At 42.2% G+C, this 216,947-nt stretch overlaps 4 protein-coding genes and 1 long non-coding RNA gene across 7 annotated transcripts; all 5 read left to right on the top strand.

Moving 5' to 3' along the window:
- Positions 1–7,169: 7,169 nt before the first annotated feature.
- SCGN (secretagogin, EF-hand calcium binding protein) lies at positions 7,170–82,778 on the top strand. Of its 3 annotated transcripts, none has more exons than XM_053977986.1 (11): positions 7,170–7,618; positions 8,174–8,244; positions 17,419–17,511; positions 17,903–17,992; positions 18,880–18,936; positions 19,842–19,919; positions 29,608–29,663; positions 31,118–31,163; positions 31,276–31,335; positions 32,222–32,290; positions 82,285–82,778. In XM_053977986.1, exons 1-11 carry the CDS (start codon positions 7,546–7,548, stop codon positions 82,297–82,299), a joined length of 708 nt encoding a protein of 235 aa, XP_053833961.1. In that variant the 5' UTR covers positions 7,170–7,545; the 3' UTR covers positions 82,300–82,778. The 3 variants fall into 3 exon arrangements, with proteins under 3 accessions (XP_053833961.1, XP_053833952.1, XP_053833945.1); XM_053977977.1 differs by lacking the exon at positions 82,285–82,778 and adding an exon at positions 66,760–67,698; XM_053977970.1 differs by lacking the exon at positions 82,285–82,778 and adding an exon at positions 33,634–34,255 and having other exon boundaries at positions 7,173–7,618.
- Positions 82,779–87,482: 4,704 nt separating this feature from the next.
- Positions 87,483–152,445, top strand: PARD6G (par-6 family cell polarity regulator gamma). The gene is made up of 3 exons (XM_053978598.1): positions 87,483–87,580; positions 100,449–100,671; positions 149,667–152,445. The coding sequence occupies exons 1-3, from the start codon at positions 87,509–87,511 to the stop codon at positions 150,524–150,526; spliced, it is 1,155 nt and encodes a 384-aa protein (XP_053834573.1). The 5' UTR covers positions 87,483–87,508; the 3' UTR covers positions 150,527–152,445.
- Positions 124,589–125,286, top strand: LOC128807914 (uncharacterized). Its single transcript, XR_008437309.1, has 2 exons — positions 124,589–124,774; positions 124,901–125,286. It is a non-coding gene; the product is annotated as an uncharacterized LOC128807914 (long non-coding RNA).
- Positions 152,446–153,274: 829 nt separating the features above from the next.
- Positions 153,275–160,423, top strand: LOC128807907 (biogenesis of lysosome-related organelles complex 1 subunit 4-like). Its single transcript, XM_053978610.1, has 5 exons — positions 153,275–153,696; positions 154,010–154,081; positions 155,214–155,315; positions 155,993–156,127; positions 159,439–160,423. Exons 1-5 carry the CDS (start codon positions 153,346–153,348, stop codon positions 159,535–159,537), a joined length of 759 nt encoding a protein of 252 aa, XP_053834585.1. The 5' UTR covers positions 153,275–153,345; the 3' UTR covers positions 159,538–160,423.
- An 11,825-nt stretch (positions 160,424–172,248) lies between these two features.
- On the top strand, positions 172,249–197,562 carry GLIPR2 (GLI pathogenesis related 2). The gene is made up of 6 exons (XM_053994180.1): positions 172,249–172,437; positions 172,626–172,784; positions 184,478–184,586; positions 187,993–188,096; positions 194,968–195,045; positions 195,993–197,562. The coding sequence occupies exons 2-6, from the start codon at positions 172,772–172,774 to the stop codon at positions 196,151–196,153; spliced, it is 465 nt and encodes a 154-aa protein (XP_053850155.1). The 5' UTR covers positions 172,249–172,437; positions 172,626–172,771; the 3' UTR covers positions 196,154–197,562.
- The last annotated feature ends 19,385 nt before the right edge of the window (positions 197,563–216,947 follow it).

Below are 216,947 nucleotides of genomic sequence, written 5' to 3'. Positions count from 1 at the left end.
TATCCTGGCCCATGTGCTTCTCTGGGAGGGTGAGGGACAGAGCCTAGAAGCCACATGCAGCTGCTTTGGTGGGCTGTCAGTGGTGAGGATTCCTGGAGTTCCTGCGAGACTGAACAGAGATCAGGTAGAGGTACCACTGAAGAAAGGGTTGCTAACTTGTTCTCCCAGGGCATCCATAATATCTTTGAGTATCACCAATGCTCTGTGTTCCTTCCTGTCACACACTGGTGCTGTGCTGGCAGCGGTGGGAGCAGAGTTTGGTATGGGAGGAGGTGGCCTGCCTCTCAGGCATGCTGCTGGCATTCATTCCCCTTGCAGCTGAGGGCATCTCCACAGCGCTGTGCTGCGCGGTCTGGTCGCACAGAAAGGGCTCAGAGGCTCCAGCTGGGGTTACGTGTGACACCATGGCTTGGTCCCTGGGCCATGACTGCTGTCAGACAAGAGAGCAGTTGCCCTCACCGTATTTAGGGGTGACAGCAAGGCCCTCTGCTTCCCCCCATGCACATAAGCATGTGTACCTTCTGTATGAGCAAACAAGAGGGAAGGACCAGCAGCCCTGGTCACCCAGTTAGAAATGCTGCCCTGGAAGGGGGTCTTACAATGAACAACTCAGTTCAAAATTGCACCTAACTGATCCACCTCTAGGAAAAGGGGGCAAAAAGCTCTCCTGGAGGCAGCTGCTCTGCTCTTTTCTGCTCTTAAATCTGGTTTTCAGGTTTTGCTGACAAGGAATTTCACCCCTGATGCACGCCCCCTCTGAGAGGCACTGAAGAAGGGCTGTGGCTGCATGCCAGTGTGAACTCAGACAGCTCTGTACCACAGCTGCAGGACCTACTTCCCACTCCCTGCTAAAGGAGGTTAAAATCTGACTGATACATTTTGAGGTTTTTAAAGTATTCCCTGATGAGCAGTAACAACAGTAAATAGCTGCTTCCTAAGATGGGAATTGTAATCATCCTAAATCTTCCCCCTCTGCTAGAGCCAGACATCCAGGCTGAGACAAATTGGGAATTAATGTGGCCCATTAGTCACAAATCTGTGCAAGCCACCACACTTAGCTGCGAGCTCCCACCAGCACAACTTCTTGCCAACACTGCTTATTAATTGATTAATGTGGAGATGATTTCTCTCTCCTATTGCAAACAAAATAAGGTATTGAGAATAATTTTTGGGAAACTAGCAGAAGGCTCTGCTCCGGTTTGAAACTCATGAGAGCTGTGCTGCTTTCCCCATGCCCAGGGATGCTAATACTGGCTCGGTTGTGCCTGAAACCCACCGCTGGAGATTATCCTCTGCTTGTGCTGTAGCTTGGGGAAGGTTTCAGGTAGAAACACTGTGCTTTGCTTCTCCTGGAGCCATGAGCCAGAGGAGTAACAAACAGCGCAGATTGAGTAACGAATTATTATTTAATGCCTATCTTCTGTTGGTCAGGCCTGGGAAGCAGAGCAGTCTTTTCCCCATGCTAAGAAAATGAGGAGGATGAAAACTGCAACATAAACACAAGGTACCAATCTTTCCTTCTAATGTATGAGCTCCCCATCCCAGAAATAAGGGGTCATAGGAAGATCTGCCAGGCACCTTCACAGTTTTCCTACTCATGCCTCCTTCCAACAGGGGACTCTCGCTAGCACCACAGCAAGTGCCTTTGGAGCCACCTGAGCTGTCCTCTACTACTGTCCAGCATTTCCAAACCCTCCTGACCACAGGCAGGGCAGGACTTCACAGCAGCTGGGGCGTCTTCCCCAGGGGACAGAGAGGGGTGTGCCCATTTTTGGTTGAGAGCAATCAGCTTCACCAAACAGACAGAGCTCCTGGAGTTCCTCAGGACATGATGGTACCTTGTTTCAGCAGGCATTGCCAGTGACTGGCATCTTAAAATGCTGCTCTTATCATTGCATGTGGAAGTGTTTTTTTCCCTTCTGAGATTTCTCTAGCTCTGGAGGGCAGTCTTCCAAAGTGGCACAGAGTTTGTGTATTCAGAGACCTGGGGAACAGGCATCTGAATGGGTGAAGAAATGCAGAAGTGAGGCTTCAGGGTGATCTGCAGGGCAAGGAAAACAAATCCAATAGTGACTTGTTGGCTGATGGCAAGTCGCTAGAAAGCAGCCTAGTGGGGGAGCTGCATTCACGTGCCCCTTGGGATTGTGAGATGCCCTAGAGGTCCCAGGGTCACATGTGGTGAGGAGAGAAATCCCAGCTGATGGAGAAAGGCTGATGCAGGGCAATGGCTGAGCTCCTGATAAAGCTCCTTTTTCCTCTGAGTCCAGGCCAAAGCTGCCAGTTCTCAATCAGCAGCCAGGGACAAGGTGGTCCACAGGATGAGGCAGTTGCTTGGGCAGGAACCAGAACCAGAACGCCAGCTCACCCCCTCCCTGGGCCCTCTCACCTGTGCTTGCTCCTGCTGCATCAGGGACATCCTGCAGGGGCAGGGGCTGCGAGTGTCCTGGGGTAAAAATTCCCTCCATGCCAAGTATCAAAGAGGAATTGCTGTGAGAGCAACAATGCTCATCAGCAACAAGAAGCTGAAGAGTGAAAATACAGATGAAGAGCTGTATTTTTGAGTAGAGGGAAAATAATCTGTGAGTCTCTGCACAGAAAATGGTGTCATTATGAGGGATCTGTTATTACAGGTCTTAATTTCTTATACTGTATGCCACAGCAAACTGAAGAGGTTCCTGCAGATAGAGTCTCTTCCTAATTAGAAAGCTGCTCTGCCTTTGACATCCCTACATCAGCTGTCCTGGGGATTTATTACATGCAGGTTCCAAGTGCCCATGTTTGGGAAGCCTGCATGGAAAAGCAGATATGATGCCATTGTCCCTCCAGCCGTGAGTTGTGGTTTTTGCTCTGATGCCTCTGTGCTGATGCTGCTTTGGCAGTTTATGATGAGTTCTCCCAGCTGACCCCAAATCCAATCCTTCAGGGCCTATTTTTCCTGCTTTTCCAGTAAGCTGACCTGAGAATAAAAAAGCTGCATGGGAGAAAAAGTATTTAATTAGATTGATACCAGCCAGGAAAGGCAGGAGAGGGGCTGCTAGCTTGGCAAATCCAATTTAGTTTCACTGAATGAAGGAGTCAAGTTAACTCTGTAATCTCTGTTTAGCGTCGTTCCAGGAATGCCTCCGTCCCTTCCCGTTTGCTTAGGTGAATAATACCTGACAGAGGTAGAGGAGAGTGCTGTGGAGGCTGTACAGCCTAGGCTTTATTTGGACAACATTAAGTTCTAGCCAAAGACTAAAATAATGAAAGTCATGAACTGTAACTGAGACTGCAGTCCCTGGGTAGCAATGAGCAACATGTAGCTGGGGGAAATATCAGCTTTTCTTTTGGGAAATCTCCGTCCTGCCGCAACTCCCTTCTGATGTCCTGGCCCCTCATTTCTGTGGAATCCTTGTGGGAAGAGGTTGTCTGCTTCCTTATAACACTGAAGGGATCCCATTGCTGGTCCAAAATGAAGAAAACAACAGAGGACTGAAGCCTCAATTTGGAGGGTTGGCTGGGAAGGCTGGAGACACTTAGATTTGATGGGAATCTGTGGATGGAAATGTCTGTGGGATGGAAGTCTTTGTGTCACACCACATCCATCAGTACCTGATATGAACTGTCACTGCCCTTCTTTTCACCCTGAACCCACACACTCTGCACCATGTGAGCCAGAGAGATGGATCCAGGATCTAGCCCAGCACAGGAGTGTGGGATTTGCTGGGCAGAGGGAGGGAGCAGGATGGAAGTAGGGGCAAGAGAAAGACATCCTTGTTGGAAGGTGGGGGGTCTACTGCTAATAAGCAGCTTGTACCCATCTGAGGGTGGGTTGGAAAGAAGAGTCTGTTTCTTTTTTTGCAGCAGACAGCTTCATCTCTGACTTGATTTCCAAGAAATTGTATGAAAGGTAGGGGGCTTCACTGATTGTATTATTTCCATTTCTATTTCCTTTCAGTTTGCCTCTCATTGCTTCTGCAGCATTTTCCTTTGCTGGGATGCTCACAGACCCCTTGCTGAGCAGGAATGCATCATCCCCACCCTTGACAGCCCAAGCTGTGCACAGCAGCTCAGCCAGCACACCCACCTCCCACTGCCCTGATACAAATCAGGGTCTGGGGAAAATGGGGCACACCAAGGATCTGGGCTGCAGCTTTCTGCAGGACCCATGCAGGACCCAAACCACCTGTGAAACACCAGCCCAGTGAAGGATGAAATGCTGATGGCTGCTGTTGGCTTCCTCAGTGTCTCCAGTCAGTACAAAGCTGAGGGAAGCTGAAGCCATTTGATGAGGAAAATTATTTCCATTTAACTGTGCCTGCATGTATTTGGAATTTTCTCTCTGTAAAGGCGAGGAGCAAAGTCCCACCACAAATCCAAATATTTGGTTTGTTTTTTTTTGTTCTCTAGTCTGTTCAAGGGAACCCAGATGTTTCATTTCACATTAATTCATTGTGTCTGGCCCAAATAATGAGGCATTTGTCAGCTGCCCCTCATTTTTGTTTCCAGATCAGCAATCTGCACTTTTATCCACGTTTTCCCATTTACAGTTTGATTTAGCCTTTCTGCAAAGCTGGGGCTTTGGCCATGAGCTCCTTATTTTGCTCTTTACTTGCCAATAGTTGCCATTTATTAATTTATTATCAATATCAGTTAAATAAAGCATCATTGCTGGTGTCCTCAGCTGGAGGGTTCCTTGACCCACAGCAGGACCAGGCAATGGTTGTGCAAATGCTTCCAGCCTCCAGGGACCTACTGAAGCACATTCATTTTTTTTAAGGCTTTCCAAAACACAGGTTTGAGCTCTTCAGCCTTGAGCTTTACTGCACAGTGCAAAGCTGAAGCCAAAGTCCTTAATCAAAAGTGTTCATTACTTTTTAAAATACTGCCTACCTCTAACTCTTATTTATTCCTCTGAGGAAATAAGCCAAGGCAGAGTGGTTGCTGAGTTTGGTACATGAGCTGCACACACAGCAGCTATCCTCAGTGTGTTGTTTTAATACTAATGCCAATAGGTCCATAGTTCAATATGCTCCTCAAATTTACAGTGTTCTACAGAAAGTCCAACTGGATGAGTAAAAATGTTCTGAGCTGTTTTTTGTTTACTTTGTTTTTCTTCTCATTCAGGCTTTACTGAGTCACCTAAAGCAATTGGAGAAGCTGAACGCATTTTAGGCATGCAGCAGGATGGCCACATCCTCTCTGCAGGCTGGGATTTACCGGGTCCCAGTCACTTTGAGTTAAATTTTGCAATTCCACCCCTAAGAACCCTAAATCCATTGTGTGCAATACTTGAGGTGGAGCAGAGCAGCTAAGCTGTGTATCTATGGGGTGGCCCCTGTATCTATAGGTTATTTCAGTAGAGGGTTTTGTCAGGAGAGCAAAGGCATAGCTGGTGCAAACAGAAGAGGAATCCATCATCTCCGCTCCTTTTTCCCCCTTTGCAGGTATGGTGCTATGTGAAATCAAAATCCCTCTCTGCCCACACTGAGAGTGCCTGGGATGACAAGGATGCTCAGATGGATGGACACATACCATCCACATCCTCATGCACAGGTAACAATGAGCTCTTGTAAAAGTCCTTTAAGCTTGAAGGTCTTTTTTTTTTCTTCTCCAAACTGGACCTGGTTTCACTGGAGTTATGTGAGATGCTGGATAAATACAGGTAGTTTAAACAAGGTGTCACTTCTTGCCTGCTCTTCCGCCTGTAAGAGCATGAGGGAGAATGAGCTATGACAAGCTCTCTCAATGTCCTAAGCTTTGCATCCAATCCCATAAAATCTTGCTGTTTCCATCCCTGCCAAATGGCAGGGTGCTTTCACTTGCAAAATATATCAAAACATTGGTAGTTTTCCCTCTTAAGCTAGTTTTGTTAAAGATATTTTTTAGTAATAAACCAGTTGTCATGATCATAATACCAGGGGACCTTGTTGGTTATCAGCCATGGTGATGGTTTCCAAAGCCAGGTTGCAAACCATGTTAGAAACTGATGAACATCTCTTTCCTAAAAACCTGGATCATTATGCTCCCTGTCTGGGGTAGATGGGCTTTGGGTGCTGGGAAGAGAGATTGCCCCAAAAAGTGACCTTCATGCCATGGAGCAGTGCTAGGTGACTTCATCCCTCACAGGAGATCAGGCAGCTCCCATGGGGCACATGCGGCCACCACTGCCAGGGAGCCATGGTGGGAAACACTGGGAAGAAGAGACTGAAGGAGGGGTTCCATGAAGGAGCCTTCAACCTAAGGCGAGGCCTGACTTTTGGCAATGAAGCAAGGACAGATGACAGAGAAACCTGTGGAGTGACTCTAGTCTTGTCTGCAAGGGACATAGGCAGGTGTCCCCTAAAAATTTAGACTTTTCCATGTCATTACCTAATGAGTTCCTCTCCCATGCTGGGGTTCCGCACCTGAGCACGGTGAGGGAGTGCTTGTGGCCTTGCTGTTGCATTAAGATCTTGATGATAATTTTTCTGAGGTCCAAAGGTGATCCCAGGCTGCTGTCCAGGGAATCCCTGTACTGAGATGCTCCCATGCTGCTGTTTAAACACATCAGATTTACAGCATTTCCTTTTTCTTGGCATGCTGGAAAAGCTGGACACTGCTGTGTGATCTCCCTGGAAGAATTTCCTCAGTGCTTCAGGATTTTTTTCCCCTCCTCAGATGAAACAGGAACCTTGTCAGGGCAAACATTAAATACTTTTTTAAAGCCTTTTCTGCTGCTTCTGAGTGCATCTCTAAAGTAATCACTATGTGAATGAAATTGAAATATGTATATATTGAATCAAAGGCAACCTAGAAAAAACTGTAAGGGTCTCAAAGGAGATAATAATGATTCTAGGAGACCAGCTCAGTCCCAGGTGCCTAAAATCATTGCAGGTGAAAGCACAGGTGACATTCAAATTAAATCTACTCCCAGGCTGGGCCATCATGACTATAATGCTCTACATGCTCTACCAGCACAGAGACCTTAAACCCCACGGTTTCTCCATTTGATTAGTATTATAGGAGGAAGACGATGCAGGTTTCTGTCTCTCTTTGTCCTCTGGCTTCTCATTCTGGTGAGGGGTACCCTCCCGATGGCTGTGAGGAATGCAAAGGTGAGAGAACTCTGTCTGCTGCTGCTCTGCTTCCGTAAACCGAGGAGAGTTACCAGCTTCAGAAAACTCCTTTTTCTCCACTCAAACTCCACTACTTCTCTGAAGCCCCACATTTCCCTCCAGTACTTCTGCCTTCGGCGGGGGTTTGAAACTTTAAAGGTCGTTTGCAAGCGCCTCACGGCTCTTCCGAAGCGGAGGCTGCGGGGTCGGGCCGCTGGAGCCCACCTCGACGGCCGAGCTCCGTCCTGCCACAACCCGCGCCCGAGCACAGCCGAGAGGGATCCGGGCGGGCGGGACGCCGGCGGGACGAGCCCCGGGAAGGGGGGGACTTCCCCACGCGAACCCCCGTGGGGCCGCCCCCGGGGCGGGGCCGCCGCCCTGAAAGCCGGGCCCGGCAGCGGGGCCGGGGCAGAGGCTGCGCCGCCGAGTGAGGGTGAGGGCCGGCAGCAGCAGCACCAGCACCAGCACCATGGAGAGCGGCGCCGACGGGCGCCTGGACGCCGCCGCCTTCCTCGGGGCATGGCGGCGCTTCGACGCCGACGGCAAGTGGGGACACGCGTGGGGGGAGCCGGCTGAGGGGTGCGTGGGTGCCGGGCCCGCTGGGTGCCGTGCAGGGGTCTGTCCGTGCCGGGGGGAGCGGCACGCCGGGGCGGGTGTGGTGTGGGTGCCTGGGATGCTACACACGGGGCTGATATATCCAACCTTACATCCACGACGTCCTGCAGGTGTTTTCGAGCCCACCTCTTCCTCCTCACCATGAATATCATAGCTGTAAATCCCCCTTTCCACCCCAAAAGTTTTGCCTTTTCATCACTTCCCCGTTTCATCTGCTGCTCTCTTTTTTGGTCCCAGTTTGGGACTTTATTGTTTCTGAAAAGTTTTCTGTAAGAAAAACTCCAAAGGGAGCACTGCAACTGTGCCCAGCCCTCACACAGAGTGAACAGATGAAATTGAATAGGACATGGGGCTCCCCTGAGTGGGCAGGCAGGGCTGAGATCCTGACCCTGAAGCCTTGAGCTACCTGCATGCAGCCCATGACACGGTTCCTGGAACTCGGGACGTACGCCTGACCCTTAATATATTTGCTCTTTATTTAGACAATGGTTACATAGAAGGGAAGGAGCTTGACGATTTTTTTCATTATCTCCTGGAGAAACTGGGACCAGAAGTAAGTACTGTGCCATGTTGTTGCCCATCAGGTCCAAGCAAAAAAGTTATGCTGAGAGATGGTTTGTGTTTGTTGTTCCCTGATTGCCGACTTCCTTAGCAGTCCCGAGGTAAAGAGCTTTTCTCTTGGAAACAGGGTGGCATTTAAGCATGTACCACAAGTGCAGTCAGCTGAGCAGTTTGATCAGTCGTTTCCAGCCCAACAGCTGCTGGTCAGGGGGAGATCGCAGTTGGCACCAGCTGAAGGGGCAGGTTGGCAGAGTGGAGAGAAAGTCATTTAGTGCTGTTGAGTAGAAACAAGTGAAAAAGCACAGGCATAGACTGGCTAGCTGAGCAGGAGGGCAATGTTCATGGTTTATTTATTCAAGCCTGTGCTGATTAGTTTTGTTAATATGATAGGTTTCTTTCCCAGGTCAATTTTTAACAAATATACTGTCATTAATTTTAAATGGTGCTTAGGAATAAGGCTTATGTCTATATTGCTGCAAATGGCTAAAAGCCAAATGAGCATTAATTCTCTTGCTTCTAAGATCCAGACCTGGCTCTACAGTGTTTCTGGGCTTCTCCCCTCGTTTCCTTTCCTGGTTTTGGCAGCATTTCCCCTCTCTCATTATCTGCATCTATAGAAGTTGCACTACAAGTTACAGGGGATGCTTTCCTTGGCTCCAGGTCATAACTTGCCTATGAGTGTCACCATCAGTAAAGGAGAAATCCTGCCACTCAAGCCAGCACTCAGAAGTTTATGAAGGGTATAGTAATATTTTCACTACACAGAGTCTGCCCAGATAGGGAAAGGAGGAAACATCTTCCAAATGGAAGGAGAGGATGTGCCAAAAACCAGAGATGAAACAATTCCTTTAAGCAAAAATTAATTAGCAAAGACAGAAAAGATAGCTGATAAAAGGCAAAAATTCATGAGTATCAAGTGTAAAATCAGAATTGTACTTACAAGCCAGTTAGTACTCTTGGATCTTTAGGGCTGCAATTAAAAGAAATAGAAGCTGTGAGTAATTTTTTTCAAGCATATTTTTATTTAATTTGCGAGTAAATTTGGATTGAAATATTGACAGTTTCTGCAGAAATGTCTTTCAGAGCATGGATGGTTAGATGAAGAGACAGGCATGTAAAAAGGCTTCAAATGAATCAAAAAAGATTCAGCAATAAGAATATCTAGGGACACAGAAAATCTGATTTAAAGAGAAATCAGAAAGTTTGTGATTGTTTACCCAGGAACAAAAGATGAAATTGGGAGCTGCTAGTCTTAGGGTATTGAAACAGCAACAAAAAGCATGCTCAAACAAACTCAGTGACAGCAAACGTGAGATGTTGAAGGCGAGGCTTAAAATGAGGCTGCGGAACTCAGTACTGCAGTGGAACCTCCAAGTGGGGCTCTCTGGAGTGAGCTGATGGTGATAAAATCCAGGGATAATCAGAGATCTCATGCTGAAAGCAGCTTCCTAAGGATCTGAGTCAAGAGAAACTCCAAGCCCCACTCTAGCCCATAGCTGCCCTTGTGCATCCCTCACATGAGGTCCAGGGACAGCGTCATACCAGCTGAGTAGCAAACCTGGTGTGTTACAGCAGTTTTTGTGGTCTTGCTGATACCAGTGTGAACTCCATTACATTGTGTCATTTATCAGCACACAGAACTTGCAAAATGAGGGTGTTCTAGCAATGAACTTCCTGCTTTAAGAAATCAATAATAGTTTTATTGCTTGTTAGAAGTCCCTGCTTGGATGACTCTAGCTTAACTCAGCACCCTGATCCAGTTTGCATCTCCTTTGCTTCTGCTCTCTAAGTTTTGCCATCCAAAGAGATAGTTTAACACAAATTTAATGGAGAAAGAACCAACTCCCTCTCCTCCTATTAAGTAGAAGAAATAGGCTAATTCTGACAGACCGTGCTCACTAACTTTCAGAGTGCTCAGACAGGCTCTCAAGTGCTTTTGTTTTTTTCCTCTCTAGTCTTCTTGCCTATTTTTGGCAGTATTTCCACTCTGGTAATATTAATGATAAAATTACATGGCAGGCTGCAGACAGAGCAGGCTGTCTTTGTGCCAGAAAACCCAAGGGGAGCTTTGTCCTGGGGGGCTAAGAGCAGTCCTCTGCCCACTCCCCTGGCTATGGGGGTCACTTGAGCACCAAGTTAAACAAAGGTCGTAACTGCCTTTGTACAATGAGTTTGTCTAACGACATTGAGCCATTTTTCTCTTTTTCACATGAGTTATATTGTACAGGTCTGTGATTATGGCAGGAGGGGTAAAGGGTCCCCTCTGCATTGGTTTTACCTTCCTACAGAAAGTGTCCTCTGTGATAAAAGCAGTGAACTGGGACTGAACATCTCTCTGCTGTACCACTCATCTTGACCTTTACTCCTTTGGGTTCTAAATGTCTTAGTTTCCTAGCACAGTAAAAGGGAGAGACAGCAATACACTGGCACAACTTACAGATGTGTCACAAGGATTAATTAGTGACTATGTCTGAAGTGCTACACAAGTGATAAATAATGTTATCAGCACTAGAAGTTGTCTCTGCTTGAATAGAGAATGGCTTCATAATTATATTTTTTCAGCCTGCATTCTCTAAGCTGTTATTTTTCTTAATGACCACTGTGGTCCTTCAGCTCTGTTTTTCTTCCCAGTTACTCTGCAGCATCCCCAGCTGATACTAAATGCCAGGGGATGGGAGCAGCTGGGAAAACAATGCAAAAATGAGCCTGTCTGGAAGCTGAGAGACACAGCTCTTCCTGATAACTCTGAGAGAGGACAGAAACTTGAAATAGCATCCAGTGATGGAGGCCAATTAATTGTCTTTTATTGAACCATCAACAATTGTGGGGGAAAAAGGGAAAACTTTTCAACAAAGGTAGACCTGTAGTAAACCAACCAAATTCCAGATGCTGCTTCCTGTCCCTTCTCCTCTAGCAATGGTGATTGCTGGAGGCATGTGGACAATGCACTTAACAACACAGTTTAACTTTTGTCCAGCTCCAAAGTGGTCAGACAATTGGACTAGATGTTTGTTGTAGGTCCCTTCCAACTGGACTCTTCTCCTTCTTCTTCAGTTTCCAGGAGTGTGTAATTCATCCTCATGCCAACATTATATCTTCAAGCTGCTGGCATTATCCACCTGTTTCTCTTATCACTGTCGTGACTTCTCTCTAACCATTGGAGCCTCCAGCTTCCAAGCTGCTCCTGCATAGCTGCCTGAGCTCTCTTCTGCTCTTTCATAAACCTCTTTCTTCTACATTATGGCATCTCTATCCATGCATTTTCTAAAAGTTTTTATACTGAGGTGAAAGCCCAGTGGAAAGGATGGTTTCTTTCAGTGTCAAAGAAATAATTTTATTAGAACAGGAACTACAGCTCCTGCATTTTTGTCTTGTATTCCTGTACATCTTTCTTTCCGTACCAAGATCATTGCTTGCTCTTTTCTATGGCTTTAATGAAGCTCTATATATATTCTCATAATAATTAGATAAGACTTTTATACAGGAATGGCTATAAATTTTGGGGTTGGATTACTGAAAGTTTCCATAAAACTAATGATGTCTGGGTGGATATGGAGAGAAATGCACATTGCCATTGGGCTTTCTCAGAAATGTATTTCACTTTGCCTAAATTATACTCAAATTAGATAGAAAACTTTCAAATAAAGGATGGTTGCTTTTACCTAACTGTAAGTGTGTAGAAAACCACAATTGTAGAAGTATAGATTTGATCAGACAAGACAGGTATTAGCCTTGTTTAAATCCCTCCTGCCTGAAAACCACATGGATAGTTATGACTGGAAGGGACTGAAGTTAATCTTCTAGAGCTCACTCTGAGCATCCATTAAGGATTTGTCTTTGCTTTTTACTTCCAAAGAATAGAATCACCCTCCAGCTACTCTTACACTTCATTCTTGCCTTGCACACTGCACTGTCTGTCTAAATAATGTGTATAATTTAGCATGGCCAGGAATGCAACAGCTAGTCAAACAAAGTTTAATGGACAAAGTATCAGCTAGCCTCAAAGCCATCCAAGGCAGACTTCCCATGTACTTTACCACACCAAGAGACCTAAGGTCAGTGGTGACCAGCAGCTGAACAGCAAGAAGATCCCTAGCAGAAAGCAAGCAGCTTGCATCCACTTTCCGAATATTTCAGAATTCTAACCCCCAGGCAATCCTGCCTCTTAAATATTAGGATGGAATTCTTTCCTATCAGGATGGAAAGGCCCTGGAACAGGTTGCCCAAAGAAGCTATGGATGCCCAATTCCTGGAAGTGTTCAGGTTGGATGGAGCTTTGAGCAACCTGGTCTAGGGGAAGATGTTGGAACTGGGTGATCTTTGAGGTTCCTTTCAACCCAAACCATTCTATCATTCTGATTATTGCCAAATAGAGTTCTGTCTTAAGTGTGGTTTTCATCAGCCTTGATTACCCTGGACAGTTCCTAATCCTGTTCTTCCACATAAAGGCATGGAAGTGCCTCAAGGTATTTCTTAATGCAAACTCAATATACCCATGGTAAAAACAACACGATATGTTTTCATCACTCAAATGCATGTCAAACAACTTTCAGCCTAGCAGAGAGGACAGAACAGAGAACCTATCCAAAACCTAACCACAAAACCATGATGGCATAGGGAAGACTGCAGTAGCCTTTTTTGGATACTGGTGTCTACTATGGGAAAAAAAAAGCTTTCCCACATTTGTGCTGATGAGAGTTAAAAAAGAAACTAAAAACGCAATGCAGGATGACAGGGTAAGTGTTCATCTATTGTCACATGCAGGAGTACAGTAAATCCTAAACAAAAATCCAAACCAAAGTACAGGGCCAAATACTCAAGTGATAGCACTTGAAGTTAAGTGAGAAAGATTGGCCCAAAGGAGAAATTGGCCCTGGAGATGTAGGGTGAAAACCCACAATTGTGCAGGCAATCTAACCTACAACTGCACGGGGGTAACAAAGTCATTCATGTGATTAGTTTTTACAATGAAGAAATGTTTGGCCCAAAAATGAAAGGTTCTTCTTCTAAAGTCAAAGTGTACATTACTGGTGTCTCTCATCTGGTCCTTGCTGGCCTCATATCTGTGCTGTGTAGCTTTTGGCACGATAATAGTTGTTGATTTTCTTTTCCAACTCTCCTTCTTGGCAGACACAATTTATTTTCATAGATCTTGTAGGAACTCTATATCTGTAGGACCCTTGGCCTTTCTATCATATTTGGCTGAAACACTAGAAGATGTGTTCAAGCCAGCATTTTCAGAAAATTCTCTAGTTTTTTTCAAGAAACAGGGTATCATAGTCACTTAAATAAAGTTTCATCTTTTTTTATACCCTAATCAATATAGCAGCTTGCTTCTAAAATCATGTCAAGAAGGAAAAATAAATCAGTTTATTACAGGACTTTCTTGACCAGCAGGAATTAAATGAGGCATCCCATTTCATTGAGTAGGAAAGGCTCTGCAGTGCTCCATACATTCACTCTTTGCCCTCCAAACCAAGTGACTCATAGTTGTGTTTTCATCAAGACAAAATTCTGCCAAGTACATGAATCCCTTAAGGAAAAAAAAAAATTAATTAGTCAGCATGAGGCAAAAAGTGCAACAATATAAAAGGAAGGGATTAACAAAGAAGACAGATTACAGCCAGGTTTCCAAACAATCATAACCAGCCATGACAAAGAAATAAAATGCTGCAGAAATTTTAAAAATATGTGATCATGCCCTTTCTGTGATTACAAATGCTATTAAAAACCAAATTACCTTTGTGATGCTACAAATACTTCTAAAGGGTTTTCACAAAAGGGAAGACAGAGACTGGACATGAAAAGGAGAAAGCAGAAGGCAGAAAATTAATTTGTTATGGCAACTTGAAGCACAGAAGCTTTTCTCTGTAAAACTCTGTGGAAGAACATCTGTAGCAAGAAATTTACTTGTTAATCCTGAAAAATAGTGAACAAAGTCATGGCAATATTTTAAACTGTGTTCTTTTATGCAAATAAAAATTATCTGGCATTCTCATTGTAAGTAGTAAAGATTTCTTTCCTGGCTGCAGTGAGAACTTCAGCAGCCCTTGGAAGCCACACATCATCCTCAAACTCAGGGAGGTGCATGCACCAGGGAAAACAAGGAATTACAAGGAGGGCTTCTCTGTACAGAGTGACTGGAGAGGATGCAACAGCATTCACTTAAACCCTCACAAAAGGGAAAGCTTTGCAAACCTTTGAAACTGGTTAAGGATCTGTTGCTTGAGGCAGGCAACATAATTAAGACTGCATTTTCTGATAAAGATGTGCTCAGCTACAGACTTTTAATTGCTGCAAAGCCATTTCCTCCTGTTCCATCTTATGAGACAAGAGGCACATTTTTGTATGCTGCTATTTGTTACATCATGATTTAATGAAGGAGGCAGCCCCACACAGCCACTCACTCACTCACTCACTCACTCACTCCCCAGTGAAATGAGAGAGGGAATCAGAAAAGTAAAGTGGGTTGAGATAAAGGTGTTTTAATAGGTAAAGCAAAACCCAAGGGCACAAGCCTAGCCTAAGAATTCATTCACCGATTCCCACGGGCAGGCAGCTGTACAGCCATGTCCAGGAAAGCAAAGTTCCATCATGCTGACTTCAGAAGACAAACACCATACTCCAAGCATCATTTTTTTCTCCTTCTCCCCCCAGCTTTGTATGCTGAGCACCACACCATATGGTATGGTATATCTTTTGGGCCAGTTGGGGTCAGCTGTCCTGGCTGTGTCCCCTTGCAACTTCTTGTGCAGCCCCAGCCTCCTTGCTGGTGGGGTGAGGTGAGTCTTCAGATCATGTCCTTGCTTGGACAAGGGGAACAGATCAGGTACCTTATGGGGTTTTTCCAGCCTTTTAAATGTTTTTGGAATAGAAAGGAAAATAGAGCAAACTACTTGTTTGCACCACCAGTAGGTCAGTCTTGAAAAACTGATCTCCCAACCTTAGTTTCTTTTTGGAATATCTTATTTGATCTGTTGGGGTTTTTTCAGACTTCTGGGATTTTTTTTTTTTTTTTTTTTTTTTTTTTTTTTGGTAAAGAGAAAGGTCCCCTTTGAAACCTAATGGTCATAACAAAAGGTGTATTGTTCTTAGTGTAAAAATTTTTAATATTGGAATAATTTTGTTTTGAACATGCATCTTGGGTAAGCCAGTTTGTGCTTTATTATTTTATTCTTTGTGAGTAAGGGCTGGGTTTTGATAGAACTATTACCAGTTGTGTTTCATAAGTAGAATATATATGAAGATATAAAGATTGTCCAGATTGAAAAATCCACTGTAGCGTAACCCCTTGGACTAAAAGCTTTTGGAGCTGTGTAAATATTGTAAATATTCCAGGTATTTACCTGATGTATCCCATAGTTTAAATCAGAATATAAAAAGAAGGAGGCTGTCCTATTTTTATGCAGATAACAGTGTCCCTGCTACAGACCGATCAGTGAAGTGGTGGTTAAAACTGACACCAAGTTGAGCAATAAGCATTTTAACAAATGACTAGTTTGAAATGCACAGTACACATTTCAAATATCAGCTGTGATTCTCATTTTGGAAATAACTCATCCTACTGGGCTCGAGGGAGGATAATTTCAGAGTACTTTGCAAGCCTATTGAAGCTGGCAACTGATAGGCTCGCCTAACTCCTGGGAAGTGTCTCAAAGTGTAAAGGTGCTGTCAGAAGGCAATTTAAAGAACATGGGGGTGAGTTACAATGCCAAGGGGAAAGAAAACCAATGTGTGTGTTTAGTGATGTGCTGTGCCCTCAACACCCAAGCCCACAGGACTTTCTGGACACCACCATGGGAAAAGAAGATCCTGCAGCCATGCCCTGGGAACCCCTCAGCCACTCCTCCTGGGGCCTGCCACCTTGGGTGCATACCAGTGGGATCACTGCTTGCTGTTTCATCCCCAAACTGGGAGCTGCCACCCTTGCTGTTACACAGCAAGGATGCACCCCAAGGGCTGCAAAGTGTGGAGCTGTGCACTGGGTAAATTTGGGAAAGTCACTCATGGTCTTGTGTCACAGTGATAAAAAAGGGAGTGTATGGCATAATGGAGCTTCAATAGCAGCTGGAAAGAATGAGAAACCAGGTTAGAAGACCCAGGAAGGAATAGCTATAGTCTCACATCCACCTGGTTGTAGAGATGATAAAAACTGTGCAGGACTTTTATTCAGGGATTGGGAAGAAACTAATTTATTGTCTTGTAAAAATTTCCACAAAGATATGCCACAAAGATATGCCACAATCCAGTGTGGGTTATCCTTCTCCCTTCCTTCCCTCCCCTCCCAGAGAGGGCCAACTCCCACATAATTGGGAGAGAAGCCAGGACCTGCTCAGTGTGGGTGCTGAGGGTAACACGGGACTTAATTGCTTGGAAAAGATTAACTAGGTGAGCTTCTCAGCCCAGCCCCTAAGCTCATATGACCAGAAGCCTTTTCACATAGCGAGGAAATTGTATTTTGTGTAGTCCAGTCAGAGGGGGTACCATCATGGTTTCTGCTAAAGAAACCATGCCTGATGAACCTAAGCATTGTGTTTCACCTGTCACAGTAATGCCTGTCAAGACACATAACCTGACAAGTCTGGAGAACTCCTCACTATGTATAAATCGATTACGGGGTTGAGCAGATACAAGGAGAATGTCAATTGCTTGAAATTCTGTGCTATTAACCCAGAAACACTGACAGGGCTTGGTGCCAGGTCTTGAAACAGCTGACAGGCAATAATAAGCAACAATCTAGCTCCACTTACACCTTTCAAGGCTGATGATCTAATGAACTGCAGAGATGTCATTCAAGGATAAGGATATCTTCCTGAAAAGCACAAGCTGAAAACAACCAGGATGGAAACTGCTGTAACACATACTTGAGCAAAACCAAACCCAGTGATATAATGAGAACAGTTGGGTAAAGAAGCAGGTGTCACTGAAATATTTTTGGGTTCCCAAACACTGATCTTCCAACTGAAAGCTTAGTAGCTGCAAGGATATGCATAGGATTTATTTCCAAAAATTCATCCACAATGGTGTGTCTGCAGGCTTTTAAAAGCATTACCCCCAACTATAAGAATGCAATGATCCTGGTGATTATCTGTGAGCAAGGAGAGATTTCTTCCAGGAGTGTCTTCTGGTGCAATTTTCATGCACTTGTTTGTTTTCCCCATGGCAGAGCACCATCACAGAAGAAGAAGTTCAAAGGATGAAAGAGCAATTCATGTCTGTCTACGATGTCACCTCAGACGGACGCTTACAAATCCAGGAGGTATCTCTGCCCAACCCCAGCCCAGGATTTCTCTTATAGAAGGATGGAGAATTAGAATAGACTTTTTGTGGGGTCTGTAGGAATAAGATGAGGGGTAATGGTTTTAAGCTGAAAGGGGATAGATCACCAAAATCATTCTGTGATTAAGACCTGTAGCAGACTTGGGAGATCTGGAAGATTGAGCCTGGGTGCAGAGGAGGTGACTCATGGAGTATTACATTGGCCAGATCCTTTGATCCGGAGTTTATTTCCAAGGGAGAAACATGCCAAACCTATATTTCACATACTGGGTCAGTACCTCAGTACCTACCCAAATTTTTTCCTTTCTTTACTTTAATGGTGTGGGTTTGGTTTTTGTTGTGGGGATTTTTTAAATGTTTTTTTTATCCAGCTTGCAAATATGATCTTGCCGGATGATGAGAACTTCCTACTGCTTTTCCGACGGGAAACTCCCTTGGACAACAGCGTGGAATTCATGAGGGTCTGTATCTCCACACTGCCTCCTCCCCCTTGCACACCACCAGCTTCTTCAACACCAACCCTTCTGTCCTCTGTAAAACACAGCTTGGGAAATATATGGCTATTGTGGAAGAAAAACACATTCTGACCTGTTCAGGCAGAGAAGGTTTTATATTATTTACACCAACAAAAGAGAGGTGTGGTATCTAGGACTAGACCAAGGGTACCCAGAGAATTCATTATATTTCAGAAACACTCTCAGCCACCTATCAGTCATGCGATTACAGACAAAATGTCCCCACTCATCAATTCACCCCTACAGCTCCTCACCTGCAATACAGTATAGACCAAGACAGCAGAGCACCATTTAAGCACCATTTTATCCTGAAACATTAGACTGTTAAGGTCATGGAGAGGAAACCTCCATAAGTTGGGTCAAGAAGCCCTTAGAATTTTGCCCAATCTTTTTCTAATCTCTGCCCCTAAGTATCCCAATGGGGAATTTCAGTTTTTCCAAGACCTCATGTGGTTACTTTTATTTCACATACAAGCTAGGGGCTTCTGCAGATCAATGGGCTGTTGTATATGGCCTTGACTCAGAGCAATAAAAGAAACTGCATGTACAAATTAGGTAAGAAATGCAAAACAGTTTCTTAGTATTGTCTTCCTTTTATAGATAGTGTGTCTGCATTAAACATGTGATAGCAGCATGTAGCATGTACAGCATCCAAGTGTGAGTAAGAGCTATTGTGTGAAAAGTTTATTTTATTTCATCTAAAATTAATTAAATGTTGGCTAATGCAACAACTGGCTCATTATGGAAGTTCTGCTTTGAATCTTTACAATCTATCACCGAGCAGATGAGTAACTGCAATATTTATGTGCTCACATCAATCTATCCCCGTTCAGATCTGGCGCAGTTACGATGCTGACAGCAGTGGATTTATTTCAGCCAGTGAACTCAAAGTAAGTTATTCTAACAAATCTCTTTGGGCTTGACCTACAGCTCACTGATGTCAATGGGAGCCCTTCCATCGGCTTTACCAATTTGCTGTCTTTTTGTGTGAGTGACAAATGGCATTTCTGGGTTGTCCATAGCAAGTTTAAGGACTTGTGCCTTCTGGTGTGGTCTCAGGGGCCCTGCCAGAGGGAGGATGGTTTGTTGTTGCCCTCGATGTCCTGCTTCCCCCTAGCCTTGTCCCATGACCTTGGTTGTCTTGGTGACCTGAGGCATCCAGTGAGCCCCACAGGCACTGTCTCACCTTGGCTTTGCACATGTGCCTCTCCCACTTAAACAGAGCCAAAGCCATTGTGTTTTATTAAGGGAGTTTCTTCTCAATCTCTTCCTGAACCTGCAGGTTTTCTGAACATTGATTTCTTATTAAAGCTCAGGCTATTGAGGCAAGAGCCTGTTCAGCAACCATAACTCAAACACTTTGAGCCAGCAATTACAAAAGCCCATCTCTAGGCTGCACATCACGTGCTGAAGTCTCAGTGTGTGGCTTCAGCCTGTATCCTAGCAAAGATGTTAGAGGAAGCTTGAGTGTTTTACTGAATGCAAATATTTTTATTTGAGATCAATTAGCAAGTATTGCAGGACTTATGTGGTCTTTTGCTTATTTTGTAGGTCTACTAGGACTCATTCCAGTATACCTATTCCAGGGAGATTTAGTTACTTTCTAATTAATTTATTCAAAAAAACTCCATGTTTCAGCTAAAAAAAATTTGAACTTTGTCAAATTGAAGACACTAGTACTAACCAGGAGTGTGAAACTAGATTTGTGTAACCCTTCTGAATTTGAATTGAATTTCCTACCATTATTTCTTGAATTTCCTCTAGAAAGTAAAATTTCTCTCTTTTCTTACAACAGGATTTCCTGCGAGATCTCTTTTTGCAGCATAACAAGATGGTTGCTGAAGTAAAGCTGGAAGAATATACTGATGCTATGGTAAGAAAATATAGAATTAATGTTGTTCAGATGTGAGTACAGCCTAAAATCTCCTTTAGGGTCAATGTCTGCAGGGCAATAAAAGCTCTCTTAAAAGGTTTGTCAGAGATCCCTAGGGGGAGTTAGCACGCACTGCTGCTAACAGTTCTTTGCACTGGACATCAGCTGTGAATGCATTTTAAAGAGTTTTGCTGATTGCTGAACTATTTCCTATGAGAAAAGAACTCAACTTTACACCAAAGCAGGCTGAGCTCTAAACCCCTTTAAATGCAGATGAGGTGCATCCTTCTACAGGATATGTTCATCCTCAGGCAGATCTTCAGCTCATTCACTTCCTCCTTTCCTCTCTTCCTCCTAGCAAATCCTTCTACTCCCAAGACATGCAGGTATCTGGCTTTTCTGCTCTGCAAAGCCCAGCAAGCCTTGCTGGCTCCCTGCTGCTTCCCTGAAAGACTGAGAGGTTGAAAGTTTCAATTCTCCACCTGGCTTGTCACAATATAGCTTTTATACTGCAATCAACAACATAGTATTTGGTGTGGGTTTAGCATCAGTCACCTGCATTTTAGAGCAACTTATCATATCTAAACATCTAAAAACAAGAAGGAAAAAAAAAAATCTCATTTCTGGATGTCATTCTCAAGGGTATAATTTGAATTCCACTAGCAGACATCTATCACTGCAATTTTCTAAAATGTTTTCAGATGGAACTGCCTTGTTTCTTGGCACAAAATCTGTGTTTGTACCTAAAAACCAACTTGTTATGCAAGCAAACAAGGAGCTGCCCACATATTTTGCAATACCATGTTATGTATGTGTGATGTGTGTGTGCCCAGAAATGTGACCCTTTAGAGCAATGTGAGAAACTGTACTGTTACAGAAGAGTGTGTATTTGTTTCTCTTACTTATAAGAGAGTGAAGAGAGAGGAATGCCAGCTGCAGAAATCATTTTCCAACTGGCAGAGTTTGAAAACAAAAAAAAAGCCCAGAAGTTATAGCTAAGACAAAATTATTTCTGGTAGCATTTGCTGGTAGCAAATATATTTCATTCTGCTCCATTAAGGTTTCTATCCCTGGTGCTTAATCTCTGATCAGGTGCTGGGAATAGGCGATCTGAAGCTTGTAGACAGTGGGTGGTTCATTTCCTCCAACTCATTTCCCTTCCCTTTAATTTCCCAAGAAAGATCTGTGATTCTGCTACCCCAATGCAAACAGGTATCAATGCAGCCCAGGGCTGGGAGCCAGGAGGTCTGGTTTCTATTTCCATGGTTTCTTGTAGAAGGGCTTTGTGTCTTCAGAGAGGCAGTTTAATGTCTATGTTGGAAGATAAGATTTGATATGGGAAAAGGGAATGCTTTGTATATCTAGGGAAATCTATGATCTGAAATGTAAATCTGGCTCCTGAGGACAAAGGTTTGCCAAGCTGCAATGCCAGAAGAATCAGGGATGTTAATGGTTATTAGAAAATGAGAATATGGCAGGTGATTATTTTTTCCCTTGCAATTCTTTTCTCTAAGCTGAAGATTAAGGATGTTTATAAACACACCTGATCCCAAAAGCTAAGGCTGGGTGTGAAATTACCACTGGCATAATCTTATACTATGATATCCTGGAATAAAATAGATGATGTGAACATATATATTCCATATATAACAGCAAATTATCCACATGGGCAGTATCCTATAGCATCAGATACACTCCACAAATGATTGCACAGAAAGTTGTCTGAAGTAAGAAGGCAAAATTCCAAGGAGGGAAGAAAGATTCAGCCTTGCATTTGCAGGGCTGGATTAAAGAGGGAAAAGTGACTCAAAGGTTTGATGTCAAGGCCCAGGGTAATGGCAACCCTTCCCTTCCACTCTCTGCCACATGGAGTGAGGAGCTGCTGGAGTGCAGAGTCCCACTGCCACTGGACTCTGCCACCATCACCACTGTTTGGGATAAATGGGTCAGTGGCCCATCCATTTTTTCCCTCACTCTATTATATCTCTGAAAACCAGCAGCAGTGATTCCTTTTCTGCAGATTTGACATACTTATATTTCTCTCTCCTATTGCTTTGCTCCCAGCCTTTTATCTTTTTACAGCACAAAATCCTTGTGAGCAGGACCCTGTTTTTGCTGCACATACCTACAGGGTCTTGCAGGGTGGCCCATCTATTCAGCTCAGGGCTTTCAAGGGCCAATGTAATTATTATTCAGTTGAAATAAGCTGTGTCCCAAGGAGCTGTAAACCCATCTGTCTCCACATGAATATACAGATCTCTGCCCTTTTTTCTGTACATGCACAGCTGGCTGCACATATCTTAAGCAGCTACTGATATCCTGAGTAGACCCTAGGGCCTTCTGGAGATAAAGGGGAAAAGGCAAAAACTGTAATTTAAAAGAAGCTAGCCTAGGCCTGAGGAAAAAAATAAAGGCAGTATTTTATGGTTCTGTGCTGGGTATTTGCAGTTTGTGAGTAGTGTGAGCAGATATCATATCAATCAACCAGGGCATGTTAAATTCTTGCCCCGTGTGCTGCTATGAATGAGCTCATACAACATTAAAAAATGCTGAGAAGAGGGAGAGAGTATTTCTTTTGGAAGAGATTGGTCATCTCTGGAAAGGAACATCACTTTATCAGGTTGCTTAGCAGCCGCTTCTTAAGAGGCTATTCTGCTTCCTTGTGACCTTGACATTCTTTCTTCAGAGAACACTGGTATAGATCAGGGATTTGATGAACAAGTGATGAACTCTTATAAAGACAACAGGTAGTGAACCTATCGGCATTGCACAAACTCTGTGAGTCTGCTAAATCAAATCCTAAAGAGCACTAATGCCATTGGGGAAAATCACAAAAGAACATTTGAGTTCTCAAGACTCCTCATGAGGGAATTGAAGTGACAATGTTTTGGTGAGGAAGCCTCTTTGTAGGCACTGTTGTTTTTTCTTCCATGCCTACATAAATACATATTTGTGTTAATAGTCATTAAGTGTATATTAATAATTATTTACATGCACTCACTTGCATGCACTTAGTCTTTGAAAACAATCTGTAGGTTTGTTGCCTTCCCACAGGCAGTGACCAAGAGCTGTTGGCAGGGAGCAAGTACTTGGAGCTTGGCTTGAAGCCTGGTATTGCTCTGAACTTCCTGAGAAGAGGGCCCAGGGGTCCTGCAGTGTGTGCTTTGGGAGACAGAGTTAGCATAGCTGAAAATGGATGGAGGGTTTAAACAGCATGGTGAGAATTTTCTGCCTTCCTGTATTAACAAAAGCTGGAGAGATGAAGACCAGCCCCCTTGATACTTCATGATGAGGATACTGTGGATGATGACAATAGAACAACCTTTTCAATCCCTCCTACCTCCCCTCAGCCCTCGAGATCAAGCTGTTAGTAAGTTTCTGGGTCCTGGTGAAGTTTCAGCTCAGAAATATGCATCTCACATATGCATTTGGTAACATTTTTTAATGAGTGACAGATGCCATTACCTGTGTGTGCACACAGCTGTGCACTTATGCAGAATATTGTAAATGCCAGGATATGAACTAGATTTGAGATACGGTTTCTGATAGTCCACAGCTTCCCAGATAGCAGCATGTTGCTTCTAGTTTGTAATCCCAATGTCTACAAGCGGCATGCAGGGCAAGCTCATTTCTGAGTCAAACTTCAGCAATTTAAGTTGTTTATTCTGCTGAAACAGTCACACATGCAACACTGACATTCACTTTTTTCATTGCCTTATGTTGATAATGTCAGATGGAACATAAAAAATTCCTTTAATCTGAGCATTATTATATTTCAGTAAGATGCAAAGGACAGTTCTTGTCCAGCCTGCATGCCATCTTTGCCCACCACAGGGTAATATTCTAGAGAGGCAATAATGTATGTGCAGTGACTAATAAGAAGTTTTGGTCATGAACTACAGCATTTGAAAGCTTGTAGATGATGATGTGATGTAAGTGATGACTGAGGATGAAATCTTAACCCCTTAACTGGGGTCAGAATAGATATTTTTTTCCAGCTATAATGACACCAGGGTTTTGCTGGGCTTATTTGCAAAGATTCTCCTGGGCACTGAGCTATGTGCCCTGAGTGCATAAGCCTGCAGCTGACGACTCCTAATCTTCTCAGTGCAAAGGGAAAGAGGTTGTCTTCTCCCTGAGGATGATCTATGTCCATGATTATGCACTGTGGACTACCTTTATTGTACATTGGGGGATTTCTGGTGCTTTTGTGGCTGCTGCCTGTCCCCTCTGCAAGGATAATGCAGAGTTTTAGTGTGGTCAGTTCCATGTGAAAGTCTGTCTGTGTTCAGTGCTGATGCCAATGTACTCATGTGAGTAAATAAAAGCCAAAGCACAGAAAATTCAGGTGATTTAGACCTTTAACATCTTACTAGTCAAGGTAGCGTATCTTTGTTAACAAAGTCTCATATGACCATCCAACAAGAGGTGTAATAATGAAAAGACAAATATTTATTGTATTGAAAAAAAGGCTAAACAGAATTTATTATGTCTGTCAACAGACCGAGCAAACTTCCCAAAGCTCTAGAAATACAATAGGAGCAGACTGTAGCCTACAAGATTGGTTCCTGAAGTGCAGTCTGCTCATCCCTTCTCCTCCTGGTAGTGGTTCATGCCAGCCTCTCTCCCAGGTGACTGAGAGGACCCACACAGCTGATGAACACAAATCCACCTCCTGTGTCCCTTCTCAATTTAGTGTTGGGCATGCTGTCACACCCAGTTTTGCACCACACTTGCTGTGGCATAAGCCAAGGGAAGCAGAAAATCCCAGTTAAGCTCAAACTTCATTTCTGAAGATCAAAACCAACAGAACTCAGGAGCCTGCAGGCTTCTGAACACCCCAACAGATAATGCTTTGGTCTCTTAGGAATCAAAACACTCTTAGAAATCAAAACACTAAAGAACTTGTCGATGTGACGTAGGCAGTCTGGCTGGGCAGGACACTGAGCTTTTGTCCTGAGGGTAACTTGCTGGCCACTGGGCCCTCCTGTCACTCTGCAAATGCCTTTGTGACCCCATCTTTCCCTAAAGAAAGAGGCCTTAGGCAGTCCTGCATCTTGGGCTGATGCTGTCTTTATACAGTGTCAAAAGCCTCTGTACTCCCTGACCAACTTTTGTTTTAGCTGTTGGACATAGGTGCCCATGATACATACATTAAAATGTATTTGTGAGAGTAGCAGGTCAAGTAAAACTGACTCTCTCAGTGTCCCACTTAATTGCACACAAAGAAAGAGAGACAGAGAAGGTATGAAAGCAGGTTTTATTGAATCTGCTGATCACAGAACTATTTTTTTGGTTGTTTACTTCTTTCCTTATCTCTGTCATGGAAAATAATTCATATTTATATTACTCTTCAAAGAATGTGTGTGTTTGTCATATTGTGGTGTTTCGGTGGCCTTTAGAACACTGGACTGAGAAAGCAGAGATATTTCCTTTGCTGAATTAAAAGCTGATGGCCATTTTGATTTTGCATTTTTAAAAAATGTAGATGTAACAACTTCTATTTGCAAACCAAGCTCTTAAATATTCTCTGTCTGTCTCAGAGTGCCTCAGAGCAGATTCAAACAAACAGGGTGTGCCCTTGGTGCACTACCATTAAAATGTCAGTGAATTAATTTGTGCAAACATTTTAAAACATGGGGTAGCTTGACAGTAACGGAAATGCATCATTTTATAAAGCATACTGCTAGATGCAACAGAGCTTTTAGTAAAATTGAGTGCTATTTATGCCAGACCTTGTCCTTAACCACATTGAGATGTTTCATATCAGCCTGGCAGTGTAAATATACCTTTCAAGAGAGTAAACTGAAAATCCATCAAATTTAACATATCAAGATGGTGTGTGAAGGCAAAAGTTTAAATTAGAAGCAACCTCATAACCATTTCAATTATTTGCTTCTTCCATTATGTATGCTTTGTCATATGGGGTGGGTACCCTCTCTCATTCTTCGTGTACTCATGCACACAATTAGCAGATCAGATCAAACACTCACATGCTTGAAAGTTGAAAGTTTGATTAAAAAACATTTCCCTAGGCTGTTCCCCAAGAAATGCAGCACGTGACTGCCATGTAGTGGGTATGCATGAGCTCCACTTGTCCCAATAACAGGATTAGGTCTATCTTATTAGCTGTGGTACCTGAACTAATTCAGTGAATACCAGCCCTTCTACCCTACATGTTTTCCATCTTTCATATGTTAGTCACTGGGCAAGAATTAGCTTGGCTTAGCTTTTCCAGCCAGACTTTGTTTCTTTCTGTTGACTCGTATGGATGATCAAAATATTGCATGTGTTTGAAAATTCTATTCATGGTAGTTGTGGCAGAAAAAGGTCAAACAGATAGAAAACACAAAGGTTCTCTCTTACAAAGCTGAGTGAAGGAGGTCAGGGAGGGGGACTTGGTTAGCTGTAAGTAGATGTGGTCAGTCACTGAAATTTCAACATCGAGCTGAAAGACAGGGTGCAGGAGAAGAATGTTTCCTTTCATTATGCAATCCACCAAGGAGTTTATTACCTCTCTATTAAATGTGTTTTACTGGGGTCTGCACTCCTGCAGGATTATTGTAAAGGATTCAGAAATTGGTAGGATTGAAAACCATATGCTCACAAAATTGATAATGAAGCAGAAAGCCTTTCACATCTAAACCACCAGCTTTCATCTAGTCTGTTTCATTAAGAGTGCACAAAACTCTCCCTGGTTATTTGCAACTTCTGAAACCATGAAAATATGCTGCACCTGCAAGGTAGAGCAGATGCAGGGCAGGCAGGACGCATGAGGTCCCAAGACAAAGCCATGCTGGGATGCTTATTTATTTATTCCCTAGAAAAGGACATAAGCCTGGAGATGTTTCACTGGAAAAGAAACATGAGACTTGTCCCAGACAAGTGAAATGATAATTGTGCCCCAAGTCTGGCTATTGGACAGAAAACCACCAGTTCTGTCCTGGTCCCATAAGCTCATATGGAGATCAGGACATGGTGAACACAGAGTTGAACTTCTCCCAGAAACTCAGTGTTTGCTTTTCTGAGGCATCACAGAGAGAAAAAATACATCTGAATTTGAAGTCTAGGCTGAAGCACTGAATTTTAGTCTCAAGATAGTAATTCTGAGATACAGCAGAAATGGGAGAAAATAAAACACACTTTCAGGAGCTCAGAAATATGTGGGAGAATCCAAGTGAAATACTAAGACTGCTAAAAGCAGTAAGTTTTAGTGTGTTTTGGTAAAGATACTGTCTTTTTGTATGAACCAAAGTCCAGTGCCTTCAGCCAGAGGTGCTCAGACCTGGCAGCAGAGTTCCTAAGAACTAAGCCCTGTGTTTCCCACCAAAAGCTGTCCTTTCCCAGCAAGTGCTGTTCTGTCTCACCCCACCAGCTTCACTGCTTTGTGGTGACCTACAGACCTTGTGGGTAACTAATGCTTCTTGGTGGCCTAAACCTAGGGATTTAGAGTGACATTTTCAAAAGCACTGAAGTTACTGTATAGCCCAAGGACTATGGTATTCCCACCACCCACATGCTGGTACTTTCTCTAGCCAGCTACATAGTGGTTGTCTCCATAAGCTTCCTTTAGGCAGCATATTTTACAGCAAAGATGTAAGCTGGATGTAGCAATGTCACTGGTGGTGGAGAGTGTGCTAAAGTGAAGTAGTAGGGGTATTTCTCTCCCTCTTCAAACAACAAATAAAACCAGCTTAGGCATTGATGTTCTATTTGGAGAGAGGCTTTTCAAATCTTATCTGGGCTTATTTATTTCTAGAAAGAATATTATTCATTTTCAATGACCTGCAGAATAACTCCTTTATCAGCCAAGAACTGAAGGCTTAGGTTTGTGTCTCTGATGGCAATGGGAGGCTGTCATTGCAAGGACATTTCTCCCCTTGGTGGTACCAGCAAAGGCAGCTTCTGCTCCTATCCCTCCCTCTAGCCTTGTCCCACTGCTGCTCCAGCAGAGACCAGGGAAAAGTGCCATATTGCTGTGGGAGGTCTAATAGGGGAAGAAGCAGAATGTAAGAACTTAGATCAGCTGGAAAGGAGCAACTTGGACTGATGCAACCAGGAGGAAGTCTTCAGGATGGTCTGGCACTTTATTTGTCTCCCCAGCTCTAGAGCAAAGGTAAATTCAGAAGTCTTTCCTCTGTCATTAAGTGGCTCTGCACAGAGCACACTGGCAGAAGCCAGTTAAATGGGAAAATAGCTTTCTTTGTGCCACTGAAGACCCACATGGCTCTCATGATGCCATTTTCCCAAATATCTCAGTATGGGCCTTCAGTCATTCATAGGACTTTCATGCTATCTTTCAATGGGAGGAAAAGTGAGCCCATATCAAATGCCTCTTCAAAAATTCCACCCAAACCTCACAAGTGTAAAATACTCAGAATAATTAATGGTATAGAGTCTGTTGCAAAATCTCAGTCTAAACGTGGTATAATAAAGGGATACCATGGACTTGCTGTCCTTACTCCCCTTGAGCAATGGGCGGGGAAGAGGCAGCACTGACAAAACAGGCAAAATCTCCCTGAGAAATGGCAGCTCTCCAGGTGCTACCTTTTCTCACATGATTATTAGGCTCTTCTCTGGCTCCACTGCTGGGAAGTGCTCAGGACATGCTGCTGACTCCCATGTGTTCAGGCTACATCATAGTGGTTAATCCTGTCCATCTGAGCTTTGTCAGATGGAGCTGGTCCAGGCCTTCTCCAGCAGCTGTGCAATGCACAAAAGATCTGTAGCGAACCAATTTCTCTGCACTAAACAAGCAAATGTGATCTATCAAGGTAAGATTAATGCATATTCCTTAGCTGAGTATTTGACAAAGAAAGGTAATCTATCATAGTAAAATACTCATCTTCCCCCCACCACACAATGTGAAATATATTTTTTCCTAGAACTTTGAGCCATGAGTATTTCAGGTTTGCAACTCATTAAGCATTCCCCCCACCCCTTTCTTTGTAACAGAGTATTTTTTGTGCCTTGAAGAGAAATGCAGAACCAAATACAGCAAATAAATAAATAATTTTTATTGTGATGGCTCATCAAAATTATGCTATTCAGTAAAAGAAAAGGATAAGTTTTGAATTCACATTTAACCTCTTGGTGTTGGCAGCCTGAACCTTCTTCTGAATCTTAGAGCATTCTAGCAGCAGGCCTTGAGATGGGCCTTGCTTGAGTCAAGCAAGCCCCACAGCTTTAGTGGTGTAAAATCCTGACCTGAGTGCTGATTAGAAGGTGGCATTTGTACCTCAGTTGCTCAGAAGCAACAGCAACAGTCAAAGGTAAGGATGGAGTCCAGGTGGAAGTGTTTAGTGTTTAAATTTCTCCCTTTTTCTGGCTTTTTTTTTTTTTTTTTTTTTTTTCCCAGGACCAGGGCAATGTCAGTATTTACTTTCTGAAGGTCTTTCCTGCAGACCTGCTTTATCCCCATGTAAGGTGGGAGGGGAGTGGTACTGGTATTTGATTGCTTTGGGTTGTTGCTGTCAGAAAGCTGGTGGGTTTTGCTATTCCCTTGTGCCACTTGCACCCTTGCACAGTGCTAGCACAGGATGCCATGCTGCCCAGGGTTTGAGCAAACATCCTGAACAAGAAGAGGGAAGGGCACAGGGCAGAGCAAAATGTATATTGCCTTTTTTTTTTTTGTATGTGTGTTCTCCTTCTGGCCCATCTGTTTTATCTCTGTCTTCTTGATTTCTAGATGAAAATCTTTGACAAAAACAAAGATGGACGACTGGACCTGAATGACCTGGCAAGGTAGGATTTAATAATGTTGTTGGTGTGTTTCACTTCACAATGGTAGAGCCACGCAAGGTGATGCTCTCCCTCTAGACACATGCAGTTGAATTCTACCTCCTTTTGAATTAGATCTCCTCTGACCCCACTTCTCCAACACACGGTCCCCATTACAATAACCTGAGAATCTAGTGCCAGGGATAGGAGCAATGCCAGGATCTGTCTGTACAACATCAATGTGCTCTGGCATAATTGGAGGTGCTTCCCAGAAGGTGGCAAAGCAATCAGTGGCTCTGTTTCTCCAAAAGAAGGATGACAGTCCTTTCAACAGGGTCACAGACATGCATTTATTTTTCATCATTATGTGCAGCAGGGATTGCAAAGAATTTTTACTGCATTTTGAACAATGAAAGTGCAACCACAAAAGAGTTTGGCAGTGGCAGTAGGAAAGAATTTGGAGAGCCAAGGAGAGATGCTTGTGAATGAAGCTGGGATCTCAGTCTTGGGCCTCTGTCTCTTTTCTGTCATTGATACCTCAGAGACTTTTAGATAATTTTCACTGCCTAGAGGTAGAGTATGCTTCTCTCTGTAAAACTATGTACATTGGTTAGATAGGACTTTAAATTTTCAGATACAGTCTTAAAAGGCTAGTTTAGAGGATGAGGGGACAGAGGTGCTGGTTTGCCACTGTTACTCTGTGCTTTGAATCCCAACAAATGCCAGCACAAATAACTGCAGTGCATACAGCATTTTCCTTTGACTATGAAATATATGAGAATCTGGGGCAGGATGAAGAATATCTAAAGGGGATTGCTGTTACAGTTTTCTCTTAAATACTGTTGCCTTTTGGGAACCAGGCCATCTGAGGCTCTTCTCCAGTCTGAAAACATTTCTCAGACTCCAAATCCCTCCATGTGTAGACACAGCTCAGCAATGCCCTGTGCCATGGGCTCTAAAAACCTCAAGGTTAGCAGAGCAGTTGGAAAGAGAAAAGGGTTTATTAGTGCTTGACAGGCTTTAGGAGATGAAAAGAGAGGAATTCTGCCAGTCTTGGTGTACAAGCCAGTATCTTTGTCCTTTACTTTTACAACCACCAAGTCCTCCCTTCAGAGAGAGACATAAATCACTTTCTTTAATGCAGCACAGCAATCCAGTTACAAGGAATGATTATCTGTTAGCTCTTACTTCAGAAACTGACACCCTCTGTTGTGCAGGACCACCAGAAATGCTCTGGGAGAAGCAATGGTGCTAATAGGCATGTCTGTGGTGAACCAAAGGGTACCCTCTGTGCCCCATCAGACAAGGAGGAAGGCGTGTGTTCTCACAACAGCCCACTGTAAATAACCCCACAGGCAATTTTCTCTTTTATAGGCCTTTAATCTAACATCCTTTTGCCTTGCAAACAAGGAGAGCTCAGAATAGTTTGTGTGCAGATGATAAAGTGAAAAGATCATAATTAAAATCTCTCCATTCAGGATTCTGGCGCTCCAGGAAAATTTCCTTCTACAATTCAAGATGGATGTAAGTAGCACTAATTTTTGATACATTGATCCTGTCTCCAGCTAAGATGACCTGGGCTCAAACTTGAAATTTTTGCTTTAATTTTTCATTTGTTTGTCCTTTCTGTATGCAGGCTTGCAGCACAGAAGAAAGGAGGAGAGATTTTGAGAAGATCTTTGCACACTATGACGTTGTGAGTCTCATGAGTCAATTAATTCCCTTGTGATTTGTAAATGTGTGTAAGATTTAACGTGTGCTGCTGAGACTTCTTCCTCCTGCTGGGTGCTGCTGGAGTCACTGAGGAGCAGCAGCTGTGCCCAAGCCCGTGGCCCATGAGCCCAGATGCCAGACTGGGAGGGGTAAAATAGGGACAGAGAGGAGCAATGCTCAGAGATCTGGTGTCAAGGACCCATTTTGACTTTCTCCATTGCCATGGCCAGTGCTGCTGCATTAGCAATTTTCCTGCAGGAGATGCAAGGAAAGAAGAGGAGGTGGTGGCTTTAGTGCTGACAGTCTCTGGCAGTTCAGGACCTGCATCACCACCACGTTGAAAAATAAACCTTCTTCCCATACCAAATCCATAGTTTTTTAGGGAGTCTGGCTCAGGACAGACATAACCATTTAACTGCCTGTTAGACATCAGCAATTCAGTGCTGCTTCTGGCAGTCACACAACTCCCTCAGGATTGGTGGGAGACATTGCTCCCATTTGGTGGGAAGAAATGGTTTGGGAAAAGCAATGGCATCTTAGATATTAGATATTGGGAAGAAATTCTTTACTGTGAGGGTCTTGAAGCTCTGAAACAGGTTTGCCCAGAGAAGCTGTGGATTTCCCAACCCTGGAAGTGTTTGAGGCCAGGTTGGATGGGGCTTTGAGCGACCTGGCTAGTGGAAGATGTCCCTGGTCATGGTGAAATGGTAGGAATTGGATGATCTTTAATGTCCCTTCCAACCCAAACCATTTCATGATTCTGTGAACTTTATGCTAGAAAGCTTGGTGACCAGGTATTGGTACTCACCAGTAAACACTGTAGTGGTTTTGACTCACTGGGGAGTTTTGATGTTTATTCCTTCTTTCAGAGTAAAACAGGAGCGCTTGAAGGCCCAGAAGTGGATGGGTTTGTCAAAGACATGATGGAACTGGTCAAGGTATCTTCATGGCTCTGTTTGTTTATACTCTATTTCTTAAAGATCAGTGCTTTTGGAGAGGCTAAGTACACAGAGACAGTAATAAGAACATAGAGACAAATCTTAGTTTGATCATCAGCAGAAGACAATGTCACCATCTCAGTATGTATACTGTAAAGCATTTCACTGTATCACAGAAATTCTGCCTCACAAATTAATACAACTTCTCTCAGCAATTCTATTTTTATAAGGTCCATTCTAGCTCATACTTTGAATTAGGCAGATGTTACAGCATGGCATTATATGGATGGGTCATCATAATTTCTTTCTTCTGTATTCCTTGTGAATGTGGTTCTCAACAGAATAACCTCATGGTTTATTAGTTCATCTCGGGGTTACAACTGAAAATTGCTTGAGGTCTGTTCTGCAATCAAGAATACCATACCTGGTGTGTGTCTTCAGCTCCTGATGGACAGAAGAGTCTGTCTTCATTGGATTATCTTGAGTTTCCAGATGCAGTCCAAGATAGAGCTTTTGACCCAAACAGAATCTGATCTTTAGCTTCCTCTGAGCCTGAACTGTTGCATTTCCACACAGTGTGAGATATCTGTGCTGCCACATCCATTCAGGAGAGAGCAGAGAACGGCAGCTGTGTGCTGATGGCTGCATGTGTGTGTTCTGGCCATGCAGTGTGCAGGGAAGGGTGTGGGGATGGGCAGGAGGCTGGATTTGTGCTGTGTTTGAGTGTGTGTAAAGGAGAAAAAGTTGTACTTTGCCTAAGGGCCTTCGTCAGCATTGCCCTTGGACACCACAAACTGTGCATGTGAATTTGATCCCCTCCTGAGAATGTGGGAAGCAGAGCAAGCAGTACAGCATTAGGAGCATGCAGAAACTGTGTAGCCTGTACAATGTGTCTTCAACATGAACTTGATCCACAAAAGGTATTTTTACATTGCTGACTAGCCTGTAAAATAGCAGTATGCTGACAGAAATGTCACATTAGTCCTTGCACAGCAGGTTTGAGAGAGGAAACCAGGTGAAAGCACAGGTCTGGTAGAGCAGGGATCTGCATTGCACAACTTTCTGAAGTTTTTTTTTATATGGATCAGATACTGTTGGCCTTGACTGAGCACAAAAGTTATAGTGTATTAACATACAGTCACAGTTCCATGCACCTTCTGCTTTTTCAGGGCACCCTCTCCCCATCTTCTGTTTGCTTCCCCACAGCATATGAGATGATGTGAGGCCTTTTGGTAACTCTTCCTTGGTTGGGTTTCCCAGTTGCTACATGGTGGGCTGCTTTACAAGCTGGGGAAATCCAGAGCCATTTTCTCTCTCAGCATTCTTTTTCTCTTTGCCTACAGCCCAGCATTAGTGGGGTGGACCTGGACAAGTTCCGCCAGATCCTGCTCAACCACTGCGATGTGAACAAGGATGGGAAAATTCAGAAATCTGAACTAGCTTTGTGTCTTGGGCTGAAAATTAACCCATAGCTGGGAAAGTGCTTGTGGTTGTGGTTCCCTTGAAAGATTTGCCTGCTGCTCCTCATGGAAGTGTGTTCTGTGCTGCTGTGGGAGTGGTGGGGAGCTGAGGCATCATGCTGCCAGGCTGGAGAGTGGGATTTGCACAGTGGCCTCCTTGCTCCACCAACTCCTTTGTGATGTTTGCTTGCTGCTGCCTCTTGTGGGTCCCCTTAGCAATGTCTGCCCACCAGCAGATGAGCTGCTCAGAAGAGAGGTTGCTGTTATTCTGCCCTCATGAAATGCTGCCTTGCTCATTCTCCTAGGATAGGAACAAGCATCTCCTCAAAAAATATCCCCTCAGTGCTCTCAGAGTGCAGCTACTAGATGTTTCTGATGGTCATTTTATATGTGTGAAGTCATTACTTTGGTGAACATTGTGCCTTGTGCATTTAAAATATTGGATGGGTGACAGTGTATTTGTGCAGAAATAAAATGGCAATTACAGAAATTCAGTAACATCGAGTTTATGTTGTTATGTACAGAAAGCCATCTGCCACAGGCTAGCAGACTGTACATAGTAGCCTTTTATGTAACAGGCATCAAATGGCAAGAGGTTTTGTGATGCCTATCAGTTCAGGGGTTTCAATCTGCAATAAGTCTGCAGTCTGAAATGTGGTAGATCCTTCCCATGGGGAAACCACACACACCATGTGTGGTTTATGTGTCACCCTCACACATGTCACCTTCAGAATGAAGCCACAGAGTAACATCACTTCTGGAGGACATATCTCTTCTGACCCAAACTGAAATAACTTACAAGGGTTCAGTAAACTGGAAAACTGGAAGGACAGAAGCCTGATGAGAGTAAAGTTCCTACACATGCTTGTTTTTTTTTCAAATCTGTTAGAGTTGGTAGATACTTGTAACCCTTCTTGAACTTAAAGCTTCCTATCACTCCTGGACCATGAGTGTAGTCCCAGAGCCCAGTGGCAACAGCATCATTTGTGCCATATATTTCCTTATTCCAAAGGCTTTGACTGAATATTCAGAAAGTGTCATGCCTACACTATCATGCCCAAATAATTCTTTCTTCATTTCCCAAGAGAAAATTGTGGAGGAGGGGTTGTTGGCAAAAATTCCTCACATTTCACAATTTCTGTCTCCTACATATGACAGACCCACACTTGACACTACTAGAGCCTTTCTGGTCATGTTTTCTGCACCAGGAGGCACAATGAAACATTCCTATTATATTCAGTTTTGTAAAAATTGATCAGAAATTGCCTTCAGTCAATGAGTAGATGTGTAAACACAGATTACATAAAGCTCTTAAGAACATACTCAACTTATGTTCATTTTCTATTTTCATTGATGATAATCTCACAGACCAAACAAATGCTAAGTGCTTCTTTAACCCCTGCACAGAGCTACGACTTTAAGTTCTGAAACTGCTTTTTATCACCCTGGCAGCAACACAAATCACAGCCACAATAACAGAGCTTTACAATGGTTAAAAAAAAAAAAAAACAAAACAAAACATAAACAAAGAGTCAGGCCTTGGCATTAACTCCTCAAGCCAGCAGGGTTGCAGTTTTACTCATGGATGCTCACACCCCTCTAAGGGAAGAGCGTGGTCAGGAGTACAGGACCACCAGCAGAGAAATCCCCCACATTGCTGTTTATCAGACATGCTTTATCACTGTCTTTGAACAACTTTTAACAGATCTAGCAGAGTAAAACAACTATTGTTTTATTGTACCTCAAATAGGATGTAGGATGTGACTGATCAGTATAAAGAGTTATGCCTTTAAATATATTCTTCTGTTTCTCTCTCTTCCTTCAGTCCATATCATTCTAATTGTTATTCTTCTTTTCTTAAACTACAGTTTTTATTCCTTTGGACATGGGAGATATTTATGTACCATCCCCTTTGATATATTTCCACATATAGATGTAGGGTCTTTTTGCTCTTTGTATTTCCCAGTGATGACAGATCTATTTTCTGTTTCCCCTCTGTTTAATCCTACTCATATCAGTAGAAGTGCTTCTTATTTATTGAAGTATAAATTGAAGCATATCCTGTCCTACCTCACCAAAACTACAGCAACTCTTAACCTAAAGGGAAAATTTATTTTTAAAGACTTGATACAACCACAGGTCTCATTTCAAGAATTATAAAACACTTCCTCTTTATTAAACCGCTACGCTTTTCAGCCAATAGTTTTTATTCAACAGACACTGACCAGTAATGAATTTGCGATGTCAGTGTCACAATGTATTTTGCTTCTTTTGTACAAGTCTGGGATTTATTTTTTTTTTAATAAAAAAGCCTCATTTTGACACAGGCTTCACACAACTTTAATAAGTGAGTGTGTAGGCTCCAGTAAGTCAGTTTAATGGAGCCTTTTACAAAACATTAGCAAGAAGTAATTTGTAATCATAGATTAAAAGGTTATATATAGAACTCAGAGAATGAGGATTTATGATTTTTTTTTTAGTTAGTTAGTTTTCCATTCCCACAAGGGTTTGTTTTTTTTTATTTTGTCCTGGCCAGAAACCAGAGAGCAGGAAGACAGATACACATGCTGTCTTGTTTGCAAGGACCATAATGGAGCGCCGTATCCCAGTGGGACTACAGCGTCGGTGAGCTGCAGATCCCCTCTAAGCAAAACAAAGTGTGAGGTGCAACGGGATTTGAGCCCACATTACAAAGGTCAGCGAGGCAGTCACTAGTGAGACATTGTTTTATAAACCTGTAGCCTCTGAAAGTCAACATTAAGATGGGAAACAGGCATTTTGAGACTTGCGGAGAATACCTCTTCCTTGCAGAGCTTTTTTTGGTTTTGGGATTTTTTAATTATTATTTTCACTTCAGAAATAAATTATCTGCAAGGTTCTTTGGTCTCAGGCTCTGGTAATATCAACCTTTTAGATTCTTGTAGATATAAAGCTGGGCAATGCATCTGACAGAGTATAGCTGTTTTCCATTTTGCAAATTTGAGGGGTACTTCTATGTACTCCTATGTATAAAACACAAGATAATATTTCACATTTAAAGGGTTACACAAAAAATACTTGTTTTGCATTAGATATATGAAAACAGCAACAATTTCTGTGGTTATCACTCACTTTTTAGGAGGCTACATCATGGTAACAGTATTTGAAAGCAGAAAATGCATATGCAAATATAGTTTTCCCTTGGTATTTCCATGTTTTTCTTTAGAAAAGTGGGGCTAAGGGATTCACAGTTTTCTATCTCTTCATGGTATGCAAATCTACTAAAATAAACTTTTAACTGACCCATCATATTTCATAGATGTATTTCCAAAGCATTTTTAGCAGCCACATGTATAGTGGTCAATATGTACGGTTCTCCCAAATGTACATTTTTATAGTTTGTTTTCTTCCTTGTTTAACTGGCAAACTGCTGGATCTGGAAATCAATGTATGAATTTTCACAGAACAAAGCTTCCCTTTTCACTATGAGTTGTATGAGATCATGCCCTGCACTCCTGTCATGCTCCCTGCTTGTCTTGGCCCTTCTCATTTTTGGTACTTGACATAACTTTTATCCGGATGACTTGACGCGACACCTTTATTCAGGAGAAGCTGGCTCTGATGGCTTCCATTGTCTGTGTAGAACTGATACCCATGAAAAATTAACATTTATAGGGCTTTTAAAGTCAAATCCATCCCTTGTTTCACTTCATTGGTTCTGTTGGAAATGAAGGTCTCTTTTCTTCCATTATTTTGAAACTCAACACACTCTTTGATTGTTCCAAACCATCATCACAGGGACTTGCCACTGGAAGCCCCCATTTTCCTGAGTCAGCCTCACAGCCCCAAATGGTTCATGTGCCAGTTGTGCCTTGGTCTGTGCAATTTTTCCCCAAGAAAATGAACCCACGTATACATGCTCACCTCATTCCCCAGTCTGAACACACTCCAGCAATCTCACAATACTGACACACAAATTGGAAACAAATGAGATGTTTAGGAATTGTACATTTAAATTTCATCAGTGCTTTATTTTCATATTTTCAAAAAATAATTATCTCTCTTTGTTCTCACAATTTTGCTTTAAATAACAGGTGTGAAGCTGCCTGCACATCTTACAAAAACTGTTCTTTATTCCAACTGAAAGCTTAGAACTGTGCATCAGTCCAAAAGAGGGGTTCAGAGCAAAGGAAACCAGCACAGTATTTTGATTAATCTCCTTTTCTGTTTGTCTGGTAAGAGAATAGTGTCAATATTAATGAAAACAATTGTGACTAATGCAATCAGCAAGACTATCAGAGAATCTTCCGCCACGTTATAATAGGAGCCCATCACTAGAAACACCTTAATTACAGCTATTATCTCTTGAAATGTCTGAGTAAACTCTTAACATTAATCTGATTTGAAATAGAAAATTTCCATTATGTAGTGAGATGTTAAACAGGGCTTTGCTGTGTAATTACATGGGGTAAAGTAACTATGAAAGTTGATTTTGCATGAAGGCTACACTGACAGCTAATGAAAAGATATCATTTTCTGGCACCTGTATTTTCAGTATTTCCATGGAGAGTTGAGTCTCATTTTAAGTAACATTTTCACATGGGAAAAGGGGGAGTAAAGAATGCAGTTATGACCACTATGAGAGAAAATATGGGAACCATTTTTTAGTGCCAAGAGATATCTACAGGGTGCTCCAGCTAGGTCCCAGAGGTAAAAACATTTCCCTGCCCTCTCTTTCATAGCTTGAAATTACTGATTTTCACAAATTTGTTCCATGGTAAAGCATCCTGCTTGCTGCCTGCCATATGCTTAGCCTTTACGCTGGCTTCAGGCACTTCAATTTATTCCTTCAAAGTTGTTCTAGTCCATAAAAATACACCCTGCAGGTGTACTGTCTATGTCACCTTGCACAGATGATCACAGATCCAGAGTGGATGTCTCTGGCCAGAAAAAATGTTGGGTGCAATAGTGCACACAGTGTGCACAAACATTCAGGCTGCATCTCTGACATCGTCTGGTGTCTCTTTAGATGAGCTGTTTCAGGAAAAAAATAATTTGAGTGGATTTTAGGGAGGCACCACAGCCCATGAGAGATAATGTCATTATGCAACATGTCTGGAGAATGGGTGTCTGCTCCAGGCTCAGAGAGACCTGGTTTGGAGTTGCTGCTCTCCCCAGCATTGTGGCTTTGAATCTGAAATGTTTTCAACCTGCTCAGTTTTACCAGGGAAGGGCTTCTGTTGTGGATGATGAGAGCACATAACCAAATGTTTCAATGGAGTCATTTTGGTTTGGAAGTGTACTTTCAAGGGATATATTCACGATAACAGCCATCGTGTTCCAGCTAAAGGAGAGATGAAGGTTCCAGTGCCCACATGCAGTGTGAGGGACTGCATGGGCTGAGCTTTACTGTGAATCTGGTCACCTCTTTGAGGTCCTCCTGCACTGGACCCTGGATTCAAAACCCAGGGAAGGATCTCCAGAGGAAATACAGGGAATTTAGGCCCTTAATTAATTTTCAATCCAGCTGCGGCCTGCATCCCTGCACAGTAATATTTGTTCCAACTCTTCCATTGTTCTGTTTTGTATTCAACACTAGAGTGTAAAGAGAGAGAAAAGGGTCACTGCTGACGTGGTGTGAAGAAATCACCCTTCCTGCATCTCTTTGTGAGGTGGGAGATGGGCTTTAATGACAGAAGCTGCATGGGGCAGCCAAAAGCTGTCGTCTTCCCCCAGCTGCTGCCAGCCTGCAGAGCTCCCTTAGCTCCAATGGAGTAAAACCAGCTCAGGATGGCAGGAGAAATGACTGTGGCTCTGTTTCCAGACATAGCCTAAAGCTTTTAAAGATGAAGGCTTCTAACTTAAATAGTGACAGTGGTATGAAGTGGCAGCATGAAGGCTTGCTCAGGTTGACACCTCAGTGAAACACCTCTTGCTCTGAGAGAGGCTGTTGTCTGCTTTACACAGATAAAGGGCTGTTACAGAGTTGTCAAGGGGCTTCTAGCAGCTATTAGAGCTAAGGAGAACACATTCTCAGTTTTTGATTCCCTGACAAGTCTCATGTAAGATATTACTCCCAATGCCTCATGGAGAGGAGGATAGAGATATGCTCAGCAGTCTTGTTTAGGTGGCTGTTTGAATGGATTGCTATCATCTGTCACTTTGGCCAATATGTCTCTTTACTTTGATGGTGAGACCAAGAAGTTTTCATTTATTATTGTTAATATTTAGGAAAGGGGTTTATTTGTCCAGCATATTAAAATTAGGAGCCAGGAGACGGCAGGGGTGTTCTGTGCCAGGGTCAAGGAAAAGCCTGGAAAAATTTTGGTTTTAGATGAGGATCCAGGTGGCAGCTGGGTGGCAGAGCTTGGAGGAACATAGAGTCTATGGTTTTCAGATGAGCCTCAATTTAGCTGAGAGACAGAACAAGGGCAGGCGGTTGCTGTGCATTAGGGGAAGATCAGTGCCTTTTCAGACACACTGACCAGATCATTGGGAAACCCACAAAGCACATTAAATTCAGGCCAACCCATTCATTTTTCAGTTCCTCCTGCAAGCAGAGAAAACACACGCAATGGCTCAGATGATGTGCAGAGCTTGCCAAGGTGCCACAATAACTTGATTTTTTGCCTAAGACCTAATTAATGAGCTTATCGATGGCAACTGGTTTTGTCTTCCTGATACGAAAATGTGCATAGGAGCATGGACATGAGTCTGGGACACTTTCTAGTCACTAAACTGAGAGTGATCTGCTTGCGTTTAGACTGTGTAGGAGACTCTAAACAAATCAAACTTCCTATCTATACATTTATCATAAGGCATGAAATGCTAATATAGGTGGCATATTACAAGGACCTTAAATGATTGATACAATGACAAGGTGGCATTTAGAGACTTATTCTAGAATTTCTTTAACCCCCTCTGTCTAATACATCTCTGTCTTTACAGTAAGGATTTCTTTTCATGTCTAAACAATAGAAAATTCTATGGGCTTGCCATTAATGATGTTCAGAAAGCCGTGTTGTAGTTTTTAAGAACTAGAAATTGCCTGATGTTAAAAGAGTGTTGTTGGTGTTATTTTTAGGTTCCAATAAATTATCATGCATGTTCTGCCTTCTGACTTTCTGACTATGAAATTTAGCATATGTTTGCCCTGGCCACCACTTCCACTCTCTGACGGACAGGATCCCGAAGTGCTACTGCTAACACCAGGCATGCAGTGCTTATGAGTCAGGCCACACCAGACTGAGCAGCTGGCTTTAAAACAGTAACATCTCTAGTTTTTCCTTCCCTCATTGCCCCCCTGCATCTTTGCCTTGTTTCTCCTTTTTAAAGGAACCCGTGGGACTCTTTCTATCCTGTCTTCTTTTTCTGAAACCTCTTGGCTGCCACATCCTTAAGCTTTGCTCTTCCTTGATTCACTATTCTGGGAGATAGAGAAATCCAGTCAGGTAGGTGGAAAGGAGAAAAGAAAGGTGAGAGTATCAGGTAGGTGGAAAGAAGAAAAGAAAGGTGAGAGTATGCCAGTTCAAGGCAGAGGGATATGCTATGCCATCACCAAACATGCATCCTTGCCTGAATTCACACCTTTAGGCACCTCTGTCAAGAAGTGCAGTTCTTGCCCTGTACTGAGGAGATGTCTCAGAGCTGCAGGGGTGTTGGTTAAAATCTTGCCAGGCTGCCATCAGAGCTTGAGCTCAATGAAGCAGGGAGCTGTACGGCTTTTCAGTCCAACAGAGAAGGGTGTGAGGGATGGCATCAAGCACAGTCCCGACAGATGCCTGAGACTTTCCCCTCAATTTTTTCCACTGCCTTTGAGGTTGCTGGTGCTGGGGGTGTCCTCTTTTGCAGCCTTAGATGAAAAAGAGTATTTTGTTGTTCCTATTTTTTAAAAGACTTCCTGATCCTGCTGGGCCTGTGGATGTTGCTTAGACTCAGTCATGGGGAACCACATTACTGAGGCTGCTCCTGACCACATGAGATCCCCAAAAGCTATGTGTGAGGAGCTGCAGCATACAAGCTGAGGAAATTCTGTGCACCTCTAGCATTTCAAAGCAATCCAGGAAAAATGCTCCAAGAGTGGGGAAGGCATTGCCTCTCAGCTGGAGGGTATTTGGAAAGGAAAATGCAAAATGCCTCATCCCAAAGTGCAGAGTCCCAAGGGCTGCCTGGAAAAATGCTGTGGCCCCACCTGGAGCAGGTAGCTGAGAAAGCAAAAGTCCCTGGCACTGTCACACAGCTTTTCACTAACACATTTCCTTACATTGAGTGACTTACAGAGGAGCACCAGTAGTACACAAGTGATGGCCCAACACCAAAACCCTTCAAAGGGAGGAGACATCAATGGGATATTTGTCCTTTCTTGAACTTCAAGCTTTTCCCTGCAATTCATTTTTTTTTTCAATAAAAAGGCAGCAAAAAAATTCATTCACAACAAATCTATTTGTTGATGCCAATTTTTGCCATTTCATCATAGTATAATCTAGGTTGGAAAAGACCTTTCAGATCATCAAGTCCAACTGCAGCTTTTAATCAAAAAAACCCCATTACAATTCAGCTCTAATGCCATAGCAAACACACAGAAACGTGTATCACTTTGGCATAGGACAATATCAGTAATTTCCCCAAAGTGATAAATTTGGGAAGGAAGCAAAAACTGAGACAAAACCTCGTAATTTTGTGGAGAAGTTTTAGTGACAATAGGCAGCACTGAGGCAATGCTTTTGTATGTAGCCCCTCTCCCTGGATCTTACTGTGTTGGAAGGACATCCCTTGGTCAGGAGCACCTGGCAGGGCTGACAAGTGTTTGCAGAGGTTTAGAGCTCCTCTGCTCTTGGAACTTTTTATCACTTTACTTGTCCTGTGCCTGTGCCTGGCAGTATCTCCAGGTGCTGCTCAGCTGTCGCTTTTCCTGCCCCAGCTACACTATGTCTTTCTTTAGCTTTGCAAATAGGCTTTCCTTGTTTTTCTGATCTCTTCCTGCTCTGCTTAAGGAGTCTTAAATCACTGCGTGGCAACTGTGTCTTGATTTGGGGATTTGGGGTTCAGACATGGGTTACATGTGATAATAGCTCTTCATGCCAGCCACAGCAGGCTGACAGCAGCATTGCAGGAAATACAGGTTATTTCAGGAAACAGCTTGGGAAAAGGACATCTTGCTTTTTCTGGAGATACTGGGCCTGTCCAGGCTGCTTCTCAGGGTAGGATGCGCTGTAGGAATCAGCTCCATATGAAATTATGCCAGGCAAGCAGCCACCAAGCAGGGTGGCTGAGATATTTATGTGACATCTTGCAAGCTGGCTCATTGATCAACACCAACATTCACCCTTTAGGTAGCATACTTGGACATTTCCCAGGTCAAATCCTGTCCTTATGTCAATGCATCCAAGCCCATCAATGTTAACTAAGAAAAAATTCAGCCTCAAGTCAGTAAGGGACACCACATATGCAATAGCCTGGACTATGAACTCCCCTCCTGAGTCATTTAAAGCCACCCAGCAGCATGGGAGTTATACAGGGATACCCACAGGGTGGAGAAGCACTGAGGAGAGATAAGCTCCCTTCTTATTAGTTTGGTGGGCACTGCTTTTCCTCAGCAGCAATGAATGGTTAAACAAAACACAGGTCCCCAAAACCATGTCATATGTGGGTGGAAATGAATCTCAAAAGGCTGATTGATTAGTCAGTGACAAAAATGTTTCTTACCTTAGTGGAAGAATAACAAAAAGCAGTGGCTTGTGTTAGCATCCTCTGTGTGTTATTTTCTGCTGCATAATAATGTATTAGTAAGTTAAAATATAGTATATTGTCTGGACTTCCTTGTTTTAAAGACCATTTCAGTAAGGATCAATTTCCTACCACAATGTTAGTTTCTTTTGAGTTTCAGTAGGGAAGGAGTCACACAGTAGCTGCCAGCTTCAAATTTCGGCAGGCTCCTCCATCTCTGATTTGAATCATCAGCACAGCTAACTTGGTTTTCACAGAAAAATAATAGGAAACTCAGCTGATTTTAACATGCATAAATAGGCTCCTGAACCACCCAGACATAAAAGACTTCTCACAAATAATTGGTGCTGAATAATTGATGCAATTAAAACATCCACTTTTCCTATCCATGTGAGCAGATAGTTCATTTCTGATTGCTTCAGCACTTTCTGGGGGATCTTTGATCAGCTCTATACAGCACACTGTACATTTCCATTTTCTGCTTCAGATAAGTTTTATCACTGGGCCAAGGGCTTAAGGAATTAATTTAGCCCATGAGTCTGTCAGGCTTAGATTTCAGTGTAGGAAGACATGGAAATCTCTTAAATGTCAAAGCCTTCACTTTAATGGCCATGTAAGTCTGCCGTAGGTGCTCTGCTTTGAGAAATGAGTGCATACAAAATGCAGCTCTTGGGTGCAGAGATAACAAAGCCACTGGGACAAATGCATCAGATATTTGTTCTTGTTTATTTAACAGTCCTATTAGAGACTTGTAGTCCTCACCACTAAATAAGCAGGCATGTGTCCACTTGTTTCTGTGAGTCTTATGGCAGTAAGAGAGTTCTTTGAAAGAGCAGGAAATTAGTGTTTCATTAATTTAAATTGCTGTGCATTCTACTTGAGAGTTTTGTTAATGGTACTCAGTGCATCCAGGTCTCAGTTCTTCTAATATTCCTGTAAATTACAATACTGCATCCATATAAACTCATCACAATGCAGAACAACAGCTTTGAAAAAGTGTCATTTTCCACTTAGGACTATTTCACAGTCTTAAAATTCACTTACCACAAACCAATGTGAAAGGCAGACTTCAGTTAGTCTGAAGCGTACAAAGAAGGAAAGAACAGAGATCCGTGGTCCATGATCATTCAGCCAGTATATTTGGGTTTCACATCTCTACAGAAAGTTTTGCATGGGCTAATATTAAGACAAATTACAGCTTTGGGTAGGCTTTTTTTTTTTTTTATGTCAGACCTGTTTTCTTGTCAGCAAAGAATCTATAGGTATCTTTTGCTGTACATTAAGCAAATGACCGGTGTCCATTTTGCACAGTTCATCCTCTCCCTACTCCTTTCTAAAGGAAACAAATATGTTTGTAGCATTACAGTCTTGTAGGATTTTGTAATTGAAGTAAAGGACTGCAAGGAAAAGCAGCCCCAGTTCACAGGTTAAATCCGTCCTGTGGATATCTGCAACAGATCTGAGCTACTTAAAATTAACATTAAATGAAATTAACTTTAAATGAACTGCATTATTTGAAAATCCACTTGAATTAAATTACTCCTCTTTCCTTCTCTTTATTTTTTCTATTACTAATATTTCCATTTAAAGGTCGTGCTATTTTCTGAAGCCTTTTCATGAGGTTTGTTGTTTTGCTGGTGCTTCTCAAATCCCACAGTTCAGATGTGCAGCGGTCTGTGCTTGCGTGGTTGAGCCCCCTTGCCCACAGACATGACTCCTCCTGCAAACAAGCATTTGAAACTACAAATTAGAACATTAGATTCAATTGCCTCATGGCAATCAAGGAAATGGCCATTTCATGCACAAATTAGAGGTTTTGCCAAAATGAACACACAGAGGAAGATGGGCTGAAAATGCCACTTGCAGAACCCATGCACACAGCACCCAGGCTGGCTTGTGCAAACTCTTGGACATTTTCTATTTATTGCTGTATCTGCAGTGGGCTGCACAGGCATCCCTTTATGATGTCCAATTAGGGTTAAATGCAGTATATTTAACTGCAGTCAGACTTCCAGCCTGTGGGGCTCATGGAACTTTCCATAACTTTCCAAGGATTTTTTTTTTTCTGGGTTTTTCTTTGAATAAAGAAAAGCAGAATTTTTGAGGTATCAGTCAGAGTGCAGCTCTTTCCAAGAAGGGTATGGCCCATAACATTTTCTAAGTATCAGCTTAAGCTTCTCTTAACCTTTATTTCACAGGAACTGTGCACTTTTTTGCTAATACCAACCCAGGAAGGTTTCTGTCCAGGGGTGATGTTTGTATGATTTTGATTACAGTATCAGTTGACACTTGTACCTCCAGCCCATGGCACTTGGCTGAATATCTCCCAGCCAGACCCAGAGTTAGCACAAAGCTGGAATCTCACAGGGCCCAGTCAGGCTCTTCCCTCATGTCAGTCTAATATGCCAGTCTCCCACCAGGGAGGGAATCTCTGTATTCCACCTTCAGCCTAATTTTTGAGGACACAGGGAGTCCCTTCTCATCCCCTCTTTTTTTTCTTTTTTTTTTTTTTTTTTTGTGTACTTCTCTCCTGTAAGAATAGGCACCTTGTTTCCTATCTGTAAATGATGCTGAAGAAAAACAAAACAGTGTTAATGTGTTAATGGCAGTTTTGCTTAGCAGCCATGACAAGGGTCTGTTTTATTTATGACCAGAGAAAAAGGAGCAGTGAAAGCCAGGAGATGAGTTTAGGTAATAACATTAGGTGAAGAACTGGGTCTTGATTAGGAGGCTTTCATTGCTCCTGTCCCACCTTGCATGAACACTGGGAGCCAGTGTGAAACCAACAGAGAGCCTGAGAAGAATTATCAAGGCTTACTGTTTTAACTGCTTATCCTGCTCCCCACAAACAAGCTCTTGCCCAGAGTGCTCCCAGCCACCACTTGCCTGACAGGGAAGGGAGATGCATGAGCACTTAAAGGGGTTGTGAGTGATGGGGAGCACAGCAGCAGCCTTACTGCTGCATCCTCAGCTCAGAGGCTGCTCAGCAACTTTTTGGCACAACCCAACTTAAAAATCTTTTATCAGGCTGGCCAGAGATCACAGCTCAGTGGCACAAGCCTTAAGCTCTTTTCTGGACTGGGGCTGGAATGCTCACTCAATGCTACAAATGCCAGATGAATACTTTCCAGCCACTCTATAACTGATCGAACTCAGAGTAAATATTTTACAGAAGACACTCAAGCATCACTGTAGATAAATTCCTAATTTGTAGTCTAGGAGCAAATGTGGAAAAGTTGAGATGTGCTTAACTCCAATTGTGGTGTCAAAATCAATCATGAACTCCAGATTTTTTCATGGTTTCTTATCTCTCTTATTTAGCCTGTTTTGCTTAAACAAATTAATATTTCTGCTCACATTGGTATGAGGACAGAGCCACAACCTGGAGGTCTGCCAGCCTTGCCTGGCTCAGGAAGACTTTTCAGCAGGTACAGTTCGGGCTGAGAGCACCTTGCCTCCGACTTGAAGCTCTGTGTACCAAGGAGACATTAGTGCTGGTAACAGCTTTGGTGTGCAACAGGACTTCACAGACAGCAATCCAAGATGCAGTTGTAACTTGAATTAGACAATCCCAAATTTCAGAGGGCAACACGTATCAGCCACACATAGCTACACATAGTGGCCATGTATATGCAAACATATTAACAAATGCCAGATTAAATGCCAAAATTCCTATATAGGAACTAAACACATGCATATTTATTTTATTTGGAGGTTGCATTTACTTTTCAATCAAACAAAAAACAGCAGGGATGTCTTATTAGGAAAACCATGATGGAAGCATGCATGGGATGCCAGAGACAGTAAAATTACCCTCTAAGCAATTCAAGTCTTCTGGGGGTTTGCTTTACACTGTAATTTAACATTTCTGGTGTAAGCAACTCAGTCAGACTGACATTTAATTTCAATGGTTTGGAACTGTAGAGCCACTGCAAAGCTGGGAATAGCTGGCTGCCACTGAGTCTGGTCCAGCCTGCTCCAGCAGCCAATTTCTGCTGTTGGCAGGGAAAGAAGGCTTTGACATAGCTTCTCCCCAGCTGCAGGGCTAGCCAGCATGCATCTGCCAGCCACGTGGCCAGGGAGCTCCACAGGGCTGCTAGGTAGAGCCCCTGAGTAAACAGAGTGCCTGGCATTAACAGCACCTTTTGGACTAACCAATTGTTAAATTGTTATCCTACATAATGATTAGTGCACAGGTGGTAATTATCAGTAACAAGCGATTATTAAATGACACTTGAAAACCTTGTTGTGCCAGCTTCTGAATAAATACATCTGAGGAAAAAAGTCCCTGCCCTGAGTTCTTAAAGCCTTGTTTGGTGACTGTTCCCAGGGTGTGGCCCAAAGAGAAAAACAAACCACAAAATATGTTTTGAGCTTTATGGTTATGGGGAAGTTCTGTACTAAGCACTTGCAAATACTATGTGCCACTCAGGCACTGGATATTGTGACTCATAAAGGTGAGCTGGTAGAGGAGAAATTTGCAAAAAGCCTTGCAAAAAATTTTGAGGCAGCATTCCGCGTTATGACATAGAGTCATAGAATATTTTAGGCTTGAAAAGACCTTTAAGATGGTTGAGTTCAACCATTAACCCAGCACTGCCAAATCCACCACTAAATCATGTCCTCAAGTGCCACACCTACACATTTTTTAAATACCTCCAGGGATGGTAACTCCACCACTTCCCTGGACAGCCTGTTCAAATGGCTGACCATCCTTCCAGTGAAGAAATTTTTCCTGATAGCTAATCTAAAGTTCCCCTGGTTCAACTTGAGGCCATTTCCTCTCATCCTGGCACTTGTTACCTGGAATAAAAGGTTAACCCCCACCTTCTGCAACCTCCCTTCGGGTAGTTGCAGAAAGCAAAAAAGGACTGCTCCTGAGCTTCCTTTGCTACAGGATAAACACCCCCAGCTCCCTTAACTGTTCCTCAGAAGACTTGTGATCCAGACCCTTCAGCAGCTCTGTTGCAATTCTCTGGACACACTCCAGCACCTCAATGTCCTTTTTGTTGTTAGGAGCCAAAAACTCAACACCAGATTTGAGGGTGATCCCTCCTCTGGTCCTGCTGGCCTCACTCCTGCAGATATAGGCCAGGATGCCATTGGCCTTCTTGGCCACCTGGGCACATACTGGCTCATGTTCAGCTGCTGTGGACCAGCATCCCCAGATACTTTTCTTCCAGCAGCTTTCCAGACACTCTGCCCTCAGCCTGTAGTGCTGCCTGGGGTTGTTGTGACCCAAGAGCAGGACCTGGCACGCAATGCCATACATTTGGCCTCAGCCAATTTATCCAGCCTGTCCAGATCCCTCTGCAGAGTTTTCCTGCCCTGCAGCAGATCAGCGCTCCCATACAACTTGGTGTCATCTGCAAAATGACTGAGGGCGTGCTTGATCTCCTTGTCAAGTCATCAAAAAAGATATTATACAGAACTGGCCCCAATGCAGAGCCCTAGGGGACACCCCTTGTGACTGACCACAAACTGGATTTAACTCCAGAGATACTTATTTCTTCCTTTACCTCAGTGTTTAATAGTAAGACAAGTTTTCCTAGGGGTACACAGCCCCCTGAGCTGGAAGACAAAGGTGAGGAGCAGAATGAAGGATCTACAGTCCAAACAGAGATACACACAAGTCCTGCACTAGTGTTACAACAACCCCATGCAGTGCTACAGACTTGAGAAAGAGTGGCTGGAAAGCTGCCTGGAGAGGGATAAGCACATTCAACATTTTGGAAGAAAGTGTGCAAAGCATTAAATAGCTGCAAAATATAGCAAGACTTAAGTGATGACATATAAATGAAAAGCATCCTTTCACTGCCTTTAGCCTGATTGGAATTGTTTCTGTGCAGTTGCAGGGTGCATTAAAGACAGGATTTGGATAACACAGTATCATGGTCCCAGGGGACTAGTTATTCAAATTTATCTTCATATAATCATTGCAGTGTACAGTGTAAAATAGGAAATGGATCTTAATCTGTTTCTGTCTAGATATGTTTTCTCATCACAGAAAGCACCACTAAAATTTTTAAGTAAAGAATGTATCCTACCAGCACTGGGATAGACAGCAGCTCATTTTGGGGCTGGAGTGGTCCTCACTCAGGTTGCTGTACTGCTAGCCATTTGCAGAGTGGGTAACCCTTTCCTTTTAGCATCAGGATCTCTTTCTCTTCTGAGTCCTTCTTTTCAAGTAAAGATCATAAAAAGGCAAATCCTCCTGAGATGTGTGTTTGTTGGGTAGTTGTGAAAACCCACCTGAGCAGAAGTAAACGGGACAAGCGGGGTCCCAGCAGGTCCCAGTACCCTCTGCCCTGAAGAAACACTCATGTCAGGCTTGTTCCCTTAAGCTTTCCATTACTTTATGAAATCTACTATCCTATTTTGCCTGGGATAATTTTTTCATTAAACATCAACATCCTTATTTTCAAAGTAATGGCATTTAAAAGGTATTGTGACAGGGAGGCCAAATTAGATCAGGGTCGCTGCCGTGCCAGGCACTATGCACAGAAATAGCTGTGTGGCTGGGAGGACCCTTTTTCTCTTAACCTCTTCCTAGCAGACACTTTGTTGAAGCCTGATGATGACTGTGGTAGGTACTGTCAGCATCTGGCTGACCACAGGGTGGGGAAAATTGCATGCTGCTGCAAGGAGGTAGAAACTCCCTTCAGCCACGTATGGTTCCTCACTTTAAAAATTCAACCTTTGCCTGACCAGAGCTACTACCAGGAAGGTCAAGTAAACCTGTTTTAAGGGCACAACTAAAGCAGTGCAGACAGCCCTGTCTGCTGGGGAGAGAAGATGGACCCAGAGTGATGTGTTTAAGCTCTGTAAGCTCCGTGCAACAGCATCAGCCACAGCACCAGAAGTTCCAGCTGTTATGATGCAACTGTTCTTCATAAAATATCAAGCGGAAATTCATTAGGGCAGAGGAAGTGTCCTCTGTCCTTCTATGCACAGAGCATTCTTGTCCTCTGAGCAAATGCCTTTTTATCCTGATCTTCTTCATGCTACCAAACATGTTAATGCACTGGGGTCCTGTTCCCACAGTATTATGGAAGACTTATTCCTGAGTTGGTAAGAGACATTCTCGAGGACATAGGTAGGCCTGATTTCTACATCATCCATGGACTAGTCTATTGTCTATGGTGAGATAGGGAGGCAAGTTGACCTGCTTCCTTCATTTTGCACTGTGAAGATCTTCCTCTAATATAAATACATACCCAATGCAGAATACAAAAATCAAAATATTAAATCTCTTCCACTTTTTCTGGGCTCTCTCTGTGATAAGAGGTTTCCAAAGGCCAGGTATTCACCATTGAGTTTTAATACCTACCCTTTGACTGCTATTAATCCTTATGGGATAATAGTGGGGGGAACTCCTCACCAACCATAGAGCTTTGAAGTTAATTTCCTGTAGAAGGATGCCTGGAAAACAGCCATGACACCCCACTTTCTGCAGAGACTATACAGGGGAAGGAGAGAGCTAGGTAGACAAATTTGTTCTACTTGAAAATGGCCCCCAAAGGGTGCCCTGGGTCAAGGTACCCCATGGCAGGTGAGTGGCTCTATGGCACCAAAGTTTAGTTGACAAAACTTGTCTCATCTCTGAATAAAACTGCACTCAGCAGAAAGCTCAGAGGAGGAAAAAGTGACATATGTTAACAGCAATTACTGTTTTTACAGATAACTGCAGTCACTGGACCTAAACTAGATTTTAAGATGGTGTGAGCTTGTCTTCCTTGATAATATTTGCACTTCATTCTGAATTCCAGGTCATGGTAGTGCTCTAAAGTAATTTATTGCTCATTTCACTTCTGTTATTTTTAATTAACTTGGGGATTCATGAATGTACATTTTCTATGTTCTTAGAGGAGCTGAGGTATTTTTCCTGCTGCGTGGTGTCAGCTGAGAAGACAGGATTGTATCAGGTTTCATTTACTCACATTTCTCAGTTAAGCTACACTCTAAAACTGCCCTGCCATCAGGAACATATTTAGATGTACAAAGGAAGGGGTGAAAGCACATGGAGAAATTCAAGTTCTGTCCGAGTCCCTGGCCCTTGCCTTTCATGGGAAGAGCTGTATCCAGGCTTCCTGCAAGAAGTCCCTCACCCTGACATCCCAGTTCTGGCAACTAAAGTCAATGCCATGATAAACTATCCAGGCTACATATGGTGCTCATAGCAAAAAGATGGTATCCCTGTAAGAAGAAAACCTGTAAGAGAAGGTTTCTATACTTGGCCACAGCTTTGCTCCTAGAATACATGGACTTCTGTAGGGCAGGGCACCAGTTCCCTGGGCTCTGTTCTAAGCTGTTCACCTAGCTATGAATTCACAGAGAAAGTTAATGAGGCCAGCATTGCTTTCCTAACTTCAGCTATTCAGGGCAGTATCATGGACTTAACGTGCTGCCTCAGCTATTGGAAGTCCTCTGAAGGAAGGACATCAAGAGTGGTATTTAAAGGAGATCATTTGCATTCAGAACTATTTAGGTTCCTGGCAGCCAGGTAGCCTTCAAGAGCAGAATACACGTCAAAACTTGCCAAGCAACCTCACTGAGGCAGATGCCTGTGAGGCCTTTGCCAGGCTGTTTACCCCAGCACCTGAGCAGAAGCAAATGCACCCTTGCTGATAAGTGCAGGTTTGCTGTGTAACCTGGTTACTCTGCTCAAGCTCATTGTGGCTTCCAGACAGCTCCTTTTCCTGCTCCATATGAGCTCTCTCTCTCTGGTGTCATTTACACACTTTATATGTAGATGACTGCAATACACCCTTGGAAAGAATTATTTGCTTATTTTTAATGAGGTGTACTGATAAATAAGCAGATTATAATGTTGTTGTTGCCTTAATGCCAATGTGAATGTTTGACTCACTTAAGTGTGAGTAACTGATGCCAGCTGGGTCAAGAAGCTTCCAGTATCCCTTTTCAAGACAAATATTTCAAACCAGACACAGGCAGAAAAAGCAGTAGCAGTTTAGGCTTGCTTGACTGACTGCTCACAGTCATGGCCAGGATAGCTGCTGGGAAAGCCTGCCTGGTCTTGAGACACTCCTGGGAAGGAGGGCAGGCTGGAGTATGCCACTTCCCAAGGAGCCCCTTGGTGAGGCTGCAAATGCCACATGGGGTTATCAGCTGAATATTGCTGGTCTAGAAGTCACTATACCTCTTAATTTTATTTCTTGGCTGTAACCTAGAGATAAGGTTCTTGCTGTGATAAATGTGTAGGAGATGCATAATTAGGCTTCCAGTGGCACACAGATGATGCTGTTTTCCTTAGTATTTAAGGCTGAGGCTGACAACTCAGCCTTGCCAACCAATATTCTAGCCTAGGGGTATCCTTTAATCATGCCTTGGATACCACAGTCTAACTGCTGACAACATTGTATTTATTCTATTGTTTCTCATGTTGTGTACACTGAAAACAAGGCATTTCAAACTGCAAAGCACAGCTGATGTAAATAAAAAATTACAGTTGTTAGCAGGAAACAGCTGATCAATATGCAGTGCCACAGGAGCATATGGAGAGTAGAGTAAACCTAGACTAGAATAAAGGATTGGCAGGAACCATGCCCAGGATATTCTGCACCTGGGATACAGGAAAAATATCCATGAAAGGAAGGAGCTGTTATAGATAAGAGCTTTTTCTACAAAAGCAAGGCTTCAACTCACCTGCAAGAGATGAAGTTCAAAACAGATTAACTGGATAGCATGGACCTCTCAAGGAGTTTGGAGATTAATCATCAGAAGAGATCCAGATGCAGCTGCTGGTGATTTAAAGGCTGTTGACTTCAAAGTGGCAGGAGGTCTTCAGGTGTCTTCAGCTATATCACATGAGAAATTTGGACAGTGATAGCAAACAGCAAAGCTTTCAGGAGTGACCAGTCTAATTATTCCTTTCTGCTCTTCATTTAGTGTCATCAGGAGATCAGCAATTCTCGTAGGTTAAAGCAAAGTGACCTTGTTCTGCTGTCTTGTGAAAAGGCCTTTCTGTCTTTACAACTGTCTCAAAGATTGGTGAAGGCACTGAACAGCTGGAAGTCATGCTATTTGTCTCCCTGAGGTGTTTTGTTTTTGTTTTTGTTTTTGGTTTTGGTTTTGGTTTTTTTTTTATTCCAGAGCTACCCTTTACAGTTTTTAGGAGTAAAGCAATCTCCTTTCCTTGGGGGATTTTCTTAGTGTTACATGTGTTCATTGCAGGAATGAGAAACATAATTTTCTGCCAGACCTTTCCCCTTTCCTTGGTTACATACCTTCTTCTCTTGCTTGTCTCTTCTAGATAACTAACTGGGGCCATCTACATGAGTAAATAGTAGTTATTTGAAAGAATGGAGGTTTATATAATATATTTTATGTTTCTATCATATTTTATACTTTCTCCACACTGTGTAATAAGGTATTTTATGGAAACATTAGGCCACAGTTTTAGAACAGGAAAGTTCCTTGAAAAATTCAGTTTGCATGTGGTTGTGGCACCTAAGTCTGTGCTAATCTTTAAACAGTGGAAGTACTAAAGGAGTACTATAAAAAGTAAATCTAAATGAGGTTTGGGGGTTTGTTTTATTTATTTTTTTTTCATGTATGTTTCCCTGTGATCCTTCTTTTACACTGTTTATGGTGAAAAAGCATTTTGATCAACCAGGAAGTTGGTGGAAATTCTTTCTGCTCTTATACACTGTACCCCTTGAAGAGAGTAGAAGAGAAGAATTTGGAGAGCAAAATAAAATATAATATTACAACTAACAGACTAATGCACAGGGAGCTCTGCATCTGAGAGGTAGAGAAATAATTCTAAGGAGAAAGAGTGAATTTCACTTCTTGTATGGGGTAAGTCTTCATTTTATCAATATTCTCTGGTTTGTGCAGACATCTTCACACTAATCTGTCAAAAGAGTTGTTGTGCAGGATTCACAGAAATTTAGTCAATCCTGAGTCTAGAAAAATCACTGTGATCTTTATCATTTTTCCAGTTAATTCTGTGCTGATAATGGCTTGTATCTCACTGCACAAAACCTTTATCTTGTATTGCTCAATTCTGCCTGCCATCCCTGAAAGACTAACACAAATAATTCCTTCTAGGTGGAAAAACCATCACTTGCTTAAGGTCTGAATCCTGCAAACGCGTAAGATTGTATTTAACTGTACTCTAGATTCATTCCAATTGACATCAGGAGAGCTGTTCAAACAGGGAAAATGAAGTGTTTATATGCTTTGTAGCAATATTAAGTTTTGCTCTTCCTCGTGCTATCAGTCCTGGCTCTCCCAAGTGCCTTTGAAGGCATGAGACTGTCCAAGCATAGATGAGCCATGAAATAAGCTCTGAACAATTAAAGGAGAAGTCCAGCTGTGCATCCATGGCCTCTGCTTTCAAATGTTGCCTTTAACAGTGTAAAAAGAGCTGTTTAAAACAGCAAAATTTTCTTTGAGAGAGAGAGAATTTGTATCACGAAGATTGAATAACTCATCAAAGAGGCAGGAGCAAGCCCAGTTACAGGGTGTTTTCTGTCCTCCTTTCCTCTGTTACACAACTGCTGCAGACCCACATTCACTTTAATGCCGGCTGCTGATGGGAGGTCAAAGCCTTTGGCTCCGGGTGGAAGGATCCCAGGCACTTTGCCTGCAGCATAACAGGGAGGCAAAGGCCAATGAAGTGGTTGCTTCTGGCATGATTTATTTGATATAACAGAAAACTAGTTGGAAAACACATGACAGTCACAGGCTATGTTAATACAAGTGGGAGAAAACAGAGAACTGCAGAGGCTATTGACCATTGGGGTGTCCCTGGGCACGTCTGAAAGCAGAACATGATGGAGCTGATTTTGCTGTGGTTAGTCTCAGGAGTATTGACAGATTGCCAGAGGGTGAGGTATAGGGGAAAACACAGAATCAGCTTTAATTCCACTAGAGAGGATAGTGTCTGTTAAATTTTGGGGTTCTTTTGTTTTTGTCTTATGTCAGCTATTCTGCTAAATCAGACAACACACTGGGCTTCTCTCACTTGGAAGTTTTATTTATCCACTCAGCATGAGCCTCCCCGAAGCAGAAGTCTTCCTTCCTGGGACAAAGGGGCCAAGTCACTGCCCTTCTCTCTACCACAAGTGACCACAAATGCCCAGGCCAAGCAAGTGCATTCAGTGCTTTGTGATGGGATGGGAAGCTGGGGTAAAGGACTGAGTGAGGAGCTGAGAGCCAGAGACAACCTGGGGGCTGTGAGCCTGAAACCTGTCTCCTTCTGGTCAGGGAAAAACATACAGAGAGGAACCTGGTGAGAGGAAGACATGAAACTTTAAAGATGAGGAGGGAAATCTCATGTCTGATTTTGCACCCCTTGCTTAGTAGGGGATGTAATCATGTAAATATATTAGATGTAAATCTAATCTATTTACTGCCAAAAACAAGAGGCTGGGTAGCTCTCTAGGTGACAATCTGGCTAGGCCTGCCCAAAACCAAAGTACCTTATCCTCAGCATGAACACACAGTGCCACAGACCAAGATACTTCCAGGCTACATCTTTTTCCCTTATGGAAAAACCATCTTCTAGGAATCAGAGTCTCTTACCCTGGAGGATTTGGCTTTTGTATAGCACCAGAAGCATCGTCAGCCAACCATGGGGGCAACTTCTGTGGTATTTGGTCACCTTTCAATCTCGTCAGGAAGCACCATACTCACAACTGGACAGATACCAACAGTGTAGCTGTGAATTTAGTGTGATGGACATGAGCCGGAGGCACCTTGACATGTCAGATGTAAGGATCCTTTACAAAGTGATACAGATGATGTCAACAAATTTAGATTCATTATCTTAATTAATTCATAGCCATGAAAAGAGAAGCTGGGCCATGATGTTTTCTTAAAAATAAATTGTAATAGCTTTGTCATAAGGACATTTAAAAAAAATTCCTTTTGCTTAAGATATTCTATAGAAATGTAAATTACTTAAAGGTAAGTTCTTTTTCCCCACTCATAGCGAAGACTGAATTGGCAGGTGGAGGAACAAGTAATTTTCTGAGCTTTTGGAATTAAACTGGCTGGCACGACCAGGCTCTATGTTTTAACTTCTTCATTTGCAGTAGTCATTCACATTGTTATAAGAGAAGCAACATACTAAAAATACAGACCTAGAATATCGTGTACATGACCTGTATCAGAAGTAATGACCTTTGGGGTAATGACCCCAAAGTGGACAGACACCTGGATCTGTGAGTGCAGTAAAGGAGTTCTTGGCACAGCCCCTCCACTCTGTTCTCCTTTCTGCAGATCTGCTGTGCTGCACCTCCCAGAGGTGTAGCTGCACCATGCCAATATGTGAGTGCAGTACCAGGAAACAGCCTCACACCAACTTTGGGGTGATGATAAAGTTCAGTGCAGACACAGACAGAGATGTTGAGTGTCCACACCCCCTTTCCCCTCACTGCTGCACGTGTGCCCAGGGAGTTCCCCACTGTGCAGAGGAACCTGCTGCTGAGCTCCAGGATGGGCAAGTGCAGGGTCCAACCTCAGAAACAATTCCTCTGGCAGTTCAGCTTGGTTTAATCTCTTTAATCCTTTCTTCAGCTGCCTATTGGAACCACAGAGAACAAAGCACCTTTTCTTTTTGCTGCCTGCTGATGAGGCATGGTGTCTTAATTACAAACATCTACCCCAGAGGGAGAGAGATTACCTCTCCAACCCCATTTTAGAGTGCAAGAGCTAGCTGTGCTCAATCACAATGATCCCTGTACAGAAACCACATTCACCTATACTGCCTTCTGGTTTCTGATTGTCTTTTAAGCTGAAGAATACTTGGATATAATGCCTCATTAAAAAAAAAAAAAAAAAAAAAACTCAAACAAACCAAATCAAACAATTACAACACAAAAAACCTGATTGTCTAAATGTTATTTTTAAAAATCTGTGTTTCATATTTTTCCTGCAGCCATATCTTTTCAATTTCCTTCAATGCTCCATTCATTTATTTACATAGTACATGCGAGTCAGTACGGTACCTGCTGGTACAGATATGGATTAATGTTTTAAACTGTTCATTTGTAGTGAGTGCAGCTTTCTTGAAAAACAGCTCTGTTTAATTGCATTTCGGCAGTGGATGTAAAGACAGTACTCTCTGGTACTCGGTTTGGGCTCAAGTATGCTTAGTGGGGGCACTGTCCCTCAAATATCCTATTTAGTAAATTGAACTGCTTTTAGGGATTTTTTTGTACATACTGTTGGGAAATTCAGTTCTTTACACACTGAGTGTGTGACTAAAGGTACAGTGGAGAGCCCTGGTACCTGAGATTGGGATATGTTCCAGGGTGGCCAGGGATCTGTGGAGGGTGGCTTGCAGGCATCAGACCAAGGTCTCTGCCATGACCTGTAAGAGTTTAAAGTACAATGCAGATGTGGGAGGTTTAGCGTTTTAAAAAATGTGTATGTGGATGGACTTCATAAAAAAATCTTAATTTTGAATTAAAGTGAGAGGAGATCTGAGAGTTCATGTACTGAACCAAACAAAAGAGAAATAAGGCTCTAAGTTCACCTTCCCATTTGTCAAAAGACCACATACAAAGATGAATGACAGGCGACAGCCTCATGCTGACAGTTCGATAAACCAAGGCTTTGTGTGTCTTATCACGTTTAATTAAGGCCTGAAAAACTTGTGGCTAGCAACACTTGTCATGGCTGTGTTCATTTGTAATTAGCATGTCAATCCCTTCCACTTAACTGGCTGCCAGTCTAAAAGTCCATAGCAGGCCACCATCCAAATCACGGACTTTTGGACAGTGTTGGCTGCTAAATCTTTTATGTCCCTGCTGAAAGAAGAGATGCCCTCTATGGTGTTCTTCATAAATATTCTTGACTCTCTCTGCCTCTGTTAGTGTGTCTTGCTCATGTAGGATTTGATTGTTCATTTCTGAAGGCAATTTTAAAACATCTGGAAGCAATTACTTTGCTTTCAGGGGTTTTTTGATACTCACCTGTTTTTTTTGCACTTCAATCAATTTCATTCAGCCACTGGGAACTCCAAAGAGTCCCTTTCTGTGCATACCCCAGCACGTGTGAAATAAAACATACTTTGCATACGTTGGTGCCATAGGGCAGGTTTTATTTCAGCTTAATTCTTAACTGATGTTCTCAGGCCTAGTCCTGCTTCCCCCCTGTGCTCCTGTGAAGGGAATATCGTCTGGAGCAGGCTGTAAAAGCCTGGTGGATCTCTGTGCACTCATCCAACAAAACCTTTGTGACAAAAATATATCCTCCACAGGTCTGCTGGGAACTTCTCCATTGCAGCCCACTGTCCCAGCAAGATTTCTGCAATTGATATGGGGATCTTTTCAGCTGCTTCTGTGCAGACTCACCCACAGCTTCTCTCCTGGTCTTCAGAAGCTGATGCTAGTAAAAAAGCCAAGGGGAAAAATGCCACCATCTGCTTGTGCTCTCTGAGCTGGGGCTCCAGGGCACAACCACAGTGTAGCCAGTGCAAGGTCCTGTGCTTCTTTTCCTGACTCCATCAGGAGTTTCAGATGGAAGTGAAGGACATGCTGCCGGTCCCCAAGAGAGGAATTTTCTGAAGGTGCTCATGCTTTTGTGTTGTACGCTAATACAAGAGTGCTTGTGGCCCTTCTCTTCATCCTTTGCTGCTTGATTCATCAAACATCCTCTTGTGTGAGTCCAGCCTAACCAACATGTCCTGTTTGCAAAACCTCTGTCTTGTGTGACTCCTTGTGCACCAGGGCACAGAAAGGTAACAGCACATTGCACTGGAGCCCCAGATGTAGGGAGTGTTTTTGACACTTGTACATGTTTTCAGTAACTAATCTCATTCTTATTGTTCTCTTATATTTTGATGTTTATTTTGACTTTTATTTAACATATCCGATAGAAATTATTAAATCTTGCAAGAAACATACATAAATTTGCTGTATTACTGGAACATTTCATTTGTTCCTATTGAACAGACTAGGCTGGAGAAAGGGAAGAGTATTTTTGTATACAAGACTGCAAACACTTCTAACTTTCAACCATATAAATAACAAAGATAGAGTAATGCATGATACACAACTCCTTCTCTGAAAAAGCCACCTCTGAAAAAAAACTGATGCCGCATAGTTTGGGATTATACTTAGTTTTTTGAATAGTCTAATTCAATGGGGCTTTTTGCATCTTACTACTAATTTTTGAAAGTTTTAAAATATACTCATTCTGACCCATGGAAAAGGCATCTCAAAGCATTGTATCTTTACATATAAGTGTATATGTACACACATTTATATACAGTAAGTCCATCTATTATAACACACATATAAATATATATTTCAATATACTTCTAAAAGCAAAACCACAAGGAAAATCCTCTCATCTCCTTGACAGCTCTTTGTGTCTTTGACAGATGTTTCTAATACAGCAGAACGATTCAAAGACTTAAACAATAGTTCTGTTGAAGTCAGTGTGGCTTCTGCCACTCATTCCTTGTTGGGCCAATACTGCACTCCAATCTCTGCCCAGACCAAATTAACAGAAATGTTAACATCACAAGCTTTCCACATGGGTTTGGATTCAGTGCAAATATCAAATCATCTATGAGATCCCCTCCCACCTCCCTTTCTGAGTGCTGTTAACAGCCTGAAAGGATCATCTCTAATGTTATTAGAAAAAGAGAAAATATTTGAATAATGTAAGTTGCTGTTTCTTATGTGTTTGTCTTATATTTTCTGCTGTTTCAATATAAAAATAAAAATATATATTTCTCTATTTGCATATTATGTCAATTGAAGGCTTTTATACAACACATTGAATATATCTCTCTAGCTTTATCTCCAGGAATCAGAGCAAATATCCCCAGATTGAGGGTAATATAGGGCACTTTGCAAAGTGTCTGAATCCAGGAATGATTTGGAGAAGCACTGCTGCAGAGTGTAATTCTCTCTCTGCCTGCTTTTGCTCCTTTCCTTCCACAGGAAAAAATGGCGGGGGGGGGGATTTATTACAAACATTTCTGTTACTCATCTTTGAAATGGTTCTGTGCTAAAGCTAAATGGAGACAGGAGATGTTTCTCTCCTCATTATCTTCAGAGTGACCTCGGCACTGGTTTTGCCTATGGAATGCAGGGGTACATCTGCTCCACATCAAAGTTCATTCCACATTTTTCTGCCCTCTGTCATCCCATATTTGCAGTACATTCCCTTCTCTTTCCTTAATTTTCTTTTGCTTTCCCCCATTCTTGGCAGGCTTCAAGGACACTGGAAAATTCACCATAGCATGTATTACAAAAACAAAGAAGAATAAGCCTTTGTTATTTGAGGATCATCAGAACAATTTCTGATGAATTCTCAGCACTCTTGAATATGGCCTGCCTTTCTAATGCTGTTATTCATATGATTTCCAATATAAACTTTTTCCATCCACTATTTATTTATTTTAGGTTTTGGTGAGCTTTGCTGCACATGGGTTGCAGTTTGGATTACAAAGGTACCTTTAACACTGCTATAGCAAACTTTGGTTTGTAAAACATGAGTTTTTCTTTTGTTTATGGAGCAGGGGTGCCAAAATACACACACACAAAAGGAAGTGTGACAAACCTCAACAAAGGTTGACCTCTTAGCATAGCACACAGGCACACTTTTACTAAAATGAGATGCTGATGAGCTCTCTGCTAGCAGATATGTTCCAAGAAGTGTATGGGCAGATCTCTGCAGTATTTTCCTCACAAGGATGGAGCCAAAAGATTATTTGACTCTGGTCTGACTAACCTATGAACCAATAATGGTCAGAGTAAATTTAAAATGCCAGATAATTTTGTTGCCTGGTCCGCAACTTTTAGCCATTTGCACTGCACTGGAGATACTGAGGTTCTTGGGTTCCCTTTTTAACAAGTTGTTTGATTTCCTTTAGGAAAATGTCTGGAGCTCACCTTCTAAAGGACTAAATGATTAGTATTCCAAAGAACAGCACTGGAGCTACATAGGTTTTAGTCCCACACACCACCACAATAGAACCAGGTCATATAATTTGCAGGGCAGGTGGAACTAGGCTGCCCTGGGGGTGGCTACCATGAGCAGCATGGATAAGACCTTTTCTGTGCCACTTGGCCTGGCCACACAAGCGCTTCCTGTCCTGCCATAGATGATGTGGCTGCAGGGAAGTATCTGAAGACATTGAAATCTGCTCCACCAGTGACGACAAGAAGCATTATTCCTTCTAACTGCACAGTGAAGTACACAACATCCCTGAGCATCAGTTTTGCTGGGCTAGAAGTGAACTGGGCTTCTATGATGGGCATGTGGGTAAAAAAAAACATTCTGTGCATCCTCCCTATTCCTTCTACCCCAGACTATTCCTGCTGAAGGCTGGTTTGGTTTATCCCATGTGAGCCTCTAAGTACCAGAACGCAGCACTCATGGTCACAGCGGGCTAATAATTAGATCTGCTTGTAAAATACTTTTGAGATCATCTTTTCTCTTCCCACAAATCAACTTATTCATCCATAACTAATTCCCAAATTACTTCACTATATGTCCCCAGCTACCTAACCCTCTATACAGAATCTGCATGCATAATTTGTATGGATTTGAGATGGGAGAGGAAGATACAATTTTAGTTTTACTCAAACTCTTGGATGTGACTTTGACATAGGAAGCTCAAAACCAAAGGCCCAGAAGGGTCAACTGGGTCCTACTTCATTTGCACATCTTTTATCCTCTTCAGGCTTTTTAACAAATATCTCTCTCAGAGAACAAACTTGAGTCCTTTGTCTTTCCCTAGTGTTGCCTTTTTTGTGTAGGAAGGCCACAGACTGGTATAACACTGGATCAGCTTTCAACAGCTTCACCAGTGTGGCAAGAACAATTGAAGGGCTGAGATCACTATGAAGCAGGCATGGAAGAGAGTCTGTGGCTCTTCCCAAATTCATTGCTGGTGTGCTTTTCTTCATAGTTCCCATCTGCATTACATTTAGTGCCTTAATTTCCAGTCGCTTTTGTTTTCAGGAAAACAGAAACAATTTGTGCCATCATATTGCATTTCTTGTCTATAGTTAGACAAAGGGTAAATGGTGAGAATCCATTGTGAGCATTCACCGAATCTTCTCTGAGCTACTCACTTCTCTGCCTTTGAATTCCAGGGATAAAAAACTCTGCTATTCTCTTTTGCCTGTGAAGAAACATTTCAATTTCAATCTTGCCTTTTAGGTTGTTTTGCTCTCCAGCCCACTGCTGGTTTCACAGAACACAAATAGTTGGAATATGCCATCTATGGGCCTGAGGAAGGCTTGCAAGTTCTAATAATTGGTTACAGAGGCCTGTTTTGCTATTTAAAGAGAGAGGCAAGCTGTATATTCCATTAAAGAAGCAATGGCAATGTTTGGAGACAACTCCCATCCCTCATCTTAAACCACTCCCATTCTAAATATAAACCTGCCTGGCCACAAAAGTGCTTCCTGTTAGGAACCAAATACTGATTGTGTCTGATTCAATAGGACTTTACAGTGGTGATAGGAAGGAGAAACAGATGGAACAAAACTCTCCTGTTTTTTGGTGTTTGGTTGGTTTTTTCAGTAAAATATAAATTAATGTCTTACTTCACACAGCTTCTACCAAAGTCCCAGCTGCTGAGCCAACCTCTAGTCTAAGAATAGAGCTGGACTTTCTATTATTCTTATCAAAGTCATTTTTGGGGATAAATAAGGCTCATTTGCCTTATTTAGCACCTTTTAAATTGAGACGTCATTTCAGCCAATAAAAGGCTGCAAGGTGAAAACTTCAGATAGGTCTAACAGGGGACTGAGAAAAGAAAGCTTGTCGTGAAAGTGCACAGCATGACAAATCATGAGACATCTCAGTATGTAACCAAACCTCAGCAGCAGTGAGAGGTACTTAGGAGAGGAGAAAACTAATATTCTTATTCATGAGGCTGGATTCACTGGTTTTCACACTGAAGTTGCTCCAAGTGTTTCAGTGGAGCCAGAATCCAGCCCAGGTCCATGGCGTGCACTTCGGTGACACACTGGAGGAGAACAGAGGATCCAAGGTACACAGAGTAGTCATTGCTCCATGTAATTTGTGATAATTACTCATGTGCTGCCTTAGCTCAAGGTTGATTGAAGTATGCCTCAATGAGAGACAGTTAGCTGATCAACTCCAATCCCCTGAAATTTATCTTGACCATAGAGTATGCGCAGGGACACTCATTATGAATAAGCACAACCTGTGGCAAGGGCTTAACTTCCCCTCACTACCCAGTGGTGCAAATCTGCTCTTTGTTACACGTCCCTATAGAACCAGACTCAGTCCCCCAGTCAGGGACTGAGAGGAGTGCAAAGAGGTTCATGTTCCAGTTTAAGTCATGGCCACCAGAAACTAACTCAGTGAGACAACAATATCAGCCAGCACTTTCGAATTTGGAGTCTTTGGTACAGACCCATAGATCTATATTTAGCATCTTTTGACAAATTAAGGGACATTGTCCATCCAGCACCTTTTAAGAGAAAGAAACTTTGCTTTTTAAATATTCTAGACATTTAAGCCAAGGAGGGCAGCTGTTACTGTCTCCTCAGAGGTTGCCTGTCAACTGCATGTCAATCCAAGTGTTTCCTGGAATGATCCTGTTGCTTTGTGCTAAGAGTTTGCATTAAACCTGTGTAAATCTGTTTGTCAGAAAGGTTGTTCCCAGGGAAAAAGTCCCCAAATTCTCATGGGGATAGTGCTTAGAATGTATTTCCTGAAAAATATTACAAATGCCATGCAGTAGGAAAGGCAACATAGTCAAGAAACAGCCACTAGCAGGCACTTTACAGTGGACACTAAGAATAAGCAAAGAAAGAGGCCTCTGTCCAGAGACACTGAAGCTGATCACACCACAGGCATAAGCAACTTCTGAATTAAATCTGCTGCCACCTTCTTGAGTAAGGCTTACTTTCACTGATGTGTTGGTGTGGTTCACTAGATGCTCCCTCGGAGTAGAAGTGCTGCAAAGCCCAGATATCCTTCTCAATCAGCTTCTAAGTGATTCTTGGTTCTTCTCCAGTGATGCTATCTTGAGGTTAGTGGCCTTGAGAAATAGTGGCCAACTGAATTATACTCATTAAAGACAATGGCAAAGCTGAAAGGAGAAAGTTTTAAAGATGTGTGAGCAGTTTCTATAAACAGCAAGCTAATCTAGACATGGCAGCTGCTCTGCACTCTCATTTGATTGTTTCTGAATATAAGTGTTCTTCAGCAGAATGTGCTACCAATTCTCTTGCTTGCTGCAGACACCATGGCCATAATACTCCTCTCATACATCTACAGTTTATCAATGAAATGCTGCTTTGACTTGATACTCTTTTTTCATATCCTCAGACATTGGCAGCATCTAAATGATGCTAATTTTCTGCACAGCTTCTTGCTCACTCATACACGTATCTAAATATTCATCTTTCTCTAATCTCCTAAAGCTCTCCTCTAGGCTTATGTTACTTTCTTTGCATCCCTACCACAGATCCCACTTCTTGATTCTTGACAGCATCAAATACAGGAATTTTCAAAGCCCTTCATAAGTAAAATAAGGACCCAGTCTCCCTTTTTGGATACAGACAGGACCCTTGAAGTGATGGGCAGAGAGGACTGTGGGTGTCCACTTCTTGTAACTTAAAATACTTAAAGAATAAAATGATAGTTGCTAGCTGTACTCAGATGCCAGTGGTCTTCCTCATCACATAGCTCCACAAGGAGCTCCAGAAATTACTGTGGGGGAGACTCCTCTGAGCAGCACAAGCTCCATGTCCTCCCTCCTTCTTGTCTTTCTCCATTGATTGTAACTCATAAAAGAAAGTGAGTGGCCAGAGGACGTGAGGATCTATCACAGCAGTTGCTAGTGCTCCACTGGTGGAGCTCAGACCTGTTTCTTGAGAGCTGTGCATTTGGCTTGAAACAACATGGACACACCAGGGCTGGTGTCATGGTATTATGAGGTTTTTGTGAGGTGAAGAACTAACATGTGCCTATGCAGAAGTCCAGAATTAAGTGGGAAAACAGACTGCATTTACATCAGCCCCAGTTTCCCGTTCATTATTCACAGTTTGTTAGATGGAACAGGTAGTTCACTCAGAATTCTGCTTTTCAAATCTGTATGGTTGCTGAAAGTGATGGTTACATTATTATGACAGATACAGAGGGATGAGTAGGTGTACTTAGTTTTTCATCCACAATAATAAACATTTTTCCAAAGCATTTTTGAAGTAGCCATCCCAGCATTTAGGTTTCCTTATGCTTAATTCCATTGTTTTTTCAGTGGGTATGTTTAAAAACAGGAGAGGACAAGAGAGGAAGTTCATAATTTAGTAACTACTGTAACCTTTCCAAGGACAAAAAGGAGATCTGATCATGCCTGTGTGCTTTTTGGTAGGACACAGGAAGGCAGAGAAATAGACTAGTCTAGATTAGACTAGAATCTCAATTTGGAGACATACTGTCTCACCTTTATCCACCACAAGTGCATTCTTCCAGATGCATGCCCTAAGTCTGATATGCATAAACCACATGCTGTGAGCTGCTGGGCCTATCAGTCCAAAATATCTAAGAGACCACAGAATAAATCTCATTATGGCCTGGTGGCTGTTGTGCAAAGCTTTAAATTCCTGTTTTGTTTTTACCTTAGTGTTTTCAGGCTTCGGATGGGGAGCATAATGTTAATATTTCCTTCACTTGGCAGGAGATGGTTGCACACCCCACACCATGTTTTGTTGCTCTATTTGTGGCTGGCTCTCTTCTTCCTTGCGCTGCCTTGGCACAAACACCAGCAAAACCCAATGTTTCCAGCTGGCTGAGTGAATGAAGCCACTAAAAGAGCTTACTCAAAGAACAACCCTTGGAACCTTGAAGCAATTAACACCTTCATGAAGGTGATAAAAGGAATAATGGTGGTGGGGACAAAGAGGTCACAGCAGAGTCGGGGCAATGCCAGTGGCAAAGCCTATGGCTCTCCCTTCCAGGACTTGGCTTCGGTCGCCTCTGCCCTGGCTCAGCACTGCTGCCACTGACCGGAGCGTAGGGTACACGCTGCTCTTTGTGACTCGGCCACCTTGGTTCAGAAACAAGAACTTTGGGGTTTCTGCTTTCTTTGACTGGTTCAAATTCATGCCAGCAATTCCAACGCATCAATACTGTAAATAAAAGGGAGACATGAAACTAAGGGGGTTTTAGGCTGCTACCACAAATGGTTATTTATTTTCCTTTGCTTTGTGGTCTCACTGGCATGCTGCCTGTCTCATTTTACAGTCAAGAAATGTGGACCTCCATCACATGGTACTCGTCACTTAACTCCAGACAAGATCTGACATCTCCTTTTGTTATTTCTAGATTAACAAAACAAGAAACAGCTGATGTGTATAGAGAAATGCCATCTCTTGTGATTTCAAAAGAGCAACATCTTCATCTGGTCTTTATGGGGAAGAAGTTTTGCTGCTTCGGGAATCCTTGGACATCTTTCATTTGAGTTTTGGTGAAAGCAGGTGACACCTGGTGTCTCTCTGTTCATGTATCCTGGGCTTTCTGTCTGCTCAGTAAGTTTCACCAGTGCCAGGAACTCAGAAATGGTAATTTATGCTTACTGGAGCAAACATTGCCTGCAACAAGAACACCTGCTCCTGTGTAAGAGACTTTCCACTTTGCAAGGTGGTCAGTCCTGCCTGTCCTTCCTTCCTGCACTATAGTACCTGATTTGAAGTTGCCCCAGAAATCCTGGTTTAAAAGCTTGCACCTTGCTTGAGGATGGACCACTCTGGACCCTTCAACATATCACTGTAAACCCAGCCAAAAAAAAAAAAAAAAAGGATTAAGGCTTGTGCTCCAGGTGTGCAATAACTCTACTCATCAGAGACTGAAATCCAAACAAATTCAAAGCATGTGCTTACATACATTACATAGTGAAACACTAATCTTCACTCTCATGTAACAAAGTGCAGCAAATGTTTAATGGACATAACCTGGGAGCAGTGAAAATGTGGGTAGAAAGTACCAGAGAAGGCAAAACAGGGTAATGTCAGTCTCAGGGAACAGGTTCTAAGAAAGCAGGACTAGAATAACACTAGATTATTTTTTAATTGCTGTTTACTAGATAGGACGTATGTCTATTTGAAATTAACAGCAGCATTAGTAAAAAAATCTACTTAAATCTGCTGAAGTCAACAGAAAAGAGGGTTGGTCACTGAAATATCTGCCAGATCAAAATTCATGTCTGAATAGGAAGGTAGATTTGGGATTTAAAAGGACAGTTGATACCAAAACAAGGAAGTCCAAATGCCATGTTAAATGCTTGTTAAATAGATTTTTTTTTCCTCCCTGTTCCCACTCTTGCAAAGAATTGGTAAGTGGATTAAACAGCACATGACTCTTTCCTCCCTTGGATATCTCTGCTGCTGGCTGAAGACAGCACAGCACTCCTCAGATGGCAAAAGCAAGAGGAATTCCTTTCGTAACATCTGCCTACGTGAGGGTCCTGGAATTTGCATCTTCCCTGAGCCTGCTTTAGCTCACCTCCCTGCCTTCTTGACATTCCCCTCTTGTCCAGCAGATAAGAACACATTTTCAGAATCAGTTTTGCAATTACCCATCTTCTCAGTTTTCTTTTCTGACCTTTAAAGGGGATGCACCGAATAAATGCCTTTGTACAAGTGCCAGACTTTCTGCAGGGTGGCTGTTTCAAAGGACTAAATATGATCTTTTCATAAATACCATGTCAGGCCCATGTAACTCACAACTTATTTATTACAGTCCTAATGCACACCGTGGAAGCCGGGGCTAGTGTTGCACAAGAACATCCATCTAAAGCATTTCAGAACTGCAGAGCAAGGTAGACAGCTAAATTTTTGTGCAAGCTGCTTGGCCATTGTTAAGTCTAGCTTTTACTTGAGTTTCGTGAAGCATTTAAAGCTATTCAGAGTTTAGAATAAAATGATAAAAATATTGCAGCCTGTGAATTGTTTGTTAGATATATAGCCTTGGTATTCAAAATCCAAGCTAGCCACCTAGGTAAAAGGACAGAAAGCTCTTCTGTGACATTGAGTGTTATCAGTTTGTCCCCATTGACTAAATATTTCCAGCCTCCTTCAAAGCCTTTTGGGATTTACACACCCCCACAGGGCTCACCTGAGCTGGACAGAAAGCTGCCTTAATGAAAAGCTTTCCCACACTTTGCTGTCACCATGATATCCTCAGGAGGGGAAAATGGCCCCTGTCTTTGGTGTGCATTGGCTCGACACTTATGTCCCCAAACATGGGCAGTGGGAAGCCAAGAGAGATTCCTTGCTTTACTGAGAAGCTCAGCATGGACCACCTAAGGGGTGCCCTTACCCAGGAGGCAGTCAGCAAGTAGTATTGGTTGGGAAGCATGTCTGGGTCACAAGTGTCACTGCTTTGGTTAACCCCCTTCATTTCCCAAATGCAGCAGTGTATGGGAGGATTTCACCCAGTATGGAAGAGCCATGAGTTCAGAGCATCACACCCTGCAGCTGGCTTTCCTGCCATACATGTGTAGCATAGATAGCTCAATGCTCCTTCACTCCTCTGTCTTCCCCTGGTGCACATGTGCCTGGTGGATTGTGAACCTTGAGGAGCTGGTGGGTCCCTGTGCTTCAATGCAGTTGTGGTCAATGTAGCTGTGTTCAATGCCTTTGCTCACAGTTTCTGCCATGGAAACTGTGTGTGTAGCTCTAACAGATCAGGGACAAATCGTTTATACTTAGCAAAAGCAGAGACACCATCTCAGGGGTTTTTTTGGTCCCATTGAGTATGCCTTGGCATTTTTACAGGGTTGGGTGCTTATTGAAAATGTGGCTCTAAGATCTTTGGTGGAAGCAATTTGTCCTTAAGATGAAAAAAATTTTCAAGGTCCTTTCTGTCTGCTGTCATCCTGCACAATAGCATTTGATAGCATTTGATACATCCTAAGACAAAGGCTGGCATACCAATAGTAAATGCACGAGATAAAAATAGTTAATGAGCAAACTGCACTTGCTTCACTTTGTGCTTTATGCATAGTCATAGACAGATCTTAACCTAAAAAGATCTGATGCAGCATACATTGCTGCTGAGGTGAAAACACTTGTGTACTCTTCATCTCACACAGCCTGCTTTTGTTTATCAAGACACAAGTAGGTATCAGCACTGGATGCTTAGCTTTCACCTCTAAATCTGGCTTTCAGATCTAGTGGCACAACTTCTTCCATTTTTGCAGCGGGGTTGAATTAAACATCAATTCTTTTCAGTGATGTGTTTTAAAAGCAGCAACTCCACCAAGAGGTTTTGAGAGGCAGGTTGCTTGAGAGCAAGTAAAAAGTAATTGCAAATAACTTTGCTTTTTTACTGTAATTTTCAGATGGGAAGAATAAATCAGAACCACGAAGGGATGTTAGCAGAGCCAAAGTTATTTAGAGTTTAGGTTTCATAGAGCCACTGGCAAGATAAAGTCTTTTGTGGCTCTATATCAACCTTCTTACAAATAATCCAGAAAGTTGTACTATCTGCTGAGCCTGGGGGTAACTTCATTAGCAGTCACCACATCTTATTTGAATTACACATACAGTTGGGTGTTTAAATTACAGGAAGACTTTGTGTTTAAGAGTTTCCGCATCATGCCGAGGCTTGGGCAAAAAAGTCAGGTTTGACACATAATAGGGATTGATGTGCTACTTCAAATGCTGGTGTTACTGGAAAGGAAGGAACTTCCACAGGAAGAGCAAAGGAAATTATACAGGAATCAATAAAGAATGCTAAAAATAGTGCTTGACTTATCTTCCATGTGAGTCAAAATACCCTACTCAAGGGATATACATGCTATGTCTTGGCTGGTATATCCAAACTGCTCTTACTGGTGCACAGGCTGTCAGGATTTCCTCCTAAGTCAATGGAGAGAGGCAAGAGTCTCTAGAGGACAGTTCATCTCATCTACCTAAGGAATTGCCAGCAAAAAGAGAGTGCTGTAGAACCTGCCATTTTCCTAATTGCCATCAGCTTCACATGCTTAAAGTCAAGCATGTGCTTAATTAATTTCCTGGAGGGTGCTCAGGGAGCTGAGCACCTGGCAGGACTGAACAGCTAGCTTGGAGGAAAACGAAGAAATTTGCAAATGTTCTGGATGAACCTGATGAACAAAACTGGAAAATGAGGAGAGCTTGCCTGCAAGGATGACTAAGTTGCAAGCTTGGAAGCGTAATAGGTCCCAGGAGAGAGAATATGATTAGTCAGGTAATTTACAGGTAATGTGCTTTCATGGTTTTCTACTTAGCATTAATTTTCTAAAGCACCAGGCAGAAGCTTGCTCAGAGGGGAGGAGAGAGGTAGTGGTGAAGCAAGGGGCTGGGTGGCATTGTCCTGGGGGATGCCATGCCATGCCATGCCATGCTGGGAGCAGAGCTCTGGTCCCTGAATCCTGCCATGCCCAGCCTTGTCTGGCTATGCTTTTGCTTAGATAGAAGCTCTCTGGCAGCATCCATGAGCATCCTCTTTCCATCCACCAGGCCCCTCTGACAGCATCAGCACAGGGTGATTATGCTCAGAAAGGAGGAACAGCCAAAGCCTTTTGCCTACACATTGGAAAAAATTAATATTTTTGGGATTTGAAGCAGAAGCTTCAGCTTGGAAGTTTACAGGGATTTTAGCTGTGCAAAGCATAAGCAAAACTAAGCAGTGTGAGTTGGGAGGTGATGTTGTTAACCAAGGCACTAACAAACAGTGGAGAATGTGACAGGGAAAATGATGGGTGTATGGCAAATTCTGGGGGGGAAGAGAGGATGTCACTTGGCTTTCTTCAGACTTGGGATTAACCTTTCTACACTGCAGTGGCTGTTATATCTGACTAATCAGCTGGTCAGATCTGTTAATTAGATCTATCTTAAGCCCACATTTAGATGAGCACTCTTAAAGAACAGATTAGATGAAGGACAAATACACTAGTATCCAAGGTCCTTCTGCAAAATGTGAGAAAAGATGGTTTGGGCACCATTAAGGAGGAGATTTTTGTTTCTTAGATGCTATTAAAGCCTATTACACAAACTCCTCAGGGCTCTCTACTCTCCTTAATGGGGATTTTGTGACTAGATTGAGAGCAATACAAGGCTCTAAATTTGAAGATTATAGCCTGTAACATGTCACAGAAAGTTTTTAACATCGCCCCTCTAAATCAGCACCAGACAAACATGTGCAAGGAATAATACTCTCCTACACGCCTCCCACCTCCAACCTCCCCATCTTGCAAACAAAAAACTGCAAGAGCCAACAAATCTGCTCTGGCTTGTTTTATTTCACTTTGAGCTTATTAAAATGCTGTGTTTGCAGTTTATATTTGTTGGCACACTGTTATTTCAACGACATTTAAACAAGAGCTATATAAGCAACAGGCAGATCAAGAGAGTGGCTAATTTCATTCTGTGTTTTGATGGGATCCTATGTAGTCTTATAATCACCAATTACATTATCTGTGCTATTTATTTGCTTTTGATTTACTTACTTCAGAGGATGACTGACTTCAGCTGTTTCCCTTTGTTTCTCCTTGTTTCCGCTTTCAGTTTCTCGAGTACCAGCATGACAAATACAGCAACAACCAAATTAATCTACCAGCAGCAAGTGTTTACAACCCTAAAGGATTGTCTGTGTGGGTGTTTAAATTAAGTAGGAAAAAATAAATCTTTATTAGAAACAGTGTTTATAATGTGTGACTGCACTCCCTTCTCCTCTACAAGGCCAGACCTTGGTATCCAAAGTCCCTGGCATGGAGCAAGTACTGCTTCCATGGCTGGCCATCCCCCAGCTGATAGCTGCAGCCCTTCATGGGTTGGTAACATCCAGAGCATTGTTGCAGGCCTTTGTTTTGGCTTGGTAAACACTCCTTTTAAAATCATTGCTAGTTCCCAAATAGGTTGCTCAGGAGCACTCAAATCAAGGTGTTATTTTCTCCGTAAAACTTGTAGCTATGTCTGCACAAGTAAATTTATTGTGCCCTGCTCCACTCCCTGGCATTAAGGGCCCCAGTACCATATGTTTAACCTCTGCTACTCACCAAAGAGTGTGCCTATCTCAAGCTGCCTCCTGGGAACAGTTTCTGGGCCAGGAGATCTTTGGAAGATGCTCTTTGGCAGGAGCTATGCTAACAATTTGACAATACTTTGCCATTGTTCAACAATTTGAACAAAATTGTTTAACAGAACAAGCAAGTTCTGCCTCCTGGGAATGGTCCCAGGCATTGTTAGTGGCTGTGTGCTTGGACTAGTAAATTAATGTTTGCATGTGACTCCTCTTCCTGCTTCTCAGCAAAGCTTGACTTGGTCCCATCCCAAGTTCCAGCCTTGTACTCCTTCATCCCAGAACTGAATGTCCATAGCCAGGCAGCACAAAATTGATGCCATCAACAAACTGCCTGAACTTTACCCCCTTGTTGTGTCTTTCAAATAATCTGCCTTTCACTTGGGATTCTAATTTGAATGTCCTTAATAAATGTGAGCCTTTTTTATCATACATTGAGCTTGTGCAATTCCCAGGCAATACCTACAACTTTTTCTGAAATTCAGGAACCAAAATTCAATCGACTTCAGCAGCAGCGTCAGTATCATAGCTCTGTGGATGCTCTGCTTCCCTGGATACACTGGTGCCTTCATATGGAGAGGAGTGGGGCTACAACTAAAATGTTTAAAGATAAATTCATCTTCTGTGGAATGCACAAGGCAGCTTCAGCTCTATCTCCTGAAACCAAGCCAAGATGAGAAGGCAAAATGTTTCCTTTCCCATAGTCCAACAATGATAACATTTTTCATATCAGGTTCTTTTAAGAAAAAATATACTATGCCTGTGTATATGGGAAGTAAGTTCATCTGACTATTTCATCTCTGTAATTTCTTCCCTTTCTTGTCAGCTTCATTTTTTCCAATAGGCTCTGAGAAATGAGCAGTTCTTCCCTCTTTGTCACTGGAAATAAACAACTATTTTGTATGAGCTTTTTCGTTAGGAAGCAAAGCTGAATCTACTATTCCCCTCCACACTGATTATTGATTGTTTGTTCTTTTGGGTGTAATGGTGTTTTCTCTACCCTGTCAAGGGTGATATCAATGGTAAAACCTCTGACAAATGTTAGTGAAAATTTTAATCCCGTTATATGTATATACAACCTTGAATAATTCTGGGTCAGACTTTACTGTCTGCCAAGACCTCCCTCATCCTCACTGGGAGCCCTGAATGTCTTTGCTGTTCTCCACATCTCTGTCTTCTAAAGGTTAAGGAAGCTGGAGTGACAGTCAGTCACTCTGCAGCAGACCTACTGTAGGTTAGCGTGAAAGTGCCAGAATGAGTCAACCTGCAGGAGAGCTTTGCCTTCCTATTAGAAACAGAATGGAGAATGGTTTATATCAGATTACCCAAATAGGCAGGGAGATGGGAAAAATAGTCAGAAATTATTAGGACTTGGTGAAATGAACACAAGGCATTTGGACAGTAAGTGGTCTATGGCCTGAAGGAAAGAAAGTCTTGTATCAGGAAACGACACAATGATGTGTAAATGCGGATGAAGGAGGGTCAGTAAGTTCTTTGTAGTATGGTCTTAAAGGCTGGAGGAGAATCTCATCATGATGTGGGGTCTGGTATCAAAGGCTCACTCTGAAACTTGAGGAGGTGGATACAGCTCAGTCTGATGTCCTGACAGTGAAAAGGCAGAAGAAAACATATCTCACAGCTTTCTTTTCTAGGAGGAGGAAGTCTTACTGGTATCACAAAGCCACTGGGTTGTCCCCAGCTGAGGAAACAAGGAGGTGAATCAAAATTTCCCAGGGTTCCATATGGAGAAGAACAATGGTGGGGGATGCCTAAAAGCAAGGAGCTGCTCCATGCTGTGTCAGACTGTGCCCAGCCACGGCAGTCACTTCAGTGCTATCAGCAACCTCACAACAAAGTGATGGTGGACAGCAGAGGAGGCAAAATGTGGGGTATCTGAAAGGCACAATTGTCTAAAGCCACCTACTTCCATCAGCTACAGGTTTGAGGTCCTTTATTCAGAGGTGGGATGATCTGGATGAAACCTGAAGGCAGCACACAGCAGGGTCCTACAGAGCTTCAGACAAATTCCTACCGGAAGAAAAACAAACAAGAAGGACTCCTGGCCCGTTTTTGATGTTCTTTCACTCCTACAGGTTCATTAGCAGACACAATTGTCTTGCAGACAGCACAGGCTCTTCTTCCTCACATACTTTTCCAGCTTCTCTGACAGGAGATAATGACTTTACTGTCTTAGGCTCATTAACAGCATAATTTCACATTTTAACTTTCCTGCTACTATGTTTGAGGGCCAATCCTGGCTTCCCTGTCCCTGTGAAGTAACTCTTCCTGTTGTAGAGAAAACTCTTGGCAGTGTATTAAAGGGAAAATATACCTTTGGAGATTTTTTTTTTCCAGGATCACTCTTCAGTCATTCACTTTGAAGCTGATTTAAACTGGGAGGCCTGCTTCTGTAATCTAGTGGCTGGCTTAAAAACAGGTTCCAATGCACTGCTTATCTTCTCAGGAGTACTCAAATTGCACATGGCAAGCTTAGAGACAGAAGGTTCACCATTCTTTTTTTATGTTTATGCCTGTCACCCACTCCTTTACTTAATCTATTTCCAGAACACCTAACTGGTAGCACATTTTTCAAAAAATAATTTTAAATAGCAAAGCTAGACATTTCCCATGAGAATCCCCGGGAGGAAATATGTAGGTTTTATCAGTATTAATTCTTAGCTGGCACTTCCTCCCAAGAATTATTGTTCCCCTAAGAAATGGTTTTGAGACAACTACACAAAATAACTTAAAACATGCTGCCTGTTACTGCAATCTCATCCCTTTTATGAAGAGAGAAGACCAGCAGCCATTCTTGGAACTTGTCTTGCTTATGGCTATTTTATACACTGTAACCTTCCCAAGGAAGCACAACCCACCAAAGCTAGCTGGAAGGGACTCGTGCTCCAAGGAGCTACTTGTAGAAAATGAACAGTACAAATTGATGCCTGATGTAGTTCTGTTGATGGGGTGTTAATGAACTTCCAGCCCAGAGAACCCTGTCTTGGACACGTTGTTTTCCCAGCTGCCTCAAATGATAGATGGTGCATTTTCACAGTAGTTGCACTGTAAGTAAAACAACCACCTTATGTGCAATGCCACTCAGTCTATAGCCTCAGAAAAATGTTAGCATTGAATACAAAAGGAATAAATTAAAAAAAAAAAAAATTAAGGATTGGGACCAGCATACTCCTGGGACCAGTACTGCTCCTCCTGATGTGTTGTTCTGGCTTCTAGCAGCTGGCAAACAGAGGTTTCTAGACCTAAAGAACATACCTGCAGCTCTGTGTTTATTAGCCCTGACAGTGGCTAAGTCTAAGTGCTTTAGAACTAATTTAATCTTTTAGCCTTCACAGCATCCTATGGCATCCCACTGTTTAATGAAGTGCTATGGGGAAAAATATTTTCTCTTTGTTTTAAACCTCCATCTGAAGGTTCTTGATTTTGTCTTATGAGCAACTGCCAATGACTACTTGTTATTCACCTTCCTGTCCCCAGCACAGGAAAGACATCAACCTCTTGAAGGGAGTCCAGGGCCACCAAGATGATTGGAGAGATAGAGCACCTTTCCTATGAGGAAAGGCTGAGAGAATTTGTTTTGTTCAGCATGGAAAAGTGAAAGCTTAGGGGTGACCTAATTGTGTCCTTCCAGTAACCTGAAGGGAGCCCACAAGAGACACGGAGAGGGACTATTTACAAGAGCATGTAATGACAGCACAAATGGAGAATAGGTTAAAATTAGATATTAGGAAAAAATTCTTTACTCTGAGGGTGGTGAGGCACTGGAACAGGTTGCCCAGAGAAATTGTGAATGTCCCATTCCTGGAAGTGTTCAAGAGCAGGTGGGATGTAGCTCTGAGCAACCTGGTCCAGTGACAGGTATCCCTGCCCATGGCAGGAGGCTGGAACTTGATGATCTTTAAGGTTTCTTCCGACTCAAAGCATTCTGTGATTCATTCACTTAATGATTTTATAACCTCTCCAGTTTCTCCTCTCAGTCCTCTTTTTTCCTAGACTGTGGAATTTCAGCTCATCTTCTGTATTAGAGAAGCTGTATCACACCTGTGGCCAGTGTGTTGGCCCTTTACTCACCTTTTCAAATTCCGCTATGCCACCTTTGAGAGATGGGACCAGACACCAGATAACTGAGAGATCTTCACTGTGGATTTATGTAATGACATTGCTGAAGCTTTGCCCTTCCCCTCCTAATAAACCCAGGAGTCCATGTGTGTTTTCCACTAGTGCTGAATCAATGTCCCAGGAAATTGCTATTTCAGAACCCAAGTGCCAAGTCTCTGCGCAGTGATTACCCAAAATGCCTCACCTTGTCCTTACCACTTCACATGCTTCAAACTGCTTTGCATTAAATAGAAAAGGCGCTGTGCTGCTTTTCAGGTGCAGGCTTGCCAGCAGGAATCCATAAGAGAGGCTACCTGCCATCCACAGCCAACGCACCTGGAATGGAGTGCCAAGTGTCCAGGCCAGCTCAGCGGGCAAGAGGAGCAGCCTGCCTCAGGTTCAGGTTGCCTGGCATTTCCTGGCATGACAACCTGCCTTTGCTTCCTTACGGCACTGCCAAAAGTGAGCAAGCTGAAATCTTCCCCGGATGCCTACCTCAGGCTAGTTAAGTCTTGTTGGGAGTTGATTTCAGTTTGGGATTTTTGTGGTTTGGAGGGGGTTGTTTGTGATTATTTTGTATTGTTTCTCCCAGGCAAAATAGCTCTACCATTGCCAAGGAAGAAGCTAGGGAAGGTACCTCTTACCCATATTTAAAAGACATAAATTGTGTGATCTTTCATTTGGAAATTCCTAACACTAGCAGGACCTAAGAGAAAGATTGTATTCACGCAGATGACATTTTTACTCAGTGTTTTGCTGAGTACACTGAGTAGGAGACTGATGGCATTGCCACTGAAATGTACCTAATTTCTTCCAAATGTGTGAGGACTCCTAGTTTGAACAAATTTCAGAGATCTGAGTGGCTAAATTTGCAGAAAACCTTTCCTGGTTAGCCACTCACAGCTCCTGCAGGTCATGCTAGGCCAGGACACCCTAGTGGGGTAAAAGCCCCATCAGTCCTGTGAGCATCAGGGACCCCAGGCTTGGTGGGAAACAGCTCCAGGCTGCAACAGAAGAAAAAGCATCCAGCTAAGGAGAAGGAAGGCAGTGAAGCAAAGGAGGCAGGGGAACTTTAGAGAAGCAATAGGGGAAGAGCAGAGCAGGAGAACCAAGATTCACCTTGATGCACAGGACTGACTTGCTCTGGAGAGGAAGGAGAGTAAGGAATGCAGTTGTTATTTACAGGATCATGTTTTATCTCTGTTCTCCCACCTGGATCCAGACCATGGAGCTCCTAGCCCTTACCTAGCATAGCTACCTTCATCTCCCTCCTGTCCATGTATGCCACTACATCAAGCCCTACAGATACCAACAGACTGGATCTCTGTTCTGCAGACAGGCATTTTTTCTAACAAATTTCAAGTTTGAAGCATGGAGCAGGCTAAAACCAATTACTGTCACTTCCCCCTGAATATCAACTGGGGCCCATCAACATTATGCAGACTCCTCCCAAACACCCACTCTCCAGGGACTGCTTTCTCCTTGAAACTCAAGGGAATAATGTCAGATCCTAGCCAGCTGCATGGCGCCAGTGCAAAGGGAACAAAAGCCAAGGCAGTTGTGGGAAAAAGGCCATTGTTCCAAAAAATGTAAGTGATGTCACTCACATCTCTAACAGTGTCAGCAGAGCTGCTTTCCTGCAGCGTGCTGCAAGTGCCTCTCTCTTGCAGTTGCCTGCAGTGAGGGTAGAAGGCACGGAAGAGATTAATCTGCTTTGCAGAGGCTGCATGATTATCATAAAACACCATTTTTCAGCATAGTCTCCCTTTTGCCCCAGACATGGAGCTGAGCAGCACCGGGGTGTGGGGCTGGATCCCTTGAAGGGCCCTCACCCAACATGAGGGTGTGTGGGCAGCAGCGATGGAGTTAAGTGTACCTGTCCTCAGAGGGAGGAGAGCTGCTCGTGCTCCTCCTTACTGTACTCCCACTTACAAGTCACTGCTATTTGCATTGTGACATCTGCTAGAAATCTTAATCATGGGCTGTGGCCCCAGTGGAGTAGCCCTGAACAGATGTAAGAGTTACGTTTCTAATTATCTTAACACCTTTTTGGCAGGGTGTCACAAACACAAATTAATTAAGCCTCGTGCTAAGCCTGTGATGCAGAGTTACAGCTATTTCTCTTCATTCTCATTTACAAATGAAGAAGATGAGGGACCAGCTTATACCTGCTACTCAGTCCTAAACCCCAAGCTCTCTGCTGGCCTCTCCACTTTAGCCACTAGGTGCACTCCCACCTGACAGATCATCAACAAGTTTTGACCTGTTGTTGATAAAATTAACTATATCCAGACTGCATCCAGTGCTCCTGCAAAATCCTAACAAAGTTTTCTTACAAAGATGAAAATCATGAAGAATTATTGCCCAGGAAGTACTTCCCCCCTTTCAAAAACCTGGGAGCTCACCATGAATGCACTCCTGAAGACACCCATATGAATCATTAGGCAGGCAAGGGATGACTCTTAATTGTCCATGGTTTGTCCATGGGTTGTACCTCTCTGTCATTCCCAGCATGTGGCCCTCATGACACCTGCACCTACAGCTGAATCCAAGGAGTCAAACCAGGCATACTTCCATTGCACCCTACAATCTAATCATGCTGAACTGTCTGCACCGTGGTAAAATCCAGCCACCATGAAAACCTGTGCAGTGGGTGGCAGCTGTAGTACCTACATCTTGTGAGAAACATCCTGGGAGATCAGGATACTGACACCCTCTGGTGATGATCCCAGAGCTCTGGGTATAGGAGGACTGCAGGAAAGAGGTGGCTCTGTTGCAGAACCATGCTGGTGCACCAGACGAGCTCAGGTGCACTTTGGGCAAAAAGGGTGGAATAAGGCTGGAGAGACATCCTGCTCTCCCTCTGAACCTTTACAGGAAAGGACAAAACAACTTCAGCCCCTGTCTTGAAAGACATATCCCTTCCAGCCCTCTTGCTATTACCCATGAGCTGGGTACAAGTATTTCCAGGCTCCTCTAGCCTGGAAACAAGGGAGTTTGGGGCAAACTGGGCTTGGTGGGCATCACTCTTTACCCACAGGCAAAGCATGTGCACCAGCAAGGCTGACTCCCCAGACCAACAATGATCCCTTTCCACAATCAATCATTGAAATGATATTTTATTTTTCAGATAGATTCTTGAAGGAAAAGCACGAGCAGAGCTGTCAAGGGAATCTCAGTCAGGTGGAGAAACTGTTAAGAGGACTTTGAAGTAACTCAAAGCAGACACTTAGAAATGGAGATATGCAGAATTAAGCAATTATAAAACTCTAACCTGGGGTTTCCATAAGCTTTTCATTGCACTTGCTAAGCAAAACTTGCTGATGTTCATGGGGATGATAAAAATCCCAGGCACCGGTCTTCAGTTAGTGGAATCTCATAAATTAAATCCCCTCTCTTTTATTTATAATCTTTTTATTGTAGAATTGTTCTAGTAAACTAGCCCAAACCTAGACTGCTGCAATCAGGCACCCTTTGTTCAAAACTCTTAAAGCTGTCAAGGGAAAAAACAAAGAAGTCTATATTAGCCCAGTTTTAATCCATGGGTTCTGAGATTCTGCTTTTTTTTTATTATTATATTTTACTCATTTATTGTGGATTTGAAAGAATTGGCAAAACTGATCAGAGAAAGCTTATTTTATGAGTGTGTGCTGTAGTGCTCTACTACTCTGCAGTACCCTTAGCAGTCAAAACAGTATTTAAGAAAATACATGTTGGCAAATGTGCAAATTATTATGAAACCCTTTCTGCTGGTGTCTTCTATTTTGAAGAAAACATTATCATTGAAAACTGAGGCTCCTTTGTTGAGCTGCTTATTCTGGTGAGCTACAGGCAGAACTGTACTTAGTGGGAATGCTGTTGAACAGATGGAATCCCTGTTTTGCACATGATTCTGGAATGCAATAAAATTGTTTGGTTCTGGGAAACAGTTTTTTCCTCCCATGACACTGTCAAAATGACCAAAAGGTCTGATTCTGAAATCCATACTCTCGTGAGTAATTCTCACTCGTGTTTCAGGAAAATGCAAGTTATGAAGAAAACAAAAATACAGGAACATCACCTCTACTTAGAAATATTCTCATTTCCTGATCTTAAGAGGCTGGAAAAAGTGAACTTGCTTTGGGAGTAAACAGATATAAAGAATCTATGTACATTGCTAGCAGCAGAAACAAGGGAAGGAAAATATTTAAATGCATCGCAACCAAAAACCTGTGCTTACTTCAGCAATTTGGCCTGGAGAAGTGGTATCAGGAGTCTTCTGAGAGATTTCTCTTTTCAGCAACTTCAGCTAGTAATCCTGAACACTTCCCATCCCTCCTCACCTCACAAAACCATGCTCTTCAGCAGCAGAGGTTAGGGAAGTCAATTGGCTGAAACACAAAGGGCCAGATTCTAGACTGGTATAAATCACTGTGGCCCCCCAAAAAAGCCACACTGAGGCTCTGTTGCTTTACACCCACTGAACATCTGGCCCTCAGCCTGTGGGAAGAGAATATAATGTGCCTCATGCTTCATGAATTTCTAAACAGCTGCTCTGAAGGACTTCTTCAAGCCTCTCATGAGGCTGTTTGCCTTGACTGAAAGCTCTGGAAAGGATTGATTGTGCACAAATGATTTAAATTTCAGTGTTTGCAGGGCACAAAGGCATGCTGAAGGACATCTCCAATGTAGTAAGCCGCTTCTTGGCAAATCTCTTTGCAAATCAGGTGGGTGAAGAAGAGATTATGTCCAGTCCCAGCCAATTAGAGCTTCACAGTGCCTTTCCATACAGGAGTTGGCTTCAGTAGTTCTGACAGGATCAGGTGATTTCAGCCTGGTACAGCTATGTGCAGTAAACATCAGATGGAGTTTGCTATGTGAATATGTGACCTTTCCCTCTAACCTTTTTTTTTGTTATTATTTTTAAGCAGGAATGACATCTTTGATCTATCTTTATCTTAACACTGCCACTGGTCTAGCAGATCTGCCCAAGAAATTTTGCAAAGAGCAGACTTAAAAAGTCATCTGACAATTTTTGATCTTTTTTTTACTAAGAAGCTTTCAGCTGCAGCATGTTACATTTTTTAGGAATTCAAGTCAGTAAGCAAACAGAAAAGATTTATTTGTTGTGTGACTCGCATGGCTAGGGTGGTTTCTTATTATTTCCTTTATTAGCAGGTGAGACCACAAAGCACCAGTTTTGAGAGGGCTTGACTTACCAGCTAAACATAGTGCCTTACAAATTGCCTAAAGCTGCAATTCAGGAATATTGGGGTTGTCTATTTAAGGTGACATTCAGTCACTTCCCAAGTGGAAGTTCTCAATAAATTATATTCTCTTGAACATTCTGGTTGCTCCTTGCAGTCAATTGCATTCCATGCAAAGCTAAAAACCTCTCTGTGCTCTTGGTGAATGGTGAGACAGTCTGGGCAAAATTCATACTCTCTTACTCTGTTACCAGACCTGACACTTCAGCTGCCAGGAAACAAAGATGGTAGATGGCATTCAGATGAGTTAAATTGTTACCCAAAAGAGATTAAAACCAGTTTGTGATTGAGAAGAATGGCAGAAAGGTTCCACAGGCAGGATTCTCTATTCACTGAGCAAGTTAGATAAGCACTTCAAAGGAAACTGTGATTATATCTTCATGATAGCAGTTTTCTCCAAAAGACATTAACTTGGAAATATTAACAACAATTATTTTCTTTCCAGATTTGGTCAGCTTAACTCCACTAGAAAATTTGGATAACTACTGCAGGAAAATGACTCCAGTGTCATAGTGTGCTTCAGTATTCATAGTTTCACACAGAAAAAATGCTTGGGAAGATAAAGATGATGCCATCTGCATAAATTATTTGATAGCATTGGACTAATTAGAAGATGTATGCTGCACTTGCCAACTTCCAACTGTGCTTCAGTTTCCTGTAGAAGTAAGACCAGCAACAAAGGCAGAAGAGAACCAGGCAGATGCTTGCACACCCTAGGCCTGTGATCAGCAGTACTTCCTTTAAATCAATAATATTTTAAAAGTATTTGTAGTAATCATTCTAACATCATGAGTAGCTGTTATTGCAGAGCAGCACATTGTAAACAAAATTTTTAACCTACATGGAAGTAGAAGGACCTACTTCTGGACACTCTGAGGGGATGGTATCTATTTCTCTGCTGCAATGAATGACATCTGGGAAATGTTATTGCTTTTCCTGTTTTTCTCCTTGGTAAAGAACAGAAAACCAAGAATCAAAACAATTGAAAGGGTGCTAAAAATCATTAAATTCAGCAGATTCATGTACAGAACAAATAAAGTTTGAATATTTTTGTATTTCATGGGAAATGTCGAATCCTGGTGAGTCATGTAGTTAAAGCAAACCTTGGATGCAGAATAAGGAGCATGATCCTCTCTCTTCCCTCCTTCCAGTCCTAAACTCATCTCTGGCAACAAAACTCACCTTTCCCATCCTTGTAAAGCACTGCTGCTTTTAATCCCAATTGTGGTGTAATTTGGAAAATGGACACATGATCTCATAACCCACCTTACTTCTTCTCTTGTGGTGCTCAGAGTTTGGCTGCTGGGATTCTGGTACACTGATACATGTCAAAGCACAACTGGTTATATAATATGGGAAATAATGGGAAAATTTTCAGGTGACACAAGAGCATGTTGGTTTGATCTGCTGAAGCCAGAGTCCCCGTGCACACACAGCTTGGGGACCTCCATCCACTCCCCCAGCACATCTCTCTGACTGGATGCACACTGGGAGCTGCAACAGTAAGTGCTCATCCTCATGCTTGATTTTGAGCTCTGCATGCAGCTCAGCAGGTGCCATTCCCTCAACTACTGCTCTGGTCTCCCTTCTTCAAGTGTTTTGTAGTAAAGTCACACAAGAGGTTTCCTCAAATGCTTCATCATCCTTGGTAGAAAAGGAGCATCAAGTTCCCCATGCCTTGAGAACAACCCTCCCCTCTCTCTGCTCTTTCTCCTCTTAAATGTACATACATCTCTTGTAGACCTGAAGGCAAAAGCTCTTAAAAGGAAAGAAAATAAGATATTTCACTGCCACAAGGGATGAAACAATGGAAAAACATTGGAGTAGCCAGTCTCTGGTCCTGGAGCATCCATTACTGTTGTGGCTGGTGGCATTATTCTTCTTGTTCCCCTCTAGGTAGCTCCTGCACCAGGGCACTGGATGTTCCCTGGCATTGTACTCTGAGTTTGATGAAGTAGAGACCATCTTCACTCTGGCAGGAACATTGCTTGCTACAAGCTAAACAATAGCTGTCATCCTCCCTCTTTCCTTCTCCATGCTATGTTTCATTTTGGTTTACATTTGAAGAAACCAAAACCAGTCTGTCGTTTCAGCAGTTTCCCCAAGCCCTTCAGATGTGCTATTTGTAACTCTCGTAAGTTCAATGCAGGGTATAGAGTTAGAAAAATAACTCCTTGGATGTGAGTCTGGGGTATTTTTTTCCTCTCAGAGCATGTAGATAACTTGTTAATACTGATGAGGTACACAGCAGTGAGGAGGAAGCCCCTTGCAAGCTGAAAACCAGCATAGCAGGAATGTGAGTCTGGCACATGTTGCAGCACTTTTTGTTAGTCTGGTAAATGAAAAGCAGTGAAAACAGGAAAATCTGAATATTTTTTAAGATGGCCTGTTAGGATCCCTACACTGTGACTTCCTTGCCCAGTTTAGGGCAAGAAATAAGAGTATTTGGTGAAGTGCTGCATGCAGGAAGGGGCTGGGTGACAGCAAATGTGCCCCCCACATTCCACATGCATCTGGGAACAAGACTGCAAGAAAGGGCTGAGAGATGGGCACGTGGGAAGAAACGGTGATTTAAAAGCTCTGCAGGTCAGAAACAGGGTAAAGTAACCACAGATTACTAAAACAGATGAAGATTTATAGAAATCGTCAAAGGAATGCTGTGCCCTTGGCAAGCAATGAGAAAAAAAAAAAAAAACAAAAAACAAAACCCCTGAAAGGTGGCTGAGCAAAAGCAGTTAAATGAAAACCATCTTTGCGAGCGAGTGTGAGGAGGAAAACAGCTGGCAGGGGCTGCTGTGCCTTGTGCAGCCCGGGCTGGGGCGGCCTGGGAGCAGCCCTGGAGCCTTGGGTCCTGCTGGTGCACGGAGCCAAAGTCTCCGCTCCGTACAGCGCAGCACGGGCACGGAAAGGGGAGGCAAGGGAAAAAGGAATTTTCTCGAGCTGTCCCAGTCATGCCTCAGCTCTGCTCTGGGGGAAACGGGCTAAAGCTGTAACTAATTTGGAAATAGCAAAAAGGGATGTGTATCTTAAAGAATATACAAGAATGGACCGAGTTGGATTTCAGGGAAGCTTGATTGAGAAGCGTTCACTTTTAATAAATTATTAAATGCTATTAAGAAATAATATCGACAAACCATACATAATTTATAAATACTTATGTAACATTCTATTTTTCTACTAACCATCGAATACAGCCAGTTTCTCATACATTACCCCCAATTTTTGCCTAATTAATAAGCTATCCAGAAACTGTTCATTTCTCAGATCAGAGTGGGTTAAAGGTGTCTACACTGACCTACAAAAGGATGGATATTTAACTCAGGTTGAGAAAAAACAGCAGAAATCAGATTTTTTTGGAAGAAATTTGAAAGGAATCTTTGCTAGCAGTAGTCTCTTTGGTGATATAAAAAGCATATTTCCTCATATTAGTGTATTCACCTTGTTTCTATAATGTGTTTAATGCAGGGTTGAAAATATGGGAAGGAATGGAACAGCCAAAAAGCAGCTTTTCTTACAGGTGAATCAAAAAAAAAAAAAAAAGGAGAAGCAGTAACCTACCATTTCTAAATTCTTGCAGGACAGAAGAAACAGAAAAAATACTAGCTTCACTCCTCAAATAAAGTAATTTTTGTCCTCAATGTACCTGTTAGCTTCAAAGACAGGGTAGATGAGAAGAAGAGGGTTGTCTATTCATGTGGTGGTGGAAATATGAACAGGATCTGCAATGGCTGGGGAAGGGAGAGTGGAAATCCCTTTAGCTCTGCTGGTAAATAAACCCCTGTTTTCTGCTTTGAAACATGTATCTTCATTCTTTGTTAATTCAGTATGGGTTACCAGCTTTTATCTCACCCAAAGATATATATATATTTTTTAATTAATTTTCATTGAATTCTCACTCTAGTTACACACAAATCTGTAGGCATTATTAGTTTGAAGAGTCTTTATTAATATAAAAGAGATGGTAATGAAACATTTGTGCTCCCTGAAGTAAGCATAAAATAAACTCAAGCAAGTTTAATGTGTACTTCTCAAATGGGCATCACAAATACAACAAGTACCGAATTTAAAATTAAGACTAAAATTGCTTGCTGGTTTCTGTCTATTGAGAACTTTGTACCTTAAAAAAAAAAAAAAAAAAAGAAAAGAAAAGAAAAAAAAAGAAAAAAAAAACACAGAAAAAAAAACAAAAATTGACCAAAGAAATTGAAACAAAAATTTTCAAAAAACTGGACTGAAGACCAATCCTCCAGCTACTGATTAACTTCATGCCAGTGCACTGGCCTTGTTGCTCCAGATGTTGAAGCACTAAATCATACAGATCCAGCTGCTGGATTTCAAGATCAATCTTTACATCGAAACATCCCAAAAGGGCTGTTCAGCCTCTGAGCACCCCCGGGGATGCTGTATCTCCACAGCCTGGCCTTGGCCATCACAGCAGGAAAGCAAAGCTGCTGCATTGCTCGTGCTAAGATGAAAAGAGGAAAGATCAAGTTCACACAAACATTGCCTTTCTCAGCTCTCTAGACTTTATTTTTGCAGTTTAACTTACAGCAAGCCTTCCAAACACAGTGCAAAAGCCCAGAACATGTGGCAAATGTTCATTTCAGGTCCGTTTTCCAATACGATGGAGCCGGTTTGTATTTGGGCCATGTGCTTTGATCCTCCTACTTGGAGTCACATGAAAAGTCAACTCAGTTCTTTTTTTTTGCCCCTAAATTCGTGTTTATTCCCATCACTGCCATTGACACCTGCCCAGCAAGCCTGGAGAAGAGATGGGTGGCTTTTGTCTGTTAGGGCTTTGTGCTCCTTGCTTAGATGGGCAGACGATCCTAGCACATGTAGAGCAGCAGAGAACTGGTTGCACAGGTCTGCGCCGTGTCCTGAGCTTCTGTACATCACGACTCGATGTTTTGGGCAGGATTGTGTAGGAAAAAAATACCACTTTCAAAGGCTCCCAGTGACTAAAAGATGCTGACTGAAGGAAAAAGGTCTGTTAAAATTAAAAAGATCCTTGGCAGAAGACGTAAAGAAGTTAAGTTCCTTCGAGATTCACTAATTAATAACCTACCTAATTAGTCAGAGCTGCTAGCAGAGGGAGGCGGTCCACCGATTTATTTCAAGGAGGGCGTGGTGGAAACTCTCCTCCCAAACCTGGCGATCTGTGGTCTCAAATTAATGACTCGCAGCACTTTTCAGATCCCAACCCTCTTTCAAGAACAATCAGCGCCGTCTGGAAAACTTCGTGCGGGTCTCTTTTGAGGCGCACAACGGGCACCTCCGAGCGCCGGGGGGCACCCGGGGAGCCAGCGGCGGGCGGTGCCGCGGGTGCGCTTTGCGCCGCTTCCCGCACCGACTCCCGCCGCGCCGCAGCCCCGCGGGGAGCGCCGGAGCCCCGCGGCCGCCGCGGGAGGGGCGTGCCCGGGCCGAGCGGGGGCGTGCCCGGGGCTGTCCGGGGCGTGTCCCGCCGGCCCCAGGCGCCCGCCCGCCGCCGGCCCAGCCGGAGCGCGAGCCCCGCGCGGATCCCTGCGGCCGCTGCCGCCGCTGCCGTTGGCGCGCGCGCGCGCCGGGAACAAAGTGGCCGCGGGAGCGGAGCGCGCGGCGCGAGCGGGGCCGGGGGCGCGCGGGAGGCGGCGGCGGCGCGGGAAGGGGGAGGCAGCGGGGCCGGGAAGATGAACCGGAGTTTCAACAAATCTCAGACTCTGCGGTATCTGGAGTGCAGCGCGGTGGAAGTGAAGAGTAAGGTGAGCGGACCGCGGCGCGGCCTCGGCCGGGAGCGCCCCTGCCCGGTGGTGCTCCCGAAAATGAATGGAGCCCCCCGCCCCTTTCCCCCGTGTCTCTCGTCCCCGCCCGGTGCGGCCGGAGCCGAGTCCCGGGCTTAGCCCGCAGAGTGGGGACGGGCTGGCGGCGGCCGGCGGAGAGGCGGGATCAGCGCTGCGGGCGCAGCTCCCGGCGAGCCGCCCCTGCCCGGCCGAGGCGGCGGCGCGACCCTTCCCCGCCCGCCCCCGGCGCGGCGCCCGCCGCTCCTGCTCCGTCTTTTGTTTCGCCGCGGGGACTCCGGCGGTAACTTTGTGGGGCGGCTCGGGAAGCGCCGCCGGCCTCGCCTGGCGGGCGGGCTGGGGCTCGGCCCGGGGGCACCGGGAGGCGCGGCGGCGGTGCCGCTCCCGCCCCGCCCCGGGGCGTTTCAGCCGCCCGGTGCTCCGACCGGCTCCCGGTAGGCGGGACGAGTGCCCCGACGCGTTCTGAGGAGAGGAGCGGAGGACCGGGAGGGAGAGGGGCCGGGTCTCCCCGCCGGTGCTGCCGTAGGTGCGAGCCGCAGGAGCCGGAGGGGAGACCTGCGGGAAGCTTCCCCCTCCTGCGGCGGCTGTGTCGGGATGCCGGCCCCGGCGGCGGCTTGTGCACGCTGGTGCAGCTGGTGGTGCTGGGGAAGGAGCCGAGATCGGCTGGGCTGCCGGAGCTGGCCGCCGCAAGGATGGGGTCGGGTGGCTGTGCCCGGCGTTGGTCGTGTTCAGCTCTCCTCAGGAGACTTTGGTCGCTCTCGGTTGAACCAGCACATCAAAATCTTGCCTCTGAGGGCAAAAATAAGTAGCATTTAAGCAAAACTGAGAAATCTCCCTGAGAGCCCGTGTTTTGTACACGTGTAACAGGCAATGTGTAAGTAATGCATACGTTGAAAAGAGTATGGATAACGTTAACCTTTCCCGGAGTCCCTGATCACCTGCTGAGATGGTGTTGGAGGTGACGTCTTTGGGACTCTCTGCTTGGTGCTGCTCATTTTTGTCCATTTTTGCTGTTAAAATTTGCATTCAGATCAAATGGCGTTGAGGAACACATAGAGCAGAGATGGCTTCAGTGGGAGAAGTACCTTGTATCCAAGGGAGCCTCCAATCATTTCTAAACATGGCACCTGAAATGTGGGTTCAGGCCCTTATTTCCTAACCTGCTGTTGCCAATTGAAAGGGCTCCACTAGCCTAGAAAGTTCCATTCTGCTTCCATAGCTGGAAAGTGTTGGTTCAGCTTGTACTGGTTCTGAGATGTAACTCACCCACAACATTCCTTGTGGCTCCCAAATGCTCCAGATCCTGTCTTTTGAATTATACCCCTTACATTCTGTGAGTGTTAAACTAAAGCCTTGACCACATACGAGAATTTTTAAGTTCATCCTCTCTCTTCTACTTCAATGTTGCCATAACTTGAGTTTGTTCTATTAACAATTAGAAAGTAACCATATAATAACAAGCTCATAGCTTCCCTTACAGCTGCAGGACTTCTGTAAGTGAATCCTACCTGGTTCTACAGACACAGAGTGATGTATAGGGAGATTGTAAGCCTAGGAATAATTGTGGATTTTTGGAGGGAAGGAAAATAAACTTGCATGGGTGGGACTAAAGGCCTTCTGTAGCTCAGGGTTGTCACTGCTGATAGCCCAGAAATTAGTATGGAGAACTCCATTGCATTGGAAGAAAACTTAAAATAGAAGCTAAATTCAAAATACCCAGTTGAGGGCCTACACCCAGCGATGATCTGTGAACCTGCAGCGTGTGTCACTGGAAGCCGTGCTGTTGAATTTCCTGGTGCTCGTGAGTTTTACTGTTAGCATGACTTGGACACAATAACAGCTAGGCTGTTGATGTAGCAGGCTGTCAGTGCTGACATTGCACGATGGTTTTATTTTGCCTGTAAGCTCGTAGGCTCCCTCTCACGGAGTTACTCTTCAGTGATCTGAAGGAGGTCCACTTAAAAGCTCTTGGCCAATGGTACCGGGCAAGGTGTATAAAAACCTGATACCTCTTACAAAAACATGATGCTCTTGTAGGGTGGGTTGTGATGCTGGCAGCCTTGTCCCTGTGGATCACTGTGTTGTTGTGCTGTAATCATCTAGAAGTACAGAGTGTTGAGATTTTTTGTTTGCATGGACTATCTGAGGCTGGGGAAACCAAAAGGTTCAGTAATGCTACTTTTGGTAGCCCCATGTAGTCAACCTTTTAAACACTTAGTTGCTTGTGTTTTGTAAGTATGAAGCCTGTCTGGGCTTGCCTGAGAACTTGAAAGTTGAGTCTGAGAACTCATGATTTTGCAGCTATCGCCTGAGAGCACAGGCTGCCAGGTGAGTGGAGGTGGGTGCAGCTCAGCCTCTGCGCCAGGGCATGCTGCTGGCCGGGGATCAAGGGATTCTTGGTGGCTTTTCAAAGGCTGGGGAAGTGGCAGTCCGTGGGCAGGTGGAATCCCTTTTAGCAGAGGAGCTGAGTGTGAGAGAGTGCTGCTTTTACACAATGGTGTGAAACAGCTTTTCTCCTCTGAAGATTGAGTTTGATCAGAAGGAGCTCTGGGAAAAAATGGTTGTGGGGTGTTGGATGGGAGATAGTCTGCAGATGCTGGGGTTTTGATATCCCTGCCTCTGTTATGATAACCAAGTGGTTCCTTCCTTAAGGATAAACCAGCATCCTGCTGGTGTCTTGCATTAGTCACAATTCAGAAATGTATCCCGTGAAATTGGATTTTTCTGGATTTTCTGAATTTCTTTCATTTTCTCCAAAAAACAAGTTCTTGAAAGTCAGTTTGTGCCCTTGATTATTGAAAGGGGAGAGTTTGTCAGCACTAAGTACTGTGCTGGGTAAGATACTTCTCTGGAAATCCCCAAGTATCCTTAAGTTATAAGGTTCTCCATGTGTGCCAGAGGGTTGTTAAAAACAAAGAGTGTGTGTATCTGTGTGTTGGAAGCGGTGGAGGGGGGGGCGAGGGGAAGGAGGAGGAGAAGGAGAGAGCATCTTGATGGCTGAACTCATTCCAGTTTTCAGCATCCTTCTTGTTCCATCGGGTCAAAACCTGCAGGCGGTATTCCCCTTTTTTTGTCCAGTAGGCCTGTGTGGTTTGTGGATGATTGGATTTCTGCGGGTCTGAACCAGCCTGTAGCTCTGCTGAACCTAGCCTGACCCATCACCCCTGCTGGGAACGTGGCCCAGAGCATGCTTCAGCTCACAATTCTTGTGTCTGTGGATTTTTCATGTCTGTGACTTTGTGGGGGCACACTGTCAGTGATCTGTTCTCTGGCTCTGTCATTGCAGAAGGATGAGCTTTGTGGCACTGTGTTGTACCTTTTGGTGTATACCAGGTCACTTTTTCTCTGGATTACTGTGTTACAAAAGCTTAATGGGTCTCTGTGCTGCAGCAAATACTGAAGGGGAAAACCCACTGCCATCTGTGCACACCTCTATTTCACACATGGCAGTGGTGGAAACTGCTGCAGTCGTCTTCTTTAAGAAGTCCCCTTCTGTCCAGCTGCCTGCTTTTTCCCTTCCTCACCCTCATCCTCAGAGAGCTGACCTTAAAATCAAAACGCTTTAAAGCTTATTGTTAGATAGAAAAGAGGAAGGGTAAAGAGAAACCTGCTTAGAAGTTAGCACATGTCATAAGAAAATATTAATTGAATTGTAATTATACCTTAGCCCTTCTATCCCGTCTTTCATGACAAAATAAATTAGAAGCTCAGTTCTTATCTAGGTGTTGTCTCTGTAGCTCAGGATTAATGTTTCAGCCCTTTTAGACAGGATCTGAAAACACATTATCTTGCTGGCTTAGAACAACTGTGTATTCTCATGTGTCTAGTACTCACTGGCTCCTTTTCTCTGTTGGGTGACAAGTGAAGTATCTTTCCCCTCTCAAGAAACTGCCTCTTAATCTCTGAAAAAGGTTTCCAGATGACCCTTTCTCTCCCCTTTTTTCCCCTTTTACCAAGAGCTCCAGTGCCTGCAATGTGTGGGGCTTTTTGTGTTTGTTTTGTTTGGGATCTTGTGGCCAGAGGCAGAGTTCTTAACCTATTTTTCATTTTCTGTCTTTAGCTTTACAGAGAGGTTACAAGCTTCTTTGCCCATGAATATAAGCCTACAGAAGACCAAATGCTTTAAAAATAGGAATTCCTACATTAGTGATGGAACTTCTCTTGAATTATAACTCCATGTAGCCAATCTTCTTTTGTCTTGCTCTGAGTGAAAGGAGATTTTGGTTTTTTGTTCCCTTGAATACTATACTCAGTTTTTCAAGTAGGAGGGCAACTATGAGCCCAAATGTGATTTTCTTTTCCAATCTCTTAGGTATTTTGGAATAATAGAAGTACAAGATTGCCTTGGGCCTTCAAATGATAGCAGTTTGAATTGTTTATGGAAGAGTGTTTTGGAGGTTTTTTTTTACTTTGAAACTGACAGGTCCATGTTTCTGGCTTAAAAGCAGCAGAGTACTGTTTTTCTGTTACTACTATATGAATTCCTGTGAACTGTATGTACTAGTAAGAACAAATTTTCATGATTTCAAAGTTGGCTAAATGTACTCGTTGTTCCCTGATAAAAGTACTTTGCAGAAGAACCCTTTGTTGTTGATGAACCCTCTCGGACAATGGAACTTTTGATAGTGGCTGAGGATTGTAAAAGCACAGCTACCTGACTCACGTGCTGACTGTCACATTTCTGCCTTATTAGTAGTGTCATGTTTTCTTGCATTGCAAACTGCTTTACAAATTAACAATAACATGACTAACATCCTACTACCATAAGCAAACCCATTAAGATAAACAGAACCAGTTAATTGTAACCATATTTTTTAATACTCTCCTTTCCTATCCTGTTTTGACTCGCATTAAATGTTGGTGTTTAGATGGATGCCGCAAATGGATTATTAATACATTTTCATTCATTTTCTGATGTGTCCTGAGTAGGCATGATAGTGTTACGGTGTTCAAAGACAAAAAGCATGTTTGGGATCAACTGTGCTCCATGCTCTTACGAAGTCACTAGCAGCTGAAAGACTGTTTTGGTCTGAGGCACGTGTAGCAGTCAGTGCTTTAGCAAGCCTGCTCAGCTGCCAGATAGATGTAGCATTCAAACAGATTGTGGGTGCTTTGTCCTGCTCACGTGTTGTCCCCCTTTCTTAGAAGAAGTGTGCCTGTGCTGTTACATAAAGATTGATGGTTTGAACCTTTTGCATCTTCCTCCCTGCCAAAGTTGCTGGTATTGTATGACTGTTGCTGGACATGACTGTTCAGCTATGGCAGTGTATATATACCCATTGTGTATTTGAAATGTGTAAAGTGTAACATCAAGCAGTGTTAAGATTGCAGCAATAGCAGAAAGAGCAAGCTTACTCTTAATAGCCCCCTCTAAAGAGATTTTAAAGGTCTGGTTCTGCACTGTCTGGTGTTAACTGACAGAGGTCTACAAATGGTGTTTTCCAGCCTTGTGTACTTTGATTTCACTCTAACCCTGAAGCTGTACAGGCCTTCTGAAGTTTTAAGAGAAGTTTTCCATGTGTAGCACACTTCAAAATAGATCAAAAAGCAGTGCTCTTTTTAAATGCTACAGAATGTTAAAACAGACTTTAAGTCTGCTTAAACTTTTTAAGCAGTACTTTAGATTCTTCCAAGTTAAGGTCATACTTATCATACCTGGCATAAAACTAAAATAAGTGCAGTAAAAAGCTCTGTAACCATCTGATTTAACTTCTGTTTTTGAGCTCGAAAACATATTTGATTATATGCAAACCAAATGTGGCACGGACTCAGAAAACCGCAGTGCTTCCCCCTCTCAAATGAAGACAGTGTGCCACAGTAATAGCAACTTGAGACAGTCTGGATTGTTGCAAAACGTGTCAGGAGAAAGAGACTGTAAACATGAATCTCTTAAGACGTGTTGCCTCTATTCCTTTCCCTCCCAGTTTGCTGGGCTTTTCACAGTAGGTATTGTGCTTATTTTGATGTGCTAAATAGCACCTACTAAACTCCTGGTTCCTCTCTCATTACAAACAAATCTTTGTTCTTCATAGTAGGATAGCTTTCTGAAGTGGTCATACCTAGTAACCCTAAGTCTGTCTGCTAGGTGCCATGAGAGAAAGTGACCACAGCTTTCAGCTGAGCCAGGACAGCAGGTCCTGTGCATGCTTGCTGCCCTTCACAGCCCAGAGGCCAAACCTTTCAGCTGAAAAGTGTGGCACAGACAAGTCATCTGGGGATGGTTCTGTTCAGGTGACAGCTGCAGCAAGCACCAGTGCAGTGTAACTCACTTCTCTGACATGTACTCTGGCACTGTGGGAGCAGTAGTGCCTCTAGGAGATACAGGGAAGGCTGGACCATTGCTTTGAGCTACCTGGTGTCACAGAGCATGCTGTGGTGGGAGGATATGCTCTGGTGCTCAGGTTTGATGTAGTTTCAGGTCTGTCTTGTCACAGAAAGTTGGTAGTTCCTCCAACAATGTTCCTGAAGCAAGTATATTGGTATGGGTACCAGATGTGCTAACTGGATGGATGGCACTGACCAGAAGGCTGCCATCTTGTGTTCCAGCTTTCCCATTCTTGATCCTGCCTCCAGCTTCTCTCCTGTTTGTAATACATTTTAGTCTAGTAACTTGGGAATTTCTGATCTGCTTAAAACTTCATCCAGCCAGTCTGTCTTATGTGAGTAGTCTCAAACTTAGTCTCACCACACTGAAACAGTTCTAAAGGACACTGAACAATGGACATTTCAACTTTAAAGAGCACCTCAGAAAATTAATGTTGTTTACAGCCAAGTCAAAGGAATGCCTCCTGTGTGAGGTTAAAATAGCTGTGCAGGCTCTGTCTAACAGGCTCCAGGAGTAGCCACCTCCAAGGAGTGCTTCAGAGGTGTAATTCATAGTGCCTTCCTCTGTAGTCCCTTATCATTCCCTTTCTGAGAGACTTTGTGTGCACTTAATCTGAGCTTTTAGGAACCAAGAAAGGTTTTCCAAGGATTCACTGCTTGCCTCTAATTACCTTTACAATGGCAGGCCATGAGTTAAAAGATGAAATGTACCTTGGAAGATGCTGCCTCCCTCTACGTGAAGGCAAAATCTCCCTGTACGGAGGTATTCCCGTTCTCATTGGAAATGCCTGAAGTTAATTCCAGCAGAAATGGCTGGTGTGGTACACCAGCCCCAGGGCCACCCAGCCTTGTGCCATCCCTCCTGCTTCCTCCCTGCACAGCTGTTCCCAGTCCCCCTTCAGGTCTGGCCAGGGGTGTGTGTACATATGCATCAAATTACTTCTCTGCAGCTGTTGCTGGCACTGAGCTCATGGGGAAGCCTCTGGCGGCAGCTAAAAAGGTCTTAAATAAGTTTGCAACCAGCCAGAGCCCTTACTGGTTGCAGGTTTCCTGTATCCTTGTAGATACCTCTCAGTAAATGTTCTAAAAGTGGTTTGCTCTTGCTGGAGACCTGTAGTAGGACAGGGCTGCATTTCTGCAGGAAGCTAGGCTCACAGGGTTATCACAGTGTTCACCAGACCTGACTGCTTTGTCCCTCCAGGTGGCAAGGTGCCAAATCTTCTTTTTCTCCCTCGTGCTGATGGTGACATGCCATAGATGTATGCATCCTGTGCTGTATTTGTGCTTGAGCTCTGTGATGTGTCAGAGTGTGTGTTGCACAAAAATACAGGACCACATCATTTGCAAACAAACTCTGGTTTGTTCCCAGAGAGGCAGGGGACTGGAATCAAAAAAGGAAGATACTGCCTTTTGGAAAGGTAGACTTGGCACTTAAATCACTGATTTATTTTAAAGTCTTTGCTTTCCTGCAAACAATTGTTTCTTGAAGGAGAGTGGCACTGGGGGTTTAAATATCAGGAGGAGGGATAGTGAGGAAAGCTGGCAGTGTGCTGCTTGGAGGCAGTGCTGACAGAGATGGTAGGGAGAAAGCAGCTACATGGGTGACCTGATAGGAGAGGAACTACTGGAACAAGGCTGGCAAAGAAAGGGATGATGGTTCCAAACAAACAGGCTGAAAAAATTGTTTTTGTGGATAACTATTTTCACAGTCTGCCATGCAGTGGTGAGGCAAAATAAGCAGTGTAGTGGTCTAGTTTTCAAAAATTGTGAAATAAGGTAAGTGAGGCAGGGGAAAGGGTAACCTTGGCTTTAAGTTGCCCTTGAGCTGACAGCCAAGTATCTGTGGGACTGAATGTGAGGTGCATCTCAGGAGTAGAAGGTGGTCTGAGGGTGATGGGAACAGAGAGATAAGAATTTCTCTTCTGAGTAGATGTAGAAGAGAGGAAAGTGTTGTCCTGAACTGAGCCTTACAGGCCCCTGGAGAGGGTTGAAGGTGTTGCAAAGGTTGTTCTTGAAACAAAATCAGATGTGAAACATTGTGTCAGAGACGCAGGAAAAAGAAGGGGAACCACTGATTTTCTCTGGTAAGAGCAACTATTCTAAGCATTTAAGATACTAAAGCATGGCTGTGTTTCCCTGGGAGGGAAAAAAGAGGGAATAGAAGGAAGAGGAGTAGAAGTATGGCATGATGTCAATCAGGAAAGAAGTTTGGAGCTGAAGATAGTGAAACTGTGTCCCTCATGGGATTTCTATGAAGGGCAAACAGAAGAGAAGCTGTCTTGCTCTTGTGACTTTCTCTTGAAAGAAATAACGAGATCTGAGAGGGCATGAAATCTCACACTTTCCACTAGCTCGATCATTTTAGTGAAGCAGAGCTGCTCTGGAGCAAGCCATTGAAGAGAGAACTTGTTGCAGAGAACATCTGCTTGCTTGGTGGCTTCTTGCCACTAGTGACAGCCACTCTGAGGCTGGGAGCAGAGCCAGAGAATGCTGTGTGAGCTGGGAAAGGTGTAACAGGGGGAGAAAAAAGAAACCAAGAAACAGAGACATGAATGTGACAGCAGAGCTCTGAAGTTCCAGGTGAAGTCAGCAAGCACAAAAACATTTATATTGTCTTCTCTCCTCCTCTTTCTTGCCCCCTGCTCATTTTCACTGATAAAGCATCCCCGATTAGGTCTTCCCAGTTTTGAAAATCTCACATGCAAGCAGAAATTACAGTCTATGCAGGGATAAAAGTGTTTAGCCTTCTTTCTGTTCTTGATTTTTTTTATTTCATGAGAGAAGTAGGTGGCTAATGTAACTCATGTTTATTGCTAAATGTTGCTCTTTGATGTCTTCTTATTACAATAGCCTGATTTCAAAGCCAGCAATAAACTAGAGGGATGGCACCTCATAAACATAGGGCTTCATTTTTGGCTCCGTAAACATCTTGAATCTTAAAATTTAAAGAAAAAAAAAAAAAGAGTTGCTCTCTTTTGCTTGCAAATAACTCCTTCATTTCACAAAACAACAGCTCTCTAAGTAAACAAACCTCAAAATCCTGCTCCCTCATCTCCTCTGACCTCTTGTACCCTTTAGCCAGAAAAAAAGCCAAAGAAAGCAGTTGGTTGCTTTTGATCAGCCTGTGTAAGTTTTGATCAGCTAGCTGTGTCTTCACAACTTTTATCAGAACACTTTTCTGGGCGTCTGTTTTTGTTTGGGGTTCCTGCCTGATGTGTTGCATTTTGTTGGGTGCTTTTTGTCATCAAACTGCAGACAACAAATGCAGTGATTGGCCGATACTTTGAGGAACTTGGGGTGGAGGTTATTTTTGTGAAACAAAATGTACAGTTGTTTCTAAGTTGTTTTTATCAGTCATAATAAGCTCTGTCAGACTAAATTCTTTTTAAGTTCCTTGTGTTCCTCCTGTCCTTGACTTCTGCAATACTGGATGCAGTATTTGCATTAGTTAAATAGGCCTGAGTAATTTACTTCATTATGGAAAACTAATCTGCTTGTTAAAACTGTTAGTTTATCAAACAGTGAAATACAGTATTGTTCTGGCAGAGACTTTGCTGGCAGACACCAGTCCTTGTGTATCTTTCTGTGAAGGGATATGATAAGATGAACTTTGTGGCTTAGAGAAACAGATCAGTCGTTTTGGCTATCAGAATTTCTAGTTTCTTTAAGATACACGGTGGATGATATTTTGAAATCCTGGCTGAATACAACGCAGAGCATCCAGTCTCCAAGCTGAGTGGCACTGCAAACCCCATTATTACTGCCATACTCTCTATCAGCCTCATTAGGGGGATGATGAATGAGCTGAAGCAGTGTTTTCCCCTCTTCTGAAAAGACAGACAATGGTTGCTGCCTGTGTATATACACAGGGTGAATAAATCAGCTAAACTGTTACTACAGTAATACTAACCTTTTAACAAAAAGAAAGACATTCTCATTATCTGCTTAAATCTCTTGACTCTTCCCTTCTCCTCTACAGAATCACCTTCTAGCTCCCTTGCCTTAAAAAGCTGGATCATGGAGAAAGCACAAGTGAAAACTTTTGCATTTGTTTACTACTGTGCTATTCCCAGGCAAATGAAATGGACTCTTGGGCTTTCCTAAGGCTGAACATGTGAACAAGTCAATTTGACTGGACAGCATTCCTGTCAGACCTCAGTGCCCCAAGCCTACAATGGCATTCCCACATATCAGGCTCCACTGATCAGCAGTTTCCAGTGTGCCTGCAGGGGCTAGGCTGGGAGGCTTGGCCCTTTTGCCAGCTGTCTTCTCATGTGGCAAATTAAGCTGAGCTTTGGGTCATACCAGCCAAGTGCAAGTAACCACAGTGCTCTTCTCTGTCCTTTTCCATGTCACTTTCCTGCTGGGTGCAATGTCCCGAGCTCTGCCTCAGCTGTGCTGGGCAGAGCAGCATGGATTCCCTCAGCAGACCATGGGTCCAAGGGGACTGTGTAGAGTGGGTGTTGTACTGCCTGGGGTAAGACTGAACAGCAACTGCTTCCTCCACAGTACCGTGTGTGCTAATGGTCCTGAACAAGCTGTCCAGTAAACAAATGGTTACTGGGATTGGCGTCTGAGTGCCCTGGCATTTTGGCTAAGGGAATCCCAAGGAATCCTGGGATCCTGTTCAGGTCTGCAAAACAGTAGATGCAACTCTAAGCAAAACCTACAAAGGTCTTGTTCCTTCCCCTTTAGTTTATCATGTTGATAGGTGTTAAACTTGACACTTGAAGATGGCTTTTTCTAGCTTGAATCTAAGAAAAAAAAAAAAACCTTTAGGATACTTTTTAAATAAAAAGACTTAAGCTTTTTCTTTTTGGTTTGAAGTGTGTCCACAGAAGTAAGTTGCTGCTTAGATTTTTGTAGAAAGGAGTGGGCGGTGGAGGACAAAGGAGGACTTTTTTTCCTCCATTGGGACCAGCTGTGGTTTGTTCACTTTATGTGCATTTGGATGGGCACTCTGAAATCCAAACTGGAACTAGCAGTTAATATTACAAACAAGCAGCATAATTTGACTAAACAAGCTTTCAGATGATCACCACTAGGCTTTGATGCTCAAGAGTGGGATTTTCATAACTGCGGAAGTAATTTGAGAACATGCTTGTGCCCAAAGCCAGTAGAGTTATGTTGGCCTCTTTTTTTTTCCTTTTTGCTTGAAGATGATTATGGTGGTGATTCATACTTTTGTTAGTCTCAGCAAAAGAGTGGCTTGCATGTATGGTTGATATAACAGCTGAGAACCTCTAAGCAAGTCATTCTCCATTTTGAAGAGGAATTTGTCTAGAGAAGTTTCTCCCCCTTCTTCTTTCTTTTCTATGCTTGTTAGTTTTATGTCTTTGGTTTCTAGCCCTGGTGTTGGCTGGCTTTGCAAATAAGAACTTACATGAGGACCTAGTTACAGCCTTACTTGTTCTTGGATTTGTGGCTGTGGTTCCCTGCATTCAAGAGTGAGTTAGGATGGCTTTAGAGGTTTGGTTGATGAACAGTAGTTTACTCATACTATACAATCTGAAGTATTAAATTAAATGTACCAGAAAGGTGATTTAAGCTGCTTAGTCTGACTAGATGCCTGTTTTCATTATTGTAATTTCCTTAAACAGAGGATCAAATTCTTCCCTCTGGTTCTTAACAGCATATTTTGTTTCTAATATCAGAAATAAGAACCACTGAAATCTTAATCTCAGTCACTTTTACTTACTTAAAACAGCCTCATGGATTTATAACATTTTCTGTTGTCTTGCGCCAAATCACACCCTCCTACCCCTGCTATTTTTTTTTTTTTGACAAGCACTTAATGGTCTGTAAAGCTTTAAAAATAAAAACCAGTGGAGTGACAGAAAAATTAAAGCCATGAAAACTAACTTTCCTTCTGCTGCATGGATTGCCAGGAAATTCAGGGGTCATGTAGAGTGAGTGTATTTTCTAATAACAAGCTGTGTGCTCACATACCATGCTTCTTTAAAGGTCTTGTGGTTGGGATCCCAGTGGTATTGATGGGAAACGTGCAAAGAATTTTTTTAAGGTTGTTTGAATAGCTGAATAACTTCTTTTGAAAGCAGTAGAGTGAATACTTCTGCTTTGGAGAGGAATGGTTCTGTGGATGCCTGAGATGATGATAATGAATGATGGACCTTCAAAGTTAAGTCCTACAAATGCAGTTATCCTCTAGAAGATTTAATGAAAACTTAATATTTTAAAAATGTGGTTTCTTTTTACGTGGAGCAATTGGGTGTACCTGTGATATCTTGGTAGCCATGGTTATGTTCTGATGGTAGGACCTAAAAGGCCACTAATAGGCTTGTAAGCACCAACATGTGACTGTATTCACCACAGAATAGGTTTGAATAGTAGAAGTTGGACTTGATCTCAGAAGTCTTTTCCAACCTGGTTGATCCTGTGGCTCTCTAATTCTGTGAAGAGAGGTGATCTACACCTTGTTCAAATGCCAGACTGGAACATTGGCCTGTGGTGACACATATGCTGATGCTCTGTTTGCTTTCTCTTGCAGTTTGGGGCAGAATTCAGAAGGTTCTCTCTGGATCGCTACAAGCCAGGAAAGTTTGAAGACTTCTACAAACTAATTCTTCACATTCATCACATAGCCAACCTGGAAGTGATGATCGGATATGCTGATGTGCATGGAGACCTTCTCCCTATTAATAATGATGACAACTTCTTCAAGGCTGTTTCAAGTGCTCATCCACTGCTCAGGGTTTTTATCCAAAGACAAGGTAAGATGCAGTTTCATTTCAGTGCCTCAGAGCGTGCCGCGGCAAGGGGAAGAGTGGATTTGTGGCACCCATTTAAAGGCTGAAATCATGTAAGAGGCATCTAGGAGCCATCTTGCTCTTCCTCACAGGCACTTCATTGCAGCTGGCAAGATGGCATGGCTTCATGGCAGGGAGAGGGACTGCACTGCTGCCTGTGTAAGGTGTTTGAAGGATACCATGCTGAGAATCACCATGAGCCCCTTTGTTGTCTGAGGTGAACGCACCTTGTGCTGCTGATACCCTGTCATCACCTGAGCATGCCAAGTGCACCATTCCACTTGGTGGAGGGAGGGGATCTTAGTACCATTACTTCACATTTAGCGATCTTATCTATCCATGTTGATAGTCAGTGTCACACCCAAGTTATTCATGCCCGTGTGTGAATGCACACAGATGTGTAGTTCTGAAAGGAAAAAAAAAATGTCACAAATGACATCTTGTTTGGCTGTGTTAACCTGGCAAACAGGCAAATGATGACTTTTTTTCCCCCCTCTGTCCTTACACTAAGGAATGCTAATTCTTCCCATTTTGAATCATCAAGCAAACCTTAGGTAGAATTATCTGAATGTCAAGATGACATCAGGTTTAAGGCCTATGTGTTATTCTCTTTAAGAACCATGTTTGGCAGTCTCTTCAGAAGATGATAATAAGGTGTCTTCTCACAGAGCTCCTTAAATCCCAGGGGAACCTAACACTTGTTAACACTTCCTCCACAGTTTTTTTTTTCAGCCATCTAGTGATTTATAGCACAGGGCTTTTGGAATTAAAATCTTGTCAGCAACAGATTCAGAAACAAGACTTGATTTGAGACTTGGAGCAGTCATGTGATTTTTTTTTGGCCTGGACTCTTGCTGTGTACTGAAAAGGATTTAGCAAGAGGCTCCAACCTGCTCATTGGTGTAGTGTGTTTGATTTGGTGTCATCAAATACATCCAGGGCTGTGTGGCTCCTGTCTGTTCAGAGCATATTGTCTACCACCTTTTAAATGTGATTTTTAGATGCTCAAGGAGCCAATTGAGAAGAGGGTTTAGAGCAGTTTGTTTAGTTGGTCTGTCTATCAGGTAAGTGGAAATGTCTATGGGACAAAACCTGCTCCTCCTTCTTGTGCAGAAAGTGCAAATGTGTATCACAAATCTGATTAGGTCTTCTTGCAATGCCTGTTAGGTAGGGCTTCTTAATGTTCATGGTGGGTCAAGCCATGAGAAATCCTTTGCATGACTTTGTCATGCCTACTTCAGTTTAAGTTTATTCATGTCTCTGGATCAGTCCTCTTTAGAACACAGGTCCCGGGGCTCTAGACAGACTGCTGAAACCACTGACCTAAGCCTGCACTGGGAGGGGTTTGCCTCTGAAATGCTGATCACAGAAACAGGGAAATCAGAGAGCTGTTGTCTACATATAGAAAAAATTCTCCTTCTTCTTCTAGGAGAAGTGTGCTGGTTATTAAGGTTTATAACTTTTAACCTTGATGGGAAAGGGCAATATTTCCTTTTTAAAAAGCTTTTATTTTACCTGTTGCTCAGTGAAAAGAATCATGCTGACAAATGAAGGAGGACGGGCCTGTTCTTCCTCACATGTGGCAAAGCCTGAAATCTTTCCCAACACACTTTCTCCCTCTATAAAGCTGAAGAGAACAGTAGATTCTGGCCCATCCCTTTGCTTAGTGCTAACTTTCATAAGGAACTTCTGAGGTTAACATTTGAGGCTCATACTTGTGGATAATCCCCAACAGTCATGCTCATCTCCTTTGCTTAGACAAAGCCTTTAGAAATGTTTACCTTCAAGAATGAAGGTGAAATCTTTGTCTTTTTTTCCTTTGCTCTGGGGTGATAGAGCCATGCTGGTCGTTCTGTTGGAGACCTGCACAAGAAAACAAGGTGACTAGCACCAAGAAATCATCGTGCCATTCAAGGGAATGTGGTGTGCCTGCACCCTAAATTCTGACTTCAGAGGCAGGAAATTAGCGTGACAGGGATGCTAGTAAAATATGTGAGCAGTGCTCTCTTGGGACTTTGAAGGAGACTGCAGAGCATGGGCTCTCTAGGCTGTTGGAGCAGGGACAACTGCTTTTCAGTGGGAGTAGTCCTGGGAGCTGGCTGCCAGAGGCTGTTCTCTGTGTTGTAGAGTAGGGAGAGTTTCAGGGAACAGAGCAGAAGTATGCAGGCACAGGAGGACTGAATAGTTGAAGGTCAGGTCTCTTTTTCTAGCAAAGCAAACTGTTTATCAACTGCATGATTAGTCATCCTGTCTGTTTTCCCAGTTTATAGCTGAGTTACCCTTTCTCTTGTCATGTTAAACACTTAAAACATTCTCAGTGTGGCCAAATAGGTAACTTAGTCTTTGCACAATAATCAAGCAACAGTTTCCTAGTTTGATGTTTTTCATCTGAGCTTAGTCTTGCACTTTTTCAGTTCAAAAGCCTCTCTCTCACTTGTCCCCAGAGGCAAACATTGTGCTCATTGCTGGGGCTCTTCATGCCAGGTTGGTGTCCAGGTATGGTATGGCTGTTTTATTCCCCTCTCTCTTTTTTTTTTTTTTTTTTTGTTCAAATCTCCTGAGCCTCAAATTTTTCAGGATCACAGTAGTCCCACACAGGGGGTGTTAGTGCTTATTTGCCAGCCATTTTAATAAGGCGTAGAATTGATGTTCCCATTGTGCTTGCAACAATTGCAGTTCATAGTTTTTGGGTCTTGAAGAATCTGGGACATTTTCAGGTTATGTTTGAGTAAATTCAGCTGTAGCAAGTTTTTATAGCTCATAGTGATTTGTCTGCTTAAAGTATATGCTGCTCTTTTTTTTTTTTTTTTTTTCCTCCAATACCAAATTACAGTGTGGACAAAAGTCCTAATTAGAGTACCAGGCTATAAAAAGAAAGTAATTCTCCTTTGACTTGCTTTCCCAGGCTGCAAGTATGGGTCATGTCCTGTGTTGTAGACTGACGTGGCTCTTTTGGCTTTGTTAGTACAGTAGTGATTTACAACTGATGCTTTGAGCATGAGGATTTGTTCACTCAGCTGTAACTGATAGCAGACATACACAGAACTCCCTATGGAAGGTGCCTGCTGCTGTGGAAGGGAGAGATGTCTCAAAGACCTTGGAACAATGCAGGAACTTGAGAATGTGTTTGACTTGCTCCATAATAACTTTTGCATTTTACCCAAGACCTGCATCAAAGAAGAGCTTATCTGATGATGCTGATCACGTTTTTCAAGACTGTTTGGTCTGTGTCTGACTTAAACTACAGCACTTGAAACAATCTCTTGTATACTGCAAAAATATTTAAGTGTAAGCTATGAATTCAAGCAGAAACATAAACCAGAAAAACTGAAAGGAGTTAGTGTTACATACTCTGAATGCATTACATTATTTCTTGTATGATTAAATGGAATTAAAATATTATCAAATCTTGCTTTAATGCCTGTCTCACAGAGGCACAGTATGTGTTCAAACTGATCTGTATTGGAGCATTTTAAATAGAATGGAATAAATTGCAGAATTATAATGAATTCTTCATTGTAAACCTGCCTCAAATGACTCCTTGAACTTTGCAGGATGGGTATAAGGATGTAAGTGGAGGCCTATCAAGTAAAAGAGATTTGAAAATTTCTCCTCTTTTGCTTGTGTTATCTACTGGGGTGTGTTCAATGTAGAAAGTTCAGAAACTCAAGGAAGTGTGGCAAAATGAACAAGCTGATCACCCTGTCAGTACTCTGTGCAGTGCTTTTTGTCCAAGTGGCATGTCTAGGACCAAGTAAAGAAAGCAGAGTGAACAGAGTGGTTAACTGAGCACACCACTGTAAATCAAGGCTAATGATTTCTGATACTGGCAGAACTGATGAAGGCTGCTGTTGTCCAGACCTTCACTTCCTACCAGGGTCAGCCGGGTTTATAGGGTTTGCATGGGCAGTAGCAGAAAATCTGCTGTAGCTCAAGCTGCAAAGGAGGTGGCAGAGGTGGTGCACAGCCTATCTAGTCTCATCCTGATGCCAGACTGAGGTTAAATGAGCTTGCCTGAGAAGCCTTTCTGATTTGTCCACAAGAGGAGGTATGTTCTGATTCTATAAAAATAACAATGAATTAATAAAGGGGGGGCACTTTGTCAATTGTAAAGCAAATTCTAGATCAAATTCACAATCTCTCCATCAGTACAGCTAATTTTAAAGCTTTGTAAAGGTTTAAATGGTTTTATTGTATGTGGCCTACAAATAGGATGAAGCACTGAAGTGGCAGGTGACAAATTGGTATTTCAGGTTAACTTTGTCAATTATTACACTTCCTGCAGGAACAGGAAAGGCAAAAAAAAATCTGAACAAGCTGAAGGACATTCTAATAGCCATTACACTAAACCACACTCCACAGCAAAATGGAGCAGGGCCTTATGTCATAAATCAGTAAAACCACAAATTAACTGCAGCTGTTAATTGGCATGGATGGAAGTTAGAGAAGGCTGATGACTTCTGATATCTGTGTTGTCTTGCATTTTGCAGTCTAGAAAACTGATAGTATGTAAAAAGCCATCAAGTACCACCTTCAGAAACTTGGTATAAGTGTATTTTCTTTTGTAGTTATAGTTTTTAATAGTTCATTACTGTTACAGTAAACCAGCACTGAACACCAGTCATTGCTTTCCTCCTTCACTAGTTAAAACTGCTGTCTACCATCGGTTCTCACTTAAAGCTTGATCCAAAATCAACAGGGGAAAAATGTGCATTTACCTGGTTGGGTTTTGGATTTGCCTTGTTTTAATGTAAAGATTGGAAGATGCTGTCTTTCTTCAACTGCATACAGTGACTAATATATTTAAACTGCTGTGCCATACAATGTATTTGTGCATGTTCAGAAGCAGTTCATAACTCTGCAATTTGTTATTTACCTGGCAAAGTTTTGTGCAGCTCTAAATACCAACATCTGTGCTTAGCTTTCTTGTATTATAAAATCAGAGCAATCACACTCAGTTTTAAAATAAAAATGTGCTAATGGGAATCATGCCCAGGTCTGCCTGAAAAAGCAATGGTGGGTTGTTTTATTGTCTTTCATACTCTGAGCAGATAATCCCCAGGAATGGTTGTTGGCTGTCTAACCACATGTGTTAAAACACAAAAACTGGCTTTGAGGCAGCAGCTATTTCCAGCTACCTAAAACTTTTAACTCTCTGCTCAGCCTTCTAGAAGTGGGTACAGTTACAAAAGTTTGAGTTCAATTCCTTCACATCTTGTTTTTGCTTTTTCAGTAACCTTCCTGTTTGTTTTGCAGCACAGGCATTTACTTTGTTTTCTCAAAATGTTGTATTTCTAAGCAAGAGCAATGTGATTTTACTGCTGTTGTCAAAGGTATTTGATATATTAAGTAATACAGCAGTTTGCAGCACATATTAAGGGAAAATACTGAATTCCTTCTGCTCTTTCTTTTGGTTGAGCTGAGCAGATGTTCACAATGGGAGTGAAGTCTGGAATCTGAGGAGAATAGAATAAATTTTATTAAAGTGTGCAGAGAAGGTGATTTGAGGTCTTCAGTTTATCTGCTCCAAAGGAGGGTGGGAGGGTGAAGAAGAAACTCTGCTGACACTCAGTGTAGCTCATGGATGCACTGGAGGATGTGGCTCTGCTGTTGGTCAGACTGTCCCAAGGATGCTTCCCTGTCTCCTCTGCTCTGGCATTCATGTGACCCTGAGCTCCCTGAGCCAGCTCTGGGCAGAAAACAAGTTGCTCGAGTGAGGAGCTAGCATGGGATGGGCAGATTTAAAGCAACTTAACACTGCCATGGAGCCTCTGCTTCCTGGGAGGAAGAACATGTCTGCTTCTAGCCTTTGGAAGTGTGTGATTCCACTGGATTTGGAAAGGAAGAAAAGCATCTTGTCTTAGCTTTGACAAGATTAGAGGATGGTGGTAGATTTCGTGCTAACATATAGGAATGGCTGCTAGGCTTATATTAAATCCTTTCATTACTTTCTTCAGAAACATTTCTGGTTTTGAGCTGGAGGGGTCTTTGAAAGCTTGTCAAACCAAGTAATCTTTGTCCCACTCAAGTCCTTTGATATTTGAAGATAAGTAAAATGCAGCTGTTTGTTCCAGTGAAGTCTGGCAACAAATTACTGTAGCTTCTCTGTTCCACCTTTCATGTGCAAATGATGAGACTGGGTAATCATTATCTTTCTACTGGTTTATTAAGCAACTTTAAAAACATTTTTTTTTTTAATCTGGCTTGTCAGACATAAACAAAAAACAGGCTTGGATTTTGTTGCTTGCATGGTTAGTGATACCTGGTGCCTGAGCAGAGCCAGTGTGAGGCTGCTTCTTTCCTTCTCCTTGAAAACTCCATTTCTAGAGTATGAGGATATTTTATTTTCATCACCACTTACTTTTAATTGCAACCAGAACAGCTGCTAAGGAAGAATTTCAGTGAAAGGGGGATGGAAATAGCATAGCCTACAGCTAGGCTTTGTGAGGTCAGTCGATAGCTGATAGTGGGAACTGTTGCAGAAATATGCGCTGCATAAATATTTGTCGCTGCAGTGTACAGTAATCACAGAACAGAAGCCTGGCAAAAACAGCAAACATTTGTTGCACTTCCGTGTTAAAGCTACATGGGATTTGTTTTCAGTTTCAAAGTTTAATAACTTAATAATAAGTACCTATAATCAACTATATTAAGAATAAAAATAGACTTTCACAGTTACAAAAATTGCATCAAGCTTATACAAGCACCATCCACTGTGCTGAATTTAGGCTAAAGAAACTTGTTTACAGTGGGAATTCATGCAGCCTTTAATAGGAGCTTCTCCTCAACTCCATGCCTAGCATCAGTTCCTAACCCGCATAAGAGCGAGCAAATAAACACTCTTCTGTCCCTCCAAACTTCTGTTTGTTCTCTCATACTTGTGGATTGCTGCCCTAAAAGTACTTTAAAAAAACAAAATACAAGAACTTCCCAATTATGTACACTCTCACAGATAGTCTCAAGTAATGCTATTTCTTGGTTCCTTCCTTGGTTTGATGCTTTTTCTTTAAGACAGTGAAGCTACTCTGACAGGTGGCTTGGCTGTGTAAGAACAGTGGTGAGGAAGACTTGTCAAATAATCCATCTCTGTGATGGCCCTTGTATGAGGGGAATTTTCCACTATTTACCTTTTCTTACCTTAGTAGTCAAAACAAGAAATTCTGTTTCCTGCTCATGGCTCAGGTTTTTTCCTGTTGGGACTCGTTGTCATTTCCCTTCTGTGAGTGATGGAAACAAGTATAATGTGCAAGTAAGATGATAATGAGAGTGGACAGTCTCTTCTCTGACACTGGATTTTCCTGACAAGACTTCACAAGCTTGAAGTAGCTTTCACATAGCACATGAAGGTAGATGGCACAGTGCAAATACAAACATTAACTCAAGATTCAGGCCTTCAGGAAGGTTTTCTGCTGAAGTTTTGAAGTATTCTAAACCCTTAAGTACATTAAAGGTCTTAGGACAGCTTAACTGGTAGACTCTTGCGCTGAAAACAAGCATGCAATGAAGGATATTTCTGCTAGGTGTTTGTAGTAGGCATTGAAAAAATAACTCCAAATATAGTTCAACAAATATAACTCCACTCAAACTATTTTTTTAAGTGAATGAAACCTTCTCATTTGTCTTCAGTCTGCCTTGTGTTGTTGGCATTGCATGTTTCAAATTTAAATGGGTCAGTATTAATGCTGCATAAGAACTCTGGGTATTTTTCAGCTCCAAGAGAGAAAGCAGTTTGGGGGAGGTTTAAAGAACCCTTTCTTGAACCTGCCCCTGATGATGATCTCCTTGGATCTTATTTTTTCCTCTGCACTATCTTTAGAGTAGTAACGAATCCTGTGGGAATACTAAGGAAACTATTAACCTAGAAAACTTCACTGTTGTTCTTGCTCTTCAGGCCCCTGCCATATGCTGATATTAAGTAACATCTAAAAGCTCCACATTAATAACTTCCACACCACTTATCTCTCCTGCCACCTCCAATATTCTTGTAGTTTTTCTCTTCTGCTTTTTCTCCCATGTTTTGCTTTTTTCTTCCTCTCACCTGTTGGCTTTCTACTCCTTGCCTCAGCTTTTTAATTGCTCTGCAATGCTGTTGCTCCCTGGGCAGGAGAATGTGTTAGGTGAAAGCACACAAGTGCTGGTGTTGCTTTACTCTCAGCACTAGAAAAAGACTTGGAAAGCGGTGACAGAACAGGTATAGAAGTAACACTTAGTGAGGAGAACTGGCCTTTTGCTGTGAGTCTTGGACCAGTTAGTTTTCTGCTCTGATTATCCCTTTGCATTAGAAATAATAGATCACTTTTTTTAATTCTCAAGTAAAGTTGTAAAGTTTTGAAGAAGAATGACTATTTAGTTGGAATTGATATATAAATAAGAAACTCTGTACAGTCTGGTGTCTTTAGAAACCAGCTGAATTCAGTGGAGTTGGGGAAAAGCTCTGCCTGCAAGGGCACTGCAAGGCTACCCAGCTGCTGGTAGTGGAAAGCTCTGAGCCAGCCTTTCTGCCTCTTCAGCTGCTGTAGGTGAACACAACTGCTTCCTTTAAAGCTGAGTTATCAGCTGGGATTTGAAAAGGGCTAAAGCTGTTTCCCTCATCCCTGGATGCTATGAAGGTGTCCTAAGAGGAGGTCTGTTAGTTATGGCCTCAGGATGGACACTGGTGACAACTCATTTGTTCTCTTCATTAGCCTGTTTTAGCATGGCTTTGTTTTCATTCTGCCAAGCAATTTGGTAGTTTTAGTAGTATGATGCAGTGACTTTATATACAAAGTAATGTAATCTCTACATTTTTGTTTTTGTGTGCTTACTGAGGTCTAGTTTGAAATGCAGCTGATGTGAGTGAAGGGGAGGAAAACCCATTGCATTAACAAAACACATTGTGTTAATCAGAAAACTATTAAGTTTCTTGCAGTTTGGAAGAAATTTTTTCTGACTCTGAGTGAATAAATGAATGCTTTATAATAGAGCCCATAAATCACTCCTAGGGTAGTACCTTTGTGGCTAATAAAAATTAAAAATTGAGTTTCAGCATGATTTTAACATGCCTTATCCTTGGTGGGGACGGGGGCAGGGGGGAAGTATAAGACATTTGGAGTACAGTTTGCAACAAGAAATGTTAAAAATCTTATTTCAGAATGATTCCTAGCTGGGACAAAGTATATCAATAGCAGGAGGAGTGTTTGTATCTGCATTATTCTTCAGTCACTTAAAAGTGGACTGAACACTAATGCAATGTATTCATTGCATTTTAAAATCCCTGCATATTAGAGAGGAGAACGTAGCATGTAGGGAGACAACATTTGTGCATCAAATCCTGGTACAGGATTTATCTACTGCTTACAAAATGTGAGATCTTTGTTTCCAGTGTTGAACTGAACTTGGGTCATACAATGCTACGGTTCAAAAGTTGCTTCTTCACCCTTGAGGTTCTTTAATGAGGGAGTTACTTTTCTGTATGGGTAACCACATGATGTCTCCATTTATCAGCTTGTATCCAAAAGTATCCCAAATGTTTGCCCTGGGCAGACAATAACTAAGGGCAAACAGTGCTGACAATGATCTGCTAGTGAGCTTAACATGTTCATGGGTGACTGAAAATGCTAATACTAGAGTCATGATTTTCGCTAGATCTGGCTAACACTTCTTGTGTAAATAGACCAAGCCCAGAGGCACATCAGATTACTTTTTTTTAGTTGATTTCAGTAGTTGTGTGGCTGGTGCCTTTCTGACCTCATCAAGGTATCTGTGCTTGTAATGGGCTGTGACTCTGAAAAACAGGAAACTTTTTTATTTAGCTTGATTTAAATAAACTTTATTTAATGTCTGTTGAAGTCTCTTGCCTTTTGCTTGTGTATGCAAAGGTGCTGTTGATAGTATTGTGGAATTTTCCCTTCCCTGTTTTTTTGGCTGACTTCAAAGGACATGTGACAGCATTACCTGACAGCTTTTGTCACCCACGTGTAGAGTTAACATTTCTTGCCCTGAAAGAGAGGAATTGAATAGCTGTCTGCAGGCTGTCCTGGTGGTCCCAACCTGTCCTTCAGACAGAACACTTCCTTCAGAAGAACACTATTCCCCTGTGCTGTATTTTGCTTAAAGTGGGATTTTACTTCTCCTCCCTTGACATGCTTGGCTGCCATACCATAGCACGCTTCCCCTTCCCACATGCACATTCCAGTCACCTGGGAGGGGACATGCTGAGTAACAAAGCAGTGTGGCACCTGTGGGTGTCACAGAGGGTCTGTGTTAGAGGTTGTTCTTTGCTGTATGCTGCTCTCTGTTGTACAGGTGCTGCTGGGCACTCTGGGGTGCAGGGAGGTTTTTAGCTCATCTCACGGCACGCCATGTCATCTATAAGGGATGGAGAGAAGTGGAGAGGGGGAGCTCTGGGAGAAGCTGCAGACTGGATATCTGCTGCAATTTAATGTTCTGCTGTGGGCAGAGTGGCTTGGCAGTACCTCAGAACCCATCTCCTGTTTCTGAAACATTCCCAGAAGCAGCTGGCCACAGGAGTCAGCTCATGGGGTGCAGATCACAGGAAACAGCTTGCCACAACAAACTCATCTTCCTTTGCTCAGATGACCCCTCAGCAAGGGTACGTGTCATCTGCATCAACTCTGGCAAGTGCACAGTGGTGGTGAGCAGGAGAAAGGATATTGTTGGAGGTGTGTGCCAAGCCCTGTCTTAGAGTGGACTTCACCAGTGTTGATCACCAGACCATGTGCAGAGCATCCCTGCAGCTAGTTTGTCCTGCCTCTGGATGCCTGGAATAATAATTTCCCTGGGTGGATTTTTTTAGCACTGTACCTCATTCAGTCCCGGTTCAGCTGGTAAGTGGCGGCAGTGTCCCACACCCTTCCTCTCACCAGTTGCATCCTGAGATCCCAGAGCTCTGTTGCATCATGAGGAAGTACTGGAGCTGCAGAGTGTGGTCCAAGTGCCTTTCTACCATGATGGGTGTCATACAGTGTGTGGGTAGCACGCTCCTGAGTCTTGTTGGTCTGGTTTATGGGTGTGTGCTTATCTTGGAAAATCAGAATTCCTAGCATCATCTGCCTTCAGAAATGTTATTGCCTCTGTTTCAGACCACTTCAGTTCCATGTAGGTGTCCCAAGAGAGCTGAAGGAGATCAGTGTGATGAAGATGCTTATGTATGTGCATCAGCAGCAGCCGTGAGAGAACCTGCTAGTGTAACCTAGGTTAGCTAGGCTGCTTGCCAGCATCTTGCTGAGTGGTGCCTTTCCATGGTGGCTCTCACGACCGGTGTGAACTGAACAATTCCAGCAAACCAAGTCTCCTTGCCTTAGAGACCTCCTGGTACTGCCAGGCACATCAGTGTCAGTAACATAAATTTCTGGATAGCTGCTTGCACATGGAAGTAACAAGCATCCCTGTAACAAGATAACAAGAAGTTGCATCCCTGCTCAGGAGGGATCACTGAGGAGGGAATGCTGCTGGAGACATTTCAGGGGCTGTGCTGAGATCCAAAGATCTGTGAAGGTGGCTTGCTACAGTCCTGTGTCTGTTAGGTGCACAAAGGCTCTGGCTCTGCATCCCTCCTGCACAATAGGGCTGTGTCAGCTCTGAGCCATGCAGTTATGGGGTCTCCGTCCCTGCTCATTGCAGGGGGGTTGGACTTGATGACCTTCAAATCCACCTTCCTACCCAAACTCCTCTGTGATTACTCACATTTGGTTCCTGCTGTCTTGCTGAGACATTGTTCCCTGATTCTTAGTGTTTGTACTGTTTCAAGACAAACATAAGATTTGCTTATGTTATTAGCTTTCATGCAGCCTAAAATAAATCAGGAATGCTTGTTATTGCATGCAGTGAACCCTGTCCTGTTGAACACGGTGTTTGGCTACAGCGCACGTGGATGGGCTCTGTGAGCTGATCCAGAGGTTGCTGCACTTTGGTGCAAAGCATCAGGGCAGAGTTCAGGATCAAAGGGGAAGTCTTGTCCCTGTTGAGGTGCTGTCTGGGTCTCTTTGGGTTCATATGGCACCTAACTTCCAACTGTGCACTTGGCTGCTTCATTAGCTTGCAGGAGGTCTGATGGTTCTGAGATTGCTGTCTTCATATCTCTGAGGTTTCCTCCAGAATCTACTTCCCACAAAGACAAAGTTTTAGTAAAATTCAAAGTGCAGGGGAAGAGAGAATGCACGGGAAATATCTATGGGAAAGATAGTGGAAAAAAGCTGGAGGGGAAAAAAAAGGCAAAACCTCACTGGTTTTAAAAAGAGACACTTCGGTTCCAAATTCATATATTTTATCTGCAAAACTTTGCTTCCTAGATCTTTTGCCTAAAGACTTTTTCTTAATGTAGTTAAAACATGAATAATTTAAAAACAAATAATCTGCTTAACTCTATAGCACTTAGCATTCTCAACCAACTGGCTGGGAAATACAAGTGCAGAAACAGTAGCTGTAGTGAACAGCAATTTGAGAGACTTAGGTAGCTGATATCCCACAATCTGGCTTGAATGGCTTTGGAGAAACCCTATCAGGGAGGACAGCACAAGGAGGCTGGATGTTGCATTTGGATAGTAAAGTACAGTATACAGTTCAAGTGTTTTGTCAGTGTCAATGGCACTGAAAATACTGGCATTTGGAAGAAACAGAGTGGTTGTAATATTTGCACTTGTTTTTATCTAAATCTCAACTCTGGCAGCTTGAATGTCAGTAAAATAAAGTTCTTTTGTAAGGTGTGGAAGAGTAGCACTACTGAAACACAGCCCTTGAAGTTGCTTGCAGTGTATAGCTTCCGTGGAGAGCTTTGTTTTTCGCTCTTCAGAATGGTGCTTCTTTTGGAAACAGGGGTTGGGAGACTGATGATTGCCAAGCTGCCAGTTCACACAAGTGGTGTGCCTGCCAGGGTGGTGGCACAGTCACTGCCACCAGCCACTCCTGAATAATGTAATCATTTCCATGATAAAGCATATGAGCTTTTGCAACTTGCAGAATCCTGCTTTCCCAACAGCCAGAGGTGGGTATGCTTCTTTTTGTCCTCTTGTGATGTGCAAGCTGTGTATCTCTTTATCATCCCAGCAGGAGCTGGGCAAACAGCTTTTGCACTGGTCTGATAAGATTTGATTGAGGACAACAATCATCAGGTGTTTTTAAGACATTTAGATTCCATGCCACTTAGTTGTTTTTAAAGATGGGGAAAAATTCTAAGGAGTTTAGGTCTGTTGTCTAGTGCCACATCAAATGGGAAATAATTGCCAGCTAATAGTTTTAACATGGTTATGATGAGTAATCTGCTCAGAACACAAGTATACATTTCTGAGTGGTTTACTTGGATTAAAAAAAAAAGTCAAATGCACAATTCCACAATTTAAAAAAAAAAATTGTTTCCTATCTGTCATTTTCTCAGTGTCTCTCCAAACATCAGCATGGTACCACTGCTACACTCTGCTGCTCTTTATTTGTACTCTGATTCCCAGCCCTCCCAAGGGGGCAGTGACCAGTAACAATCTGAATAGGCAGCAGCCCAGACCTTTGGAGGAAGGTGAGGTTCAAAGCTGATATGGGCCAGGTTCAGTTAAAGCCCTATAAAGACTCCAAGGAGAATAATTGTTCCTCTAAATTGGGTTAGAAGATTCTGACTCCTCATACATGAAGATGGTTGTGTCTGACAGCTCAGAGGATCTGATGTGACCAATGCAAGACAAAAATGCTCATGTCTGTGGGAGCTCTATTGTCCAGCAGATGTGTAAATTGGGAGCTGTTAAGCTTCTTCTCTTCAGATGTGGCATGTTTGTCTGTTTTCAAAGCAAAAGATGGAGTTTAAAGGGAAGTCTACAACCACAGCCGTCTTCCTCACGGTCATCTCTGTGTGCATTCCTCTGGAAATGCTAAATATGGTATGTTATGCCTGTAGTTTAAGCACAAATTTACAGGAAGGAAGGGAATTTTATTTCAACTGTTTTGAAACTGTGTGGTACAATCTTTTTTGTATTGGAATATATTTACAAGAAGTCTTGGGTGTATGTTACTCCTTGTGCTCTTCGTGTGGGAAAAATTGGAGAAAAACATCACTTCATACATCCATTCAGTAACTTTTTCTGCCAGGCCCTCTTTGAAATGAGGAGTTTTCATTATTTTTTAAAAACAACCAACCAACCAAACCTAACAATGGCTGGTTTTTTATTTGGTACGTTGACTGCTTTCTGCAGCTGCTGGGAGGTGTTACATGTCCAGTTTTATTATCTCAGCAAAAGTTGGGTAAACAGCTCCTTTGCTGGTGTGACACATTTAAAGCAGTCAAAAGCTGCTTCAGAGCGCATCACTTCTGTAGGTAGAGAGAGGAGCTGTGCTGTGGGTGTGTTGTCTTGTGTACCTGTATTATCTTTGAGAGGGAGGTGAGATACTGGCTCCTTAAATAACAACTCTGGTCTTAAGCAAGCATTTCATAATGAAGTTATTTGACTCATCAGCTACTGGGAATAGCCCAGGTCCATTTTGCTCGTGGGGAAACAGGGCTCTATGGGAGAGGCTTTGTGAAGGCTTAGCACAATTCTCTGCTTGCAACTGCATTTAGTCTGTATTTTCTCTTGTGGCTGGAATGCAGTGTGGTAGTAAATTGGTTAAGCTTGGGGCATGAGGTCCTCTCCTAGGCTGCTTGTGCAGCTCCATGGGTCTTTTGCAGAAAAAGGAGGAAGAGACCTTATTTTGGAGTGCTGCCACTGTGTCTGCTGAATCATGACCACAAAAACTGCTGAAGGGGGTCTGTGCTAAATAACAAGTGTTGTATGCCAATGGTTATTTTTTGATGGTTTCAATTACAATCCTCCTTTCTCCAAGAACCACCCTGGTGTTAGTGTAAATGGATGCTGAACAGCAAACAGCACAGCCATTGAGTACCAGAGCCAAATCTGAGGAAGAGTGGACACGTTTGCAGCAATGTGCCTGCTCTTCTCAGCTGTTCCACCCTGTGACCCTCAGCCTCTTCCTTGTGTAAACATAGATGGAAACAGTCAGGGACATCTGTATTTAGGAGCAATATCAGGAGCTTAGCTGGGAAGAGGGAGCACAGAGGATGAAGCAGTTGTTAGGCTATTCAGGCTTTGTCTCAGTGGGAAAGTATGAATGCATTTAATACTGTATTTGCATTCTTGGCTGGCTGGGACCCAGCACTTACCACGGTGCCTGCTGATGCTGCAGGGATTGCTCTGGCTTTTAGTACATGGATGAAGGAAGAATACTTCAGGAGCTTATTAGTAGGTGGAGAAGAGCAATGTTCTTTCTTTCCTTTCACTTTTTCCTCTTTTTGTTTTTCTTTCTTTACTTGTTCTTCCAGCAAGACTCACTGTTTAGACATCTTGTGAATAAATGGAGGAAACTTTTTCACTTCTGTTTTGAGGGGAAGCCAGGAGTGACTAACATTCCTTAATCTGATTTTATTGCACATTCTTGTCTTGGATATGTTTTCTCTTTTTTCCCTAACCAGAAGAAGAAAACAATCCCTGATGCAAGTGGCTTCTAAGCTCTGTCTTCCTGTAGCTCCACATGTAGCTCTCTGTATCCGTTTGGGAACTGACTTCACATATTGTTTTTCTTTTCATGCAAAAGCTCTTTCTGCAAACTGTGACTTGAATAAAAACAGGAGGGAGTTCAGATACTGGGAGTCCCTGGTGTCAGCTGAGGCAGGCAGCAGATAATCCCTGCACTATTCTGTACATTCATTAGCATTCTAGAAATACCTGACGTGTCTGCTTCCTGATTAGGAGACCTCTAGTCAAATGCTTATTTTCTCAGAGGAAACAAAGTATTCAGAATTTGTCTGGAAAAATTTAGGACTGCCTTTCCATGTACATAACTGGCTTTTTTTCATTTGCACGTGTTGCTGGCCCCTGTTTGTCAGGGACCTCTCTGCATCCTGGTAAAGTTTTTGACACACAAACAAAGCGCACTAGCTTGCTCCCTGCACCCCCATTAATTTAAATTTCTGCTTCTTCCTTTAATTGGCAGATGTGGGAGATGGACTTGACAGGAGTTGAGAGAATTGAAAATTATTTGAAGGGGAGAGTTATCCTAAAGGAATGTGATCAAAGCTGGCTATTATCACTGAAATATGATTGTTGCTATTGATGCTTGCTTACAGCTTGTTAAGTCTTATGGATGTATACAGTTTCATTTTGTAGGCAGATGGCTTTTAAGTCAAATAATGAGTTCTCAGTGTGCTCTCCTAAAGTGAAACACTGCTTCCTTCCTTTCCGTCTGCCCCCGCCAAAGTGAAGTTTAAAGTCTTCAGCTAACCAGGAGTGCTCCATTCTACCAAAGACAAAATGTGTCCTGTTTGTTTAATAAATAATCAGCTGGCTTTGATTTTTTGGCTTAATTTAGTCCTAGTGCTTGGGGGTGGCTAGATGGGAATGTAGTGTAGGGGGTGGAGACTTCCAAGGAAAAATTCAAGGAGTAGAAAATTAAAGTAGCAGAGTATATCCTCCGTGCAGGCTGGGGAGGCAGCACTGCAGCGCACACTGTTGCTCGTAGTTTCAAAGAATGAAACAGTGACTTCCAAGAACATATGTTATAGTTAACATGTTCTTAGCTAGGTAAACTTCAGCTGCTTTATTTAGTTCTGCCAGTGCAGGGTGTTTTTATTTGCAAAGCCCTTGCATTCTAGAGTCTGTGGTCAACTTCTGAGACACTTATGAAAGTTGTCTATTTTTCATAGTTACCAAGGAAAAAAGAATTTGACCTGAAAACACAAGCAGTACGAGTATCTAAGGGCATAGTGGTACAAGCAGCTGCATTTTGGCTGCTCTGCTTTCTTGGCTGAGCATGACCTGGTTTTGCTCCAGAAGCCACATAGCTGGGTTAGTGTGGTGCCAAGCTCATAGTCCTGTGCCTGGTGTCTGGAGTGGGCTGGGAGAGCAGCCATCCTCTGTGGACAGGAGAACAATGCCCTTGGGCTTGGTCCTTTGTCGGTGAATTAACAGAATGATGTATATTTATTTTATTTTTGCTGTGCTATGCCCTGTTTCTGGGTGAGGAAGTGGAGAAGGGGAATTTACAATATGTGGCTCACATCAGTTATTTGCTACACTATAAACATTTTCTCTACTGCACCTCAATTTTTGTAGCATATGTGGTATGAGCAGTTCTTTACCAGCAAAGAAAATTAAGAAATTATTATTATTATTTTGGCTACACAGGTGCTCTTTAAAATAAGCACCTGTGCAGCCAAAAGGGTCACTGGGTGACAGCAAACAAATGCATACCCTCAGGGGGCAGATTTTTCCTGAAAAGGTCTCTATCACCATGCATTACAGGAAGGAAGAAGACTGGTGGTTTCCAGAGGCTAACCTCAGTCCTTGGATGGTGACTCTCAGCAATGGGGACTAGAAGGAAAGGTGGCCTCAATGAGGAGTAGGACTGAAGGAGGCTGCTGTTTGAGGGCAGAGAAGCAGATCCCCCTGAAAGCACAGGGGTCTGGCTTAGCTACTCACACTGTTTCCTAGCTTGATTTGAATCCCCCTTTGTGTGCACCGAATTACCCTGGTTGTTGCTTTCTGAACCATCTGGGGAGAGTGATGCAGACAAGTGCTTTCAGCCTCAAGAGCATCAGTGACTGCAGCGATGGAGGGAGGAAGTAAAATGCCAGTGTGTTGATGTAAAAGTCCTTTTGAAGGGGAGGAAAACTTACTTGATGCAGTTTTTCCACTCATACTCAGTTTTCTGCCATACAGCAGTTCTGTGCCTGGCAGTGTCTTTCAGATCGCTATTGCACAGAATCTTGTGAGACTTTGAATTATAGTGTGCATACTAATAAGAATTTATTGGTTTTTTCCCTTGAAATAAACAAAAACACTCCCACTTGGTATCCCCTAGCTGGAGAAAAACACACTATTCCCCTTGTGCTTTCCTTCTCCCTATCTCAAGCACTCTTTTGTGCTGTGAGAAGTTGCTGCAGATCTGCTGTGTAGATCGTGTAGCTTTGTTCCCTCAGCTGCCAGAAGTGTAACCCCTGTCTATCTTCATGTGGGCAACAGTGGATCTCTGGGAACTGGGGAAGACATGTGGGAAGAGGGAAAAGTGTATGGGCCTGTATTAAGCAATTAAGCTGAGACAGTAACTGGAAGCCTTGGGAGTGTTTTGAGTATTGCTTGAAGCTCTTCAAGGCATGTAAGGGTGTGTGTTTGTGTGTAATTTACATTCTCTGCAAAAGCTTCCCACGAATGACAGTCTCTTTTTAAAAGCAAGATTATTACATAGGACCAAGTTATTCTTTCAGACTCTGCAGCCTAGCAGAGAATCCAACTTTCTTGGTCCATAGCCCTGCATGGCACTGCTCTTAAGCCTGGTGCAACTAGTGGTAATGCCCATTTTCTGGGGAAGGTTCCTCAGCCAAGGAGCTGCCAAGTTCACAGAGTGGCTGCTGATAACCTCCCCTCCACCAGTAAGTGCTTTCAGCTGGACCAGAGTCCTTGTCCTGCCTGCTGTTTCCCATCCTTCCCTGCTCCAGCAGCAGCCCAGCACCTGGCCCATGCAATGGACTTGTCAGTGCAGTGTCTTCTTCCTCCCTCACCGCTCCCAGCCTTGAGCCGTGTCATAAGCAATGCTGCAAGTGGTGGGGAGCTCTTCAAAAACAGTTGTAAAAGCTGCTCTTAAGCTGGTGGTTTCATCCAGCATTGAAAATGGCAGACTAGGGAATGTGACATAAAAACATGCTGCAAAAATTGCATTCATCAATAAAATCAGCACACTGGCAGCTGAGAAACAATTTGGCACAAAGGGAGCTTCTATTTAATGTGCTGTGCCCTTTTTTACTATTAACCCTTCATCTTATGAAAGAAGGGTCCAGAGGTATGCAGCAAGAAGGCAAAGAGGCTTAAGAAACTTTTTTCCTTCTCTTGTTTCCCAAAGTGAGCATATGAACTGAGGGGGGAGAACAAGTGTCTGATACTGGTATGGGGTAAAGGCATTGGAAGTTTAGTATGCCTGCCTTTTATGTTTTGATTTGGATGAGGTAGGCACTTGTGAAGTGAACCTCTTGACTTTCCCCCTGTATTGCCCTGTGTGCTGGCTGGCATTGCTGAGCTTGCATCAGGAGATGCAAACTGGATTCCTTCTACCTAAAACAAAACCAGAGGCTACATTCTCAAAGCCCACTTGGCTCGCCTGATGTGCTGGGTGTTTGATCAGTGGCAGGAGACCTGGTCTGAAATAAAAGCTTCATAGACCTTTAATAATCAGGCTTTTGAAACCTTCTATATAATTGTTCTGTAGGTTGCTTCAAGTGGGCCAAGCTATTTGGAACTGCAGAGCCAGCTCTAGTGTGGTGGTAAGGACAGACTGCCCAGAGGGGAGGCTGGAAATGATGACTTGCTGTGATGATGACTTGCTGTGGCTGCAGATCCCCTTGTTCCAATGGAAATGCATGGCATTCCCTTTCAGTGGATCCACATTTTTGGGTGGGTGGGGTTTTTTGTGTTTGTTGGGATTTGTTTGTTTGTTTTTTATAGCTGCCTTTCATGCTGTCATTGAAAGTTGTCAGAAGCCCTTTTTTCATCATCTTGCTATTTTCCCTTCCTGGGAAAAATTGATTTTTGTCTTGCTGTCTTTCATAGAGAATTGCACTAAATGGTCCCTTGAGAAGCTTTCTCAGTCCCTGCATACCAAACAGGTTGTATGTGGTAGGAGTCTTCCTTGGCTGCTGTGTGCTTCTGCAGAGATATTTAGAAATGCCTGTGTGCCTTTCACCATAAGCATATGATGTTGTTGCAGTCTTAGCATATTTTACCCAGATGGAAATGATGGTTAGGAGAGTGAATAAGACAAAAATCAAAAATTAAGTGGGGGAAGCAAAGCCATGCTTTTCCCCAGAACAGGTTTACAAAAGGTAACATAAGAAAGATTGGACCCACTAGAAGTGAAGTACTATCTTTCCTCACTGGGAAACATTGAAACAGATTGTCCAGAGAAGCTGGGGATGCCCCATCCCTGGAAGTATTTCAGTCCAAGTTGGATGGAGCTCTGAGCAACCTGGTCTAGTGGAAAGTGTCCCTGCCCATGGCATGGGGATTGGAACTGGATGGTCTTTAAAGGTCCCTTCCAACCCAGGCCATTCTATGATTTTATGATTTTGCTTTTTCTTCCTTCTTTCCCTTTCCTTTTCCCCCCCACAACATTTGAAATTGTCTAAGGTGGAAGAGGAGGGAACATTATAGACTGACATAAACAGCAAATAAATAAAACCTGATCTTAATGAAGGATGCTGTGTCCTAAATGGCACACACCTTGCTTAAGCTCATTATGCTGTATGTTTAAATTTGGCCAGCTCAGGAAGCAATTCTAACCATTAACCACCATTAATTGCCCTGTGACTGGATGGTTGGGACATGCTCCTGACACAGGAGAGAGAGATGCATTAAAGGCTCTACAGTTGTCTTGTTTTGAAGCTCCAAGGCAGATATATGTGACTGTTCTTAAACCCTCATCAGTAACACAGAGCAGTTCCACAGCTTAGCAACTTGGGTTTTCACAGGGCTCTCCATTACTGAATTTGTAGCTTGTGCTGTGTCTTGCCTCTTCTTGGGGAGCTCGCTGCTTGCTGTGACTTTTGGCCATGCTCTGCCCTGTTCAGGTGCAACAGATGTTTGCTGTAAGTAGCTGACTGTGAGAAAAGCCTCTGTCTTGGTGGCTAGACTGGTTTTTGCCCTGACGATGACTTCATCTTTTGACTATGCAATGTGTCTCAGACTAGGTCTGCTGGAGACACACCTGAGTAACTTCAGTTGTGGAGATTATTAAAGAAAAATGTTCCCCCTCTAGTTATAATAAAACTTCTGCCATCCATTTCCTGAGTCTTAGTGCAAAGGCAGTCTCTGAGTGAACTATTATGTTAATTATTTTTAAAAATAATTTCTCCCTGTTGTTTGATCAGCATTCAATGCTGCATTGCTGGATTAAGTTAAGTTCAGAAGACCTAGTTTTGCTGCTTTTATATGAGGGAAGGAAATGGTATGCTACTCTGTCCTAGAAAAGGAAATCCTCCCTGGATCGAGGCATAAAAACTTGATTCCATTTAAACATGGTATGTTATAGCAGGAAAGGGCTAGAGTGCCTTGAGCCTGCTTAGGTTTAAGCTTTTTACTGTCCAGCCCTGTTTCTGTTAACTTCTTAAAATGGTCTCTGCTGGAATTCACATATGCTGGAAGCTGCTGTTCACCTCCTTGATCTTCCCATATAAGTTGGCAATTGTAAGATGAAAGGAGTTCACAGCAGACTCTTGACTGCTTGGTCTCTTCTATTTAGTAAGTAGAAGAGGCTTCAGTGATATACTGTGAACCTCTGGAGTCAGAATTAATTCAATCTATAATTAAGTTTGCATTACATTACAACCTTGTGGCCATCTGCACCGGGCTGTACCTAATTTATAGCAGATACTTCTGCCCCCATTTCTAAAGAAGCATTTCCTGGCTGCAGCCTCCATCTCAGGGCCTGTGGGATCTGGCATCAAACATTGTTTGTGTTCATTGGTGGGGATAGAAAAAGGAAAGGTGTGGAACTCCTCCTGCTTAACAGCATCTCTTTTTCTGCTCCTGAGCCAGAAGCTTTTGCATGTGGCCTTGGGTGCAAAATCATGTTCCAGCAGGTTGAATGGGAGGATTAGTAAGAGCCAGCTGTTGGCAGGAGGGCGTCTTACTGTCAGTGTCATGGCGTGAAATCGATTGGATCACTACAGCTCGTTTCTTACTGGGGAACTTTTTTAAAATGCATTAATCACTGTGGGAAATCTGGAATCAAATACCAAACACTTCCCCGCACCTCCTCCAGCTCTAAACTGAGGCAAAAATCCTGGGAATTGCTGGTTTTGGTTTAGATGACTGCTGTATGGGATAAATAAGGACCTGGTCTTTATGCAGTGGGCTTCTGTCCTGCTGTGTCTTGACTAAACCTTCCCAAAATTTCCTCCTTCAGACTCTGAAACAAAGTTGCAGTCTTGCTGGGTGAAAAGCAAGCACCTCATAAATGGCAAAATTTCGAAGAATCTGAGATGTCCCCAGGGAACTGCTTACTGTGAGAAAATTCACTCACTGCAAGTGTCGTGGGGTGGCTGCTGGCGCATGTGAAGAGTTCTGCATTTCTCATGCCTGATAAAATCATATAGCACAATGTTGCAGAACTCTTGACCTTAGCTAGCAGGCAACATGACTGCAATTCATTTGGTACTGATCAGCCTCCTCAAGATAGGAGATTAAAGAACTTTTAGGATGGCTCTTCAGACTCCATTTCAGTAGATGGCTGTTTGTCCTGATGCTTTCAGACTATAAATTTGGCAGAGTACCTTCCAGGGTAACTTGTTCTTAAGTCTATGTGTGCTCTGTAAACCAAATATTTTTCTATCTTTGAGTTTGAATAGGCTGATCACTAAGATATGAGTCTGGTAGAGGTAGTGGCTAAGGTGGAAAAGCAATGGGTCATTAATGTGTGGGTTCTCTTTGAAAGCCTATATTGTTTTTCAGAGTTCTTCCATTGTGCACATTGGGTGTTTATCTTGGTTTGCAGTCATCAGTGATTTTCTCCATAGATAAGTGACCAGCAGCTGAGCTGTCAGGCAAATGATTTCATGCCTGCACCACCCCGACTGGGCACCTAAATGAGAACCAAAAACACAAACCTAGGGCTGCATATTGTGTGGCTGCTGCATTTCATAACTGCTGTGAAACAATCACAGTGGGGCTTTTCCTTTCCAAAATGTCAAGACAATAGAGATATTTCTTCTAAAGAGAGAACAAATGGAGGAGGAAGGCTCTAATTGCCCTTTAAAAACAAAATCCCTATCTTGCTGTGCTGCTTCTGGTTCAAAATTAAAAAGTTTGATTAATCTTTGAAGCAATGCAAGAACCTCCAAGTGGTTTTCCTCTATCCACCCAGCACATGCCTGGGTTTTCTACTTGATTTAGGTGTAGACCTCTCATAGTGATGAGCTGAATTTTGGTTGTTGTTGCCATGAGCAGTGAGATGGATTCAAAATTGAGGAGGCAAGAGGAGCAGCACACTGATCTCCCTTCTCCTCCAAAACAAATAAGGGTTGGATTTTTATTAAAACCACAGTTAAGTTTTGTTTCTTAAATGAAAACACATGCTTTATTGACTTTTTAAATCAGGTCTAGCCCTTCCAGTCATGTTTTGTTATTAAGTGTGCCCTTCTCTTAGTCTCTCTGAAATCACTTGCAAGTGGAGTTTAATAAAGAATATGTTTTGATATTTTTATAGTAAAGAGGGAGGAGATCAGGCTCTAGTTGATCTGCTAATGATACTCTTCGAGGAAATCTGTCCCCAGTGTTCATCTCTATTTCAATTACTTCTGCGATGGCTGACCTTCCCCTGTGCCTTGGTAGAAGGGCATTTGCTTTGCCAGCAGGCAGGTGATGAGATGGTGAAGCTGTTCTGATGTTTGTCTTGCTGATTTTGGCAATACTGCTCCTTCCGTCCTCTGCCTTCCTTCAGCAGCTGCCTCTGCTGAATGAGAAAAGCACTATCCCCCTGACCTGCTATGTATGAAGGGAGAATTCATTTTTTGGTTTTATCTTATTTTTGTCTTCACTGAAAATGCCTTTGCTGTTTGACTGGGGAGAAGAAATGAACATGTTTTTGTGCATGAAACATCCAAGATGAATGGTTTTCTATCTTTGCTGCAGAAGTTGGTTAAATCTTGTATATGGCTTTGAAAAACTGTTCTCTGGAACCTTGCTTGCTTGCAGGTCTGAGTTAGAGCAGCAGGTGTTAATCACTGGTTTCCCTCTGTCGCTGATGCCACTTTGGTTTGCTGGTTTTGGCAACTGTTTCTGCTTGCCAGCATTCCATAGGTCTCCTCAGCACATGGGGCCAAGCTGTGACTTCACAAGGATGCGTAGGTGGCCGTGCAGTGTGTTGCTAAAGCTGCTTCAGTTTCTTCACAAATATGTCTGTGCTGGCAAGATGCAAGCTGCCTGTCACAGCAGTCTCACTGCACCACGGCTATATGGCACAGCTGACTTCTTATCCCCTTGCTCCTGTGAAGAAAGGGACTTTTGCTGACTAGAAATAATAATTGAATTGTTGGAATCTGGAGGAGGTGAGTGGCAGATAGTGGGAAATATCTTCTCCCCACTACTTGCTGCAGAAGAAGCATTGCATTTTGCTGATGTGAAACTGACTTGGTTATGTTGTTTGTGTTCTGTTTTTTCCTTCATGCCTCGAGTCCCAGCAGAAGACCATCCTTGCTGGGAATCCACAGGAAATGGGTGGCTGGAGGTGTCTCACTACCTCCTGAAAACATGTCAGTTGTGTATTATCTGCTCTTTCAGCAGGTGGTGCTTATACAATGAGTAGCCTTACATGGAGCGTGGGAGGGCAGATTGAGTGAGGAGTGGTAATGCTGATTTGACATACTTGAAAATGCTCAATCAACTTGTTGGAGTCTTTCACGATCAGGTCTAGTGTGACACAGAATGCCAGGGGAGCCAAGGGGAGAGAAACAGATGCCAAAGTCTGGATTATACATCCCCCCTGCTCCCTGCCCCCCCCCCCCCCAAAAAGGGGCAATATAAGCAAATGCAATAAACAAAGAACTTAATTTTCTGTTAACTCTGGTGAAAGTGAAGGGTAAAGTTTAAATACAGTCAAAAACCATAAATATTTTCTCAATAAGTTTATCATAAAACTCTGAGAATTATGCTTTTTTTGTTTTTTTTTACTGGAAATGCCCTCACACTCCTATTTTCAAGCCCCAGCTTGTCAAAACTAATGTGCCTATTCCTATTCTTGTAAACTCCTGACTTTGTCATAGGTGAAATAATGGAGCAGCAGCTCTGAAAAGCTTCTGCTTGCAGGCAGATGCCTTCAGATCATTCCGAGGTAGAAGGATAGAAACTGGGAGCTCATTAGATGGCAAAGACCTGGCAATACCAATCCAAATGTCACTGCTCCTGGCCAGAAAATCATGTAAAGAGGAGTTATGTGGATGTCAAAATATGCAGCACTGATGAGACTGGGGAAAGGAAAGGAGGTAAAGAAGCTGAAGGCTTGTTTTGGCATGAGAATAAATGCTTGTGAGCTGACAGAAATACACCTGTGCTGCAGCTCAAATGGTCTCTAATCAATGGAGCATGTGAGTTCAGAGAGCCTTCCCATGACACAAAATGAAAGCATCTAACTGGCTTCAGACCACTCTTTGAAATTGAGTGTGGTGTAGTGAGGGATTGGACACGTGCTCTGCGAAATTCCTCCAAACCTGAAAGCTTACAGATACCTTACTCTGCCCTTCTACAGCTCTTGTTTCTGGGTTGAGGAGGAGCTGTATTATGAGGGAGGCTTGTGCTGCTACTGAGTGTGCTGTGCTACTCTGGAGAGTTGTTAGAGACCTATATATTCAAACAGGAATGAACTATGGCAAACACCAAATCAATGTAGTGGTCTGGCAGCACTGAATACTGACATACAGCTATAGCTGCATCGTGTTGGACTTAAAATCCATGTTAAAACCTGCTCTGGTGAGGATAGAGCAATTTTGCCAGAAATAAGAGTTGAGTGTGTACTCCTGGAGTAAGGTGGCTGCACAGTACAGATGCTCATTGCAGGAGATGGGTCAGTCTGGTGGTGCTGACTCAGGAAAGGCTTGGTGATAATTGTAAGTCATGACCATATTTATCATGTGACAAAGCTTTATAAATTGAGTCGCTTTTATAATGAATCCTTTCAGCCTTTGGCTACAGTGACAGGGAGAGAGGAGTGAAATGGCTGATTAACACCAATCATCCAGCTGTTGAGGAAGTATATGCTCAGTTTTTCAAGTTACGCAGAAGAATTTTTAAGTGGGTTGAATCCAGTATCCAAACTTGAATGGGCATGTTTTCAGGCTAAGTGTCGGGTACAGTTGTACTGGAATAGCTTATAAGAAAGGTAGGGTGGAAGATCTTTTGTCTTAATTACCTAAACAAGCTTAGGCTGGAATATGTTTTCGCAAGGCACTGTCATGTTTTGTGGGATTAAGTCTGTAACCTGGTGTTATCAGGCTTGCTTTTTTTATCCCTAGGAAGCAAGCTGACCACCTCTTCTAGATTGCTAAAGTTGTGGACAAGCATGCTTAGTAAACTAATGGTGATAGTTCAGTACATAATTTGTATCATCCTGTTCCACAGAATGGTTCTGTGAATTATTATTCTCTTTTGACAGAGTTGCATGACTAGTAAGTTGACTGAAAACTCACTGCTTCCTTCCTTCAGCAGCTGTTTGTTTCATAGGTTGCAGCATAGCAGTCACCACTCCTGAAAAAGAAATCATGTTTTGGGAGAGTCTGATGTAAGCGGGAATATGAAGGAAGTTAGCAATGTGACACTGGTTATTCAAAGGAGGTGAGATAAGGATTGCTCCAGACATATGGCATTTTATATGTCTTGGCTTTTCCCAAACATAATGTTTGTGCTGCTTCTTATGCTCTCCCCTCTTCCCATATCTGCTCTTCTCTTCCTGTCGACAGCCTGCTAGAGTCATCCTTCAATTCCCTCTTTTATTCCTCAGTTCTGTAAAGCATACGCACACAAGTGATTGATAAGCCTTTAGTTGCAGAACTGCTTTTACTTCCACAACTCCCAAGAGACTGGTGTGGTTTTGGGCCAGCCCTGTTCTTGTTCAGACATCTCTTAACATGTCTGTCAGGTGTGCTGTCTTTCCTATCCCTCTCTCCTGTTTTTCTTGATAGCTGTGTGAGATCACCTTTTACCACCACCCCCACCACCCTTATCCCTCCTCCCAACACCTAGCATTCATTCCTTGAGAGAACAGAGTCGCAGGAGTGCGAGATCTTTCTCTGTGGCCTCATCAGTTCCAGGAACAAGAATCCTCTGCTGAGTGCAGTGCAGCAGCTGGCTCAACCTCCTGTCTCCTCTGCCCTTAGTTCTGTTTTTGTGCTCTGCTGTAGGAGTGGAGTTGTAAAACTGGATTGCTTCAGCAGCTGAGAGGAGAAGCATGGGAAATAGGCATGAAATTACTTTAGGGTAGGATCAGAATTTATTTTGCACTATGTGATGCTGGGTTGGAAATGCCATGTCTTTTCCTAGTTTTAAGAAATGTTCCTGTCTCTCAGCAGCACCAAAGTGGAATGGTGTGGCTCCTGCCACTTGCAAGTTAACCTTAGCCTTCATAGAGAAGTCACCAAGACATGGTGTGGTAGATCTATCCCTGTAGGCTAAAGAGCTTATAAAGCACTATTCATTGAACACTTGTATAGACTTTGGGCAATGCAATCCACCTATCTGCATGTTACCAGAAGTTTTCAGAGGACATCTCAACACTGTTAGGCTGCAAATGTTGGTGCCAAGTTCTGAGCAGCTGAGGCAGGCACTGGCTTCAGTGGCCTCCAGAAGACTAGGCCCAGACCTTGAAGAATTGACCAAAAACAGAAGTCAGGATTCACTGTCTTGGTAGAAAATATATAAACCTCTGAAAGATAGATAATATTTTTTTCCTGCAACTGGACAGCATATCAGGCTGATGTTTAAACAGTGAAGTTCATGAAGCAGATCCAGCTGCAGCTCTGCTGACTTCAGTGGAGTGATAGTGTATGTGACAGCTGAGGATGCAGCCCTGTAAATCTAGTCACAGCACATGGAGGCCTTACAATGTAGAGTCCTTAATGTATCATTTGACAATAAAAGCTGCAGCTTTCTTTTTCTAGAGGTGAAAATGAAAGATTTTGATGTGAGTTTGGAATAGGGTTTTCTACCTGTGTACTATCTTCAGTGGAAAGAAAGGAGGATACAAATAAATCAGCACTTGGTATCTAGGCGGGGTGAATTGTAAACTTTGTCTTCATATGCCTCCTGGAATCTGCATTAAGAACAGCGTATCTCAGACTGAAGTGAGGTGTTTGAGGAAATGTATGTAAATCTATTAACAGAAGTCCTTTCAGTCTTTAGCACTGGTTTTGGTTCCATTCTCTTTCAAATAATGAATCTCATTTTTTTCTCAGTGCTGGCCACAGTACTCTTTCTACTTCATGAGCTGATGCCATACCCTCTAGTTTTCTTATCTTCTTTCCCTGTGGCCAGCCTTCTAAGACTATACAGATTTTGACTCTTGTAAATGCTCTCAGTGCTTCTTTTCCATGATACATGCTCCTTGTAATGTAGTCTTTAGCTCAGCACTAACCCCCTCCACACCCCCCTTTTCTTCCTCTCCCCTCTGTTCCTGTTAATTTTTATTATTTCTCTTTCTTCATTGTGCTCCTCTAAATATCTCTGTAACTGAGTGTCCTTGACAGCCTTTGGCTCTCTGTGTATGCTGGGCTACTGCCTTGTATGCCTCTGCTGCAAAATCCAGATTCTTAGAGTGGATATCTATAAAGTTGACTGTCTGAAGAACAGGCTGTGCTTGGTTTTGTTTTTCTGGAAGTTAATTTTTTCGCTTAAGTAGCCACTGTTTCAGTGAGCTCAGCAGATGGTCAGATGCTTTTTCTCCTGCCACAGTAGCACTTAACACTGCTTTCCGTCTGCTGGCATATCACCATAGCTCTGCTGGCCTTTGTTAGTGATGCTGACCAGACCCTAAGTATTGCTTTAAGATCCTGTCAGAACCTCCTAGGACAAACAACCCTGGTTTTTATCTGCTCTTACTCCAAATCTCACTCAACATCAGATGCAAACCTTTCCTTTCTTTAGATGTTCCTTCAGAATTTAGCCAGATTGTCAAAGTGAGCCATGGCACTGTCCCTTCTCCAGGTTCCTCTGCTCATACTGAAGCGACTTGCTGTCAGTTCTCTGCAGATTGGACTGGAAGGATGTCTGACATTTAGAACAGAATCTGGGTTACAGCCCTGTGTTTAGGAACTTGGGGTTACATTCATAAGTGGTAAATCCACAGGTCAGCTTTTCTTTCACACTGCAAGGCAACGAGTGGCCATACAGACAGCAGGCATCCTTTTGGAGCAACTTGTTGGCTGGTAACTGTAGGAGCAGGACATCCTGCAGTCAGCAATCTGACTTTAAAGGCCTTTTTCTATGCAGATATATTCACACAGAGTTTATCACCCCTCTGATGTTGGCCACATGGCCTAACTTCAGGGAGTGCTCTGCAGAGCTTATCATCATCTGTGCTCCAGCACATATGTGCGTGTACATCTTTGTTCCAGAAGGAGCTTGATGAGGGCAGGGGTTCTTTGCTGTCCTTTTGATCCTGGGGCTGCTTGGGGATTGGTAGACAAATTTCAAGGATTTATTCCGAAGCCAGGACAGATGAACAGCCAGTTACTAGCTTGCTATCTTTGTGGTTTTTGTTAATAGTCCTTCAAGTGTTTCCCTTATCTCCAAAGCAGAAGTCATGACTTTACTTCCTGTCTGCTTTCCTCAGTAGCTGCTTCAGAGGTGGTGTCTGTATAGTCAGGTGATAACATGCATAAGATTGCTGATTACTGCTATAAATGCATCCAGAAATAGCTGATACAGAACTATCATATGTATCTGACTTTATTTAATAGGCCTCTCTTGACTTGAAAAGAATCCTTTCCAAAGCAAAGTTGGCATATCAAACTTGGAACAGGCAAGGCTTAGGCTTTTGAGCTAAGACAAGATGGGAAACATTTATGTCTAAGGACCGATGTTTTCAACGTGTGATATAACTTACTGATCCTGAATTGGTAGTCTTCTACTACAAACTGCACATAAACTCATTAAATAATTCTGTCATGCCATGGCATGGCTTATGGCAGCCTGAGAAGATAGAGGCAGGGACCAGTTGGATTAGCCACAAAAGCTAGATGGAAGTGTAGGCAAGAAGTCAACCCAAATTCAAGCTTGAGTACAGTGAGTATTTAAAATTTTCAGTCTGAGACCTAAACTTGTAGCCTTGGACCATGGAGACATGCTGGAATTGCTCATGGATTGAATCTGTCCTTTCTGCAAAACTACCAATAGGCTGGATGTCCTCATTACTCACGTGTCTGTTCATAGCCCTTCTTCAGAACTTAACAGTATTGATACTTCTTTCCTACTGCCTCTCAAATGTGTTTTCCATATTGCTTTTTTACTTTTCATGGTGTAAACAGAAAAACTTTCACACTGAAAATCTCTCTGTGACTGAAATGGATTGTAACACTGACATGAGCCTTCCCTTCTCTTAGGTTGCCTCTTCACAAGTAGAATTGCCAATAAAGTTCAATTGAGGCAAAGTTGCTTTTTTGGGTTGAATCCAGATTGTCTTCAGGCCTGTTCTGTCTAAACCTGGAAACTGGAATGTTCAATACAGTGCAGCTGTCTTCCAGACAGCAGTGGGCCAAAGCAAATGAAAATGTGTGATTGAAAATTGTGAAATGCTTGTTCATATGTATGTATGAACGTAATTTTCATTCATATATATATATATATATATATATATATGAAAGACATTTCATTCTTTTTACAGGAAAATGCTGAAATTTTTTTACAAACCACTGCTTTCTGTGCTTGCATTTTCTCTTCCACAAGCTTCAATGATCTCTGTATTGTGTTTAGAATGTGAAGACTCTGGATCCAGTCCCTGCCCTGAAAGAAGTCTGTCAGGAGAGACTGGACAGAGTAGCTGCATGAGTAGAGTGCAGCAGGCCAATGGCTGACAAATTATTTGCTTCTCCAAGCAGTTCATCTGTCAACAGCCCTGTTTTTTATTGGTATGGTGATTGGGTTTTTGTCTCCTCAAGCTTTCTTTGTGTAGAACCAGCTGCTAGAGTGTTGCCTGTATTAGTACAACCACAGTAATTAACATGAGTTTGCTTATCAGCCAGGAGCATCCTGGACAACCTAGTCTCTTGTCAGGATGAAAGAGCTGAGGGTGGAGTTTAGTTAGCAAAGATCAGGTTTGTCCATGGGAAGCTGGCAGCACTGGAAGTTTCAGACTGGGCCTGTTGGGTGGGTTTGGCAGAGTTTCACTACTGGTACGAATTAGCCACCCGTGAATAGGCAGAAATGAGATCTGTCTGTGTGTTACAGTTCAGAAATGAGATCTGTCTCTGTGTTACAGCTCAGTAATGAGCCAGCTTGTGTTCTGAGGGCCTTGCTGCCCTTACTCAGGAGAGATGTGGCGATATCCTGAGCAGGTGTGTTCTTTCCCAACACTGGGTAGGAATCTGGCTTTTATTTGGGTTGGGAGCTTTCATGAGAAAACCCACAGTGTGTCTACTTCCCCTCTCCCCATTCTGCAGTGATTAATTGAGTGCAAGTAGGACAGACCTGTGGTCAGCCCTGGCTGGAGCAGGTGATACCCACTTGTGCATGCTGCAGGATGTTAGGTATGTTCTCCTTGCAGTGGCAGTCCCAGCTTTGCCAGCTTTATTTGACTTTCACACTTGGATACTAGTGACTCTTTGCCTGCATTTTTTGCTCATGTTTGAGTTTCAAGTCTACGGTACCTTTTAGCAAGCTGACTCCAGCTAACAGCTCATGGCTTAACTTTTAAGGGACCTGTAAAAGTAATACAGCATCTAAAATAAAACATCACAAAGTCAAGCCTGTCCTAAAATGAAATGACAGATCATAGCTTTTGGAAGCTGAGGTCTGTGCATGCCTGGAAGCTCAGTGTCAGAATCCATATAGCAGTCTGAGCCCTGTCAATGACATTTGGGAGTGCAGTAGCATGACACAGAGTACACCCTCTTTTGCATGATTGTCCTCTGAGAGGACAGGGCCACGTCTCTCCTCTGGGATCACTTCCTATTCTAACAGATATTGAGCATATCCCATTCCTCTCATGCTGGTCACCCTTCTGCAATCATTCTTCATCCACAAACTTTAGGTTGGTCTTCTAGATAAACATCTGTGCTAATGACACACAAATTGGTGTGGTGTTTCAGGTATTAGCTTGTAACTGGAAGTCCTTTCCCCAGTAAATTTTCAAGTCTAAGAGAAAACGGGAATTCCTCCACTTTCTACACCCCACCGACAGCATGACTTCTTCTGGTGAAAATTGTTTGAAGTATGTGATCTGGCATATTTTTTCATATTAGAGGTGCTGACAGGTTATAATACAGTCTGTAAATTTTAGAGCTAGAATCTCTTGGCTGTATTGCTGGCAGAGAGAGGTAGCAGAGGGGACAGAGCAACAGATTTCATGCTTCATCAGATATGAAGTGGGGGGAATAAAGGGGGGATGTGAAGGGAGGAAAATAAAAATATTGGAGGAGCGAAGAAGTCTGATACAGTAGTCTGTCTTTTTATTTCATGTGGCTTTCCCTGCTAGAGCAGTAGAGAGAAATTTATCAGTATTGATCTTGTGTAAATTCCTAGAAACAAAAGAACTTCTCCCTCATTGAGTCCAGCTCCACAGTGTAAGAAGTCTGAATGTTCTTGCCGTGCTTGGCTGCCTTACCTTGCCCCTAGACTGCAAGGCCTGATCCAGAAGTTGAATTTGGAAGCAGTTTTGTCAGGTGGTGGTGCCGGCTGCTGCTGAACTGATGAAAACTGGCGGTAGGCAGCAGAGTTGGCAAAGCCCCCGTGAGAGGAATTGTGGTTCAGAGTTTCAGCCAGTTTCAGTGACAGCTTAGTCATCTCAGGAGAACTTGCTGTGCAAACATTCTGCCTAAACCAAATTCTCAAACTTTACAAGTTACTCCAATTGTAAATGCTCTATCAATGTGGTCACTTTCATTTGTTTACCTCTGTTGTAATGTGAATGATTTCATGAAATAAGTGTAGTGAGAACACTATTATAGAAAGGCAGACTTTCTCTTGAAGAGTTTGCAAATAATCATGGTTGGTGATAATTGTGTGCTGACAGTTAATATCTGCATGAGCAATTAATTCAAACTGTAATAACTGCAAATACCTGTTAGGGACATTTTGAGTGTGCTGCTACCCCATGGGCTGACACCTCAAAAATGGAAATCTGAAAGTGAATTTCAGAAAACTGTTTCCACATAAGAAGAAATGAACATGGGTCTTGTAAGGCTGCCTTCTTTGAGTTTGCTAAGACAGTTTCTGTTGGCTTAGAAAATAAGGATGCTTGAAGTGCCCTCTTCAAGTGGGCAGCAGAAACTTAGTATTTTATTAAAAGAAAATGAGACTCTTGCAAAGCTTTATTTTGTGTGTTTGGGGCTACAGTGTTAAAAGCCTATGACACCTTTGTTTCTGCCTGTTAACCTGTTGGCAGCTGATAGGGCACAGAGTATACACAGTGAAGGAGAAAAAACCTGGGGATTTAAGCATTTTGGTCAAACTGTTGTGCCTTACTTTAAGTCTTACTTAAGGCATCTATAAATTCCAGAGAGGAATAGGGGAGAGTTTGTACTCATGGTTACTTTCTTCCATTTGTGGCCTTAAGGAAAGCATCCTAGAGATTTACAATAATACACACAAATAAAAAGGCTTGAAAGGATGTAGTATGTAGTCTATTGTCAGACAGTTTTGAAACTTTTTAGGGAGGAGCAAAGGTGACAACATATGTCTCCTGATTTTGAATCAATGCAGTGGAAAGGGTTTGCATCCTCATTTTTTTCAGAGCATTTTGAAAACATGCAATTGTTGCATGTGATAGTTGCTCATATAAATGTTCAGCTTTTTATAAAGCTTTTCTGGTAATGAAGGCTGTTGGCATTATTTGGAAAGAATAAATCCTCTGAGGGTAATAGCTCTGTTAGAAGTAGACAAAAACCAGCTTAAGGGTCTTGCTTCATTAATACACTTTCTCTCAAGTGGCTGCTTAGTGATATTCTCACAGCTTCCTAGCCAGCCTTTGGTGTGACATTCATCCTAACTCTACCATGCCATAAAATTGGCTCTGTGCTGCTCCCTCACTGTCTGCTTCAAAGGTGCAGTTGATGCATCTCGTTAGCCCTTTTTAAAAGTTAATTTTTAGCTCAAGATGTGAATAAGTCATGTGCAGAGTGTATTTGCCATTAAGTAAGAAAGATTTCCTTAAGTGCACTGCTGAGTGTCTTTAGCACTGCTCATCAGGTAGCAGGGGTGTAAACTGCTATAGCTTTTATTGAGTGAACTGATGTGTTGAGAGCCCTTAATTCCTCAGTTTATTCTTAGCCTTAGCTAGCAAGTAAGTGCCACCTTGTACAGTATTAACCATCTCATTTGACACATAAGCAGTCCTCTTAATTATTCAGTGCCTTGTTTATTGATAGCTACCTCAAAACTCAGTTTGACCAGTACAGAATGGTTTGGGGTGCAGGCTTTGTTTGTTTGTTCCTAAGTAGCTTGGTCACACCTTGCAAATTCTTGATGATGGTCAACTGTAGCTGCTGAAATGCCTAAACCTTCCTCAGGCTGTCAAAATCAATCAGATTGACATCTCCCTGCCTCACTCCTGTCTGTGCTGAGCTACTGTGGTTGTAGTAATGTACTGTGGGTGCCCTATGCCACCACGCCTGGCTCCTGTTTGTGAAGGCTTTCTTCTGCTTCACAAAGATAGGAAAAGGTGGTAGTTGCTCTGAACTTCTGCATTTCCAGTGTCCAAACCTCCTGCTCTGCTAAAGGCCTTGCAGAGATCAGGCAAGGACAATATGGTATTCAAAAGAATTCACCACTTGGTGTGATTCTAATATCTAGTATTCTTCTTCAGTGATTGGGATAACTTTTGAAGATCCCTAATTTTCAGACATAGTAAATAGTAAATTATTTCTGAACTGGAAGTTTTATGACCTGTGAATTGAAGGTTCACTGTTGGCCACACTTAACTAAAAGTACTGAGACACGAGCTTGTTTAGGCTGGTAAACATAGCTGCTGCCTCACCAACTGGTGACATTATTTCCTTGTGGATATTCCCTGTTGGCCTGCAAGTCACTGCCAAGGTATATAGAGTGACTCACTCCTTGTAGTGCTTCCAAGATGGAAATTCTAAAGGCTAAGCTTCGAGGTGACAATAGTAATATTTTTCACTTGTTAGGCTAGGGGTGAGCCCAAAGGGGACACATTCATATCCAGTAACTCCCCAGTTAGCAGCTACCTTTGCTTACCGTGTGGATTTTTGTGAGGCTGGCTTTCTGTTTGGGAAATTCGCTCAGTCAGGCTTGTAGTTTTAGGGAGGATTTTATGTTGCTCTTTGGCAGAAAGCTCCCATTGTGAAGGAGCCTGGGCTGACGCTGCATAACGTGAGGAGTCTCCTACGCAGCATCCTCCCACAGCCTGCCAGCCCGAGAGCACAGCGCTGGTGCTCTGCGGAGCAGCGGGGAGAGCACTGGGAGCTATTGGCTGACGTGATTATGAACTCAGGAATCTCCTCCTCACTTCCTGTGGGCTGTGTAACACAAGAGCGAGACTTTTTAATTAACACAACAATCTGAAGCAAGCAAAAAAGCAGAGCTCAGCTAAAATAGTTTTCCCAGCTGTTTGGGCAAGAGATAATGTGAAATCTGGCATGTTAACTTTACATTGGCCTTTGACTGATCTGACATGAGAGGCATAAAACCAAACAGGACAATGGTGCTTTCCCAGGAGAAATATGTGTTACAAATGAGATTCTCCCTTCTACTGACTGGCTTTTTGATCTCTGTGATGCCTAGCTGATCTTGAATGCTTCGCCACTCTTTCACTATATACTTCAGGTAGTCTTAGTATCAGGATTTTCCAGATTTTTTTTTTCTGCAGACAAGCAGGTAATTCATAAGCACAGCCCTTTTATTTCTTAAACTTTCAGTACTGTATCTGTGTATTAAAAAGTGGAGACTAAGAGTTCGAGTGGATTCCTTTCAACTAACATATCATTTGATTTGCTATGGTCGAAGGCCTGACTTGTGTGAAATGAGCTAATACAGACAACAGCAAGATGATCTGTCTTGTGTAGAGTTTTAGCGTGGTGATGTGGTTGTTAAATTGCATCCATGCAGAAGGAAAAACTGGAGCTGAACAGATAAATACAGTCTGCCTGGGTAAGGAAAAGGAGCCCAGAAACAAAATAAAATTCTACTTCTCTGTATTATTTTATTTTTTTCTCACGGCAGCTCCCTGAATTAATGTGGTGGTGTTAGCTGCTAAGCTAAGGACAGGTGTCGTTAACTTTGGAACTTGTTTAACTTGTCTCTTTGATGCTCTCTATCTGTCCTTCAGCATGGGAGGAAGCTCTGGGATCTTCCCGGTTTCTGCAGGAAGTGCCCTGCACTGATGCTTGTACAGAAAAAAAGGTGCTGCACTTTGGTTTTTGGCCTCCTTAAAACATGTCCATAACACTTAACATAAGCAGAAAACTTCCTTAACCTTGAGAGTGAGTTGTTGATTCTTAATGTTGATCTCTACACTGCAGCTGCAAAAGCGTCAAGCTGGTAGACTGCAAATAAGATGTTCCATTAGCTGGTATGTTATTAAAATACAGCACAACTTAGTGCTGAGTGTTTGTATCCTCCCCAAGAGCACCTTAGCAAGAAAGCATATTAATCACATCAACGTCTGAGCCATTGTTTTGTTTTATATAGCTATTTGTCTTCACTTTTCGTGTCCTTGGAATACTTTTCTTCTGAAGATAGAACACATCATTGAATAAATATTCTTGTCTTGGTCACCATTTGGCTCCTGTTGTGGGAATTTAGTATGCATTTAGTAATACTGCCTGATCTTATTATTAAAAATCTTGCCAATTCCTGATGCTGTCTAGCAATTTAAGTGAGGTGAGGAAAGACAGAAAAGGAACACTAGGCTTTTGTCTAAAGAAAGCAGAAGGTGTTTTTAATTCATTCTGTTTCATATGGGAGGCAAAGATGTGATCTGGCTGCTCACAGTAGAGCCCCCAAGCAACTGAAGGTGGAGAAAGGTCTCAGAAGCAGACACAAGTGGTGAGCCAAGGTTACTGGTAGCAGTTCACTGTCTCTGGGCTGGGACACAGCTTGTGTCGAAGCTTGTCAGCTCAACAAGCACTTGCGATTTGTATGGAGAGGATGCTTCTGTTGAAAGCATTCTTGGAAACAAACTATGCAGTGTAATGAAAATAAGTCCTAACATAACTCATCTGTTCTTTCCTGCCTTTGAACCCTGTAAATCCCTCCTCTTTCCTTTAAAGCTGCTGGGCTTTGTGTAACCTCTGATGTATTCTCCAGGTTTTTAGTTTAGCCATTTTAATGGGAGCTTAGTCTCCCGTGAACAGTAAACTTTTATTTTTAGCATTTCAGGATTCACAGATGAAAAGGACTTTATGTAATTAGTTCTCTTCTGTGGGATGCCTGTCTTTAAGGTGTCTTTTCTGGAACTTGAATGGTAGTAAATCAGGAGGAGCAATTCCACACTAAGGAGTTGCACAGCAGTAGTCTGGCTACAACTTAATTTTCCAGCTACAGTAAAATTAATGTCCTAATATAGTTTGTGCACTTAGAGTAGGGATCAGGCTGTGAAGGCTGTATGTTCTGTCAGGTAGATGTCTGCTCCTACCCCCAACAATGAACAGGCAAATGTGGTGATGACTCAGTGTTGTCATCTCTTGTGTAACAGGAAAACTGAGATCATTAAGGGAATTCCCAGTGGCATGAATACTGGGTGTACCCGTGGCATTGGGAACCTCCGTTCATTGTGGCAGGAGATTGTTAGCAACAGAGATGAGGGCTGAACTTGAGCACTGTGTGTGTTTAGCATCTCTGGAGCAGCTGTACCAGTCAAACCATGAGAAGTGCCATCACTTGCTGCTGCTACTGGCAGAGTTATGCTTTCATTAAAAAAGAAAACTTGTTTGGGCAGAAGCTGTGTTTGGTGTAACTTTGCTGGTGAAATACATGAAGTAACTGGTGCTCCCAGGAGACATGTCGATCTCACATCTGCCAATACTGATTCTCATTAAGGAGGCAAAATGGTTGCATGAGCCCTGAATTATATTTAGTAAATAAAGAAAAGTTTTCTTACATTTGAGTCAGCTTCACTTGCCATGTGTCATGTTTTGTTCTGATATTGTGGAACCTGATCTAATTCTTTAATTTCTGAATAATCACTTCCTGTCTGCCACTCCCTTGTTTGTATCATGTGCTCATAGGAAGAAGCACATTTTTAAAGGAAAAAGTGCCCCAGCTACGAGCTTACCACACTCACATAATGATGGAGCATCTCAAAAGTAGGAAGAAAGAAGCCAGGTTTTAAGCAGAGTAAACATAGGTGGTGTACTTGGGATTTTCTTTTTCTTCTGTTTGTTTTTTCAGTATTGCGGATCAGTGCTTGATGTTCTAGGAAAAGAGAAACTTCATAGTCCAGTTAGTGGTCATCTTTGGGATAAGCCCCTCGAGTATGCAGGTGCTGTGAGTGTCAGCAGATCTTGGAGAGTCTCTTCAGATGCAAAGCTTGCCCAAGCTGCAGCCTTTAATTACTTTGTGTACTTAATTGGGTATGGAGCTGTAGCCAGTGATGGGGAAAGAAATACAGCATTATAAAAATGTTTCAGAAATCACTTAGCCAGTAACTCTACACAGCTGATCCTTCTGCCTGAATCAGCATGATCCTTAAGCTGCTTCTAAGAAAAACATGCAGATTTTACTGACAGAATTGAGGATAAGAGTTAAGGGCCTCCTGCTTTCTGATGATAGCCAGGGAAGGTTTCTGCTAATCTAACTTTAAAAGTAACAAGTTAATTTTGTTTTAAGCAGTGGAAGCCATATGATTCTTGCATGTTAGGCAAGGCTTCATTTCTGTTTTGAGGAAGAGGGGTGGGGACATAGCTGTAACCCTCTTGCCTCATGGTGTTAAGGCAGCAAAGGAAACGAGGAGGTGATGTGCTGCTGAAGCCCAGGTAAGGGCCACCATTGCTCCAGGGGTTATGGGAGCCATAGAGAAATGTGCCATGCATGTGTACAAGTGTGAAGACCACAGGAATTATGATAAATATCACACTGAGAGCCTATGAGATCAAGTTTTTTTTTCTTTAAATATCTATTGTTGTACTGGAGGGGAAAAAAAAATGTATTGTGGAGCTTCTCCCTCCACCAAGATGGCCTGCATGTCCTTGGCTCTGTAGGGAGGGTGTACGTGGGGCAAAGACAGGCAGCCCTCCTTGGACTGACTTCTTTTTTCATCCCTTCCTCAGCTTGTGGGCAGGTGCTCAGAACACTGCTACACCAGTAGCAGTGTTCAGCTGTGCACTGGGTTTGGGATGGCATTTTGTTTCCTAAGCAGGGAGTTCTTCCCAGCTTCTCTCTGTAGAGCAGATTGGCTTTGCACTGCCCGGCACACAGCTGGGCCTCTGCAGGAGCGACTGAACTCTAGAGATAAGTCTCCTTTGCTTCTGCCCTCATGATCATCTAGGAGAATTCTGAATTTGCACTTTGCAGGCAGCTTTTACTGCTTTGCAACCTGTTCTCAGGAAAGAGGGCTTCCTGGCTTTTGCTTTGTTTATAACCGGGAAGAAGATGATTTCAATTTGTGAGGATGAGCTGCCATGTCCTCTGGAGGGGCAAGAGTGCTGGCAGCTTGGCAAGTGTTAGAGATGCAGTTTGAATTGTAACAGACTGGGCTCTTGACTTTGCTTCTCCTCTCTCTGCATTAGAAAACCGAACATTAAATATATTTATATAGTAGGTGTCTGCAACTTTTCTGCTTTGCACCAGCAGCACTTTGAAGTTGCTCTTCCCTTGTTGCCCACCACTTTGCTTGACTTGCTGATGCTCCTTTTCAGTGCTGTCATCTCCGTGCGGGACGCGCGGGGTTGCGCTGGCTGTACTCCTTGGCACGGAGGATGACTGGCTCAGACCTGCTTCTGCCAGGGCTGCGTGCCGCTCCTCCTCCTCCTCCTCCTCCTCCTGCCTGCGGGCCTGCTCCTGCCTGCCCCGGCCTGCTCCAGCCTGGGGACCGGGGGGCTGGAAAACGTGTCTCTGCAGGGCAGTGCCGCCTGTTCCTGCCCCACCAGAACACAGGAGATAAGCTGTCTGGGATTGCCGCAGTCCCACCAGCCAGGAGGGCATCCCGGTGCATCCGGGAGGCCGCAGGTGGAGGCAGGAGCCTGCCAGTGCCGTAGGGCCGGGGCATCCGGGGCAGCGGCTGTGTGCGGCTGATGAGAGGCTGCAGCTGTCGGGGCTGGCCACGACCGCTCTTTATCTTGTGACTAACCTGACTCCAGCCAGCAAAGTTTGGGAGACTCCCAGAGGTCGTGACTTGAAAGACAAGTGTTGTAATTCATTTCTTATGCCACGCTTGTTTTGAAGCCTTTTTAATTCCATGATAAGAGGCAGAATCTGGACTTCATTTACAATCCACTGGGTTGGAGGCAGGAACCAGAAAAGTGCTTTGAGAAGCACTGCAGATGTTTTTCTCTCCCTCCCCCCTTTGCAGGATGTATGTGGCATTATCACACCACAACAGTGAAGCTATGAAAACATTGTTGTGTCCTTTTTTTTTGAAGAGAGAAAACACAACCTTAGAAAAGAATTTGATTGCATAAAACCACATCTTTCTCTGAGAAAGTCTGGTAGCAACTTCAGAACACTCCCGGATAAAGAGTGTGGAAGAGATTGCCATTTATTTCTTTGAGACTTATATTTTAATTAAATATGCACAGTTTGGTGATTTTTTAAAAAGTATTTTTACTGGGAATTTAGAAGAATAAGTGAAAAGGCACTTCCTAGCTTGCCTGTCTGAACTAGCTTGAGATGAATAAGGTGTTACTCAGCAAAAGAATGCGTGAGAAAGAACTACTTCAGAACAGTAAACAGTCTTTTTAGTAGTATCCTTGTTTGTCACAGATTTAATGTTTGTAGTATTTGAATGTCTCTATTGCCACCTTTGAATAAGTGCTCCCAGTTCTGGGATATCTGTTCCTTCCAAGAAGAAAAACTACTTGCATGCTACAGAAACATGATTAGCAGGTACCTGAGCATGGGGCAATAAAAGAATCTTGATCTCTATCAGTTTTGCTTTTAGCTATGGAGGGAGGATCACCCCAGACTGGAGAGGAGGAGAACACCTGGCAGAGAAGGCGTGCTTAAGTGGCAGACAGTAGCAGAAGGGAGTGTGTGAAGTACCACATAGGCTTCAGGTTCCCCGGGTGAGCAACAAGCTGTGTTAGCTGGGTAATAGAGATCCTGCCTTCCTCAGCTCTGTTGGCTGTTGAAATGATCTTTGATGCTGATCAAGTTACCTCTGAAGAGAGGAAAAAGGCTGTATTTTAATATATTTGTCTGCAGGATGATGGTTCTGATCAGGTTCAGTATTGCAGCCCTTAAAAATAATTTCCTTTCACCTATGCCTGTGTAAATAGTCTTGTCATGCACATACACCACATATATTTTGTGCTGCCTGATGTTGTGCTGCCTTTTCAAGCTACATTTGAAGCTACTCCTGAGACTAGTATGAGAGAAAAATTTTGTTTCTTTTCAGAGGTATAAAAATCGTACTCTGAATTCATGTGATCCTGAGGTGATTTTTTTTTATTACTTGTGGTTTTTCCAAATGTTGCAGCTATGAAAAATAGAATTATATTCTCCTGAATTTGCTCTTTGGCTCAGTCTGTAAACATTCATGCCTTCCACACTTTAGACTTATGCAAGAAGTAATATTTTCTACTACCAATTGGGAAACTGTTGTATTCAATATTCACTTGATAAAATTTACCACTTTTTGTGTCATTAATGAGATTTTTATTGTATCTGCACTGGCTAATAAGAGTTATTGCAGTTTTGTCTCTCATTTTATTTTGCATAACACATACACATTTTCTTTTAGAAAAAGCGATTCATTTAGTGCCTGTTTGAGGGAGCAAATGGTGCTCCCCTCAATTGCCTGATCTGAATGAATAGGACAGTGTTTGCAAGTGAAAAATTGAGTGTTTGAAGTAGAATAATTAAAGGGTTTTTAAAAATAACTTTAAATCTTAAATGATAACTTGCTGAATAGATTGTATGAAATTATCGGTTTGGGAGGGTGGTTTTGAAGGTGATTTTTTTTTTTTTTTGTTCCCCCAAACATCTTTGAATAGGATTGATAGCCCTCCCATTTTGGTGCCATCAGCTGGATGAAGACAGTTGTTGATGGTTGCTGGGAGTTGTGTGGTGCTAGGCTTCTTTTGGCAGGCCAGCAGGAGAGCTGTGTACGGGTGATACTGTTGCCCTCTGCATGCACCACCGATCCAGTACTGCTGCTGAGTGTCCTCACTGCTGACTGTCCTGGGAAGCCAGCTCACCATCAAAACTTCCTGGGCAGCACCTGTGACCTGGGATGAACATAATAATGATTGATATCTGAGAAGTGCAGCAAAAACATGACTCCTCCCAACTTCTGACTGACCTCCTGCAGGAAGTGGGAAAGATTAACTAATACTTCAAAAAAACCCGGCAATGAAGCCAAAGCTCAAACCCCACAATTTTCTAGTGCTGCAATAACGTAATCTTGGCATAATGTGGTTTGTGGAAAGCAGCAAAGGGAGAAAGGCTGTTGTTTCTGGCATGTTTTAGGATAGAAGTCACATATCAAACTTAGAGGAAGAAAGCCCTGAAAATCCTAGTCATCACTATCTGCACTTCCACTGTAAAATTTGGAGTACTGTAGTTTATGGGACAGTTTGGAGAGCTGGGTTTTGATATTTCTGCGGACAAGGATAACTTTGGGAGGCACATCCCTGGGTGCTTACTTATATTTGGTAGCACCCATCTCTTCCAAAGGCCTCACTTCTTTCATGGGACAAACTTGCAGGTTGTGCTTCTGCTCCATTGAAGCAGGTCTGGAAGTCAAAAACAAGGGCCTCCTGCTGGAAAAGGAAGGGATTCAGCAAGGGAACAGTGGCCTCCCATGACAAGCAGTGAGAAGTGCAGGAGGCCGCACCAGCAGCACAGGCTGAAGTCCCAAGGAATTGATTGTCTCCATCTCAAAGCAACCAGCTTAGAAATGTTTTTTATACATGTCTGACACTGTAAAGAGACTGAGATTAATGCAATTCTAGTTTTGACTGCTGTAACATGCTAAACCAAAAAACAAAATAACGTTTACCTTCTTGAAAGAAAGTAGGATATTACAAGTTTATAAACATGTTGGAAGCAGAGATACATTTGTATGATACATCTGTGTTAAGTTTTTATCCTAACCTACTAATGAACACTTCCTAAGTAGGAAGGCAGATTTATCTCTCTAGTACTGACTGAATCACTGGAGAAAGAAGGTTGCCTTTTGCAACTAAAAACTGCAGTTTATTAGGCATAGTTCCTGCTTCAAAAGTCCTGTTGAATGTTAAGCTATAACATTTAGGTGGTCATCTAAATGTTGATGAGATAGTGTCCAGTTTCTTCTGAAACAGTCATATGAAGGGAGAGAGGGAGTGAGTAAGTGTGTGGGTCTGTGCATGTGTGGGATACATTACTTGATTTTTGACAGAATAGCAGCTACAACTTCTTTACCCACAGTGTGTTTTTTTTTGTTTGGTTCACTCAGAGGTTTCTGGCAGCAGTATGGCTGGATTTTTTTAATATTCCTGCAACACATACAATGCAACATTAGCATTCAGATAACCTTCTTTTTCCTGACATTAAATAATCCTTGATGAGCAGTATTGGCAGTGGTCCTCCCCCCAAGTCATAGTTCATTTTGTATCTGTTTCCTCTTAAATCCCTTTGCATGCAGTCAGCCTTACAGGTCATAAATGAGAGACTGCCAGCTTATTTGCTGTCTGATTGTTTTCACAAATGCTTCTGGTGTTGATTTTTCTGAGAAAATAGAAAGGGATTGCAGTTTCTGTCAAACATGGATAGTGTTTTCTAGCCGGGACACAGAAAGGTAGAAGGGTTAAACATGACACATTGCCTTGAAGTGGCTTTATGACTGCTGCTAATTTGAATGCTCAGTAATAGAGATCTGTTGGATGGAGGGGTTACCCTTCACTATTAATGACTCATTGGCCTCCTTCCCAAGCTGCCTGAAGTGCCGCTCTCCCTAGTGGAAGTAATTTTGTCTTTGAAGTACTTTCCAGGGCTGTCAACTAACGTTCCACAGTTCCCAGAGGAAATAATAAGCCATGAGTGCATGTACACTGAAAATGTAGACTCTGCAACGAACTGTTCCTATAGGAGCCTGGCAGTCTGCTTCTCTGTGGAATTCAGCTTGTTTATACAATCTTATCTGGCTAAGCTTTGGTATTTTATCTGGCAGGCAGTTCCTATGAAAAGCAGCTGTCCAAGCAGTGGGAGTGGTGCTCCTGGTGGTTTTTTCAGAAGGTCTATAATTTCTTGTTTCATGTAAATTACAGAAATACAATACTCTCTTGACTACAACCAAATGCTCTAAGCAGTTTTCTTAGCCTTATAAATAGCCCTTTAGTATGCTCTGCTGTGATGTCCTGTGTGACTTAACGATAGGATTTGTGATGCCCACTAGGAAGGTGTAAGGTGTTCTGTAAAGCCACAGGCTGACTACAGAATTGTTAGAAGAGCACCTCGAAGTTATAGATTTTACAGGTACGTTTTTAACCACCACCATCACCATTGTGAAGAAAGTGAGCATGGTCTCCATCTGTGCATGCAGGGATCTGTACATGTATCTTCTCTAACAGAAAGGTCTCTATGGGTAAGTAGGTAGTTTTAAAAAAACCCAAAACCACCTCACCGACCAAACATATAGTGACAGAAAAGATTCAACCAAAATACTTCAGATTTTGTGTAACTCATTAATAGAGAAAATGTTTCTTCAAATGTACTGAAAGCTGAAGCTTTCGGGGAAAAGAGTGGCTATTCAGTGCCTACAGAGGAGTTTGAGGTATTTTTTGTGTAGCTTTGGGTTGCAGATCCAAGTAAGAGAGAATTGAAAAGGTCAGGAGTTCTTCTCCAACTGTGGTAAATTATGTTCCCCATCTCTTTTTTACAGGAACAGTATTTTCAGTCAAGAGCAAATTATGGGCACAAGTAAAATTCAGTCCAAGCCTGTTAAAGTTTAGTGGTTATCTAGGATTATCCATCCAGTTTGTAGTACATTTTATCTGAAAGCACTGCATCTTGTAGATTAAAATGATCCATGTAATCTGACATATTCTGAGAAATGAGGGACATGGTTAAGACCTAAAAGACTAATTCTCCCTCTATCACCTGTATGTCAGTAACATCTAAGTCTGGCCTCCTTTGAGACATAAGAAAATATGAGACCCTGTAAGATTCAGTGCTTTAAGCATTGCTCAGATGTGCCATTTGATGCCACTTCTCTTGCTAGTATACATGCAGAGTTCTATAGATGCCTTCTGTTCTGCAGAAGGGGAATTTGATATGGCAACAAATGAAAAATGAGCTCTGTTTGGTTCCATATGGTACATTCTGGTCTTGCCTGAAACCTGGCATCAAGCACAGTCCATTTCTTTAGTTGAAGTGGCATTCCTGGTGCCATTCCTGCTTGCAGTCCTGTATGGTGAGAAACTCAAAACCTGACAAGTTGCTGACCTTCATTAAAAGTGTGTCATCATAAATTTTGCACTGATACAGTTTCCATTTCAATCTGCCACCTGAGCAGTTTAGTACTGGAAAGGGATAGTGCACCTTTTTGTGACCACGACATAGTTGATAAAAGTGAATTATATTGGCTAACTTCTCCCAGTTTCCTTGTGAAGAAGGAAATTTTATTTTCATTTTGGTAGGGATTGATGACTTTCTGCTGCCACAGCAACAGCTAATGATGTTAAACTTCAGTTGACACACTTTTCTTTATTCCTACAGCAAGAGTAGTGGTTTTAAATAACATTGAGGGTGTAGCTGTTTTGTTCTACAGAAGTGTTTTGTTTTACTTTTTTTTTTTTATTTTAAGGTGATGTCTAAAGTGAACATAACCGCTAGAGAGCCAGTTATCTTGAATTCAAGTAATGTAATAATCCCTGTATTGTCAAAGAGCATGTATTCTGGTTTTTTTTTTTCTAGAAAATAAAGTTAGTATTTTTTTCTTAAAAACTATTCAAATTAGCTTTCATTTCTCCAACCTGTAATAGCTTTTAACAGTTTTTACCTGTTACAATTAGATTTCATCTTCCTCATATAGAACCCCATTTATAGTCAGAATTGGAAACTACTGCTTGTCACTGTTTTAAAAACAAAAACTCCAGTCATCAGCAGGACATGGACTTCATTTTTTAACATGGTCCAGCCCTGTAATACTAAATCCCAGAACAGTCAGTGGTCCCACACTGAAGTTAACCTGCATCACTTGCAATGATCATGCCTGGTTTGTGTTTGGAGGAAAAAGTTAGCATTTTTGTGGTGAGATGGGCTTTTTGTTTTTAAAGGGGGTGGTTGTTTTGAAGCTGTTCAGAGGTTAGGAATGCTGGCAATCATCTGGGGAGACTGGTTAGTGGGCTGAGCACAGGTGAGGAGGTCACAGGCACAAAACAATCACTTCTTTTGTGCCAGTGCCCTGCTGGTGGTTCAGCTCAAGGAAGATGCTTCAGAAATTACTTATGTGTGTTAGGAGGGCCATCATACTTCTGTGATTTTGCTACTTTATCATCACAAATTTGCATCTTGTGAGAATTAACTATGTAGGTTATTGTTAATTTAAGGGAAAGAAGACAGTTTTGTCAACAAATATTCACAGATCAATTATTTGGTAAAACTTTTGCAAGTCTGCCCTAAAGTAAGAAGGTATTAATATACTTAGAGAGAGAGAGAGGGAGGTAACAGCTACCTGCATGCTTCCAGGGGATAGATGGCTTTCCAGGGCATGTGTTTCATTTTACTTGCAGTGCAATCAACTGTACTGACCTGCCTGATTTTCTGAGTCTTTAGGGAATGCAGGTTTTGTTTTAAGCTTTTTTGCCAGTACTCCTAGAGACAGTCTTAAATGCATAAACCCATGTGTAATTTTAATTGGCATCTTAAACTGAAAATTTTGTGATAAAGATTCTCTTGAACCTTAAGGCACAGCACTACTGTTCTAAAGCACTGTATTTCAAGTAAGGAAGAATTCAGATTCTAGATCTGAAGCCCCAAGTTGTTTTCATAGGACTGCCACAGAAATTTATCAGTGAATTGTGGGGGTGAGCTGGGCACAGTGCTAGAGACTGTGGTGATGAAAGATATCTCTTGTACACCCATATTTTACAAGGAAAAATATTTGTTGTGAACCTTTGGAGTCATCCATCAGAAGTAGTTAATATAGATGGTGATCTTGTTGATGGAAGAAGAGGAATAATGACCTGGCTTTTGCTGCAGTAATTGGCTACTGTACTCAAAAGAGTAGTCACTGCACTGACTGTTCACCAGGTGGATTTGAGAAGGTGCCATCTCTCCACAGTCACTGTTTTGGCTGTGAATACCCTCCCAGAAACCAGTTTGGAGCTTCTTGTGTTTGGGTGATTTTAAGGACTTCCAATCCTGTGCCTCATGGGTCTAAATAACACAATAGGGCCTATGCAGCTGGTACAGCTCTGAACATCCTGGGAAGAGAGAGAAGAGGTGAATGTGAAGTTAAACACAACAGATTTGTCCAAGGAATATCTTCATTTCACATAAACCTTTTCTTCAGGATGACCTTCCAGATGCCATGTGATGTCCTCAGGGTTACTATAGCCAGTGTAAATAACTTATAGGAGAATGCAAAAATAATCTTTCTGAAGTCTTTAAATTATTTTTTCCAGCCCAAAGGACTGTGTAGGATCACTGTATAACTTAGACTGGAAGGGACCACCTCTGGAGCCCACCTAATCTAACACCCTGCTTCGAGGAGGTTCAGTTAGGTCAGGTTGCTATTGACTACTTTTTTTTAGTGTCCTCTAATTAGTGTAACCTAATGTCACTTGATTGAGTCTGTCAATAATACATCTTGAAAGTGGACTTGAAAATGAAACCTTGCAAGACATAAAAATGCAATTATAAGCTTGTTTTTACTAACACCCTTTTCCCTCCTCCAGCCTTTATCAGGTATTGTCTTACTCTTTCAAACATTGCTATGCAAAGTTAATTTGTCAGATAAGCAATTTTCTTAGGGGCAGTTCTGTAATTGTACTTTGTATGGTACTGCTCATCTTCAACAGGAGAATAAACTGCAAGTCTGTTAGTTTATCTGAAAACTATGCTTAAACTCCTGGTGAAATAACTTTCCAGCTAGTGCATGGTTCATGTCTAAAATATGCACAGTATTTTTGTTGTGAGATGCAGTGATGCAATTTGTACACTAACAACTTCATGACTTAAGTATTTTTATGCAAAGCACAACATGAACTTCTTACGTGGAATAACTTAGTTTACTTGGATGAATTAAAGGTGATCACTTTTCACATGCCCTTGGGATAAACTGCTACAGAGACTGAAATATTTAAACAATTCCTTAAACTGCAGACTCCAGAAAAGCATTTTCCTGTGAATCTTGCTCTCAAGGCAGGAGTGTGGGTGTGAATCCATGTCCTTTCTGTGATCCTTAGCATACAGACTAAGCAGAAGAGTTTCCTTCTACCTGCTTCTCTTTCTGCCTGGTTGCTTGCTTACACACTACCTTTTGTTATATGGCACTTTTAGCACTTTTTATTGCTGTCAAGTAACTTTATTGCTGAACTGAAGTAAAATACTCCAGAGAGAAAAGTGATGTACCGAGAGATGCATATTAACAAAACTCCCTTACTAGAAAAGCCTAGGCTGAAAACATATCCAACTACTCTCTTGCACTCTTGCTTTCATGTTTGTACATAAAGTTAAGGCACTGTAGTGGGTATTAAAACACTCCCCAATTCAGACTTTTAGGTTAGGAATGCCCACTTGAAAAGTATGTGTAAGATTACAATCCAGCTCTGAAAATACAGTCTCATGTCCAAGATGGTATAGCAGGCTTGCAGCAAGAAATTGCCTTCTGCACAGCTGATAAGAGTTGAGAATCAGAAGTCTCTTTTCTTCAAAACATGGAAGAAGTATGGGGAGTCATTGTAAACAATTAATTCATTCTAAGTGTTGTGCTGGGCATAAAGTGAAACAAAGATTAGAGTAAGTGGAAGAATTAATTTGATTTTTTCTCATATTAGTATTATTTTTTCATATTATTATTATTATTATTATTTCCATATTGCTATTAGTGCCTTCACTGAACCAACTGGAGGAGGAAAATGCCCTGCAGATTGAGTTATTCTGTTTGATACATTGGTACTGTTTCTCTTTCAGATGAAGTGGACTACAGCAATTTCGGGACCAATACACTGTCGAGGAAGAAGAAGGCTCTGGTGACACTGCGCAATGACAACCTCCGCCGGCGTCCCCACATCAACATTAGTATGCCTCATGATTTTAGACCAGTGTCTTCCATAATTGATGTGGACATTCTCCCCGAAACACACAGGAGAGTGAGGCTGTATCGACACGGGTGTGAGAAACCCTTGGGGTTTTACATTCGTGATGGCACCAGTGTAAGGGTGACTCCTCACGGACTGGAAAAAGTTCCCGGTATCTTCATCTCCCGTATGGTTCCTGGTGGCTTGGCAGAGAGCACAGGCTTGCTGGCTGTGAATGATGAAGTCCTGGAAGTCAATGGCATTGAAGTAGCAGGAAAGACTCTTGACCAAGTCACAGACATGATGATTGCCAACAGCCACAATCTCATTATCACAGTCAAGCCAGCAAACCAGAGGAACAATATTATTCGGAGCAGTAGGATGTCTGGTAGCTCTGGCCAGTCTACAGACAGCACTGCGAGTCACCATAGCTTGCCTACACCCCACGTGCTGCAGAACTTCCACCCTGATGAAATGGAGAGTGACGAAGAGGCTGACATTGTCATCGAGGGTGGTCTGGAGCCACAACACATTCCTAAACTGCACAGCCTTACTTCCAGTAGCCTCTCTCGAATCAATGGTAGCAGCCTTAGCCACAGACTTCAAAGGGACCTGGTGCTCAACAACAGCTCTGGCCGAGAAAGCAACGGCAACATCCACAAATTACTCAGTTCCTTAAAAACTGATCCCCGACACAGTCTGGTTATCCCCAGGGGAGGTATCGAGGAGGACGGAACAGTCATTACACTTTAGTAACAATTTCTGCAATTCTCCTTACAGTCTTAAGTGCCATTTGGGACAATCGACTCGTGCAACACATGCACAAAACAGGGAGCTGATATTCTCACAGACCTCACGGGTGCAGAAAATTGTTGCTTTCTAGGAAATGTGGCATCTGGAGTTAGACATAAAACTGTCATGCACTGCAAAATTTGTCAGGAGAAAGCCAGAGTGCAAAACCTGGTTTATGTCACAGCCCTGAAGTGAGAACACAAATTTGTTTTAGTTGGTATAAACCTAAGCAGTCTTAACAGGCTACCCATGGCAGTGTTATATACTCGGGTTTGAAAGCATGGGTAGACATATTTATACATGCATATATATGAATTAGATTTTAATAGTAACAGACATGTCTATTTGAAGTGGAATCTGGTTTTCTTCTAATACCAGCTGAGGAGAGAGTGCTTCTTAATAGCTATCCCGTCTTCTTCTGTTACGTACAGCCCTTCTGCCGACTTGTTTACACCGTCTTTTCAGCGTTATGTCTAATCCAGACGAGCTCTGTAAAAGCAGCTGTTTCCTATTCCGGTGGTAGCAGCGTTCGGGAGACGCTGCAGACACATTTTCCAAAGGAAACGATAGAAATCCATATCCATGTAAAGCCGCGTGTTTGCCGCGGCCCGAGGGGCGGCGCGGGCCGTGGCCGCGGCTGCCGGGCCATGGGCGCCACCTGCCGGCCGGCGGGGGCACCGCAGGGGGGGCAGCGCCGCTGCCTTCTTGTATTCTCTTACCATATTTATTAGCTTATACCGCCTTTTTTTGGTTTGGTTGTTTTGTTTTTTTTTTTTTTTCCCTCCCCGCATCATCTCTGTTTTTTCAAAATCATGGTTCGTGTGAGTTTTTAGGCGTGCAAGCCTCAGAGCTGACACAGATCCTTGCTGTACCTTTGGGGCAACCCCAAGGTCTTTCCTTGACAAGAGATTGCCCTGTGGAGGGGAGGGATGCTGACTGACTCTCGAGCCTAACTTAGAATAGTTCTGTTATTTTTGGGCTCCTCCAATAATAAAGCTTAATGTCTACACAGGACTTCTAGAAAGTTAAAGTATACTGGATATTTGTGGAGGTCAGACACCTTTGCTGGGTGGCCAGGTGGCTAGTGAGTGACCAGTGACTGTAGAGTCAGTACCTGTCTGCTTCTGGAAACACCATGAGTTTTATGAAAGTGGTCTAATCTAAAATATTTTGTTATATCTTGATCAGTGTAAGGAACAAAATATAAATGTTTCAAAATGTATTTTTCTACTTTTAGCTTGTGTCATTTGCTCTTTGTTTTTAACTTTGTAGTACATTAAAGCTTTTTTTATATGGTGGAATAGACATTTCTTAAATATTTTATGAATATGAAAATTCAGGAGTCTTGGTTTGGAAAAGTTACATTCCGTTTTGGAATCTGTAATGGCTGGGAAAAGGATGTGTGGACTAATTAATTGTCGCTAATTTAGAATACCTGTGGAACAACCAGTCTTCTGCTCATGGTTAAATATCTTTGGGACATTGAACTTAGTTTATTTCTTTTAGATTTGCTTTAAGAGTTTATTTTAAAAGTCTTTCACTTGCTTTAAAACTTCTCTAGGTATCAAAGCAGCTATAGAGCTGTACTTATTTTTCCCAGCACAGTAAGAATAGAACATTGATCCTGTTCGTCTTAAAACTGTGTTTGTACTTTACCAAAGGTTTTCATTAAAAAAAAATCTGATTATTGGTGCAGTAAAACAAATGAATAGCTGGATATGCTTCAGTCAATCAGACCATTTTATCTGGAAAAAATGTGTTATACCTTAAATAAGACTACTTTTATGAATAAGTGGATTTGTCTGGCTGAAGTGACTCATTTTACCTTAGTTAACTGATGAAAATGTGACCTTGTCTGCAATAAAATGTTCACTGTCTTATTCTACTCTGTATTTTTTCCCAGTGCCTCAAAAGCATTTTCTATGGAAGTGTCTCCCCTCCCTATGAAAACAAGGTATCCAGTTTGCGTGGCTCTTCAACTATGCAAATATTTTAGTGCAGTGTCTTTTCTCAGTGCTGCTTTTACTAAAGGTTCCTGTTATTCTGATTTCCATGGGAATCAAGCAGCTTCCTACCTTCCTCATAGCATGGCCTGCTCCAGACCTCTGGGCTTTGAGGGCTAGTTCTGGCTCCACGGAAAAAGGCCAGGACACCTCTGATGGCCACTCTGCACCCCTTTGCCTGGAGCCTGCTGGCTGTCACTGTCCATAGGAAGCGCTCCAGTCCAATCCATCCGAACTTTCCACCCCACTCATCGCAGGAGGGAGGAAGCATGAGTTGTTTCACACACATGTACAAATTACAAACAGAACAGCCAGCTGTTGATGTGTCGGCCTTGGTCCAACACTTAGCAAAATAACTCTTAAGGCTTGCAAACATTTTGTGCAGCACCTTCGTGGGGAAAATAAACGAACACACCACACCCAACCCAGCTTCTATTGTCAGTGCCCCTTAACCGTAAGTGAAGCTACGCTGTACACTCAGTGAGCCCCCTACCCAACTCGGGCCCTAACGGGAGGAATCTGCGTGGAAACGCGGCTGAGCCGCTCGGGTTTCCCGGGCCGGGGCCCCTTGGGGTGTGAGATTAAACTGCCGAACGGGGCTCTGAGGCTGTGTGGCTGAGGGACCAGCGGCACGCCAGCCCTACAGGCCACATCCTCCACAAACGCTCCCGCAGACGGAGCCCCGTTCCTGTCCCGGCGCCAGGCAGGCGCAGCTCGGAGGCGGCGGAGCCTGAGTTTCCTCCAGCCAGGCGCGATTCCCTGCCCCGGGCACCGGCGATGCGTATACCCTCCTCCCGCTCGCAGCGCCGGGCCGCGGGGCCCGGGCCGATCCCGGCCCGCCTGCCGGGAGCGCGGCTGCGCCGGCCCGCCCGGTCATGTGAGGGGCGGCGCATCCCGGCGGCAGCGGGCGCTGAGATGGCGGCGGCTGCCGGCGCTGGTGACCGGGCTGGAGCCGAGCTGCCGGACGCCTGCCCCGGCGCGGACAGCGGGAATGTGTCCCAGAGCCAAAGCAGAGCTTCCGGCCTCGGGGAGGCGGAGGACGAGGACGCCTCGGAGGCGTCGCTCAGCGCCACCGCCGCCGCCTACTCGGCGTACCTGCTCGCCGACCGCAGCCTCTTCAGCGAGCAGGTGGGCGAGGGGCCGGGCCGGGCCGGGGGCTCCCGCACGGCTCCCGGGCACACGGGAGGGGTGCCATGGGAGCGCAGCCCTCTGGAGCTGGACACGCTGCTGGGCTGGGGCAGCGCAGGACAGCATGTACCGGGGGTCGCGTCCCTTGAGCTGAACGAAGCCGAGAGAGGGAAAAGCCGTGGGATTCCTGCGGCACTGTCTGTGGTCTGACCGGTGTCTCTACTCGGTGTTCTTGCTTCTGAGACTGGTCGGGGTTTTGTGAATGTGTGTGTGTGTGTGTTTTCAAGCACTTTAAGTGACTTCTGTTTTGCAGATAGAAAGCTTAGATAAAAGTCTAGAAGACTTACTGACCAGGGTGGATGAATTCGTGGGAATGCTGGACATGGTACGTATAAGTTGTGGTTGTGTTTTTGAAGGCAGAATAAACACAGTTGAATCGGTGTTTGTAAGACACAGAGAGAAAGAAGCCTTTAGTTAGGCAGGTGGCATTATGAAAACATGTTTGATAATTAGATGACTTATTTTGGTAATCAGATGACTCATGGATGAAAACTACCAAGCTTTCATGTCAGAGCAAAATGTGTCCATATAGCTATAGAATCACAGACTCATATAAACTTAGGTTGGAAAAGACCTCTAAAATCATCAAATCCAATTAACCCAGCACTGCCATACTCACCCCTAAACCATGTCCCAAAGTGCCACATCTTCTAAATACCTCCACCACTTCCCTGGGCAGCCTGCTTAAATGCTTGACAACATTTTCAGTGAAGAAATTTTTCCTAACTGTACATTTGCGTAGTTGTATTTGTATTCTTGTTTAAAAGAACAGTATGATATTCTGCTTATTCTTTAAAATACATAAAGACATCCTGTGTTGGTTTTATAATGAAAATATCTAATCTGAGTTCCAGACCACCAAAGCTAGATTTGTCTTTAGGGGACCCTCTTTTCAGAAAGGCAGTTTTGTTTTCACTTTTCTCATAGGGTTAGATGGAAGAACTGAAGGGAAAGTTCCTGTACGCTGACATCGGTAGATAGGCTGTCTTTTAAAGTGTAGCACGTATGGTTCTCCTGCACAACTCTGTTGTAGGTTTGGGGTTTCTTTTAATACCAGTAAATTAAGATTTTTGTGGCCTGACTTTTTAATGAACATAAGGAACAGTGCAGGTAGTAAAACTTAAGACAAAATTTTAGCTTAATATATTTTTTAGTGTGTCTTAGAAAATGTTCCATATCACTTCAGAAGAGATTGTATTAGCCTATTTTTAATATAAGTATAAAGGTAAATATTAGTCTCTGCAAAATACATTTTCTTCAAAGTTACTTAGAAACTATACAAAAAAGCTATAGTGTATTGATTTTAATCTACTGTTTTTATACTAATTTATTCCAGTATTTTTAAACTCTAATGTTAGTCTGTCCATTGGAGCAAAGTTCTTGTTTCCAGAATAATATCTGCTAAACACTTTGTTTTATTAATTTATTTTTCTATTATTTCTTTGCACTGTCTTTAGATTCGAAGTGATTCCTCTCATGTTGTCAATGAAAGTATACCTCAAATTCACACAAAAGCTACAGAAATGAGGCAGATATATAGGAAGATTGACAAACTAGAGGTATGTATTTGCTGTCTTTTAGATGCATTTTGTTTCCTAACAGAGGGAAAAATCAGGGTCTGCATATTTGTGTGTGTATGTGCACACACGTGGTGTGAGCTCAGGTGAGTTGGGCTCTCTGTGTTCACTCTGGATCGGTACTTCAGGGTTAATAAAGAGGACTACATTTATGAAAAATTTCTGGGGACTGTGGGAATTCCAGACATGTTTTAGATCTTTTTGCAACACATTAAAAAAAAAATAAATTGTTCATTGACTGTATGAAGCAAGGCAGCTTTTTGTGTTAGCTTCCAAAGTTTCAGAAACAAATAGAATGAGAGATCTCTTCATCCCTAATAAAGCTTCAAAACTGTGGTTCAGATCCTTGGTTTTTCTTTTGGCAGTAGAAGGGCAGGTAGAAGTCTAGATTCTGAAAAATCCAAGTTAGTTATTTGAAAGGTAAATTGGAAAAGGAAGATTATTTTATTATTTTTAACCTGGTTTTCAGCCTTTTAAGTATCTCAATTAATTTCTAGCATTAAAATTGACTTGTAGGCAGAAGGGAAATTGAGCATGAAGTTTTTGACAACTCATTTAAACAATGGATCTTTCACCACTGTTTTGCAATACATAATTCTGTTTTATTTTGTTAGGGAAACTGTCATATTTATTTTGGGCTTTTTTATTTTTTACACCAGGCTTTTGTGAAAATGATTGGGAATAGCGTAGCTGGACTGGAAGAACGGGTCATAAAGGCAGAAACAGACCTTGGAGCTTTTCCAAGCACGTTCAAGAAAATCTTGCACACAATCAGCATGCCATCCTTCCTTAATGTAAGTAAACTTTTGCTACCATGTGACCAGCTTAGTTGCTCTGCTTACTAGACCAGATGATTAAAATAATAATAAGTTTGTTGCACATGTATATGAATGTAGCTGTACATTTTTAATATACTTTGTTAGGATTTTTACAGAGTTTTCAGGCTTCTTTAAAAAAAAGAAAACAACTGAACTTAAAAATTTAATTTCTTATAAGGATTGTGTAACATTGCAAAACAAGGCCGAGCACAAAAAGAAATAGATGTGAAGGAAAAAAACAGGCACATAATGCACAAGCCTTTCTACTAAAGCATCCCTGATCTCTGGTGGTATGCAAAGCAAGTAGGAAAAGCCTGTACTGGCAACACTGCTGAGGGATCCTTCTGCATTGATAACATCACTGCAAAATGTTACCAAAAAAGAAAATTAAAGCTAATCTGCACAGTATTTTTTAAATAAAGCTTATATTTGTATTCAGTTCACACAGTTGGATAATCATGTTACCACCTTGGTAAGCTTTCTAAGGATGCGGTTTTCTCCATCTTTCCTTGTGGACTGTTCCTTTACAAAAGGCTTGAAGCACTCTGGTATACTTCAGAGATGCCTTACCTAATACTGGACTGGCGTTGTGCCTCACGTTTAAACTAATCTTTTGGTTAAAAAAAAAAAAATCACCTGAATTCCTGATGTTTCTTGACATCACCTCGCAGTACACCATTTATAAGTTCTACTCTTTTGCAACTTGTCAGCTCACAGATTGTTTTATCTTTTAGTATATCCATCCTGTACTAAAACTCAGTTTTCTGTGTTCTGGTAAGAATGATGGAAAAAATAGCTTTGTAGAAGGGGAGAGGAAGAAGGTTGTGGCTTTTTGAGGTATTTTTCTTTCTACATCTTCCAAGCAGAGAAAAATACATACAAAAAACATGTGTTTTGTTTAGGCTTAGTTCAAGGAACTTGTTCTTCACTGCTGTTTACTGTGCAGTCTTTAAGTTAATTAGTCTTTAAGCTAATTTCTCATCTCATTCCTTCATTTTTCTTGGTGTTTAAGTTTAGAGTTCTGTATTTTTTCTTTAAAAAAAACTAAAAAGAACAACACAATGCTGCACTTTATGGGCCAGTTACAAAACAAAAAACCTGCGCAAGTTGCCTTGAAGAATATTCAACAGTATTTTCCATTTTTTTCTAGAAACAGTTATTAATCAAGGAATTACAGTCTTCATTTGAAAAGTTTGCTAGTTCAAAGAAATTTTTTTTTTGTATTGTATGGGAACACTTTGTCAAATTAGCACTTTTTCCACAATGTAAAAGGTAGAAAATCTTTGAAAGTGTCAGGAGGCTGAACCTGGCATCTCCAGTGGTTTCTTAGTTTGATTATTGATAGCAATAAAATAACACTCAGAACTTACTGGCATTACTTGTTTCACTAAGAGGCAGGCTACTGTTCCACAGTGGTTCTGGGTGTTGCATAGGATAATACCTACTTCCAATGGTAAACAAAAGCATGTGTGAAGAAAATGCCTATAGAGATGTGTCCACATGCCTGATATTTAACTAGCTCAATACATCAGTGGTAAAATATGTGTTTGGATAAGAAGGTTATTCTGATGTCATGATTTTCACTGTAGCTGTAGTTCACATTTTACTGCTAGTTTTAATTTACTCAGGTACCCTCATTCTCTTCCCATTTAAATGTATCCTTTTCTTTACACAAAGGCTGTATTTTCTGTTTCTCAAGATGTGTATTTATAATCTCCCTTTCAGATTTTGCCCAAAGTTCTTCCCTTGTGAATACCAGGCAGTGTAAAGAACAGTACTGTAAGGCTTCTAATATCGCTAAGAATGTAGACTCTCAAAAGGTAAAACTGTCTGCTAAGCAGCTGCAAAAATAACTGATCATAAATGTGTGCTTAGGCAATTGTGGGTACTGTGCCTGCCTATAAATTTCCTCACTGGATTGAAATTACCCCCTTCTTGCACAGAGGCAAATACAGCACCTCTTAAATCCATGTCAGGAGTTACAGAACACCTGTGACCTTAGTTTCCCATGCTTGCAGGTTGTTATCTGATAGGACAGTACAGTGTAGGAAATTATTTTAAAAATCAGAACTTCGATTTTGAAGGGGTCTTTTACATTTGGCAAATTTTGTGATATGAAGAACACTGATAATATACACTGTTTATAGATCAGATGTTTGATTATGTTTTTTAATTTCATTGGAGCTTGAATGGCAAAACAAACTTAGAGAAATTAATGGTATTGTAAAGTTAAAGACATAATTTAATATATCAGCAATTTTGTATATAACAGGAGAATATGTACTTACTTCATATGGAGTACAAGTAATACAGCTCAACTGAGTATTGAGAAATTTCCACTTTGTTTTGTAGGTATGGTTACTTATAAAACCATCCTATGGTTACTTGTAAAACCATCCTAAACTCCAAGGCTATCAAACAATGATATTTGGTGTACTTCTAATTTTATTATTGGTGAAGGCTAATTTCCTCATTCCAGATTGACAGGGCTCTACGAAATAGTTCATCAAAATCTCTTTATTAGTTGAAAAGAACTTTTAATGAGTGAAATCTTGATTTCAAGCATTCTATTTAATGTCAGGCATTGAAAACATACCCTGTGTCTGCGCTGTGTTGCAGCATTATTTACAGGCAGCAAAGCTGACACAGTGGTCACTAGTGGTCCTTGATGTTGTCTCTTTCAATGAGCTATTTGATACAGCAAAACATTGTACAGTTAATATTTAAAAGAAACATCTACACTTTCCCTGAAAAAACAGCTCTTTTCCAGTCCACTACCAGATTATTTTAAACAGTGTGACATACGTAGAAGCTCAGCAGGAGAGCCACAATTCTTTCCTTCTTGAAAGAATCATTTGCTAGGTGTGTTTCCATAGGAAGACTTTTTGAGTAACTAAATCAGAACCCAGGCCCGGAGTTGACTCAAAAGAAGTGGCTGAGGAGAATTTGAAGGCTGGAGCAGAAAAGGTAAAGGTGTATGGCTTGGAAAGGATGAAGGTTACAATGACTCTCCCATCAGCTGCATGGTACAGTTTTGCTCCTGCAGTGCTGGCGTATTGTACGTGTTCCAGGACTGAGTCTTTTTAGGTGCTGGAATGGCAAAGGTCAAAGGCTGAGTTTCTTCACTAACTTTAGGCACATGCCAAACTCATCTGAGCTATGATTAAGAATCCATTCAGCTAAGGAGATATGCCTTAAAACTTCCCTTGTTTTGCATTTTAGCTCTGCAGGCTTTGTTTTAAAATGCTTTATGAAAAAGGCGAAAAATAAACTTCTCTAATTTGCAGAAATCGTCTTCCTCACGACAGCAGCAGACCCTCTATGAACCTCCAGTCCTCTTCAAGACAGAAGACTATTTTCCATGTCTAAATGAAGCACCTTATTGATGGTTTTTGCTTTGGGATTGATATGAATCAGCCAGAATAGAGAGAGCCAAGTGAACAAAAAGAATGCCAACCTCAGAACAGCTGCATTTTCTAAGCACTATTGATGGCATATTGCCATTCTGATTGTCATTGTCTTCCTTCAGGCAATATTTTCAGGTAATCTTTGTTTGTGCACATTATTTCAAAAGCCTTCCTAAAACACCATGTAAGTTTTCAGATTATTTTGGGGAAGGAATTTAAGAATATTTTTGCATTACATTTCTTTTTAATATGGAAATAATAGGAAACATAGTATTGTATATAAGTTTTTTAACACGTAAATATCTGTGCTGCTGCACATGTAAATAGCTCTATCACAAGGATGGGGGTTTGTCTTTTTTCATGATGTGCTGATTGAGGTGAAAGAAAAACTATGCATAATGTTTCACAGCTATTCCAAGGTTTTAAGCCTGGTCCCTGCAGTCTGTACAGAGAAATGCACCACATTGGGATGTACTTGTTGCAGGGGCAGGACTTGGAAGGTCATCCAGGAATCAAGGACATGGCTCAATCCATGAGATTTAGTCCCAGTTCACAAAGCAAACATCCTGCCCCACTGATGATCCTCAGGTCACAGTGACCCAAGCTTTTAATTATTGCATCATTGTATTGTTTGATGTGTAACCAGGTGGGCATGAAATATATTTATATATAGGGAGAGAGAGACATAGATGTATAAAACCTTCTGTCAAAAAGAACAAGTATCTAAGTTGAGGGAGGAATGACCCTGGACTGAACCTTGATCAGGTACCTGACCAGATTGCTTTTCCTTTACAACCCTCTGTGGATACTGAGGCTTCCCATGCTGATTGCAATTTATATTATCAATAAACTAATAGCTGGCTAACCCCTGTTGTTGTCTTGCATTTTACTGGACAGTAGGTACCCACCTAGCGGGTGTTAATCATAAATGGATGTAATCCTCTGAACAAGTTTTACCTCTGCTGCTTTATTGCCAGTGTAACACATTAGAATACTCAAAATTCAAGTGTGGGAGGAATGCTTTAGAGAAACAATATTTCTCTAGATTTCATGTTGTACGCACAAAACAGCTATGAAGTTGCAGAGCAGAGATTATCTTTTAATAGATCCTGTCTCAAAAGACCAGCAGGGATTGGGTTCTAAACATCTTCACTATCTGAAGCAACATTTATTAAAGATTAAAACAAAGATTTTCAAGTCAAAGTTAGTGGGCTCCAAAAGCAGTGCTGATGTCAAACTTAATTGAATTTTAACATAGAAAAATAATCACATAAATGTGGATATTCTCAGTTCAGTCAGAGAGAAAAAGAGAGGGTTTTTCTAACAAGGGGAGAGCCTGGGAAGCAGTTGGGAAAGAATGTAAATAATTCTCTAATCTGTCTTGTTGTTCACATTGTTTATAGATGTTCTGCCATTGTGCATCATTCACTGCACACCAATGGTGTGAGATGTTTTTACTCTGAGACCAATGAAATTGGTCTGCACGATGTTCCCTATAAATTGAGCGGTGCATTTGAAATAAATCAGTTCATTCTCTTTGCCTTCTAACTTGGAGTCATTTCGTTCCAGTCCTGCTCAACAGCAACACATAAACATGCAGAAAGAAACAGACATGACTTTGAAGAAGGGCTCCCCTCCCATCCTCCTTGTTTTCATAAATAATTCATTATTCAGATGTTCCACTGGAGCAACTGTTGCATTTCTAAAAGGCGTGGTGCCTTTCAGTGTATGCATAAATAATGCTTGAAGGTTTATCCCCTCTCAGTGAGATCTAATAAAATTACACACTTAGTGTAGCAACAGAAGGCTGCAGTCAAGTACTTTTAAATATACTAACACTGGTATGAAAAAAAAGTAATCTTCAGAGCAACTTTCTAATTAAATGAATCACCTTCTCAAATAACTTTGTCCTCTACAGTGTGGAGCCAAAATGCAGTTTCTTTTAAAGAGATGATGTTTGAAATAGTAATAAAGATTTCAGCAAGTTTATACAGCTGAATATTTTCCACACAACATCATTGATATTAATAAGAGTGAAAATTCATATATCCTGAAGTGGGCATTTTTGTCGAACTGTTGTATGGAAAAAAAGAGCTGTATCTTCAAGGCACACCACACACAAAAATCAGACAGTTCCTATAATTAGTATAGTTCTATATTGGAAATTCTCCAAAATATTTTTATTGCTGGAAATAATGGACAATAGATGGAAAATTTGTTAAGGGAATGCTATAAAATACTATAAATGAATTTTGGCTTTTAATAATACATGATACAAAATACCAAGGTCACAGTTCATCTGTTATGGAATTAAGCTCATGGTTGTGAAATTAAGGCATTCTCATAATACTGACAACATGCACTCTGCTGTTGGTTGGTTTGCACCTTGGCTGTCTCTTTATTCATGGTCAGTCTCACCTCGCAGGAGTAGCGTAAAAAAAACATCCCAAGTGCTCGCACTCAGTAAAGAAATATTCAGAATATTCCTTTATTCTGCCTGCTGTTACCTTGTATTAGTGTAAAACCAGTAATAACTATATTGCGAATTAGATTCAATGTTTACTGGGTTTGCCAGCTGTAAACAAAACCTGAATCTCAAAATCCACTGATACCAATTACTCATAGTCCCAGAAGCTCTCCTTGCATCTTTCCCTACACAATGTTTGTCCTCTTGCCCGAGTTCCAAGATACAAGCCAGTAACTATGGGGCTACATCACCTGTTTTTAACATGACAACTCTTCATATAGAACTGGTGTAAAGCAATATGTCGTTACTGTACTGAGCTGCTAAAGGTTGGGTATCAAGCACATGAAATGAGCTAATGTTTAGTATCAACAAAGGAGTCTACATGCACATCTTGCTTTTCTTCTATGTCATTAGGCAAACATTTTAAAGCAATCCTAGCAAAAGTTATACTAAAAGTTTTTATATTCTTATGTACATTTTAGGCAAATGTTAATTAGCATTAGCCTAATGCTAATTGAAACTAAGGATGCAGCTTACTAAAAATTATCTGTTTGCTGTACAATGTATGTCAATATGTCACAGAAGCTGCAATCACAAGATATTCACAGTGAGGTTATATCACAGTCAGGTTGGACTGAATGTTAGAGGCCTACACTTTTCATAGCTCCTGGACAAAAATCAGCATGATCTGTCTTACATAGATACTTAGTTAAATGATAAACTATGCCTGAAGTCGGCACATAAAGATTGATATTTTTTATTTAATTATTTTTGGACCAGCAGATTTTGTTCCAATCAAGCAGTGCTGCAACTGCAGTAAGGCCCAAAGAAATTACAGAACGATGCAGATGACTGAAATGAAAAGAAACAGGTTTGATTATTTACCTGATCAAATAAGATCAATTACTTAAAGATGCACTGGATTACATTGACATAAAAACCTGTGGCATTTAATTACTTCTGCTGACAACAATCTTCAGAGATAAGTAGTTTTACCTACAAGACTAAGAATTAAGTAACAAGCTAAAGCTGTAAAGAGTGATCCTGAGTGAAAGACCTCACAGAATGAGAAGGAAGATATCTTGCACCTTCATCTGTGAAAAGAACTTTATATTTGGAATTGGTAAATAATGCTCCCATTAAAAAAAGAAAAAAGGAAAATGTTTTTAAGCGATTACTTTTTTAAACGACCTCACTTTTCGTAGAAAAGAAATTGGTCTTGGACCAGCTACCAAGAAAATTCTTGAAAAGCCAAAATCCCTGTCAGATACAGCTATGGTCAAAGAGGACCATAACAGGAATTGGTATCTTTCTAGGCACTGCAGCTAAATCCATCAGGGATGAGGAGTTTCCAGCTGCTGGGATTCCCATCCCTGTAGGAGCTGAGCTGCTGTGGCAGGCTGTGCTGCAGCAGCAGAGCAGAGGCTTTGTCCACTCAGCTGCTTTTGTTGATTCTACTTCAAGCCGATGGGTGGTAGTACAACCTAAAGATGGCAGTACAGACTCCAGCTGATCTCAGAGATTTTGGGAGTTTTCTTGGCTTTCGTGCTTGATGTTATCTACTCACAAACTCTTTCAATCCTGGCTATTTTTTATGATTTTGAAAAACTGTAAGGGGTATGTGAATGGTTCATGATGTCTTAAAAGTGCTAAGGAACAAGCAAAACAGAAAAAAGGGACAGAAGGTGTTGTTCATGGGCAGTACAGTACAATCCAGTGAGATAGAGTGCAATCACCTATTGATACAAACTGTGAAAAGGAAAAATTAAATAATGCCTTTGGAATTATGTCAGACTAAAAGATAGTAGGTAGGGAAGATAGTTTGGTAGGGAAACCAAAATATCCTGTGTAAAACCTACATGGAAGACTCAAAATGATATTTCATTTTTGTCAGCTTTAATAATGGCTGTACATTCTTTGGTAGGCTATTAAAGTGATAAAAATATATTAAAATTGCATTAATAATCATTCCAATGTGCAATCTATGTGATCTTAAATAGTATATTTTAAAGGTATATTGAAAATACAGACATATGAATGTGCTGACAGATCTAAGAAAATTAACTGAATGTTAGCAAGGATTTCATCACAGGGTTCAGAGTGAAAAGACAAAGGGACAGAATTCATGGGGGGAAAGTGCACTTGATGAGAAAAGAAGATTCAATTTCTCATCTCCCACTGTTTCAGAAGCTGTGGGTTTCATGAGAATAGCTCAATGCCTATATTATTTAAAAAGAAATTAATCTGTTCCTAACAGGTGACACTGTCGGGAGTTTCTTTACAAGCAGGAGGTCTAGAAAAGCAACCTTTAAGAAAAAACAAAAGCAGAAATTTCCGCAATCCTAGGACATTAAAACTGAGGGCTGGCACTAAATGTGACAGAAGCACCTGAGAACTGCAGACTGGCAATAAAGCTAGTTCTGATTGATTCATAAAAATAAAAAATTAAAAAAAAAAAAAAAAGGAAACAAGGAATAGTAAGAGCCTTATGCAGGAATGGAAGAGGCAGAAAATAGCATAGCCAGGAGATAAGCCAGGACATGTGCCACGGTGTGAAATTGTGGTGACAGAGCTGTGAGCAGCATCAACAGACGAGGGCAAGATCCCTCAGCTGGGAGGTAAAAATGGAGATACACAACAGACATGATGTACTTATGTGATGTTCTTATTTTTGCACAGTTTAGGAGCTTTTTTTTCCCCTCCAGTGTGCACTTTTCCCAAGTACATAGTTTTAGGAGGGGCTATAACTGTACTAGAACTGTGGGCCAGTTCTAGTGTGTGTGTCTGGACCAGGCTGCTGTTACTGTCTCTGGTTAATGCCTCTTTCTCAAAAGCAGTAGGACTTGCAGGTAGCTAGCCATGTCATTGGACTGTTCTGGCTAAAAAATCAGTCCTGCCAAGCCAAACAGTCCAGCCCCAGCACGGATATCCTGGCACAAGGGTGAGGGGTGACACTCCTCTACTCCCAGCTATCCCCCTGAGAAGGCCAGCTAAGCACTTACCCTAGCAGTGTGTCCTCATGTACAGCTGGGGAGATGCCTGCTTTGGAATTAACATCTGTTTCCTTCATGTGTCTTTGATTAGCCCTTTTCTCTACAGGGATGGCTTTGCAATTTGTATGGAATCACAAAGGGAAAGAAGAACAGGAAAGAAATAAGGTATTGGGAATAACCTTCTTGTTGTCATTACAGAGATGTCTGTGTGTCTTGCTCAGATGCCTGCTCCCAGCAATATTTTATCAACTAAAATGAGATGGTTCATCTGCTAGTGATAAGCAGTGCCCTTATTCTTGGCGTCAGAGGTTGCTGGGAACTTTTGTGGAAGTGTGCCCATTGCATCTAAAATCCAGTGTATTATTAAGCAAAAAAAATATTTGAGAGGAAAAGTACTAAACAATATAATTGAACAAAAATTGTATTTTCTTTCTGGATTTATTAGCTTGACTTCTCCTGAATTTAATTGTGTTTCTGTAGTCGAAGGACAACACAAAGCAGTAATGCCACAGGAATCTTGCCTAAAGAAAATCAAATATGGTATTGTTAGCTAACAAGGTAGATGAGCAGTGCCATTGCAAACTCATTACATGTACCAGTGAGAGATAAGTCAAGATTCTGTTAAGTGAGTTGGATGAAATTATGAGGACATAGAGTCAATAATAGAAAGAGGTCAGCGAAAGCAGGGTTATAGGAGATACCAGTGCCCATCTTGAATAGCATTGGGTGTCTCATTAGTTTGCACTATGGGATTGCCTCTGGGTGTAAAATGGGTTCTTTTGGGATTGAATACAGCCAGAGGTGGTTTAGCTGACTTGCTCCAACTGCTGTTGGGTATTCATTCCATGCTTGCTGGCCATGCACTAATTTTAGGCCAAGATGAAACTCAATGAAACATTAAGCTGCAAATCAGCCTGAACTACAGTACTGAAGTACTTGCTAGCTCAGTCATAGCCCCAGGGTGGCAAACAGCACTCTGCAGGGGTAAAAAGACTGAACCAATGCTCTGGGATGAATGCAGATGTGATGGTTTGAATATGGACATTGTGGGAATTGTGAAAAGCCTGAGGTAAATGTCAGGTAAGAAAGCTGTTGGAGAGGAGATGATGGAAGGATAGGCATAGATCTTCTAACTGGAGTTACTGGAGTAAGTTACTGGAGTTACTTACTGGAGTAAGTTCGGTTCAGGTCCACATAAGACAGTTAAGGGACTGCAACATCTCCTGTGAGGAGTGTCTGAGAGAACTGGGGTGGTTCATCCTGAAGAGGACTCAGGGGTGATCTCATCAATCTGCATAAATACCTGAAGGGAGGGAGTGGAGGAGAGGGAGACAAGCACTTCTCAGCAGTGCTCACTGGTAGGACAGTGTGCACAAAAACAAAATCTCCTTGCCAAAGAGGATCTCTGTTGCATCCCATATTCATATTTTTGAACCCTGTTCCCACAAGCTTCTTTTAATATCCTCTAATTCTTGTATTGGAGGACACAATCAACAGTCATGAGCCATCTGTGTTGCACATCCTCTTGTAGTAATGTCTGTTATTTCCTTTTCTATGATCTCTTCCATTGGCTGAAGAATCATAGAATGGCCTGGATTTGAAGGGACCTTAAAGATGATCTGGTTCCACCCCTCACCATGGGCAGGGATACTTTCCTCTAGAACAGATTGCTTAAAGCTCTGTTATTTTGTGTATGAAGCTTCCATGTCCTTGCTGCCTTTTCCTGATCCTTTCCCACTAATGCTGTATCCTATTTGAGATCAGAAAACTAACAGTACCCATGTAATTTAAGGCAGAAGCAAATCAGAGGTTTAAACAGTACCACAACCTGCCTTTTTCTTGTTTCTTCTCCAATTATTTCCCTATATCAGATGTGCTTTCTGGTCTTGTTCTGAATGTTTAAACTGATGGTTTCTAGGACCTATCAGAGTTGTGTGATCTCATTTATGAGTAACTGCTCAAATTTACTTTCTGACTCATAATGTGGTTCATGTACAAGGATATTTTAATGTAATAGCTAAATCTGTGGCTGTTAAGCAGGAACTTTTTCCAGTCAGTAGGATGAGATTTTGCTAAAACAAAGGTTATGTGGATCAGATATGAAAAGTAGTAGATTGTGGGGCAATGCACAAGAAGGCAAAATACAGATGCTGCATTGGTCAGTGTGTTTGTGTGGATACACCACTACTGGAGGTCAACAACTGGCCTAGTTGTCTGACCCCTTTGTGTATTTGTGCTCATCTGGACTGTCATTTACCTTTTCTTATCATTGCTACAGAACAGTGGTCCTGGTAAAATGGTGTTTAAACTCAACCTGAGGTACTGTGCTGAAGCAGAGAGCCCATGAAGCATGCTCCAGATACTGTTCAGCCCACTGCAGCCTTGGAGGAGAGAGGTAAAACTTTGAGGAAATGACAGAAACTCTCTTTTCAGTGCTCCCAAATCCTTCTTTGTGTCAAGTCTGTCCATGGTACCTTCTTCTCCCCCTCTTTCCCTTAACTCTTCTGTATCCTGAGACTGAGCTGCCTCTTACGGAGCCCCTTTTCTCCCTGGTAAGGTGGAGGGGAAGCACTCTGATCATCTGGACAGGTGGGAAGCGAGATTTCCTATGGAGGCTCTTGCTTTGAGCTAGTTGAGAGCAACCATGCTGAGAGGTTTATTCTGATTCTTTTGTGAAGTGAGAACCCCTGTAGATCGAGCCATGTTGAGGAACATCCCAAGTTTCACTGCCCTGCTCTGGTGAGGTCAGTGTACTGTTACTCTCATTTAGATGATCCTGGAGAATCTCAGCTGGGCATCTCGAGAGAACGGCAGTGCTTGTGCTACACTCCTTTGGACAAGAGTACTCACACATTTTGTTCCCCAGCCTTTGCTTTGAACACAGCCCCTGAGACCATTGTTGGTTCCAACCCCCACAGTGGCAGGGGGATTGGAACTAGGTGATCTTTAAGGTGCCTTCCAACCCAAACCATTTTGTAATTCTATGATGATGATGATTAATCACGCGCTACTTTTATCTCGCAGTGTGTAGGAAGAAGTTGAAGTGAATGACTATTCTGCAATCACTGTCTGCTGTTTTCTGTGTGAGAGGTTTTTGGATGTGGCCATCTGATAACAGCATAGTGCTTAGAAAAGAGTTATAGCCTTGCTTTTGCACTCTTCCTCTTTCCAGCTCAGTTAGTTTAATTTTCTTCAGCAACTGAGCATTATGGTCGAACTAAAAAGCAGTATATTGTCTTGCAAGAAAAATTAACATGTCCAACTATGTTCAAGTTGACTTTTTTTGATTTGCAACACAACATGGCTTAATTCACAGGTGAAATGGCAATACCAATATAGAGCCCAGAAGCAAAGCCTGGCATAAGTGCAAGAGGAAGAATATTCTCAAATAGTCTACCATCATTTTTTGCCCCATTTCCCTTTTACATTTTTTAAAATAAGCAGTTTTCTTGCTGCCTGATACAGCTTTGTGCATAGTTTTTCAGTGTACTCATGATTATTGTAACTATACATGATGTTATTCCTGTGTGATGTTTTTGTAGTCATATAAATACTGTTGGTCCTTAGTGTCACTTTTTAAGGGTGTCTGGGGAAAACAGATTTGTTACATTTAGACTTGCTCACAAATTTATTGTGTGCATGGTTTGACTTGTGGAGAAACTGCTCAGTGTTGTATTTAAAAGCAGGATGGGATGCATCCACACCTCCCCGGCAGGGCCTGCGTGTGACAGTGTTGTCAAATGTCTGTCCCAGTCTGTACCTAATTGTACCTGATAGATGTGGATATTCTCAGCTCAGTCAGAGAGAAAGAGAAAGGTTTTCTAACCAGGCAAGAGCCTGGGAAACAGTTGGGAAAGAATGTAAATAATTCTCTAATCTATCTTGTTATTCACATTGTTTATGGATATGCTCTGCCACTGTGCGTCATTCACTGCACACCAATGGTGTGACATGTTTTTACTCTAAGACCAATGAAATTAGTCTTCTCGATGTCCTCTATATATAGAGCGGTACATTTGAAATAAATCAGAGCTCTTTTCTTTGCCTTCTGATCTGGAGTTCTCTGTTCCTGTCCTGCTCGACAGCGACAGATAGATGCCAACTGATGGAATGAACTAATGACTCAAAACATTGATGATGGCAGGCATTTGTATCAACTGGACCCATCAGAGCATGCACACATGGGAAGGTTCATCTCAGGCTTCCTTATATGTGTCTGTACCTGCCTGCCAGCAGATGGGGATCTGCACAGGCAGCAGCTGGCTGGCTGCTACATCCTTACTTGCACTGCTGCTGGAACAGAAGCGTGCAGGCAGAAATCCATGATGCTACCGGTGCCCTCGCAACAGGCACACAGCTGCTGTGGAGCCCTGCTTAGGGGGGTGCCCTAGCCAGATGGAAGGGGATATTTAGCTGTGTGCAGGCAGACCTCTGGGAAGACAACAGGTAACCTGGGATCTGCCTAGGGCTCCTTGCTCTATCAAAAAGACATCTGTTTAATCCTGAGTTTCTACAGATTTAGCCATACATGGCTGGCTGGCGGAGGGTCCTGCAGGAATATTGAAGGCTGTCAGCACACGGCTTTGAAGACCAAGCTGGATGAGACAGCAGGCGGCAGCAGCAGCAGCACAATCCCAGCTGAGCCCAGGAATCCACACTGCCACTTCCAACTCTGCCAGGTCCACAGCCCTGGGGCAACCTGTGGGGCACCACAGGAGTGCTTGTGGCTACCCAGGGCTGGTCACAATGCAAGCAGCAGATCACACGGAGCAAGCTGGGGCACCAAAGAAAGAAAAAGAGGTGCAGGAAACTTCCAGAAGAGGCAAGAAAGCAAAGAAGGGAAATATCTGGTGGGACCAGAGGAGGTTATGAGACTCTGTGCGTTAGGGTCAGTCACATCAAGGTAAAGACAAGTGTCTGATGTGGGCAGGTGAAATGGATTTGCTTTGTTAGGAGAAAAGGGAAGATAGACTTGAACGAGGAATGTTTTCTCTTCTGAATGGCCCAATCAGTTTGACACCAAAATTTTAGCCACAGATTTTCAGGATGTAGATGGAATAGCTCTACTGCAAATGAGTTATCACTAACTTCCTGATTGTAATGTTTCATGCACTTCCTTTCAAATTCCATTTTTCCTTCTCATGTGCTCTATAGCCTATTTCCAGAAAGAATATTTATTACAACGGCCTTTATACTTTTCTTAGCCAGCTGTTTCTGTTCTGCTTTCCTTTTAACAGGAACATGAAACAATTAAAAATTAGTCAGCCCACACAGTACCTTTTTTTGCTCTTTTTCCAGAAACATTGAGTAGATGTGGCCATAAGAGGCAGAATACTCAACTCCTCTGCACAGGGCATTTCTGTAGCTCTAATGTAGTTTCCAATGTCCACTATTAGATAATACCCATGTAATCCTAATATTTTCTATGTGTAAAGGAATCATGTTTTGGAGGTGCTTTGACACGTCGTAAAGGAAAATCCTGTTTGTTACCATACACATTTGCCTGAAACTGGTAAGGGGATATTAATGGCATACAGCTTGAAAATTATCACTAGCAGTAGCTTTTATTTAATCACTCCTATTATTTTCAAAGGCTTGTTTGAATTCTTAATTATTAGTGTACATTTCTCCTCTAAATTTCCATCTGATAATATTCTTCAGTAATATTCTTTAGTGTGGAACTTTCAGGTGATGTTAAAATAATAAAAGAGCCCAGCTCCCGCCTTCCTCTTTGCTTTTGTATGTCTCAGCTTACACTGCTCTCCTGTCTTTGATGAGTCATTGCATTTACTTTGTACTGATACTATTACGTTTCAGGCTGGAGCATTGATTTTGGTTTCCTTGTTTTCTAATCAGAAAAAGCACAATTTTATTCCCCTGTCGATATCACTGGATTTTTGTCAGATCAGAGAAACCCTCTTTTCTAAGCTGTGATTTCACAGGATATGGTATGCAGGTGTATCTGATCACTTTGAAAATGCTTGGTGCTGTTTCCTCCTAGCAGTCCAGGTCCTGAAGTGATGTTGCTTTATAATTCAGCTGAACATTATAAAGATCTAAAACATAAACTGTATAAAATATAATCAAGTATGAGAATATAAATCACCATTTCAAATACCGGAAACTCCCAACTATACAAATATAAAATCCCTTTTATTCCTTGTCAAGGCCATAGGGTGGCACTAGCTATTGCTGAGCACTGATGTATGTCCTAGGAGTAGTACAGCCCAGTATTTTAAGTTTAGCAGAGCATTTTCAGAGACCAGGGATCTGGTTCATTCAGACTGGTCCATGGGTTGTTCACTCCTGCAAACAAGTAAAACAGCAGCTTTTTCCTGATAGGGCTCTGATAGTACCAACTCCAGCTCTCCACCCTCCTCCTCAGCCAATTACTGCCACTTGCAGCAGAGAGACTGGGAAGAGATTTCCTTCTGCACCTTCTCTGACTTCCTTCTCCTGTTCTGCTGCCTGCCTTGCTGCCAGTAAAGGAAAATATCAGGCATCTGTGAAGATGAATGTGGTCTCACACCCTGCAGTTTCCTCCTCTGGGTGGTGATCAGTTGTCCTCATGCCTCTTCTCAGTGAACCCATGAGCTGTCTGTGACACTCCCGCAACCTGTGTTTCAATCCTGCCAGCGGAACCACCACAGGAGGAGCAGTGTGTTGTGCCTTTCCCTACCTGCTGCTGCTACTTGCATAAGAAGAAAAAAACCCAACCCTTGCATCTTTTTATTTTCCTTTACTTACCATGGAGCCAAGCCTGCAGAGGTGGACAAAGGATAATTAAATCCTGATGAGCCAGCAGACTTGGCACAAAACCAAGAAGAACCTTGAAATATTGAAAGGCATTGTAAAAAATTGGGAAGCATTAACCTCAGATGATTTTTTTGATGATGAGAAGATGAAAGGTGGAAACACGTAACTGAATTAGTGTTTGTAGATATGCAGCACTTCTGAAATTAAATCAAAGTATCATGTTCACTGTAGTTAAAGTGGTTAATATTTGCCAGATTGGCTTGAGGCATTTCGATGTAATGTGAAGATAAGAGTGGCACAGCGTGCTTACACAGATGAAATGAGACGTACCCACGTCCAATGCTTTTCACAGAAACACACCATCAGCACGGTTCCTCTTTAACCTGCAAAATCTTATTTTACTAATGCCTTCTACAGATTATGTTGTAACAGTGCAGGAAGTGATTCATTTTAGACATACAAATGTAGCTATACTTCAAAGTGCTTTATCACTTTTCTGTTACAACTTTACTTACAGCAAGTAGGTAAAACTTCAGCAGCATTTAGCTGTATGAATTAGTCCCGTGGGCTATGCCCACTGTGGTAGCAGAACTATTTGTCAGCAGAATTTCTTCTCACAGCCTACTCTTATCAGAAGACAGATGCGATTACTAACCTCAAATGGTATGTGAAAACATATGTTGTTTTGGAGCTGCTTGGTTACTGCGAAGTCTAAATAGCTCCTGACCCTAACCAGGATCTTTTCATGAAAAAAGAGCGGTGTCCCTATGCCTTATAAAGTCATGGGCAGGCTTATTCCAGCGCTCAAAAAGGGGCGGTAGCGAGTTGGTTTCTTTTTTTTTTCCCAGCAGCGGTTGCAGGCGAATGAAGAAGTTGAGCTGAAACTGCGAACACTTCATCTCGGCACTGAGCGGCAAAACTCAGAACTCAGTCAAGAGAGGAGGAAGCAGGTGAAATTAAAAAAAAAAAAAAAAAAAAAAAAGAAACCCACTTTGTCATGGGGAAATCAGGTGAGCAAATGCCTTCGTGCAGTTGGCTGTGTGTTCGCACAAAGTCCGTGCCTGGTTTTGTGCTTGGAAAGCGTTGCTAAAGTGTTCAGTGATTTCCTCGGAGAAGGCTGTTTTCATTTGTGCATGGTACAGCCTGGGGAGGAGCTTTCTCTCTGACAAAGGGTTGGATTGAAAAAAACCAAAAGAAAAGCGACCCCCCTCCTCAGCCTGCAGGGTGTAGAGGTAGTTGTATTTCATATACAACTTTGTATTTTGTAACCTGAAGTACTTTTGCTTTCCTTTTACTAGGAATCCTGTAGCTTTAAAGTTATTTTGTGTCTTGCTGTCTGACAAAACTTATTAGCCTTGCAGAAAAGCAGCAGGATGCTTCGAGGGGGGTAAGCTTTATCACCCTTCCTGTCGGAAGGATTTAAATGTAAGATTTGGTTACCATTTAACTGAGGACAGATTTGATCAGCTCCTGAAACTCTCCCCAGCTGTGCACGTATTCTTTAAGCCTTTCCCTGCTGCTGCTGCCTGTGCTGTTGGTTCTTTCCCCACTGCTGCTGGCTGTTTGTGTGCCCTGCTCAGTTTAGGCTGGAGAGACTTCTCCAAAGCTGCCAAGGAGCCAGAGACCTTAAGAAGGAGTGCTCAATGCCCTTCACCTGCTCAGTGCTCTTCACCTTTGTCCTGTTAAGGCCATGAGTGAAAAACTGTCCTGAATTTCTGAAACACCTGTGAAACTGGATGGGACTTTTTGTTCTTGTTCTTAGGGCATTCTTTCTGTGACAAATCAGAGGCTGGTGGCATGTTGTCTGTCTGTCCTGTGTGTGAAGAGCATATATGGGGACGCGCTCAGCAAAACCTAGTACTTGATTAACTCAAAACTATAGGCCTTTTCAGAGAAACTTAAGGAAAATCTTTGTGTGAGTAACACTTTAAAGGGCCTCAGCATGGGTGTTTTGGGTTTTTTTCATTTTTCTTTATTTTTAAAGGTCAGCTTGCTAGATGAGATCAGAGCTGTCTGCAAATGTGACTGTAAAGGGCTTACTGGTATGACACCCAGTCCAGACAAACCACCTGCTTTTTTTTGGTAAAGTCCAGCTGCCAGTGGGTGGGTTTGGCCTCATATCCTGACAGCTAGATTTGGATAAATAACCCTATAACAATTTAAATAAGAGTAGTTGCTGTGAAATATCAAGCTCAGCACTTCCCATGCTAAAAAGTACAAATACCAAATCAGTGTAGTGCCTGTATATTACATTAGCAAACCACACTGGGCAAAAGCAATAGATACTCCACTGTGCACCTCACAATCCCCAAAGGAATAAAAATCTCCTTTTATTTTAATGCATGAAAATTGCTAAAACAATCATAAAGCAATTACTATCTTAATTTTTTTCCCTGCACATTTATTGCTGTGCATTAGTTGATTTTTACAAACTTAGGAACAATGGCAGACCAGGAACTCCCTTTGCCAAGGCTTGGGTAATGTTTGCATCCTTAAGTGGTTATACAAATAGAGCTTAAGATCTAGGTACATGTTAAGAATGTTTTCTAACTACTTGTGTAATGCAAACCAATGTTAAACTAGGTCCAGGTTATTGTCTTTGAGCTGTGTGCAATATTTTTAGATGAATCATAAAACTGAGATCCTGTCTTGACAATTGGTTTATTGACTAAATCCCGTCTGCCCTTTCTAGTTCACTGAAGTCTTCAAATTCCTGTCTGAGATCATTCAGTGTGGTTTGCCTTTGAATGGGGAGAGCAGGTGTTGTACAGAGTACTGCTTCCTCTGTGTTTTGTGTGAAATACAAAATATGTTCCCGCCCTAGTACTCTTAAGGTGTGATGCAGACAAATTTCTCTGTACTAGGGTACATGAACATGTAACAGGTTGCATGACAGATCTGTCTGACCTCAGAACAGATTCCTTACTCCTCTCCTGAGTCAGAAAGGTTAAGGCAGAGTTTACCTGAAGGTTTAATTTAAGGATGCTCTAATTCATGACAAGCGGGACCACTACTTTAATATAAATTAAATGAGCAGTTTCTTTAACCTCTTGACTTTGGTAAATCTGTCTTGAGGTCTAAATATCCCCATGCAAAAAAAACCCCAAAAAAACAAAAAAAACCAAAAAAAAACAAAAAAAAAAACCAAAAAACAAACAAACAAAAAAAAAAAACCAAAAAAACCCTGCTATTGGAAATCTCAGTTCTTCGGTAAAAAGTCTCCAACAATGTTGTATTACTAGTTGTTAGATTATATTTGAAGCAATGTTCATTGCAAGTGTCAGAGCTAGAGACTTAGCATTGCTGTGTTTCATTGGATAGAGCTGAGCGTTGAAAGTATCGGCGCCTCTGACTCAGCTTTCTTCCCTGGAAGCTGCAGGCTGATGAAACCAAATTCATACTGAGGCTTCCTTGTTAGCGTTAGAAAATGCCTCCCGCGGTCATAGCTCCTGCAAATACTTAAGCCAAACACGGAGACCCCCCTCTGCCCTCCCCAAGGTCTTTTCTTTTCAGGCACCATTTGGATTAGTGTGGGGTGCAGGCAGCCGTCCCCACAGATCCCAGCGAGCTCTAACCAAAAAGACAGGGATACTGTTTCTGCAGGAAAGGAGGAGATGGAGAGCTGGCAGCTCTTCGCTGCCCTGTAGCTGAGGCTGCCGTGCTGGCAGGGCTCTGACCCCGCTGCAGCTGTGCGCGGCCGGAGGCGGGCTCCTGCGGGCAGCCCTCGCCCCACGGGGGATATCCATCCCTGCGGGCAGCTGCGGGCGATGCTCAGGAAAGCAGCTGGCTGCGAGCTCCACTCCTCCGCCCTGGAGCACGTGGATTTCTGCTGAGCAGTGGGAGTCTCTGAATAGGCTGGGATGGTGGTAGGAAAGGCTGCTGAAAGTCTTATTTCTCCCACTTCCCCCCGGGTTCAGCCTCGCGGGGGAAGGGAGCTTGGCCTACTTGCTCCCTACGGGGGAATAGCTCTCTTTATTCTGGCAAGCGTGTGCAGACGGTGTCAAGGAAATACTGCAATTATTTTACAGAATTTGGTTTTCTTTTTAGAGTTTTGTTTTATTTTATTTTTGTTTTTGTTTTATTTTTCTGCTGTTTTTCCTTTTTTCCCCCACTTCTGCAAATGTGGGCGGGACTCCATAGAGAGGTCCAGGAGTTACCCACTGCTCTGCATGTTGAGTCAGTACAAAAAAACAGAGGGGCTGAGAAAGTGTTTTGAGAACAGGAAAAGAGACAGGAACCAGACTAAATGCAATTTTCCATGCTGGTTTTAATCTCATTTAGAAGCATGTGCTGGTTTTTAACTCTTAAGATGCATCTTCAGAGTACAGTAAAAAGGACTGTTGTGTTTTCTGCAGAATGAGCTACATCTTCAGCTGGAATGTTGACTTTTACTTCAGCATCCTGGTAAGAGACAGCCATGGCAGGTCATGACAAAAATACAGGCATTTTAGACAAGTGACCTGTTTGCTTTCTGAGAAATTAGATACTCCCAAGCTGCCAAAATGAGAAAGAGTTGTGCTGGCTGATTTTTCAGGACTGGTGAGGATAGGGAGATGGATTGTTCTGAAGTGCTAGAAACTGAGCTTTTGCATTTGGTAACATTGGGACATTTGCAGAATTTGCCAACACAAGTTACTGTCTTTCTTTACACCAGAACTGAACTGGAGGTGTGGTGGGAAAATGACTTTTCAAAACCAAAGGTAATTCAATTCATAGCCCCGCATCTCCAGTTGCTGTGTGCAGAAGACATTGGTTGCTAGGTTCAAGTTCAATAAGGATAAAAAATAGTTTAGTAGGATTAAAAAAAAAGTCTTCCAGGAATGTGTCAGGCTTTGACAGTATTCTGGGCCCAATTTTTACCTGTCTGTTGAACCATCAGGGTTTTGGTGGGGGAGGAGAATGCAGCAGCTACCCCTTACAGCAGCAGTTGCTCCTGTCAGCTGTTAGATTATACCCTTAGTGCCTTGTGTTCAAGGCAGATAAATACCAAAACAAGTGGGAAAGGCTCAGGAAGAATAAGATAGAATGTGATGGTCTGTAGTAACTGAGATACCTACCAAGGTTTCCAATGCTATTGTGTTGTACATTAAAAAAAAAAAAAAAAAAAAAAAAAAGGCATGAAGAAAGGTTTTGTTACTGGAAACATACAGCAAACCCTGCATTTTTTTTCAGTACAGTTGGTAGTGTCTGTCTTGCCTGGGTTTGAATTTGCTTCTGTTGCTGCTCTATGTGCAGGAACAAAAAGTATGAGAAAACAAGTATTTTGATTTTAACTGTTTGGTTGTTCATTATTTATCTCAACAGGCCAGAAGGCTTTGTCAGATCTCTCTTTCTGTAGAGTCTGTGCTGTTCTCTGAAAGATAAATTGGAGCCTATCTCTGTTGTGTTTTTACAGGCAGATGTAGGCAAGTTCTGCCCAGTATATGAAGGTCTGAACAGCAGCCAGAGCTGGGCTGGTTGGCCCTGCAGAGGGGGATTAGGTGAGGCCCAATCTCCCTGGTGCAGAACTGGCTCCTGTGCAAGTAGGTGTGAGGAAGTGGTAGGAGTCTGGGGTGTTGTGTAGGAAGACAATATGGGCCTGTTTAGGTCACTGTAAACATAATTTAATGTATCCCTGGAAATGTTCAAGGTCAGGTCAGATGAGGCTCTGAGCAACAGGGTATAGTTGAAGGTGTCCCTGCTCACTGTAGGAGAATTGGACTAGATGACCTTCAAAGGTCCCTTTTAATCCAAACTATTGTATTATTCTGTGATTCTATGAAATAAATACCTTTTTTAAAAGATTTTGAATTATGAGAACTGGAGTTTAACCTGTTGAGCAGAGGGATGAAAATCAGGTGATATAATCGATTGTAAATGTGAGTAAAGAAAGATTTCTGTGCCTCCCTGCCTGACTTTGGGTACTGGCTAGGTGAGTTCACACACATCAGTGATCAGAAGAAATGTGCATGGCCATATTTCCATGCCTCAGGGAGGTGCATAAGTAAACATACTTTGAGCATTGCCACAGCTATCTTGGCTGTCCTTGGCAGAAAAGCAAGGTGGGAGGATACTGGAGCTGATGAGATTAAAGCTAGTTCAAGTATGCTTACCCCAAACCATGATAGAACATGAATGGTAGAGGTAAAATGCCAGAGCAGACATGGGATTGTTCTATCTCACTTTGATTCTTGTTTGCAAAATTCTTCACTTTCCAAAGACTTTGGTTGGCACCACACAGCTAGCAGTGCTATGTAAATTGAGCTTGGCACTGGTAAAAACAAGGTTATGTCTGTTGCTGTCCATCTGCAGAACATAAGAACACACAGCATGCAAAATATGAATAGAAATATTATTCCATTTCAATTCAATTACTTCTTTACTCAAAACAACTGATTTCTGTTGCTACTCATTAGTGAATATAGTTGTGCCTTATTTTCTTCAATAAATTTCTGTAATTATAAACTCTAAGAAGATACAGCACTGGGGAAAGAAGAGATGGAGATGATCACGTGCATTACTTCTCCTGCACAGTGCGATTCTAACGCATGCAGGTCACTTATGGCTTTGTGTTTGGAAGTGCACGTGCCCTAGGAATTCTGTGGCAGTTGGATTTAAGAACAGGAAGTCTTTCTGATGGGACAGTCTCCTTAGTCTTTTAAAAAGGGATAGCAGCATACACATTAGCTGCCTACAAATGTTGTCTCTGTGGATGCGTGGCATGATTACAACATTCAGGTGTCCTTCCTGGCAGAATAGTAATAAAAACAACACTTTTGATTGTCTTTCATGCAAAAGGACCGGCTGCTCTGGAAATGATGAGCAATCAGTTCCAACCTTATGCAAGATGAACAGTCCATGGAAGTGACTGCTTGCTGTTCTGATTGTTGGTCAGTTTGGAGAAGACAGGGGCTACAAGCCAAGGTCTTCTCCTCACACCCTTGCCTCCAGTGGAAGTGAAAAGTTGCTTCTGTCAGTGCTCAAGACCTCAAGACTGCTGATTAGTGCTGCTTGTTTTGTAAATGCCTGAATCAGGGGAGGCTCTGCTGCCTCTCAGAGCTGTGCAGCCTCCAGTTTACCAGGTGTTCCTTTTTAATCAGGGCAGTCAATTGCCTTGCTGTTTATAAAAGGCCTTAAGTGAGGAAGTAATCAGCACTGTCTATTATAGCAAGAATAGGATTTGCAATCAAATAGTGACATGACTCATGTCATTGAAACATTATTGCACCAGCACCTTCATATTCTCAGGCCACATGCCCCAAATTGGGTATGGGGGAAAAGAGTGTATTACATTGTGTGGCACAGGTAATGCAAGGTTATTAAGTTGCCAGTTTGCTGTAAAGCAAGCCCAGATATTAAAATGAGTGGGGTCCTTGTCCATCAGATGCAGTTAACTCAGACATCTCACTGTTGTCCTGAAGCTCACCCCAGCGATAAGCAAGTGTGTGAGCAAATTCAGGCAAAACTGGATGCTGAGAAACATCACAGAAACTCCTCCCAGAAGAAGGATCTCCTGAGCTGAAGAGAAAGCTATTTTGAGCAGCAAACATAGGAAGGTTCCAGGAAATTACTCCCATTTAAACTAGTATCTAATTATAACTCCCAATTCCTTTCACTTCCATCAGCAATAGTTTCTCTTCTAATTTGTAGTAAGGTTACAGGATAATTCAGGCTGGAAGGGAAATCATGTACCAACAATTATGATATCTCTCATAAATGCCTATTGTATAGGATGGAGACCTTGCCCCTTTATTGAATTCTTGATTGTGTAAAAAGAGACAAGGAAACGCCACCCAGGATACAATACTTTCTAAACATAGTATGATTTTATCTTTCCTTTCCTCCAGGATTTATACATGGTTTCATTTCTTCTGTTTATTTCCAAGCAATCAGGCAGTTATGTTAGAGAAAAGGGGAGTTTAACACTGGGGAGATCAGTTTTTATGGCTGGAAATGGATCATGAATGGAAGTGTCAGATCCATTTTCCCAAATGACATAGAGCATTAAGGGCCAGTCTTGGAAAATGTTACTGTCCCAAATGGGAGGCAAGAAAGTGCAGTAAAAATACTTTTTGATATAATTACTTTACAGTTCCCTAAACATTCTAATTATTTTTCCACAAACCTGTTGGGCATACTAAAAGCTGTATTTGCTGCATTCTTATTCCATAACCCACTTCTGCTTCCAATGTAGAGCAGAACAATTCTGTAGAATCAAGGGAGACTGAAGGGATTTTGGTTTTAAAGCAGAGCTTTAAACTCAGTGTTTAAATGATTACTTAATTACCTTTTATGTGTTTTCTATCTACTTTGCTTCTGTCTTCTCCATGTATTCTGGCACTTAGCTTCTGTTGTGGTTTAGGAATGGTATTGTCCAATTTAGTATTCCCACTGAAACCACCCCAGATGATGCACTGCTCTCTCAATCCCCTCTCTCTCTTCCCATGGTTGGCTGGAGAGGAGAATTGGAGAAACAAAAAGTAAAGACATGTTGAGATAAGAACAATTTACTGGAAACAGCAATGAGAAACAATTTACTGGAAAGAGGAAGAAAACAAAGAGTAACAGCAACAATATTTATAGAAAAATATGCAAGACAGGTGAATGATTCATATGCAAATGTTCACTACCACTCGGAGCCTAAAACAGCTGATTGTGCCATGCTACCTTGACATGGAAGAGACTCCTTCCCCCATTCCTGGAAAATGATGAGAGGTGCTATAGAATAATCTCCAGGTCCTAGCTGTGGTCCCTCCTGGCTATTGCAAAAATTAGCTCTGGCCTGGCTGGAAGCAAGATAGTTTCTTTCTGCCTGGGGTCTGGGCCCGAAAGAGTAACATGGAAGTAACATGCAGTGTCCTGTTAATGTAAGAACAAATTTCTAGGTATTTATTTTTGGGGGAAGATTGAAAGGTGGGGTCGTTTTCTCAATTCACCTCTAATGCACACACTGGATGAAGAGTTTGAGGCCTCTGTCATGGTTCAGAGAGAGATTGAGACAGACATAATGGTACTTTTCCCTGTAGGACTCTGAATGAGGTTTGTTTCATAGTAACATAGGGCAATCTGGGTTGGAAGAGACTCTTGAAGGTCCTCTAATACAACCCCCAGAGCAGGCATATCTTCAACTACATCTGGTTGCACAGAGTCCCATCCAACCTGACCTCGAATGTTTCCAGGGATGGGTTATTCACCACCTCTCTGGGCAGCCTGTGCCCGTGTTTCACCACCTTCATCATTAAAAAATCGTACCATACATCTAGCCTGAATCTACTTTCTTTTATTTTAAACCTATTATCCCTTGTCCTATCACTACAAGCCCTAATAAATTGTCTGCCTCTGTCTTTCTTATAAGCCCCCCTTTAAGCAGAGGCCACAATAAGGTCTTCCCAAAGCTTTGTCTTCTTTAGACTGAACAGTCCTAACTCTCTCTTGCTGATAGCATTATATATTAATTATTTGAAGGCTAAATAGAAAAACTTAGTATTTATGGGAAGTAAAACATTACCAGTGAAGATTAATCCATAAACAATAGGACAAAAAGCACTGAGAAGAAACAATACCTCTGGAGATTGATACAGGGCTCTTTTTTGAGTCACTAGGGTAGATACTTAGGTATAAAAATGTATGCCTGTTTTGCTAGTCATATGTGTGGCTGCTATAATGTTGTGTGTCCCCTATGATGACATAAAGGCTACCCACAGCATTTCTGCTGTGTAGGGATTTGGTGCTTTGTGGGACAATTCACTGTTTTCATCTTGCGGCGCCACAAGACCAGCAGAGGAGGTGCAGTTGACAGCTGCAAAGGTGATGCAGGGCAGTTCATATTGTGGAACACATGTTCAGGTAATTCACCTCTGGTTTGGTGCCCAAACTAAAGCAGAAATGACAGGAGAAGACAGCTCTAACAAGAGGTTGTATGGATTCAGGCATGAAGAGCTCTTCATGCAAGAAAGACTGAGTAGATTGGCACTGTTTAGAGACAGTAAGAATAGAGAAATAGAATTCTCAGGAAAACAAATGTGAAGGGAAAAGGCAACCTAGATTCCTCTGCTTATTTTTCTCTGTCACACAAAGTTGATCAATGAATCTGGAAGTCCAAGAGAATAACAGCTGTAAGGTATGCTCTGTACCACATCATAGCTTAGAAATTCAATGTCACATGCTGCCATTAGCTTAGCCTATGTTCCAGAAGAATGAGAAATAGAGGCAAATAATTGAATATTGAGGAGCAAGCAACTGTATCTAATACCTTCAGTTGTTTTACTTATTAAGGTGTGTAATGATTCATGACCAAACTTAACTGTCTGGCAGTAGAAAATATTTTCTAGCAGCTTAAGTAGCTTACATGAAGGGAAAGAAGTACGTCTCCACAGCTGTTTGGGAAGCTGCTCCCATTTGGGTGGGAGCCTGAAAACTCCCATTAACTCTCACTTTTAATGCCTGGCTTCTCAGTGTATGGAACACTGGTAAAATGGAAAAACTTAGCATGCATTCTGAAACAAATCTGAAATATATCTGGCACTTGGGCGTCCCTCTCCACACATCATCAGGCATGGGAAAAGCTGTACAGAGGGAGGTGGTTAGCACATGAGCTTGAGTCACAGAGATAAGCATTTCTATAGCAGCCACCTTTGAAGGAAGTGGAGGATGGAGGTTCTCCAGGGACAGCATAGCAGTGCCTGTTGCAGCTAGAAGCAACTCAGTTTTGTCCATGACTTGTTATCTTTGTAAGTCATAAAGTTAGTACAGAGCTACATTGCAGTATTTCTGTTAATGTATGTACTGAGCACTGCAAAATCTGTATTTCAGTTGACTTTTTTTTTTTTTTAATTAGAATTTCAATTTGATGTTGTCATTGAGAGCAAATTATTTGAATAGAAACTTCCATACTTGCAGGTCAGATTATTTATCCATTCAGTGCTGACTGGGTGGGATATTAAGTCTAGATGATAACAGCCACAAGTTTAGCATGGTCTCAAGAAAAATAACAAAACAAACAAAAAAAACCCCAAAACAAACAAACAAAAAAAAAAAAAAAAAAAAAAAAAAACAAAACAAAAAAAAAACCAACAAAAAAACCCCAAACTAGTCTGGAGTATGTAATGCAACTTTCAAACCTATGTTTTTCAATGTCTTTAATTTGTAGGCTGTCTTAACATTTCCTTGCTTGGAAGCTTGGACGCCCTGCATCAGGGAAGCAGGTGAATTTGATGTAGGCTTGCTTTCCTCAGTGACTTCTGATAGATGCTGTAGAAATTGGCTACCTCTGTAACAGAGCAGATGAGAGGTTTAAGACTCTGGCCTGATAGAACCAGTGAGCTGTGAGCTATGGTAACAAAACTGATGGGGCAGGTTCATTAGCAAAAAGGAGTTTGTGTGCTTGAATACCAGAATGGAGGTGCCTGTTTTTCTGATGATGTGCAACTTGTGATACACAAAATTGAGGGAGAACTGAAGAGGAGGGAGGTGGTGAGCAGATGTCACCTGGTTCAACAGGGCTGCTGTGTTATACCAACAAACTGATACCAAAAAAGTGAGCCTGAAAGCATATTATGGACAATATGTTAGATATATGTCCACAATGACACTTTGGTCAGGAAAGAGTCAAACCAACTTCAGACTGTATTCAAAAGATGTAAGGTACTGCATGAAACTGTAATGGCTTTCTTGTATGCACTAGATGCTGAGATTATTTTAGGTTGCTGTATTATCCCAGCACGATTGAGGAAACTGGAGAGAGCTCCAAGAACAGCCTAAAGCATGAGAGTGAGCTGGGTAATCACCTTAAGAAAAAATCCTGAGGGCAATGTGTGCAAACTGACAGCTCTATGGTGGGGAAAGTGCATCATTACAAACAGCAGAAGAGAATAATGCTAATACAGCAGAGAATGATTGATTTTAGTTGTCAGGATCAAGTAGTGAGAGGAAGTTGTGAAATCTAAGGTTAATAACAGGAAACTCTCTCTAGTCATAGGATCTGTTTGGGTTTCCCAAGTGTCTTACAAGGAAAATTATAGTAGTCATGCTAACTGAGATATTCAGAAATGAAGCTGATGAGTCATTAATAAATATAAAAACCCATACCACAGTAGTTGTTTCTTCTCTTACCACTTGCTGTTTGTGAACATTTATTTGTCTTGAGCCAAATAAAGGTGCATTTTGAGATTTCTATGAATTTATACTATAAAATGAATTAGAAGAATGGTGCATGTTTCCAAGTACTTGTAGAGATCTAAACATTTTAGTATCTTCATTCTCTTTAGGTGGTGCCCTGAATAATACAGACAATTCTTGCATAGAGGGACAATCATTTGCATTTTTAATGCATCTCCTTGAAAGACTTATTTGTTGCTTACTCTGAGATTGGAATGGTGATGCAGTGCACTGATATCTTAAAATGAAAGTCAGTCAAACAGATTTTGGTTTTAAACTGACAAACCGATTGACCAACCTTAAATCACCTTGCTATTGAGGAAAGCAGTAAGGATCACAGTTTTCTTCAACCTTTGGCGAGTCTGTAGCTTCCCAAAGGGAGTATCTGTTAGAGTTTGTTTCTGGATGGAAGTCAGTGGTTCATTTTACCCTGCTGCGAGGTAATGAGGGTACTCTTGTGTTCTTCTGTCCAGCCTGCATCAGGGCTTAGGTACAGGGTATGCTTTTTCTGTCTTCACTAATGTCTATATCTGACAGACCTTTCCAATTTTTTTTAATGTGATTTCAGCTTCCAAACAATTTGCTGAAGAAGTCTTGAAAGTACACAATGACTACAGGAAGAAACATGGAGTCCCCCCATTAAAACTCTGCAAGAAGTTAAACAGAGGAGCCCAACAGTGAGTTCAGTCCTTTCTTTTCTCTAAAGAGATTTGTGACACTTTTATCTGTTCGGTTTGACTGTTTTTACTGCAAAGACATTTTCATTTTGACGTGCTGATAACCAGTGAAGACTTACTGAGTAGAAAGTGAGGGACTACTCTTCCATCCCCTCTTTTCCATCACATAGCAGTAGCTGGTCACATGGACGCTTCTGTGGTCACAACTGTACAAATCTTTCTTGGAGTCTGTTTCAGATGTGGACTACATCTGTCTGCATTGGTAGGTGTCCTCTGCAGAGGGCAGTTGTACAAAACATGCTTCACCACCACTTCTGTCAGATGAGGGATTGTCATCTGCAGGAGAATATCCACTCCTGCTGAAATAGAAGGAAAAGAACTTTTTCATGGTAAGAAGTGGTGACTGGTCTAAGATCAGTGGAATCAGGAGGAAGTAACTTGTGATTAATTTATCTATCTCCCATCCTCAAAAGTAAGTGTTGTATGTTTTCTGTTCTGTCAGGAAGGAAACATCTTGCCTCTACTCCAGTGTTGAAATCTGCACAACTTCTTCTCAGTCTAACATATAGTGAATCCATCTTCCTGCTCTCTGACTTGAGTCTTCCTTACAGAAATTTAAGTCCAATACTGCTTGTCCTCTTTACTGTAGTTATGATAACCAGATTAATTCCCTTCTCTTTACAGCAATCTTTTTCAAAAAGTAGATTTAAAAATCTTCAATTTTTTTTTCATGCTGATCCTCACAGTACAAAGGAGATAACTGAAGGAGTAAATACTGATTAAACTATTTAGAAGATAAAATATACTAAATGGGGGGCAGTTTGATCCCTACTCTAGACATAAGCTCTCCTCCCATTATCTTTCTACCACAACCACACAGATTTCTCTGTGCTGGGTTATTAGGAGCCAGAGATACTGGAGGCTTTCCAGAACCTGATTTATTGTCCCAGCATGATGGGACACAGATGTCACACAGATGAACTGGCTCCTGGCTCCTAGATTTCTCCCAGGTGTTGTGCTGTACAGCACACCATGTAAATGGCATGTGGACGTGACCTCTGGCAGCAAGAAAAATCTTGGTGTTTTCACTTTTTTTTTTTTTTTTTTCATTTCTTGACACACCATTATAACTGGATACAGTATTCCTAAGATATAGAAAGCCAGTGACTCATCCACCAACCTTGTAATCTGCTGGGGCTTTCCTTCTGTTCTTTTGTTTTGTTTTGTTTTGGTTTTTTTTTGGTTTTTTGTTTTGTTTTGTTTCCATTCTTCATGCTTACAGTGAGGAAGAGATTTCATTGACTTGTCAATAGCACTTGTTGGGTTTCAGAAGTGCAACACTCAGTTTGAACAAGTTGGCTTGTATGAATATTTCAGATTATTCCATCAAATATGCATTGCTCCTCATTTATCTCTAAGTGTGCTGTTCCCCTTGCTGGGTATTTTTAGATCCTTCAGAAATTCCTCACAGCCCTCTTTGGTCTCAGCTGATGCCCTGCTGCGATGAGCAACTAAGAGAGGTTTCTCTTTGCTTGAGGTCTGTAACTTGTAAGAATTAAAAGACTTATTCAGAGACTGGTAAAACTGGTTGATAGCAAGAACAAGCAATGTTTTGGTCTGAATAAAAGACATGAAATTTAAGAAATCATATTTGTCAAGGCAGATCTTGTATATTCTTAAATTAAAAGAAGAACTTCACCTTTCTTTAGGTATATCCTATATATATATTCACCTTTGTTGGTATGTATTTAGGTGCTTTTCTCTCTGGGTGCTTTTCTGTGCTTCTCTACCTGTGCTGAAAATGGTGTTTCCTACTATTTTCAGTTCCAGCTATTGTGACAGGTGAACTGACTATTGGATCCCTGCTTTAACATGAGATGAGTCAGCCTCAGCAGGTGTCTGTTTATCTCTGACTGTAATGAAGCATAGGGTGATGATCTCAGATGAAAATCTCATGCTTTCAACTGCCTGAGCTGGAGTGGATTAATCACCTTTTGTCTCAAATCCCTGGCAGCTTCATCCATCTGCAATGTGTACTTAGTCTCAGTTCTGCCTCTAACTTGGGATATGAGGATCCTGAGAAAAATTACAGGACTGTAGAGATAGCATCTAAAGATCCTTTAGTCCAGGATCTAGCAAACTGGCAACTGACAAGTTTTCGTTATTTCTAAATTAATGGATGTAGCTAAACGCTCCTCTTTTTGTTTTGGTGGGAGGATTAGGGCAGAAGGAAATTAGAACCTAATGACTGAAGCACTAGCTTGGGTCAAAATGTTCAGCTGGACAAAATTAATGTCTCTGGCAGATGCCAGCAATTCATGATTAGGGAAGGAGTAGGAGGACAAAATAAATGTGATCCTTCCCCCATTATCTTCTTCTGGAAATTACAGATTTATCCTGGACATTACCATTTTCCTAAGCAGTAAGTTGTATCCTCATTTATTTGTTGCTGTTGTTTAATATGCTGTGAAGATTCCTCCCCGCACCCATACACTGTGAATTTGCCTCTCTCTTTTTCAAACTCACATGTGCCTTGTTGCCTGCATTGTCCTGTGGCAATGACTTCTGCTGCACAGTGTGGGAGAAGAGCTTTGTCTCACTTGAATTTTAAATCTATGACCTGATGACTCTCTGTGTTGCCACTATAGGGAATAACAAATGGTCTTTCCAATTTCCCTATCTCTGTACTGAAGCCTTTCCAATGTTGAATAAAGAGAATAATTGCTTTACCCATGATGTACTTTCTTAACCTATTATTCTAAGAAAATAAAGTACATCCCACCTTTGCACACATGTCAAATTCCATAGAAACAGTGCTGCTTATCCCTATGTTGGTTTACACAGTTGTTGCCTCAGAGTCTCCTCTTCTCTTCCAGCTTATTGCCTGGAACATTGCTCTTTTTTTTTGCATTTGGCTTTTTTCTTTCATTTGTAAATGTAGGGAGTTTATGCTTGCTTTGACTGAATTCCCACTTCTATTTTTTTTTCCCAGCCTCACTGAGAACATTTAGTTTACTCCTGTGAGGGACCTAGAAATGCCAGGAGGTAGTACTTGTAGCAACTGCTGTGGGTACTTCCCTTTCCACCCACAGCTGTGGCTGAGGATGGCCGTTGGATTTCCAAGTGCTGGTTAAGATGTGGTGCAAGGGGATCTGCCCTTTGATTTCTTCTGGGCCCTTCTCAGAATTTATACAGATACTCATGAAAGAGAGAGAAAATGTGTTTTTCCTTTGCCTAACTCATTCATCTATGTAACCTTAAAGCATCTCTGGCTTCAGGGCTTTGCAACTTGACTTAAACCCATCATCTTCCAGCACAATTCCTTGCTTGCATATCCTTTTCTTCCTCCTCCTTTCTGCTCATTGCAGCTGCGGTCCCTAACTCAATGTGTGGATTCCTTTGCTAGGTATGCAGAAGAACTGGCTACTACGAGGGTCCTCAAGCACAGCTCTGAGTCCGCTAATGGGAATTGTGGAGAAAACCTAGCATGGGCATCCTATGACCAATCAGGTGAGCTCTCTTCACTCGTTATCTCACAGACACCTGATAAATGCCTTATCTTAAGTACTTCAGCAAGGGTGCTGGACTTTCCTCTACTTCAAAAATGTATCCAGCATAGCCCAGCCCAAGTTCCCTGGGGACAGGCTGGTGGTTTGCAGTCACCTATGTGTCCTGAGAGCAAGAAGCATATGTGGGCACAGAGAGAGTACGGGATTGTGGTGGTGTGTTATGTCCCTTTGGAGACAGGACTTGGCAGCTACGCTGCTCCCTGTGTCCCTGCTGCGGAGCTGTCTTTAGTGGCACTTGTGTGTCCATGCAGGAGAGAAGGAAGTCAACAGTGCCTCCTACTTCACCTTTGTCCTTAGTTTGTCCCAGCCAAAGAGAGGTCTGCCCACAGCCCAGCTGTGGTGAGGGAAGTGGAAAAATGTCTCTTGCACGCTGCACAGCAGTTCCTGTTTGTAGGGGCAAAAGCAGGGGACTGGACACCAAAGTGACAGTGGCTAATGTCCTTCCACTAGTATCTTCCAATCTGTCAGGAAACAGCTTTATGCCCTTTTTTCATTATTACATTTTGGAAGACTGTTTTACTCCATGTATTTTCTGATTGTAAATGTAATTTGTAACTGGGAGCCTTTGGTTTGGGTGCCCCAGGAGCTGAATTTTTGTCAGGCTGATAGTCTGTAGTGACCCCTCAGCTGGAGAGAGATTCAGCAGGCTCTTCCCTCCTGCCTCCTTTCAGTGAGTAGGGCTCATGCCTCAGCCTGCTGGGACAGCAGGTGGGATGCATTAAAAGTGACCACTTGCTTTCTTTATTCCAATCTACCCCTGGAATTCCAGCACAGCCCCAAAGAAACAGAAGATCTTTTCTGTAGGCTGGAGGCTCTGTTTGAAGGACCTGGAAATTTTAGTGAGTTTTAGTCCCAGGGATGCTGTTTGGTTCCTCTTCAAGTGCCAACTCTAGTCCAAATTTTCATGTTGAAAAAGAAACCCATGGTGGAAAAATACAATTTGATCTGCTCATATTTGGCATTCTGTCCTTTGCAATGGTGTGAGGAAAGGATCAGAGCAGCATGGGAAAACACAGATGTATGGCAGAGTTTGCATAGTGGCTGTGACTCACTGACTGAGCTTAGCTCTTTCTTGTTTGTGTTACTGGCCTGTGCTTCTTCCCTTGGGGTTAAAGCCACAGAATTCCCTTTTAGAGAGCTAGAAACATAACACACAAATCCTTGTACAAAATGTCTGTCTTTTCTCTCGATCCAGTCTGTTTTTTCAATGCAGTTTCCATACATAACTTTCCAGTTTTGCGAAGTTTTGCTGGTTTTTATCCACAGGATTAAATACCATGTTGAGGAAGTTAAGCTACATCCTCTTTTGTTCTGTGAAACATTTCTACATTTCCAATGCAACAGGATCACTCAAAGTACCACAATGAGAAAGCTAGTTCTTCAAAGGAAGTTATTTTCTCATATAGGCTTAGTCTTCACCTCTGTGGAGTTGGTTCATTCTTCCTCTTTTTCTCATATAGTTCCCTCTGGATAGTTAATTTGTATCCTGCTCAATGAGGCTGAAATTTGGATTAAGACATCCATTCAGGGACTTAACAAAGGCAGGCAGTGTCTTCTGGTTTCTTTCCCAGATAAAGCAAGACTCAATAAACCTCTAGAATACTCTGTATTCTCTCTCAAAAAGTGATGCTGTTGTTTATTTTGGCTCTTGCTGAGTTCTGTAATAATGCCAGAAGATGCATTTCTTGTTTCAGGGAAGATTTAAGCTTTCAGCTATAAAGCCTTCTAATATGACTCCTCTCTTGGTACAAGAATACCTTGAATTCTATTCAGGATTTTAGAGTTACATAGCCTAAAGCTGTTGCTAGAAATATGTTTATCCCTGTAATCCAAGAAAGAGTTGACAGCTGTTTCCTCCCTCCAGTCCTGCAGGAACTGCTTTGTGGCAGACTTTTCTTTGTCTGTTCAAATAAGTGAGCTGTCATCTGCCACTAATGCGAGAGACTGCAGCCTGTCTTGGCAGCTGTGCTATGTCAGGCTTCTCAGGGTGCCTCATCTCATTTCTCGTGTGTTGGGAGGCTGAAGGCAAGCACCGGATGTCTGAATTCTGTTTGGGATGGCTGGTGTGGCTGAGAAGAACATGTCCTCTTGCTGGTGGAAGCACTATGGTTTAGAAACTCTAGAGAGGTTTTAAGAGAAATCCAGTTAGCTATCCCCCAGATCTGTCGTGGGAGGAATCTGGGCCTCCTAAGTCCTAAGGTTGGGACTAGTGTGCAGAACAGCACAAGCACTGTCTGTCCAAGCCCTGGAGGAGTGTGCTCTGACTGAAGGCCTGCCTTGATGTATCTCTTGCTGTCTAACACCAGGCTCATACAATAGTGTTAAATAAAGTGAAATAAAGTAAGGACCTGCATGAGGGATGTTGAAAGCAGAGAATTACTTCCAAAAGCCATTGGTATGACTTTAGTCTAGGTAGATATTTTATTTCAATGACAATGTTAAATCTACCCTCTTTCCCCTGACTGGTTGAAAGAATGTTATGAAAACTTATTTTTTAAGTAGATCACCAAGGTGCTGTCCAATTGCAGAGAAATATGGTCTATGTGATTCTATTAAAATGTTTTTGGCAACTTAGTGGGATTACTTGAGGATTTAAGCATTCTTTGGTATGAGGAGAAACAGTAGAGCTGGGCCCAGAGAAATTAACTGGGCCCAGTTGAGGTGAGCTAAATACAGGAATAGGGCTGCCACAGCATTGTGTTTCCAATGGTGAGGCTGGGAATGTGTGTCCAGTCTTGCACAATATATCATGGATATGTGTTTATGTGCAGAGCAGCACAAATAGATGCAGTCAGTATTAAAATGAACAGCACCAGTGGCCTCTTCCTCTTTCCTTTTCCAGCTGATTCCAATATATGTTCCAATATATGTTACTGGAGTATATATAAGTAAATTAATGTAGTATATAAAAATACAAATACCTATTTCTCAGTAAATGATTTAAAAGTAGATGTAATTTATATTGTATAGTGTTAAATTACATATGTTTATATATATGTATATAATAGAAATAGAATCCCAGTGTGGATCCCAGCAGTAACTGAGCTCAGACACTGTCTGCCCAGTAGCTGTCCCTGGATCCCGATCTCCCCAGTAGCTTGCACCTGGACACACCAATTCCTGCAGCTGCAGTTCCACTCCAGTCACCAGCACAGTGCATCTCACACACGCAGGTCCCTGGCTGCTGACCAGAACCCACCCTGCAGTGGCCATACACTTCTGCATCTCCCCCCAGAGCACTTCACCTGCTCACCAGCTGGTCCCTCTCGTGCTTTGCTGGTGCTCCAGTTGCTGGCACCACACCGAGGTCCCTGCAGTCCTTAGTCTGGTACCAGTTTTGGCACTCACACCCTCAACATCCACACAGAATGGAGCTCCTCACCCAGGAGAATAGCTAAAAATGACATTTAATGAGACAACAGCACAGCTGATGAGATGCCAGGTCACTGCTTACACATGCAGTGGCCCCTTGATAATAAGGGGGACATAATTTAGACTGTTAGTCCTACATATGGACTGAGCCCACATGGTCCCTCCTCTGACCCTCTGAGGAAGCTTGAGGCACAGTCAGTGTGGCCACATTGCAAGCATATAGTTTGTGCAAATAAAATCCAATCACTGTGCTGGTTCTGGTCCTCGTCTTGGGCAAAACTATACTTGGATATTAGTTCAAGGATTGTTGCACCAAGTTTTCATCTGAGGAAGATTGTCCATCATGACTGAAACTCATTAGATTGAGATTCAGCCTCTTCTGAAATGAACATCTAGCAAGCCTAGCTGAGCAGGTCATCAGTGAGCTATCTCTCACTGGGAGAAGGGTGGAGTCAAACCATGTTTCCATAGTGGAAGTGTTGAAACACTTTCAATATATAGTATTGAGTGTAGTTTACAGCGGTGCAAAGAGGAAGGGTGATAAAAAAGCCCAGCAGTATATTTATTAATCAGTTCCACAAGCAGAGCAACAGAAGAGAAGCTGCAGTTCTGACAGAAGGGCACATCCATGTGCTTCTTGAGAGGAGTAAACTTTATCATTTCTGCTCTGATCAGGAATGAGGAATGTGAGCAATTTCTTTTCTGATTTTTTCCTTCTGACTGAAAAGCATTTTGAACAGCAACCAACTTCCTTTGCTTTGGGGGAACTTTTGGGGGCAGGGGAGCTGTTTTCAATGAAACATTGAAAAGCAATCAAAACGGACCCTAAATATGACTGCATAATTTATTCCATAATACATTTAAATGGAAATATTGTGGTCTGTTTTGTCAACCAGTAAGTCTGAGGATGCAAGTTGCTGCTAAAGCATGTAGGCTCAGTGCACTCCTGACCCTTGTGCTATTTTCTCTCTGGAAGCCTGGAGGTCACTGGGTTCAAAACAGGGGTTTTCATTGGTCCCCTGTGTGCCAGCTGTCACTTTCTGGTTTGGCTTATGTCCCACCAGGGCATTGTCTTTGCTCCACAAAGGGCAAAGAATCAGAATAAAAGTATTTCAGAGGAAAGAGAGACTGTTTAATCACTAGGTACTTACCTGTCTTCTCACAAGGTAATAACTTCCACTTTGGATTCCCCCTCACTTCCTGTGCCATGTGACAGATACCATTCATTGCCTTCACTTACAGGACACTTCTTTAACATGATTTCAGGACAGAGTTTGTCAAAAGTTGCCTAGTCCTTTGGTGACCTTCTCTTTTGCTGGAAAAAAGTCAGTCTTTATTTTCTCACAGTTTATGAGGCCATGACTCTTTTAATTCAAGGATGATGACAGCAATGCTATATAAGGAAAACTTGATCCAGTGTGTGAAAAATGGAGAATAGTGATCAGCTTCTCAGCTTTAACTGCCTGGCCTCAGTCACTTGAAAGCTTTCATCCTTGAAATCTGGGAATTAACACATGATAGACTGTGCTGTCCAACTATGCTCATTGTCTTTCAGGTTCAGGATTGAGGCAGTCTTACCTGATGCCATTTCTATCTCTCTTGAATTAAAAAGCAAACAATTTAAAAAATGATAGTATTCTTTAAATTAAAAGCAAATCAATTACAAAGAGAAAGTGTTTGCCAAAACTTCCATGTGCCCTGCAATACTTGCATTATGGAGATTTTAAGTTCTGTCACGTGCAGTCTAGGCACACTTCTCAGAGCTCCAGTAAGCAGAGTAGGGGTGACTTTCTCTTAAATACTGTTTATACTATATCACACTGATACATTAACAGAGGGAATAAAAAGCTGGCAGCAGTGACAATGCAGTCCTGTATCTGCTAAAATCTTGCTTATGTAGTATAGTCACTTAGGCACTACTACACATAAAATACATGGGCTTCATATGTCAGCAGTCACCTGCTGTACTTCTGTTACACCCAGCTTACCACAAACCCATCTAAATCCTTCACAGCTATGAAATGTAGAGTGGGACAGGGTGACCTGATTGGTTTGTTGTGTGTTTTTCTACTATGTGCTTTTTCTTTCCCTCTTGTATTGCATAAAGGTCACTATTTTCACTTTCTTTTAGCCTTCATTTTAGCTTTAGTGTGAGTAAGAAATGAGCAAATAAGTATGTGCTACATACTTCAACCATAATACAGGTCTACTGGGTTTGTTTTTCCGGTTCAAGGAGAGAAGGAAAAGAAGAAACCAATTGTTATTCCTGAAACTTTTACTTTGGGAGGCAAGAGATGTTTTGTTACCTTTCTATGTAGAAAAAAAATTTACTCTACTAAGCACTATTTCTAACGACCAGTGTGGCATATAAGTTCATAGTACTACAAGTTCATAAACCTCTCTAGAGATAGCATTTCATTGAATATTTGTTTATCAGCTAGGGCTCTGACAACCAGCTTGCCAGGCTAACAGCATTATCCTTTTAGCTGACTTCAGTCATAACAAACTGAAGTTTAAATAAGTTAACAGTGTCTGACTTCCAGAAGTGCACAAGTTTAAGACTTTTGCTGTGAAATAGCAAAGCATGACTCATTGCTCTTCTGCAGCCAACAGTCCACCAGGGACCAGCATTCTTCATGATGGCAGGCTTAACAGCTTTGGCAGCTTGCTTTGAAATCTCCTGGCCTTGTGTGGATGATACATCCTGGAATGCTAAGCAGAATTTTAATTATCGAGGTTGCTCAGGGAAAAACCTGACCCCTCTCATCCCCCTGGTGTTTGGCACAAGAATTTCCTAACAACCAGTAATGGAAAACATGTAACATTTGACATTTGTCTGCATTGCATCTGCAAATTTGGGTCTGAGCTACGTCCCTGGCTGTAGTCATAGTCCTTATACAGCTGTTGTCAGGGAAAGCCTTGGGTGGGATGAGACAATGCTGGACACACAGGGAGGGCTTCCACATAGAAACAGCTCCTAAGTATGAATATTTGAGGTTTCTGTAGTACCCCAGATTATAGTGCCTCAAAATGGGCCTTCACAATGGCTTTAGTGCTAGGTAGAAACGACTAAAAATAAATGCAGTCAGAAATCAGAGCTATTCAATGCTGGTGAGAACATGGGAAACTAAAAAGACATCAGAAATTTAATTTTTCTTTGGTTTACCTGGAGCTGGAAGGGGTAAACATCCATAGGTGTGGTCTTTTGCTTAGAAAACCTGGCACACTTAGGCATTTTCAAACACATTTCAAGAGGAAGAAGCTGGTGCAAGCTGTATGTATAAGCCTGATGACAGGAGCACCTTATCCAAGATGAGGCAGATGTGTCTTCATTACCTTCCAAGCTGAAAGTTACAGAAGATCTTACTGGCCAGGCTGTAAGTGAGCTACACTTTTGTGTTTATGTCATGATTCTGCAGCACATTTCTTTTGTCTTTCAGGAAAAGATGTGGCTGATAGATGGTACAGTGAAATAAAAAATTACAGCTTTCAAAACCCAGGGTTTTCTTCTAGGACAGGTAAGTTCGGACTGGGAACTGTCTCTTCAAAAATGAAACTTCTACTATTATGCTAAAAACTTTTACAAAAGTGTAAAAGACCCCTGAGAAATTAGAAAATAAGCAAAATTTGTAGGGTTTTTTTTAGTACTGCATTTTTCCTCTGACTTTGAAATTTTGAACAGGCAACTTATTTTTAAGGCAAATTAATTTGTAACAAATACTAAATTGGAATAATATAGGAGTCTTACTAAATGTACTGTGTTGTTTACATTGACATGTGACTTCTGTTTAATTATATCACTCTACTCACAGAGATCACTTCAGCTAATTTGGAGACTGTGAACAGGTCATTGGCTGCATATTAACAATATAGTGCAAAATATATTTGAGAATGTTGTTCCTTAAATAATGCTCAAGCAAGAGAGGTATCTGACCTTGTTTCAGATTAAGAAAATGACACTTTTCTCCCTGACTTTGGGATTGGCCTATGCATAGTGGGAACAACAATGTAGGGGTGGCTATTAAACTAGGCAGGAGAAGCAACAAAAACAGTGGGGTTTTTTTAAGAGTTGCACATGCAAACACATGGGGGAGTATGAGGCAGTTAAAGCAAATGTCACTCCCAGAACTGCTGTTCACACTGCAGGGAGTACAGTGATATATCTTTGTCAAATTTTACATCAGATACTTATCAAACTACTTCTTTCACAATTCTCCTGCTACATGTTCTTATTTGGATACAGAACATGGAAATGGGAATAGTAGTATGAAAACAGATCAGGTTAGGGGTTTTCAAGACAAAATGCTAGAGTTAGGGTTCCTTTTCATGTCCTTAGCTTGTTCTTATGTTAGACAAAGAAGCAGCTGTATATTGTTCTTTATTCCCCCAGCACCTCACATGTTAAAGGAAATGTTACAAATTTAATATCTAAAGGGAATGTTTATGTTTCTCTCTCTTTCTTCAGGCCACTTTACAGCAATGGTTTGGAAGAACACAAAAAAGATGGGAGTTGGAAAGGCATCTGCTAGTGATGGCTCAACATTTGTGGTGGCAAGATATGATCCAGCTGGAAATGTAGTAAATCCAGGCTATTATGAAGAAAATGTTCTTCCTCCAAGAAAATAACTCTATTTTTTTTAAGGTAGTCTTATTGCTAAATGACAAGTGAACTTGGATTTGGACCTAACAGTGTTGAAATGAAGCCCAATTCGGTGAAATCTCCTGTTTGATACTTCTGTTCACATCTCAGTGTGGAAGAAGCAATTACATTTTGCTTGAGTCAATCTGCACATCAGGCCCCTTCTGCTTTTGAGGGAACCTCAATTTGAGGATGAACTATAAGCAGCATTTCTGAAGGATAAAATGGGTAAGATTTTTTTCTTAAGTTTGCATGAGCTCTGTGTCAGCATGTGAGTAAGCACATGTTGGATGTCTATCTTTTTTTTTGTTTGAACAAACAAATGTATAGCTTTCTGTAAACTGAAGATACCAGCTTGTAATTATATTATGTACTCCCAGCTGTCCAGTACTTTTTGATAACTGTACCTTGGTTGCTCTGTCTTTACCTCCTGCTGTTGTGGGACCTACTCTCTGCAGATGGAACATATGCAAAACTTCCTGTATGAAAGGTACATGTGTAAAATGTAGTGGAATTCACACCTGTGTGTTTTTATTAAGAGGATCTCGCAGAACACTAAAAGGCTGCTGGCAAAACTGTGGCCATCAAGCAAACTGTAACTAATGCATGATCTAAAAAAAAAAAATCTAAAGTTTTTAAATCTCATTTTCGATGCTGATATATAAAATATGTTTGAGATGAGTATATTTTTAGTTCAAAGTGTATCCTACAGTTTACAGTATGTACCTTGTATTATAATCAAATTGTTTACTTTCATTGCATAAAAATAAGATTCTACTTTTTTTTATATTTATGCACAAAAAAGTTTCTTTGATGGTGTACTTTGGATTTTATTTCTCAGTAACTTATTTTTATTTCCTAAGGAATATCTTTTAAAGGTGTCATGCTATACAGGCAATAACAATCCCAAATCATCTCATCTCCTTTAATAATGTAACAGTAGGGGTATTCACATTGTCATAATTAAGAGATGTATGCTCTTTATTCATATTATTCAATAATAGTACTATTTCACGTTCTGGATTGATGCCTTGAAAACAATGAAGATTTAATTTCCTTGAGAACAAGCCAAGCAAAAATTCTGGGGACACTCTTTTCTCTGATTAAATGTGGATTGGGCCATTTTGGCCAGGTTCATATGCTCTGCTTCAATTTGGGGGTTTGTTTTCTTTGTAAAAGTTTCTCTTGACTTTTGCTGGGATTTTGTATGCCATAATCTGGTTCATGGACAGTCCCATTACAGAAATACTTTTTTTTGTTTACACAGTTGTAATAAACTGCACTCTTATGGCTTGATTATATGTCACTGTGATGCTGTTTGTTACAATTTTTTTGCTGTAACCAAGAATTTGACACGTATCATGACAACTGAAAAATAAATATTTTTGAATATGAACTACTCAAGCCTTTGCTGTTACCTGATTCTTTGTCGAATAATCATCAAATTTTATTTCCAGGACATTAACATATGACATTATTTCTTTTGTAACGTGGGGGGAAATAAAAGCAGCAACTATTCTAGTCCAGGAAGGAAAGAAGAGACCTTCTAAGAGAGGCTAAATCGTGCAGCAGAGTACCTCTTTCTCTCCCGAGCTGCTGCTTTGTACCTTATTTCATTCTGCTGCTCCCTCTCCTGGCTGACGTGTTGTCAGTAAAGAAAACCCACTTGACTCCCACTCAGGTGTGTGTGTTTCAGGAACTGCAGCCTTGGGGCCTTCCTCCCCTCAGCCTTCAGCTGACAAGAAAGATGGGAATGAAATCAGAACTTTCTATAAAAAATAACAGGCTTGCTGCAACTGACGTAAAATTAAAAGCTGATGTTAAAGAATTTGGCAGTATTAAAGTACTCTGTTTTTTTTCCTAATGACTTTTATGCTGTTGGCCCTATAATTCTTTGAATGATTGATGTAAAACTGTACATATTGTAGTTGAGGGAGTCAAGTCAGAATCTTTCTCTGCTGCCACCTAGGTTTTATTTTAAGTTCAGAGAGAAATGGGAAGGTAGGTAAAGAGAGAAAACAAAACAAAACCAAGGCTTTACTTATCTTTATTTAAAATGATAACGGCAAGTGGACTTCTGGAGGTTTTTAGACAGACTATTTTGAGAGGGCATCAGAAGTAACTGGACATGTAAGAAACACAAAGCCACTCAAATAGCCTCAGTGCTTGCTTCATGCACTCCACAAAAAAGTCTGTGTAAGTCTGACTGTAACAATTAAAAAACCTCAGACTTTATATTTTCATGACCCAAGATTATGATGCTGATACCTTCTGCAAATGAACTCTGGCTGTGCAGCTAACCATGGTGTATGTAGGAGTCCAAATGCAAAGGGAAGGGTAAGGTTGCTGATGTGACTCACCCAAAAGCCACATGATTTTTGGGAATTGTACACTGAACCTTGACTTGACAGCCATAGTATTAAAAAGACTGTGTTGGTGTATTGCCCCACTCTCTACCACATCTTGGAGAGTTGTGGATGTTGGGAGGTGGCAAAGAAAGGTTATCTCCTGTCAGGTTAGAGCACAACAAGATGTTCCTCAGACAGAGTTTTAGAGGTCAAAGTAACATTTGCCCTGGGAACAAAGAATAGGCTAAACTGAGAAAATTACCTATTTTTAGAGGCCTGCAGATGATTTCTATGGTCTTTTTGGAGAAAGAGGAGGAGGAATACTTGTTGGCCTGAGGCTTAATTTCTAGTCTTCTGGGTTAAATCATAACAGAGAATTTGGGGAAGTATTGGGATTGGTCTTTAAAAGGTATTGAAAAAAAGAAGTCTGCATTAAGCATTTTCAATTACTAGCTTCCCTCCTTAACCTTCCCAAAAGGACAAAACCTCTTTCTGAGGAGGCTTGAGGCTGTTGGTTGACTAGGAGTTCACCATGACCCAACAAATGGGCACTCTCAATCCAGAAAGCCAACACTGTCCTGGGCTGCATCCAAAGCAGCGTGGCCAGCAGGGCAAGGGAGGGGATTCTGCTCTGGGGAGACCCTCTGCCTGCTCCCACAGTACTGCATCCCTGGAGCATCTGAGGCCTCTGGTGTGAAAAGGATGTGGGCCTGTTGGACTGAGTTCAGAGGAGGGCCATGAAGATGATCAGAGGGCTGGAGCACCTCTCCTGTGAAGACAGGCTGAGAGAGGTGAGGCTGATCAGCCCGAAAAAGGGAAGGTTCCTGGAAGACTTTGTAGCATTCTTCCAGTGTGTAAAAGGGACCTGCATGAGAACTGGAGAGGGACTTTCTACCAGGGTATGTAGTGATGCGGGGAATGGCTTTAAACTGACACAAGGTGGGTTTAGATTAGATATTAGGAAGAGATTCTTCACTGTGGGGGTGGTGAGGCACTGCAACAGGTTGTCCAGGGAAACTGTGCATACTCCCATCCTTGGAAGTGTTCCAAGCCAGGCCGGATGGGGCTGGCGAGGAGGATTGTAACTCCATGCTCTTTAAGGTTCCTCCCATCCCGAACCGTTCCGTGATTCCATGATCAGATCTCCCTTCAGTCCAGTACGTAGTTTGCCGCTTTTGACCGCTTACCTTTCGCAGCACGGCGCTCCCGGTCCCGCTGGAGCGCCAGCCTTGCCCGCCGCTCCCGCGGTGTCCCGGCAGTTTCCCGGCGCGGCCCGCAGGGGGAAGCCGAGCCCCGCGCATCCCGCCCGGCCCCGCCCGGCCCCGGCGCTCCCGCCGCCCCTCCGGCTGGGCTCCAGCCTCGGCCGAGTATTCTTAATCCCACGGCAGCCGCTGAATAGCTCAGGCTGGGGTTTGGGCCTCTGCCGCACGAATTTGACTGAAAATGCGGTTTGGAAGGGGATTAAGTGAGCCCAGCCAAACGTACAGTGAGATAAAGTGATGGGAACAGGGATTGGGTTTATATTCTGTCCTTTTTTGGTGAGCCCAGTGTCTGCACCTGTAGCAATGGCTCGGGGGCTGCGGGTCCACCCACACCTGCATCCAAAATTCACATTAAGCTGCCAGAAAACAAAGCAATAATATAGAAATTCGCAAAAAGCTGGCATTTGTTTAAGTGTCCTGGCTGACGCAGTTCTCAGTGTTGTTTTGTAGTCCTGACTCAATAGCTAAACGTCCTCTCTGGCCTTAGGCACGGGGAGAAGGTGCTGCTGGATACCTGTCCGTGTACTGATGGGTGTCTGTCGATGCGTCGGGAGTGGCAGAACACAGAAGAGGGAATCACTGCCTGGAACACTGCTTCAGAGCAGCTTGGCTGGACCTGTACTACTTTCTCCCATCTGAGGGAAAGCAGTGTCCTTCCAGGCTGCAATAGGGATGTAGATGGCTTCCCCACTCCTCCTGCCTCCGCTTTTCTTCATTCCCCCCCCATTTAGTTAGGCTTTCTGCAAAATAGAGAAGAAACCCCCTGCAACAGAGAATTGGCTTTTTTGTGGGATTGCCAAGAAAGGTTCATTTGCTTTATGACAGTGGTAAACTCCTGTGCAAAATTACCTATCCTGTATGTTTTTTACCCAAAGCAAATAGCTTAGAGTGCCTGGCATTGTGTCCGTGCTGTGCACTGGCTGAGTCTCCTCTTAGCCTCAATACAAAAGCTATGCCAAGTGTAAGGAGCATGAAGGGATTTCCCCCTACCATTCCATCACAGATACCTTACCAAATGCCTTGCTCCAGACAGAGTTAAATTGTGGGAAATGTGTTGAGTCACCATCCCTAGAGATATTTAAAACATTCAGAGTTTAGGACATGGTTTAGTATTGGAATTGGCAGCGCTGGATTCATGGCTGGATTTGATGGTCTTAAAGGTCTTTTCTATCATAAAAGATACTATGTTTCTCTGTTTCTATGAATTGTTTCTCCAACAACTCGGCTATTTCTCTCCTATATTTGATAATTAGTGACATATTGTGTCCCTTTTGGCTGCTTGCCCACTTCCCTTGACAAGTGCAGAGCTTGCATGTAAAGCTCAGAGTCTTATGCAATTATTTTGGTTTGTGTCGTCTCTCTTTTCCTTGGTTGGGAATTGCTAGTGAACACAGTGCCTTCAGGCTGTAATTTCCTGTTGCATATTTTCTGAAACCATGTGAGGGATTGTTCCTGATGAGCTTTCCAGGAGCCTGCTACAATTGAACTTGTCTAATTATCAGCCAGTTATAGCCTTCAGCTTCTTGCCACCCTTTTTCTCTTGTCGTTCAGGATTGTTTTATTCCCCCCTCCTGGGATTTGAGTGATAATATGGATCATGGAGTCTCTGACAGTAGGTGTCACAAGTTTGTCTGGGTTAGCACAGAAAAATGTCAGGAAGAGAGGGCTCTGAGCAGTAGGGATGCTTCATAAAGGGTTTATATGATGCCTGTATCCTGGACCAGGGCTTACCAAAGGACAGTCCAGGAGACAGCGATGACTGTTCACGAGAGTGTATCACCCTTATGCTACTCTTCAGTAAGGACATGATCTGGTGGGCAGAGGTCATTGTGAAATTCCTAGGGCTGAAGGAAGGGCAGGTGGCCCAAAGAATATGGGAGGATTGTCAGAAATGTCAGCAGGACTTCAAGGATCATTCTGTGCAAGTCTGGTTCGTGCAGTGGAGCAGGCGGAGGAGATGCCCCAGCTGTGCCTGAAGTGAGTCGAGGACTTGCAGGGTTAGAAACATCATTCAGCAGCACAGAGCTGGTTTTTGACAGACCTGTGTACCAATGCACCCTGCCTACCACACAGTCAGCTGAAAGGTACACCATTTCAAGGAACCTGATCATAATTTCTGGAGGCTGCTTTATTTCTGAACAAAGTATTCACTGCCATGTATCCAGGCGTGTTTCTATGAGCTTTCTTCTCAGCTGTCTGTTTTCCCAGCCTCCTGCATGCAGTGCTTCAGGTCTTTGTGGGGCCATGCTCCAGCCTGCAGAAGCCTCACTAGGAAGAGTCAGCCTAAAGGTGGTGTTTCCTTCTTTTCTGAGGACTTAGGTAGAAAGAGACAATTTATGACTGTGTTTGTGGAGCTGGGCATCTATCCAAAGGAGGATGTTGGGATCCTTGCCCTGTTTTTATGTGGTGTAAATGGCCAGGAGTGGTCTGTAAGAGCTTTGAATTCCCCTCTTCTGACTGCTGAGAGATTTCCTTCCCAAAACTTCAGCTGGCACTGTGGCACCCTCAGGGTCTGCAGCCACTCTGGATAAGGAGAGATATTGCTATGAATTCCCAAAAGGAGCACGGTGTTCTGGAGGCAGTGGTATTCAGAGCTTTCAAAGATCAGAGGCAGCTTGAAAGATCATCTTTCTTTTACTCAGCCCCTGGACTGCCAGCTTTGTGCTGTCAAAAGGCTCTGCTTAATATTGCTGTGCCTTTACCATGCTTGCTGGCACGGTACCTTTCACACAGCATCTCTGTCCCTCTTCTCCTTCAAATAATAGGATTTAATGAGCAGAACTGAGTATTTGTGTTTATGTATAAAACCTCCCATGCATTTATTAAGCAGGTGTCCAAAAGCTTTGGAAAAACAAGAAAAAAAAAATTTTCTTTCTCTGTCTTGTAAACTTCTATAAAATTGAATTCAAGAACAACTCAGTGGTTGTTTCTCCCTTGCTATAACTGGTTTCAGTGTGCCGCTGTACTCAGAAAGATGCATTATATATGTTAGCAATTGTTTCTCTATGCCCATCACAATAGCTGAGGAGTTAAAATTGCTAATGATCTTTCCAGCAGCCCAGCTATTTTTCAGCTGCTCACTGAGGCCATTAATCAACATACCCAGGACTGCTTGAGCAACATTTGCTAGCAATCAACCTATGCGTATGGGATTTTTTTTGCTATTACATTTCTATTCTAGTCTGCACATCAAATAAAAGATGTATTCTAACACTGCTTTTGCCAGTTGAAGAGTCTAGAAAACAAAAGTTCTCAGGACTACATGGACCAGCTTGATAAAAGAAAAAAGGGCGTCCAATATGCTGGGAAAATGTTACATTAAATACTTTCTCAGGTTGTTGAACATTATCCGATCTCTTGCTTTCTACTTGTGCTCCCTATTATTATATAGATGATACAATTGACATCTGAGATATGTTGCTTTTAGTTACTATGGATTTTAAAATACTGATTGGAATACTCCCTTGGGAAGAAAAGGAATTCTGTATGTGTTCCCCTGACCTTTACACTGCCTTTACACTCAGTGATGCCACTGAGTAGTGGTATCCCCTCCTTCTTCACTAGTGAGATGCAGCACTAAAATATTTCTAGTATTACTTCAGTGGTGCCAGTGAAGCTATGCCTAGGGAAATCTCCCTCTAATATATTTTACTCTGCAAAATGTATTTGACTGGAAAGTGCTACTGTGTGACTTTGAAGAGTTTCTTTATGTCACAGAAGAAAGGAAACAGGAAAGTTGGTGAGAAATTGAAGAAACAGTTTGCCTCTGAAATTATTGCAGGGGATTTTTTCTGGTCTGCAGGACTTTGTGAGACGGCAAATTAAAGATGTCCAAAGGTACCAACACATACCATAAGCAGAGCTGGTGCAGTATCCTACCTGTGTGATATGACTGCAGAGGACCATTGCCTCCCATCCTAGCCTCCACTGGCAGTGCTGTATGGAGATGCCTTAGAAGCCCTAATATTCCCTACAGCTGGAGTCATGTGAAGTCCTGTATCTGGGATCAGAAGCAGCTTAGCTAAAGCAGCACATGCACCAATGGCCAGGTTGGCCCAGCAGACCCTCTTCTGTTAGCCTTGGTGAGCATTGAAGGGAGGCTTATCTTCCTGGAAAGGACTATTTTTCATGTGTTCATCCTTCTGCTGGTGGTATTTCAGAAGTGCAAAAGGAAATAGTGAAGTCCTCTAGCACAGCCAGTAGTAGCTCTGGATCCAGGCAGTAGAGGAAGGGCTAGTAAAAGAATTAAATTACCTGCCATGCTTCAGAGCCTGTTCACACCACTAAGATATACTTTTTGGTTAATAATAAAGACAGGAGGGTAGTAATAAACTTATTATTGAAGTATCCACATCAGAATTACATAATTTTCTTGTCAACGCAAAGTTTCATGTTTGCTGTTCATTTTCCTTCACCCCAGACCTTCCATGGAATGTGTTCATGCTCCATCTTAGGTTAGACTGAAATCCAGCATCACCAATTTTGGCAGCATTTGTCATCCAGACATGCAATTCTAATACGCAGGACTGTAAGAGAAGCCTAAATACAGTGATTCTCTTGGTCCTTATTTATGTCAGAGACAATGCCAGTTTCTAGCCCACATCATTGTGGGGGAAGGAGGCTTCAACATGTGACACAAAAGCAAACAAAAAAATGTCTCCCAACAGATTTAAGATAACACTCTTGCTTTCTTTTGGAGTATGACTCATGGGTTTTAAATGATTAGCAGAGCCCCAACTTCAATCCCAACTCAAAATAGAGCCCTGTTACCTCTGATAAGAGAGGAGGATGTCACTTTACTGAGTGTGGCAGCCCCCCTTCTTATCTGCACTGGAATGAAAAAGCAGGAAAAAAGCAGGCAGGCCACATGCCTGAAAAAGAGACAGTTTAGTTCCCCTGAGCTCATTTAATATCTTCAGTTCTGGCAAGTGTGAGATTTTGGGCTGAGGGAGAGACCTTTCCAAGAGAGCAGTACAGGCTGAGTTAAAGAAACAGGAGCTGACACCAGGTCTGAGTGTAATGCAACCTAATCAAAATTAAGAGTGGTTGGAAATGTGTTTGGTTATACTCTGCAGGCAATGAAAGGTCATTTTCCTAAAAATGCTATCTTAACGATTTGCCCAATTTATATTCTTGTCTTTTCATTTATTAGTTACCTAAACCTTATAAAGCAGAACTTTCTCCATCCTCACGAGGCAGGTGTGTTTACAAATGGCAGGTACTGATGAAATGTTTACTGAAAAGATTAGCTTGTCAATGAGGCAAAGGATGGATATTGATCCCCCTTCTATGTTTGTCAACCTGTAACCTGTTTAAGAAATGGCCTACAGCAATGAAATCCAATCAAGCACTCTCTGCAGCTCCAGTTTTCTTGTAATATAGGGAGGGGATTCAATCACAATAAAGGAAATGAACCACTTATCATATAAATGAGGATAAGGCAATTAACAGGTTACAGGTTCCAAATTAGGAGAGTTCCAACTGCAAGACAGGTTTAAACAATGGCTAGTCTGCACATCTGAGCTTTCCTGTAGTCTTTCCACAGGGAAGGGTTGTTATGTGGCAAAATACGTTGCAATGTTGAGTTAACAGGTTTAACAGAAGAGAGCACACTGTGTGCCTCCCCTGCCTAAACCACTGCTCCATAACTTTGTAATGGATATGTTGTCAGAGGTGGCCAAAGCAGCCTTCTAAGTAATTAATACCACTTGTCAATCCATAGGGCCACGTGAAAAACAAATTTTTAGCTCTATGACAGTTGTGAGAGTTTGCAGAACTTTTTATTTCATTCCACATCAGAAGAAAATTTTCTGATATGATCCTCCTACCCTCACCTCCCCCCAGTAATATGTCCCAGAATCAAGCTGTGTTTAAGACAAACGTTGGAATCACCAGGCTGCAGGTACAGCCTTTGATAGCTTGTCTTTATTTATTTATTTGCATGAATGAGTAAGAGGGCAGCATGATCTACAGATAGGCTGATGTGGACCCTCTCTTCCCTCCAGCAGAGTGGATACCCATGTACAACACCTAATTTGTAGGTTCAGATCCCTGCCCTGAAACAAAGAACAGCAGCTGATGCTGAAGCATTGCCATTTGAGACAAGCAATCAATCCTTTTGGGCTCTCAGAGTTTCCTTCTTCAGAAACACAATCCCAGACCTTGTTGGGAAAAGATGAGATCCAGTAATTTTTCCATTAAAAATTAAGATCTTGGGGTTGAGTTTGGCTGGATATCAGGTGCCCACCAAGCTGCTCTCTCGCTCCCCCTCCTCAGCAAGATGAGAGTCTTGCTGAGGAAGAGGACTGAGGGGAAAATAGGACAAAAAGAGGAAAAAATAGGACAAAAAGCTGATAGGTCAAGGTAAGGACATGAAGAGATTATTCTATCCAGAGCCTTAACATGTAAATCCAATACAGTGCTCCAGCCTTTTCCAGCTAAAAAAAATGTGTGTCACTGCAAGCATCTGATCAGTGCTTAACCTAGAGAAAGTTTTCTTTCTAATCTTCTATCTCCAATGCATTTATTTTCTTTCCTAAATAATATTCATCCTAATGGATACCTTTATTGCTTCAAATGTGCACTGAAATAGACTTCATTAGATAAGCAGCCTTCAGAGAGGAGATCAGTGAAAGATTATGCATAGCAGTCAGCAAAATGTGAGAATTCAGTGGACTCGTGGACGCGGGGAAGGCTAGGAGGTAGACAGTCCTCAATCCCGCTCCCTGTGTCAGGCATTCCATGGCAGCCTGTCCAGTCTGACCCAACAGCCTCTGAGTTCACCAACTCAGCTGAAAGTGCAGAGAAACCACAGCTGATCTAAAAGCCTTTTTGAAAAATAGCTTGCATTGGCCTGCTGGTGTTACCCCTGGCCAGAAAGGACAAGCTCTTGTGGCAGTCTGCCAGCAGTGGAGGGCTAGCTTCAATTTTCCAGCAATTTACCTTGCTGAAGTAAATTGTGCTTTGAGTATTAGGAGTTGTTGTAGGTGAACAGTTACTGCTTAGACATATCTACCCTCCCAGTGATGATGACTGCCACGTTTAACCCTCTCCAGTTCCATTCTCAAAAATGTCTTTCCAGTGGTGTAGAGGGTCCTTGAACATTGTCTCTTCTTTTGTAGAATCATGGAATAGAATCACAGAATGGCTTGGGTTGGAAGGGACCTTAGAGATATCTCGTTCCAAGCCCCCTGCTATGGGCAGGGCCAAATTCAACTAGACCAGGTTGCTCAAAGCCCCATCCAGCCTGGACCTGAACACTTCCAGGGATGGGGCATCCACAACTTCTGTGAGCAACCTGTTCCAGTGTTTCACCACCCTAATATCTAATCTAAACTGCCCTCTTTTAGTTAAAAGCCATTCCCCCATGTCCTATCACTAGATGTCCTTTTAAAAAGTCACTATTAAAAGCAAAACAATAATTTAATTAACAGAATTATTAAAATCAATGACTGGAGCTATTTCTCCAGCATGAAACCTTAATTTTGTGACTTGCAGGAAGCAGCAGGAATAGGATCTCAGACAGCAGGAATAGGATCTCAATTAAAAGTAAATTTTAAAAGTTTGAAATAAAGGCCTAAATCTTTCATATGCAATGACATTAAATTTTTAATAAGTAAACAGTCTCATATGAAATAAAATGCTGAAATGAAGCTGTGACATGGTGGTTCACCTTCCTAAGTACAATAACTATGTCTAAAAATTAGTGTAGATATTGGAATAGTCAGGGTAGAGTCAAACCCTTTAAGGTTCTTATGGCATTATCTTGCCATGCAGACGCCTTGCTGGTACCAGTACCATCTGGTCTGGCATTCCCAGGTGGAGGTGTCTGCCACTCATTTGCAGGAGAGCAGAGAATCCTACATCTGGTTCCCTCTCTTCTCCCGATACCACGTCCCCCAGAGATTTACTGTCTGCTCTGTTAATGATTAAGAGCTAACTACAGAAGGGCACGTATCAAGTATGGACATATTATGTCGTGCCAGAATTGAGGAGGAAGCCTCAGGCTTGTGCCCCATGTGCCTCTCTCCAGTATTAATCTTCTCGGTACATGAAATATTTTTCACCAATACATAACCTCACTTATTACTTCCTGCCATTAAGTGCAGCAAATACTCAGACACTCTTCTGGAACATCTCCAAATGAAATCTCAGAGTCATTACATTAACCTTTTCCATTATAGAGCAGAAGGAAATTAGCTATTGGCACACACAGAAATACTTAGAAAGTGGTATGATATTTTGCATAATTGTATTTTTATGCTTTCCAACAATGCAAAGAGTTAAACAAAAGCGTTAACAATCCTGTATGCTTCATTAAAAACTCTCAATATCTCTATTTTCAGCAAAATAAGCCATCAGAGTTAGATTCTATAATTGACACCATTGCTTAGGGAACAAACCTATGAATCTTATTAGAGACAAATTCATTACTTTAAGTCCACCCTTAGGATGCAGAGCTCATAAAAGAAACCTCTGGAGGGTTCAGCTTAGGGGATGAGATGATTTCAGGCTGCAAATCTACAGATTTGCTGTAATTAACCTGAACTAATTATTGTCAGGCAATGGGTCAGACATCCTGGATAAAAGCCCCTGACTGGTTTTGTGGTCTACTGGGTTTTCAGCAAGAGAGCTGCTTGTTAAACAAAGAAAAAGTACTGAAAGCACAACCCTATATATTCTTAAAGAAAAATAAATCTTTCCACTAGGAGAGAATACCAGAGTCTATTTAAAATGCACAGTCAATTGGCACACTGAAATGTATCAATGTTTAATACTTTTGTTAGCTATCTCACTGCAGGCAACCATCACTAGCAATGGTCAAACACAACTCCTGGGTGGGCTGTGCTGCTCTCCCTCTGCATGAAGAGAATGCCTGCCTGCCTGCTTTTGCAAATATCATGAGAAAGGATCCATTAAACAATTCTTTGTGCACTGCAGGTACATGTTCTAGTCCTGTAATGGATGCTGCCCTGTGACTGCTCTTCTGCTGCTTTCAAGGGGTAAGAAAGATGCATGAGTGCACCTCCAGAAGCTTCTATGTCTGGCATAGGGCAGAAGGAGCTGGCTGGCCTCTACAAGATATGCTGGTAATCCTGTAATACAGACTGCCCCTATTTACTTATCACTTCAAAAAGCAGTGACTATTTTTACTAACAGTGGAAGAACTGTTTAGTCTTATTGTTTCAAACACAGATTTTTGTATGCATCTAAATTTCTAAATTCTGGGGAAATCAGTGGCCATGACATGAAAATATTCCGAGGTCTGTCTGTCCTTTAAGCTTTTCAAGACTTGCCTGGGCAAAGCTGACGTGATCAACTTCCACCTTGAGTGGGACATGACCTTCAGAAGTCCCTCTGGCCAGCGTTTCTATGACCCAGTGTGGTTAAGTCATGGTTACAAGGAGAACTCTGTGCTCAGGTGCTGTACTTTCTCAGGAGAGGCTTATTGACTGCCCCTTGCTGAGGAGTTCTTTTCCCTTCAGTCCAAAGGCCCAATGCTGTTGCTTTTTCCCTTGTAAATACACATCTTACCTTCCCTCTCACCTCTGATGGTATTCTTGGCAGATGGGCACACATTTTTACTGGGTGTTTCACTGACATGGGCAATTCGTTTCCATTTCATCTGCGTGTCTCTGATGGTGTGAGACTGAGTTTCTAACAAAGGACTTTGAAAAAGGGAAGCCTGTGAATGAGTGCAGCACAGTTAGAGCTGATTTTGGCAGTGATCACCTACAGACCCTGGGATACACAAGTGAGGGATCACAGGGTCAAGCAGTGGTGATAGTCACTGGCTCTTGTCACATGAGCAACTTAAAATATCTTAGTGACATTTTAACTCACTTGAATGTGACTTAAATTACTTTAAATTTTGAGCCTCTCTGAAAAAAATTTCTGTGTCAGTGTCACCAGATAAATCCCAGGTCCCTCCTCCACTGAATGGCTGTGGAGTTTCTTCAGGTTCCTCATGCACTCAGGTGCTCTCAAATAAAACTTTCTGCCTCACAGGAGTGTTGTGAGTGTAAGAGAGGCTCATATCTGCTAACCTAATGGGATCCATCGAGCTTCAGAGGTCTTGAAATTGAAAGAAATTGTGACTAGAGCTTTTTTTATCTTCCATGTGTTACATTGATGGGTTTGTTATTGGTTTTCACTATTTGTATTTCATTATCGTTTTTCCATCATTAGCATTTTTCCTACTGGTATAAAGACATTTCCTAGCAAGCAGAGAATTAAAAATCAGTGGTAAAAATAGCTAGAACTCTGAACAGTTGAACTGAAGGAAAGTACGGGAGGGATTGATACTGAGCATAACACTACCTTGATGTGTAGGCAGCAGCACATGAGCTCCTGCGTAGGTCTGAATGTTCTAGGTGAATGGACCCTTGTAATCAAAGTCAGAAAATATTCATTACCTGAAACAGATTTTAAAATGCACAAGTAGCAGCATTTAAACCTTATTAACATTCTGCAGGAGGCAGCTCTTGAAGTACATCAAATTCTCAAGTTTTATGTTTTGTGAGGACATCCTGCAAGCTAAGATCAGTAAAATATCCCTCCTCAAATGATTATGAGTTTGGGTTTTTGTTTTTTTTGCCAGCCTACTTTTCTAACTTAAATGTTTTCATTTTGCTACCCAGTATACAAAGCTCTCCTAGATGTTGCTCACTCAGGCCTGCACACAAGCAGGGAGGTGCACATGTTCTCCAAGTGTGGGCAGAGGTCCCTCTGTGTGACCTGGAGGATGAGGTCACACTTCAGGGGTTGGCAGGGCCTGGTTGTCATGAAGGGCTTTGTTGAATGGGTCTGAGCTCCTAAGGATTAGTACTTAGTATAAGATGACCTTTTGCTTTTGAGCATTCCTTGTTTAACTCTCTGACCCTTTAAATATCAAACATTAGCTTACCATGCATTGTTTCTGCTTCCTGACTTGGGCATCCCCGTAATAACACTGCATCTTCCTGTTGGGAGAGCAGGGAGAGCGATGCCAGGTAAAAAGTGTCTTTTTGCCATCCTTCCATGTGAGTCCTCAGCTGACCTAGATGTACTTCAGCCTTACTCCAGCATCAGACTTCTGATCTTGATGTAAACAACACCTTCTTCAGCATTAATGAGCTTGCCCACCGTTGACTGTCCTGTTTACAGAAAAAAACCTGCTCCTCCAGCAACAGGAGGAAAGCCTCCAAACCCCTCACTTCACTGCCCTGGTCAGCTGTGACTGGTGCTTCAGATGTGAGTTTTTGAGAACTGGTCTCTCCCTAATCAGCAGCAACTTAGGGCAAAGGCGTTGCAAGCTTGCTCTGTGCCTGCTTATGAAGATATTCCAAATCAAAATTATTTGCCAATGAGTGGAAAATCCTAACTGTGGCAGGAAAAGCTGCAGTTATCAAGCATCACCACTGTATGCCACTACAGACTAATTACTCTAGTGGATCCCAGAGATGAGGCACCGCTACAGCAGACCCTCAAGAAACACTTAGTTAATATTAAATTGTAATCCTATTACCTTTAGATGTTCTCAGTGCTATTAATCTCACAGTTTCCAAGTCAGTAGTTTAAAAACAGATTATCTGAAAATCACAATGCAATTAACCTCTTTGTGTATATACCATTTTTAAGCACAGGAGCCAAGAGGAGTAAAAATAATAATAAATTTATATTCCAATATCTTTCTGCTTAAGACTATCCACATACAATTTAAAATTCATCAAAAAAGCACCAGCCATTATATTTTCATAATCTATTTATGTTAAAGATAAAATAAACATGAATAATCAGAAATTAATTATCTCATCTACTGTCTTTTGTAAGTCCTCTATTGGACTGGTGCAAAATTACCCTCAGATTTATATCCAAACACTAAAAAGTGTAAATAAAATGCACTACAGAAGAACTATTGGTTAGATACCTTGAAACAGGTTTCTAGAGTTAATTTACACCCTAATAAAATTTTTGCTGAAAATTTACTAATGCTTTTGCAAAACAGTCTTTGTAACACAGACTACTTACTGTACCAAAGTAAAAATTAACTTCTTGCTGACAGAACATGAAGAACTTCTTAAGCATTTGTGTATAAATGCTTAAGTAAGATTATAAGTGCATAAGTTAGCACTTACATGCTTTTTGAATCATATACTAAATTTGATCTCTGTTTCTATTGCTTTCTCCTACAGGGTTGAAATCTTCAAAAATATTTTCCTTTTTAGTCTCTTCTGTTTTCTGATCATTATCATTCATTGTTGCTATATCTGGTTATTAACAGACTTAAGTAACTTCTTGTTTCTGTCTCTGTAAACTTCTTTTCTTATGCTTTCCTCAGTTTTTATTCTGTCTGCAGTTTAAACTATTCTTTGCTCTAGAAAAATCCCTGTAAGATGGGTAGGAGGGGGAGAACCAGGGCAAGGAAAATTCTATAATTTCTAATTATAGAAATTGTCACTTTGACAAAATAAACTATTCCTAGAATTTTTAGTATTTCTTACAAAATTTGCAGGGAATGTCTCCTTCATCTTAAGCACAGAAGCCAAATAATGTGGGATTGTGGTCTTACCAAGAGCTGGGATCTTTAAATTCAAAACTTCACAACAGGTTCACCTGGTACAGGCTGCATCATCACTTATCCCAGGGAAATTACAGATCCTCTTGGACTGCTTCCTTTCCATTCCCTGGTCAGTGAGGAAGATGGGTGGTGCAACGCTTGGAGAGTGTTTCCTTTTATGGCTGGGATATTTGCTCACCTTTGAGCAACTCAGAGATGTGCAAAGGAGCTGTGCGACCTATTTACAAAACAGATTAATATGAGAAACTGCATTAAAGAGATTAAATGGCAGGGAAAGAAATAAAACAGGAAAATGAAATCTTCTCCCTTGAAAGTGTACACTTAGAAGGCTGAGAGGTGCATTTTGTCGCTAAAGTAGCATCCGTGAATTGTTTCAGTGCTGAAGATCTTTTCAGCTGATTTTACAAGAGTTCCTGCTAGAGCCTGATGATGCTACTGCTGCAATGCCACAGCAGTTTCATGGAGATGGTACAAATTGATGTATTATTTCTAAGAACCCTTCCTTGTCCTCTGGGGTTTCTCTAGGCATTGTGACCCATGATTGCTACCAGAAAGCTGGATCCAATCCAAATATTTAAATCTAGATGTGACTTCAATCATCTACTGAGTTTTGTCTGTCCAATAATTAGTAACTACTTGTATATTTGACATTTCTGTAACTACTCCCTTTTCTGGCTGCAGTATGATATTTGAGCTCTGAAAGGGGTGATTCCAATCCCAGAAGTGAATTAATCCCTTCCACTTAAAATAATTATTGGGGAAAATGAAAGTGTAATCATTAGTCCAATAATGGCTCTAGTGGAAGGAAACATAAATTAAGTCATATTGGATCTCCAAAACACTAAATTAGGCAAATTAGGGATCTGATTTTCTTTAAAAGCCTTAATCTATAGTAGTACTAAAGGAGGGCAGTGCTGGATGTGAGAGGAAAATAACTATCAGTTGTGAAATATCTTTGGACTGTTTAGCAACATTACCATTCACAGCCACGGAATACATTACATTTTATTGTAAACTTTGTTCCTCAGAGAAGTATAAATCTTGAAAGTGTGTCAATACTTGGCAAAGTAAGCAGTCTCTCGAGACAAAAAATGTTTAAGACCATCTATCAAGTATAAGAAGTTGATAGCAATTAAAATCAGAGCTGTTTATGTGTAAACATAAATTGCAGAGGTAGCTGAAAACTGGCCAGTAAAAATCTTGGCTGGGTGGAAATTCCAATAGCAAAAGACTGCAAAAAGCAACATCTGAATTTTAAGAACTGTTTTTGTGGCATACGTGATTTCTTTAGAAACAATATTTTCTATGAAATTTTATTACATTGAGGAAATTGTAGGTGTTTATTTATTTTCACGTTCAGGTATTCCTTAAAAAACACCACAAACAACAAAACCCAGAACCCACTGAACAATGGGTAAAAAGAAGATAGCTTGCATAAAATATTACTTATCTTAGATAAGCAAAAGCCAGGTTATATTTCAATGCTTGCTATTATCCCAAAGAGATACAGAGAAGGATGGGGAATGATTTAATGTTGATTACTATAATAATGATGATGATTTTTAAAATTATTGTGTATTAAAAGGGAATTATTAGTTGTGTCTGTTTAATGTGTGGGGTTCTCGGGAAATATACCATTGTGGGCAGTCGGCACAATTTTATTGCTTTTCACAACAGTTGCAACACTTCAATCTTCAGTGGAATGAGAGCCCACAGAAAGAGTACTGGGGGCTCTTCCTCTCCTGAAGAGGAAAGGGACTGACCTGTGTAACCCAGCCACTGGCCACCTAGTTGCTGGCTTGAAAGGAATATGTTGGTATTGATCCAGGTTTCTGGTCCAGTGGTCAGTCCTGGATCACTGTGTTTGGGTCAATCCCTGAGGACATGCAAGGGGCACAGCCAGAGCACCAATTAATGCAGTGCTGGAGGGGATGTGTTGGGCTGTAGGTGGACCCTGCCTCTTCTACCAAGGCTTCCATGACTTTAGGGCTGGTAAATAAAGTCAGAGAGGCTGTTTCCTTCCTTAAGACATGGGGAGGTGTGAAGAAGACGCCAATTTCAAATGTGACAGTCCTGAGGAAGCTTGAAGAGCAAGGGTGCTGTGCCCACAGTGACCTCCCAGCCCATGCCATGGACATGGGGAAACTTGCTGGCAGCAGGAACAGTGCCAGGCTGCTGGGTGGAAGGGAGAGACCGTGGCTACAAAGAAGTGGGATTGAATGCTGTTAAACAGAGCATAATGTACAATGTTTATTTGGCATTAATGAGGCTTGCATGTCTTCAAAACACATTTTAATATTTAAATTGCTGAAAAAGTAAATTATTAAAATAAAGTGTCCATGAATTATCACCCTTGATCACCCAAGCTGCAGTACTATAAAATGAGAAACAAAAAGTGCCTAGGTCAGTGAGGTAAAGGAAAGGCTGTCCCCTTTTCACGTTGAATTTTTACACTGTCAGATCACTGCTTTTCATTTCTGTTCAGCTGTGGGTAAGATGTCTTAGGAAGGAAGTCTTAAAATGGGACCCAAATCAAGACCTAGTATATGACTGAGAGATTTTGGTATTCCAGCCACCAATATCCACCACTGAGGGAACAGAGCAAATCCACCCACATAAGTGAATTAATTCTGGCATTAGACAGAGAAGAAACAGCTATGTCAAGACCTTCCTCTCATCTTCCTTACGTCCAGAGGAAGGTCAGTCCAGCAACTGTTTCTACATCTCCTCCCAAACAGTGCAAGACAAGAGGGTTTTATTAAGTGCTTCCAGCTTTCTAGGGAAAAAAGGTGTCTGAGCTTCCTCCCAGATTTGCAGGGCTCCTGCACTATGCACATACTGTGAAAAAAACCAGAACAAGTGAGATGGTGAGAGAGCATTTCATTGCAGAGAGCTACTAGACCTTGGATCTCTCCCCTCCTTTGTTGGAAGACTCCTTGGGCAAGGGACTAGTCTGCTTTCTTTTGCTTGCAAGAGCAGGGCTACTGATGGGCCCCTCACTAACACAAGGAGTAAAGGGAAGCCCTAGGAAATAACACAAGTATTTTGGTGTTTTTAAACGTAGGGTTTGTTACACCCTCTCCACCAAGAATTTGTGAGAATTTCATAGAACATAGGATGTGAAGAAATCAATAGAGGAAACAGCATCTGAACCACAATGCAGGCATTTAATGTCTCCTTGTGCATTAAATTACCCAATTAATGTTTCCTGTTGCCTTAGCCTGTTCTAATAAGGCTTGACTGTCGCTTATCAGCCCCTAATCTTCTAAATGATGAGCAAGAACTGCAGCTGGATTTACAAGAGCCTTTGGGGCACAATACCAAACTCCCAGAGTGACAAAGATCCATCCTTGGAATTATGCTTATTAGGGTTTCTCATTCATTATCATTTACTTCACATAGATATTCACTAATAAGATTGGATTGACTTTATTATTTATTATTTATTAAGTACTATTAAAATAGATCCACTGGTCAATCAATTTCTGTGTATAAATAATTCCTCAATAAATAGGCTTTTTTTGTTGCATAAAAATGTAGTTTCAGATACCAATACTTCCTTGAGTTGATTGAGTTTGCCTGCTATGTGGGCTTATTTTTTTCTGAAAGGCTGATATTTAGTTTAGAATGCTTTGGGGTAAGAAAAATTTTTCTAGAGTAACTGAAAGTAATTTTTATGGGCTGTGTCCATGAGTTAGCTAATTAGAATAAAGATGTTGGGAAAGACTGGTAGGTAATGAGTAACTAAGAGGGATAAATGATTTTTAATAGACAATGGCAATATCTTCAGAATGATAAATACTTTTCTGTTGTATTATAAAAAATAAATAAATCTATTTTACTAAGAGAGACTTCTTATGAACTGTGAGGTCAGCTGGGGGGAGGAATAGATTCATTTAGATAAAACGCTATTAAATTGCCTGCACAGTGTCCTGTCAGACAGCTATTGATCTCATCCCATGGGAGAAATTGATTTCTGTGCAGAGAGCTATGTGCTCTCTGCAGTGTCTTGCTCCAGTGCTATTGCTCTGCTAATCACACGCTGCTGCCTCTTTTCCTTTCTCTCTCTTTCCGTCTATTTGTTGTGCAAAGATTGATTGAGAGACGCGAGGGATTCAAATTGCAATATTTGTTGTTTTTTAACCTTTCCAATTATATTCTGTTAAATATGTAAATAGTTCATTTGTAGTTCTCTACATAGGAATTTGCTGAAGCAGTCTGCGAGGAAGGCTTCCAGGGGGATGCTTGTACCTTTGTTCTCCTGCAGACCTATTAAAGCTGATTCAGTGAAGGGATTTTGAATGCAGCTGAGAATTCTCCCTGCTTAGTCAAAGCTATCTAGGCTAGTTCTCAACACAAGATCTAAAGATGGCAAACTTTTAACACCAGAATTACGTAAAAGCTGAAAAGTGAAATGATAAGTGATTAAGCATCCTTGCTTCGGTTTCCTTCTTCTAGTACCCTTCTAAGTACCCTTTGTCAGCTCTCAATATTGTGAGTCATTTTTTAACAAGACAAAAATACCTGAGGTCAACTAATGACAACATTTAAGTTGAGACCCACTTTTAAATCTCCCCCCTTTGAAAAAGAAACAAGGTCTTTAATTGCCATG

The sequence above is a fragment of the Vidua macroura genome, chromosome 1 (assembly GCF_024509145.1).
Source record: "Vidua macroura isolate BioBank_ID:100142 chromosome 1, ASM2450914v1, whole genome shotgun sequence".
NCBI classification, from domain to species: Eukaryota; Metazoa; Chordata; class Aves; order Passeriformes; family Viduidae; genus Vidua; species Vidua macroura.
Note: the sequence above shows the minus strand (reverse complement) of the source record. Positions and strands in the feature narration are given on the sequence as shown.

What these genes read in the sequence shown, in the direction of transcription:
- PARD6G (XM_053978598.1), top strand. Translation starts at nt 87,509, where the DNA reads ATGAACCGGAGTTTCAACAAATCTCAGACTCTGCGGTATCTGGAGTGC. An exon ending in CGGTGGAAGTGAAGAGTAAG is followed by an intron (nt 87,581 to 100,448) that starts GTGAGCGGACCG and finishes TTTCTCTTGCAG; the next exon opens with TTTGGGGCAGAATTCAGAAG. An exon ending in GGTTTTTATCCAAAGACAAG is followed by an intron (nt 100,672 to 149,666) that starts GTAAGATGCAGT and finishes TTTCTCTTTCAG; the next exon opens with ATGAAGTGGACTACAGCAAT.
- LOC128807907 (XM_053978610.1), top strand. Translation starts at nt 153,346, where the DNA reads ATGCGTATACCCTCCTCCCGCTCGCAGCGCCGGGCCGCGGGGCCCGGG. An exon ending in GCAGCCTCTTCAGCGAGCAG is followed by an intron (nt 153,697 to 154,009) that starts GTGGGCGAGGGG and finishes TCTGTTTTGCAG; the next exon opens with ATAGAAAGCTTAGATAAAAG. An exon ending in GCATGCCATCCTTCCTTAAT is followed by an intron (nt 156,128 to 159,438) that starts GTAAGTAAACTT and finishes TCTAATTTGCAG; the next exon opens with AAATCGTCTTCCTCACGACA.
- SCGN (XM_053977970.1), top strand. Translation starts at nt 7,546, where the DNA reads ATGGAGAGCGGCGCCGACGGGCGCCTGGACGCCGCCGCCTTCCTCGGG. An exon ending in TGGAGAAACTGGGACCAGAA is followed by an intron (nt 8,245 to 17,418) that starts GTAAGTACTGTG and finishes TCCCCATGGCAG; the next exon opens with AGCACCATCACAGAAGAAGA. An exon ending in TTCTACAATTCAAGATGGAT is followed by an intron (nt 31,164 to 31,275) that starts GTAAGTAGCACT and finishes TTCTGTATGCAG; the next exon opens with GCTTGCAGCACAGAAGAAAG.
- GLIPR2 (XM_053994180.1), top strand. An exon ending in GGCATCCTATGACCAATCAG is followed by an intron (nt 188,097 to 194,967) that starts GTGAGCTCTCTT and finishes TTTGTCTTTCAG; the next exon opens with GAAAAGATGTGGCTGATAGA. An exon ending in AGGGTTTTCTTCTAGGACAG is followed by an intron (nt 195,046 to 195,992) that starts GTAAGTTCGGAC and finishes CTCTTTCTTCAG; the next exon opens with GCCACTTTACAGCAATGGTT.